Source organism: Acanthochromis polyacanthus, chromosome 10 (genome assembly GCF_021347895.1).
Source record: "Acanthochromis polyacanthus isolate Apoly-LR-REF ecotype Palm Island chromosome 10, KAUST_Apoly_ChrSc, whole genome shotgun sequence".
Lineage (NCBI taxonomy): Eukaryota > Metazoa > Chordata > Actinopteri > Pomacentridae > Acanthochromis > Acanthochromis polyacanthus.
Genome location: NC_067122.1, coordinates 14,797,583 through 15,018,574, shown reverse-complemented (window position 1 = coordinate 15,018,574; position 220,992 = coordinate 14,797,583). Strand labels below are relative to the sequence as shown.

The window sequence follows — 220,992 nt, the reverse complement described above, 5'->3', positions numbered from 1 at the left end:
AAAAAATTAAATGTTTAATCAGAAAATTAAATCTTAAAGACAATAAAACTTTAAATAGGAAATATTCAGAAAACACAATGAAGCATTTAAAAAGAAAATTAAACATTAAAAGGTGGTGAATCATTTAAAATGAAAAACCGTAAAGATTTAATATAAAAATTAAAAATTAGGAAAGACAAGGGCATTTATCAAACAAGACAATAAAACATTTAGATATCAAATCAGACATTAGAAAAGAATATAAAGTGAGAAAAGAGCAAAACTAAACATTTAAGAAGAATCAAACTAAAGACAAAACATTTGAAAAGACACCAGTTAGACTTTAGAAGATCAAATTAAACAGAAGAGACAATAAAACGATCAAAAAGAGCAAAAACAGATAAAGGTCTTAAAGCGTTTTCTAGTCTGAAATGAAAACATCAAGTTGTTTCTTCAAACATTTCCTCTTTCTATGTTCTCGGTTTGATTGTGGAAGGACTTACTAAGCACTCATTTAAGAAAACTGCTTTCCAGATAAAGACTACTAGTAGTTGAAGGCATCGACCAAACTAATGTTACCTTCTCATCACAAACTTTACTGTTCAGTGAAGAGAATCAAAGTTTGTTCAGGATTTCTAAAGGACCCACAGGTGAAGGTCTGAGAAGAACTCAGATGGATGGTCTAAATGTGAAATCAAGACTCATGGTCACAAGTTTTAAGGTTTCTGTTAACAAGAAAGTTCAAACTAACAGATCTACTGTGGGATTTAGAAAATTTCAGTCCTCAGACTGTCTGAAGGTTCAAACTAACAGAGAACTGCTCAGGAACTGAGAAGATATCAGTCCTTGGACTGTCTGAAAGTTAAATCTAACAGAGATCTACTGTGGGACTTAGACAATTTCACGCCTCAGACTGTGTGAAAGCTCAGGTCCTGAGGACTCGGGAGGTCCCGAGCCTTTGAAAAGTCTTGGAACTGAGGGTTCAACCCTCCAGCACAAAGGCTGAAGTCCAACCTCCTGAGAAAAATGGTCGAGATGCGACATAAGTTAAAAAAAAAAAAAATCAAAAACGACAAAAAATCAATGATAAATGTGCAAAAAAAAATTAGAATTAGTATCTGAGGAAGTAGCTCAGGGGGTAAGAAGTGAGACAACCAAGTGGAAGGTAGTAGATTCAAAACCCACCAGTGATGTTTTTCTTTGTCTAAATTTTTCAAAACATTTAAGGAGGGTCTGGTCTTGAACCAGCAACCTGCAGCTCCATAGACATACCCTTAACTCACTGACCTACAGATCAGGTAAAAAAGAAACTAATTTGCCGTCCCTTTGACATCGTAGTTGGACTGGTTTGGTTGGAAGCGTGTGGAACAAACATCTGATAAACTGCACTTTAACATCAATGAATGACACTCAAGTTTAATCTCTACATAAATGAGACTGAGTCTGGATGTGCTGCTCTGTCCTTTAATTCCTAAGTTTAGGGAAAGTTCAAATAAATGAGGACAGTTCAGATAAGACTTGAGAATGAGCTCATTTTGAACAAACATCTCAGACTTTGTGAGATTCAGCACCTCTAGCAAGATATTTTAACAACAAACAACTCAAGAGATCCAGAAGCTGGAGAGAGTTAGCTTTAGCTGAGCCACAGAACATGTGGGACGCTAACCTAGCAAACATTTCAGACTTTTCTCTGTGAATTATGAGAAATAATTTCCTATTTAATGACAAAGCTACACATCTGAACTCAGTCTCATTAAAACATACTCTAATTCAGTGTCATCCATCCATATTAAAGTGCAGTTACCCAAAATGTTTGTTGCATGAGCTCCAACAAAACCTGTCCAGGTAGAAGGCCACTTTGACAAACAGGAAGTGGAAGGTTCCAAGCAGATTTATAGAAGGGGGAACCGGACTGTACTAAGTGTGGTCAAGTATAGAGGGGTGTTTTGTGGGATTTTAAGGCTGATCGTGATTATTAGTGAGACATTTGGAGGAGATATTCATTTTCAGTAAATGAAAGTATTTAAAAACTTAGAGTTAAACTTTGAAGAACACAAACTCTAACAGAAAACTTTGTAGATACGTTTTTGTTTTGTTTACAGACGTTAAGTTAAAGGAGTTTTATTTGTGATGTATAACCAACCAAATCACTCCAGAAGACAGAGCGACCACAGCTAGATAAAGGTTCAGAGCCAAAGTAACACCATTTATAAATTTATTAATTACCGTAAATTAGTAAAAACTAAAACACTCATAATCAGTAAATCAGTCAGGCCACAATTACTACAATTCCACAATGTATGTCTCTTTCCTTTGACTTGTTGGCGGCATGGCTCAGTGGGTAGAGTGGCCGTCTTGCAATCGAAGGATTGCCAGTTTGATCCTCATCCTGTTGTGCTCATGTTAAGGTGTCCCTGAGCAAGACACCTAACCCCTAATTGCTCCCGATGGGTCGTGGTTAGCGCCTTGCATGGCAGCTTCTGCCATAAGTGTATGAATGTATGGGTAAATGTGATGTATCATATAAAGTGCTTTGGGTACCTTGTGGGTATAGTAAAAGCATTATATAAATACAGACCATTTGTACGATGTATATGATGGTGTTTTTTCATCCCAAAGGCTATACTATGATGTTTTCTAAGAGACATACTATGCTACTCTGTTTGTTCTGGCCCTGGGCCGCTGCACTCCACTGTTGTTTTCTAGATTGTACTCAGCTTCATGCCTTCAACCTCCCTCCGTTGACTCGTCCCACCTGCCGTCTCTGGAGCTGAAGCTGGACTGGAACAGACCAAACTACAGTCGAATCACGATGCCAGCTGCCTCTCAAAAGGCTCCTTCATCTGGCGGCACTTCTTCTGAGGGGAAGCTGAGCTTCAGCAGAACTTTGGAGATGTGTTCCAGTGGTTGGTAGATGTGTGGGGAGATAGAGAAGGACCTTTAAATTGTTGAGAAAGGAAAACAGGGAACCCATTGGTAGTTTTAGTTTCGGGTGTGACGGCAGTGTGTTTTTGGGTTTTAAGAGGTGAACAGGAAGAGTTTTTTGTTTTGTATTGATTATCTTTTACTTTGTTCCTGGTTGGAATGCCCATCAATGTCAACATGAAGTTCACTTTTAGTTCTGTTTATTTATTTTTACTTTACTAACACCAATTTACTTTTAGCTGCCTCACGTGTTGTTGTAAACTTACTCTTTCAAATAAATACTCGTCTAACCTTCTGGAAACCAGTGTTTGGACTGTCTTTGTGTTGCTCCACACCTACTTCAGACAGCCGGGACAAAACAACGTTTTTTGGACCAAAGGCTATACTCTGGCGTTTTTTGGACGACATGTTATAAAATGGCATTTTTTGGACCAAAGGGTATCCTATGACGTTTTTTTGAGCGAAACGCTATACGATGACATTTTTAGAGCGACATGCTATAGTATGGCGTTTTTTGAGCGACATGATGTATTATGATGTTTTTAGAGTGACATGCTATACTATGACGTTTTTTGAGCAAAATGCTATACGACGACGTTTATTGGACCAAAGGCTATACTATGACGTTTTTTAAGCGACATGCTATACTATGTTTTTTGAGCAACATGCAATACTCTGTTTTTAGAGCAACATGCTATACTATGACATTTTTTGAGCGATATGCTATACTATGGCATTTTTTTGAGCGACATGATATATTATGATGACTTTAGTGCCACATTCTATACTACGATGTTGTCAGAGAGACATGCTATACTATGACGTTTTTTGGACGACATGCTATACTGTGATGTTTTTGGGTAACATGCTATGCTATGAAGTTTTTAGAGCGACACGATATACTACGATGTTTTTAGAGCGACATGCCATACTATGACGTTTTTTGAGCAACATGCTACACTATGACGCTTTTTGCACGACATGCTATTCGATGACTTTTTTTGAGCGACACGCTATACTATGACCCTTTGAGAGTGACATGTATACTATGACGTTTGTTGAACGGCATGCTATACTATGACGTTCGTTGAGCGGCATGCTATACTATGACTTTTTTTGAGCGACATGCTATACTACGCTGTTTTTTGGACTAAAGGCTATACTCTGATGTTTTTAGAGCGACATGCTATACTACGCTGTTTTTTGGACTAAAGGCTATACGCTGATGTTTTTAGAGCGACATGCTATACTACAACGTTTTTTGGACGACATGCTATACTGTGATGTTTTGGAGCAACATGCTATGCTACTATCTTTTTTAAGTGACATGCTACACTATGATTTTTTGGGTGACATGCTATGCTATGATGTTTTTAGAGCGACATGCTATACTATGATGTTTTTTGAGCGACATGCTATACTATGATGTTTTTTGAGTGGCAAGCTATACCACGACGTTTTTTGGACCAAAGGCTATACTACGTTGTTTTTAGAGCGACATGCTATACTATGACGTTTTTTGAGCAACATGCTACGACGTTTTTTGGACCAAAGGCTATACTATGACGTTTTTTGGACATGTTATACGACGACGTTTTTTGAGTAACATACTATACTACGACATTTTTTGGATGACATGCTATACTATGACGTTTTTTGAGCAACATGCTATACTATGACGGTTTAGAGCGACATGCTATGCTACAATGTTTTTAAAGTGACATGCAACACTATGACGTTTTTTTGCACGACATGCTATACGATGACTATTTTTGAGCGACACGCTATACTATGACCTTTTGAGAGTGACATGTATACTATGACATTTTTTGAGCGGCATGCTATTCTATGACGTTTTTTGGACCAAAGGCTATACTATGATGTTTTTTGCCAGACATGCTATACTACGATGTTGTTAGAGCGACATGCTATACTATGACGTTTTTTGAGCAACATGCTATACTACGACATTTTTTGGACCAAAGGCTATACTATGATGTTTTTTGAGCGACATGCTATACTGTAACGTTTTTTGAGCGACATGCTATGCTACGATGTTTTTTGCATGACATGCTATACGATGACGTTTTTTGAGTGACACGCTATACTATGACCTTTTGAGAGTGACATGGTATACTATGACGTTTTTTGACCGACATGATATGATGTTTTTAGAGCAACACTCTGTACTATGACGTTTTTAGAGCGACATGCTATACTATGAGGTTTTTTGAGTGACATGCTATACTACGACGTTTTTTGGACCAAAGGATATACTATGATGTTTTTTGAGCTACATGCTATACTATGACGTTTTTTGAGCAACATGCTATACTGCAACGTTTTTTGGACCAAAGGCTATACTATGATGTTTTTTGAGCGACATGCTATACTCTGATGTTTTTAGAGTGACATGCTATACTATGACGTTTTTTGAGCAACATGCTATTCTACTACGTTTTTTGGACCAAAGGCTATACTATGATGTTTTTTGAGCAACATGCTATACTCTGATGTTTTTAGAGCGACATGCTATACTATGACTTTTTTGGACGACATGTTATACGATGACGTTTTTTGAGCAACATGCTATTCTATGACGTTTTTTGAGCGACATGCTATTCTACGACGTTTTTTGGACCAAAGGCTATACTATGATGTTTTTTGAGCGACATGCTATACTCTGATGTTTTTAGAGCGACATGCTATACTATGACGTTTTTTGAGCAACATGCTATTCTACGACGTTTTTTGGACCAAAGGCTATACTATGATGTTTTTTGAGCGACATGCTACACTATGACGCTTTTTGCACGACATGCTATTCGATGACTTTTTTTGAGCGACACGCTATACTATGACCCTTTGAGAGTGACATGTATACTATGACGTTTGTTGAACGGCATGCTATACTATGACATTTGTTGAGCGGCATGCTATACTATGACTTTTTTTGAGCGACATGCTATACTCCGCTGTTTTTTGGACTAAAGGCTATACTCTGATGTTTTTAGAGCGACATGCTATACTACGCTGTTTTTTGGACTAAAGGCTATACGCTGATGTTTTTAGAGCGACATGCTATACTACAACGTTTTTTGGATGACATGCTATACTGTGATGTTTTGGAGCAACATGCTATGCTACTATCTTTTTTAAGTGACATGCTACACTATGATGTTTTTTGGGTGACATGCTATGCTATGATGTTTTTAGAGCGACATGCTATACTATGATGTTTTTTGAGCGACATGCTATACTATGATGTTTTTTGAGTGGCAAGCTATACCACGACGTTTTTTGGACCAAAGGCTATACTACGTTGTTTTTAGAGCGACATGCTATACTATGACGTTTTTTGAGCAACATGCTACGACGTTTTTTGGACCAAAGGCTATACTATGACGTTTTTTGGACATGTTATACGACGACGTTTTTAGAGTAACATACTATACTACGACATTTTTTGGATGACATGCTATACTATGACGTTTTTTGAGCAACATGCTATAATATGACGGTTTAGAGCGACATGCTATGCTACAATGTTTTTAAAGTGACATGCAACACTATGACGTTTTTTGCACGACATGCTATACGATGACTATTTTTGAGCGACACGCTATACTATGACCTTTTGAGAGTGACATGTATACTATGACGTTTGTTGAGCGGCATGCTATTCTATGACGTTTTTTGGACCAAAGGCTATACTATAATGTTTTTTGCCAGACATGCTATACTACGATGTTGTTAGAGCGACATGCTATACTATGACGTTTTTTGAGCAACATGCTATACTACGACATTTTTTGGACCAAAGGCTATACTATGATGTTTTTTGAGCGACATGCTATACTGTAACGTTTTTTGAGCGACATGCTATGCTACGATGTTTTTTGCATGACATGCTATACGATGACGTTTTTTGAGTGACACGCTATACTATGACCTTTTGAGAGTGACATGGTATACTATGACGTTTTTTGACCGACATGATATGATGTTTTTAGAGCAACACTCTGTATTATGACGTTTTTAGAGCGACATGCTATACTATGACTTTTTTGGACGACATGTTATACGATGACGTTTTTTGAGCAACATGCTATTCTATGACGTTTTTTGAGTGACACGCTATACTATGACCTTTTGAGAGTGACATGGTATACTATGACGTTTTTTGACCGACATGATATGATGTTTTTAGAGCAACACTCTGTATTATGACGTTTTTAGAGCGACATGCTATACTATGACTTTTTTGGACGACATGTTATACGATGACGTTTTTGAGCAACATGCTATTCTATGACGTTTTTTGAGCGACATGCTATTCTACGACGTTTTTTGGACCAAAGGCTATACTATGATGTTTTTTGAGCGACATGCTATACTCTGATGTTTTTAGAGCGACATGCTATACTATGACGTTTTTTGAGCAACATGCTATTCTACGACGTTTTTTGGACCAAAGGCTATACTATGATGTTTTTTGAGCGACATGCTACACTATGACGCTTTTTGCACGACATGCTATTCGATGACTTTTTTGAGCGACACGCTATACTATGACCCTTTGAGAGTGACATGTATACTATGACGTTTGTTGAACGGCATGCTATACTATGACATTTGTTGAGCGGCATGCTATACTATGACTTTTTTGAGCGACATGCTATACTCCGCTGTTTTTTGGACTAAAGGCTATACTCTGATGTTTTTAGAGGGACATGCTATACTACGCTGTTTTTTGGACTAAAGGCTATACGCTGATGTTTTTAGAGCGACATGCTATACTACAACGTTTTTTGGATGACATGCTATACTGTGATGTTTTGGAGCAACATGCTATGCTACTATCTTTTTTAAGTGACATGCTACACTATGATGTTTTTTGGGTGACATGCTATGCTATGATGTTTTTAGAGCGACATGCTATACTATGATGTTTTTTGAGCGACATGCTATACTATGATGTTTTTTGAGTGGCAAGCTATACCACGACGTTTTTTGGACCAAAGGCTATACTTCGTTGTTTTTAGAGCGACATGCTATACTATGACGTTTTTTGAGCAACATGCTACGACGTTTTTTGGACCAAAGGCTATACTATGACGTTTTTTGGACATGTTATACGACGACGTTTTTAGAGTAACATACTATACTACGACATTTTTTGGATGACATGCTATACTATGACGTTTTTTGAGCAACATGCTATAATATGACGGTTTAGAGCGACATGCTATGCTACAATGTTTTTAAAGTGACATGCAACACTATGACGTTTTTTGCACGACATGCTATACGATGACTATTTTTGAGCGACACGCTATACTATGACCTTTTGAGAGTGACATGTATACTATGACGTTTGTTGAGCGGCATGCTATTCTATGACGTTTTTTGGACCAAAGGCTATACTATAATGTTTTTTGCCAGACATGCTATACTACGATGTTGTTAGAGCGACATGCTATACTATGACGTTTTTTGAGCAACATGCTATACTACGACATTTTTTGGACCAAAGGCTATACTATGATGTTTTTTGAGCGACATGCTATACTGTAACGTTTTTTGAGCGACATGCTATGCTACGATGTTTTTTGCATGACATGCTATACGATGACGTTTTTTGAGTGACACGCTATACTATGACCTTTTGAGAGTGACATGGTATACTATGACGTTTTTTGACCGACATGATATGATGTTTTTAGAGCAACACTCTGTACTATGACGTTTTTAGAGCGACATGCTATACTATGAGGTTTTTTGAGTGACATGCTATACTACGACGTTTTTTGGACCAAAGGATATACTATGATGTTTTTTGAGCTACATGCTATACTATGACGTTTTTTGAGCAACATGCTATACTGCAACGTTTTTTGGACCAAAGGCTATACTATGATGTTTTTTGAGCGACATGCTATACTCTGATGTTTTTAGAGTGACATGCTATACTATGACGTTTTTTGAGCAACATGCTATTCTACTACGTTTTTTGGACCAAAGGCTATACTATGATGTTTTTTGAGCAACATGCTATACTCTGATGTTTTTAGAGCGACATGCTATACTATGACTTTTTTGGACGACATGTTATACGATGACGTTTTTGAGCAACATGCTATTCTATGACGTTTTTTGAGCGACATGCTATTCTACGACGTTTTTTGGACCAAAGGCTATACTATGATGTTTTTGAGCGACATGCTATACTCTGATGTTTTTAGAGTGACATGCTATACTATGACGTTTTTTGAGCAACATGCTATTCTACTACGTTTTTTGGACCAAAGGCTATACTATGATGTTTTTGAGCGACATGCTATACTCTGATGTTTTTAGAGCGACATGCTATACTATGACGTTTTTTGAGCAACATGCTATTCTACGACGTTTTTTGGACCAAAGGCTATACTATGATGTTTTTTGAGCGACATGCTACACTATGACGCTTTTTGCACGACATGCTATTCGATGACTTTTTTTGAGCGACACGCTATACTATGACCCTTTGAGAGTGACATGTATACTATGACGTTTGTTGAACGGCATGCTATACTATGACATTTGTTGAGCGGCATGCTATATTATGACTTTTTTTGAGCGACATGCTATACTCCGCTGTTTTTTGGACTAAAGGCTATACTCTGATGTTTTTAGAGCGACATGCTATACTACGCTGTTTTTTGGACTAAAGGCTATACGCTGATGTTTTTAGAGCGACATGCTATACTACAACGTTTTTTGGATGACATGCTATACTGTGATGTTTTGGAGCAACATGCTATGCTACTATCTTTTTTAAGTGACATGCTACACTATGATGTTTTTTGGGTGACATACTATGCTATGATGTTTTTAGAGCGACATGCTATACTATGATGTTTTTTGAGCGACATGCTATACTATGATGTTTTTTGAGTGGCAAGCTATACCACGACGTTTTTTGGACCAAAGGCTATACTACGTTGTTTTTAGAGCGACATGCTATACTATGACGTTTTTTGAGCAACATGCTACGACGTTTTTTGGACCAAAGGCTATACTATGACGTTTTTGGACATGTTATACGACGACGTTTTTAGAGTAACATACTATACTACGACATTTTTTGGATGACATGCTATACTATGACGTTTTTTGAGCAACATGCTATAATATGACGGTTTAGAGCGACATGCTATGCTACAATGTTTTTAAAGTGACATGCAACACTATGACGTTTTTTGCACGACATGCTATACGATGACTATTTTTGAGCGACACGCTATACTATGACCTTTTGAGAGTGACATGTATACTATGACGTTTGTTGAGCGGCATGCTATTCTATGACGTTTTTTGGACCAAAGGCTATACTATAATGTTTTTTGCCAGACATGCTATACTACGATGTTGTTAGAGCGACATGCTATACTATGACGTTTTTTGAGCAACATGCTATACTACGACATTTTTTGGACCAAAGGCTATACTATGATGTTTTTTGAGCGACATGCTATACTGTAACGTTTTTGAGCGACATGCTATGCTACGATGTTTTTTGCATGACATGCTATACGATGACGTTTTTTGAGTGACACGCTATACTATGACCTTTTGAGAGTGACATGGTATACTATGACGTTTTTTGACCGACATGATATGATGTTTTTAGAGCAACACTCTGTATTATGACGTTTTTAGAGCGACATGCTATACTATGACTTTTTTGGACGACATGTTATACGATGACGTTTTTTGAGCAACATGCTATTCTATGACGTTTTTTGAGTGACACGCTATACTATGACCTTTTGAGAGTGACATGGTATACTATGACGTTTTTTGACCGACATGATATGATGTTTTAGAGCAACACTCTGTATTATGACGTTTTTAGAGCGACATGCTATACTATGACTTTTTGGACGACATGTTATACGATGACGTTTTTTGAGCAACATGCTATTCTATGACGTTTTTTGGACCAAAGGCTATACTATGATGTTTTTTGAGCGACATGCTATACTCTGATGTTTTTAGAGCGACATGCTATACTATGACGTTTTTTGAGCAACATGCTATTCTACGACGTTTTTTGGACCAAAGGCTATACTATGATGTTTTTTGAGCGACATGCTACACTATGACGCTTTTTGCACGACATGCTATTCGATGACTTTTTTTAGCGACACGCTATACTATGACCCTTTGAGAGTGACATGTATACTATGACGTTTGTTGAACGGCATGCTATACTATGACATTTGTTGAGCGGCATGCTATACTATGACTTTTTTTGAGCGACATGCTATACTCCGCTGTTTTTTGGACTAAAGGCTATACTCTGATGTTTTTAGAGCGACATGCTATACTACGCTGTTTTTTGGACTAAAGGCTATACGCTGATGTTTTTAGAGCGACATGCTATACTACAACGTTTTTTGGATGACATGCTATACTGTGATGTTTTGGAGCAACATGCTATGCTACTATCTTTTTTAAGTGACATGCTACACTATGATGTTTTTTGGGTGACATGCTATGCTATGATGTTTTTAGAGCGACATGCTATACTATGATGTTTTTTGAGCGACATGCTATACTATGATGTTTTTTGAGTGGCAAGCTATACCACGACGTTTTTTGGACCAAAGGCTATACTTCGTTGTTTTTAGAGCGACATGCTATACTATGACGTTTTTTGAGCAACATGCTACGACGTTTTTTGGACCAAAGGCTATACTATGACGTTTTTTGGACATGTTATACGACGACGTTTTTAGAGTAACATACTATACTACGACATTTTTTGGATGACATGCTATACTATGACGTTTTTTGAGCAACATGCTATACTACGACATTTTTTGGACCAAAGGCTATACTATGATGTTTTTTGAGCGACATGCTATACTGTAACGTTTTTTGAGCGACATGCTATGCTACAATGTTTTTTGCATGACATGCTATACGATGACGTTTTTTGAGTGACACGCTATACTATGACCTTTTGAGAGTGACATGGTATACTATGACGTTTTTTGACCGACATGATATGATGTTTTTAGAGCAACACTCTGTATTATGACGTTTTTAGAGCGACATGCTATACTATGACTTTTTTGGACGACATGTTATACGATGACGTTTTTGAGCAACATGCTATTCTATGACGTTTTTTGAGCGACATGCTATTCTACGACGTTTTTTGGACCAAAGGCTATACTATGATGTTTTTTGAGCGACATGCTATACTCTGATGTTTTAGAGCGACATGCTATACTATGACGTTTTTTGAGCAACATGCTATTCTACGACGTTTTTTGGACCAAAGGCTATACTATGATGTTTTTTGAGCGACATGCTACACTATGACGCTTTTTGCACGACATGCTATTCGATGACTTTTTTTGAGCGACACGCTATACTATGACCCTTTGAGAGTGACATGTATACTATGACGTTTGTTGAACGGCATGCTATACTATGACGTTTGTTGAGCGGCATGTTATACTATGACTTTTTTGAGCGACATGCTATACTCCGCTGTTTTTGGACTAAAGGCTATACTCTGATGTTTTTAGAGCGACATGCTATACTACGCTGTTTTTTGGACTAAAGGCTATACGCTGATGTTTTTAGAGCGACATGCTATACTACAACGTTTTTTGGATGACATGCTATACTGTGATGTTTTGGAGCAACATGCTATGCTACTATCTTTTTTAAGTGACATGCTACACTGTGATGTTTTTGGGTGACATGCTATGCTATGATGTTTTTAGAGCGACATGCTATACTATGATGTTTTTTGAGCGACATGCTATACTATGATGTTTTTTGAGTGGCAAGCTATACCACAACGTTTTTTGGACCAAAGGCTATACTACGTTGTTTTTAGAGCGACATGCTATACTATGACGTTTTTTGAGCAACATGCTACGACGTTTTTTGGACTAAAGGCTATACTCTGATGTTTTTAGAGCGACATGCTATACTACGCTGTTTTTTGGACTAAAGGCTATACGCTGATGTTTTTAGAGCGACATGCTATACTACAACGTTTTTTGGATGACATGCTATACTGTGATGTTTTGGAGCAACATGCTATGCTACTATCTTTTTAAGTGACATGCTACACTATGATGTTTTTTGGGTGACATGCTATGCTATGATGTTTTTAGAGCGACATGCTATACTATGATGTTTTTTGAGCGACATGCTATACTATGATGTTTTTTGAGTGGCAAGCTATACCACGACGTTTTTTGGACCAAAGGCTATACTACTGCTACCAAACCAATGCACATAAACACGCGGAATCTGTAGCATATATTTCTTTATTTATTATACATAGAAAAGGGCTGGTCAAACTTTTTCTATAACTACTTGTACCAGAGATAACTTTAAGGGACCCGAAGACACAGCAAACGTGTATAATCAGGCGGAACAAATCCGCAAAAGAAAACCACTGCAAACCACTCAAAATGTGACGATTTACAAAAAAGCACAGCAATTCACTGCAATGTACACTCAACACCTCACACGATCGGGTCTTACAGGGTTAACTTGGCCGCGCAGGGTTAGGGGAAGTGACCAAGACAAACAAAAAACATTTAAAATTAATAAAGTCAGTCCGTCCGTACACACAAACACAGAGGCTGAATATACAATTTAACCTCCCTAGGGGACGGACTAACAAAAGCAAAAAAACACTAACAAGGACAGCAGGTGACAATGGACAGTGCTGTAAAACAACAACAATAAAATTACCAGAATGTACAACTAACTTTTTAAAAAACTTTATTTTGTTGATAAAAATTCTAAAAAACCCACTGTACCTGCATGTCATGAACGCCTCACACACAGCTTCAATCACCACCACGGGTCCTCACCATCACTTGGCTTAAAACCGCATTTGGTCCTATCACAAAACACAATTAAGACCTGCACACCACTATCACTCTTTCACACTTCCAAAATGGCGTAATATTCTCCTACCACTCACCCAACGCTTCAAACGCGACCAACACAGCGTGGGTCCAGCAAACAGCCTGGCTCCCCACAGAAACTAGCACCACACGAGGGGCTGGGCTACCCACTTCCTATTTATCAGGGTTCTACCTGTGGGGCCACAGCGACACCCCCTGGTGTCACCCCTTACATCCCTCCCCAACAAGGAGAATCGTCGACCCGACGACTTTAAAACAAAAGTCATAAAAATTATACTGCCGCTTTATTAACACATGCAGACTGTGGCAGTCTATGTAAATTCGAATGTTGTCCTGCTGTTTTTCTAACTGACCTCCGAGGCTCAGAAACTAAGGTGGTGCCAGTTTCCTTAGTGGGATCTCGGCCAGGGAGATGCTGAATGTCAGACAACCCTTGATCCTCATTCACAGTAGAAACCATAGCGTCACTGTCTAACCCTAATTCATCCTCTGGTTTGGACAGATCTGCCTCTAATAGCTCAGTCGGTCTCCCTTGAACGTTATTATCCTCTGCCCTACGTTCTGGGACACTCCTCAACTCTGTCCTATGCACTTGGCGGAGGGGGCCCTCTTGCCCTACAGGAACTACAGAGTAAACAACGCCTCTTAGGGGTGGGGGACAGACTACCTGATAGGGGGTTGAATCCCAAAAGTCTTGAATTTTATTCCTTCCCCTGACTGAGTGATTTCTTGTGTAAACCAAATCACCCTCTTCAAAATCGTCAGCCATCTGTCGATCCTGCTCTTTCAATTGTCTCTGTGCTCGACTACTCTCCAACTTCCTCTGTACAGTCTCATAAGCTACATTGAGGGACTTCTGGTGTTCCTCCACCCACTCCTCCAAAGGAAGATCCTGCTCAGCCTCTTCATTCCCAATCAACATGTCTACAGGCAACCTTGGCTCCCTTCCAAACATTAAAAAATAAGGGGTTTTGCCTGTTGATTGATGCACAGTGGTGTTGTAAGCATATGTTACCTGTGATAAATGCTTAGGCCATCTACGCTTCTGTTCGGGTGGAAGGACTCTCAACAGATCATGCAGTGTCCGGTTAAAACGCTCACACTGACCGTTTCCGGACGGATGATAGGGCGTAGTACGACTTTTGCTGATGTTATAAATTTTACACAACTGTTGCACGAGACTACTTTCAAAATTTCTGCCCTGATCAGAATGGATACGACTCGGCGGGCCCAACAATTGAAACCAATGTTTGACCAGAACATCTGCCACTGTGCTTGCCTTCTGATCCTTAGTGGCCACCGTCTGTGTGTATTTGGAAAAAACATCAGTCATCACTAACACGTTTTCCTTCCCATCTGTAGAAGGTTCTAACATGGTAAAGTCTATGGCCAATATCTCGTGAGGCCGGGACGCTCTAATTGTACCCATATAAGTTTTTGTTTTAGGTACTAATGCTTTAGAGAGCACACATCTCTCACAGACTCTACACCACTTCTCCACATCACTGTGCATGTTAGGCCAATAACACCTAGCGCGAACCAGTTGTAAAGTTCGCTCTACCCCCTGATGCCCATGTTCATCGTGTAGTAAGCGAAGGACGCGCTCCTGTAAACACTGGGGCAGCACCAGTTGCTGAAACTTCCCCCCCCATCGGGACTATAAACACAACGATAGAGGACGGAATCTTTCATTCTGAGGCGGCCCCACTGACGGACTAGTTCTCTCGAGCCCTTACTTAGTTCCTGTCTTTCTGTACTATTAGGCATCCGCCTCTGTTCCCAGTATTTCAAAATACTGCCAATTACTGGATCTTGCCGTTGCATGGTACACAAATCACCTGGCTCCAACCCCGGGAGCGCACTTATTTCTGCCAGAACCCCTGACACTCCCTCGCCCTCCTCTAAAGACCCATTCTCAATAATTGGGTGAAGTCGGGACAAGGCATCTGCATTGGAGTTCTGGGAACCCGGGCGATATTTTAGAGTTAAGTCAAAAGATGCCAATTCTGAGGCCCACCTCTGCTCAGTGGCACCTAATTTTGCAGTTGCTAAATGACTTAGAGGATTGTTATCTGTATACACTGTACATTTATTTCCAAGTAAGTATTCTCTAAACTTCTCAGTTACTGCCCACTTAAGGGCAACCAACTCGAGCTTCATAGAACTGTAATTGTTCATATTACGTTCTGTAGGTTTCAGACTTCGACTGGCAAACGCGATAGGTCTCAACTTACCCCCCTGCTCCTGGGATAATACTGCGCCCAGCCCTTCATGACTTGCGTCCACCTCCAGGACAAAAGGATAGCAAAAATCTGCATAGGCCAGAACAGGGGTGGTTATCAAGGCAGTTTTGAGTGCAAAAAAACTTTGTTCACATGCAAGATCCCAGACTTCTGCTAATGGCTTCCTTGGAGTTTTACCTTTCCTACCCGCAGGGAGAAGTTTTGCAACCAGTTTATTCAAAGGGCCAGCCATACTTGAAAACCCAGCAATAAACCGTCTATAATATGAGGCAAAACCTAAAAATGATCTCAACTCTGCCAAGTTTTCAGGCTGTTTCCAATCTCTCACCACTGCCACCTTATCAGGATCTGTGGATACACCCTCTGCAGACACAACGTGGCCCAAGTACTTAACAGACTTTTGAAAGAAATTACATTTAGCCAGTTTAACTTTTAACCCTTGAGTTTCTAAACGAGAAAAAACTTGCTCCAATCGGTCAAGATGTTGCTGGACCGTAGAAGAAAAAACAATTACATCATCCAAATATAGGAGAACAGATTGATAACGGCAGTCCCCAAATAGGCGCTCCATGAGTCGCTGAAAGGTGCCAGGCGCATTACATAACCCAAAAGGCATACGGTTGAATTCAAATAAACCGAAGGGTGTACAAAATGCTGTTTTTGCCTTATCCTTTTCAGCCATTTCCACCTGACTATAACCACTGGCCAAATCTAGTGTTGAGAACCACTGCGCACCAGCCAATGCATCAAGAGACTCCTCTATTCTGGGCAGAGGGAACGCATCTTTTCTCGTTTTTGCATTAAGCATCCGATAATCAACACACATACGAAGAGAACCATCTTTCTTTAACACCAAAACTATTGGTGAAGAATATGGGCTACTGCTTTCTCTGATTATGTTACTTTTTAACAGCTGTTGTATATGGTTACGTGCAAGTTCATATTGGGAGGGTGGAATTCTTCGATACGGCTGTCGCACTGGAGCCTCATCTAACAATGGGATTTCATGCTTAATCAAGTTTGTGCAACCTACATCCAGATCATTTTTGGCAAACACTGCACTATATTTATTTAACAGCGCCCTCGCTCGATATCTCTCCTCCTCCCCTAAGTTTTCAAACTCTGGTAGGTTAAATTCTGCTTCACCTACAGTTGCCTCATGACTCTTAATAAAAGCTGTACAACTCTCTGAGTCTACAGAAATCTCTATCTGCGCCTGCTCCCCAAAAACCACATCTGCTGTTTGAACAGTAGCAATTATTCTACGTGGAGACAACCAAACATCTGTAGTACCTACATTAGTAACGGGCACAAATGCTTTCCCCCGTTCTGCCTTTACCAATGAAGGCGAAACCAACAGCCCCTCTGGTAGTTCATTGTATTCAGGCCCTAATGGTTCCACCACTAGATCTATAGGTTGGTTAAGCGGAACATGTGGACAAGTTACTGGGACATACTTCAAGGTGCCTGCTGGGATAATAAAAGGCTTCTTACCCTGCACTCTTACTGGATGAGGATCTGGGGAGCTGGTCATGGCCTCCATCACCTGACAGCAGCGCAGAACCTTCCTCAAGCCGGTTGGGGCAGATCTGAACACTGCTGCCTCCCAAAGGTCAGGGCCATGAATCCTCAGCAGTTCATAGTACAAGGGATTAAACACATTCATACCAAGCACACCCGGTACAGCTAACTTCTTTTGTCTCATATGACTGTCAGTGGGATCTTTAACAATCAAAACACCACGACACGGGAGACACACCCCCAAAATGTGTAAGTCCAGTTCTATATAGCCCAGATATGGTATGTTCAAACCATTAGCAGCTTTTAAACCCAACCAGTTACAATCTTTCAATTGCATATCAGACCAGTGGGAGAAATGATCATTAAAGTAGCTCTCAGTTATTGTGGTCACCATGGAACCACTGTCCAATAAACAAGGAACCATGACCCCCGCAAAATCAATCTCAGCATCTAAACATTCTCCAATCAAATGATTTACATTGAATTCAGAATCCGTATTACTAGAGCCCAATGCCCCCCCCACCAGCGTTTGGCTCTGAACGCTGGCAGGCTCTAGTTTTCCGTAAGCTGACTCTGCGTGCCCTCTTTGGGTCCATCTTTCACAGGACAGTTCCGTGCAATATGACCCGCTTGATCACACCTAAAACAGATAGGTTTCCCATCAGTTGTTTGTCTGGGTCTCGTAAATCGGGTTCTCGCTGGAGGTGCGCTTTGGGAGGCAAGTGCTTTAACAACTAAATCAAGTTGGGTCTGTTGCGCTTTTAAAAGTGACATTAACTCATTATATTGTAAGGAGCCCGAAACACTTTCACATGAAGCAACAGTTTCGTTAGAGGCTAAGTTGCATTCACTGTTTTTAGACTTAAACTGCCCACCACACTGTGCCATCCATCGAGTGGCTTCAGCACGAACCTCCCGAATGGTCCAAGTTGGATTGGCACAAACTAAATCCCGGAGCCTGATTTTTAAAGCCTGATCCCGTACCCCATCACAGAATTGGTCCCTCAAATCTTTTGAGGCGGCAAAAGAGGCAGCCTGGGCATCCGACTTAACAATCATGTCCATTAAATCCATCAGTGAATGCGAAAAATCAATCAACGATTCACCGTCCAATTGTCTGCGATTAAAAAATGTACGTTGTAATGCCACATGTGAATATTTACAACCATACACTTCTTTCAAAACTTTAAATATTGAGTCCATACACTCCCTCTGTTCCATAGGCAAGAATTTCACCTCTGTACGAGCAGCTCCCTCTAGATGATCATAAACTAACTGCGCTCGCTCCTTTTCAGTTGCCCCCCGGGCTTGTGCAAAATATTTTATTTTTTCTATCCACTCATCCAAAGTCCATGAGTCATTGTCCACCGTCCCAGAGAATGATGGCAGCTTCCTGTCCTGCTGGACATATATAACAGGGGCTGGTGTTTGAATAACCCCCCCTCCTACCGCCCCCGTTGAGGAAGACGGCCCTCCAGTGTCCATGTTAACAGTTTGATTAGCAGTCTTCAGTGCTGCTAACTCAGTCTCAAGTTCTTTGATACGCTGCGACATAGCTTGCCTGTCTTCTTCACTCATGGTTGTAAACAGCCCAACCAGGTCAGCGCAGTCTCCTGGGAGCGTGCCTCCTCCCACTGCCCCTGCTGTCCTTGTACTAAACAAAACTTAACTGGTCACTTCCCAAGTTATCCTGTTCGTGACGCCAAATGCTACCAAACCAATGCACATAAACACGCGGAATCTGTAGCATATATTTCTTTATTTATTATACATAGAAAAGGGCTGGTCAAACTTTTTCTATAACTACTTGTACCAGAGATAACTTTAAGGGACCCGAAGACACAGCAAACGTGTATAATCAGGCGGAACAAATCCGCAAAAGAAAACCACTGCAAACCACTCAAAATGTGACGATTTACAAAAAAGCACAGCAATTCACTGCAATGTACACTCAACACCTCACACGATCGGGTCTTACAGGGTTAACTTGGCCGCGCAGGGTTAGGGGAAGTGACCAAGACAAACAAAAAACATTTAAAATTAATAAAGTCAGTCCGTCCGTACACACAAACACAGAGGCTGAATATACAATTTAACCTCCCTAGGGGACGGACTAACAAAAGCAAAAAAACACTAACAAGGACAGCAGGTGACAATGGACAGTGCTGTAAAACAACAACAATAAAATTACCAGAATGTACAACTAACTTTTTAAAAAACTTTATTTTGTTGATAAAAATTCTAAAAAACCCACTGTACCTGCATGTCATGAACGCCTCACACACAGCTTCAATCACCACCACGGGTCCTCACCATCACTTGGCTTAAAACCGCATTTGGTCCTATCACAAAACACAATTAAGACCTGCACACCACTATCACTCTTTCACACTTCCAAAATGGCGTAATATTCTCCTACCACTCACCCAACGCTTCAAACGCGACCAACACAGCGTGGGTCCAGCAAACAGCCTGGCTCCCCACAGAAACTAGCACCACACGAGGGGCTGGGCTACCCACTTCCTATTTATCAGGGTTCTACCTGTGGGGCCACAGCGACACCCCCTGGTGTCACCCCTTACACTACGTTGTTTTTAGAGCGACATGCTATACTATGACGTTTTTTGAGCAACATGCTACGACGTTTTTTGGACCAAAGGCTATACTATGACGTTTTTTGGACATGTTATACGACGACGTTTTTAGAGTAACATACTATACTACGACATTTTTTGGATGACATGCTATACTATGACGTTTTTTGAGCAACATGCTATAATATGACGGTTTAGAGCGACATGCTATGCTACATTGTTTTTAAAGTGACATGCAACACTATGACGTTTTTTGCACGACATGCTATACGATGACTATTTTTGAGCGACACGCTATACTATGACCTTTTGAGAGTGACATGTATACTATGACGTTTGTTGAGCGGCATGCTATTCTATGACGTTTTTTGGACCAAAGGCTATACTATAGTGTTTTTTGCCAGACATGCTATACTACGATGTTGTTAGAGCGACATGCTATACTATGACGTTTTTTGAGCAACATGCTATACTACGACATTTTTTGGACCAAAGGCTATACTATGATGTTTTTTGAGCGACATGCTATACTGTAACGTTTTTTGAGCGACATGCTATGCTACGATGTTTTTTGCATGACATGCTATACGATGACGTTTTTTGAGTGACACGCTATACTATGACCTTTTGAGAGTGACATGGTATACTATGACGTTTTTTGACCGACATGATATGATGTTTTTAGAGCAACACTCTGTATTATGACGTTTTTAGAGCGACATGCTATACTATGACTTTTTTGGACGACATGTTATACGATGACGTTTTTTGAGCAACATGCTATTCTATGACGTTTTTTGAGCGACATGCTATTCTACGACGTTTTTTGGACCAAAGGCTATACTATGATGTTTTTTGAGCGACATGCTATACTCTGATGTTTTTAGAGCGACATGCTATACTATGACGTTTTTTGAGCAACATGCTATTCTACGACGTTTTTTGGACCAAAGGCTATACTATGATGTTTTTTGAGCGACATGCTACACTATGACGCTTTTTGCACGACATGCTATTCGATGACTTTTTTTGAGCGACACGCTATACTATGACCCTTTGAGAGTGACATGTATACTATGACGTTTGTTGAACGGCATGCTATACTATGACGTTTGTTGAGCGGCATGTTATACTATGACTTTTTTTGAGCGACATGCTATACTCCGCTGTTTTTTGGACTAAAGGCTATACTCTGATGTTTTTAGAGCGACATGCTATACTACGCTGTTTTTTGGACTAAAGGCTATACGCTGATGTTTTTAGAGCGACATGCTATACTACAACGTTTTTTGGATGACATGCTATACTGTGATGTTTTGGAGCAACATGCTATGCTACTATCTTTTTTAAGTGACATGCTACACTGTGATGTTTTTGGGTGACATGCTATGCTATGATGTTTTTAGAGCGACATGCTATACTATGATGTTTTTTGAGCGACATGCTATACTATGATGTTTTTTGAGTGACAAGCTATACCACAACGTTTTTTGGACCAAAGGCTATACTACGTTGTTTTTAGAGCGACATGCTATACTATGACGTTTTTTGAGCAACATGCTACGACGTTTTTTGGACTAAAGGCTATACTCTGATGTTTTTAGAGCGACATGCTATACTACGCTGTTTTTTGGACTAAAGGCTATACACTGATGTTTTTAGAGCGACATGCTATACTACAACGTTTTTTGGATGACATGCTATACTGTGATGTTTTGGAGCAACATGCTATGCTACTATCTTTTTTAAGTGACATGCTACACTATGATGTTTTTTGGGTGACATGCTATGCTATGATGTTTTTAGAGCGACATGCTATACTATGATGTTTTTTGAGCGACATGCTATACTATGATGTTTTTGAGTGGCAAGCTATACCACGACGTTTTTTGGACCAAAGGCTATACTACGTTGTTTTTAGAGCGACATGCTATACTATGACGTTTTTTGAGCAACATGCTACGACGTTTTTTGGACCAAAGGCTATACTATGACGTTTTTTGGACATGTTATACGACGACGTTTTTAGAGTAACATACTATACTACGACATTTTTTGGATGACATGCTATACTATGACGTTTTTTGAGCAACATGCTATACTATGACGGTTTAGAGCGACATGCTATGCTACAATGTTTTTAAAGTGACATGCAACACTATGACGTTTTTTGCACGACATGCTATACGATGACTATTTTTGAGCGACACGCTATACTATGACCTTTTGAGAGTGACATGTATACTATGACGTTTGTTGAGCGGCATGCTATTCTATGACGTTTTTTGGACCAAAGGCTATACTATAATGTTTTTTGCCAGACATGCTATACTACGATGTTGTTAGAGCGACATGCTATACTATGACGTTTTTTGAGCAACATGCTATACTACGACATTTTTTGGACCAAAGGCTATACTATGATGTTTTTTGAGCGACATGCTATACTGTAACGTTTTTTGAGCGACATGCTATGCTACGATGTTTTTTGCATGACATGCTATACGATGACGTTTTTTGAGTGACACGCTATACTATGACCTTTTGAGAGTGACATGGTATACTATGACGTTTTTTGACCGACATGATATGACGTTTTTAGAGCAACACTCTGTACTATGACGTTTTTAGAGCGACATGCTATACTATGAGGTTTTTTGAGTGACATGCTATACTACGACGTTTTTTAGACCAAGGGCTATACTATGATGTTTTTGACCGACATGCTATACTACGACATTTTTTGGACCAAAGGATATACTATGATGTTTTTTGAGCTACATGCTATACTATGACGTTTTTTGAGCAACATGCTATACTGCAACGTTTTTTGGACCAAAGGCTATACTATGATGTTTTTTGAGCGACATGCTATACTCTGATGTTTTTAGAGTGACATGCTATACTATGACGTTTTTTGAGCAACATGCTATTCTACTACGTTTTTTGGACCAAAGGCTATACTATTTTTTTTTTTCTGAGCAACATGCTATACTCTGATGTTTTTAGAGCGACATGCTATACTATGACTTTTTTGGACGACATGTTATACGATGACGTTTTTTGAGCAACATGCTATTCTATGACGTTTTTTGAGCGACATGCTATTCTACGATGTTTTTTGGACCAAAGGCTATACTATGATGTTTTTTGAGCGACATGCTATACTCTGATGTTTTTAGAGCGACATGCTACACTATGACGTTTTTGAGCAACATGCTATTCTACGACGTTTTTTGGACCAAAGGCTATACTATGATGTTTTTTGAGCGACATGCTATACTCTGATGTTTTTAGAGCGACATGCTATACTATGACTTTTTTGGATGACATGTTATACGATGACGTTTTTTGAGCAACATGCTATTCTATGACGTTTTTTGAGTGACATGTTATCCTATGACATTTTAAGAGCGACATACTATACTATGACATTTTTAGCGCGACAAGCTGTACTATGATTTTCTTGAGAGTGACATGCTATACTATGATGTTTTTAGAGTGACATGCTATACTGTGACTTTTTTGGACAACACGCTATACTATGACGTTTTTAGAGCGACACGCTATACTATGACGTTTGTTAGCTAACAAACTATATGGCTTTTTAAATTGAAATATTATTATGAAGTTTTCATTATTTTAGTTTTTCTGTTGTTTTCTAGCATATAAGAATGTAAGAATTTGAACAGTTTTAAAATTTACTATACTTTTAGACTCATTTAGTTATTTTATTCCTGAAATCTTTGACGTAGCAGAACTAAACTTACATTTTCATTCTTGTACTTCTGATACTACAACTAAACGTGTCTTCAACATGGATCATCTGGTTTTAATGAATCAGCAGCAACATCACAACAACAAATGAGACAATTTTCAACAAATTAATGAAACTGATGTCATTTAAAACTATCAGAGTCTGTTTTAGTGTCAAATTAAAGCTGATTACTGACAACTGGAACATTAACGTTACTGTTTTAATCACATTTAAGTTTCCTGAACGTTACATTAACGTCAACCAGCCACAGTTTTATGAATTTAATGAACCACATTATAAGAACACAACACACTTCAGCTGTTGACAGGAAACAACACAAACATCGTTAACTAATCAGGACTGGTCAGCTAGTTCAGTTAGCATCGCTAATTCACATTAAAGCTAATATTCACTGGATGCTAACTCTCTTTCTCTCTCTTTCTTTCTCTCATAATATATCTCTGGTCGACACACAAATAAACTCTACCAACTCCTGAGGTTAACTGCTCACATTATATCTGAGTCTGAAGTTGAAAATAAAGTTCATTAAAACCGGCACTGATCAATAAATTATCAATTATTACCGACCAGCTGTCAGAGTTCTTCAGTGTCTGTTGGTCCAATCAGCTGAAGGACTGAATTACTGAACTGAAAACTGATTAAAACAAGACAGACAGTAAAATTGTCTGTGGAAAATGTGCTGCTGCTTCACCGATAAATACCAACAAACTAAAACAAACTTGGTGGAAGTGTTGCTTTTAGTGATTTTTTTTAATAAATAGCAAATATGAGGCTATTATTTTTCTGGACGTAAAAGGAAACGTTGCTTATCCATAGTTTCGCTAACTTAACTTTTGCATTTTCACCATGTTCTAAATGATAGATCCTTTTTTATATTAAAATAGCTCCTGATTCATCTATGGTAGCTGCAGCCTTAAATTTATATCTATTTACTGATTCATATCAATGCACACTAGTCTGGTCTGATGCAGTCTTGATGATGACGTTTCACGAGTATGTGAGAACGCAAGTATGGACAGTTATGGTACGGAGAAACGGCCATAGTCTTCTTACCGCAAAGGTAAAAAGCTGCTCGTCTTCTCCTCGGGCATCAGGAAACGTCTTCAAAACTTCTTCAAATCCAAAGGAAATACAATCCAAAAATCAGACTAACGTCATTCGTGCATTCAGGTGCAGTCGGACAGCGAAGTTGCGTTCAGGAGCATCGGAAATCGGAGAATCAGTAATGTTAATTTCCAACGAAAATTTTGGGGGGCACAAGGGGTGGCCAATCAGATCACGAGGGGTAGGGGGTGGAGGTGGATTGCCTCCCGTGCCCCCATGGAAGATCCGCCACTTGTTGCAAGACCCATGGCCTGCGACTGAGACCAAGCTTTCTGACACTGGACAGCACGTTTCTCTCTAGAATACCTTGATAGTCAGTAGATTTCAGTGTACCCTGCACAGATTCAAGACACCCTGTGCCAGATGCAGCAAAGCAGACCACAACAGAGTCTCCTCCATGTTTCACAGTAGGTACAGTGTTCTTTTCTTGGTATGCTTCATTTTTGCATCTGTGAACATAGAGCTGATGTGCCTCGCTAAAAAGCTTCAGTTTTGTCTCGTCTGTCAATAGGACATTCTGCCAGAAGCTTTATGGCTTGTCAACATGCAGTTTGGCAAATTCCAGGCTGGCTTTTTTATGATTTGTTTTCAACAATGGTGTCCTCCTTTGTCGTCTCCCATGAAGTCCACTTTGGCTCAAACAACGATGGTTGGCGCGATCTGACACTGATGTACCTTGGCCTCGGAGTTCACCTTTAATGTCTTTCGAGGTTGTTCTGGGCTCTTTTGTTACCATTTGTATTATCTCTTTGATTTGTCATCAATTTCCCTCCTGCGGCCACATCCAGGGAGGTTGGCTACAGTCCTATGGATCTTAAATTTCTGAATAATATGTGCAACTGTAGTCACAGGAACATAAAGCTGCTTGGTGATGGTCTTATAGCCTTTACCTTGAACATGCTTGTATATAACTTTCTTTCTAATCTCCTGACACAACTCTCTCCTTTACTTCCTCTGGTCCATGTTTACTGTGGTACACATCACATCACCAAACAGCACAGTGGCTACTTGTAACCCTATAAATAGGCCGACTGACTGATTACAAGTTTGTAGACTCCTGTGATGCTAATTAGAGGACACACCTTGATCGAACATGTCCCTATGGTCACATTATTTTCAGTATTTTCTAGGGGTACCATCATTTCTGTCCAGGCCTGTTTCATGAGTATATTTTTTAAAATAATTCTGTTGAACCACGGTTCATGAGCAATGTCTGATTTTCACTGGTTAATTTTCATAGATTTTTAAATTATTATTGCTTTTGCTAGATTCAAATTATTTCTGTGACCATTGTGGATTTTTCTTTCTTTAACAGAGGGGTACCAACAATTTTGTTCACGTGTGTAATTTTCACCAGAGGGGGTCTTTAAGTCATTTTAAAGCTCAGAATGATTGGTTGGTATAGCAGAAAACAGGCTAAGCAAAGAATTTTCTGACATTTTATCAACCAAACAGCACACCACATGATCAGGGAAATAATCTATAGATTCATCAACAAAGACAATGATGATTAGTTGATGTCTTAGTTCAGATTTGTACCTTGCACAATCAACCTTTCAAGGGTTACTTCATGCTCACTCTCCTGTGTGATGTACAGGCCTCTCATGGCCAGACAGCTGCTTCAGTGAGCCATCATTATGTCATCAGAGAACTCTCCTTCCTTCCAGAAAGATCTTTACATGTTCGAGAGTGATATGGGCCTTTCTCATCCACATGATTCCGGGCCCAGTGGTCAACCCCTTTCTCTCTTGCTCCTTCCTGCAGGGATTGCCCCACCAATGGCAGAGGTAGGCAAGGGATTAGCTCCTCAGATTAAAGTGGCCATCTCCAAACCCTGCCTAATCCTGCCATCTGTCAGAGAGCAGCAAACTAGCCAAGACTCTCTCCACTAAGCTAATTAGAAAGCCAGGAGAACACGCATCTCGAGAGAAAAAAGAAATCTCGAAAACACGCATTTTTCTGCCTGGTATTACTCAAGGCAGAGTGACAATGGAGGAGACATACCTTCTCAACCATCCGGGAGTCAAGAAGAAATCCTGGCTGGAGGCACTGGACCACTGCCGCACTTTCCACCTGGGACAAAGGTATCTTAAATGACAGTTAACCTGATGACACTAGATTTAAAGTCAGTGCTTTGGAGAGAGCAATTCCTTGTATAATTAGCATTGTGCTGTGACTAATATAGCTCAGAAAGTGTCTATTTTTAGTGTCTACTTCCAGCCGTTTGTTGCATTGCCTACGTCAATTAGATTCTGTTGAATTATTCATGAAGTGAGAAAATTTATTCTGTACCTGGCTCACACGCACAGAGCAAACATTTGGTCAACCAAATTGCAACATGGTTTTTGGCACTGTGTCTGTGTTTCTGTTGATCCACTGATCTGCCGGTCTCTGACTTTTTTCTCATCCTAGTCACATCCAGCCATATGGCAGCAGGCCTGGACACTGTGACAAATATTTTCCATGACAATGCCAGCATGAATTTCCATTTACCTGTGTGCTAGTATCATAGTGTGTGTGTGTGTGTGTGGGTGTGTGGGTGTGTGTGTGTGTGTGTGTGTGTGTGTGTGTGTGTGTGTGTGTGTTCCTCCCCCGGTGAGGTGATTCCCAGTTGCTCACACAGTTATCAGACCATTACACACAATCTGTAAGGCTATAAATTGAAGGTTACGTGGATCCAACATTATTTTACAGTCAGAACAAAGACAAAACCTTTGTAAGTCTTTCACAAACAGATGGAACCTATCCTGAAAACTGGCACGTCTGTGCTATAAATAAAGTGTCTGAAATATAGCATGATAGCATTCAGGTAAAAAGCTTTTATTGTGAATAATAAAAAACAACTAAAGATTGTGATCATGACAACAAGGGAGAAAAAGCAAATCATACATTTTTTTTTACCAACTACAGATTGCCCAAGTTAACCTCTTTTGATTCATTTTTTATCTACAGTATGTTACTGAGGCACAAAACATGTCGAAAAAAGCAAGAGAGGAAAAACTTGCAATTCCCCTCTGTATGTAGCTGAGGAAGTGAGAAGAGTAAGAAAAAAAACATGATATATTTATGTTGTCTGCATGCCAAACATACAAATGCTGTCTTTTTGAAATTCACTGAAATTATGGCTTAGCCAGTGAGTAAAAGATTTTTCAAGTGTGCCATCAGAACACATTAACATTCACAATGAAGGTAAAATCCATGAGCTTTGAACAGATGTGGGGATCATTCACAGACATCTGCAATATAATCCCACAGAGGATTCTTCACTACAAAAACTGTATCTGTTTTGAAGCACAAAGAAATGATTTAAGTACTGCGAGAATAAACAGTTAAGCACATTAGTTGTTCCACTGTATGTTTGTGCTCATTTATTTGTTGCATATTTTGTTGAAGAATACACTCAGTGGCCACTTCATTAGGTCGTATGAAGTGGCCCCTGAGGGAAGTTTCCCTCATTAATCTCTACTCTTTGAATCTTACTGTTCCCCACTTTCTCTTCCCATCCAAGCTGGTTTTCCATTTCCAGACTCTGCTGGATGACTTTGAACGGACTGTCATCGATGACAGTCGGCTGGCAGGCAGACCGGCTGAGATCTTTGTCGGAAAGATGTTCAAGATGGAAGTCTGGGAGACCTTGTTGACATCCATGAGGATCGGAGAGGTGGCTGAGTTCTGGTGCGATGCCGTTGTGAGTCAAATTACAGACTGCACACACAGTTTCTGAGATATCAAACCCCTGAGAGGTCTTAATAAGTGTTCATGAGTGAGGAAGGGAAGCTTTTAGTCCTCATTATGATGCACATGAGTCAACCTTGTGCAACCTGCTACATGTTCAGTATTCTGAACACAAACAGAACAATCTTTTTGTGCAAATTTTAGTGTTTTTCCTCCTGGAGAAAAATGTAATTTGCAAGTAAAATCAGACTACTTCTTGTGTTTGCCTTGTAGAACTGATTGACACGGGCTGGCAGCACCAGGGGGTTAGCATGATTAAATACTTCTATGTCTTGTTTTAGAGCCTATGTTCATGTTTTTGTTGATGTGCTCATTTTGCAGCACACAGGCTTGTACCCCATTGTGTCCAAGGGAATGAGGCTGATTGCTCAGGGGAAAGACCCCCTGGAGGGTCAGAGACACATGTGCGGCATGGGAAACCTGTTTCACTATCACTCCACCGGTTTCCCCGAGCTAGATGAGCTCATGCGAACTCCTCAGTCACTCATATTTATCATGGAGCTGCTGCAGGTAAGCACCAGTGGTTAAATACTGCATGTCACAGTGAACAGTGAAAAAGGATGGAGTTACACAATCAGCTATCTGTGAATTCTATTCAATAAGCATCTTCTCTCACAGTTTAGCATCTGCAAACAAAGGCTGACAGCAAAAAATAAAAAATAAATCCACATTTATCTATTAAGCCATTCCTTTTCTAAAAGTGAGACACTGTTTTCTAAAATCCACTGACAGCTCTGACAAAACTCAAGTCCCTCTCTGCCTAAAAGATTCAGCTTCGAAATAATATATTATCCAGAACAAGCTTGAGACTCACCAGGAGTTCCAGCGACAGTGGCAGTAAGTTGAACAGTTGATAGTTTCACTTTTTTTTCTGTATGCCAGTTGACAACTTTGCAGTGGTGGAAGAATTTAGATTCTTTACATGAGTTAAAACCACAATTCTACAGGTGCATAAGTAAAATGCATTCATGCAATCAGAATATCTCCTTCTGTAAAAATATTACCAAAGTGAAAGTCATCTACTTAATGGCTGCTTTAAGGGTGTTGAAATATGGAGCCCCTTGATTATAAATTACTTTAAACCACACAGGCACAAGATGGTATTTTGTGCACACTAAGATTAAAAAGAACAAAAATCACTGCAGTTACTGGTGGCCTTAAGCACGTGTTGACGTTATACTTGAAAACAACTCTGTGACACTGCAGAGCTTTTATTCTGTATTAACATTCATCATATCTCTTGGAGATTGCAGCTTTAAAATAAATGTAATATAAAGTCCAAGTTTCCTTTTGTTATGTAGTTGAACAGAGGTAAGGAGAAGTATAACAAATTGAAAATGGTAAAGAAAAAATGCCTCAGAGTTGTATTCAAATACTTCTTGTCACAAATGCACTGCACTGAACTTCTTTTATGTTCACTGGCATCGTTAGAGGTCTTTTAAATCTGTGTTTGCATTCCGTCCCTGCTGTTTCCAGGTAGGAGACCCTTTATCCTACCACAGGGAGTCGTGGATGATGGAAAAGGACGAGAAGTTGCAGACGGTGCCCAGCCTCCACATGGAGGGCAACACTCTGGTCAAGCAGAGACAATTCAGAGAGGCCGCCAGCAAGTACAAAGAAGCCGTCCTGCTGCTGAAAACGGTCCAGTCCAGAGTGAGTGAAGGAGGAGGGAATGAAATAATTGCTGTGCCCGCTTATGAAACCTGAGGCTTCCTCAGGATTTGAGGTTTTTGGGACATGCAACTTGCTCTTTTCCAGTGGGAGATTCCTGTTTTCCTGTTTTGCTCTGCTTCACTGTGTCCCTGATTACAGGCAGTTGGGTGGGAGGGCTGGCAGAGGAAAGAGGAGGGGGAGCTGTGGAGGACTGTCTGGGGGTGGGGGGGGGGGGGGGGGGGGGGTGTAAGGATGGAAGACGATGTGTGTGTGAGATATTTTGATCAGAGAGCATACGGGGTTCTTTGTGCATGACAATGATTTTAGCAGCTTTAGATACATTGAGAAGTTTGATGTTGAAGACGTACAGATAGTTGTCCAAACACTTAGTAAAGCTTATGGTATTTTTTAGCGTCCCAAAGCTACGTCATGTTTGAATCTGTGAAAATATTTCAATTTCCTGAATTCATTTAAATTATTAAAATATATGTAGGGGCTGCCAAGCAACATAGCAGCACTATTAACATGTCTTTGTTCTTTCATCGCTGCATGTCTCTGTGTAGGAGATGCCGGGTGATGTAGACTACATTAATTTGGGTCGAATGATTGTCCCTCTGGAGCTGAACTACTGCCAGTGTATGCTGGAGCTGGAGGAGTACTATGAAGTGATAGAGAAAACCACTGAGCTGCTGGAAAAACACAAAGGTAATGGCAAATGCTTGGGTAGAAAGAACTGTTGGGGTTTATTCTGTTTATTGTCATTATTTTGGGCGATGACACTCATCTTTAATCGGTGGTGTCCTGGGAGAACTGCCTGAGCACGCTTTGTTTTTTCCTGCCTCTCTCCGCCTCACATTCACATGGTTGCATCACTCTGTCAAACCTGTGAGCCGGGCAGCTTCACTGGAGCTAACAGGGTTAATCCTGTGCACAGAGGTAGTTCAACAGTGCAAGACTGTTATTCACTCACTTTCCCCCCAGAGATGTGAACCAGCAAACATCCCATATGTTCACAGTCTTCTAACCTCAAGGCTGCTGCTGTGCCAAAACTCTGAAAGCATGAATTCTGGCTATCAGCATTAAGCATTCTAGTGTAATTTATGTATTATAGTCATTACTATTTAAAATGCAGGTAGATTTTTGGTACCACTGATTTTCACTTTTTTATTGTAGAGCTCAAAGAGTTTCAGAAATCTCATCTTTGAGAAGTATTTTCTTATTCTATCACCTCTCGGATTGCTTTTGTGCCCATACTTGCTTGAGATCAAGGTTGTGCTTTCTTTATAGAGACGCAACCTGAAAGACTGATCCTTACTAGTGAATAGAGATACAGAGAATCTTAAAAGCTCCAGAATGTGCCATAATATGAGCAGAAATGTAGGGGTCATTGAGTTTTTTCCTTTGATAGTTGAAAACAAATTTGATCTCTAACTAAGATGAATTCCAACTGTTTGGTAAACATGCTTATTTGGTTTCTTGACAAGAGTTAGATAAGATGCTATTCATGTATGTCCTTGAAATATAAAGGAAAGCCCGGGAGACATTAATCACGTACCACTCCAGTCATTGATTAAACCCCTGCAAAAATAGGTTTTAGAGGTTTTTGCACAAAAATAAAAATCCTTTCATGCCTAAAATGACATTGATGTAACTCCACATCGTTGCTTCTTCGATAATATGTAGAAGTCCCTGGCTCCATCTACATCCACTCCACTCACTGCAGCTCAAACACACCAGCTCATCTGCAACTCTGTACAGTCACTGTAAAACCACCGCACAATAACAGGCTGTACTATTCAAGTAATTCAGTCAAACATTTATGAACCACAAAACAATTGTGAAGATGAATATTGGTATGGACAGCCCCATCCTGCAAGTTGACAAAATTGTTTTTCTTGTTTAGGTGTCTTATGTATTAATTATTATACATTTCAAATTATGAACAGCTTCAGAATTCCTCTGCTTAAAGTGACATCAGTATCAGTGGTTAACACACATTCATATCAACTTGCTCTCTTTTGCTGTTATTGCAGCTGAGTTATTAGTCTTTGACAGCTACTATCACTGATGACATGCCTTCTAGGATATATATATATATATATATATATATATATATATATATACACACATACACATGTATATATTTAAAACACCTGTGGTCAGATATGGTTTCCTGGTTCTCGATTGTCGCATGTGGTCACAATTTTGTTATTTAATGCTTAACAAGAAGCAAATTGGAAGTATTCTCTAAAATGTCAAACCATTCTTTCTAATCAGGTCCATGAAATGCTCCAGATTGGGAAGTAGAAAAATGAGGGCCTGCATGCATCACTTTCCACCTCTGGATATGAACACTAGCAGTAATTTGAAAGCGTTGGAAGAAGCTGACAGGTCAGGGTCTGCTGCCTGCTCTGGGTTTACTGCAGTGGCTGCTGTATGTGGCAGCTGTGTCTTCAGAGACAGTGTGTAGGAGGGCTGAGGTTGGCAGGCAGCCCTGGGAATTGTACTGTCATACCCATGGCTACTCATATAATCTTAGAGGAGCCTCACATGCTGGCACAGTCTCCACTTCAGAGCCTCATGAATTATGCCTCTCACCCAGAGACAGCATCCATTGAGACAGCCTATATTCTACACTCTATTCCTCTGCCTGGAATTCCAGTTTTACCCTGTACTTGCCTTAATGTGTGTTTGTGTGTGTACTTGTGTGACTTGTGTTGTGAGGCTATAAATCTGTTACTCACGGCCACATTATAGGGATTCAAATCCCTTTTGGGGAAAAAAGGCAAGTTTTCATAACATAAATCACTGCCTTTTAAGATGACGACTTGTTTTAAGGTTAGCGTAAGGTTCGGTTCAGATTAAGTTAAAGGCTGGGCATGGCTCTAGGAAATGAGTGCATGCTGATGTAATGTCTTCTGAAATGCTGGAAGCATGTTAATGTGTGTGACAGGAGGAAGAAGGGTGTGCACGGAAGTGAAATGTGGAAATTGTGGGCAGGAGTTTCTTAGCTCCACTGGCCCTCTTCGAACCATCGTCACAGAGCTGCAGCCCTCTTAATAACGCTTCAAAGAATAAACTGTCATAAACTAGCATCACCAAATCCTCTTCTCCCTTTCTAGTTTCCTTTGTGTCTTTTCTTCCTAATCCAAACATCATTTATCTTTAGTTTGATTTGCCATCTTTTCAAACCAATATCTCCTTTTCTTTTCCACTTTACATTCTTCTCTCTGTCATTGTCACCAATATCATGTTGTCTCTATCGGTTCAAGTCAGCCACTCTGATGCCGTTTTATCCCTTCAACCCAATTGATCTTTTGAAAAGGCTCAGTGCAGTGACTCTGCTTTTGCCGGAGGCGACAGTGAAATCTGGTTAACTGTTGGGCTGAATGAAGATTTAGCATAGAGAGGAATTAAATGCAGAGAAGCAGAAAAATGGAGCCATCAGTGGGTATCTAAACCTAACACATGCAAAATGCACTTGTTCACTGTGTGGTGTGGAGACAGATGAGACGACTGCACCGAATACTTACATGTCTGTGGTAAATATGAGGCTACAACTAGCAACACATTTAGCACAAAAACTGGAAATACTTAACCTGGCTTTCTCTGAAGGGAATAACTTATACCAACATGTCTAAATCTCACTAATTAACACGCTGTATTTAATTTGTTGAAACCATGCAAACAAACAAAGAGTAAAAACAGAAATTCACTGTTTTAACATGGGTAACATGGAATTGTCATTTTGTACTCTTTGTTTACAGATAAAACAATGTGCTAATTAGGGAGCCATATAGGTAAATTTTATTAATGTTGGACATAGCTGGGCTAGTTGTAGTTTCTTTTTTACCTTCATACCATGTCCTTATGATGTTATTTTCTGTTAAAAGACAAGCAGCCATTTCTAAACATTTCCACTTTGAAACTGCAGTGTACCAATGGCAATCTAAGAAACATGGATTCATATTTCCAGAATTTCATATGTGACAAACCTCAGAAACCAAACCTGTCAGCTTGCAGGACTTTCTGTGCTCGTCTTCTCCTCCAGAATCAGTTTGTGGTTCAAACATATACGGATGAATTATTCCAATATTGTAACTTGTCATTGTGAAACGCAGAGTAGAGTGAGTGTAAAAGAGGTAAGCTGGTGAGCTGAGAATGAAATGGCTGGGAAGGTTACACTGATGCCTTCTGAAGGTATGAAGATCTAAACATCTAACTTTGATATACAGAGATGAATTTTTAGGACTTTAATCAATGGCCAGAGAGGGGCTTTAATAATAGGAACAAGTGAGTTTTATCGAACTCTGCCAGAAAAATGAATCCATCTCAAAATGTCAAACCTTTGTTTAAAGACAAAAGGTTTTAGAGTGGAATAAAGATGCAGTATGTATGCAATGTTTGTTCTGCAAACTCAGTGCTAATAGGAAACACACTTGACACTACACACCTACTCCCTGTCCTCAATGCAGACAAATTGCTACCTCAGCTTCAGCAGACAGGCCAGATGTATTATTGAATATCCAGGTTAGACATGCACAAATCTGTTTTCATCTGTGTTTTCTTTTTATTGTGCTGTTTTTTTTCCTGCCTCTCAGACTGTGTGAAGGGCTACTACAAGAGAGCCAAGGCCCACGCTGCTGTGTGGAATGAAAAGGAGGCCCGGAAAGACTTCAACATGGTGGCCCACCTGGACGCCACTCTGTCCTCGCTCGTCTGTCGAGAGCTGAAGGCTCTGTCGGAGCGCATGAAGGAAAAGTACTGGGAAGAGAAGGAGAAATACTGGAACATGCTGGAGAATAAAAGTGAAGAGGAGAAGAAGGAGGGAGATAATGAGGAAGAGAAGGAAGAGATAGAAAAAGGAGAAGACGACCGTGAAAGTGTGAGCACAAAGACTAAAGATGAAGAAATTGCTTCAGAGGAGTCTCCAGTCAGATGTGCTGAAGTTCAGAAAGAGGAACATGGTGAGAACAAGGTCACACCAACTGAAGGAAAATGTGTCAAAGAAGAAGCAGGCACTTTAATCAATCTGAACACCTCTAATAATAAAACAGAGGAGAAGGACTGGCAGCAGATGTTACGGCTGGTCATGTTGCTGCAGGATGAAGGAAACTTCCTCATTAATGAAAAACACTTTGAAGAAGCCTGTGTAAAGTTCAAGGAGGCGATAGAATATGTGGATCTACTTCAGTACAAGGTAATGGGTGATAAAGTGAAGTTTAGTGAAAGCAAGCAAGTAATTATGCAGTCATTGGAGGGAAATTAAATGTAAATTACAGCTTGTTGTTGTGATGATGACGTCCAGATGGAGATCAGGATTGATTCTCTTCATATTAACAAACACCAGTTCAATCCATTTACTGTGATGAATAGTGGAACACGCCAGAAAGTAGAATTACAAAAGGATAGTGTCTCCCTGTGGATCGTAAACTGTAATCATCTGTCATTGTTGCTTTTTTTTTTTTTGCCGAAGAGCAGCTGTGGCATTGTAGGTATGCTGGCATAGTGAAGAGCAGAGAAAGAGTGCTAAAAATAACGGCTATCCACAGAGATATCACTGTCACGGCACTCGCCAGGCTTCTTTTCTCTTTCTTAAGCTCTCTGTTCTGCCACACCTCACTGTCAAACTCCCTCACGCCTTTCACACGCAACAAGCTCCCTCTTCTCGTCAACCCGTCGTCTTCCATACTTCTCTACACTGCCTCTTATTTTCCTCTGCCTCCTCTTTCGATCATCTCCTACATCCAATCTTCATCCGCTCTCCCAACGCTTTAAATCTTTGCTTTGTCTCTATTTTTTTTTCATCTTTTCATAATTTCCTCTTCCACCACCACCACCTCCTCCTTCCACTTATCTCATCCACTCTGTTCTCTCAGCAGGTGGATAAGCGCGGCGACGACTGGGAGTCACTGGAGAAAGTGCGTCTTCCACTGACTCTCAACCTCAGCCAGTGCATGCTGGAGCTGAAAGAATACCAGCAAGTGGTGGAGATCAACGACAAGCTGCTGAAGAAGCACAAAGGTAAAGTGAAGATGGAGCTTGAAGCGGGGAGGGTGGGGGAAAGCAGAAGTCTTAATAGAAACAGGTACATGAGTGTATAAATACACATAGGTTTAGCTTTTCTTCTCTGCACACCAACATTTTTAAGCTTAAAAATATCAAGATCTGATGCCAGTACAAATGCCTGGCCGTTGGCAATTGCCTGCCTTCACACTGCAGCACTCCTTGATCTCTCAGTTTACCAAGGAAAGAAGAAACCAAACATTCACAACCGCAATGCTGTAGCTTTCTTTTGTTCCCCCGGCACCCACCCATAGACATCACAGTCAAAAATGAAATTCATTGTCTTCTTTTTGTTTCTGCTATGATGAATTATTTATAGTTGAGGCTGATGCGAAATGGTTGTTCTTATGCTTTCCTTCTCCCTTCATTTGCTCCTCTCCAACTTTTGCCTTCTACTTTGCCTGTCTCATGTCTGCCATTCACTGTAGTTTCTGCATCCTCCCTTTTGTAGTTTATTTCACCTTTAACGTCTTGTTTTGCTGCTCTCCAGCTTTCCGATCTCGCCGACCTCTTGTTGCCTCCTGTGGTCTTTACATGCCAATAATTCCGTCATTTAAACATATTCGCTCTCCTTCCCACTCTCCATAGGTAACTTCAAGGCAGTGTACCAGAGGGCACGAGCCCATGCTGCATTATGCAACGAGGCTGAAGCTCAAAGGGACTTTGATATGGTGGAGAAACTGGACCCAAAGTTCAAACCCTTTGTTCGGCAGGAACTGAAAAAGCTGGGGGAGAGGATCCGCATCTCGCACGCCGGCCAGAACAAGACTTACTGGGATACAACGCAGGAGAAGTGGGGACCTGGTGGAAGCAAGGCCAAGAGTTCAACAAGAAAGAAGAAATTTGCACAGAAAACCACAGTTGAAGCAAAAAAGATGACTGAAGAGAGTAAGATTCAAGAGAAGGAAAGCTCAGAGCAACGCCCCTCTGCAGAGACAGAGGGAGTGGATGAAGCACAGAATAGTCCAGATGTGAAAGCAGAGCAGAGTAATAAAGAGGCAGAGTGTGGGAGCGTGACTGGACAGGGCTTTGACAGTGAAAATATAGAGAGGGCTGAGGTTCATGAAGCCAGTGTGGGTGCACCGGCTAATCGAGCAACAGATAAAGATAGCGATCCTGCGCCCGTCAGTTCAGACAAAGATAATGTAGCAAGCAAGAGATCAGGGTGTGATAAGGGCAAAAAGAAGGTCAAATGCCAATCGGGTGCTGCACCGAAACCAAGCAGAACAAGCTCAGGGAGCAAAAACACAAGAGGTAAGGCAGGAAATGGTCCATCAGAGTAGACCACCAGGTTGAAATTATTTGATAGAAGTCAGAGAGGAAGAAGAGTAATATAGACAGAGGGAAAAACATGACAACAGTCCAACTTGAAAACAGGAAATATTGATTCTGCCAATATACAAATCCAAATATAAACACAAAAAAGGAAAAAAATAATATTAACAGCCTGTATTTGGCACCATTCTGAGTTAAGTTTCATTGTTCAATTCTCAGAGGGATAACGGTAGTCACATGAAAAGCACAGGCAGACAAGGAGTTTGCCAAATACAAAGTTTTTATTTCTGTACACAAAGAGTAGAAAGCAGCCAGTAACCCACTTGTTATTACAGTAAAAAGCCTTTCTTCACAAAACTTTTTATACAGATTAAAAACTCCAGAGAAAAGACAGAAAGAAGTGTTTGAGTTCTGGACGATAACAGAAAATAAAACCGTTAAACCATATAAATTTGAATGATTAATGAGGTATTAATGGTGATTAAAAAAAAAAAGAAGAGAGAAACCTTAGTTGACCAGTAAGGTATGAGTGTGTATATACATTTATATATGTGTTAGTGCTATCAACACCTTGCTTGAGGTGAAATGATTTATTGTTACGTGTTGTGTGACATACATGTGTCTTTGTTACATGTTCAGATGCATAACGGGAAACACACGGGGGATTCTGGTGAAAGGGCAGGAGAATAATGATAGGGGTTGTTAGTGTGTCGGCCACACATATGCAGTAACGGATGTCAGGATGGAGATAGTGTTCTCCGAGGTGACCCTTTGCCTCTGTGGAGAGCCTTTTCTCTTCAATCACACAGCTTCAGTCATGCCACAGGGAGCTGGGTGTGTGTACGAGTGTGCAGAGGGTAATATAGGGAGCAGCAGCATAGAAAGACGTACATGGATCAGACCTCAGATGATCGCACAGAGATGACACTGGCTGTGTGACTCCTCTGCAGCGGGACCACCATCCATTTACGTGGTGGTGTCAAACAGCAGCACAGAGGACAAACTGTGAATAGCAATGCGAGTTCGTCACACAACCACCTAGTGTATTTATGTCATTCTGCCACCTCTATATGCTCTTAAAATAAATATGACAAATGTTGACATGCAGCCCTGTGGGGAAAGCCTCCTCCTCTTTTTCACAACTTGTGAAATTACATCATTTTGCATACCCACATACAAAAGATACTGAGGGTGATGGGTAATCATCAATGTGTAATGAGATGTGTAAATACCAATAGATAAATGTCTATGAATAAACATTACTTGTCTTTTTTTCTCTGCCTCCCATGAGCAGAGCAGCTGCTCTTTGTTCTGACTTGAGAGAGTTTTAACAAAACAAGTCTTTAAGCGGTGCTGATGCCGAGAAGGATTCAACAAATAATGGTAATAATGACTTTCTTCAGCAGCTCAGCAGTGGCAGGCTTCAGTGGAGGTGGAAGTGAAGACAAGCAGAGCTGTGTTTGGGAAACAAGGCGCTTGCTCTCGCTTCCCTTAAGGCTATTAGCATTTTTATTATGAACGGCACATCACCTTTGCAACTCACAAACCTGCGGAGCTGCGTCCTTGGGGACAGTTCCCTAGCAACAGTATCAAAACTAACAAGCAGCGAGTGCTGAGGAGAACGGTGTCAAATGTGAGTGCGATGTGCCTGGAGGGGGAGCCCATAATGAATGCAGCGCATGGATTTCAGTCTCATGTATGAGAGGTCAGGGTGCCTTTTTTAAGGTCTGTGTGTATATATCTCTTTCTTTCAGTCAGAATTAGGTGGTAAGATTGCAGAAAAAACACACACAGCCAAAGCTTCATTGTTTCAGGCAAACTGTAGTCCTGCTTCTGGAGATTTTGCTGTGGCAGGCACATCAAAGTGGATCTCTCCCTCGAGCCCTCAAGCAATGAATGGATTGGGCTTTTTTTTCTACCTTTCCTCTCTTGTTTCTCAGATCTTTAGTCCCTCCAAGCATCCCCTGCATCATGGGTTCACTCACAAAAGCCTTACTTAGCTGGTTTCAACCTCTGGTTGTTCACATGTGATCCACACTTTTCCATTCTTTCTTTCACTTCCAATCAACCACAGGGCCATCCACAGACTGACACACTCTCGTACACAAATACTGCATGCGACCCCCTTCCCTGAATGTAAAATATAACAACAAAAAAAGTCCAGTCGGACGTACTCTTGTCCTACATGGATTCAGTTTGGTTTTAAGGCATTCATTGACTGTGCTATGTTTAGAGCAGACTGCACTCCACGACCCTGACATGATGAGGGCAAAGCCATTTCAACAACACATCCTTATGTAAATCTAAAAGCAATTAAGTGTGAATTAGCAAGGGGGAAAATGACACATGTAGAGTCAATAGCTACTGTTCTTTTCAAATCTACATTAAACAAAGGGATTATTGAGGATGAAGTCAGTGTAGGACTGCGTTGTGTTGGTGTGCCTTGTACCCCTCCCTGTAGTGTCTGGAACTGGACTAGCAGAGAGGACGATAGCTTCAGCCTGGAGCGCCTTTCTCTTTCTCGGCACACAGCAGGAGAACACTGAGATCCCAGAGTGGAGGCCTGTTTGCTCATATTTATCGGCAGACAGTTCCTCAACAAACCGCAGTTCCAGCCACAACACAAACTGGCTCAAAACAGAGAACTCCTGCGAGTGGAAGAGATGAAATGCAACTCCATTTTTCATTAGTCTGTGTAGCTTGTATTTTGTATTTATGCACGTGTTGTTGATCATGCAGGGAGACCTTTGTTGTTGGTGGATAATGCAGGGTGAGTACTGTAAATAAGAAGTATGTATGTAGCAGCATACGGGTGTGTGTGTGTGTGTGTGTGTGTGTTTCTGTGTACATATATATATATAATGAGTGCAACTGGTTCTGTATGAGCGTAAAGGGCTCACTTAGGAGAGGCGAGCAATGAGAGAGACAAGCAGCTTGAGAGGATTAGAGGAACACAGTGTGCGCTGTGCTAGCGGGCACTTTGGCTGTCTTAAATAAATCATGGATTTAACTGATGATGTGTCATTCTCACAAAGTAAATAAGCTTGTTGTGGGTGCTGTCAACTCCTTGACAATCTGCACCACGCAGCCACATGAAACACAGTCAGCCCAGCCCCGATCTAGTTTACACCAGCGAGCTTCAACTCACCATCTCCCTTCACAGTTCCAAAATAACAACCATGATAACACATTCAAGGAGAAAATAAAAACACAAATACTAAAGACACAGGCATTTTGACAAAACAAGGGGGGGTTTCCTTTCTATTTCTTTTTGCATTTATATATATTTTTTAAAGTTCCTTTCATGGAAGGTTCAATTTGTGCTGTGGACTGATATAAAGCTTCACACCTCCGAATGACTACACAGATACTGGTAAGCACAGTGTGTTGGCTGGGCATTTTCCTTTGCTTTAGTCTCTCCCTGACCTGCTGCTAACATTAGTTTCCTTTGGCTCGTTAACATGGTGTCAGGCTGCGCTACTGAAGTTATGAAGCACAGCCTGGCCAAAAGGACATCAGTGTGAGCCTTTTAGCAGTTTGCGTGAAAAAGGCTTTTAGTGCACAGAGTTCCAGTAGAGGGTAAGCTCTGAGTGTCACAGATGCTGCTGTGGTCGCAGGGCCGGGTGTATTGTGGCCTGACCTCAGCCTCATGGAGCTCCTCCCTCTGCCATCAGGCATCCTTTCAGGCTTGCAGTCTGTTTTTCCAAGCCCACACAGGGTTAGATGTGTGAGGTGGTGCCTGAAATTAGGAAACAGAAGAAAAGTAAAAAAGAAAAAAGAAAAATCTTTTACAAGTTTAGAAACACATGCAAAAGACCAAGAAAATGTTCTTGGCTATAACTTAAAAGGCTATAATTATGATAATCCCTTTCTTTGTTCAAGTTACAGGCTTTGGATTTCCCAGCAAATTGCATTTTAAAAGCAGTGGGACAGTTTGTAAAGCGTGTGACAGTGACGCTCTCTGTCTCTTTCTGCTACGGTCTCCGTTTCTGTCTTATCTTACTCCTCCTCCCTGCCATTTAATCTCCCGTCCCTCCCCCTGACTATCGACCCGCAGCAGTACATATTTGCTCTCCTCTCCATCTCTCACACTCCCTGAGGGCCGTGGAGGAGCAAAGAGTCTGCCTCTGAAGTGTGGAGCGCTACACCGGCGAGGATCCGTGCAGCCGAGGCAAACTCACCAGGTTCTGAGGGGAAGACATTTCTCAGCTGCTCGATAACCTCCTGGAGCTGCAGCACCGTGTCCTGCTCATGCTCCAAATCATCTCCTGACACACACACACACACATACAGAAAATGTTACCCCTCAATGAGCGGATAAGGGGAGGATGGAAAGGGAGGATACATGGATTCACATTCAACATGTGTGCATGTGTCAAGCCCACATCAGAGTCTGGCTGCACGTCGCTGACCTGCTGCTTCGGTGTCAGTAGTCTCTCTGCTGGCCGGCTCCCCATGGTGACCAACTCCAGACACAGGAGATGACAGGGTTGACGGTTCTGATCCGTTAGCTTCTGAATCATCTTTGGGCTGTTTTGTAGGAAAGACTCATTATCATTTCCATCATGTTTCTGACTTCACTGTCATTTAGCCTTTTACACAGTTATAAATGTAATGGCACTCAGCCAGCAGCCCCCAAATGGCATCTCCCTGCAAAATTATTCAAAAAAGGCAATTTTCCCTAACAGCTGTTATGCAAAAATCATCAGGTTACTGTGATTTGCGCTTTGATAGGCAGCTAAAAAGGTGGAGAATTGCACTGTACACACAAGAATTGCAGAAAACACACTGACAGAGATGGAAAACCACAATCAAAGATGCATAATGTAACTTTCGAGGATATCATATGCAGCATACAGTCCTTTGTATTTTTTTTTTAGCAACACTGGAACAATACTCTAGAGGCGAACAAATTCAGTAGTTGCAGCATCTGCTGAGATTGGGAGGGATTCATACTTACACTTCTACAGACTACAGAGGAAGATTCTACAGATTTTATTTTCAGAGGAAATGAAACCATGATATTGGTCCACGAGGTAAGAATTCAAATAGCATTTTTTTCTATCCAGCGAAACGTACCTCCTCCTCCCTAGACACACTCTCTGTTTTCTTCACTATTAATTTTCCAGTCTTTAACCTGAAGAAGCAGCCCACTGTCCTTCTTTCTCAGTGTCATTATTCTCTTGTCACTCACTTCCCCTGCTTCTCCCATTCACCCCTTATGCTTTGGCCTGAGTGAGCAAGACCCTCGCTGGTAAAAATCTAACTTTATGGTGTTTATATATATATGCTAGAAGTTTCATTATTAGTAAAATGAGCAGCCAACACCACTGCTGAGCATTTCCACTTTCAAACTGCATTCAAACATGAGAGTCAGACTTCCAGGTTTTCATGTAACAAACCGAAGGAAAAAAAAACCTGTTAGCCATCAAGGTGGGGCTCCAGCTACAGCAGTGAGGAAGTTTAGAGTGAGCTAGATCTGCAGCCCTGTTCTTCTAGAAAAAGCAACTGTATGAACTTCTATTAAAGCCATTTTAATGCAGGAAAAAAAAACTTATAAAAATGAAATTCTAAAACATAGAGATGAGTTTTATGAGGTTAAATCAATGACCAGAGAGCGACTTTACCAATTTAGACATTCTCATCATGATAACCAGTAACTGTGCATCAACTCCCACTCTCCTATCCATCTTGTTTTCACATCTTGCCTTTATATTGCAGCAAATGATGCTCCGGAGTGTCTTAAGGCCTTTCCTCTCTCTTAACTCTGTCTGTGTTGTACTTGTTTGTACTCCCACTCCCTTTTTACATGTTCTGCTTTGCCTTTTTGTACTTGCAAGACTGCATTTGAAGAACCGTGGTACTTGAAGTGTGCACTGTGACGCATTCAGATCTCGAAAACCATTGAGCTTGAATTTATGTCTCTGTGCACCTGCAAGACATGAAGCTGCTGCATTTAACCAAAGGTCTACAACCCAGCAGATGCGATCAATTTTGTGACCCTCAGTGTTTCTTCCTAAACCTCAGTGCTCTCATGCTCTACTTAAAATGCTTGATGTGGGTAACAGTGGCAAGAATCTCAAAGCTGAAGTGTTTTTGGCATCATTGAGCAAATATTTCAAAAAAGCCTTTCATCATATTGTAATTCAACTCGTCGAAGAGGAAAGTACACTACTGCACCTCCTCTGGGCTCCATTTTCAGGCTTTATGAAATGTAGCCTGTGACGGGACACTTTAGCCAATCACAGGTTTTTTCAGAGCGACAGTGCTGTTCCTGTTGGCTGTTCTATAAATGCAAATGCATGTACTCTGTAACTATAGTCTATGCCTTCCATTACTCTCTCAGAGAAAGAAGCTGATAACATAATTTTACTGTAATATTTTAATGTAGTAATTGGTTAGCCTGTGTAGGTACTGTTATTGATGTTTTATGCTGAGGTTATCAATCTTCAGCAAATTATGGTGAGACATTCATTCTTGGGCATTTAAATTAATTGGGAAAAAATAATTTCCCGCAAAGCTTCAGGGACAGAACAGTTGAATGGAAAACAGAGAATGATAATTGGGTACATTTCCAATTTATTTTGTTGATCAGCGCACAAAAATATTAAATAAGTCCTCGAACCAAACCCTCATTTTTTTCTAGATGATTCCCCTGGAAATAAACAATAAACTGGCAAAACTAACTCACCTTACAAAAATAACGCTTTCAGAGAATGTGTGTCCTTGTTCTGTTATATTAGCATCAAATTATGTATTTCATTTTTCAAGAAACCTTGAGAAACCTATTTAAAAACTGTATGACTGTAAAATAAAGCATTCCCTAAATTTTCATAATTCAGATAATAATTGCACATTTTGTAAATATAAATATCGAAATGCAAATTCACTAGTGACTACAGTTGCCATATAATAAGAGGGGCGACAAGCTAAACCAAAAAAATCACCACATGCCAGCAGAACAACTTCAGAGCAGTTTGGCATTGACTCTAAGTCTCTGAACTCTATTGTCGGGATGAACACCATTCTTCTAAAACAAAGTGTTTTGATGATGTTGGTGGAAAGGGCTGTCTAACATGTCGCTCCAAAATCCCCCTTTGCTGGTAATATGAGACACATAATTTTCATACTCATCAAACCAATCAGTGACCCCGTGTATAGTAGCTCTGTCATCCTGGAAGAAACTACTTCTATCAGGAGAGAAATGTTTTATCATAGGATAAAGGGCATCACCTAGAATAAGTTTATATTGATTTGCAGTGACTTTTCTCTCTGAGCAGACAAGAGGATCCAAACTATGGGAGCAAAATGCCACCTACTACAACATGACAGAGCCACAAGATCACCTCAGTGTAGGGGCCAAGAGTTCAGGCAGCTCCTTCAATTTGTTACCATAAAAATTCCCTCTAAAATGTAGCAGATTAGAAGTGGAAGTGCACAAGAGCAGTGTCTCTACATTTCACCTAAGAACAGCTCTTCAGTAAATGTATCTGCATCACCAGGCCTCCCTCTGTACCTGTAGCAGCAGCTCCCTGAGCCGGCGGAGCTGAGACTCTAGCTGTTTGTTGTGGTCCTCCAGGATCTGCATTCGGGTCTCCAGGCGCGTCTTGTGCTGCCGGAGGACCCGAGCCTCGGCCAGGAGCTCCTCATCCTGCGGCCCTCCTGCCGTGGGCGAACCAGGTCCGCCCTCTCCTGCCTCCGTCAGCATTGGAACCGACGCCGCCTCTTCGTGCTTCCACTTGAGCCGCCTGTACTCGCCCTGCAGCACCCTGGGGACCACCCAGATGGAGGAAAACAGTGAGGCACACTTGTTGGTGCAGCATGCGAAACACTCTCACACAGCTAGAGATATTTCTCCTGCTCCCCACTGATGCAAATAATAAAACGCGCCTACACATAACAGTCTGGCATTTTGTGTTTATGAGTTGGGTGACTGGAATAATTTCACTACATGTGTAAATAGCAACACATCAAACAGTGCAGCAACCTCATATCTCTTTTAGTGCCGCATGGGAAATACAGTCATTACCAATTACAGAATCACACAGACAGAGCAGATGAAAATCTTATCTTGTTTTGTAATTGGGGTCTCTGAGAACCTGAACATTAGTAATGCATTAGCTGCTGCAACAGATTCGTAAAACATGACATTGTTCAAAATCAGGTCTATGAGCAATTCTCCTCAGATTAGACAGTTATTACGCATTGGGCTGACAGAGGAATGTTAAGTTTTTATGTTTTTCTAGCTACAGGAACGTCAACAAACAGCAGACATTGTAATCACTAATAGGGCTAACAGAGCGCGCTACAACAGGACAGATTGTGTAAAAAATCTGAACTAGGTCAAGGTTTCAGACAGCCAAAGGGCAGAAATGTATCTGAGTGTGTATGTAACCATATTTCTGTGTGTGTGTGTGTGTAGAAAGGTCACCACTGAACTGACGACAAGGGAGATTTATTCAAATGAATCATTCACATAAAGCAGGCCTCTGGTAACCAATTAAGAGGATAGCAGGAATGAATTTGCTTCATTTATAGAAAAGGCCTGAGCCTCTAGCACATAAATTCAAATTCAAGCAATAACATCTTGTGTTTCAGAGATGTTTAAGACCTAAATCACATCAATCAATTCAGAATAGCATCTTTGTTTTTGCCTCTGCAGGAAACCGACAAACTGCCAAACACAAGCTGGATTTACAATCGTGTCTCTGTTATTACCACGCTATTTTATGGACTTTACTGTCAGGTATGCATGCAAAAAAAAACCTGTGCTTTTTTTAAAGGTTGTTCAAAAGGATTTAGAGTGTGAATGTGCTTACTCTCTGCAGGAGTTTTGCAAATGGCAGCAGACATACTGAAACCAGCGTTATTATGCTTGAAGGGAGCGTTACTGTTGAAACAAACTTCTGAAACCAAACCTTTACATCTAGGCTGCAAACCTTATCTCAAATCTTAATCTAAACCTCAATCAAATCTATAAGCAAATCAAATCAAACACAGGTCTGAATGCTATAAACTGAAAAAACATCAAGTGTTTGAGATGTGATGGAACTGGTGCTTATTTTTGTCTTAATCTGTGGTAATATGTGAGATCAATGTGTATTTTTTGACCATTTAACCAACATATGAAGAATCAAGACAAAAACGTTGCTCCAGACTCAACAGAAACCCTTTTTTTTTTTTTTTTTACCCCTGGCTACTGACCTGTTCTCGTTCTCCAGGCGGGCCAGGGTGCGTTGGAGCTGCTCCTTGTCCTGGTGCTCCAGGTGAGCCAGCAGCATGTGCTGTCCGCAGGGTGAGTCATGGTCCAAGGCTGGGCTGGAGTGACGCAGGAGGTACTGATCTTCATCCCTGAGTCCCCCACACAGGAGACAGCACACTGAGCCACCAGCACACAGCCACCAGCAGCACAAAGCAGAAGCCAACGGCATGGGAGAGCAGACAGGCCAAAGCAAGGCAAGGCAAGCAGGACGAGGACAGGAATCACAGGACGAGACACAAAGAGACAAGACACAGCGGGACGGAGCACTGTGACACTGAGCCAGGTTCACAGTCCAAATATGAAGCAGTCTGTAATAAACTAGACTCACCGCACCATTAAAAACCAGCTAACATCTATTTAGAAATTGAAGGGGCTGATTAAGCTACAACACAATATATTGCCCAAATAATAAACCCTTTATTGACTTCGGAACAGGAAACTTATTGCGCAGATCTATGATGGTAGACCTGGGGCTGTTAAACATCAAATGGATCTGTGAATGTTTGGCAATTATTTTAATGGAAAGACAATTGCTTGTCTGTTTATATGGTGCAATAATACCTTTACCGATAAAGCAAAATACTTTATTGAACCAAAGTAAAAAGAAAGTTTGCAGAGCTTTCTGTTTGTGCTACATATCATGTGATCAAAGTCTTTGGTAAAAAGAGGATGTATAGAAAAGAACAGATTCATCTTAGCTACACATTTTTTTCTAGAATATATGCTATTTATGTCAGCTGAATCAACATGACCTGTCTGGTCTCTCCAAGATTTCAGTATTTTGAGTTACAGGTATTTCAGATAATGACTGTTCCATTTTTCCCCTATCTATTTACTAACTTAAGACATTTTGGCGGGAATTTCCTATAGAATTTGTCAGGTTTAGTCTTGCTTTTGCTGAGATAATCAGCATTTATTGAAAATCACATATACATTACACCGCCCACCCACTTCATCTTATGCAATTCTACCTCCGATTATTTAGACATATTTGTCTTATTTTGCAAAATTGTATGTCTCTAAATTGAAAGCTACATTTCAGTTTTAATTTTGTATATTTGTGATCTCTAGAAGTTTTCTTCAGCTGGAGTTGTTGCCCTGGGCTCCAGCAAAACAAAATCTGCCATTTGGTTCCTTTTGGATCAAATCAAGTCTCTTGCAAATAATCGCGGATTCTGGTCTGATAGTAATCTAAGTTTTGAGCAGCAAAGCTTGTACAATCATGTTTTCATCATCCAAGAAATATTTTAATAATACAACCTATTTTAACTTTTAAAGACACAGAGACCATTTTACATTCTTTCATATCATCATGCCTGGATCCTTGCAACATTTTACCTCCCTAAACTGAAAATCTACTGATCGACTCCAGAACGTAAAGAACTCAGCTGCCGGGCTTTTAACCACAACCGAGAGACATGTCACATCTCTTCTGCTCCCGGTATGTTTTAGAATAGATTTAAGATTTTACTGATCACTTTTAATGGCATCTCTTCCAGCTATATCTCTGACCTCTACAGTCATGGACAAATCCTTAGGCCAACCTGTTTTCTTCAGTTTCTTGTTCATTTTAATGCCTGGTACAACTAAAGGTACATTTGTTTGGACAGATGTAATGCTAACAACAAAAATAGCTCATAAGAGTTTAATTGAAGAGCTGATATCTGGACATTTTCCGTGGTTTTCTTGATCAGAACCAAAATCACCCAAGTTCTTCCATCAATAGCTATGGCTTCGTACTCCCAAAAACAGCTTTCTGGCATTCCATGTTTTCTTTTCTGCCTGTTTTAGTCACATGATACACACAGGAGTTAGCACTTGACTGCACAAGCATTGTTTTTGAAGACTGCAGCCATGTATCTCGGTATGCTCTCCACCAGCTTCTGATATTGTTCTGCTGTCACAGCAGCCCATTCCTGTTGCACAGATTCAAACAAATTTGCTTTGTTTTTGGGCTTCTGGTTCCCCACTTTGCGTTTGATGATTTTCCACAGGTTTTCGATTGGATTTAGGTCTGGTGATTGAGCAGGCCAAGGCATGGTTTGAATATTTCTGTTTCTCCATCCAGGCTTTAACTGACCTTGCTGTGTGGCAAGGGGCACTAATATTTTTTCCATGACTGTTTATACGCCGGTATATATTATCCTTGGGTAGAGGTTTTTGTTTCTTCTATGGGCCCAGCTGAAAACTAAAGGGGACAAAGGAAATCAAATCAATTGAGCCAGTGACCTTTTATCAGCTCCTTCTTTAAATATAATTTTGTTGGATAGAATTTCCTGATTTTATGTGAATTTTGATTTATTCTTTATTTTTCTTTAAAATATTTTCAGCTATACCTTCATTATGCTGCCTTATTGAGCACTTTGTAATTTGAGTTTTAGAAAGTGCTCCATAAGTAAAGATTATAATTATTAGAATATCAAAGAAAATCTGCAACTACAATCCCATTAATCTGTGTTATAGCTAGTTTACATCAATGGATGAACTGATAGTGTAAGGTTCTCAAAGCATCATTCTGCAAAATACAGCTTGAACAGATGCCTCTCAGCTCGAGGACAGCAAATTACAAAAGGGGGTTGGAGCACGCTGCTTAATTAACAGCCTTTTATTGTGCAAACTAAGTGTAACTAAATAGCTCAATAGAGAAAGACTAATACTGCTTACAAGTTCAATAATTTGATTGTGCAAATAAATATAAGAAAACATAGCTTGAAAAATGCTGGTTTGTATGTGTGTATCAAAAACAGTCATTTTAAAATGAAATTATAAACACAGCTCATATTTAAAATGATCAAAAACCACAGATTCTTACGCACATTATTTCTGACTCATGAAAGACTGAAAGTCTGTTCCCCGCCAATAAGTACAGTGAACTCAGAACAGTGTATACAGGTGGAGGGTGACGGCTGCACACATAGGCAGCATGGCTCTGGACAGGAAACAGTATGTTGCCAACCAAACACCAGCTGGAGGCACAGATAGCACAGCAGCATGCAGCAGAGAAACACAGAGGCACTGACAGACAGAAGGATGGGTTTGCAGAATAAGAACAAGAGACAAGGGCACAGAGACAGAAAACAACACTGCTACACACAAGCGGCAGCAGCGAAATGTCATGCATACAAACACACTCTCAGGCACAGAATTATGCACACACATAGATGCAAATACTATATGTACATGCACGGACATACACACATTTTCGTGACAAAGCTCCATCCAAGCAACACTCTAGATACGCGCACACGGCAACAAAGACATTGAGAGCAGGCTTGAGAAGCTAAGACATCAGAAGTAAAGAAAGAGCTGCACTGCTGCAAAGTATTGTAGTTTTGTCTAAACCTGAAACTAGCTCTTAATGTGGTGTCAATCACAGCGCTCTCTCTGGGCAGATACACAAAAAACACATGTGAAGAGAAATAATGAGCACACTTCCCAGTGTACTTGCACAGACACACACCTGGAGCCCTAAAAAAACAAACCGTAGCTGCTGGGCATGCAACCTTGACTTTAAAGCGTAATAAAAAAAAAAAAAAAAAAAGGAAAACTGTCTCAGAGAGGGGAGAAACGGTTGACAGCCCACACAGATGTCAACAAAATAAGATATGGACACCGAAACATGATCTCAAACAGCCGCTCTCTCCATGTGGCACTTTCTCAACTTTTCACAATGAGGAATGACTGCCTCATTCACATCAACCATCCTTATTCCTCTCGCTGCTGTAACCTCGCCAACGCCCGCCACTCAGCCAGATCCCACACACACACACACACACACACACACACACACACACACACACTTTGTATTTCTGCACATGGACCTGAATCACAGCAGGCATGTGGATGATGAAGTGGGAGTGAGTGCATGCTGCTTGCTGTGGGTCATTTTCATTATGCGACTGATCATTTAGATGATTACTCAGTCCTCCCCTAAGAGTCGGACATACGTGAAGAAGCCTGAGCGCACACACAAACACGGACACAGGAAATGAATCAAGAGGAAAGACACAAAACACACACGTAATCCCTGGGTGTTGTAATGATGGGGTAGCAGCATACTCACAGGCTTTCATCAGGAGACAGGCTGTCCGTGAAGAACGAACAATTCTGGCTTTCCATTTCTGCCAGTCTGTAAACATATATAAACACACATCAGGGTCAGTATATCAGATGTACACACATATTCACATGTAGACAAATAGATACATAAAGGAGACAGGAGAGTGAATGAGTCACAGCAAAGAACAAGAAAAGAAAGAGCAACAGATTGATAGTATCACACACTGGGGAAATATGTTCCACCAAACACAAGGTTAAAACAAATAATCACAACAGCTTAGCTTTTAAGTGCTGTGGGTAAGACCTCTGGCCTTTGAGTAGTGCAGGCAGCCACTGAATAGCAAGCTGTCAGAAACACCTGACTAACAAGAGTGCAGAATGGCAGAAATTCTACTTGTCATGGAGAGCAAGCTATAAACCTGTCCAGAAGCCGGGAGGATAAAACTGTGCTGTGCCCTGTCTACCAGCACGCAGGCAATAAAAAGCCTTTTAGAAATGTGCTGCTGTCCAGCACCACGGACAGCGACTTTGTGTGTGTGTGTGTGTGTGTGAACATGAAGGCTGTGAGTGAGCAGCTGTGTGGTTGTTCAGGACCAAGGACAGCGCTTCCAGTTCTGCATTATGTCCTGCTGACTGTTGGTGGACAGCTGCACCGTGCACGCTGCTCTGTAAGCTGTTTCACTAAAAGGCCAAATAGAATGTACTGCAGTAAGGAAACAATGGCATGAATAAGAAACTCCAGGGCAGGAAAAATGACATGAAGTTGGTAAAAATGATGTTTAAAATGTAAATAAATGACAAATGGCATGAAGCTCAGCAGGTAGATTGAGTCATCCATTAATCACAGGGTGGGATGACTGAATGGCAATTGTTCCTGTTGCAGGGGGCCTTAATGGAAGCTTCCTGCTGTCACTGTTTATGTGTCTGTTTGAATGGATGAATGAGAGACAAGCCGTGAAGTAGTGCAGTGTAAAGTAAAACTGCAGAAAAAACATATACATAAATAAAAACAATAAATAATACAGCAACTCTAGGAAGCCAAAGCAGGTACACATACATTCCTCTTGTTTTCTTAGAATTTTTTTAGCGAAGCTTCTTAGACTGTTTAATCCTTAAATCCCCAAAAGCTCAGGTTGGCTTGAAAGGCACATTGTTTAAACTAAAAAAAAAACAAAAAACAGAAAGACAAAATTACATAATTTACAAGCTACAGAAAATGTGAATAACAGAAAGAATGTCAAATTTTAGACTTTCTGACAGTTCTTGAACTACTCATCTATGACGTGCTACTCTGTCAGGAAAATTAGCCAAATCTAAGTTTAAATTTGTGATATTTCACCAAAAGCCCTTTATTTTTTATTTGCTCTAAGCGGATTCTGAAAAGATCAAAAAATTCTTCCCTCTACATAGCAAACAACTAGTGACTCAACTGTTATGTGACAAAAATTCAGAAACTTGAACTTCATCCCGCATTGACACAGAGCAGAAAGGAGCCAAGTGTAAAAACAAATTCAAGAAGAAAATAGTAAAATATCTATATTGCAAATCATTGCCATTTTTATAGTATTGGCATCGCCTGTAGCCACATGGAAAAATGTTGTCAATATTCATTCCAGTTTTTTTTCAAGTTCTATAAAATAAATAATCAAACAAATTTAATTTCATTTTTTTAGATTATTTGTCATTATATTCATATCATATTGCATCAAGGATATTTTTGAGTTCTCGCTCTACTTCGAGCCATGGTTTTACTGTTTTCAGGTGCTGTTGTCAAGGCAGTGACATACAAGCTGACAGTCATGAAAAAGTAGCAAAAATACCTAAACTCTGGTTGTGTGTCTGACAGTTATGTGTGCAAAAACTTTTCTGCATTAAAATTGGCATATTTTTTAAATGCAATTTTTGTTGTCTCATATACTAACAATATATTAATAAACTACAAAACTAGTCTGACAACTGCTTGCACATTTACAACACTCATGGTTGTTCTGTGTGTGTATTTAAGCTCTTTCTCATGTATATCGCCACCCAGATTAGCACACACAGCTACATTATTTCAGTAACACTCTTACCAACAGCAGCCTCAGTAACCAACAATGCAGCTGTGAAACCCTTTCCTAATCTTCGTTCCTCATCGCTGTCACCTCTGGCTACTCCAGATACATGTAAAGCTTGCGCTTGAATGCACAAAACCATCCATTCTCAAGCGGCATTTAAAAGCACATATAGGAAGATATAATCTACAGCAGATATATACTGAAAGTGTTTGCATTAAAGCAGAAACCAGTTAATTCATCACAAGCAGCTACACATGTTGGTGACATAACAGCATATGTGATCAAAGGGTAGGTTTCACATTGATTGATGAATAACTACAGAGAACCAGCACACAAATGCAAATGTGCTTCAAGCTTAGTGGATGCCTATATAAATACATATGCACCCCTAGCCAATGTAAAATCACTGCAGCATTCAAAATACACTCAACCCGACACACCGTGCTGCATTTACCGTGCGCCGTCAGCTGAAAGAGTGAGGGATGGACAAGGAGGAGTGAGTGATATAGGGGCTGTCAGGCGCATCCACATTACATCCTATTTCTCTTCAGTTTCCAATGAGACCGTAACACAGAGAAATTTAGAATTTATCCATGTCCTGTTAGAGGAGGCCCGGCCTGCGAGCCTGACCGCTCGTAATTCAATCTGAGACACGATTCATCAGAGAGACTCGACGAACCTCGAGACTCAGCCAGGGACAACAGCAAACGGAGGGCAGAAAATAACAGCGTGGGTGTCTTGTGCGTACATGTGTGTTTAGTTCTCGAGTGAATGTAAATGGATGTGAGAGGAAATGAGAACCAGGGGAGAGAGCGAGGGCTGCAGAGGAGAAATCCTCACTGAGTTCTAAGAGGTTTATTATTATCTTCTTCTCATCTATCCTCTATAAGATGTCTGAGCAGTGATGATGATGAAAGGAATGAGGTCCTGCATAGGGGAAGGGCAAGAGATGCAAGGAGAGAAGAAGAGACAGAGGCTGTCTGTGGTTGACATAACTACATATCTGACTTTCCTAATCTCAAATATCAGATGCTCCATCTCCTCTAAGATAACTGGAGAAAATACATTAATGCAGTAGATTAACACATATACCCATCAGTGGCTGAAGGGCATTTTGACCCGCACAAACACCCGTATAATATGACATCCCACAGGAAGGATTTTGGGCACACTGACCTGCCAGCATTTCATCCAGTGTTTTGATGTCAGCTTGATTTTCCATTAGTGTTTTAACGTGGGCAGTGAGTTATGATTAATGCTGGAAATGAATTCAAATAAGAAATGCGCTTTCCTCTTTTTAATCCTATACGAAGTGACAGGTAGAGAGGCAAGGCAAGTAAGTATGAAAGAACGAGGAACTAAGAAGACGAGGGACGTCAATTCTGCATGCCGCCAGAGCACAGATAAAATACTCTCCACTGCTAAAATAAGGACTGTCTACTCCTATTATGTCGGTGCTCAGATCATGCTGGGAAACACGAGTGTGCTCCTGCTGTTGTCCTTTTTTATCGTGTCTAACGCACTACTGCTGATACTCATTTAGAGCCATTTAATTGTTTTATAGGCCTTAAAAATGACTACCGAGTTGGGTCGACACCTCTCTGATTTTGTCTCAGTAAACAACAAACTCTATAAACTTGACAGAAACAACTGAATGGCGACTTTGTTAGACTGTGTAGGCTTCTAAGCATAAGCCAATGCATTTGTCAACAAATATAACTCTTCCAATGAAACATTCATAACTGGAGTATATAATTAATTACTCAATAAATCATTAACACTCCATAAAAGAGCTCATAAAAGAGCTCATTTGTGAATCATAGAGCCAGACATGAACAGTGTGCTTTGGAGCATTTACTAGCGAGAAGGTTGAAAGGACAAATTTGCTGATATTCAGTTTTTTTCTTGTTACTACCAGTAAAGAGACTAAAAGTTGATGCTAATAGCAGGCTAATAACAGGTGTGTGCATCCAAAGTCTGATTTATGCATGTCTCTGTGCCACAGAGTTCCAGTGTTGTCTAAAAACTAAAAATAGTCACATTAGTGTTGCAGTGGGTGATGTTTTTCTTCATTACCAGTTGATGAGTAATGTAGTTTATTTAGCATTAATCCCACATGGACAATCCTGCTGCCAAAAATACTTGCAAACAAACCTGATCCATGATGAAAACAGTGGAATCGTGTATCCATCGACTGTTCAAGAAGATTTACAGCTTCAATAGAAACTTGACTGGCTTAGGGCTGACAGTCACAAGTTGGAAACAAATTCATACATTTAAACTGTTCTTACAATTCCACAATTTCTACAATTTCATTTAGCAGATGCTTTTATCCAAAGTGACGTAGATCTAAGTGTAGATACAACAGAGGCAGGTAAAGGATTTTTTTTTTTCTTTTTGCTGTCTGACAAGTACAAAGGTCCCCATACACCCATCAGTCACAACATTAAAACTACTGGCAGGTTAAGTAACACCGATTACCTCGTTACAGTGTCATCTGTTTAGGATGGAGATATATAAGGCTGCAAGTAAATTGTAAGTTCTTGAAATTGGAAGCAGCAAAATGGGCAGTATAAGGATCTCAGTGATTCTGAAACATGCCAAATTGTGATGGTTGAATGACTGGGTCACAGCATCTTTAAAACAGCATTGGAAACTACCAAAAATCGTCCAACAAAGGAAAAGGTCCAAAAAGGTCATTGAAGCCCAAGGCTTTATGATGCATGTGGGGGAGGGGGTGAAAGCTGGCCATGTGGTCTGATCTCACAGAGGAAATACTGTACCACAAACATGTGAAAACCTTGAATCTGGCTACAACAGAAAGGTGTCAGAACACAGAGCATCAGATGTCAGAGCGTGAATGCCGCCCTCAACCCATTGAGGAAATTGCCTACAATGGGCATGTCAGTATCAGAACTGGACCATGGAGCAGTGTGGCCTGCTCTGATAAATCACTTTTCTACATCATGTGGACGGCTGGCTGCGTGTGCATCATTTACCAGCGGAAGAGATGGCAGCAGGAAGCACTGTGGGAACACGGCAAGTCAGTGGAGACAGCATTGATGCTCTGAGCAATGTTCTGCAGGGAAACTTTGGGTCATGGAAGCTACTCAACCCTACCACCCACCTAAGCATTCTTGCCATGTACACACCTCCATGGTCACGGTATTCTCTGATTGCAGTGACCTGCTTCAGCTTACTCACTGCAAAAACAGTTCAGAAATGGTTTAAGGTGTTGGCCTGGGCTCCAAATCCCCAGATCTCAGTCTGATTGAATATCTGACTCCTTTACACTAAAAACAAGATGCTTGACAAACAAAGACGGTTTCATTGACACGTCATTTACTTTAGATAGCACTTCTAAAAAGCAGATCTCAACTGTGAGTTTTTCCCATTTTCATAGCAAACAGGAATTTTTTTGAAAAGGTTTTTCATTTTCATTCAATTAGACTGCAACACCATGTCCACCTTTCCACTTCCTCTAGTTTTTTTTGGTTTTTTATGAATGCTGCAGCTACAATCAGTGCACTGTGCTGGTTGAGATTCTTCTGAGTGGACGACGTAACTCAAGAGCTGTTTGAGGAAAACCGTAGTGCAATCAAAACAAATGGATATATGGAAGAGGATGTAGCAGAAAATGCATTAAACAAGAAAGAAGATAGGTTTAAAGTGGAGCTAGCAAGGTGCATCAAAGAGGCAAAAATAAATGTGTGGGTGGGAGACAATAGAAGAAAGGGATCAAAGATAAGAATAAAAAGAGAAAAAAGGCGAACAGAAAACAGGAGAAAGGGAAAAAGGAGAGATAAGAGGGGTAAAGAGGACAATTGTGCTGCTCTCACATTGGTGTGTTCCCTGGTTGGCAGGGTGTAAAGCAGTTGTGTGTAAGAGCCTCAGGAAAGTAATACACAATGGCATACTTGCCGGCGCGCACACAGTCCCATGCACACACTGCAGGCTCAGTGAAAAGGGATGCGTGTGTGTGTCCAGCTCTGCACTGTGGGCAGAGCTGCCAGGAGTGTGGGAGTCCAGCACTGTGCCCTGTTTATATCCTGTCAGACAGACGCTAATCCACACCGACAGCTCCCAGGTGACCAATGGGCTCACTGCCCTCGCAAGTGACAAGTCGCTAGGCACGCTGGACCCCACTGACCTCCACACACACAGACACATGGACAATAACCACAAACTGTTATGTGTGTGTGTGCCAGCATGTGTTTCTGTGGAGAAAGAGAGTGAAGGAAACTCCAGGGCAGCACAGCCTCTATGCTGGCTGGAGTACAGAGCACAGCGCAGCCAAATCAATACCTCAATCAGTGTGTGGCAAAGACTAACGGGTGAGAAAGCCGAGTAGGAGCGGGTTGGAGTGAATATACGCAAGAGGTGGGGGGGACTTGGAGAGAGCGAAAGAGGGAGAGACTCAGTTGTAATTATTTGATTTATAGCACCGTGCAGCCGGGCACATACCTGCTGGCATAATGTTCAATCCTGCTGTGTGTGTCTGCATGGGGCAGCTTGGGTGAGGAGCAGGGTCTAGGAACAAAAAGAGCCAACATCAATGCTTCACGAAACATTTCGAACACTCTGAATGTGTGGGTGGAGAAAGGACAAATCTAATCTCCATGACATGCGTATTGCAACAGTCAACAAGAGGTTTAATTATTTACAGCGAAAACTCTGCTTTTAGATTTGCACAGTGGTCCAAAGTAACCATGCACATTTTAAAGCACAATTCTGAGGGATTTGTACTGCACTTGATTTTAATTGTATGCCACTTTATCCCTGTGAACCCCAAAACATGCTCGTGACACACTTTAGAAATAGTGTGAAAATCACACAAAATTGTAAAGACAGATTTTTAGAAGTCTGACTTCTAACTTCCTGATGGTCAATGAACTATTCATCTGTGATGTGCCAATCTGCCAGGAAAAAGTGATTAAAAGCAACTAAATCTCCGCTGAAAATCTGGATACTTCCTCAAAATCTATAATTTCACCGAAAATAAGCTACTTGCACTAACTAGATTCTGTTAAAAAAAAAACAGAAACAAAAAAAAATGCTAAATATCATACACTCCTCATCACAGTCAAAAAGTTTTTATTGGTTCAGCTGTAACCAACAAAAATAACACATTTACAGGAGTTTTAGGATGAACTGCAGGCTGTGTTTATGCAGAGCAGATAGGAGACAGAGCATCGAAAGAAATTTAAAAATGTGAGTAGTAAATATAATATGTAGCATCCTTCATTGGCATTTTCTTTTCCATTTTTGTAAATTCAATAAAGAAATTCAACTGTAGTTTTTTTTTTTTTTTTTTTAGGATTTACAGCATTGCATCAGAGTCATACTACCAATGGAATTCTTTCTACTTTCCACAGAGGTGCAGGATTTTATATTGCAGTAAAAAAAATGAGTATACAGTGACCAAAAAGGTAACAGGAGCAAACAGGACACTGTTGTGAATTCAGAGGGCTAAACTTATACATCACAGTGTCACTCTATTTGAGAGCTTTGGTTTGGTTACTTTACTGATTGTACACAAGGAATATGTGATGGTTTAGCATTATGATGCCTTTTTATTGATTAGTCTCACCATCCCAACCTCTTGTGAAGCTTGTGTTTAGGCTGCATTAGTTATAGATGTCCCTCCTGCCTGTAATCAAACCGAGGGAAATCTGCTGCATGATGTTTGATAATGTATACAACGATCTATACATTGTGGATATATCACATTGCAACAACCAATCACAGTTCATATTTTTAGAGAAAACTATTATGTGGGCACACAAATGTCTACATTGCCACTGTCGATTTAATGTTACAAAGACAGGACCTCACCTCATTAAAAAGCTCTTATTCTAACCATGCACTTCAGATCTAATCACTTCACCCTCAGCTGTTTCATCTGTTAAGGCACTAATTTGAACTTTGTGTTGGTTGTTGCACAGAAATCCCTTCATCTTTAACTCTAATAACTAGAGTATTTGAGGTTGTACAAGGTGGCCAAAACAGTCATGATCAGTAAAAGCAGGGATACACACGAATTCCTCATGGGTACTGTTGCAGCCTTGAGCAATACTTCATGATGATCTTGTGGATTTTATTCTCGTTGCTCTTTGGTTTGTACGAGACCCACTCATGTGAACAGTGCACCTGAGCCAGACTGAGATCACAGGTTTAACAAAATGTTGATTCTGTACACAGAGCTGTCCCTTTTACCCATCTCAGGCAGTCAGGATGGTGCTTGGCCCACAGTTTGCATGAGTGTAACTGAGAAAAAGTGAGAGATATATGACGTCAGAACAGAGAGACTGTGTGTGTGTGTGTGTGTGTGTGTGTGTGTGTGTGTGTGTGTGTGTGTGTGTGTGTGTGTGTGTGTGTGTGTGTGTGTGTGTGTGTGTGTGTGTGTGTGTGTGTGAGTGTGTGTGTGTGTTCTTGTACTTGCTACATGGTGAGGACCATTTTCTACATTTAACTATCAAAGTGAGGACATTTTTACAAAGTGAGGACATTTTGGCCGGTCCTCACTTTGAAACAGCCATGTTTGAGGGTGAAGACTTGTTCTTAGAGAACAGGTATGAATTGAGGTTTGGTTAAGGTTAGGGTAAGGATTAAGTTTAGGCAATCAGTTGTGATGGTTAAGGTTAGGGTAAGGCTCTAGGAAATGCATTACGCCTATGGATGTCCTCACTAAGATAGAAGTACAAACATGTGTGTGTGTGTGTGTGTGTGTGTGTGTGTGTGTGTGCGTGCGTGCGTGCGTGCGTGTGACTCACGTCTCTGAGCTCTCAGCTTCCAGCACTGATTGCACTGGCAGGTAACCTCTCTGTGGGTGCTTGGTGAAGTACTGCTTTGACCTGAACTTATTCTTCAGAGTCTTGGCGAAGTCCCTCATCTTCTCTCCCGAGGTTGTCTGCGGTGTGATTTAATAGTCGACGGGGTCGGTGGGTGGAGGAGGGGTGACAGGTGGCAGGCATTGGATGGGTGGAAGACAAATTGCATTGCGTTAGAGTTACTGGAAATGTTGCTTTCCTCAAAGTTACCTCATGTAAAGTTTGTCCACACTGTCTTGAAGCTGGTTTTTTTTTTTTTTTTTTTTTTTTTTACTTCTAACTTTTTGGTCCCGCGGCTTTTTAATATACTTTCTGCTGCTCTCTCTCTGGCTCTTATCCCATTCGTACCTTTGTTCATTCTGTTTAAAATCTTTTCTCTCTCTGCAACTCTCTATTTCCTGCTCTCTCTATCTTAGCACAAATCTATGGGCGCCTGCCTGGCTGCCCGACTTTTGAAAAAAATGTAGCTTGCTAATATAAAATATTGTCCATTGAAAAAAGAAATCATTGTACAGATGGCCCTTTGCCATATTTTACAGCTTGGAATTGATTAGAGATTTAATCTGGCACCATCTCAGTACACTCCAGCACTTCAGCTACAGTGCAACAGCTACTCATTAGAATGAACTTGACTCCAGTGACTGTGTGTGAAATCGCTTAAGACTTGGGTTTTATTGAGGCTTTGTGCACAATGTGTGCTCCAGATAGCACTTTATGTGTGCATTACTTGAGCCAAAGCTGAGTGGTGCTCAGTCTCTGCATACTAAAAGTCTTGAAGAGGCTGTTTAAGCATATTTTAACAGCACACATTTAAAGACGACAGAGACCTTAGAGTGGAGGGAAGCCTAATCTATGTCTAGCAGTGGGACTGAGCAGATTCTATGTTTTTCTTTTGAGTAAAGATGAGCTTCATCCATCCCTGGAGACTTGAATTTGTATTCAGTTGAAGGACTACGTAATGTTTGCCTTACTGGGGTGTAGTACTCCATGATGGGGTAATGCAGCTTCTTTCCCTTGGTCGTGCGGCCGGTTAGAAAACATGTCTGGCAGATGTCCACATTGAACTGCTTCAAACTGCGATACCTGTCAAGATCAATATGACAGAGAGGCTCAACTGATGTTTGCAAGAGAAGTGGATAAAGCAGAGTTGCTCTGTGAGTGACCTTCTGCAATTCATGCTGCGGGCACATAGATCTATTGACAGAATAACACTGAGGAGACTCCATTACCTTTTGGGGACAAAAAAAGCCCTTGCAATATAAATTATTAAGGTTGATACTGAAAACTTGGTTTAATGTTAAAGGGGAACTTCGGTTTTTTTCAACCTGGAGTCTGTTTTCATATGTCGTTTCATACATGTGAGTGATGGAGAAATTAATTTTCGAGTGGAGCGTTAACCTTAAAGAAAATTCATTTCTCCATCACTCACATGTATGAAATGACATATGAAAACAGACCCCAGGTTGAAAAAAACTGAAGTTCCCCTTTAAGGTTAACATTAAGTTTAGATTAAGGTTAGGTTCTCCAGGAGAAGAATATACTGTCCATTTATTGATAGAAACGTGTGCATGTATGCAGATTTAGTCGGATGCATGGATTGTAATTAGTAAATGTAATTTTTAAAATTGATAATGTATTCTAATTGCTTTCATCTATGCGCTTCCTCCTCAATATATGATTTTGAGGTCTTTTTCAGTTTTTCATTACATAGATTTAATGTCAGTTCTTTTTCTGTGCCAGATTTCACGAAGATGAAAAATATCACACAATAAAAGAAAAAAGCATCAGCTCACTACATTCAGAGCAATATTATTTTCCTAAGAAAAACTTTCTGTCAAGGACATTCAAGCATGACCCAAGAAGCTCGCCTCAATAAATGAATATTATTGTGTACACTGGAGTATGCATCTGCTCCTTTTATTACCATTGGTATTATACACTGTATCTTTGTTCTGGCATCTCAAATAAGCTGGCAAGCTGAGGTTCTTATATGTAAAAACAAGAATTACTGCTGCACAGCCATACACCTCCAGTGACCAGAAAAGATGCTGTTTACATCCATGTCTGTCCCGATTCTTAACATATGTGTAGTGAAAACTTTGAAGAGTCAGTAAAGCAGATTCCGATCAAATACAAATTTGTTTCCAGAGAAGCTACGAATTCTGAAAGGTTGATGCTTCACACACACAATTTGAACCCAGCAACACCGAGAAGATCTATATAACTGAAACAATTTTAAGGTGGGAACTCAAATTTGGGGTCACCAACTCAGTATCAGAATAAATGTGAAACATGGTCCCAAATGAAGCTGAATATTGGCTAGAAAAGTAGTGTTTATGCACAACATTGACGTCTCAGTAAAGTTGACCTTTGGCCATAAGTCATCAAATCCTCATTTGATCACAGTTTGGCCTAATTAGCATATAAATTCTTGAGTTGTGGTCAAATTTGTGTTTCGTGAGCTCACAGTGACCTTGTACCCTCAAAATTTAATCAGTTCATTCTTGAGTCCAAGCGAACATTTATGCCAAATTTGAAGAGATCCCCTCCATGAGTTCCTCATGCAGCACATCACGTTCACGAGAAATGGGACTGACAGACGGACAACCAGACAAACACAGCTGCGGTTGTGTCCAGTGTAGAAGCCTAAAAAACAGAAAACACCAGCTGCCACTATAAAAACAATTTCATTGCTTCTCCTGTTTGCTTTTACAGTATTCCCACTGGTAATACTGTTCTTCTTGTTATTAACAAGCTGTAATTTGAGCACAAAACACCTTTTTTTGCATTCATATTATGTAATCACTACATCCTCTCATAATGCTTTAATCTATTTTTCATTTAACAATTTATGCCTTTAATATAGTGGTGAGTGAAGAGAGACAAGAAAGGAGATAAGACAGATGGAGGATGACATGCGGCAAAGAACAGTGGAATCTGACGGGTTATGAATGAGATGATGCCGAGACACCTTGTGATCTATACATTTTTACACTTTCACAGATAATATAGTGAAAACAGATCCCATGCTGATCATGTTTGGCACATCACAGGCACCAAACACTTTCAGGGTACCTAAAAGAGAATTTATTGCCCATGTTCTTTTGGGAGCAAAGAGAGATTTACTACAGCTTTGGAAAACACCTGAAACACCCTCAGTACAGCATTAACAAAATCACCTGTCTGGTACTTCCACTTTGTAAGAAACAGGTTTGTACTTGTGACTGTTATTGTTATTTATTACACTTTCATCTGCATTGTTGGTTTTCATTTTCTGTTTCCATATACAGTAAGTCTATGTACATAGCACCTCCATGCATGCTCATGGACCCACTCAGGCACGCCTACCTGAAGCCCTTGATGGGACATTGTTTGCAGACGTAGCATTTGGCCTGGTGCTTGGTCGACTCTGCAGCAGTCACGCGGTGGAGGACAGGCAGCCAAACCATCGACTGGGGCTCAAGGCTCATCCACTCCAGGAAGTGAGATACCTCAATGGCAGGTTTCCCTGGAGCCTGGAAAAGGAAGGTTGAAGGGAGGAAAGAAGTGCACAAGACTGTAAACAACCCAAATATAGATCAACAGCAGGCCAGGTACATAAAGTAAATAGAGAAGAAGGAGTGCCTTCTTTCCAAAGCTGGTTTTGCAGAGAGCTAAGACTGAAACACTGAATCAAAGAGAATAGAAAAGATAACAAGAGGAAATAGAGTGAAAGAAGACATACATCACTGTAGGATATCTTTTGCTTTTTGTTACTGCTGAAGCAATTCTAAATTAAAAAAAAAAACATTCATAAACACATATATTGTAAGCCTGTGTACACTATACAGTATGGTGTGTCTCCATGTAGTCCGTCTTTCAAAGAGACAGCTTGTTGAAAATTTCAAAAAGTGGGATAAAAAGGAAGTCAACCTAATAAAAGAATGACTTGCCAAGCGCTAAAAATCCGTGATGTGCTAAATTCTCATTAAGTCTGCATCAGAGATGCATTAAGAGGTTGATTTCCCTGGGGCTCCCTCCACTGCTCAAGCAGAGTAACATAATAAGTGTGTGTGTGTGTGTGTGTGTGTGTGTGTGTGTGTGTGTGTGTGTGTGTGTGTGTGTGTGTGTGTGTGTGTGCAGTGATCACACAGACTGTGAGGTGTACAGAGGTGTAGAGTCTCCTGGGGATGAAGGAGCTCCTCTCTGTTAGTAGAGTAGCCAGCTTCGCTCCATGTGGGAGGTCAAACAACAGTCCCCTGCATACGGAACACCTGGAACTGGCACTGACTATGCTGAGCACGCTGCTGCATCACAAAGCAGCCCACAGCAGATGGGATGTTTTAAACATCATTGGAAAAAATAGAGTGATAAAAATCCAGTTATCCAACAAAGCTCTGCGATTTCATGAACTACACATCCATTAAATGGCAAGTATTTGCCAATCAAGATGTAACGTACAACACTTCCGACAGGGTGTAAAACATTTACTGAAAACAGAGTTGTTCCCCAAGTTGAAAGTGACCTAATAACCTCTGCACGTACTGTAACACCTTCAGCAAAATCATATTATTCTGTGCAACTGCCTACTCAGCCTATTCTGTCTCTAGTCAATTTTATCTGCTCCTCCGTCAGCAGAGCTGAGCAGTCAGTGCCAATGTGAGGTGGCAGCAAACGCTGAACCCACATCTCCTCCGAATGATGTCACTCATTTCCAAGTCAAGTGATAAGCGGGCAAATGGGTCACCACCCAATTCGCATTACATGGATATCTCATCTGCACGTAAATGTCCTGACATGGAGCAAATGGAGAAAGGCACTGATTTTAATAGAGTGTGTATAATTAGACTCTGCTTTGAAAATGAGGGAATTAAGACTTTGCGTAGGCCGCCTTCCATAAAAGCTCTGACCTGCTCCTAACAACTCAGCAGTTATCCGGTGTTCATGAATCGAATGACACAAGTCAAAGTTCCTGTAACCAAGAACAATCAGACAAGTTCAGACACAATCAGCAGAAAACATCTCCTTAGTAGCTACTGGACTCTGTGACCTTACTTCACCATATCAATACTCCAGCAGATCATCCTCTAAAAGCAACTTTCCCATTAAACTTCTTAGATTTTACCGCCCATGTATAGTTAGTACATCACACATAACCGAACACTGACAGTGTTTATGCGCATTAAAAGTCATGTAATATTAATGCGATGTTTGTGAGGCAACACTGTTAATATATTTGGTGCAGTTGTGGTTTCTTTAGGTAGGATAATGAACTCTTCCATTTCCTGAAATGGGACATTTAGCTTCTCCTTCCTCTGTAGGAAGTTTCACTGTGCTGATGTCAGTAAAATGCAACTTTACAAAGCTGGCAGCTTCTTGGCATAGCACTCTTTTCATTAATTTAAGGCTTTTGATGGAAACCATCCAAAGGCAAATCATTTTTGTCATTTTTTAAGTTTCTACATTTAACATTCAGTGTTTATATCTGTACTGTCTTTTCTTATACAAGCTCTGTTCCAATTAGATGGGGGTTGGTTATAGTTTGCTACTATTCACTGATAGCGTGGCAGGTTTTACATAAAAACAACATGAATAGCCAAGTTTTCAAAGTGGCCTTCAAACTGCAATAAAGCTTGTATTTCAAACACGGAAACCGACACTACTTTGACACTTTGTGAATATCTTTGTGTAAAAAGACCATTATTATCCATATGAACATCACAGCTGCAGCAGTTGAGTCTTGCACCACTATTTTCTGATCAAGTAAACACACAACACATTCCAGGCAGATTTCATTTGCTGTTTTACATACTATTCATGTGCATAGCAACGTGTGTAACCACGTCCTCACCATGCGAAAGCAGCTTCGAACACTCGGTTCTACATTGCTGCCACCGAAAGCAGCGACTTCACCCAACTGGCGGGGGATCTGGATGGCTTCGTGGAGCAGCAGGCTGAGGTGACGCTGGTCTGTCAGACCTCCAGAGCCAGAAACCTGACGGAATAAATCTGCACAACATACATGCAGTCATCAATCAATTATGCAATAACTAATCTGATTATACACAAGCAAGCGTAACAACTAACTGTGTGAAGTGCATGAAAAACAATTATTTGCATGTGCATTTCCGTCATATCTGCATTTTTCATACACATCTACAGCTCTTGAATACACATCTACAGCTCTTGACTGAAGGCATTAGTATTTCCTTCTACTGTTTCTTCTAGGCTTCAACAGGTTAAAAAAATAACAGTGTAACTTTAATGAGAATATAAAAATTGTATGATGAGCAACAGAACTGCAAAAATGTACTTGTTCATCTGTTTTATTCACAATATTCCTCAAATTTCAGACATAAAGCTCACCTAACCTAGTTTTTTGTGACATATAGACAGGGCTGAATCAGCATTAGTGGCATGGCTGGTCAGCTTGGAGATGAAAGAGCTGCATAAGAAGAGTCTTGTTAGGTTGTGAATGAGGCCTTTACCAAGCTAGCAGGTAGTCTGCCTGTCACCGAGTAGATGAATGCTGACAGGCGTGCGAGGGTCCTGCACAATGAGAGTATAAGCATCCCATGTATGCCCCTCTCCGTGTACTTTTTCAGCCCTACAGTGACGGCGCTTTGCTTTGACACTTGCATGCTAAATAGCCTCCTTCATATAGTCCTCATAACAAGAGCTCAGGTGTGCTTGACAATTTTAATGTTCTCACCGAGCCGTTTGATGGAGACAAGTTTGTGATATGTTTTATGGAGACACTATCACAGTATATTGGTCTATTACATCCTAAACGTGCAGCTTGCAGTGATGCAAACTGTGGGGTGACATATTTTACTCGGAACCAAAGTTGTGGACCAACTGACAAACACTGCAAGTGAAAAAAATATAAAATAAAGTCAAAATGTACATCTTCAACGACTTTTTTTTCTACCCCTCGATATTCAAAAAAATGTGTTTTTGTGGAAGAATATAAGAGGGCTAAAAATTTTTCTGATGTGAACATTAGAAGGAGAGGCCAGTAACAGAACAGTAAGTGGTACATGCCACATCATGACGGCAAATGTCACATAAAAGCAAGCAACTGAAGATGTAGCAACAAAAAGTCAGACTGAATCAGCAATTTCAGCATATTCCTTTCTTGAATCACAACTCACACTTTGACGATGATGGAATAAACACCCACCATCTGTATCTCAAAGCAGGTTGATGCAAATGCTTCAGATTTATTTGCAAATATTATTCCTGTGACGTCTTGAGTTGGCAAAAACGAGATCAGTCAGAGAAATGACAGACTGTTAGGGCCACCACATGTCTACCTGAACCCAGGAAAAGAGGGCTGACTCACCTCAGGGACTATTCAATTGAAGGCAAATCTGTTATGTTTCAGTCTTAGACCTGACACAGATGGTGTGTCAACGTGAATAATCCTGGCATGGGTTTGAGAGTGTTGTCTCAGATCCTGTATAAAGTATAAGCTGTTCCTGATCCAACTATCATCAATTCAAATGCTCACTCTCCATTTTTGCCTCTACTTATAGGACGACTCGTAAACTGGGGTTACAATAGAACAGTAAAAACATAGCTCAGACCAGAGTGGAGCAACAGTAAAATATTATAGCATAATTTATAATCCAAAAAGGATGATGGGAGCGCCGAAGCTCTTTGCTGGTCGACTTGTGAAGGGAAAAAAAATGAGTGAAAGCTATTGAAAGAGAGCGTACATGAATAGTGTCTTTGGCAAGCAATCCTTTTAATGCCACTGGTGTATTTTGTACGAGTAAAGAAAGCTTTTTCCATTATGGCACCACACTCATTTCCTCCATTAGACTAAGTGGATGTCTGTATGTAACAGTGGCAATCAGTGCCGTTTTGTTTTGGCTCATTGTTCGCCATTGAGGAGATGCATTAGGCACACGAGCGAACAACAGACTCACATTTGTACTTCTCCTGGACGTCTGCATTGCACAGGCTCACCAATCCCATCTTGAAGCTGAGAACTCGCATTTTGCCATTTCGAGCACTAGAGGAAAGAAGGCGAAGAAAATGACATTTTTTGAACGGTCAGTAATCTCAAATCATGGTGTACTGGGTCATGATAATATATTCATGCACAGTCTGAGCCCTTTTGGGAGGGACAAAGTGTGGAGGAATTACATGGGTCAAAGCAGTACAGTACAGGTCAGTGCAGACGTGAGAAATTGTATTAGAGCAACTTAAGGCACTACAGGGACTTGATGAATCGTCGTGTCCATGGGTTTGTGCCCAGAAGAGCAATAACAAGCTCATACACACCGCAATGTCATTTACAGACAAACACATGCATGCATACAGTGTAAACACACACATAAATCACACTCATATCCAGTGCTAGTGAAGCTCAAAAGTAGTGTCCCCTGCTAAATGAATAATCTGATCACTGGCCAGTAGCAAGGCCAGCGAGATGGACACATATGCACACATTAAATATATTTTCAGCTTGAAAAAAAAAAAAAACGAATATGAGGAAGTTACTTTGGAAAGACAGAATTTGAGAAGCAAACATCATCGCTGTCCACAGCTCCGGTTCCAACACGCCCTGGAAGAAGTGAGTGCCGAGCTGTGCAGCATTGGCAGAAACCAGGCTTATCGAATTAACATTTGAATCGTTAAGTGAGAAATCAAGAACATCACATTCATCAGAGAACATCAGATCAATGAAGTATGAAATTGAATCAAAGAGCGAGTTTAAATTTCCAGACCTGGATATTGCTTTGAATGTGTTCAAAAGCTTGGACACCATAGGGGACAGTTTTTTTTAAATTCACAAACGGATCAAAAGTAGTGAAAAATTACTCAGGCCAGACCAGTGGACTCAGGTTAAAAAAAGAAACTATAAGAACTCATAAGCAGAGTATGACTGGCACTTCCTTATTCGCATCCGGAGGAGTTCAAGAGCACATCGGGGAAGATGCACCCCAGGGCGGCTCCTCAGGGTGCACATCGCTCCTGCACACCCTCTCGAGGACGCACACGCACATACAGCTCACACACATCATCCTTTGACATACTGTGATGAACATTCACTGGCACAAACACAAATGCATGAATAAAAATGGACGCACAAACAAAAGCACACCTCGTTCACATTCCCTGCTGCTATTCATTAGAAAACAAAAAGCAATTACAGAAATTTATGCAGAGGGTAAAGTCTCTGATTGTCTCTCATTAGCAGCAAGTAGTTAGGAGCCATCGACCAAATTTACAGCACTTGTGGGGCTACTCCTGTATTCCTGCTTCTGTGCTATGGGGGGTTTCTCTTAGGAGACACAACAAAATAGTCAATCAGGAACAAAGATGAGTGAGTGTTGGTGTCAAAGAAGATTTGTGTCTACTGTGTCCCAGAGGGGCTGATTGGCCCTCTGCCTGGACATTGTTACTGGAGCTATAGCCGTGGTTTGACTCTTCATAGATGTCTGTACAACAAGCCATTGAACTGGTTACATCAATCTTAACATAATGACTTATATTAGCGTGAAAGTAGTAGTGTGAATAGCTACTTAAGCATCACATTTCTAGCATGCAACCTCTATAGATTCAGTGCTCATTTGGAAGGAAAACACCAGAATGAATGTGGCAGCCCAGATGTAAAATAACAAATCAAAATCTCATCCAACAGTGCGGGTGAATTCCATTAAACTCAATAGTCCATGTAAAATCTGAATTTCTCCCTCAGTCACAGACCAGGGTGCGACTCAGAAACATCATGCTCTGTTCATCTAGTGGCTGTAAGGTATAATGCAAGGACACTTACATTGCACTTTTGGAGCTCTGTTTATATTAAGCCTCGTATTGATCTTAAATTCTCCAGAATTTTTGCTATAAAATGAAACTTTATGAGCATTACGACAAGGCAAGGCAACTTGGTCAATACTAGTTTGGTTGGGTAATCTGGTGCTTACTTGTGTCTCAAACCAATAAAAATCATCAACAGAAATCTGGTATAAACTCCAACAACCAGTTTTCACATAGCCTTCAACTTGCTATATCTGGATTTTTTATTTGTTTATTTATTTTTAAACATTTGCAGTCTCTGTAAATCCTAAAAAAAAAAAAGACTGGCAAGTTTTATAACTACCTTGGATGATGGCCAGTGTGCCTTAGTCTTTGATCATTCGGTTTTTCAGTCTGCTGTATGATCAACACCCTCTACTCAGGAAAAACTGCAAAAATACAACACAGTTGAAAAGCTAATAATCTCTAGAGGTAAAGACATACTTCTCCCCAGAGTTGGTGGAGACTGAATAAGAGCAAAAAAGTGAAAAAATATTGGACTTCAATTTGTCGGGAGGCAAGAATCACAACTCCAAGGTGTAAAAGCTGGTGAAGAAATGTTACTCGATGCAGCTTATAGTGCTAATAGGTTTTAGGGAAACTTCTACTCTGGGGAGAACATTTCACCGCTGCTTACCCACCTGTCATAGACGTTGAGCAGCCAGTTGAGACACATATCAACACAAAGGGGAATGTTGACCAGGATGGACCTCTCCTCCTCCAGCCTCTCGTACAGAGCAGTCAGGCCATGAATCACCTCCACCACATCCATCACATGCTCTCCCTGCTGCAGCTCCTGCTCCCGAAACACCTCCACCAGGCTGCTCAGCGCCACCAAATCCACTAAACACAACACAGGAATGCATTAACGAACAAGAAAAATTAAACTCTTCTCTATTTTCCTGTGCATTTGGAAGTTTAATTGATTTTTGTGTCTGTTTTTGCAACATGTTTAATTGTAAATAAAGCCACGTACAGTGCATTTCTGATATGATACATGTTGTGTGTGATATGAATGTGTGAATTTAGTCATTCTCCTATAGCTCATGTGCACAAGCATGCATACAGATGTGCTAAAGCCTAAACACCTACGCTTATATACATGAGTGCACTTTCGCTTTCGAACACAAACGCACATAGACACACAGCAGGATCATCATCCTCACCTCAGCAAATGAGAGCACAAGCGACAGCGGTGCCTATTCACCCTTTTTGCCCACTTAAGCCCGACCAGATGTTTCAAGAGTAGTGACACAAATTTGATTTCGCTCTTCTAAACTAATTTGATGGCCCATCCCTAGGAGTGGAGCTAAAAGGGTGTCCGTTGATGCCAGGTATAATTGGATAGCACGATAATGAGGTAGAACAGAGAGAGGAGATAACAGGAGTGCTCTCAGCGTTTGGAGGGAATCACCTAAAAATGCATTTCTGATGGGCTCTTCTTCAGCAGTGCTCAGTCATTCACAACGCGTGAGAAGAGAAAGAGTAAGAACTCTGCAGTTATCAAGTCAGCCTGGCAATTAAATTCTGTAACGATATCAACTAGTAGACCAGAGGAGGGTGAGATAAGAAAGTGGGCAAGAGACAGAAAGTGGGAAAGTCACTGAAAGAGGTTTTTCAGAGCATGCTGAGTTCTTATTACAGCAACTCGTGACATGGAAGGGAGGGAAGGTTGCAGGAAGGTTACAAGAGAAAGTAGAGTAGGTAAAGAAAAAGGAGGAACACGAATAATAAAATGTGCAAAACCAACCACTTTCAGGGTCTCATATAAGCAGATTTGAGGTCAGGAGGTGTTTGAACACTCAAAATGTTGGAAATGAAGTAGATGTTAGGAAGAAGAAAAAAGAGAAGGAGAGTGAAAGAAGGTAGGGCCATGTTGGAGGTAGAGGCCCTGAAGGGACACACAATCAAGCTTCAACCATGCAGCAAAAACTAATTGCCTTCGATTTTGTAACTCAAATGGACCAATTAATAGCTAATTATCCAGCATGCTAACGATGCAGGCCATGATGAAAATGAGCAAGGGATCTGGTAGTTGAGGAGCTCTGGTGGCTCTAGTGACATTTCAAAGTCAATAGCAGAAAGTATTTTCCGACTACTTATCCAAGAAGTTAGAAAGGAGAGATGATTCTTTGTCCAACTGAATAAAGAAATGTGCCACAGCTAATCGTTGTATCTCATTCCCCAAGAAAGCTTGTCATAGTGGATTACTGATGGTGCAGGATATCAGTTTATCACTTAACAAGCCATTCCTGTGCTGCCACAGAGGAAAAAAAATCATCAGTGAAACACTGTACGTACGTCTCAGAGCCTTCTGAACTCGACGCAGTTTCATTGCTGTTCTGTACGCCGAGAACTTGATGTTGTTCAGATCCGCTAATGGAAGCAGAGAGATAGAAAGAGATTAGAGAGATGAGAGAAAACAAACCCATCCTGCACCACTCCACCCAGCTACTGAGGAATTAGCCATCGCTATCCGCTCCCCCTGTTTATCACATCATTGCAGAAGTCATTAGTCGTTTACTAGATTACTAACATCATCTGTGCATGTGTCTATGCCCATGCATGTACTTATCCAGCTGAGCATGTGTATGCGACAGGCTGCCTATCTCCCCTGCAAGCTCCCTGCATCAAATCAGATTAACAGTAAAACACACGATGTCGTTTAATCACAATTAATTAAAGGCTAAGCGAAAAGCAATCACAGCGCTGGCAAATTGGGCCTCATAGGTTAATGACAGTAGCGATGTAATCCCTAAGGTGTTTGAAATACAGGTCCCTTAATGAGCTGTGTGACACAGCCTTCAAAGCAGAACCCCATGTGGCGCCATGCTACTGGTGCTGCTGCAGCCCAGTGGGGGTGCTGGGTGACAGAGCGCGAGGGTGCTTTAATTGTGTTCTTACTCACCCAATGCTTGATACAGTTCTGTCATCTTTGGATGATCCCAGCACGTCGTCTGGGCCTGATGGCTGTCAAAAAGAAATGAAACAAAGGGGGAGGATTTCAAGAAGCAGGCAGGAGTGGAGGTGCACATTTTTCAGGTCAGAGAGATCAAGGCAAAGACAGAGATTTTAGACCTGGAAAGTGCAGACATGCGTCAAACATGATGAAGGGTTCACAGTCAGGCATTAAAGTTATGTCACACTACTGTTCTTGCTGGAGATATACTGACAGCGACTTAAAAGACTTCAGTCAGAAGTATGAAATGAAATCCAAGTCATGCCGGCAGCAAAAACATACATTTACACCACCTTCCTGTCCCACAACTAGCTCTCTGGGAACATTCACAGAATGTACCATCTATGATATAGATCCAATAAAAAGGACAGAAAAATACACGAGAAACCCCAAAGAAGGAACTCTGCCAGGACCAAGGGGCCTTTGAGGGCAGCACTCATCATTTTACCTGTGGGAGCACTCATTGATTGGTACCCAGTGGAGTGCTATTCAGATATTACTTCTGTCCTCACTAGAATAGTCATACAGCCCATAAAGAGCTGACTAGCAGCCTTAAATAAGACCCATGTGGTTTCGTTGCAACGATTAATAAAATCATCTGCAGAGGAATGAACAGTAAATGCTTGCACATTTACAATCCTGAACACAAACGTATACCTCCCTGCATGAACACGCACCTTAAGAGACATCACAGTTCATTGACAAAACCAGTAGCGCTTTGAAGGGAAAGAGTATTGATGAGGTACACAGATAAACAGATCAGTACTGAGGCAAATAGGCCTCACGGTAGCTTAATAGAGTTTCTTTTTGAATCCCTCAGTATTTATCCCCACTAACAAATGTTTGGGCAAAGCAAAGATGTTTTAAAATGTGAATAAATATGTGCTGAACCATCAATAACAGTTTATTATAATCTACACTGTTGAATCTGCTCATCTGAATGACACATTATCTCACAATGAAACAGACAAACTATTTTTTTTTTACTTATAATTGTTATAGATAAGAAAACTTTCCCATGATTCATCCCTAGATTTAAATTATTTCTAAACTTCTTTGTGGTCAGAGTAGATTATATTGTAAACAGTTATTATACAGGAGGAAAAAAAAGATGAATCTAGGTTTGGGTAGGATTTTGTTGTTGAAGGTGTATTTGCTTTAAAAGCTAAATGAAGACCTCTTAATGCCACCCACATCTCTGATTTCTTTAGCGATTTAAAAGGCCTGGTGCCCTCACTGATGGATTTCGTTTCCAGCTGGAAAAACAAGATGTCTTCTTTATGTGCCACAAAAATAATGACAAGTGTGGATAACATAGCCAAAGTTAAAATAGATAATAAAGATTTTTGTGATTTGCACTGCAGATTTATATGGTGTCTGATGTATTTGGGGTAGATTCATCAAACACTCCTGATTGGTCATTGCAGCATAACCTCCACATCAAGAGAGTAAAGCCCAATGTAAGTGTAATGTTAGAGCAAAATCAGAAAGGTAATCCAGTCAGATTATCAAGTTATGACAATAATAGCCATTAAAGATGGGTTAGGCAGTATACTTTTGGGCAACACTGGACAAAAATTACACATCAACCTGTCAGCATGTTCTATTTCAAGTGATCTGAGAGTAAAGTAGACTTCTGTACACTGTTTTGGCTTTGTTTTCAGCCTTTACTAAATCGGTCTCGTAACGGGAGATTTGAGTCAAATACGGGTGTTTTCGCCCGGAGCAGATGAGATGGTATAAAGAGCAACAAAGTCTACAGTGAAAACAGAATGCAGTGGCAAAGTAGGTTAGATGGAGGAGTTTCTCTTGGGAGTGCAGAGATTGAATCCCATGTAAAGCCAAACATGACTGTTGACTTTTAGCTTGACTATCTTCACATTTTTGTCTGGTGGAAGGAACTGTGACAGTTTTTGTTTGTTTGTTTGTTTTTGCACTTACAAGATTTCGGTCTACACTAACTTTAATGCTTCACTGTCTTTTTGAAATGGCATCATTGGAACAAGCTGTACTCTACAGCCCTACCCCCTACTGGGCTGTATCGACGTGAAAAAAACAAAAAAAAACAAAACCAAAGTGGAATAATTCAGGATCACCTAGTCAGCCAGTTACAGTAGGTTTAAATAGAAATATCAGAGTTCAGTGAAGTTTGGTGTGGAGCTGTGAAAACCAAATGATTTTAACTCACTGGCTTTAAATCCCAATTAATTTCTGCCAGACTGGCTGTATTTGGATGCAGAGTTTAAGAGGAGTTACAATGGCTGAACTATTTATGTTTGAGCTGTCTAATGATTTGTTTAATCTCTGGTATGGTTGAATTCCTGGTCGGTTGAGTTTCACTTAAAGCAGTTATTGACCCATTCTACACTATGGAGGGTATGTTTCACCATTGTTGGAGTGGTGTTTTATTTGTTGTGTCTTAAATAAAATGGAATCTTCTAGCTTTGCCTCTGTGTCTTTTTTCTTCTAGTGTTCCATTCACAATAGAATTGCACAAAATAATGGTACCTTTCTCCTCCTTTGTCAGCATTGCAGAAGACTGAACTTTATTGGAAATGTTCATGAACAACAATAACTGTGGTTTCAGGCTTATTTATAGTGTAAGCAGCGATGTCATGGCTTGTCTGTTGATCCGTACAAAGTGCTGCAAGGCCCATTAAAATGTGTAGTGGGAGTTAAAACATTGTACAAAAGGTGCACTGTGTCTACTCAGCTTTCATCATTACAGTTTGTACAAAGAAAGAGAAATTACCCACTTTAATCCAGCCACTTAACCTGCCATGAAAAAAGTACATTCACTTCCACAATGCAGACCCGGATGTTGCACTTACTTGATGTAGTAGGGCACTTTGTTCGGGGAGATGGCACGCTCCCACGGTATCTGCACTGAACCTGTGCAAACACACACAGACAAAATCAATTTCAAAATAGGCATGTCATGGATGAAAAGCCATTGTACACAATGTCCCTGACAGCATTTCCAGACACCGTGGCCATTCAGACCTTAACAGAGCTGCTCCGATGTACAACAGCCGCAGTAAAGCCAAAGAGACAACTCTATTGTGTGGGGTTTCCACAGAGTGTTGGTTTGTTTGGCCTGGCCTAATAGAATATGGGAGGTAGAGGAGTCGCTGACACAAGATGACTGTAGCATTTTAACCGGCCTCTGCACTGAACCGCAGGGGGTTCAGTTTGGAGCATCAAAGAGGACAGGCTGCATTAGTAGAAGCGATAGGCTAACAGCACTCTGACACAAAGGCACACATGCAACACTATACAAACATGTAATGCCACTGTTCATTACTGTACTGTGACATGACACAACGCAGACTTGCATGTTGATGCCTGTAATATGTGAAAAATACACAGACATATACAGGTAAAAGCCAGAAAATTAGAATATTTTCATAAACTTGATTTATTTCCGTAATTGCGAACAAAAGGTATAACTTTTACATTATATGTAATCATTGCACGCAGACTGATGCACTTCAAATGTTTATTTATTTAATTTTGATGATCATAGGTGGCAACAAATGAAAATCCGACATTCCGTGGGTCAGAAAATTAGAATATTACCTGAGGCCAATACAAAAACAGGATTTGTAGAAATGTTGGCCAACTGAAAAGTATGAACGTGAAAAATATGAGCATGTACAGTACTCAATACTTGGTTGGAGCTCCTTTTGCCTCAATGACTGCATTAATGCGGCGTGGCATGGAGTCGATCAGTTTCTGGCACTGCTCAGGTGTTATGAGAGCCCAGGTTGCTTTGATAGTGGCCTTCAGCTCTTCTGCATTTTTGGGTCTGGCATTCTGCATCTTCCTCTTAACAATACCCCACAGATTTTCGATGGGGCTAAGGTCGGGCGAGTTGGCTGGCCAATTGAGTACAGAAATATCATGGTCCTTAAACCAGGCACTGGTAGATTTGGCACTGTGTGCAGGCGCCAAGTCCTGTTGGAACATAAAATCCCCACCTCCATAAAGCAGGTCAGCAGCAGGAAGCATGAAGTGCTCTAAAACTTGCTGGTAGACGGCTGCGTTGACCTTGGATCTCAGGAAACAGAGTGGACCGACACCAGCAGATGACATGGCACCCCAAACCATCACTGATGGTGGAAACTTCACACTAGACTTCAGGCAACGTGGATCCTGTGCCTCTCCTGTCCTCCTCCAGACTCTGGGACCTCGATTTCCAAAGGCAATGCAAAATTTGCTTTCATCAGAAAACATAACTTTGGACCACTCAGCTGCAGTCCAGCTCTTTTTTTCCTTAGCCCAGGTGAGACGCTTTGCGCGCTGTTTCTTGTTCAAAAGAGGCTTGACACGAGGTATGCGGCAGTTGAAACCCATGTCTTTCATGCGTCTCTTGGTGGTGGATTTTGAAGCACTGACTCCTGCAGCAGTCCAGTCCTTGTGAATCTCCCCCACATTTTTGAATGGGTTTTTTTTCCACAATCTTCACCAGGGCGCGGTGATCCCTGTCGCTTGTACATTTTTTCCTACCACAGTTTTTCCTACCCTTTGCCTCTCCATTAATGTGTTTGGACACAGAGCTTTGAGAACAGCCAACCTTTTCAGCAATAACCTTTTGAGTCTTGCCCTCCTTGTGCAATGTGTCAATGGTTGCCTTTTGGACAGCTGTCAAATCTGAAGTCTTCCCCATGTTTGTGTAAGCTTCAGAACTGGACTGAGAGACCATTTAAAGCCCTTTGCAGGTGTTTTGAGTTAATCAGCTGGTTAGTGGGTGGCACCAGGTGTCTTCAAACTTGACCCATTTCACAATATTCTAATTTTCTGACCCACGGAATGTCGGATTTTCATTTGTTGCCACCTATGATCATCAAAATTAAATAAATAAACATTTGAAGTGCATCAGTCTGCGTGCAATGATTACATATAATGTAAAAGTTATACCTTTTGTTCGCAATTACGGAAATAAATCAAGTTTATGAAAATATTCTAATTTTCTGGCTTTTACCTGTACAGACTGAAGTAGAGTCACAAATCTGGAGGTGGAAGAACTCATACCTGACAGGTATTATTATGTTACTTGTAGTAGCATAATATATAACACTTAAGTCAGATATCTGACTTAAGTATTTTATATTACACTATTGCAAGTAAAAGTCCAATACTGAAAATTTGGCTCAAGTGTCAAAAGCAAAGGATTGACAAATGAGTATATATTATATTACTGTATTGTCTTATGACAATAGTCAAGTTGAAAATTGATAAAACAGAATAGTGGAGAAAAAAAAGATCTGCTACACAAATGTGAACAATTTCATTAAAAAAAAAAAACTTTTTTCTAATCTTTCCTTTTGAACATCACTGTTATTTAAATATAGCAACTTCAGAAATCCAGAGGAAAAAATCTTTCTTTGGTGAAACTGGCAGAAACTCAGACTTCTTAAGCACGATAAGGGGCCTCAACTAGAGCCTGAGTTAATCACAAAACAGAAAAAAACTGAAAACCCCTATTTGTTTTCGATCATTCAAACACACACGCACGCAGTATCTACAATAAAGACTAATATATGCTTGCAGATGGTCATAAAGGTCTGTGTATCATAGATATCTGCCCACATCCATGACTGCCGGCGTCGACCCCTCTGTAGACATCTGTATGCAGCCAAAAATTGTTACCATGTAGACTTTATGAGATAAGATTTTATTGTCACTGCACACAATAACAAAACGCAGTTTTCACATATTCCAGTTTGTTGGGAAGTTGGGGTCAGACCACAGTCAACCACCATATGGTGCCCCTGGAGCAGACAGGGTTAAGAGTCTTGCTTCAGGGTCCAACGGTGACAGCTTAACCACTGATCCACCGTTACTCTGTGTAGGTGGTAGAGCAGGCTATCCACCAACAGCAAGGTTGGTGGTTCAATCATTGGCCTTTCCATATGCCGAAGCATCCTTAGGCAAGGCAATGAACCCTATGTTGGTCCCAGTGGGAGGGCAGCGCCTTGCTTTCCCATCACTGGTATGTGTGTATGAAAACAAACGGTGCTCAAAATAAACTCTGTTTGAGGAGATTCTCCATCATCCACAGCTTCTAAACTCGTCATTAAAAGAACTCCATTTGAATAACTTGGTGCTGGACTTTGAAGGCGCTTTGATTTGCACATGCTTTCCATCAACTGTACAGAGACACAGTGGAAAGTTCCTTTGTTATACCAGTCCACTGTGCATGGCACATCTGAGAAAAAAAAATCACATTTACACGGTGCTACATCTAGTTGCAATGTTCTGTAAAAAGGACAAAGTCACAGCCAGCCTTTCAGAAACATCCACAGGGACCCCGTGTGTTTTTCTGTATTTGATATGAGGGGCAATGCGACCGTCTGCAGGCAAGACCGATGAGTACCTACTGTAGTATAAATAACCACACCCACTGTTCACTTTCAGAGTCCTGATCAGTCAGCGCACTGGGGTATGGAAACCAGGAACTGGCCTCAATGAACATAATTCTATCATAAGCACTATATACTGTATGATATGAAAAAACAAACTGAAATATAGGCATGCTGGTGCATAAAAACAAACAGATGTAACCCCAGACGTTTCTGCAGGGTGCAGTGGGCTGAACTGGCAGTGGAGTACTGCTATATAAGCCCCAGTGTGACTTCTCTGATCCGGCGTGACAGCAGTAAATCTGGATGGGGCTGGTGAGGACACTGGCGACGCACAAGTACACAGCACCACTCGGACAGGCAGCGCCGCAGCATTCAGCCTTTTCATTTCTTCATCAGGTTAAACTTGGTAAATCACATTTTCAGGCCCCCTGCTACATCTTTGTAGCCTTTGAAGAGGAGCAGGTAAAAGAAGAGACAGAATTCACAAATATGTATCTCTGCTCAAATGAGAACAATGACTGCTGTGATGAGCATCACCGGGGACGCGTTTGATGAAGACAGATGAACAAAGCCTGCCAGCTCCACCTCTTACCCAAATACACACAACCACACACACTAACACGGCAGTTTACAGCCTTATCGCAGCTAAACTGTAACACAACTAACCTGCTTTCAGTCACACACGCTCAGAGACGGTGCCTCAGCACAGCATGGCACAGATTGATGCAACATGAGGCACTAACTTCAAATAGCAGAAGAGGATTCTTACTGGAAAGGAAGTGCTGCGATCCAGGACCAAAGTCTCTGTGTGCATCCTGGAGCTGCTTCAGCCGCTCCTCTATCGAACCCTGAAGACGCACACAAACACACAAGCAAAGTTAAATCAAAGAGAATTGTGGTGTTTGTCCCGCTTCTTCATAAATCCCCACAATAGGAACGCACACACACAGACCACCTGCTTCTCCTCCATTAGTTAAATGCTGAATATAAATTATGTCTTTTTTTTCCCTCTGCTGAACCTCTTGAAGGACTCTGAAAGTCTTTGAAGAGCAGCAGGTAGGAAATGAAGACAGAGATTACAGAATCCTGAAACAAGAACAGCAGTTCCTGGTTGCAGTGTCAGTGTGGAAAAGAAGAACCTGAAAAGAAGATGAAATAGGAGAGAAAGAGGAGAGGGTGTAGCGACAATAACCATGGAGACCGAGTTGACAAAATTAAGTTTGCCATTGCCTTTGTAAAAACATTTCACATCAGTTATGTTTCCCAGCAAATGGGATTTAGTCTGACTAATCCTGGTTTATTTGAAAAGTATTGGATTTGGCACATGAGTCATTGTCAGCTGGATGTTGAAATGCGTCCTCAAACAATGGGAGTTAAATTCACTCGCTGTGAGGTAGAGAGACCGATAAAGTGAGAAACGGAAAAGAGAAAGAGCGACTTCAAAGAGAAGCACAGGCAATGGATCGTAATGTGTGAAGTTTGATGTATTAAGTTAAACATTTCTCAGTGTACACACATCATTGCTCCCTCACCAGAAAGTAAAAAAATATATAATCTGAAGCATGATTTAAATTGGTTGTGACTAATATAGAGCATTGTCAATGTGCCGTGGAGATGTTACTGCCAACTGTGCAGTGTTGTACAATCTATTTGTTGTACAGGCAATTTGAGCTGCCATAAGGAAGACAAATGACTAAATTATCCATGATCGACAAATATTAGTAAATTAAATTTAGAAATACATTTTCCCAAACGACAGAGCAGCCAAAATCGAGAGGGCACAGGATGTTGCTGGGATTTAGCATTTATCATTTTAATTAAGAGAGAAATGGGACACAGAGAGGGAGACAAAGAAAAAGGTTTCTTCATTCTGCTTGTTTTTTTTTTCCTGTCTGTGCATCTTATTGCACTGAAATTAATAATGTGGATGAGCAGATGCGGCGAGGTGCAAGTGAGGCAGCTGGACAAAGGCTGACGGGATTTCTCAACAGCCATTTTTAACACCCGTCTCTTCACATGTTGCTTGAACTTTACTGATGTAACAGAAAATCTGAGCAGTCCAAGATGTGAGATAAAAATGTGTTGATGACTATGGACACTGATGTATTGACCATAGGAGAGAATTTGAAGCTTTTACTTCCTAAAATCAAAGACCAGGGGACACACTCAAGTGGCAACCTCTGGGACTGAATAATGAAGCTGACACGAGTGGCAAAAACTGCAGTACCTCTGATGGCCACACGAGGCAGGCTCTCCATTGAGCCCCATGTTTAAACATTCACCTATACAAAAGTAATAAATGTGTTTGCAGCCTTGTACAGAAACTAATTGTGGTCTCTATATCTAATTGCCCCATTCACGACAACCATACAGGGGGTAAATTTCTATATAAATCTTTATTTCAAATTCTATTAGGTTTTGACATCCTGCATGATTAGAATGTGGTTCTTTGGGTGACAGGTGGGTAACATCACAGGACAGTCCATGGCTTAGAGACATTTGCATGACCAACCTCATGCTCCCCAGCTTTCCTGATTTTTAGATTTTACAAGAGTTAAGAGGAGACAGCCAATCAGAAAACTCAAATATCAGAGGGTTTGTCCTTCTTTGTATACAGTCAATAGACTGACTGCATCACACAGTGCAGCAAATGTCCGCTGAAGGAACTTATTGATGAAGATTCTCTTAAGTTCCAATGCAAAGCGACATCAATTAGCAGCTGGCAGACAGATAAGCCTCCATTTCTAGGCACTTTATTCTCAAAATTTCATGAGACTTTAAGAATAAGTGCTTTGAATTCATTTAAGAAGTGCCCTCTTCATGTAAGTACAAGAGTTAAAATCTTGATTCATTTTCATGCACACTCACCGAACGCTTTGTTGGAAACACAATAAGAATTCAGAGTTTCGCCTCACTTTTTTTCCTGAGAACAGGCTCTGCTCTGGCTGGCATGAATTGCACAAGATGTTGGAAACATTCCTTCATGCCGACAGTACTGAATGACAGAATTTCTACATATTTGTCAGCTGCACATTAATTCAGAAACTCTTGTTTTACCACATACCCAAAGGTGTGGTATGGATTCATATCCGGTGGCTGTGGAGGTCATTTAGATAAAAATGATTAATATTGTCAGGTTCATGATACCTCTGAGATGAGTTTTGCTTTGCAACATGAAGCATTATGTTGGAAGTGTCCACAAGAAGATGAGTAAATTGTGGTTATAAAGAGATGCGCATGGTCAGCAACAACACTCAGACAGGATGTGCTTTCAAACAATAATTGATTGGTATTAAGGGATCCAAAGTGTGCCAAGAAAACACGATAGTCTTTGAAAAACAGCACTGAGTGTGCTTTTCTCTCTAAATGTCCAGTTTATGATGATGTGTAAAAGCGCTAAATATCAGCGCCCCATTTTCCAGTTTATTCCTCTTGAGGGTTTTCTGTATTTTTATTCGGTGAATGCTGGTAAATCTCTACATGCATTTCTGAAAGCACCACTTAAGAAAGTGCATATGCATGCTGTTAACAGCTTCGTAATGCGCTGAAGATGATGCTGAATATACTTATGCTGTGCTATATATTAAAAATACATACAAAGTGTAAGTGTTGTAAAAGAGTCAATGCAATGTTTTATTCTTGGAACTGTTCAGCACAAAAATGGAGCTTAATGAGCAGTTTAAGCAGAAAACCTTAAATGATTTAGCTGCTGCTCGGGGCAGATGTTGCTCTTGAACTTACATTAAACCTAAAACAGGCCTTCTTCTAAGCTTTTCGTCATCTAATATAAATGTCATTCTATTATCAGTACTGTACCACATCTGTACAGAAAAGATATGAAGCTTCAAATATACCATCAAGAAAGTGTCATTTCAGCTAGAATAAATTATTACAATCAACGGGAAGAGAGATCAGAGGGTGACAATGACAGAAACTGGCAGGACAATTAAGCAAATTAATCATTTAATTAATGTGTGCGTGTGTCAGAGTGAGTTCATGTCATATTTTCCTTTTGAAATATTATCATGTCCGTTACGTCAAACATCACCTAATAAAGAGCTGCAATGCTAATGATAAAAGTATATAAGGCTTAAAAGGGAATCAACACAATAAATATAAATTCCAGAGCATATTAAAATTCTCTTATCCTCCTACTAGTAAGTAATAGGAGGCTCTTAATCTACTGTCTTCTCAACAGTAACAATGCTTTTGGGAAACAGCTGTGAAGCTTAAAAAGGTTCACTGAGAAACAAGGCCTTGGACTGAAGAAAAAAATTCAATCCAGTGGTACTCCGTAACTAATAAGTGCAATTTAAATGATTTTCTCATCTCCTTAAACTGATTTTTTTTTTTTTAAAAGTGAGTTTATCACAGTAATGAAATGTTCCTGAATAACAACAGCTGTTAGAGAACAGGTTCATACTGAGACTGGTGCCTAAAAGCTGCAGGGATTTGATAAATTTCAGACTTTCATTGCAAAGTCAACACTTATTCACTCACTGTGTGAAGAGTTACTCGATATAATGAGGAGCTTTTAATTGATTTTAAGCAGTGGCTGCCTGAAACACAAAGAAAAGTAAAACTTCACAGCATGATTTAAAAACAGGAAAGAAATAGTTCAATATCTTGGAAAATGAGCTAATTCTCTTTTCTTCCTCAGTCTTAGAGGTAAGAACATTGGTAACATTCACATATCTTGCACAGCAAGTACAGAATCTGGAGGCGATTAGCCTAGCTTAGCATAAAGACTAGAGTCCTGAAACAGCTGAATACATTCACGAAAGCAACCACACCTGACTGACTGAAACACATTGCATTTTATGTATTTAATCTACAAACAAACAGTATAAAATTAAAAAAATTACTCTTTGTAGTGTGGAGTTGCTGATGGGTGATATTGTTATCTAATCTATCTACTGCGACTGTAGGCATAAGCAAATAAGCATATTTTCCAACATGTTGAACTACTCCTTCAAACATACAAAGGCTATGGTGTTAGTATTCAGTGGTTTTGCCACTTGCTGTGAGTTAACTGCAAGAATATCAGACTCCAAACATCCTCTGACCTCCCTCTTCAGTCGTATCGAAATATCTCATCACACACATGGCCTTTAATCCATCTCAGTAAACACACTGTTGTCTCCCACAAAAAATGCAAAAGGCATTAAACAGTTGGAAGCCAGAAGATGAGGCGCCAATAAAGCCTCAAACATTAAGCATCAAATCGCTCTCTTATGTCCTCTCTAAATTTCACTTCTGGAGAAGCTGCTGCTGACAATGTCAAATAGGCAACACGGACTCAGCAGCGAACTCTACCTGAAGCACTTTCCATCTGCTGTTGAGATGCTCCAGGGCTCGGGCATTCTCCATCGACAAATGGACATCGGAGATCGCCAGCTGGTGGGCTAGATCATTGATGTGCTTCATGCCCTCTTTCACCTGGGTCAGCTCCTCCTTAAATAACTGCAGAGGTAAGACAAGCAGAGGATCAGAGGAGGGCGGCTGTGAGGAAAAGAGCAGTGGAAAAATGAAAGGGAGAAAACATACAAAATATAATACATTTCAAATAATAGACACAGATGAGTGAGAGGGCAGTTCAGAAATATTCAGTCTGGATCAACTCCTCTCTAATTAAAATAACTTGCAGCTTTCAAATGCTTTAGAAACTGTTTGGCAGCAACCATGTTTAAATCAAAGAGAAAGGATGCATAATGATATTGAACTAGCAGCAGTCTGCATTCATAGAGGATTATCTGTGTAAATAATGAGGGAAACCAGGGAATGTTTAACTACAGGATGACGGAGTGTGTGGGCAGTTTATGTTTGCATGTTTTTCCATTTACTGATGTCAACGTCAGAGTTTGTATTCAGTTTATAATTTTTATATTGTGTGTCAACTGTTGCCGTAGACTTTCACAAACTTCACATCTAAGCTGAAACCAACTTATATGCAAATAAAGACACCAAAAACAAAGAAGACATGATTCTAACAACTACAGTTTCATCATGTTTTTTCAACAATTACTGATGTCTTTATTTGACAGTACAAAGTACAGACACAAAAAGATTTTAAAAATAAAGGATTGGAAGTGAATGGTACAAGAAGCAATCAGTAGAAAAAAACCTGTGAAGTCAAACAAACTGAGGCCAGGAACAGCCAGCAGTCGCACGTCTTTTGGGAGTTACTTCTCTGCATATCTTTCTAATGGAGTCATTTCTGCAGCACATTAAAACAGTGTTCAAATACAAATGTTACTCAAATCAAATTAAGTTTTCATGTTCTCCATGATGGATGATCCACTGTAGCTGGAGCTATTTATAACCCAGAGAAGGCTCTTCTTCACACTGGAAAGATGTGAAACTCACCAAGTGGCTTCTAATCATGATCCTAAGAGCTTTGATAAAAAGCAACTGGACTTCTATTCTGGGCTCTAAAAGATGGTAAATGGTCTGCACTTACAGAATGCCTTTCCACCTTAGTAGTACTGAAAGCGCTTTACAGTGTTTCCTATTCATCCATCCACACATACCTTCACACAGCAAGGTCCACAGAGCTGCCATGTAAGCTGCCTGCCTGCCACTGGGAGCTAATTCAGGTTCAGTGTCTTGCCCAAGGACATTTTGACATGTAGAGAGGCAGGGGATCAAACCACAAACCTTGCGATTACTGGACAGCCCGCTCTACTAGTCCAGTTGCTTTTTCGTGAAGCTCCCAGGCTTACTATGACCTGGAAGGCTGAGAATCCACACAGACTTCTGTTGATGCAGGCAATGAATCCCTGATTGCTCAAAATACGCTTCCTGTGTTCAAACATCAGCAGGTGACATAAAGGACTAACAGAAATGGAAATGAAATCTGTAATCATAGGAGTCTGGCTGTCTGGTCTGCGTGTGTCAATGCATACTGTATGAGAAACTAAAAGTCAGTGAAGAGAAAAATAACATGTTTTAATAATTTGTAATTGTTTAAGTATTTTTGTTCTTTGAAAAACCAGGCTTAGCTATGCCAGCTTTATCCTATGGAGACTTAGAGGGAGCTATGAGTCTATCTGTAATAATGTGCCAACACAAACAAATAATTATGCCCGCTCATGTACCCAGGGGAAACCTGCGTCTTGCTGTGAGGCGACAGCGCTAATCACTGTGCTGCTTCGTTCTCAGTTATATGTCATAGTAATCATATGTCATAGTAATTTAGACTTGATCAGTCAGAACAACACATTTCAAGATGTCCTCTTGGGATTTTGGGAAGCAATTACAGGCTTTTTTTTTTTTTTGCTCTACAATTTTCTGACAATTTATATACACACAATCAATGCGTTTATAATTCATGGCGTAGAATAACCCTTTGTAGCAGCTCCTAGTGCCGAACGTGGCTTTCTAATGGTGTCCTACGTTCACTCACGTGTCTTCTTTTGAATGTGCATGCATGTGTGTGTGAAACCAAGTTGTGAGGGAGTACAGATGAGGCCAGCTGACAGGCCTACCCTAAAGACTGAGCTGAACATGTGCTGGCTGTGACAGGAGTCCAAACACTGACATGATTATTGTGAAGTGCCCTCACTTCTAATGAATAGCGCCACGCAATTACAGGCAGCGGCGACAGCAGCAGCAGCAGCTCGGCACTCCATAATGACTAAAGCAATGACCTGCCATTTGTTTAACAACATCCATTCAACCGAGGACTGTAACCCCTGTCATCTTAGCAGTGTCATTTTGAAGTGTCATGTCCTTGTCATCCTCGGTTAGGTCACAGTCACTCCGACAGATGTGTACACAGGGAACCAAAACAAACAATTAAAGCAACACCGTCTGATGCAGATCTCTCACTTATTCATGACTAACAAATCACGGTTGCGGTTTTGTTTTTTTTTTTTTTTAAAAACGCTGGACGTCGCTGTTTTGATGTTTGTTTACGACGTGTCAGTGTCATAATGTGTGTTTTTTTCAGGGATAGCTGGAGGCGGTTATCTCAGCGGAGACAATTAAGTCACTCTACAGGTAAAACCAATTTATATCAGGGTTTATGATAATGTGTGTACAAGTGTGTGTGTGTATGAAAGAAATAAAACCAGAGAAAGAATTTGTGCTGCTGTGCGGTTTCCTGTGTGTGAGTGTACCTTGGTAGCGTCTATGTGGTCCTGCAGAGAGTCGATGAAGAGGTCTCCGACAGGCTCCCAGGCGTCCCTCACCCCCTCCGCCTGCTCCAGGGCCCCCGCCAGCTCCTCCATCGCTGCTTGGATCTGAAGAAGGCGCTCCAGTGTCCTCTCCATGTGTCTGAGGGGTTGTGTTGAAAACGCAGTTCATTACAGTTAACTACCTGATTCATTAAAATTTGAAACCAATTTGAGTTAGAGCTTACAAAAAAAAGAAAAATCAATCAAAATTCACAGAGCATGCAGTCAAACACGCCATTTATCCAAATTTACAGACTGTCACTACTTTAGTAGGGCTGTGTGCATAATTGCACATTTCATTCCATCAGTTCTAAATGGCTTTTTCCCTGAAAACAAGTTAGTGAGCTCTGAACTTTCAAGATCCAAAAGTTGATAAATGTGTTTTCCTAATTGTTTCTGTAATGGATTATAGTTGCCACACTTTGTAATCAGGTTGTGGTAATTGTATTATGTGTAATATATTGCTGCATAACTCTGCTGGATCAGCACACACACAGTCATGGAAAAAAGAAACACTCAACTGCATAGCCCTGGAAGTCACATGCACATGCTGTATGGTCTTCGTTAAAAATAATCTTAATATATGTCTAATAATTTCAGATTTTATCACATATATATGAACAGAAAGCTCTCCTTGCTTTTCTCTCCTGTTACACACAACCTAATGAGCTAAAAAGCAACAAAGGAAACAAACATCAAACAATAAATACACAGAATCGACAGTCTTTCAGCACTTGACATGTGTCCAATACCACTTATATTCAAGAATTAAATTCCTCATGACTGGACAAAAAAAAAAATCCAGTTTGTTTTCTCTTTTAAGAATTTAACTAATGGATTTTGGGGTGATTTTTTGCCTGCATGAGCTGTAAAATTTGCCTAATTCTCTGATGTCTTATAATTAGAAACTTCAATAAAAATTAATCACCAAAACTGGAGTTCAAAGGCTTTTTAGAGGACAAATGGGCTGCTATTCCAAACGAAAATCTGTCTGAATATATCCCACTAGTACTGGCCTTGAGTATATATTTCATATTATCATTATTGCTGTTTATAATTTCGCTCCATTCACAATAACCTCGAAAATCTCCTTGCACTTTAGCAGTTAACAACAAGGGCCCAATGATAAGAAAGAGTGCAGGAACCCAGAGGAGGACGAGGTAGTTAAGTACTTTACTGAATGTGAAGGACAAATATCAACCCATCCCTTCAACATCCTACTTACATTAAGCAAGAGAGTATTATCAGCAAAATGTAGTCTTTACTGAGAAAATGGTCCATGTGAGTGACTTTTTATCACAGATGCATCAAAGTATGAGCAGCTTTTTACTGCTGTATCTGATAAAGATGGAACTCCTTCAAAGGGTCACAAGATAAATCTGTGGATTTATGAGATGATTAACGGGGTTAGAAAAAAATAACAAAAAATGAAAAAGAAAGTCTTACTGTACAAGTTTGAAGGCTCTAATCTTTCTTTTATCCCCGGGGGGGTCTCAATCAATTATTAAAACGACAGTAAGTTCAGAGGGGAAAAATATCTTTGGTGGAACTTCTAACAACCAGATATCTGAAATGTGACAAGCTGTCAGATATATACAGAAGATTTTCCCTTGAAATGTAGCAGACTAGAAGTAGAAAGTTGCATGCTGTGGAAATACTAAAGTACAGGTACCCCAAATTCGCAGTTAAATAGCAAAGTACCTGAGTAAATTTGCCTGCAGGAACCACACCACTGAATAAGATCTATGCGATGCTTTAAAAGAAAGTGCCTGACCTATGGCGGTCCACACAGCGAGCTGTCAGCTTTTCCCACAGGTCACTGGCCACGTTCGCCTGCTTCCATACAGAGCGGCTCACATTCAAGATCCGCCGGCGAGGAGACACCTCTGCAGAAGGCGGAAGAAGTTATATAGGGCCATGCAGGGGTAAAAGCATAAAGGTGCAAAGGTGCAAGTGAAAGCAAAAAAAAAGAGCAGACTGGGAAATAACAGGGTGGAGAGAAGGGCAGGGGTTAGAAGTCAGACAGGAGAAGAGCAATGATTCAAGAAGGATGGTTTAAAACTCAACGAAAAGAAACGGAAAAAAAGAGAGGAGGGAAGCAAAACAAGTTGGAGAACACAGCATGGTAGTTTGCTACAGTTATTCCCCCGGTGAGCATCCAGAGGTGAGAGTCAAACATTACGATGAGGACGTGACGGTGGAGAAACACACGAGCATGTTGTATTATTGATCTGAGCAGATGGTACTGGAGGGCTGGTGAACTGGAGCTAATTGGTCCCGACCCGTATACTTTCCCTAAACTCAGTGTGACACCAGAGGACGGATCACTGCTAATAACTACTAATGGAAGGTTTCACCTGCATGGGTCCTACCAAATGAACTGTGTGGATCAGTTGAGGGGGTTTGTGAATATGACATTTTGGCTGGCGCAGCAGTTGGCACAGAGTATGGAGGGAGCAGACCTTTTCCATCAGTCAGGGTCTCCTCTGGCTCCTGAAAGGGGTGCTGAGCCAGAAAGGCCTGGGCAGACTCCAAGACGGAGTAGATAAACGGCCCACGAGACTTGACATCCTCCATGAATGCCTGCAGGGAGACGGAGAGAGGAGAATTAAAAATATAAGCTCATTGGAAACTCAAGTGCTGGTCCCTGAAAAGATGTACAGAAGTCACGTAGGCCGGACTGAACAACTCCACGAATGAGACAACCTCAACCAAACACAGATAATGGTGCAGTCCAGTGATAAAATAAATTGATCAACACTGTTTTTCATTATCAAATAATGTTAAGTATTTCATTAAAAGGCAGTCATTAGCTGCATGGTTCTAGCATCTCAAATGGAGGCTTTGCAGTTATATTAATGCACCATATTGCTGTAAATTAAACATCTTTTGGTTTCCCACTGTCTTTGCATCAGCTGCTTTATAGTGCAGTCCCTGGACTCTGGGAGATTATGATAGTCATTTTTCACTATCAAACATTTAGACTAAACCCCGTTTCAGATCATTGATAAAATAATCTACATGTTAATCAGTCATGGAAACATTATCTAGGCTGTAGTTTCTGTGTATTGAAGCAGCTTTCATCAATTTTTTTAATGGTACTTCTGACATTTATAGATTTATAAAAAGGAAACTGACCTTACAGTAGAATATATTCACAATACAGTCTAAAAGCACCAAAGGCTCACCAAGATATGAACATCATCATCATCATCAAACCTTACAGTACCTTATTCTATATATTTGTGACTACATGCTGTATCTACAGACATACATTAGACAACAGAAGATAGTGTACATCCCTGTGCAAAATCACTTAAATGTCAGATTTTAAATTGCATCACCTTTTAATAACTGCATAATTTCCAAGTTAATGAGTATATCCTCCTTTCAATAATCAAAAACAAATACATTAGAAAGACTATATTGAAAATACAATAGAAACTCAGTGCAACAAAAGTGAAGACACCTGTGATCACTGAAACAAAATTAAGAACTGCTGTGATTCCCAATTAGTTTGTTAGCACAGACGTGGTTATAAAATGAGCTGTGAATGCCAGAACTTTCTCAGTGTTCGACCTGTTGCCTGTATCACTCTGCATGTCTGCATCGTGGTTCCACATGGAAACAAGTGGCAGACGAATTTAATAATCTGATTATGCGATTTCACAAACATGGAAAAGGATACAGGAAGATTATTGGCTAACAAAATAATCTGTCTAAACACAGCTGCAGCAGGAATCAGGGGATGCAGAATGAATAACAGTACCACGATTCAGAGCCGCAGTGGCTGTCATCCTAAAAATGTCTGAAGCACTTTCCTGTCCTGAAAAACAGACAAGCAAGTGCTTCAGACTTGGCGCAGAGGTTATCAGCGGAAATTGGTTCTGTGACAGCTCAGACAGAGTGAGGGACAGTGCCTAACATGAACCTCTGGAGACAGCGTCCAAGAAAAACAAATCCTGCTTCACTAAACTGCAGCATTAAGCTCTGCTAAAAGACATGGAAAGAAGACTGATGGAATATTGGGAGCATATTCTTTGATTAGATGAGACCAAGCTAAATTTGTTCGACAGATGGGGTTGAGCTTATTTTACATGAACCTGGTCAGGACAGCTACAGTGCATGCATAGTCCTAACCGTGAAGCACCGAGGCGGGAGTGTGATGACATGAGGCTGCATGAGAGTAAAGGCACTGTGGAGATGACATTTATGGACAGCACCATGAATACCTGATGATATTCCAAAATACTGGCAGAGAACATAACTCCCAGCTTGACAGAAGACCTTGTTATCATGCTGGAATATTCCAGCACACTGCCAAAATCACACTAGAGTTTCTAAGGAATAGAAAAGTGACAGCCATGACCTCGACAAGTATGTTTCCTGCTTCGAATCCAATAGAACAGAAGAGAAAGGTAAAGCAACGCAACCGCACAAAGCTGGTATCCTTCAAGCTGAGGAGGATTGAGTCAGTCTATAAAAATACAGGCGGGCTTACAAAGTTGAAAAATAAAATATTTAAATCTCAGTAATAAAAATTGTACTGACTTTTGTTGCATCGAGTTTTAATGTGGGGCCTGTATTTTTAGTATAGTAAAGATAAACTGTAAGTTTATAATTTTACATAAGAGCAGACTTCCCACAGTTCAGCTTAGAGATGATTTAATAATGGAGAGGTGAAGCAGTTTTTAATCATTTTACATTTAAGTGCTATTGTGCTGGAATGTGCTCGTTTTTTGTTTGATCCTTTCGATTAATGTCTATATTGACTTACTGAGCTTCTCTCGTTCCAATTTGAGGTCGCATATGCTGCAGACATTTACAAACCCTGCAGCAAACTGGTACTTTTGGCCTGAAATAAACCTGACTTGACTTAATTGGCCCAATTTTTTTTCAACAAATCCAGGCTGTAAACAAAAACAAACAATAGAGTTTGACTTCTAATATCACCATTCTGTAGTGGCATTCTCATTGATCAAGCATATTAGCAGTTACTGATAAGCACCTGTTAATACTGAAAATACCTGTTAAATAAAATATAACGATGTGATATTTACAGTTTTAAAAGTCAAGAATTGCCTAAACTCACCACTAAGCAAGTGACCAGCATAAGGTAGATCGCAGGCAACATGTTTATGGTGTGAGTTGAGATACGCTGATAGAAAGATAGTAGAATAAAGGAAAAGCAGAAGTATATATCTGACACAAGTCAGGGTAAAATTGACATGAACAGCAGGCCACAAGGTTTCCTTGCAATACATTGTCATGAGATGATGAGTGCAATTCATTTCGGCTGTCTGTGGTTTTAATGCTGTGGCTGAATGATGTCATTAAATATGCAGTCTTGCTTGGAGATTACAGCATGCCACAAAAGCTGAAGAGCAAAGATATTGAAGAAACAGAAAGTGGCACATACGTAAAATTGCCCGACCTAAATGCAAATGGTTACATATAGCAATCACTTCACACACACACACACACACTAGTAGTGATCTACGAGCAGGAAATGATTATGCTTAGAGCCCAGGGCACAACAGGACACCAAATCCAGTGGGAGAACTGGTCATCTGGCCTCCAAGCACACAAAAGCCAATTAGCTGAAGAGCCCAGCTCCACTGGTCCTCATTCAACAGTACTCCCTATGCAAATTACAGAAGAGGAGCTCAGTGTGCAAGAAAGACGCACACAGATATATACTGAGGAGAAACCCAGAGCCTCCCTGGGGCCTTGAAGAAAGCCACTACACCAACCTTCTCCATTCTTCTGTACTAATCTTTGTTCTGTATAAAACACACTGCAGGTGTGAGAATTAATGCCAGGGATATTCCCGCTCTTCAAAGTAATTTATTTAGGTGAAGCCAGCATTCTCAATCCTCTTACGGTATAAAGAGATCAGCTAAAAATCTACACTTCTAGTTGGAATTATTGGCATTGTGAACCACTGCAGGGACTGTTTCAGTGCCCGTAAAGTAAAACTCCAGGACCAGAGCCCAGCAGTCCTGATAACATCCGCTGAGCAGACTGAAACAGAAAGTCCCAGATGAAACACCAGCAAATATTCAAAAGTGTAGCAGGATGAGCAGCGGTGGTACGAGATAAGATTCCCAGTGCAACAGTCATGAAGAGAACCTCATGTCCGTCATCTTCATGCTGCTTCCTCACTATTTCTCTAATCACAGCTTCCCTCCTCACCCTCACGTCCTCGCTCCCTTCCTTCCCTTCACCCTGTTTTCATCTTCTCTATTCTCTCCATCCTCTCTTTAGCTGCTTTGCTGCCCAAAGAGGAGCTGAGCCACGGATTCCCTGAGCCAGCTGTCATGTTAAGACTTTAATTCCAGCTAAATTTCACACTCAAAGGCTTCGTCTTTGGTTGAAGGAACATTAAGAGCGAAGCCATCAGATCAGATTAAGATACATTATGCATGGAGTAAAAAAAAAAAAAAAAAAAAAAAAAGTCAAGTGGAGGAAATGACTTCATTGACTTGGTCTAAACATGTTGATGGCTTCTTTTTTACTCCCCTCTTTGGATGCTCCCTCTCAGTGTGTATCTGACAACGCAGACGCTGGAATACTCACTCATCCCAACACCCAAACACACACAAAAATACACTAAAAACCTATTTTACCCCTCTATTACCACAGCAAATGTACACACACTAAACATGCTTCTAAATCAAGGTTCATGCAGATGCTCACACACACACACACAGACAGTAATGTAGAAAGCGAGAGCTATGCTCACACAACGACATCAGAAAAAATCCACTTAAGATCAATAATTCACATTTCTTAAAACGCTTTAATTCTCTATAGAAAACTGGGATGCAATTTCCCTCTCTGCTTTGTCGGGAAAGTTTTAGAGCGACCAGACGCTCGGGAAGCAGAGGCATCACAGATTATAAAGGCATGCTGCACTGAAAATGGGACATTGGAGAGGAGAGGAGAGGAGAGGAGAGGAGAGGAGAGGAGAGGAGAGGAGAGGAGAGGAGAGGAGAGGAGAGGAGAGGAGAGGAGAGGAGAGGAGAGGAGAGGAGAGGAGAGGAGAGGAGGCATGAAGATGGTCAAAAGAGACGGCTATGAATCTGGATTGTGCATCAGTGAGTAACCATCAGCATTAAAGGGATACTTGTGAAAAGAGGAAGCAAATGTGGCTTTAAAGGATATAAAGCCGACAGGGTAGATGGGAAAGAAGGACAAGATCAGACATGAAAATGGACAAGCAGAAAAGGCAAATTACTTTTTTAGTCGTTAATTGGGAGGCTGATTTCGCAGTGCACCAGTCGAGGTGGGATTTAAAGTGGACCAAGCAGGAGCCTTGAACCTCTCACTGTCAATGCAAGTGGCCTTTCAGACACACTGCACAAACTGACAGCACAGAAAATTGGAAAGAGGGTAGAATGGGAAACTCTGCTGTAGTTACAGAACCAATTACAAGTGTGTGTGTGTGTGTGTGTGTGTGTGAATGTAGGTTACTCTCTCTCTCTGTGTGTGTGTGTGTGTGTGTGTGTGTGTGTGTGTGTGTGTGTGTGTGTGTGTGTGTGTGTGTGTGTGTGTGTGTGTGTGTGTGTGTCTGCAATGCAACACCAGTTCTCGTTTGCAAGATGCATCTCTCACGACTAAGGTGAATTATTGGGAAATCAAAGAATATCTCAAGGATCCCAAGAAACAATTCTCCGAATGCGTGCTGTCAAACAGGAGAAAGAATCCACAGAGGATTCATTTAAATGCCCCTCACACACATCTTAAAGGACACTTTGAAGCATAAATCTGAGTCTTTACTAGGGCTGGACCCGAACATCCCGAATATCTGAATATTCGTTTGCTATGGCACTATCCAGATATTAATTTTGGTATTTGAATATTGCCCCCCCCGCCACCGTCCGATGTCACCGGGCAAAAAGAATATGTTGCGTTACTGTCTTCCCTCCGCCTTCTGCCCACATCGGCTCATCTCCTCCTGTGATCACAAACATATACACATATGTCTATAACATATACACATATGTCGATGTGATCACCCCCTCCTCCCCCCAGACGAAAATATTCGGAGCTCGTCTCTTCCCTGCGCCTTCGGCCCATTTCGGCTCATCCCGCCGTGTTCTTCAGCTCATTTCGGCTCCTCCATTCGCGTTTGTAAACACCACCCGAATGGCGGGGTGGCTGCTGACTCTGAAGTCACGCTTCACTTCGTTGCATAAACAGAAGACAAGATGCTGAAGACCGGTGTTTGGGAATTCTTCAGTTTACCTAAAGACTAAATGAAGGGCAAAATGTGGACCCGGGAGACCAGACGAACAGATCCGACTATTCAGGCCGTCTCCGCCGCCGCTGCCGTGCGGCCGGCCGAACCACACGAACGGATCCGAATATTCGGCCCGTCGCCGTGGGGCGGAACGAATATCCGGATATTCGTCTTTAATAGGGCCCGAATATTCGGAGGCCAGAAACCACTATTCGGGTCAGCCCTAGTCTTTACTGGTTCTTGATTTAGATATCACACAAAATAAGCATTTTTTTAAATTCCAAAAATCCTACTTAAAAGCATTTTCTTCACTATGATGTACAGCACCCTCCATAATTATTGGCACCCCTGGTTAAGATGTGTTCTTTAGCGTCTCATAAATTCAGTTGTTTTTCTAAATAATATAGGACCACAGTGAAAAAAAGAGGAAAATCCAACCTTTAATTCAAGTGTATTTATTCAGCAGGGGAAAAAAATGTGCCAAAATTTTTAGCAACCCTGATGTTAGTATGTTGTACAACCCCCTTTTGCCAACAAATCAGCACCTAAGCTTCTCCTATGATACATTTTTCTACAATTTTCAGTGTGAGAGTATGCTTCTGCAATAAAAATTGAATTCAGTTTGAGGCTTTTAACACATCTTAACCAGGGGTGCCAATAATTAAGGAGGGCGCTGTACGATGCCACGACCGCACCAGATTCTGCTTATTGTCTGGAGATATTTTTGAACAGGCCAGCAATCTTTAGCTGTGGCTCAGGTGGTGCAGTGGATTGCCCACTAATCGCTGGGATGGCATTTCGATCTCTGGCCGCTCCACATGCCCAAGTGCCCCTTGGCAAGACATTGAACATGAAGCTGCTCCTGATGGTGCTAGAGCACTTTGCATGGCAGCTGCACTGCCATTGTTTTATGAATGTATTTGTGTGTGTGTGTGTGTGTTAACAGGCAAATGAGAGACATTGTGAAGCAGTCTGAGTACCGCTAAGGTAGAAGAGTGCTATATAAATGCAGACCAATTACTATTTAACAGTAAAACAGACAGGAGCACACACACACACACACACACACACACACACACACACACACACACACACACACACACACACACACACACACACACACACACACACACACACACACACACACACACACACACACACACACACACACACACACACACACACACACACACACACACACACACACCTGCCTGCTGGGCCATTCCTGTCTGTACCAAGTTTATGAGGCTCCCACAACACAGTGCTCACAGGGCTATATAACATGTCAATTAAAAAGATTTCAGCGGAGAGACTTTCCTCCCTTCAAGACATCCTGGGATTCTTGTGGTTGGCCCACCAGTGGCCATCGTTAACACACAGGAAAGCCATTTATTTTCTTTTGAACCCTACAATAAAGACATAACATTGAGACTTTTCTGCTTTATTACCGCCTTGCTAAATCGAGGAAGCCTGGTATAAAAGAGCTTGGAAATTGGATGTGTATATGGTCAGTGTGACAACAATGGTCCCACTCACTATGGCCCACCTATGCAGGTGGTTTGACGTATTATAAGTGACTGTGCTTGTGTGTAAAGGTCCTGGCTATTTGGTCAAACATTATGAGGAACCAGTTGGGTTTTTGTGCTGATCTGCTGCTATTTCTGTCCAAATCATCTGACACAGTCTATACCCGACCATGTTTTGTAAAAACTGCAAAACATTACATATTTCTAAATCTTTAACCAGCTGATACATATTGGATGATCTGACTGTCAGCTCAGCAACACAATTAAAACCTTGTTGGTTCACAGCAACACAGTTCAGCGACACATCGACCGCACTATGACAACAGACCAGGCTTTCAAATGACAAGCTTGTTGCACTGGCAAACCCCATCAGAGCAGCAACACAGTGATTTATATTTAACATGTGCATCAGGTATGTTGTGACTTAGGCAGACTGTGTCTTCAACCCATGAGCAGTACGTCTCGGTATCAGTCAGAGATCAATGCAAGGGGAGCAGCCACAAACATCAGAAAGCACTATGTTCACTGTCTCTGGGTGGCACGAACACAAATGACGCAGGAGGAACCCTGTGAGCTTCAGCGCATCTGCGAGTTCATATCAGGAGAAGAAAATGCGCTTTACTTTACTTCTAGGAAGCATGTGAGGCCTGATTATTTAAAATATGTGAAATGAATCTGTGCTCTTGAATAGATATGTGCAAGTCTAACTGAACTAATAATTTAAAAAAAAAAATGCAGTCTTAAATGGTAATCTGAGCAGGTCTTAAGATTGTGCTTGATTGATGCTCCTCTACATGTGTCTCACTGGATGTTTTTAGTGTGAACAACCAACTTTAATCTAGAAAGAAGCGCAAGGCCTTTAAAGGGAAACAATTAGACAAAAGCACCTCTTTCACTGTGTCTGTATTGTCATGGAAAATCTGAATTATATATATATTAAAAAAAGTCTGAAAGTCTGGTAGCAAGCATGCCAGAAAAAAAGAATACTGTAATTTTCAAAAGGTGTAAAAACTCTAAACAGCAAATACCTGTAAAACAACACTTTAGGCTGATTTAAATGGAGAAAACTATAATTTTATAGAGTAAAGATACAAATACTGTGTTAAATACAGATTTTTGATGTGGACAATAAACATAGCATTTTCCTGTTTTTTCATATTTTTTCTGGGATTTTACTAAACATTATCTATAAAATAAGATATAAAAAATATGTGACCAATTTTTAATATATGTAATTGTCCTGTCAAAATAAATATCTAATCTAATATTATTTTATATTATCTTATATTATATATGTTTGCAGATTTAAATACATTTTTAAAAAGCATAATTTTACAGTCAAGCATTGTAAAAGAGCAAATTACAGTTTCTACAAACAGTTTTGGGCTGTTTCTTATAATTTGAAAGGCAGATGAATACTTTCATCATTTTATTAGTCACTAGTGGGAATTTTACAAAACAGGAAAAAAAGTTTAAAATAACAGTAAATAGTTCAAAATAGTGTGCTATGATATGACTTTAAAATCTTAAACAAACCAACATTGCCTTCTTTCATAAAGAGCAAAACGAGTGAGCTCCTATATAGTGTATGAAACTAAACACAAAACTCACTGGCTAGTTCCAAATGGTCAGACAAGCTTAACCTTAAGTTACAGTCTTCCATTAATGTAAGAAATTGTGAGCCCTGCTTTCCAAACACAAAAAGCCGAGTAGAGATGACACAGTATCTCCCTAAAAGGACCTGGAGCCTTTCCTAATCATATCAGAAACTCTCATGTTTACATTCTGAACCCATGTCTCCATGTGTTGAGAAATGAGCTTCTTAAGAACGTAGCTGTATTCCTCATAAAAGCTCATCTCGTTTTTCTGACCCTGGCTATGTAACAGACCCTCATCGCTGAGTGTCACTTTGCAACCCTAAAACACATCAGCATTTTCTTTTCCTGAAAATGAGTAAACACTGATTATAAACAGATGACGTTCAGCTCACCAACATAAATAAATGATATCTTAAGAGCTTACAATTGATTTGCTTTCACATTCCTTCTTTTATCATTTATTCTATGATAACTCCAATGCATCAGCATAGTGGTGAAGTTGGGTAATGCACTGGAGAGGACATGACTAATGAGATCTCAAGGATAAAAGTTAAGTGTTGCGCTTACATGGAGCTGTTGCAGGTGTTCCTTTTTTTTTTTACTCCTGTGTAAGAAAGCCCTCTCTTGAGACGTGTCAGGCCTGCACAGAATTCATCTCTGCACAATACATACCAGTTAAAAGTCTGTCCAACTTGCTCCTGACTAGCTGTCAGTTGACAACACTGGCTACATCCAATTTATATCTAGCAAAAAAACATTGGATCACTTATTAAATGAACAGATTTACTACATCAATACTAACTCTTGCTGATTTCTTGGGTGACATCCTGCATCATTTCCAATTTCCCTTCAGGGGATCGATAAAGTCTTTTACATTATTAGAATCTCAGTCTGAAGGCTGAAACCTTGTCTGTGGATGTTCGTCGCTGCTCAACTACAGCAGCTGCTCTCTGCCAGATAAGGTGAAATACATCCTGTAAAAAGGTCTGCATTGTCCTATTATATAATGTGCAACTGGGATGCACCAACACCCACCTGAGAAGATATGTAGGAAGGTAAAATGAAAGAAAAACATAAACGTATAGTCTTCAAAGGAGCCTGTCTGTGATTCTGATGATTAAAACGAATGGACAGCATCTCAAATGCATTTGCAATGGCATTATAAGGCCCGTCACTCAAGCTCCTGGCTGTGTCCTGCACAATCAGTGACAACCAGTAATTTAAGTCAAATTATGGTCCAGATTTCTTTGTCCTCAATATGAGGGGGGTGTATTTATTGGGCTAACAAGCAAACTGTGATTTGTGGAGCTGATTAATAAGGCATTTGGGGGCTTATGTCTGATTTTCTTCCACACGAGCCTTTGAAAAGATTTAAAGGCCACTTCAAATCACTGAACCATCCACGAATTATCAGAGACGAGGAGATGTTGTCACTGTCAGCAGCTGGTGAAGCTTGTTTGCGGCCTTTATTGAGCACGCACATCACAGTTAAGTGTTGCGCTCCGCTCACGAAAAGGATGAAAACTGAGGTGAAACGGCAAATCTTCGAGTGGCTCAATGTTAATCAAAGTGCTCATTTGCCAAAGAGTCACTTGAAATTGTGCTGCTGTGTCTGTGTGTGTGCAGCCCTTTGTCCTGCTACAACTAATCCCCCTAGGTCGCAGCTGTGATTAAGTATGTCAACATGTCTGGTTCAAAAAGACCAAAAAAAAAAAAAAAAAAATTGTCACTTGAGATCCAAAGCCTGGATTACAGAACACACAACCGCTAAGTTCAGTTACTAGAACGCTTTGATGCTTTATTGTTAAATCTAGAGCTGCAACAATTAGCCAACAATTAGTCGAGCATGATATTGTTAAGTCCATGTTCAAGTACAAATGTCAAACATTTAAAGGTTCCAGCTTTCACATAGGTATTTTTTCTTGTCAAAACATCTGATATTTCAACTATTGATCAGACAAAGGAAGACAGATGGCATAGCCTCAGAATATTTTTTCTGTCTAATAAATTGTTAGTTTTTGCCCTGGTTCAGTCAATTCAACCAAAAATATACATGCTTCTAATTCCCTTAAAGTAATAGTTGGAGTGTCTTTACTTTATACTGTATTCTACGCTGCAAATGGATGACAAATTAATGGAAAAACCTGAATCCTCAAGGGAATCTGGTGGCTCTTATGTTGAGAGGCATTTTGCTGTCATAGGTTGAGTCCACTTGTCTCTTTAGAGTAAAGAGTCACTGCAAATCACGATGAAGTTGTTTCAAGTGATCACCTTTGTCCTGTCTTTGAATATTTCTGTACTGATCAGAGTGGCCTCTTCCAGAAAGTCAACGCCTCCATGAAAATGATATAAATTATACCAGATATCAACCAAATCGAACACATATGGAGGATTTTGGACTAATATGTTCGACAGCGTTCCCCACGATGTTCATCAATACACTAAATAATGGTGTTCATCCCTTCATTAAAGTGCAAGTGGTGATATTTTATCTTTTTTTTCCTTTAATTTGTCACTTGTCTGTATTTCCAAGTGAAAACATATGTTGGGCATCTACATAATTTCATCTAATCCAATCTTTACATAAAGATGAATACCAAAGCTATTTTAATGTTTAATTACATCAACAGAAAAAGAACGCTTTATCATAAAAGACATATATTGACTAGAAGAGCATTGGAAGAGCGCAGTCCTCTGCCGAGGCCAATGCTTCGCATCATAGTTTTAGATAAAGTGATTAGGATCCACACCAAAGTTTTAACGGGTTCTTCCTCAGCCTTTACTCCAATCTAAAATGAACTCTGCTGTAAGCTCATGGGTTATCATTATTCATATATTAATCATCTATTCATAATCAATTACTGACGTGTTTGCTCATTTCCAGAGAAACAAAACTTTTTCCAGCTTAGTGAAGATGAGTGGGTTATTTAAGGTCAAAAATAGAGGCTGTATGAGGAAAGGGTTCAGCTGCTTTTGTCACCATGTGGAATGTAGACTTTAAGTTTCTAATGTGGTTAAGAAGAATTCTTAAGGTAGACTTGTTGAATTTGAAATATTTGGAACAATGAGTTGTGTTTTGTATTAACTGTCATGCTATAAATATACTGTCACTCTTGTTTTTCTCTCTTCGAGACATGCTGAACAATTCTGCCTTCCTCCCTGTTGCAATAGATCAAAAATTACCAGTGAATCAGCACAGTGTCTATTTTATTTTCAAGAGTCATAGCAGTCTTTCCACAGTGCCACCTCCACACCAACTTTTTAGTCTATTTTCAAACCATACCATCTCAGCTCTAGTCTTGGTGGAATAATAAGCCAACTATACGCTTCAAGCAAACCTTTTTTTCCCTCAACTTCACTGTCTTTAAAATCGGCTTCTTTATTCATTCAATAAACCACCAGGTTCCAGCAGAAATGTGTTTGAACTGTGAGCTTGATCTATTCTTTCACAAACCCAACACACTGCAGAGCCCCTCCTCCATCACCGGTATCAATGACAGCTGAACTTGGAGAGAAGTTTCAGCTATCTAGTATTCATTCAGACTGGACAATAGACTCGGCTTTGATCAAAATCTGTGATATCGACTAAGGCTGCCAGAAAAGACTCTTTGTTATCTGCACACTCAAAGCACATTATTCTGTTCCTCGCCTTCGGTTACTGCTCAGCTAAAGAATTAAACCCAGAAAACTCCACCGCTCCAAGTGTTTCCTGACTGTTAACTGTCACCAGGTAGAAAAAAAAAAATCCTCCCCTTTACAAACACTGCCTTCAAATCATCGGTCTCCCCACCCTCCCGGCCTTCACACACATTGCACAGATCACAGCACACGACCCTGGCACACCCTCATCCATTTTTCACATTGTTCCCACACGGATATCAGGCTTTAAAGTTGAGAAGGGAGCTTTGTAATGTACCAGGAGTCGTGTCCTCTCTGTCACACATAATACTAAAATGATACTCCACTGTATTCATTTTTGACAGTCCTGTTTTATGCCTGTTAAATCTATACACTCAGCCTGCTGCATATTTGCTCTCATATGGATCTCCTATTAGGACTGTATTGACTCAGTGCAGAAAAAACTGTGCACCTACCATAGAAATGCATTTCCCTTTGGGCACAATATCAATGGTATCGCATCAGTATTTGCACTGAAAATGCATGAACATACACATTACCTGGTGGAACTCTCTCTGGTGCTGGACGGCCCCCACGTCGCCTCCTATGGGCAGCTGCTCCGACAGCTCCTCGTCCTTGGCTGTCAGCCATTCTATGATCTCCTGCAGCGAGATCTGCAGCTTCCCGCTGTTGTCGGAGAAGGCCTCTAGCCGCACCCTGACAACACACACACACAGAGCTGCTTTAGCAAATGGAAACATTTTCCAAAACAACCCAATATTTCAGATGACATTCGGTCACTGCCTGCTACTATCCAGAATGGTAACACAGGACTTACTTTGTTAACATCCAGATCTTAAGTTTTCACTACAAGGTGTCAAATGTTTTGGATTCATGCACTGATTTCAATAATGATGCATAAGTGGCCTTAACACTTACAGGTCTTCTGATTTTTCTGCTGATAGTCTGAGTGAATTATTTTTAAAATGACATTGTGTCAGGTCAGCCTGTTAGCTGAATAAAACAAGCATGTCTTTTTAAACGAAATACAAGCATGTTATTGGACTTCATGGCCTCGTCTTGGGTATTTTGCAGACGACCTTCAATGCCTCTTCAGCATGAGTTTTTCTTAATTGGACAGCTACGTCGAGACCAAGATGTCCTTAAGTCAAACTGTCAGGACACACATTTGGGACTTGCTGTGAGAAGGTCTTTGCTGTTACTAAGGGCCACAGCTGCATATTAAGTAAGTCGGAAAAAATCTGTTTTAAATTCGGTGTACCCTCTTGGCCATGTTGCCGTGGAAAATGCTGTGCGTAAATATGGCATTTTAACATTGCCATCAATGATTTTTGCACATGCATTAAGTGGTGATAAGTATAATAAATGATGAATAATATACCGCCAGTCCCGTTATTGGCATTTCTTTAGTTGAACATATAGCTAACAAACACATTAGACATCACGAAGTGTGCAGGAGGCAACAAATAATGATCCAAGTAAAGTTCTTTCATGGCATCTTTTCTTAATAGCTGGAGTTCAATCAGCTCAAAGGTAATCCTAAAGTAATCAAACAGAAACAGTCCTGACTAATCAAGCTTAGTATTTACAGTGGTATCCTAAGGCAGAGTTAACACTGTTAACATATCATTAACTAACTGAAGAATTTTGTAAGAAAACTGAGTGATGTTTTAAAATGTTTTGTTTACAGCTACAATAGCCACTGTGTAAGAGAGCAACTTATCACTGCTACAGGTAACATTAGCAACTCGGCCATGTTTTTTATTGGATTTGGGCAGCTACAGCTCAATTTGTAATCCATGATAAAAACACACATTTAAGGTTTCCTGGAGCCGTTTCTGTGTTTCAATGAATTAGTCCCTGTAATATTTTTCTTGTGCACAGAGGTCACACAGGTAGCAGTAGCACAACAAGGTACATAGCCACGCAACCTTGGAGGCAAATTGGAAAAGGACTGCTGGCAAGTAAACATGGACGTACACACGTGGACAAAATTGTTGGTACCCCTCAGTTAAAGAAGGAAAAACCCACAATTCTCACTGAAATCACTTGAAACTCACAAAAGTAACAATAAATAAAAATTTATTGAAAATTAAATAATCAAAAACAGCCATTACTTTTGAATTGTTGATTAACATAATTATTTAAAAAAACAAACTAATGAAACAGGCCTGGACAAAAATGATGGTACCTCTATAAAAGATTGAAAACTATTTGACCAGAGTGACATGATTAACTCAGGTGTGTCATTTAATTGACATCACAGGTGTTTCCAAACTCATAATCAGTCAGTCTGCCTATTTAAAGGGAGACAAGTAGTCACCCTGCTGTTTGGTGAAAAGGTGTGTACCACACTGAACATGGACAACAGAAAGCGAAGGAGAGAATTGTCCCAGGACATCCGAAAAAAAATTATAGACAAACATCTTAAAGGTAAAGGCTATAAGACCATCTCTAAACAGCTTGAAGTTCCTATGACAACAGTGGCTCATATTATTCAGAAGTTCAAGACCCACGGGACAGTAGCCAACCTCCCTGGACGTGGCCGCAAGAGGAAAATTGATGACAAATTGAAGAGACGGATCGTTGGAATTGTATCCAAAGAGCCCAGAGCAACCTCCAAAGAAATTAAAGGTGAACTCCAAGGCCAAGGTACATCAGTGTCAGATCGCACCATTCGTCGTTGTTTGAGCCAAAGTGGACTTCATGGGAGACGACCAAGGAGGACACCACTGCTGAAAAAAACTCATAAAAAAGCGAGACTGGAATTTGCAAAAATGCATGTTGACAAGCCACAAAGCTTCTGGGAGAATGTCCTTTGGACAGATGAGACCAAACTGGAGCTTTTTGGTAAGACACATCAACTCTATGTTCGTAGACTCAAAACCAAGCATACGAAGAAAAGAACACTGTCCCTACGGTGAAACATGGAGGAGGCTCAGTAATGTTTTGGGGCTGCTTTGCTACATCTGGCACAGGGTGTCTTGAAAGTGTGCAAGATACGATGAAATCTGAAGACTATCAAGGCATTCTGGAGAGAAATGTGCTGCCTAGTGTCAGAAAGCTTGGTCTCAGTCGCAGGTCATGGGTCTTCCAACAGGACAACGATCCAAAACACACAGCCAAAAACACCCAAGAATGGCTGAGAGAAAAGCGTTGGACTATTCTAAAGTGGCCTTCTATGAGCCCAGATCTGAATCCCATTGAACATATGTGGAAGGAGCTGAAACATGCCATTTGGAGAAGACACCCATCAAACCTGAGACAACTGGAGCTGTTTGCTCATGAGGAGTGGGCCAAAATACCTGTTGACAGCTGTAGAACGCTCATTGACAAATACAGAAATCGTTTAATTGCAGTGATTGCCTCAAAAGGTTGTGCAACAAAATATTAAGTTATGGGTACCATCATTTTTGTCCAGCCCTATTTCATTAGTTTGTTTTTTTAAATAATTATGTTAATCAACAATTCAAAAGTGATGGCTGATTTTGATTATTTAATTTTCAATAAATTTTTATTTATTGTTACTTTTGTGAGTTTCAAGTGATTTCAGTGAGAATTGTGGGTTTTTCCTTCTTTAACTGAGGGGTACCAACAATTTTGTCCACGTGTGTAAATGACGCATGCAGTGCAGCTCTGTAAATGTTTTAAGGGGAAGAAATAAAGCTTCTCAACATGTTTGCTTGATCTCAAGAGTACACACAATGATTTTGTGTGAGTAACAGATTTCTTGTAACGTCAAAATCGAAACATGCAGTTTGAGAACAACCCTCAACAAAGAATAATAAAGTATTCATCTAACCTCTGCCCTACAGAGACTAGACTAAAGCTTTCTTCCAAGGTGTGCATCTAAGCAGAGGTATGGTAGAATGAAATAATAGTCTGATCCGCTCTTAAGTCTGTTCTGTGCTTCATTTCCATTCTTGTGCAGTGATCATCAGCTGGTGAGGATTCTGACTTTTTCGCTGCTACATGCAGCTTTAGCCTTTGTCTTTCAGTATATTGTATATGTAGCCATTAGATCAGGGTTTAAGAGTTTTTTTTTCCCAGAGTTCTTGTTTTAAAGTTAGTCAGCAACAGATTTTTCGAAACACTCATGGAGCTTTGCTAGTTAGAGCTGATAACACCACTTGTCTTTTCAGCCAGCAAAATCTGTTGTGACAGACGAGAAAAGACAGGCTGTTTTGGTCTACTTCTGGACATAGGATAAAAAATTACTAAGAATTCTGATACTAAATCTGCCAGCGTTATAACTGTAAACTGCATGTGTGACAAGCGAGAGCGAAAAGTTTGACAGGCGTGGCAGCAGCAACTTTAGAGTTCAGGGCATAAACGGCCAATTTCTTCTGCAAGAAATATGCAACATTTGTTCAAACCAAGTATTTCTGCAGCCCAAAAACAGCAGAAAAACAGAGCATCGCATAATGTAAAACCTCACCAAAGTGAGCTTTTACAGTGCCATCAATCACAAACACATGTTGCAAGTGTGAGACAAGGCGAGAAATAGAATCGCAGGTGACTGTTGCAGGTTTGCTACAGCAAACCAGGAACAAATAACAGAGTAAATTTATCTGCTTGCCACCTGCCAGCAGCGTGAGAGATGTCTGAGGGAGGGACTGCTCTTGTATCAGTGGCACAGCTGGCACTGGAGGGATGGAGGCAGTGTGAAAGCTTCCCAGTGTTTCAATTACACACCAGAAGCCAACGCTCAGATGTCATTATTCCTGCACATCACAATTTGTCAGCACTGTCACATTAGAGCTGATGAGTGGGAGCAAAAGCAAGAGTCAGAGGGAGGAGCACACAGGCTAAGTGTTGCTGCTCACGAAGCTAAATGCAAAGATGCAACTGGACTGATATTCAGATGACAGCACACGGAAAATCTGAGCAACACTTTGCAATTTCACAGACACAATAACAATATTGATGAAATTCTACAAGATGCAAGACAGAGGGATACCTCATGCACCGCTAAAAGCTCATCCATTTTCTCTCGGCCTGTACCATTAGCATGCCACTATCAGCAATGCTACGTAGTGACTGCAGAAGGACTTTAAGGCAATTTCCTCCAAATTGAATTTGAGTTCTGACACATGAGGGATTAGGTATCACTTCAGGGATGCTGCTTGCAGGAAGGCAAGTGAGGAAAGCTTTGAGACTTTAAGGGGAAAAAGACGAAAAGGTGAAATCAAGCTTGTAAGTGCACATTTCAGAATTGATAGGCCTCTTTGTTCAACCCCGAGTCAGAAAACCTGTGTGAAGCAGACCATGATGTCCCCCAGCCTCTTGTTGCCCCTCCAGCTTTGCTCTCTATGGTTACTGAATCAGAGGAATAGTTTTTCCGTGGCCCCAGCTTTTAGTCCATATCAGGCGTGAACACACACACACACACAACACACACAGGCACACATGCACTCAGCATGAATGGAGCCAGCTTTGTGTTTAAAGTCAGAGCAAACCCGGGCCTCGGATATGTCTAAGTAAGGTCAGCCATCAAAGGATGACCCTGACATTTTTGCATAGAAGCTTCAAAATGCTTCACACCACACAGAGAGTCGCACACAAAGACAACTCACAGCATACTAACCGATCACTGCTGCCTCCATTACACACATGGAGGGTGAGACAAATAGAGAACTGCCTGGGCTGTAATGGAATCGTCGTCGCATGGAGACTGCTGCCAAGAACAACCGCTGCCCTGCTAAGCTGCAGGGAGGTCAGGCTGAAGTTTTGCCAGTAGGGAAGGCTGACTGAGGCTATTTTATCTCCACTGGAAACATCATGATATTAATTTAAGTGCTACTTATGGGCCAAGTGCCGCTGCATTAGATTAGGAGCTGCCAGAGACGCTGAGTGTATGTGTTCAGAAAAACTGCGAAGACCCACCCAAAAGAGGAAACAGGTCGGGTACGTGAGCTCCTCCATGTTTGTAAAGACTAATCTGAAATTAAACCTTTTTATTTACTTGTGATTGTTTGTTTTGGCTTTATTTTTGCCATTTTGGATCCGAAAACAACTATGAATAAAACACACAATGCATTTTATCAACTTGTACAACTGGCATTGCAAATTTGTAACTGAAGTGTTGCCTATTTACAAGTCTGCTGGACATGTAGAAACAATAAGTGTTGTGGACGTTGTGGTTTTAACTGCCTGATTAGCATACAATAGCTTGATCATTTCCTGAGTGCAACCTTTAGCTCTTTAGCTACTAAATGCTCCATCATGTTAACCACCTACCAGCTAGGATGGCTGCTAAACAACTATTGGTGAAATCAACCCAAAACAGTAACCTTGAGGTCTGGAAAACCAAAATGATGAGCTGGAAAATGTTAAAACACTTGATTAAGCTTGACTAAGCTGAGGTGATAGTTAAATGTAGGTTTTGGTTGAGCATAAGCTAAAGGTTGGGGTATAAACAGAGTGTGGATGCAGATGGTTTAAGAGTCCGGTGATATTGCATATTTTTGTTACTGTCAACAAAAGGCTTAAAAAGGGCAAACACAACAGCTTAGTCAAACTCTGTGGCTCTCAGCTCAAAGCCCATTTGCTTCCACTATAAGACATAAATCTTTAAAAATGGGTCACACAAATATATACTACCATTTCTAAATCCCCTACTTGATTTTGCTAAAATTACTCAAACAGAAGTGAATAGTTCCTTTGTTGGGGACTATTTTCAGCTGCAGATTTGCTGCTCTAGAGAGCATTATGGCTCCAACACTGTGGGACTGATTCAAAAATAAACTGCAAACCCCGTGTTCGTGGAAATGCAGAAACATGTCACACAGAGCTTCCTGATGACTTTGGACAACAATGGAGGAATAAAAACAGTATGCACAGCCCATGCTATCAGATTGAATTCATTGTGTGTTTGTGGTCTTTTTATTCGATTTGCATCAATAAGAAAATACTGACTATTACTGGAATCTGTAAGGCTAAGAGCAGGAGAATCCAGTGTCTCAGTGAATGTCCTCACAAGTGTAGAAATGCAAACAGCTGTGCTGAATGAGTGACTCACCTTCACACCTTCAATTTATTAGGAGGTTCACTTATTTTTTCTTAAAGCGCTCTTTTGGTGTCAGTTGAGAGTGCACCTTTGACATCAAGTATCAGTCTGAGAATAACAGAAAGAGAAAATTACCAGAAAGCAAAGTTGTTGCTGCTGTTTGTGCTGTGGGTGTGAAGCCTGGCGTGTGTGCTTGTGTGCACGCATGTGTGTGTGTGTGTGTGTGTGTGTGTGTGTGTGTGTGTGTGTGTGTGTGTGTGTGTGTGTGTGTGTGTGTGTGTGTGTGTGTGTGTGTGTGTGTGTGTGTGTGTGTGTCTCAGGCTGCTCAATAACAGCCAAAAGGCTTGATGACAGCGGCAGCAATAATCAATACCAATGGGCTAATGGGGATGCTTGAGTGTGAGGTAGACTGCTTCCTGAGTTTGTCCTTGATACAGGACACACTCACACACACAAACAGACTCATCTGTTCATCACAAACAACAGTTTCAGGTTTGAAAGGCAGCCAGTCCCACACATGATGAGTTAGTTTACCCTGATCAGAGACTGGTTGTCAAAATACCAGGTATTGTCACAGTGAAGGCTGCGGACCTTTTCATTTCCTGGATTAGCTTCATGCAAACGATTCATGAGAGATAAAATATTAGACAGACTGATCTTCACTGTGGACGTGAATACACAGATTCCTTGTGCAGCAGCCGAGGTAACAACATCTGTGTGTCCTTGAGAGTGCCACTGAATTGCTATCAGCTCATCACTTTTGGCAGCGGTGGAGAAGAATTCTAATCACAATGTTTGGGGTGTAAATATAATATGCTGTTTAGCAAACCTTGAGTTTTGTATTCACCATAACTCACAGGTGAAAAACTCAGTTGCATGCTAATTATGGAAGCGTGCCCACATTTCTTGACAGTTAACATCCAAAGTAAATTATATGGTCAAACAGAAATCCAAGTCCCCAATCAGCAAGAAAGATTACAGAGAGAAGCTTAGTGCTCGGTTCGATGATTAATTAATGCATAGGAGATACGCGCAGTGTTTCTGCTGTTTTAGGAGAGAGGAGCTTGCTAGTGTGTTGCCTCAGGGCCTAGAGAAGCTTTGAGCACCACCCCCCGCCTCCTCCACTTCCATCCCCTCGCTCTCTGTGTCTCTTTCTCTCTCAATTGCAGAGATGTTGCGAGAGCTGGCAAAGAACGTGAGGATGTGTGATGGCCTACGTTGACACAGCAACACTGCATTTAGTTGAAAGCACGTGTATTCAGAGGTAATATAAGCCCTTTTCTCCCTCCCCTCAATACCACAAGGGATGCCACTCTGGGAGAGCCTTAACAAAACATACTGAGATGCATCACATTAATTATAACATGTCGCCCTCAGTGATGTGTCAGGTTTTGGGTAAACTGACTGCTTAGTTTGGAAAGAGCTCACGGTAGAAGTTTGGCCGTGTCATGCTGCATTACATTCCTCACTGCATTGCATGGTGAGTACACTGCATTGCATTTTATCGCAATGTCTCACCACAGTGACTGCAAACAAACTCTGAAATGTCATAAAGACAAATACTATGAAGGTTGATGCCAATACCATTTATAAATAGTTGCTGCAATAAATTAGAACTGAGGTGCAGCTGGTGCATATAAACCATACATTATCTCATTACATGAATGTGACTAAGCATTTTGTTGAATCCAACGGAACTAATAAATTAATTAGAAAAACAATTTTGATTTATCTTAACTCACACTTCTCAATTCAAAATAGTAGTACATAGCTTAGCCTTTCACCCTCATCACACATAGAAATTGCATGAAGAACTATTTATTCCAGTGGCTTTGTACAGCACACTTCTGTGATTTGTAGTAGATCTGAAATCTGCTTCTCAGTTTTTTTGTTTTTTTTTACTTTCACATAGCCAATAGTGGGTTTGCTTTGGTAAAGACTACATCATATTTTTATCTGAGCACATGATACTGTGTCAGATAAGTCAGAAATTCTTGCTAACAGACATGACTGACAGGGTTCTAGTGAGCGACCAATCAGAGCTTTCGACAACTGAGCCACTGTGCAGCCCTATATAAAGTATATGAAGAAGTCCGCAAGTACAGCCCTCTTCCAGATGATCTTGTAATAGGCTATGAAGACATCTTTGATGAGTTTTCTCTCTCGTGCTTTAATGCCTAAACCAGAATGATTTATTTATGTGTATGAACTGCCTGTATGAATTTTCTTCTTGTGGGAGTACAAATTCCTTTCTGGCTGTTCAGCCACAGTTCAGCCGATTTAATGGAGGCTTGTTGATCTACACAAGTGTAAATGAAAAACATGTAAATGACAAAAATGTGTGCACATGAAATTGTTAGGGGACCCGCTCCAGCATTTAGGCAAAATCTTAACTAATTCTCTGTTGTAGGTATTAGCAAATAAAATCAAACTGTCTGAGGTTAGTCTACATTAAGCAAGTGTAGCCATGTCAGTGCACCTGTTTCTGTCGAAACACTTAAAGGCTCTAAGGAAATAAGGGCAAGAAAATGTAAAACTATGTAACACCGAGCTGCTCTGATGAGGTTACACCAACATGTGTCTATCTGTTGCCTCTTTGTTAAACTAACCAAAGTCTTTATTTTATTCAATAAATATTCAATTTTAACCAAACTACAAAACACAACACGTCTTTTTCAAATATATGAAAACACTGAATGCTCTGATCACCCTAGAATAAATGACAGTGTAATGGAAACACTGTTACTGTTATTTAGACCATCTGCCATTTCTTACCTGCACTGAGCATGTTATGTGCATGAAATAATGTCTCTCACATTGTAAAGGTCCTGCATGTGTTGTCAGATCCCAACAGTAAGTAACTTCAATATCAATAAACCATGCAGTGTGATAGTATTAAAGTGAAAACAGCATGTTTGTGTTTTTCATTCTTCCCTGTATTTCTGTCTCTCTGTGTTTCCCTTTTTTGCTTTTCTGTACTGTAGGGATAGAGTGTGTCATGTGTGATGCTTTCAGGGACTCCCCTTGTGGTGGAGGAGTTTTACTGATGCCTTGCCTAAAGCGGTTCTTCCAACTGCCATCTTACTGAGGTTTATGGGAGACACATTTAATGAGAGACAAGAGCAGACCAGCCACTGGGGCCGTTTGCCACAACTGGAAAGACTGTAGACGTTTGAAGATATACAGCAGCTGACAGCCACGGAGAACACATTTGTGTAACAGTTTCTTCACGGCTGCACAATTCAACTTTGCATGCCAAATGACAATACAAACTTCAATATAATTTTAGAAAAGGCTAATTATCTAATAGTGATGAATTCGATTTCCATTTTATTCTAAGTGTGTGTATTAGAATCTATGCTGTGCTTCAGAGTCATTTGGACAAGCAAAGTCATTTTATTGGCTCTCATTCTGGGTGGAGGGACATTTTTCTCCATTGCAACATCATTATTGTGACACTCATTTAAAAATACCTTGACTAATGTAGCCAACACAAATTAAACCTCCTTAATAGCAACAAGCCCATCCTTCTCTGTATCAGAGTGACTCACTGCCACATTCACAACGTCCTCTGTGAATCATGCACGCTCCCACATCATTCTCATGCTATATAGTGCAGATTGTCGAATGCTTCTGTCATATATATGGAGATGTCTACAGTATTTACAGTAAACACAGAAATGTAATTACAATTATGCCAGCTAAAGTCGTTAGTCAATTGCAGGAAGCAATTCAACACTCTGCTGCTCTAGTATATGAAGACATTAATGAAAGCCACGTTGAATATCGATGCAAATGCACACGCATTTGACGTGAGGAAAAAAGGACGCATATGAAAATTGGAAGCATGGTTTCATTTAGTTGCCCAACACACACTGAACAAAAGCTGTTAGCTCAGCAGATAGAGAAGGTATAACAGGTGTTGTGGGAACAGAAGACAGCCCAAAATAATGAAAGATGACAAATAAGAAGCATGGCAGATTCCTACCGAAATGCCCAGACATCCCACTCCTCTCCTAAAAGCAGAGTGCCGTATGTGGGCACAGACAACACAGTAAAACACTAATAATGCTGTGTGTGTGTGTTGGTGTTTGTCTGAAGTGGCAATTCCTTTTTATGGTGTGTCTGAGTGTGTTCATTTATTAGCACATGACTCCGCATGCTTACCACCGTTTTTGTGTATGAGAATGTGTGGAATTATAGCACTATTCACTATTTTCCCCTTTGTCTTATTAGATTTCTACACAAAAATACATTCCTGACTGTGAAGTGCAGAAAACAGGAACTTCCTCTATTTAGTTGGTTCATGTTAGTGGATCTATCCTTTATGAATGCCAACACTTTTCTTCACAGCATTTCCATCAAGACCGTATTCCCAAGGCTCTGTTGATTCACAGAATCCCCAAAGACCACATTTTGTTATGCTTAGGGAACAAATCCCTCTAATGATGTTAGAGTCCTGTACTCTGAGGGGCTCAGGCTTGCTAGGCTTCAAGTCATGCCCATGTGAGCGATCCACAGTTGGTTGACCCAACAGGCGCCCTATGAGGAACTACTGGCAGCTAGGCACATGTTTTAGATACGAGTTAGCCCGTGATAGACGGTGACAGACAGATGGTTCATCCAATCACCTGCCAAGTTTTTCTTAAAAGTGCCCACCAGTTTCTTTTGCAGGCAGTTTCCAAGTACGACTTCTCAGATGGTTTAGTGGAGCAAACCATCTGGTGAAACAGGTCTTGGTCTCAGGGTTGATAATTGGGATGACAGAATATCAGAATTTACTCCAGGAGGTGGTTTTCCTGCTTCCAACCAACAGTCAAGTTTTTTTCTACCCATTAGCACCATCATTGCCTAATCAAAAGTATGTAGTAGTTATAATTAGGGCTGTAAAAAATAAACCCCAATCATATTTTTTTATAAAGTCATTTGCCAAAAGCTTATACTGCTCAAACAATGGTCTCAGTTTTTGCATTTGGCCGCCAGCATTTTGGACTTTTCAAACCAAACATAATGAGTGAGTAAAGGATCTGAGGTTGCAACTCCTCAATCACAGCATACCCTGCTTCATCATCTTTTGCACTTTAAATTGGACCAGAATGTATATATTGAACATTATGTCATATTTCAAAAGACCTGAAAATACTGAGCGAGTCCATAAACTTACTAATGTTTACTAAGGAGCCAGTGAAAAGTAGGGTCATTTTCTCATTGACCTCTACACAATTGCACTTCTTTTTGCAGTCAGAGGAGTCACTTCCTGCTGGCTGAAAGAAAACACGTGTACAGAACTTCCACACTGTCCTCACTTTTTATATGCTGAGGTTATGTCCAGTTTTTGTAAACAGTCAATGGCCTAAACCAAACCAAACCTGAACAGCAGTGTTGTCACATCAAAAACGGATTTACTTTTCAACAGAGATTTGTAATGATTTTGGAAGGCAGAGTCGTCCTGCTGATTCGGGCATCAGATCAAAAAAGGCTTCGTCGTGGAATCGTTCTAGAGGGCATCAGCAGGCAATATATTCTGAAGACACACTGGCTCTGTCCTAGACATTTTCTTTCCGGCTCAGAATCTTTTTTCCTTTTAATCTTTTGTTGTTGTTTTTACAATAGCCTGTCAATGTGTTCACAATGTGTGAGCAGCTCATTTCCACCGTTGTGAGACATTCTCACCCAATATCTGACTGAAGCTACGGCATGAGATGGGATCTAGTATGAAATGCATATGAGTTCTTGTTTGAGGACACTAGTCATGCTGCTCATCTCCTGTTGAATAATAGCAGCATTGTGACCTAATGTCCAGTGCAGAATGAAGTAAACTTGGATGCCATGTAATGTTCCTTATAGATGGTTTATGATGATTGGAAAAGCAAGGAGAACAAGAAGCTGACAGAAGTGCAATGTTGCTTAAATGTTTTTGTGAAGTGGCAAACTATGGAGTAAACCCTATCGAATATGTACTGGGATTTGGGAGGGGCTGGTTGGGTGATTGGACGATGCTGATCAGTGATTTGTTATTGATCACAGTGGCTCAGTAAAGCAGAGTGTAATGAAACAGATTTTGACTAATGACCAGCAGCTTCTGAAAGCTGGACAGGCCCTTGAAACAAAGCTTGAATAAAAAAAATGCACAAAAAAGTTGATGCCTCTCGAGCCACTATCTCCTTCAGTAAATTCCCCTCTGTCGAAACACCAAAATAATAATCATCATTATTACCGTGTAATTGTTGCTATCCTGTCTGCTGCTGATGTTTGTCTTTCAATTAGTGTAATGACAAATTCTGCTAAGCTCCCCTTTAACGAGACACTGTCGGTGTGTTCAGATATCATTTCTGTTAGCGAATGAGGTAGGGAAGACTATTTTCTATCTTTGAGTATTTTGTTTGTTTGTGTTAATGAACAAAACATCAGTTTCCATTCGTCCATAAGTGTCAATCAGTAGCTAATGTTGGCTTGCCTCTTTGGTCACGTTTAATCATTCACATACATATATATGTATACCTGAAACTTTGAAATGTGTATTCATATTTGTGGTGATTTTCAGTTCACTATGAAAACCCTCACACTGTTTCTATCTCACAATTACTTAACAAAACAAGTTAATTAGCCAAAACAAATGTAGCTATACGCTTCAGAAAAGGTAGTGGAAGAGAGAAAAGAAATGTCTCTGCATTTCAAAGTAGCAGCTGGCAAAGAGTTGTCACATCTATGATCATCATACATGTTTACAAACCTAATTTGCGTTTTTGCAGACTAGAAGTACACACTGATGTGAATACATTACCCCACAGCATATGGCGATGGCTCTCAAAGAGGGTGTCACAGCACCGTGGGGAGCAAGATTTCCTTCTCTATTGTTCGGTTTGCTTGTTTTCTCTGTGCATTTTTAATTGCATTTCATTATCAACACAATGCAACATGTGTAGAAAATTAACGACATTTTAAAACCGTTTTCAAACATATCAAAGCAGATCATTAAACATCTAAATGTTGAACTTATAAGTGCAGTTGCTGAGACAGTTCACAGTTGCTATTTGTCATAAAAATGCTGAACACTTTGCAGCATCCAAGTTTTCTCGATGCACAACAGTCTGAAATAAATCCTGTTAGAGCCGTGATGAAAATTTTTCTCCCTGTAAATAGAGCTCAGCTGAATGCTAATTCATCTCTGCACCAAAAGAAGTAAAATTAGACTGTACAGCGAAATTTTCTCAGCTTTTCATTTACCACCAAGGGAGGTAGATGAAAAGCAGAACCATTTGTTTTTGTGTATGCATTTTTCTTTTCATGACAACCGAAAATGTGAGTGACTTAATTTTGAACGATTCTGTACAACAACATAGTCTCGAAGAGCTAAATGGTAGAGTGTCATATTGGAAAAAAAAATAATTATAGAGGGGTGCCATAGTTAATAAAAAAATAAAACGTATTTTTGAAGCCAGTAGTGTGAGGATGGTACCAGATATAAGTAGAACATGAGCTGTTTTTGCACATTTCACCTCCGATAGGCATCTAGAAGTATGGAATAATTTCCCTTTTTGTGACTCATTTTTATGATATTTAGTCCGCCAAGGCACACAGCGGAGTTATGTGAAGATCGGTGTATGTTTGTCCTTCTGTGAATCTGTTTGTGCACAACATTACTCAAAAACAGACAAACGGATTTAGATGAAATTTTCAGGGAAAGTCATAAATGACAAGGACCACTTCATTAGATTTTGGCAGTGATGTGGCTTGGATTCATGGATTTGTTAAAGATTTCTGTATCATTGCGAGATAGCGGCACGGCGTCACTGTATCTATGACAACAAGTGAACACTACGTCAGCTGCCTGCTGATCCTACTACAAATCCACCACTTTGGACCTATTCTGACTTATCCGTCGGAAATGATACAAGGAACAAGTGATTAAATTGTGGACGTGTGTCCGAGTCCCATCAATTGTCACCGCCTGCTACATATTTAGATCACACGATTCTGTATCTATACATAACGTACACATGCATAACACACACCTGTGCTCAGTGCAACGTAATGTTTTTACTAAAGATTTCATCAGTCAGAAATGATACAAAGACTGAGCAGCCTTAGCGGAGTAGTGCTCTCTCTGAGTGCTTTTCTGGTTATGATATTTTAGCAGCCAGAGAGTCATGAAGAGTGTTGTGAAACTGTAGGAACAAATGTATGTGTGCATGTCCAGGCACACTGGCACCAGATGCTTTTGGATGCATTTGTTTTTCATTCAAACGCTCCCTTCACTTTAAGTAACACCCTAAGTTTAGACGGTTGGCCATACAATTGAACTTTTTTTTTAATGTATGCAAATCAGCAAAAAAAACAACAACATTATTTTACAGATATTTGCCATTATTTGAAAGCAAATGTGTATATTAAGTCAAATGTTGCATTATAAACTGCTAAAGATTTTCCCTATTTCAATTAACAGATAAAATTTTGTAAAAATTTGCACATTTACTGTTAAGAAAATGGGTCAAACCTGTGCAGAATGTCCAAATCAGAAACTAATATTTTTACAAATAGTAATTTGTTCTTTTACAATGTGTGACTATGAAATTCAACCTTTTTTAAGCCACTAAATTTTTTTTTTTTTTTTTTTTTTAACGTGCCAGCATTTCATTATTTTATTTCTGGAATTTTTGCTGCCAGATGTTCCCTTTTTGTGTAAAGAGTTTGATTCTGTCACAGGTCTGTGAACGTCAATAATGCTTCAGTAAAATGTGCCAAACAATAAGTTACAGCTGACAAACACACAAAACGCAGGAGACTTTATAATACGTTTGTAAACACTGGGATGTACTGTTGGGTAAAAATACAGAAGTTTGGCAAACAAGGTGTGATCATAGAGTAAAAGGAGGGTAAACATACCTTATCGTTACTGTTTACATTTCACTTCATTCTGATATAATAATTCCTTTTTTCTTTCCTCTAATATCCCCAATTGTCATGCTTTCTCTTAATATTCTTGTTGTTTTTCCAGTTAAACCACATTTGTGTGCGAGAAGTAAACAGTACTATCTGTACTTTTTCTGTATAATGAAATGCAATCTTTTTTATTATTATTATTTGTAAATTAAACTCCTTGATTATTCATCTGAAAACACTTCTATGCCCTATATTTAAGCCTTGTCCTCCTCTGACCCCCTCTGCAGGTAAACAGGGCTAATGTACAAAGTGTGTCTCCAATCCTGAGGCCCTCGTTGTTCTTGTAACTCCGACAGCAGTGTTTTCACTTCTTTGAGGATTTGATTTGCTCCATATAAACCATTCAGCGTGCCTGGGTACAGCTTGTGCACAAAACCTGATTATTTTTTTCCCGCTAGTCAAACACTGTAGCAGTCCAAAAAGTCCAGCATTGTTTCTAATCTGTGCAAACCACCTCTGATTTGTTCTGCACCAGATGACTAGTAAGAAGGCACAGTTCAGTGCTCTCCCTATTCTTGTTTCATTTCAAGCCGTGTAGACACACACACACACCAAATGGTAATTCGTCAAATTATTCATGGGGCTCCTTAATTCCCCAATGGTTTGTTTTATCATTAAAGTGTATCAGGGTTTATTTTCTCAGCCAGACATATCTTAAAGCTGTGATTCCTTCTTTTCTACATCTTTGTTCCCTGGTTTACCAGCATTTATCCAGTGTGACTCACATGAATGGGAATCAATGGCAGCCACTGATTGAGAAGGATTATTATGTGAGACCTTGAAGAATTATTATAAGACTGAAGTAATTGACGGAGACATGGAAAATACCTACAAAAGGAACAAACTGTAAAATCAAAACCCTGAAATGCGGGCAATATTTGCAATATTTGCCCCAGCAGCTTAAACCTCATCTATCAGTATTACGGAGCGAGACTGAGCAACCGCATACAAAGCGTCTTGGAAGAACGCTGCTTTATCTCACCCAGAGACAAACCACTGAATCTCAAAACGATTCTCAGAGTGCAGCCAAAATGAAATCCATTCCTTCGAGTGTCTGCGTGATTGATGGCTGAATCTCCCACCAGAGTCCCACTTACATCCGCTATCACATCTCTAACCCCTGTGGCAGAATTAGGTATTCACCCCTGACCTTGAACAATATAATTACCATTAGCATGTAATTGGAGCTCAATAAGCCCTTCAGGTATCGTACTGAAGGTTTCCTGGGGGTGAAACAGGGAAAGTGGGGCACAGAACCACCAAAGGGCAATGCACTGAGATCAGATTGTCTCTAGAAGGTGCTGGCAAACACAGGAGGATGTGAGCTAAATAGAGGTGGAGGATGGAAGAAGCAAAAAGGTAGAGGCAGAAAAAGAAAGTGTATGGAAATGCAAAAGATCTTGAATGAGAAGAGTACCAACAAACATATAGTGAACATTGTGGTAATGACAAAAACAGATGGAGACAAAAACAGACTCAGAGGTCTCCCTTTGCCCTCAGACAGACGCTGAGCGTGGGTGGTTGGCTCTCTGCAGTTATCTGAGCCATGCGGCAAATAAATTCATAGCATGCCACTGAGCTACCCACACCAACCCCTGTGGGCATTCCCTGCAGTGCAAAACAGTGGGCAGTCACTGTGTGGCACAGCCTGAACCTCAACAATGCCTGATATTGTTACCGAGATGACTGACACTGTAATCAGCAAGGCTACATGGAAAACACGTTGGAAGGAAGCAAAGTCGTACCTGACGAAGAAGCATGAAAATACCACACTGGGTAGGATTTGAGATGATTCAGCAACAACCTGTTTGCAGAATGAATCGCTGAATGCAAATACAAGAATATAGGATGCAGTACAGATGGTCTCGGTGGAAATACACCTCGATCACATTGCCAACAAAAAACACAGCGAAAGAGGAGCATGACTAAGGTTTTGGAAAGTTTAGGAAATTGTCGGACACAGACCAAGCAATCTGACCATCTGCCAAGGAGTTCTGACAGAGCATCAAGCCACAACAGCAGTGAGGGTGTAATTAGGAACAACAAAGCTTGTCCAAGTGGAACATCAATGTCTGAACCAGGTTTCATAGCAATCAATCCAACAGCTGTGATGTTTTTCAAGTAAAGCCATCAATACAAAACTCATAATGGCACTAGAGGACAAGTCAGGGGTTCAACAAAGTCAGTATCCTCTACAGAACGTGGTCACAAATCAACAATCAATCACACACGGGTGAATTTCTCCACCACAATCAACCACAATAGCTTCAGAAAGATACACACAATTGCCGGATTAAAAGCAGATTTTCAATTTAAAATGGATCATTCAAGTGCAGATGGACTGCGGCAGCTGCACAAACTTCACATTTTTTCTCATAGTTTAAAGAGATGCTTCATACAGACATATCATGTTTTGAGAAAAGCTGCCACGAGTTCTTTATTTCTCTTTTTTTAAATTAAAGACAGAGTCCAGGTGAATGGACACAAACAAAAAACTGAGGAAGGAATCCTGAATAATTGTGTGTCCACTGAATGAATTACACAACCACTAAACAAAACAACTCATTCTTTGAAAAAAATGAAGACAATCTCTTCTGAGCAAATGCTAAAATAAATTCAATGAAACCTCCCACACTCCCATACTCTATTTTTTTTTTTTTTTACACAGCAGTTACAGATGGCTCAGTATTGTGCTTGCGGTAATAAATGTCTCTTTCACACATATTTATCATCATTCAGCAGTGATTATGATAGACAAAGTGCAACGTAATGTTGTGGTCCACTTGTTTGGGGCTATTATCTCAGCCCAGCGTAGGACATTAAACCACAGCCTAATACAGTAAAAAGCACAGAGCAAGAAGAACAGCATGTCTACATTTTCTTGCCAATGGTATAAAAGTGATGCTTTGTAGTCATGTGCTCCACAGCTGCAGAGTGAGAGTACAGTGGCTCGCAGTGTGATGAGTCTGCCAACTTTCTACACGAGGTGCCAAAGAAGTGATCAAACCACTAACCTTCTGTTATCAGCCCCGAGTCCAATTAGCTGAGCGACACTGTGTCATGCTGATAAATTATGTGTGCCACTGCCATCTGTAAATGTTCAGAGAATGCCTTTTGTCACACTGTTTACCTCTTATCCTAATTTGTCCAATTCGCTGGGTGATTTCGGAAACAGAAGCTTATGGGTGTTTTCGCATCGTCTGCAAATTAGATTTGTTTTCTATTTTTCAGCCACTGAGGACAGACTCAGAGGCCGGTAGTGTTGGTCCGGTCATTACTTTGGTAACATCTTAATAAATATTTGATGGATTGTATTGCTGACACTGAAGATACATTTTTAATAAACTATTCGATCAGCTATTTTACAGATTAGTCAATTAGTCTAAATGATTCATTTTCCTTCAAAGAACGTCTATTGGCCATTAGTTTTCAAAAGGTTATATTAGTTTTGCTTCTTAGGATTTCTGAGTGTATTTAGCAGCTACAAAGGCAAATTGGATTTTCAACTTTCCAAAGGTCATTGAACTACCCGTCTTTACAACATTAAAGCTTAAAATCGTGACAGTTCATCAAAATTACTGTATTGTACATGTTAAACTGTATAAACTAACCATATTCTTTATAGAACAAACAATTCTGCTCTCCTTATTGCAATTGTGACGCATTAGCGGCTGAGTCCAGCTTTCACACAACAAAAGTTGAGGGACTTTTCAGCTGAACTGGGCTAAACTGAAGGCACAGGACACAAATATAAGTCTCTGTGTAAGTGTCTCTGGCATGAAGCCTCACATTTTTTGTTCCGGTATTAGTAACACCTGGAGGCACCTGGAAAAATCATACACACGTTTTCTCATTTTTTGGAAAATAAAAATAAATCAAACAAACTTTTTTTCTTTTTGTTTTTGATTTACAACATTATAACAGTGTCATACTGTACAAAACACATTTTTCAGTTTTCTCTACGTCTAGCCATAGCTGTGCTGTTCCCATTGAGGTGCAGGACTTTATATTGCAGAGACAAATGATCCTACAGCAAGTAAAAATGTGACAAGACCAAAAAATGCCCAGAAAATGTTTGGATTTGAGAGAATAAAGTTTAGTTTGAATAAAGTTCTCCTTACTAATAAACAGAGAACACTAACTTTTGATTTTACTTTTTCTAGTAGTGTATCTTTCACAATAGCTCCTGCGTCCTTGTGTGCTGTGTTAAACTTTTTCACAGCATACAAACCACATTCTTGCTTTGTAACTCCTACACTTTCAAAGCCAAAGGCCTTTGGAAGGTTTCCCACCAAATTAAGTTGGACTTTGCTACAACCCCTGAGTGCTGAGTGCTCCTAACCAAACAGAGGAGCCAAAAACTAGATCAGTTTAGAAAAAGATTTTATTTCAAAACAACACTGTGTCTATTGATATTGCCACATTTTCTCCATTGACATCATCAATGATGCCAATTCCTCACAGCAGCCTTTATGGATACACATGACTTTTTTGTCAAAACATTCATGTCTCTCCCTTTTAAATGGTGTCGCCATCAGTTCAAACTTCTGAAAAATGAATGACACTTTCTATTCCTATTAGACATCTGATTGGTAGTCAACAAACCACTGGGGTCCATCTTTTATATGAAGTTTACATGCATAACAAGGGGAAGTTTAATTTAGTCCCAGTCAAGGTACAGTCCACTATAAGGGATAATGTAGGACAGCTTAAAGGCTAGAAGGAAGCAGCCATGGCTTTTATTGGAGCAAAGCCTTAACCACCTGTCAATCAAAGCCAGACAGGCCGTTATAAAGCCAGTAGTCTGCGCTTGTCCAGCCGCCGGCATTAAACGCAGTCAGACGTTTCCTCTGGACAGCACCCACGCTCAAGGTTAGACAGCTTTTCACTGAAGCTCTTTCTCATTCATTCATTCATTCTTTCTTAAATTCTTCTTTACCTCCTGCCCTTCCCATTTCCCCACATCCCCTCTCTCCTATGTGATGATTTAATACCAGCTGTGGGTTCTTTCTCTCTCCCTCGTTCTCCCTCCATCGACGTCCTGCATTCCTCTTTCAGCCTGATGAAGTCAGAGTGCAGCTCGGGCATAAACAGCCACTGCAGGCCATCTATAGTGATCTCATTACACAGGACTGCAGGGGGAACTGTCTTACCCAATTTAACAACTACCCTTCCTTAACCTCCCCCTCCTACTTCCTAGATACATCAGGGTCAAGTAAGCAATTAAGAGGCCAATTGTCTAAACAGAATGCCTGCTGAATTGAAGAAACAGAAATGATGCAGCACACCCAGACAGTTTCCAATTAAGCATCAAAGAATAACATGAACGCCCTCTAATTGTTTTTGCACTGGCAAACCTCTCAAGTGTAACTTGTGCAATGGCAGTAGTAACCCATATTATATCAATAATTAATAAGCTGACTGGAAGGAGTACTGAAATATGCATTATTGTGTGACAGTACATTATTAGACAATGCTTTTTTTAATTGCCTGAACACTGAGTGGCAACAAGAAGAATTGTTTAGAGGAAAATGGATAACAAACAGAAGGAGACAGCATATATGGATGTTACTCACAATTAGCTCCTATTCCCTTGTGTGACTGTCTGGACATAAACATGTATACTAGAACAAATCTCCAAAGAAATTAATGACATAGTTCTACTACCGCTATTTATTATTCATATTTATGTATAATCAAAGGTAACAGTCTGTGGAAAAAAAAGAAAAAAAAAGGCTGTGTAACACTGTTGCTAAGTCACAAACCATCCGACAAATACAATTGTTTTATTAGCTCATTAAGCACCTCTGAACCAACTGACTGTGTGCAAACAGTGACTATTACACAGCAAGTGATCGATAAAAACAGATCTGTTCCTGGATCTGTCACTCTACAGAAACGCTTGGCTTAAGAGACATTCAGTAAACTGAGTAACTCTCAGTACACGAGGATGTGTTTAGACAGCAATGGAAAACAGCAAGAGAACAAACAAAAAATAAACAAACTGGATGAATTTTTGGAAAATCATCCACGCCTTGACAAAGTCTTGAAATAAATTAGCACATTCATGTTTTCTGAACGAGCCAACTTGTAGGTTTAGAAATGCATTCAGGAGTTTTGTTGCCATAGAGCTGCAGACGTCAGCGGGAGGTTCATATTATCTGAAATTCTCCCACTGCAGCCACTCTACTCCTAGAACCATGCAGTATCTGTTCCTTGAAAACATCCATCCATTCCGACTGTTACAGATTTTTCCAAAGTGTCTTGGCCTCAGTAAACGCCACTGTGAATGCTCTCTTACCGGATGTTGTGGGACTTGCGTTTGATCTCGTTCCAGCAGAGGTTCATATCTCCGGTCTGGTGTGGGGCGCCTCCCCTCAGCCTCCTGCACTCAGTCCCCTCCTCCTGCCCCTCACCGTCCACTGTGGACTGGCACGGCACACAGTGGCATCCCGGCCACGAGGGCCGCCCCGCAGCTGAAAGCACACAGAGAGAAAAGGCACGGCAGGTGAGCACTACAGCATCACAGGTTTGAACTGAACCTGCTGCTAATTAATATTCTGTGCTGATATTTAAAGCCACTGCGGGGAGGATTTAAAAAAAATTCTGGCTTTGGCACAGACACAGTTCTGTCAAAAAAGACACTGAGGCAGACAGTATTGCACACCGTTTCACCACTCAACATATGCACACTTACACACGTGGACAAAATTGTTGGTACCCCTCAGTTAAAGAAGGAAAAACCCACAATTCTCACTGAAATCACTTGAAACTCACAAAAGTAACAATAAATAAAAATTTATTGAAAATTAAATAATCAAAATCAGCCATCACTTTTGAATTGTTGATTAACATAATTATTTAAAAAAACAAACTAATGAAATAGGGCTGGACAAAAATGATGGTACCCATAACTTAATATTTTGTTGCACAACCTTTTGAGGCAATCACTGCAATTAAACGATTTCTGTATTTGTCAATGAGCGTTCTGCAACTGTCAACAGGTATTTTGGCCCACTCCTCATGAGCAAACAGCTCCAGTTGTCTCAGGTTTGATGGGTGTCTTCTCCAAATGGCATGTTTCAGCTCCTTCCACATATGTTCAATGGGATTCAGATCTGGGCTCATAGAAGGCCACTTTAGAATAGTCCAACGCTTTTCTCTCAGCCATTCTTGGGTGTTTTTGGCTGTGTGTTTTGGATCGTTGTCCTGTTGGAAGACCCATGACCTGCGACTGAGACCAAGCTTTCTGACACTAGGCAGCACATTTCTCTCCAGAATGCCTTGATAGTCTTCAGATTTCATCGTACCTTGCACACTTTCAAGACACCCTGTGCCAGATGCAGCAAAGCAGCCCCAAAACATTACTGAGCCTCCTCCATGTTTCACCGTAGGGACAGTGTTCTTTTCTTCGTATGCTTGGTTTTTGAGTCTATGAACATAGAGTTGATGTGCCTTACCAAAAAGCTCCAGTTTGGTCTCATCTGTCCAAAGGACATTCTCCCAGAAGCTTTGTGGCTTGTCAACATGCATTTTTGCAAATTCCAGTCTGGCTTTTTTATGAGTTTTTTCCAGCAGTGGTGTCCTCCTTGGTCGTCTCCCATGAAGTCCACTTTGGCTCAAACAACGACGAATGGTGCGATCTGACACTGATGTACCTTGGTCTTGGAGTTCACCTTTAATTTCTTTGGAGGTTGCTCTGGGCTCTTTGGATACAATTCGAACGATCCGTCTCTTCAATTTGTCATCAATTTTCCTCTTGCGGCCACGTCCAGGGAGGTTGGCTACTGTCCCGTGGGTCTTGAACTTCTGAATAATATGAGCCACTGTTGTCACAGGAACTTCAAGCTGTTTAGAGATGGTCTTATAGCCTTTACCTTTAAGATGTTTGTCTATCATTTTTTTTCGGATGTCCTGGGACAATTCTCTCCTTCGCTTTCTGTTGTCCATGTTCAGTGTGGTACACACCTTTTCACCAAACAGCAGGGTGACTACTTGTCTCCCTTTAAATAGGCAGACTGACTGATTATGAGTTTGGAAACACCTGTGATGTCAATTAAATGACACACCTGAGTTAATCATGTCACTCTGGTCAAATAGTTTTCAATCTTTTATAGAGGTACCATCATTTTTGTCCAGGCCTGTTTCATTAGTTTGTTTTTTTAAATAATTATGTTAATCAACAATTCAAAAGTAATGGCTGTTTTTGATTATTTAATTTTCAATCAATTTTTATTTATTGTTACTTTTGTGAGTTTCAAGTGATTTCAGTGAGAATTGTGGGTTTTTCCTTCTTTAACTGAGGGGTACCAACAATTTTGTCCACGTGTGTATCAGTATGTCTACATTACTGATGCTATTTTCAGACATGTTATGTGCACTTAAACATGACTCAAACTTGACACACTTACAGTTCCAGGCTCTTTTTCTCCACTTCATGCATGCACATACAGTGTCTGTGTTTCCAAGCACACCAGGCTATGAGGCTCATGTTCTGATGATGTCAAAGATGCAGCAGCATGAGGTTCCTGATATCCCCACATGCAAGATAAATAATAGTATCCTGGCTTTTGATTAGTGTGTGCCATTTGTGCAGGTGCCTTTGATGTTTACAATACAAACTAGTAATTTAATCTGACATTCCAGTAAATGTTAACCTAACCTCAAATTAGTGTGACTTTGGCTATTGAAAATGAGGCTTGTGATGGGCTCAGCACTATTGAATGCCAACATGACACTGCAGATTTGGCAATGGCAGATGACGACAAGAAATATTAAACACATCCTCCTCTTTGACCGGTGTGAGGCTGTCACTGTCAATGTAGGACAAAGGAGGTTTGGATGAAGTTATACAGCTGTGGCAGAGTCGTCGTGACCCCAAGTGGAGAGAAAATGTTGGACATCTAACGGACTGTTTGATAAAGTTCAACCATTCATGAGAACAGAGGACGAAACAATACAAATACCAATTCTGTTACCAACGAGAGTGGATATAGTGCTGTATAAACTGAACAGTTGTGGGAAAAGTGACTTGGTTTGTTTTTGTTCATCACTTGGCTGAAGACATGCCGGCACAGTGGCTAAAAACTGGGATATGTGATGTATACATTTAACAGTATCCAGTTTTTTTTCCCCAGGGCATCATGAGTTCTGATGTTTTCATGCACAAACAAAAAAATAAGATACTTCCAAAACCAGATCATAACTTCCAAAGTCCATGTAAACGCAGTTTGGTCTGGGTTCTTGCCATTGACTGTATACAAAGATGGACAAACGCTCCATGACGTCACCTATAAGTTCCCAAAAAGGCAGTTTTGATGCTTCTTGTGTGCTCATCTTGGCAGGATTTGAGTTTTCCCAAATTCTAGCTAATCCAAAAATTAGCAAAGAGGTGAAGCATGAGTAGGGCTGAAGCATGGACTGTCCTGTTACGGCACTGATTTGTCACTGTCGTCTGTCAAGCTTAATACAATTCAAACAGGTCAGTTTTATAAAAAATTCATCCCCGGTAAAGTTGTCATAAATGTAGAAATCAGCTACAGACCAGAATAGTTTTTTTTTTTTTTTTTTTTTTTTTAAACCAGACTTTAAATGTGTTTATATCTGTTATGAAGTTGGGCATTTTAACAATGAGGTCTTTAGGTATTGACTCATTTTTGGAGCCAGCATCAAGTGGCCAATGGAGGAACTGCAGTTTTTGGCACTTTCACCCTGGCTTTACTCTCAGCCTCAGAAGTTGCCGGTGGATTCTCGCCAAAACTTCCACTCAGCGTTATGCCTGTGGCAAGATGTAAGCCCTTCATGAGAAAGCATGGACTCCTCAATGATTTAAATGGGGCCAATTTGTCAGTCAGAAAGACTGCCATGGAACAGGATTCTGGCAAACAAAGCAAAAAAAAAATGCGGTCGAGCTTTGTTGTATCTAGGTGTTGTCGATGTTGAATCTTGCTTAAATCTTGAGCGAGAGAAGGCACAAACTGTTGTTACAGTGTTGGCTTCCAGTGCAGTAAAATTTTCAAACATTCCAATACATGTATCTTGACAGAAACAGGCTTTAAACACTAAGGCTGAAATTTTTTACCATAAACTGCAGTGTACTGATGACAGTCTCAGAAAACAGATTCAGGATTCTGCGGTTACAACAAACAAACCAATCCCACCATCTTACAGGCTGGGACTTTCTGTATCATTACTTTTCAGAAACAGTTTCCAGTTTAATTGAATTACTCCAGTATTATAATTTGCCATTGAGTAGTTTTAAAGTGTTTGAGCAGATTGATAGGAGGAAAGGATTAATCAATTATAATAAATAATAATATTATTTTAAAAAAACTATGCATCTATGTTAAAAAGTATGTAACTGTGCTACACACAACTTGAATCAATGATCAGAGACAAACTCTGTCTTCAACGCCTTTTTTTTTTTACAAAATCAAACCATGTATATTCAAATAAAAATCCAGGGAAATAACAAAAAAAAACCCTCTCCATTGGTATAAAAATTTCCAAGACAGGCAACATTCATTCCTGTTATGAAAAATAATGGATTTAAAACAAGAGCATTTACAAACTACTGAGGGCAGATTCTCCAAAACATATGAGAGTCAAACACAAATGGCAAAATAAATAATGAGCATACAGTCTACTTCTAGTAAAAAAAAACTTACCTTATTAAAGAGTGTATGCAAACATTAATAAACATCTGTTTTGTGTAGCACCAGACACAAAAATGTAGTCTATAAATCAGAGCCAGAATGAACAGCTCTGTCCTGTGTATAAGACAGGAAACCAGAATCATGAGAGAGCAGCAGTTTTATCCTGTTATTCCATTCCATTAAACGTAGGGACACAAACACAGACAAAAAGCCTCTGTTTTTCACAGACTTTTAGAGTGAGGGGGCATATGAGGCTCGACATGAAGAGGTGCAATCCCCTTGTTGGAGCTGGGGGGGGGGATATCACGGAGGCATCCTACACACACACAAACACAGAAGCACTACTTTACACACAAACACACACTGAAGTAAGTGGCATTCAGAGCAGGAGAAGCTTTTCCAAGTTCACGGGTCATGATAAACCTGTTTGGTCACCGGGCTGTCTGAGGCTTCCTGTCTTTTGTGTTCATTTCACAACCTTTACCTTTGCAGCAGCTGAGCTTCTCACCTTTCGGCCTACACACCGACACGTACACACACACACCGACACGTACACGCACACACACACACACAGACACTATGACCAGCAGCTTCCCCTGTCTTTGTTCAGAAAGCTCTTATCAGATTGTTTTTAAACTGGTCGATCTCATTCTCCCCTGCAGGAGAACACAACCTTTAACCCTCACAGCCGCAGCGGGCCATCCATCTACCGCAACACAGTTTTCAAAACAAGTCCTTAATCACTCAGTGGCCAGTGGTTCATTCAGCCTGCTGGAACCACAACTCTGCTGAAATGTGTTAGTGACAAAATCACCAAGATGTGGTTTTTAGAGCTTTTGCAGGCAGAGAAATCTGCTTAGCATGTGTCCATTTTCTGGTAAAATTATCATCAGTGCTAAACTGTAAATAAATGTTAGTTTAAGCAGGCTTAACGGACATAATATTGTAAATTTAAACCATGGAAAATATTTGTTGACTTTGAAACATTTTTTTCCCCCGAATCATGCACTACTGATGTTACTGGGTGCTGCATGTTGATTTTTTAAACTGGAATATATTCATTAAATATGGTCTTCTGATTATAAACTATTTCATGATATGCTATGTAGTATATGATACATTTAATATCTGTCTTTGCATTTCTCTGGAGGTTTTTTGTCAGTATATTTTATTCTGTATATTATCTAGGAGTTTTTGATGACATTGCATACAACATAACTGTTAATTTGGAGTGATATCACTTTAAAAACACACGAAAAGGTGTCCAACCACACAAAGTAAATCTGACCTACAAAGCCTAACCTGCAGAAAATCTAATGTTTGTTATTTTTATTCATTTAGTTTGTTTCATGTTTATTAAGACTATAACAGAGCTAATTAAAACATTAGATTTTTTCTTTGTTTTTCATTCAAATTCTTTTATTTCAGCTTCTCAAATGTGATAATTTTATGCTTTTCTTCTGTTTTGGAGTGATTTTATCCTTCATCTTTTTTTGATAAACCAACAATGCATACATAACTGAGTAAGAACTAAATGTTTCACTATTTTCTGATCATTTTTTGGACTAAATGAAAAATATTCTACAGATAAATATATCAGATAAAGAAGATAATTTTAAATATTTTAATATATTAAACCCATTGCTCTGTTTCCATAAACAGAGATTGTGCCATTAAAATGAAAGTGTGTTTAAGTAACTCAGGTGGAGGAGCAGGATGTCCACAGATCGCAGGGTTAACGTTCCCTCCGCATTCTGAAACATCCTTGGGGAAGACACTGAACTCTAATTTGCTCCTGATGTCTGCTGAGAACCCTGCATGGCAACTTATTTGGTGTCTGCGAACAAGTCATTAAGAAACTCAGCTATGGTTAAAGAGCTTTATGTGAATGTAGACCATTTATTATTTAGCTTTTTTTTTTTAAAAAAAAGAAAAAAGAGATAAGTTAATGCAGCTTTACAGTAAATAGAAGTACATCTTCAAGACACAGTCTCAATGCTTTAGTTGAAGTTTGAATTGATGTTAGTGCCAAAAGAGCTCAGGAATTTAAATAATAATAATAAGAACAAGAACAATCTGTTTCTGTAAGTGACCATTAAAGAGTTGACTTTTTAAAATTATGGCTTAATTTTGATTATTTCTCTTTCATGTTCAGGTTGTTTGTCGAAAACAAATTCATCCCAAACTGAACCACGGCGATAGCCTAGCCGCGCTAGACAACCCACGGCAACAAATTTAATTCTCTGCCAAGGTGGGTTTAGTTACCCTCCATAAGGCTTGAGGTTGGATGCCCCCAAAACTGGCCGGAAGAATCACCATGAAGTGTAGAGTCAGAAGGCGGGCGTAACGAAGTGACGACAGAGGCGCGACGATTCTGACAGAAACAACCGGAAACAACTAGCCTAGCCACGCTAGACAACCCACGGCAACGAATTTAATTCTCTGCCAGGGTCGACAACAAAAACGACAACAGTCGTTGAGCTCCATTAGCACCGACTCTAAATAATCTTTCTGTTAACATGTCTGTAATATACTTGAGCTTCACCCAATGACTGTATAAATAAGGCTTCACCGAACTACCGCATCCTCTGATGTCCGGCGCTCTAGGAGCCTATTCATTGCGCTGATTGGTTGTATACCTACCCAATTGCTGCAGAGTGATTTGATAGACAACCTTTTAGCCCGCCTCCCTCCCTGTCAAGCGTGCCTAGACCCTTGTGTCTTCAGAGCATGGGTCTAGCGTGGCTAGGCTACCAAGGTGAAGGAACTTTTATTGCAGTATCAGCATTTGAATGAAAGACTTGATTCCAGTAAACTTATCCCCTTTTCTTTATCTTTACCCTACTCTGCCTCCCTGTTCATCTTCCTTATTCTTCTCTTTACCTTCTCACTGTGTTGCTCAGACCGCCTCTCTTCAGATTGGCCAAAAGGTTTATTTTTTTTTTCTATTTCACATGAATCATCACCATCTCATTCCCCCTCCTGTCTCCCGTTATCTCTGCATTTCCTTTCCTCCCTTTTCTTCCTCAGACAGCTCCTGTTAGTGTAGGTGAGTCTTGTATGAATCAGCAGTAGCCTGCCCTTCTCTCCCACTCCCTCCTGCTCTCACTCTCTCTTTCCCTTTGCTGGTAATCAGAGGTCACGTGTGACTCCGCACAATGTTACCATTTCGAGGACCTCACTTGAGCTGTGATACCTTTCAAAATAATCATCTCGACGCCTTTTTATGCTGCAGACAGATTTGATTCATTTTACTGCAGCGTTTGTGAATAAAAAACCAAATGCAAATGAGGCAACGGAAACCACACACAGCACAATGGAGTTCAAGAGCAGAAAAGAAGCACGATTGTTTGTTTGCTTTAGAAAGCTGCCTCTTCAAGATGTGAAATGGAGTTGAACAATGACAACCATCCACCACACCACTGCGAACATCAAGAGAATCCCCGAGGGTGAACGATAGCTCTGAGGTTTGTGTCTGGAGTGAAAAGCGAACCGAGTGACAGACAGTCCTGGCAGGGGACTCAGTCTGTCTCCTCAGCTTTTCCTCATATAACCACTAAAGATCCAAAATGATAAATCACTGCACCTTAGACAATACATGCATACACTTGTGCAGATATTTTTTAACAATCTGTTCTCCTTTTTGTTGCATGTCAGCAAAAGTTCTGCATGCAAATGTATGTATTATCTGCGTCTCATAGGCATGAATCTGTATCATGGAGGCATGTATCAGCCCACAGTGCAAGACATTAGGTGGTTCTGTCTCTCACTTTAAACTTCAAAAACATGAGTCAAGCTTTAAACGTGCATTATTTATGGCCTTGATTGGATGTGGCATTGCTCAGTCAAGCGTATGTACTGCGTGTTTTCCAAAGATGCTGAAAAACCAGCAGAGATTTCACTGACATGCCACAAAGCGACACAGACAATATTCATCTCGCTGCTATGGCTACGACTCTCACCTCAATGTTTTCATGATCGTTTCCTCCATCATAGATCACTGCTTAACACTTGGAAAACTGACCAATTATGTAAACATCGCAGACCACGTATCCGCCTCTTGTTCAGTATTTTTTTTTTCTGACCTCTTAAGCCTAAAAAAAACCTGGAAGGACATTTTTCCTGACAATATGTGAATTTAATATCAAAGGAGCTGAAGATGATAAAAGCTTTGCTGGATTTCAAAGTGAAAGAGAAAAGACAGTTCAACTGTGCAGATAAAGCATCAGAGGTTCAAAGCCACTGTGCTGCTACACCATGTCTACACATTGATATTAATCTGAAGGAATCAAGACTGTAGCTCAGATATCCCAAAGAAGCAATAAGATAGAAAGGATTTACTCTCATTACCAGAGCTCTGCAGATAAATGCAATTCTCTCACAATGTGCAGTGCCTACCTTAATAGTACAGACTTCCTGTGCTGTTAGGACTCCAGTCTCAGACTCACGCTGTTCAGCCTGTCACTAAGGGTAACTGAGTGCTGACATTTCTTTACCCTGTCTGTTGGTTGGCTCGACGGGGAATGCGGCGATAAGTTGAGCGTGTGGAGCGGGACAATAGGAAGATACAGGGGGGAGATGGAGGTAGGGAGGGTGAGGAGGGGAGGAAACGGCACGGGGATGGGAAGAGATGGGTGACCTAATGAAAAGACTTCTCTCTGCTCAAAGACTTCTCTGTCCTTGTACATTCCTGCTTACACCTACATAGTCCCCCACTCCCCACCATCAACAGGAGGAAAAGGCCATCTGCCTGATGTCCTTCGACCTACACACACTCCGACCACTGCACAAAAATCTGCACGGATAGAGAAAAAATAAAAATTGTGTTACTGTAGACTGGAGACTTGCATTTCTACAGAATGTTTCCACGGTGCAGACAATTAATGATTAATAAGGAGAGCAGGGGTCAAAGCCACAGTACAGCAAGGACATACGGTACGTAGCAGCAAGGCAGGAGGGTTTGTTAACATATTAGCAGAGAATAAATATGAAGGGCAAGTACAAGCAAACATTTCATCATTAATTCTACACCTTTTACGTTATCTTTCTTTGTTTGGATCTTTGGCTCCAGTAGTGGTGTGGCTCAAAGGAATGTAGTAGACTGAACAGCTATTAGGTGGATTTCTATAACATTCAGTCCACAGCCTGAAGACGTTGTCGGTCCCCTGAGTTTTCCTCTAGTGCCACCAGCAGGCTAACATTGCCACAATATGTTGCACACATTGATGGTCCCTGGATAATAAAACCTACCGGCTCTGTTGATTCCTTGACTTTTCTGTATTGCTCACCCTGGCGCTGACATAAGTGAAATGTTTGGGCGACTGCTGCACGGATTGTCATGAAATTTGGGACAGATTGTCACACTGTGTTCTTCTCAGCATGAATCAGCGATGATCCAGTGACCTTTCATAGAGCACCTCATCACATCGCACTCATCCAGCATTTTGGTTTAGGACAAATTAGCTGCTAAACTGACAATATTCACTTCATTCAGTTTTTCAATGTTTTTTTTGTTGCTTTTACTGCAAATGAGGAAATGTAAGCATGTTAGCACCCTAAAACAATATTTCTTCAGTCAAAACAGATTTTCCAATCACCAAAGCAACTTTATATTACATTGTAAAGTCTCAGCTCTATGCAGCGTGGAACACTTTTTTTTTCTTTATCTTCCACAGAGACTTCTTCTTGCTCCAGCAGCTTTGGATGTCCTGATGTCGCCATCCTCACCGGACATAAAGGAGTCAAGGTTGGTGAAGTGGCAGTGAAATCGTAAAGGGGCTCTGGAGGGCTGATGAGCGCTGCCTTGGTCTTGGTATTGAGGAGAATTTCTGTTTCAGATTGAAGGATTTTTTTAAAGGCTTAAAGATGTACAACTACTTCATATTTTATGAAGATTTAAATTTTGAGAGGAATGCATATGGCTAATAGCTACAAGTAACAGGAGAAAGAATTTTCCAGAGATGGATAGGAAGATTACTAAAGTTAATGACTACAGCTGAGACATGCTTTTCTTGACTTCTTAAAGACTGATAATTTGTGGTGGGGTGAAGGTCTGGCTAGAGCGGTCATAAGGTTTATTCTTAGAAATTAGACATTCATAGTACTCAGCTGTGACAGATGGAGCGATTGTACAGAAATGGAACTAATTCTGCACTGTAATTGCGAAGACATCCTTCTGTCAGCCGGCTTAAGCCAACAACAATTTGAAATGCTTTACACCCACAATTACAACACTTAACAGAAGTGATAAAAGTCATTATGCACTGTCCAAAAGAACTGGCGAGTGCTGATACAGACACCCAGGACTGTGCGGCTGCGCTTCACTGAATGTGCCGAACACTGATACAACTTCAACAAATAAATGCCAAGCCAACAATGACTCAGAGTATCGGTGTCCAGGAGACCTGCTGCTAAATAGTATGTAAATGCGAGCTGATGCGAGGTTGCTTGTGCTTTTCATGTGTGTGTGTGAGAGAGTGAGTGAGTCCTGGCTTGTTTCAGTAGCAGGCTCTTGGCTTTGTGCCTGATGGGGGTTAGTGGAGGTTGGACCACTGCCTCCCTGCTGCTCTACCCCGCTGTCCCACAGCCCCTCAACAGCCACCAGTTAGAAGAGAAAGAGGGACACACACACACACACACACACACACACACACACACACACACACACACACACACACACACACACACACACACACACACACACACACACACACACACCACACACACACACACACACACACACACACACACACACACACACACACACGCTCCAGTTCTCAGTCCTTCGCTGCTGATGCAGGATGAGCGAGCTGAGCTTCTCCTCACAGCTGCAACGGTCACACACTGCTGGAGAAACTGGAGGAGCTCCAGTGACACAGCACAGACACATCTCCACATAGGCCTCCTTGAATATTGTCTATTAAAAAGCAGGCATGCAAAGACACACACACTGCAAGGAAAACACACATGCACATACACGCAAGGCTTCCAACTACACCTTCCACAGCCATGCTGAGCACAGGCAGCTGTCAAACTCTTCCTATTCCCCCTTGAAACATCGTCACACTCTTTCCAGGCTCAGCTCCCTTTCGTCTGCAGCGATTTCTGGTCGGAAGCAACCAAAAGAGCAGCAGGAGAAAGGAAACGCTTTCACTTGCCCTCCTCCTGCCGTCTTCCTCCGATACTCCCATCACGACTCCACATTGTCATGCTTGCAGTGTTTTGCCCTCTAACCAGATATTTCATTACCCTTCGTACTTTATTATCTCTTCAATGACGAAGTAATTTCCCCCTGGAGCAAACATGCCATACACCCTCTTAATTATATTTACGTGCGATTGCTTTTTTCTTCTTCTCGTAAAAACATGGCTTTGAAGCGAGAGTTGGGCGGTGAAATAAGAGCTCAGCTGATAACATCATAACTGGTGGAGGCAGAAGTGGCAAAGTGTTGTTTTTTTAAGACTTTGTTTTTGGGCCTTTTTCAGCTTTATTTGACAGGCTAAGTGACAGGAAACGGGGGAGAAGACATGCAGCAAAGGGCCACGAGCGGGAATCAAACCCGGGCTGTTGCATCGGAGACCAGCTCCTATACATGGTTCACCCGCTTAACCCATTGAGCTATACGGGCGCCCCAGCAAAGTGTTATTTGAACATTTTCTATGACGCTTGTTTTGTTGATTGTAGCATCAGGTGAATAATGGTTTTCATTCACCTGTATAGTAAGCAGAGTGCTTCTCCAGCAGCAGCGAAACATTAACTGTTTGATGGTATTACTCTGTGATATTGCGTGTATGTTTATGTGTTTTTATTCCATATTCATCTCTGCCATCTTTGAAATCTCCACTGGAACAATCTTCATCCAATCTGAATTATTCTCTTATTGAGCTGTATCACTTACAATTATAGAGAATAACTTTAAAGATCAATGCCAAACTGAGCTTCCTTTAAGAATTTTTATAAAATTAAATGTGATTTTTTTCTTGGTTCTATAGTGGAGCAATCCGCACTAAAAATTGAGAGGCTTTCATGACAGATGTATTTCTCCAGGACTATAAAAGAGACATCTGGAAACCTGACAGGGCACCTCCAACTGCAAACAAGGTCGATTTTTACTCTTTTTTTAATGAATTATTAATCCAGTGAGGTTTGATGTTAGTAAAACTTTTCTCGAGCCTAAAAAAGTGAATTTTACTTGAGTAATGTTATCAAAATGTAGAATCTACGGGCCGAGGGAGGAACAAACCAGCAGGAGAAACACTGATGTGCAGTTGGTTGCTCAACACACAGGCTAGACCTTCAGGAGAATGCAGGGAGAACATTATTTTTGGAGTTGAATTTTTTTATTTCATAATTGACTTAAAAAAGGACTTTCAGTTGGTGTTAGGTTAGATATATGCACCAGGACTACTTAGATTTAGCTACCAAACCAATTGGTTGGGTTTCAAAAGGAAACTGTTGAGTTAAGTTTAATATAAGAATATTATGATTTAATTTAAGCACAAAAGCTACTTGGTTAGATTTACTACTCTAAACTAAATCTACTAAACTACATGGTTAGGTTTAGGCCCTAAAAACGATCAAAACAGATAATTTCACAAATGTTACAAGTCAAAGTTTAATCTTCAAAAAGCTTATCCATCTTCTAGGTTACCCAGGTGATGAGTCCAACCCCATCTAACACAGGACTGACTGCATAAAAAGGAGGGACAGTGACAACAGCACTGCCTTTCTAAAAAACTTTCACATACATGTAGATAAACATCAGTTTAATTAACCTCTTTAGCCCCTTGATTCACATCATACCACTTTCATTCAGACTGCAGCCCAGATAGCGTATCCATTCCCCAATATGCCAACTTGTGCATGTTCAATACATTCCTCGGAACCTTTTGCAAGCACTGGTTTCTCATAGGACCAGTCAGCGTGGGACCTAATTATTATATATCTGCTATTATTATTACTATATATCTGTTCTATGTGTAACAGACAAACTAACAATCTCCACTTATTTGAACATCAGCTGGAAAGCAAAAGCACGCAAAAGTTTTGTTTTTTTTTTTAATTTAATTGTAGATAAATTCAGGCATCAAGGGGTTAAATAATTGATCAGTAGTGCCAGTTTGTCATTTTCTGGTCAGGATGGTCTTGTTTCTGGGAACTTGTTAAAATCAGTCTTGACTCTTTTTTAGGCTCCGTTTTGATCTCCACCAAATCATAGCCTGTCTGTTGTTAGATGCTCATCAAGGACAGCATAATGTGTTTATCAGAGCTTTCTGCTCAAAATACTTGGACTTTTTCAGAAACTACTCTATGAGAGAGAACCATAACAGTAAAGTTGCAGTTATAAAGCAAAACAATGAACTGGCATGGGGCATACATCTGCAAAATCAGGTGATATTAATTCTCTTCAAAGTGGTGGCTAGAGTTAATATAAATTCATCTATTAGAGCACATTAGGTTCATATGTTCAGGCTGGACTTTTTTTAATCAAAGAACCAAACATTTGGAAAGCATTTGCTTCCTACTGATTATTTAACCAGGAGAGTTTCATGTCCATCCAAAGGTTGGAAATGTTCCAGTTGCCAGTATCAACATATGCAAAGAAGAGATCTGACTTTTACTCTGAGAACTTCGTAACTCCATTATAAGGTTTTTCAAGATGCTGACATGCACTTAAAGAGAGTTTACATGTTTTGCAAACACACTGAAATAATGTTAATATGCTGACAGATTTCTTTCACCATTTGGTCTCAGTGGCAAAGAAAACACACTGTGGCAAGATGGAGTTATTTTTGCAGCGTGCCCCAAGTGGACTCCACGTCAAACAATTCCCCCAGCAAGGAATAGATCACAGGCAAATGTCCACTTTACTCAGCTGTTTTGCTGATGCTTCAGCTACGGACAGCATCCTGATGACCTTATTGTGAAGACCTTCTGTTTTTATTTCATAGCCAGCTTGTCCTCTCTTCCTGTCTTACTTTTTTCCCCCCAGATAATTGAATTTACAGCTGCGCAACCTTTAAAGCTGGAAGTCCTTATACAATTCCACATACAGCTCAATGTATTTCAATCTGTATTCATGTTGCATGCAGATATCCACCTTCTGATCCATCCCTTCATTTATGTTTATGACTAATAACCTGAGTTTAATAGAGTTTTCAGGAACTTTTTTTTCGAGCCTTGAATCTATTTTAGGGATGGAGATGACAGTGGAGATATTTCATCTTCTATCAAACAAAAGAGCCGCAGCTATAAAACGGTTGCTGAAAATGACAAGCAGATATAAATCAAAGTTACAAATTAAAAACAGGGGACCACAGGGCTTGAAATTACCAGTGAAGGAGCTGGAAAATAGATTTGCCTCATTTTAGGAATGCTAAAACTCATTACTTAAGCTAAAGCAAAAATGGTGATGAACTGAACAGATCGGAGCACTTTCATCAGGTGAATGACTTCGAGCACACCTTCAGTAAAGTCAAATGATGGCTGAAAAATACATGGACTCAGAGGAACAGCTTTGAAACTAAGAAGTGAGACATAAAAAGAAACCCAGTGGGCTTTAGATGTGACAACGTTAGATATAACTGAGCTTTAGATGACATCGAGGCTTCTGACAGTCCAAATTAAGTGTTTTAAATGTCCTGACATACGTGTTTAGTAATGCAGAGCTGTGTTTAGGATGTGTGCAATCCTTTTAGCTCATGTGACAAAGAAACTGGCAGAGGAACTAAGCAGTAAAGCAGAGCGCCACTTAAGAGGATTTAAAACATATCAGTCCATATCTTAAACTAATTATCTAGTCAGTCCTTTATAATTATATCAAAAGGCGTTCAGGGATTAGCCAAGGCATAAAACCATTCATCTCTAAGGAGTTCATATTTTGGCCTCATCTGCATTGTTTGGAGTGTTGTGCAAAAAAGAAACTCCAGAAGTCAATAAATTAAGACAGTCCTTTGCGTTCCAAATACCCATTTTCTGACAAGTGCATCTGCTGTGTTTAGGTTTCAGAGAAAATTAACACAAAGAAATGCGCACAACGCCTTACAATTACTGTGTAAGCAACGCTGATTAAAAGTCAACCCTGCCATTGCTTCTTAGCATGCAGTGATGTGTGGAGAGGGAACGCCTGGCTGAGAAAAGAGGTAATTTAGCAAAACCCAATTGAAATCTCCCCTAATTAAGATGAGTTTCTTCCACTGTGAGATGAAATATTCTGTTGGGAGAGAATGCATAGGCACAGAGTCAGCTGAAGTTTAAAAACAAAAATATGGCGTTGTCTTTTTTTTTCCTTCCCAAGAAATACGTCTGATTCTTTTTCAGAACGTTTTCTGTTCAATAAAACACTTTCACAGTCTCCCCACAGTGTTCATGCTTGTACATTTCAGGTGTTAACTGGTCCTGTTTTGTAATGCTCACTAATCTATGCTAGTTTCACAAATAACACACTAGTACATCTCAAAAAATTAAAGAATTGAGAAAGTTTAATATTCTTCATCAGTTATTTAAGAAAGTGAAAATGAAATATATTCTAGACTCATTGTATGGACAGTTAAATGTTTCAAACAGTTTTCTGTTTTAATTTAGATGATTATAGCTTATAGCTAAAGAAAATCAGAAAATCAGTGTCTCAACTCATTTAGAGTTCAAGTACATCATTATTGAAATAGCAGAAACAGTCTAGTTCACCACACACAAATACACTACCATGGAGTTGACTGCTGACTTAAAAGTCACGCGGAAGACGATCGACATCCTCGACAAGGAAAGTAGGTCACAGAAGGTTGTTTGCTAAAAAGGCTAGCTGTTGGCAGAGTGCTGTACTGAAACACATTAAGGGAAAATTGACTGGAAGGGGAAAGCGCACAAGCACATTACCACCGTCTGAAGAAAAGTCAATTCAAGAGCTTAGGAGAGCAGTGGACTGACACTGGTGTACAGACATCTGCAGGAAAGAAGCTACAACTGTCACATTCCTAATACCAAGACACTCCTGTGTCAGAGACACCATCAGAAGGTTTTACCTGGGCAAAAGGGGAAAAAAATGACTGGATGGTTGCTCAGTGGTCTAAAGCTGTCTTTTCAGATTAAAGGAAATTTTGCATTGTGTTTGGAAATCAAGGAGTTTGGAGGAAAATGCTGGAAGTTCAGTGTGAGGTTTCTGCTATCTGTGATGATCTACAGTAAGTTGCCATGTCATTTGTTGCTGTTGGTCTACTGTGATCTATCAAGTCCAGAATCACCACAGCATCTCCTTGGACATTGTAGAGCATTTTGCGCTTCCATCTGGCAGCAAGCTTTATGGAAACATTGGTTTCCTTTTCCAGTAGGACATAGCACCTGTCCACAGAGCCAAAACTTCTACCAAAATGGTTTCAGACAATATTACTGTGCCTGATTGTCCATCCAACAATCCATGCGGAGTATTCTCAACAGGAATATGAGGGACACCAACGCATAAATACAGACGAGCTCAAAGCCGCTTTCAAAGCAACCTGATCTTCAAAAACACGTCAGCAGCTGTGTGATGCAGTGATTTGTGGTAAAGGAGGAGGAGGAGTGTGTAAATGACTATGCTATTCAGAGGTTGGACATTTCTGTATTCTAAATCCTTGTTTTGGTTGACGTTAGGAAATATTTTTATAATTTGATGCATTAGATTTCTGATTCTCATAAACCATAATCATCTAAATTAAAACAAAATGGCTTGACGATTTTCACTTCTGTTTAGAATATATAAGATTTCTACTTTCTTTAATAACTGATGGAAAATGTTAAACTCTTTGTTGATGTTCCAATTTTTATGTGCAAAGAACAATGATCGCGCACAGAGAAAACATCCTAAATAAAGGTGTGGTGATTTGTGGACTTCCATGTGCATTAGATAAAAAATTCTGCAGCCAAAACAGAGCTGAAAGCATCGGCACTCTGCCCCTTCACTTGGTCCTGAGACAAACAGGGTTGGCAGTTTACTCTGAGCACACACCAGATGCTAACAATCATCCTTCCATTCATCCACCCTTCCTAAGAAATAGCCACATGTAATTTGTTTAGTGATGACACAGCAGCCAAAAACAACAACATTAAAAGCGTGCAAATTAAAAGTCAGCGTTTTGTTGTGGCCTTGTGTAGCATTTGGGATTAATAGCGCATGTATAAAACATCTGGCATTCTCTTGAACTGAAGCCGCAGGTTTTAAATGATTAAAATAACAGAGTGAGCATTACAAAACAAAAGTAATAATGAAATGCATATTTTAAATTCATTTTCACAGAGTTGGTACTGCTGACCTTGTCCACCGTGATCACAATAATTTACCAAACTTTGCTTCCAAGCAATGCATTTGCACTGCTCATTTCACCGATAACAACTTTGTTTATTCGGTAGAATACAAGCTGGGCTCTGGCTCAAAAATGTCAATTAACAAGCGAGGATTTGATTTTATTTAGCCTGGCATGTTTCTCATTACATCCAATAAGCAGATAGAGCTGAGAGAGTCTAAATATTGAATATTTTCTGTATCGGTGCCAAGACACCGATGCCATTAGTTGCTTTGTGTTGCTTTCTTTGGTGTGGTTGTTGTTTTTTGATACTTTGCTGTGCTCTCCATTCACTCCTCCAAGCATTTAATAAATTTTCCGCAGCCGTTTATTCTGTTCTGCAAAAAGAGCTTCAAAAGCATTACCGTTTAATCCAAATAGGCAGAGCTATTAACATTATTCTTAAGGAAACTGCAAAAATGTATTATATTTAAACATAAAATCTGTCTGAAGCTGAGCTGTAGTCCTTGACTGACAACCTTGGCTGATGTGACGGCGCATTAGAGAATTATACAGGATCTGAACTTTGCTTTATGAACAGACACCCTCTTGATCCCTCCTTACAGGAGACTCAATAATTCACTCAGCGCTCAGCAGTGAAGGGAGATTTCGGACACTCGCTTGCCGTCATCATTTTGCGTCATTACCGCTGACTCACACGACGGGCATTTTTTGCACCTTTAAAAAGTGGCAAGTTGCATTGTGGGATTGTTAGCAAAAAATAGCGCACACCACAGTTTTCATCCCACTGTAGAGTTTCAGAGGCCTCCATATAGTAAATGAATGTATTACTGCACACTAGAGTAAATAAGGAGTCATTTCAGTCACAGCTTCTGTCTTTGTCATTGTTGCCAAATCACTCCCTGTTCATACACTCCATTATACTACTGAGTGTACATTATACAGAAAATACAGAAAAATGAACACTAGGGTGACACAGAAGCATACATTTTCTTTGACTGGCAGCTGGTTTCAGGGGAACATGCTGTTGTTAATAGCAACCACTACTGATACAGTTCAGCTGACATTAGAGCAACTATCCTGTCAAGCACACGTCGAGGGTGTTTACATGAACTTCATGGCTATGATCGGATTTTTGAAGAATTCCGTGTTTGTGCATGAAAACATCCTATCCTGGAAAACCTGGATAAGCCCTTATAACGGATTTAAGAAGCCCAAATATGTTACCTGGAGCTGGAGCTAAGCTGGGATACAGCCGTATATATCCACGTTATTCAGGTTTCTGAATTCTGCCCGCACCAGAGCAGCTTCAGCCAACTGACTTCTGCAGTGATGAAGAAACAGATTTGTGCCTCTTGGTTATAAAATGTGCGAGTTAAATTAGATGAAACACAGTGGCATGCTGACCTATTCAAGTCTGTGGTAGACAGGTTACCTAACATACATTGGAACAAGTCCACTCATTTGACAATTAATTTACAGCTACAGGAATGTTAGACTAATGTCATTTAGTGAGTAACTGTGATACTAGCATTTACTGTGAATACAGAGATATGTTTAACCACATGTAGCTCTTCCATGTAAGCCTCATATTTATGAAAATGATCAAAGCAGCAACAAGAAAAGCACTCAGAGTGCAGTACTCCACCAAGACCGCTCAGTCATTGTAGGATTTTTGACAGAAGTACCGATAAGTCTGCATGGGTCAATTTGTAGTAGGACTACAATCGTGATCATCAGCAGGCAGCTGACGTAGCGTGTCGCTATCTCGCAATGATGCAGAAATCTTTAACAAATCGATGGATCCAGATCATAAGCCGCATCACTGCCAAACTCTGCTCACTTGGTCCTTGTGTCATTTCTGACCTTCCTTGAAAATTTCATCCAAATCTGTTCGTCCGTTTTTAAGTAATGTTGCAAACAGACAAAAGCGCACTGATCGTCACATAACTCCGTCATGTTCCTTGACAAAGTAATAATACTTAAAGCCTGACCATTCAAATCTATAAAACATTTATTGACAAGTATATTTCTTTTAATCTCCAAATGTAATGATATATTTTACTCTTTAACTCTATATGACTGGACGCACCAACAAAGATCAAGATCAGTTCTAATCAGACCTCAGCAAAACTGGGTTTGAAATGAATAAATCCACATATAAAACTAACCAGAGATGTGTTGCACAATTAAAAATTAATCTGTTTGGCGAATCTAAGCTTATTGAAGTCAATGAAATTAAATAGAATTTAATCAATACGGAGATGTTTGCTCAGCCAAATTAAAAAGAATTAATAAACAAGGAATAAAATTAATTTGTGTGCTGTCAGAGGCCTAACGAGTATAAAAGAGGGAGAAAACTGTTCATTTTCACATTCTCTGTATTCCTTAACTAATTGTTATATTATTTGCTGCCTATAATCATGATTGCTCAGCAGGGAAGCCTTTAATTCTCATCCTTTAATATAAACTCATTGGCTGAATTAATGAGGGAATATGAGCAAATAATAGAATTTTTAAAAACGAACAACACACACAAAATACACAATGTCTGGCAAAAAAAAAAAAAAAAAAAAAAACTGTCTTTCTTTGAGGAATTAAAGTTTTTGTTCAATCTATTTCCAAAATTCAGCCATTTTAAATGTAAAAATTCCTAAACTATAGGTTTAAAGTTAATTAATGACTCCGGTTTAAACTGGAGATTAAAATTTTGGTGCATTTGGTGGAATGTTTACAGTAAAAACGAAAGCCAGGTTTAGAGTGCTTACAAAGTAGTTTTTCTTCATTTTAAGTTACTTCATTTTGGTGAACGCAATTTGAAGTGAAACCATGATTTAATAACATCATTATTTGCTGTTGCACCACATTCTTTATGTTCCCAGCTTCCTTGTTAATGTTTGATTTCAAGTCAGAACTGTGAATTTATTTAGAAAAATATTTCTAAAAATGTCCGTTAAAGAGCTCTTTTGTATCTAAAAGAGAATAAAGTGTAATTACTGAGTATTCACAGCTACTGTGTGTAGAGTGCCAGTATGTGCTAATGATGAACATCCGCAGTAATAAAGGCGGCAGAAAGCCCAAATCAACGGGGGGAAAGTGCTTTAATGGATTGAACAGACCACTGAGGCTCATTTGAAAGCATGAATCTCATTAAAAGAGAAAGAAAAGGTTTTTGACAGACAGTGGTGTGACATTTGGCTCTCTGCTCAACTGTCCACACTCACTGGCCTGTCAACCTTGTCACTTACGATTTGCTGACGGAGCCATAGAGAATCCAATAGACAGGAATGTGGTTGACAGCTTGCCGTTTATTAAAAAAGGTGGCAATGAATTCCACAGAATATCTGCAGCCTACAGTATAAGCTGCAGCGGCATAAATCGAAGTTGGACTGAGAAAGAGCAGCGTTGAGCAGCAGCCAAACAGAGGTGGAGACGCAAAGCACACAGGAGACGTTCAGATTTAACAAACATTACTACAGAAATGGAAAATGCAACATTGATGTTTTTTCCTGTGTCACAAAACACTGGGACATAAACTCCGTGGCTTACTAGCTATGTAATTGGGACAGGCATAAATCCAGCGTGAAAGCAGCTGTTTGCATAAACCAGTTCGTGTCTGTTTTTCTTCTTACCGAACACAAATATAGTTATAGAAAAACATGTTTCAAGAATCATTTACATGCTCCAAAACAGGACAGATTAAATGGGAAACTGTGGGATGGAATGGGGATGTCAGTGGAAGAGCAAAGAGCTCAAGTTAAATGAGAAAATGACCGTTTCATTTTGCCTAAACCTTAACCTAAATAGAGAGTCAGATGTGAGTAAAATCAATGCCCGGGCCCTGTATGGTGCTGATTAGTGGTAAGTAGATGGCAGGTGGGGGAAAAGAAAAGCAGAGAATAATTTGTTTCCATTAGATGAATCTGGGGTGGATTTCAATGCACTAATGAAGAGCTAATGATAGAAGAGAGTTTAAAATATTCAGGTAGCACTCATCTGCTGTGAAACTCTGAGACCTGCATTAACATACCCCCATTTCTTTACTCCTTTCTACTCTCCTTGATGCCCTCAATTCAAGGTTTGCTCATACGATCTCCTTTTGATTATTTCAGAGATTCTACCCAAAGGAGGGTAAATCCTGTTTTAGACTCACACAACATTTTCTGTATATCTTTACACGTGGGACCGGATTGCAAATCTGGTTGGAAGAGAAAAAGCTGAGTAGGCCTTGCAAACGCATTCCCAAACAAACTGTCCTTTCAGCGGAGGACAGTAGGCAGCGAGCTGGACGGAAAGAACTGACCTGACATTTAAGGCTACTGAATATACTGTTGCACAGACAATGAAGTATGAATGAATCATTTCTCACGTGTTTGGACCAAGTTTGAAATAACTGCGTGTTCCAGCGAACCTTGTGATAATAGCCAAGGATGACAAAGTGACACAAGCTGGTAAATGATAAACAGTAGACACTAACAATTTCTGCAAAAGCCAGAGGAGGATAAATGCTCAAACACGTGTCAGATGTCAGGCCGGTAGAAACAAACAAAAAAAAGATCAGTAATGGAACATTTCCACAACCCGAAATGTGATACGAGAGGAACAGTTCATTAAATTGTAACAAATCACATTGCTTTTCTGCTTTTTTTTACACACTGATGGATGTTCGATCTCACTAATGGAGGAAACAGATTCTATCTCAATCCTTTGTGTCCAATTAGTGCAAATGAATGGTGTTCAGTCTGTAAGTAAAAACAATACGTTGATCAATATGATGATACTGTGACGCACCATTGTGGGAAAGCAAATATGAACCTTTATCTTTATATTTAGAAAAACATTATGATGGTGAAAATGTAACATATTGTACAGAATGCCACTTTTCACAGCATTTTTATGCACATTTTGGTATTCTGTAAGCTAATAGCATCATTTTAACATTATAGTCAAGTAGGAGTTCATTTTAACAATTTGAAATGCTGCGTCCGTTTTTTAATGCAAATTCGCTTTGGAGTCACAGTCTTAATCTTCAAAGTGAAAAGTAACTTCAAGACAACATTCTGAGATTTTGAGTCCATAAGAGGAAACAGGTGTGTTCTTCTGCACAGAAATACAGCCAGGGGCTTTCCTTTTTTATTTCCTCTAAAGTATCTGTATTCTGCAGAAGAAAGTCAGAGGAAAAGGTCACACTCTGAAACAGTAAAAACTGTACTCGTATACTATTGTTGTCAGAGTTGATGTCTGTGGGCGGGAGTCAAGGACCTCCTGTTAGATGTAGTGTTTTCTGCTGATCCTTTACAAAGAGATGTTGTCTGCATGCTCCGAGGTACACTTTGTGCTTTATGATATCTGTAAATTTGTCTGCCAACGGATTGTAAATAAATGCCTCACAAAGGTCAAAACGTGAGGCGATTCGCTTTAATGTTTTTAACTGTGGAGAAGCTTTGTATTAGGAGAATGCAGTAAACAACTCTTAACCTCTGTCTTAACACTTTCTTTTTCGTGTCATTAAAAAAAAATAAGGACAAAAAAATGCATCAAAAACCAAACTAAATAATATGAGTCAGATATATGTCCCTGTCAAATATAGTGGTGTGGAGGTTCATTTTATGGTAATAGAAACAAGTTGACCATAGCACAGGCTGGAAAAAGGTACAAATGTGGAGGTAAAATCAAAACTGAGTCGCCCAAAATATCTGAAATAGTTCCTAATGGCCACACAGACACACACAGACACACACAGACACACACAGACACACACACACACACACACACACACACACACACACACACACACACACACACTTGAGCTAAGTTTAAACAGAGTCAATCTGTATCATGTAATAAATGCTTCCAGTGGTTAGTTTGAACAACAATTTACCTAAAATGAGACAAGATATGCATTGCATTGTCTGTACTCTACTGTACAAGCATGTGACAGAAAGTAAATAAATAAAAATAACTCTAGTCTCTCATCTAATTTTACAAACAGAGATGAGCAAAGCTACAAAAATATAAGGCTGAGCTGTCTGTTTCCATGCTAGCAGCTTTACTGAAACAGAGCTAAATGCTAATGTGAGCATGCTAATATGCTAACAATGACAGACAGATACAACATTTGCCAAGTGTGCAGATTAGCATGTTTACATGTTTAATTTGCTAATTACCACTAAACAAAAAGCACATAACCCAAAATACTGGACAAATTAAAATAGTAACATAATAATGGAAACTCAAGAAATCACAATAATACAATTTATACAGAGGGGTATAATGTCAGTATGGCATTTTATGGTGGCCCAAGAGTAGACCAAAGTCATCTTTCTCTTTGTATGTCTGTACAAAATGTCACGCCAATCTATTCAGTCTTTTATGATCTATGTCCATCTGAACCAACACACTGCCATCCACTGAGCATGACATACCGTTGGCTTTGCACTGGTTGTGATACACAGTTCTGCTGTATTTACTAAGAATTAGCCATCGTTTCACTTGATGATGATGATTGTATTTGAAAACTAGAGTCAGAGAATAACTAGTGAGTTCACTGTATCCTTCCCAGACTGGCCAAGCAACACCAGGGTGCCAGCTTTCATCTGTACCTCTCACCAGTCTCCACAATACAGGTGGCAGGGACACTTTTGATTTATAATCTGACAGTGAAGAGCCAATCACTTGTCAAAATGTCTGTATAGATTTGCTGCTTTTCTCTGAGCAGCACACTTTGCCCTCTTAGTGCCAACTCATCCTGGAGTCAGAACACACACACAGAGAGTCGAGGTTGACACTGACAAGATTTCATGAAATAATTATGGTCCGATCCCCAGTCAAAGTCAAACAGAAAACCCATATGGGACATGGCATCCACCCAGGTAGTTTCTTATTTATCCACTCTGGCATTTTATGTAATATACAACACTGCAAACAGATTCTGTTGGAGCTTAGTTTGATCAAGGTTTTCCACTTGAACTTTCAAGCTCGGTAAGACTGAAGCAGTTAACACTCGCAGCTGCTATCCATGGTGCTGCTGAGGGAGAAGGAGTGAAAGGTTGATGACTTTGATTAGTGTCTCTTACAGAGCAAAAACCATAGGTGATGTCCCCTGTAAAGATCTTTCATTTAAACACTGAACTACCACTGACTGCATCACGGTGATGCTCTGTTAACGCCTAAAGAAGACGACCTGTAATCAATGAACAAATACATGACGGATTATCTTGTAAAACCTGCATTTTTCATACCTTTCCAGTTTAATTTTAGTCTCATAAATATTTGAAGCGCCACACATACTGCACCTTATGATGACGGAAGCAAGGCTCGAAGCTCGCCGTGTCTTTTTGTGCTCCAGTGAGGATGGAGCCCCAGTGGAAGGCAAGTCCTTAATCAAGTGTCTAAGCAGACTCATAAACCATCCTGAAAGGCCTCCCTTAGGCACCTTGCTGGGTAAACAATACCATCACTCTGTCATGATCCTGAATTAAGATATTACCACATGCATATAATTAACATTTGTATTCAGGCCCAGAACAATAATTCATCTTGATTAAATAAATATTGAGCGACACCTCCATAAGCAATTCTGCGGTTATGATTTTTTTTTTTTGCTGCAGAGAGCAGTAACTGGAATAAATGGAAAGGATTTTCAAAAGCAGAAAACAGGACACGGAAGGTATTTGTGGAGCACAGAAATAGCAAAGCCCCATCAAAGCAAGTCTCTCTGAAAAATCGAGGCAGTGGCCCTGCTTCAGACGTGAGCATTGTCCATAGTGGCACATCAAGCTTTTATGGCCCAGCCATCAGTGAAATGGAAGTGAAAGAAAGCTGGTGTATGGTGGCATAGCTCATTTTTTAAGGACTGTCCTGTGGGAGGCCGGTATGAGAAGTGAGGGAGAGATCTGCTGTGAGTATGGACTTCAAAGCTTTGATGAATCAACCTTAATCTCACAAGTTCATTAGAGAATGTAGTAACTTTAGGTTGGTGAGTGACTTTGAAAAGGGATGGGGTTGTTGTTGGCAAAAGAATGCAGCATATAGAATATGGTGAGCTTGTTAGCCTGTGACAATAGGAACAAAACTTTAAAGCCACGAGTGCTTCACGCCTGCAGCCAGCCAGTATATGCCCTCTCTCAAGTGAGAAAACATGGGAGCAAAGGAGTGAGAATGGACTGAGGGAGGAAGGCTTTGAAGATCAGAGCGGTGCCATCAAGTCTGGTGTTTGGCACCCCATCACCACCCCAGAAAGAGATGCTCCCTTTTTCCAGTAATCTGCGCCACTTCCTTTTTTCTTCCCTCGTTACCTCCTGCTGTTTTTACTCAATTTTCGGCGAGGAGGGAGATGTTATTGGAACCGCGGTGTTTTTTTTCTGGTGTCTCTCATATTCCCATTAGCCTCGAGTTGTCACAAACTACCTGACACTATCTGTTTGCTACACAGAGAAAAAAACAAAGGAGGCACAGTAGTGAGACAATGAGTGACGGGGAAAGTGCGGCGATAAGGGACACAGGGGGAGTCGATGAAAGAGTAGAGAGCAAAACAACGAGAAAATTAGTCCATCTGAGACGGGGATCGGAGCTGGAAGAGTTTGCAATAATCTACGAGGGCATGTCCCACAGGATGATGCACATTCACTGAAGAAACAAATGAACATTTCCAGGAAAATGACTCACTTAGACAATGATATAGGAGCAGGGGTTAGAGTGGAGAGGTAGGAGGCACAAAAAGGCAAAGCGAGAGGGAGGAGGAAAAAATTAAGACACATGCCATATTTTTTTTTTGCAAACTCACTGTAGCCTAGGAGCTATTTCTGAAACTAACACTTTAGCGCTGGTGACAGGAAGATTGCCAGCTGTGCACCACACTGAGATGCGTTTCAGGATCAACCGCCTGGCTGTATTCAACCTCTCACTACTGTTCAGAGAGCCATCGCTCACATTAATGAAGCATGTTGTCGTCATAGTGACTCCTGCAGCATCACCCTCTACCTTCCTCCTCCTCAGGATCAGACTGTCTCTCTCTGTTATTGTCCTATGTTCCACGGAATGTTTTGCAATAAGTCGCGCCATGCATGTGCAGGAGGTTTCCCCCGTGTTTTCGTCTTCTTTCGATCAGCCAGATCCACTGTGACCAGCGTCCTGCCTCCACAGCTGCTCCCTCAGTCACTCAGATATGGTCACATTAGGGGTTGAGTCACTTAATGTCTAAAGTAAAGCTAAACTGACCGAGCAGGAAACATCCACGTGCAAGAAATATTAATGACGATCAACTTCCACGAGAAGTCCAACTGAAATTAATTCCTTGTGTTGTTTCTGCTACAGAGGACAGATCTGCTCTGTAAATCTTTGCTTTCCAGTGAGAAAAAAAAACTGAAAACAAAAAGAACTAATTAATATTTCATACTTTTTGGTTTCACCACTCACAAAAAAAAAAAAAAAAAAACAGCTGCGCGTCTTGGCAATCAGCTGTAGCACTTTGACCAGTTTAAAAATATATATACAAACTGATCTTTGAACCCTTTTAGACGTCATATGGCCCTGCTTACCAAACGCTGTCTGCAAGTAACTTGTAAACTTCATCACGTCATGTTTATTGACTTGTTCCTTCCTTTTTTTCCTGCCGACGCTCAGACATTCCCACTGGGCAGATGAAAAGAAGTGTCTGAAGTAGCTTGCCAGTAAGACAACATGCACAGCCCCGGGGCTGGAATGTAGCCATCATTTGTGTTATTAATTACACCTTTGTGTGTCTTGCTTTGATCATGTATGGCAATGAAGAAATAATGAAGAGAAAGGCTGCACTACATATCCTTTGAGCATCAATGCAGCAATATGCACAGCCACGTCGCAGGCAGGGCAAATAAACTCAAACACAACTCGTACAGTTATACTTTTCTATAATGAATCTACAGGAGAAGTGTGTCTGATAAAATTCCATTTACTTATTTATTTAAAAGACAAAGACTTTCAATAGTCTGGCTCCGGACGTGCACCGCAAAACAAGTGAAAACCAGAAGAAAAACATTGAAAGAAAGATTTTGTTGCTAAAAGATTTCAGCTACAGAAATTAAGGTGCATACCAAAAACAGGCCCTCTGTCTGCAGTGTATTGTAATTGTTGCCACTACACCATGGCAACACAACAAATCTGACCATTCAAATCGCCAACACAAATCTTTTATGGTGACCCAAAGCCAAATCTAAATACCAATCTAACGCTGTGCCTATGCCAGTGTTACACCATAGGAGAAAAATTTTAACCGTCAGAGAAATCACTTGTATGAAAACTTTTTATCTTGTGAAAACATGGCACCAATTAACACAGTTACCAAAGAGGGCTTTGAAAACATAATCCAGTGGCGGTACATAATACCATTTAATACCAGTGCTGTAAGAATAATACAAGTAATAACAGAGCAGTCACATATAGACTATTAAGCAGCTGTAATAAACTGTGGTGCAGGAAGACAGCGGAGCCCTACATCAGTCTTATTGTACTGATGAGGATCTCCATCTGAAAAGCAGCTGTTCACAAATGGCACTTTTTCCACATGATCATACAAATGACCACATTGCCATGGAAATGAGAGAGTCGTTGGCTTCTTGGAGCTCAATGAGAGACATCAAAAAACGACAGACAATGTGATGAATATGGTGAAGGCCGCTGCTAGTGGACCAGACAGCACTGCTTTGGCCACAATCGCATCTTTCACTTGCCGAGTTATACTGATGCTATATTTTCTAAGCCGTTTTTTTCATATTACAGAAAAGCAAAATATTGCAATGTCATTTTTTTCCCAACATCACACAACCTTACTGAAGATTACCGCTGATATCAAACCCTGTCCATTTCCTAAAAGACATTTTGACACATTACAGCAGGAAAAGCACACATGTAAGCAATAAATTCTAGCATTATCACACTGTCACAGCATCTAGGGACTTTGGAAACAGACAAGCTAAAATACAATTGTAAAACACAAGATGCATCAAGACACCAATCCTTAACTATGGGAGTTGGAAAGAATACTTGGAGTTGCTGCTGCAAGTGTGAAAATGCCTTTTAAGGGTTCAATATACAAAATCTGAAGTGCTTCTTGGATGGTTGAACAGCACGCATACAAGAATTCTGTAGCTTTCTAAAACTGACAATCTAACAAGCGCACCCATTTCATGCAGCAACTGATTCAGGTGTGCTGAGGTGAGAAAGCATTCAGAGTTTCAACTCTCTCAAGTTCTCTTTTCTATTCTTTACAGTTCCTTTTCAAGCGAATGAAACACCATAAATGCCTCTGAGGAGAGACTGTCTGACCCTTGTTCCCATTTTTCTTATTCATCGTGACTCGGGTTTTCTGTGAGTGCAGGCTTTTTACCCCACCCCCTGCATGGCCTTTCAGAGCAGCTATAAACGCTTTTGCCTTTAGATGCAGCGAGACTACACTTGCATGAACCTCTTTGTCTTGTGAATACCGTGTAGCAGCACTTTGTCTCCTGTTTTAATGCAGTTTCTTTTTCTCTCTGTAGCCCAGCTTGCTCTAGTCGTCTATTCTGAATAATACTGTTTACTGACCTCCATCTCTGATGTCATGATTTTCTGGTTTTACCCTCAGGATTTGTTTACCTGCACTGACTGACATTTGAGTAAAAGCAGTTTTTTATTAAATCTGCCACGTCCCAGTTGTCTGCTTTTGGGCCCCACTTTCACTAATGTAACAAGTGTGTAAGATTCAATTCACATATGCAGCGAGGTTATGTTTCTAAGCCTACATAAAAATTTCAGATGTTAAAGGAAAGCAGAACAGTTTCATTCTACAGCAGGACTCCAGAGACCATCCAGAAGCAGACAGCAAGCTAAATACGTCTCCCTCCCCGTTAGGTGAGTGTGTGTGTTGGCTGGAAGGCTGGTTAAGACGTCGGCCGTCACTGTGGTTTCTGGTCACGCTATTCTGCCTGGCATTATTACACCACCCATCACTCAGACCCACTATGTACATTATTCATGCCCCAGAGGGGTACTTCAGAGGCTGGGACTGCAGGTGCTGTGACAGATCTCTCAATCACAGGCACCCACGCCGTCTGCTCATCTGACCCCACAGTGACACAACCACCCTTGGTCCAACTGAGTTCAGCTGAAGGAATCAGGCTCAGAGCTGGAAGTAATTGAGCACACCGGGTTTACAAGTGAATCCATATAGAAGGTAATCTGGACGCTACCGTTCATTGGCGGTGCTCATGGTTAAGATAAAAGCTCGGGGGGTCTAAGACGTCCACTACACAAATAAGGGCCACACATCAGCCCATGCCTGTCAACTTCGGCACACTCCTGTGTAACAGATAGGCAATGGATTTTATTAACTTGTTTGTTCAGTTTGCAGAGCCACATAAGTCCTGCAGCCATTACAACATACCGACAGCAGAACTTCTCAAAGGGGTGCCGCCCGTGAACCAGGACGTGTACTTCCACTCTGCCGCTCAGATGTGTCCTGTCATCTTATGTCAATGAGAAATTCAGTTGATGCATCACTCTGCTGTCAGAGTTGAAAAGCAGCCTGCAGGGCTATTTACCTAAATTTACTGCAATTGATAGATACATTTACCATGTGATCTTTAAACGTCCCGCTGTCCGAATCCAGCGTTCAGATCAGACATTAGAGGGACTCAGCCGTGCCGTCATCCTCCAAATGTGGTGCTATTTATGACTCTGCCTCTCTGATAATGTGTGGTAAGGTCTGCCACATCAGAGCTATTTCTCCACAGCGTGATACCACTCAGATCCTTGAGTCATTACCTCACCGGGTTAGCAGAGCTGCTTACAGAGAAAACTCTGCACCTTCTGTAATTATTCTTGAAAGCCAAACACACTTTCTTTAGTTCTTTAAGCACAAATAGTGCAATTTGGACAAGAAACCCTGAGCTATTCTACCCTTTTTACACAGATAAGCTGGATTGGAGAATGGAATCTATGCAATGGAAGCTCACTTTGCCTTGGTGTTCACAGGGTGAAATGAGTTTTACCTTGTTCCATACCTTGACTGTAAGATGTTACAATGACTCATAATTAATTCAGCACCGGATGACTTGGTACGAAAGAAATTCAGTTGTGTGCTACTCAGTAATGAGTTTTGTTGGATATGAAACTGATGATGACACTGTAAAATATCTGTCAGTTGAAGGAGAGAATCTTTGGCAAATTAATTAGGGTTGAGAGAAAGCTGCCTGTGTTTCTTCCAAGTGATACTGAGCTTTGGCAGACCCTTGAGTTGTGTAGCTTCCTGGGCATGATATACATACGTTCAAATATTGCTGATTTTCCTTTTGCACTCCTGCCAAGCCCTGAGAGCGAGAAACTGAAGTGTGTTTCCCCTCTTTCCTGTAATATTTGGTGAAAGCAGCCTTACACGTTTTCCACATAAATAATTTCAAACAAAGCCCTTTTTTTTGAATGACACAAAACATCTTGTTAGTAATTTTGGGGGAATAGATTAATTCATTTGTTCCCTGAGCTGATATGTTGCAGTGCAAACCAAACGAAGACAGTTCCTAAACTAAAAAAGCAATCCACTAAGGCTGCTCATTCCTAGCATCATTTCAAACGGCTGACCGAAAATATGTAGCGGGTCATGTGAAATTGATGCAGGCAGCTGACGTAGTGTTCACTTGTAGTCACAGTTAGTGATGCCGTGCTGTTTATCTCGCAATGAAAATAGAAATCTTAAACAAATCTGTGGATCCAGACTATAAGCTGCATCGCTGCCAAAATCTATCAATTGGTCCTTGTGACATTTCTGACCTTCCCTGAAATTTCCATACAAATACGTTAATCTGGTTTTTGAGTAATGTTGCTAACAGAGAAAACAGACAGACAACCAACGCCCATCGTCGATAACTTTACGCCACCTCCTTGGTGAGCAAAAAACCTGTGTTATGCTGTTAAATTGCCAGTATGCCTTTTTTTCTGTTTATGAGCAGCAAGTTGGATTTAACACCTTGTTTTGTCCATGCAGTGGCAGGGAAGCATCCCCATTCACTTATTAGCTAGTGAAGATTGAGAAATCATGGCAAAAACACAATTGACCCAATATATGTCCCAAAAGTTTGATAACTTTTAAAATCTCTCAGGATTTAAACTGCTATTCCGTATTTCAATTCTTTTAATCTATGAAGGCAATTACTGCAACAACTAAGATGGAGTGAAACCCCCTTTAAAAATTTTCAAACCCCTCCTGAGGGTACAAATCATTAATGCTCTGACCTGTAATACTAATACAAATGCAACTACAGCATCCATGGCTTTGTGTGACCTTGCATGCACCGCTTTACTTAAAACTAAATTTTGTTGGTTTATAGGTGAGAGGTTTAGACGTTTTATTACCCACAATGCGAATGTGAGTAGGTGTGTGATTGGATTTTGTCTGCGTTAGAATGTAATGAAAATGACAAGCTGCCTTCAGGGTTTTCCAATTAGGGCATGCCGGACCAGCTTCACACCTCCTGAAAATGAGTAAATGGATAAAGAAAATAAGCATAAACTATATACAGAGAAATATATTTACCAATAAGCATTGTCACAGGGAAGCAAAACATCTCAACTATGTCAGGTCTCCTTGTTGTTAAATTCCAGCTGAAAACAGATGACTTGTGTCCTCATCGCCCTCAATATAAATGCCCTCACTGGCAGAGATGCTACAGACTAATAAATGTGCCGACTCCTGCAGAGCATCTTAGTATCCGTCTACACCACTATAAGTAGGGATTAACTTCCTCTTAATGAAGGGCATTTCAGTTCTGGTAATAGGACCGATGGATACCAATGTAAAGACCTCATGTCTCTTACCCAGACAATTACAGTGCTCCAGGATTAACAGTGAAGTTGTGAAAATGTCGATAGAATGCTAAATGAGGGCTGATGCACAGCAGAGTGCACCCAGTAATATATGCACACACCAGCACCCACAATCACATAACCTGACATCTACTGATGTTCCGACTGTATGTGCCTGTATAGCTGCACAAGCGCAACAAATGCATACACAAAAAAAAAACTTAAAAAATAAAAAAAATCATGACTTCTCCCCCCTGAGCCTTGTTTCATAGCTCTACTGATGGTTCATACACATCAGAGTGACAGATCGCAAACACACCCGCCCAGCTACTTCTCAGTCACCTCCACTCATGCTACACTCAGCATGATAATGGTTCTTCGCCTGCATGAAGGCAGGGGCGACAATGTAGTGATGCTCCTCCCATCTGCTACTATGGGTAAATCTATCGGCTCGTACACTAAATGTTACATTTTGTCTGTGTGACCGGTGTGCAAATGACATAGGTCTAGTTTAAAAAGGCGAAATTTGCAACTCAATACAGCTTTCATAAAACTAACCTACGGGACCTGTCTCACTATGTACAGATTACCAAGGCAGCAGTGTTAAAAAACGTTTACAAATAGTCAGTTCAGGGCAAGAGGCGGGCCAGCTCGTAATGAGACAGGATCAACAAGTACTTCAAATGAAATGACAAAATACACTTAAATGCACTAAAAAATGACAAGATTTTTTTTTGTCAATTTAAATCTGATGACAGCTATGGTTAAGGTTGGGTTAGATTTGCAGTATGAAGGCTTAAGGAAAATGGGGCTATGCTTACAATAATAACCACATGGACAAGGTGCATGAACACAGCTTCTTCATACATAAATAACAGCCTTTATGCATGAAGAACCTGATGCTGAATGATGGTCAGAAACCCATAAATAAACAGCCGTCACCCATGTTAAAGTCCTATGCTTTGTTCGCCCATCCATTCACCCTGACCTCCTCCCTACACAGACTTTGTCATTGTATAATTAAGTTTCCGGACTCGTTTCGCCATCATCCTTCTTGCTGCAGTTGCTATAGGGCTTCGTCACTTGAACTTAAACATCTGGTGTTTACCTGGATAAAACTACTAATGTTGCTGTTTTTTGAGTCTTCAACAATTACTTAAAGACACCCTCCAGTGAAGGTTTTTGCCTTGCTAACATGTCCATATGGGGTATTTTTCTATGCTGGTAACCATATTTGATTGTTTAACCAATTGAATTTCCCTTTGGGGATCGATAAAGTCATTAGCTTGTATGGTATTGTATATATCTGATTTCCAGCAGATTTCAGTCTCTGAAACAATGATCCAGACTTTCAGGGTTTCCAGGGATTCATATATGCATGCATGGCTGAATTACTATTATAATAAAACTTGTCGTGTAGTGTGGAGTAGTTTTACACTGAATGATTAGAGTTGTGGATTGAGAGATAGGAAGCAACAATGCACAGTTACATTTAAGCCATTTTAAGGATTATTTTCAAGAAAAAATATGTAACCAACTAAAAAAGTAACTTTCATACTCACAAATTCAGGGGTTAAATCAATGACAAGAGAGGAACTTTAAATGGAAACACGTTTTAAGTTTACATGCAAATGTCTCCTTGTTCGACTCATTTTTTAAAATTTTTTTTAGCAGCAGCTGAATTTAATCAGCTTATTTTGCATTTCAGTTCTTAATCTAAAAAGCAATTACTGTCAACTTTAGCTGATAAAACAGTGGAGAGAAGACTATTTTATATCTCTCATTGTATAAAACATCAGTCAATGCTCTGACTGTACAAGTTTATTGCAGCATCAATGGTTTGTGTGACTTTTGCATTTCCACTTTACTTAAAACTACAGTTTTCTTAGGTTTATGGGTGAGGGTTTAGACATTACATTACCCACAATGTGAATGAGCATGATGTGGGATTGTTTGCTTGTCTGCACTGTAATGAACTGGCAAGCTGCCTTCAGTGTTTCCTTGCTTTCTTTCTAAAATGTAGTAGAGAAGATGTATATAGCAGCAACATTTTACACCACGCTCAACTCTGTACAGTACAATGTTCAGGTGAAGTGGTTTACTTTAAGTACTTTTCTTTCGACCACAGAGCTATACTTTGGCCTCACACACATTTACACATGTAGGGTGCTTTGCTCTGAAGCTGCCCTTATAGAGAAGAGATGAAACAGCTCCACAAGCTTCAGCTGCTTTAAAATGCTGCTGTTATTACTTTTTTCACTGCACTGTTCCCACACAATAATGGTACTTATGCATAAATGATAATCACATTTCCTCACTGTGGCCCTTGGTGACAACCATATGACATCCACTGTGCTTATGTATAAATGATGTTTCACATCTATTTAAGTGTTACTTACTAACCCCACATTATGGTCCCATGTTCTGTACTTTTACATGAATCTCTTTCTTTCACTGTATGCAACGTTAGACATTTGTGTACCGTTTAAACGAACATTTATCAAACATGAGTGCGCAATTCTTTACTCAATCATGTGATAATTATGTAAAATAACAATCATTCTTCAAATCAAATTATCACTTACTTCAAGCAAGGCTGAAGTCATAATATTACAATTTAGGAGTTAATTGAGACAACAGCGTGTGATTCTCAGCCACATCAATCATATATGAGTCATATGAATATTTCATTTCTTCCACCTTCATGGAAATGTAAAAGAGGTTTGTCAACATTGCATCTGCGGAATGACCAAATATGCTTTTTTCTTTAGGATTCTTGTGTTTTCTGTACCAACTAGACAGACTGCATACATAATATCAGCCTTTATGGTCGTCTGTCGGCCGAGGTGAAAGTGCACACTCTGAGCTAATTGGCTTCAATATGGCATAAAACAAGCTTTTAATCTAACTCATGCTCTTCCTAATCACACTGCCCTGTAATAACAATATCAGAAATCAAATTAATGGTGAGAAGAGGTCTTGCTGTGGGCCGGCGGGGTAAGTGGTGGGGGTGGGGGGGGTGGGGTATCCTCAGACTGAGATGAAATGTAATTTGGATTGAGGACGGAAGAGAGGGGAAATGTTCTGAGGGAACTGGAGCAAGCATCTGTCTCCAACGAAGGAAATGTCAGGTCTTGTTAATCTTATCTGAATGGCTGCCTGCTGACGTGGATTTAATTTTACACCAAGTGCATGCCTGCTAACTTGTGTGAGTGCACACCAGACAGACTGTACACATACATATACAGTGCCCTCCAGAATTATTGGCACTCTTAGTGAAAATGTGCAAAACGGGCTGAAGAAAGTGTCCTTACTGCTTATCCTTCTGGCTTTTCACTTAAAATGTTTCAAAAAATCTAATGCTTTGATTGAAAATTTAAAAAAAAAAAAAATCACAAATTGAATTTGAAGAAATTTCCTTTGATTCATGTGTGGCATAACTATTGGCAACCTGCTGAACATCTTTGAGTGAAAGTATTTTAACAGTCATATTTTACATTTTCAAGTTCACCTGCTTGATTAGAAAACTCTTTAACTGGATCGACCATGACTTCTTGCTTCACTGGGGCAGAACATTAGGTGACAGGCCAAATTTCTTTAGTCTTTCACTGGTAAATGAATGATGAAAGGCCACAGTACATGGCGATAACACGAGACAAAAAAATCAGTTGCACAGGAAAAGAAATGGATAAAAAGTCCTTCATACTATCAAGGTAATAATTAATGTGGAAGGAGGGGATGGTTCAACTAGCAAAAGGATTTCCAGGACTGCAGAGGTCAGTTTAGTTTTGGGTTAGAAGTCTCCAAAAGTACTGTCAGACACCACCTAGTTGTGGGGAGAGTGGCCAGAAAAAAAAGCCTCTACAGTCAATCAACAACAAACCAAACATGACTGGAACTTTTAAAAATATATAGGAATTTTAACCAGAGACATGAATTACTCCATTTGTAGAAAGAGTGGGGTGATTTTATAGAAGAGTGCATCGCTTCAAAAACACTACATCAAAGCAGTTCTATTTGGTGTAGCACTGAAAAATGAATCTAAAACAGCTTTCTGCTTTTGCATGGCATTCAGATGTGGCTTTGTGCTCATCATACAGAGATTTGCTTATTTAAATGGTTATTTACAGGTCGAACACATCAGTCGTGTTGCCTCGTGTGGTGGCAACAATCACAAGATACTGCTTACAGTTTTTGGTCCAACTCATCCTTTCTGTAGCTAAAATATTTCTCGACAACTGACATTGGTTTTGCAAACAAATCTTTCATTTTAATGTTTCCCTACCGTTCCTCGCTCATTTTGCTCTCTACATGTGGAGCCTGCATGTTAAACTCTGTCTTGTGAATAAAACTAACACAAAATCAGTGTCTCCAGGAATCCATAAACAGTAGTAAATAATGCTGACTTCTCTTGTAAATTAGTCATCAAAAATGAGAATTGTGCAAGTTTTCTTTTTCTATGCAACAAAAAAAAGTGAGTCTGAGTAAATTTGCCTTCAAATTGCACCTGTGCACATTGCAGTGTTGGTGCTGAGGCAATATGTTGTGCAGCCTTATTGTGGCATCCATCAAATACCAGCAGATTTTAAATTAAAACCTAACAGTCTCTGCCAGGAAGCCTAAAACGGGTCATGGTTGAAGCTTCCAGCAGGACAATGATTCAAAGCACATTTAAAATCTATCCCAAAATGGTTCCCTGACTGTAGAATAAAGGGTTTTATGGGACCACTATGGTCCCTCAAACTAAACCCCATGAAAAAGTCCGAGTCTACTAATGTTGAGAGATTCTGCATGGAGGAATGAGCAGATGCCATCTCGTGTGCTCGCAATTTTCATCACACATTATAGAAAGAGCTGTTATCTTGGCTAAAAGAGGCAATAAAATCAGAAATTAGGAGGTTCCAGTTATTGTAGCGCACATATAATAGACAAAATATTACTTTCATGAAATTAATACTTCTTTTAATCATGTAGCTTGAGTTAAAAGGTTAGAATTCTGTGAAAATCTTGAATTATAATTTTTTTGTATCTTATTTGGCTCATTTCTACTAAAACGTGCAATAGTTCTGGAAGGCACTGTACATGTGGACTGTGGTGACATTGAGGTGGAAAACAGAGTGCAAAAATTTAGATCCAAAAGGAAAAGAAGAAAAATAAAAAAAGCAAATACACAGCATTTAGAAACAATTCTTACTCCCAAGTGCTAACACTTAATTAGGTAAATGATTTATCTGTTTTGTTGTATCTTTAAAGAATATCATATTATCAGTTTTGTTGTTGCGTTTACTGAAACATTCCATTTCCTTTATATCACATGTATTGATTTGTTTGCTAAAATGATGGTGTGCTTTCTCCGCTGTTATGGAGTTTTGTCCAACATTATTATGTAGTGCACTCAGGGCCACTGTAGGGAGCATATATGCAAAGCGCCTCCTTCGCACACTCCTGACCCACAACTCAACACTCGTAAATTCTTGTCTCCTGAAATGGGAGCCCTGAGATGCAGCGAACATATACAACACGCGCTTACCTCCCACATATCCCCACACTGGTGTAAAGATGAACAACCACCCATTTACCCATCTGCAATTCAATAGGACATGCAAACATCACGAGAACAAACAGGAAAGCTAATTCTGTCGAGGAGCTATATCTCCGTCCCTCCACCGCCCCCATTCCCCGAGCACTACCCATCATTCTGAGAAGCGACAGGCAGAGAGGGAGAGGGAGAGAGCGATACATGCTAAGTGAAATAGGAAATAAAGGAGTGAAGTGGAGGAGTGGGAGATGTGACAGCGAAAGGGAGACTAGTGTGAAGAGGGGGAGGATGATAGGGGAGTGCCACATTTGCTCATCCTCAGGCCTGCTCCTCTGCACCAGGAGCCAGGCCTCTGGAGGACGACACACATGCGCGGCGTCCTCCGGCTCATCACAACACACAGGATCTCACGGGGCGAACGAGAAAAATGGACGAGAGGGGCAGAAGATTCAAATCAAAGAAGAGAAAAGGAGATCAAACTGTGACAAGGGAGTGGAGAAGTGCAATTACAGAGTGAAGGAAAGTGCAAAGAGTGGAGGAAGAAAAAGGCACATGATGTTCCCTTGAGGCCCAGTGCGGTGGGTCTTTGACTCTGTGACACACTCAGGGACATTGATGAGCAAACAGGCTAAGCTGCCTTGAACACAGATTACTGGAGGGGGGAGAGGGGGCAACGGAGACGTGAGTAATGTGAACACAGTGTTGTATCCAATGGTTCATCCCTGGTCACATGAGGGTTTAGGAACCTAAAGGCAGTAATGTGATGTTGACATATTTAGCCAGTTTCAGATACACCAACTAATCATATGCTTTATGGTTTTAAGCACAGAGATTATGTTATAAGGCAGAAAATTATGCAGCAAAGGTTGTATGGTAATAAGTCGGAACTGGCACAGAGAGGAATTATGGGCTGGGAGCTTCGGAGGGGATAAACCTCAGGGAAACATGTTGATTGCAGTTCATGCTACTTTGTTTTAGATTAGCATTGGAATACAGTGGTGTGGGTGCGGCCACATTAGCTCACCGTCACGTTCATTTGACTGGGGAGGCTCCGTGACACAAGAGTGCGGGAACACCGAGAGAAGCTAATTTCAGGAGCGAACGCACTGGGACACAATCTTATGCTATACGTAATGCACTTTTTATCAATATAACAAAATGCATGGACTGAACTTGCAGAATGTCAGTCATCAACTGCGACTATAATGCAGCAGCCCACAGATAAGAGAGGGAAAATGGAGAGGAAAATCTCCCTCCCTGAAAAATACGGTAAACCCTTCTCAAATGTCTTGGAGCAAGATAACATTTTAGCAGGCTGCAACTCCAAAACCAGATCTCTTATGTGCAGCAGCTGAGGCAATGAGGGCAATGTTCCCTCATGGCACACCAGTTGGATGGCTGAATGAACAGTGCACAGCGCTAATTTCTCTGCCAACTCGGGGCATTGAGTTGGGGCTACGTCCACCCAATTGCTGCAACCTCATTGTGTATCTACAGAGAAGCTTCTGCCTTTTTTCTGTCCGACAGCTACCTTTTATGACCCTTCTCTAAGCTGCCCCCTCTGTGGGCTCTGATGTGAAGACTGGGCTGAAGCTCAGTAATTTGGAGTCAGAGATAAGGGCAGGCAGAGGATATTACTTGTGGGTAGACAGTGATTGAATTGGCTCCAGAGGGTCAAACACACCTAAACGACAACACGGCGGAAACCCAGGACCCATTTATTTAACCTGAGGAAGCCTCGAATGATGAGCCTGCAACGACGGCCGAGCGTAGGCGGACGCGATTATCAAATGCACCGTAGCAGAGCTGCAGGGGAAAGCAGGAAGGAAAACAAGAGGATGCAGTGGCTTACATCTGTCTTGGTGATCTTATGAGCCTAATTTATGTGTAGGAAGAAGACTAAATAAAACAACAAGGACATCATTTCAGTCAGGTCATTTAAAGGCTCTCTGGAGTAGCCAAACATGAAGATGTAGAAAAACTGATGTAAAAGGGAGAGCGGATTTATGTGCATTTGTGGTTCGCGTACCAAAAAATATTTAAATAAATAAAATGCGGCGAACACGAATGGACAGGAAGCATCCGCCTTAAACTTCCACTGGAGCTTCCTCTGCACTGAAAAGATAAATGACGGCAGGCCTATAAGTGAGATCTATTGAGCAATGGCTACGACATTCCTCAAATCAATACATGACACAAACATGTCACATTTCCATTACACCGTTTTAATTACCTCATCTCTCTTCCCACTTCTTTCTCTGTCTGCAATGCTTAATGGTACCCACCTGGAGAATTAGTCACCAGCTGTTTATCCTGATGCACCAGACTCCTAACATTCACACAACAGTAGTGGATGGAAAAGTGCAATTAACTTGCTATTTCTTTTGCTGACTGGCTGGATATTCAGTACATATTTGCACTGAAACTAGAGGGAGGCTTCTCTACAATAAGGATGTTTCATTTTCCACTGAAAATGATGATTTTTTTTGTGATATTGGTGTCAGGAGGACGGTTCACAATCCAATGGATAAGAAGTCTGAGTCTAAGAAAAGAAAATCGTAATGTTAAGACAACTATTCAGCTAAACACACATTTAAAGCAGCAGTAACTAATCTTTTCCCAGAGGAACAAGCCATGAACACATCACACACATGTTGTCACTTTTAAAGGTTTATAGCAAACATGTCCCAGGGACGCATCAAATACTCTTTGGTATCCAACAACTCCCATGGAAAATATCTGGCTTTTTAACCCTCTGAACCCCAAAAACCACCGCCAGATTGACAAGATGTGTTGGCTTCAAAAAAAGCATCCAAAATTCCACTCTTTATCAGGGTCAGAAACACTAAAAACACAGAACTGTCTGAATTTTGCCTTTCTGACAGTCCATTCTGTCAGAAAACGGCTCCAAATTTCAGCTCAAAATCATGATATTTTCTAAAAATCACTATAATCTAAAGTTTTGCCAAAAACAAGCCATTTTGTGATTACCACATGCTGTAAAAAAACAAGAAATCCTGTGAACTGCAGTGCAACTGTGGAGTCTACAGTGACCAAGCTGCAATGAGACAAAAATTTTGAGACTTCTTGGCTGAATTAGGCGGAACTGCAGGCCGTCTTACCCAGAGCAGACAGGAGACAAGCAGAGGAAGCAAATCAAAAAACAGTAAAATATGCATATCATGTCACTGTCTTTTCTCCAGCACTGGAAATATCGATGGGCACTGTTGAGTCTGAGTTTTTTTCCATTTTTATAAGATAAGAGATCCAAAAATTCAGATTTCATTTTTTTCTTTGTTTATAATGATTCGTATTATAACTACACAAAAAGCATTTTTGAGTTCCCTCTATTTCTAGCCATGATTGTGCTGTTTCCACAGTGAGAAAAAATGTGACAGGAATGAAAAACTGCTCATTTTGTAAGACTGACTGTCAAATATGTCACTTTGCTATTCGCCATCTTTGTCCATCTGCAATTTGGTGCTGATCAGGTAGTGTGTTGTGGATTTATCAGAACTTTTTGACTAAAAACAGCCTGCTGCCGCTGCTGGAAACATAGATGTTGACAGTGGCGAAAGTGAACCACAACACTAAAATTGCAGGCCACGAAACCAAAAAAATGAGCTGAAAGACATTAAAATTGCTCCATGGCTCCGAGCACAGCTGCATAGTCAAATTATAATCATCTGTGGATTTATCACTGCGGGCCATTCCTTTCACATTACAGTTACACATTTGATGTACTAATGTGATTAGTGCAGCATTTGTCTTTACATGTCCATCGACTCATCACTAAGCGATCCTGACTTGTTTGCTTTGGGCTGGATACAGTTCAGTAGATGGCACCCAGAGCCAAAGGACTTAAAAAAAAACCTAACACCTGTAATCCAGCCCCCTAAAGATTCCCCCTGAGCCCTCTGGCATCTGTCTTCATCATCATTTGGGTGTGTGAGAGAGAGAAAGCGTGCATTGCATGCTTGGCTGGAGAAAATGCCTCTTTTACATGAAAAATGCACACATGAGCGACTCCAGCAGTAACAAACAAGCATAAAACACAGTTCCAAAAAACAAGGCAACATAATCTCAAACGTCTGTGCCTCTCATCCCCGAAACATTCAAAGGCAGGCGCACTCTGCTTGCACGCTTGACAGTTACCCAGCGGTGAAGACGTGATTGACGTGGCTGCAGGATCGGAGCCTCCTTGAAATCGAGCCAAGCCGTCCGTGGCTGCCCTGCTCTGGCGGCGGGGGAGAGGAGGGGTGAGGGAGGCCTGGATGTGGAGTAACGACGGCAGCAACAGCAATCTCCTCACACGGCAGGGGAGGACCTACAACACAAGGAACAGGGTCAGAGACTCCTCCCCGGTGGACAGAAGGAGATTTGATAAGAAGCTGAAAAAGGCACATCATTTAACAGCCGTCTCTTGGAGTTTAATCCTTTATTGGCGTCGGGCTCAAAGCCAAAACTCAGTCCCTCCTCAGCATCCCCCCTTTTTTCCTACAAGCCCAGTGACATTCAGACCTGGGAGCAAAGCAGAAACAGCAGCGGTTTTAAAGCACGGTGACACTGAGCATAAAGCAAAGGTTTCGCCCAACCTTTGAGTGAGATAGACGGAGTAGGGTGGCGAGGCTGTAACTCAGCAATCCTCTGTGACTCTGGCCCAGTTGTTGGGCTGTTTATTATCAGCAGACAGCACACGCGGGTTTGGAATACAGGACTGCTGAGACACTGGGTGCTGGCCACTGGGAAGAAACAGGGAGTAAGGCGATGCAGGAGGAATGCCAATGAGTGTCGCCTCTCCTCCCTGAGATTTCATTTTCCACCATGGCACAATACTGCCCTGCAAAGCAACTCTATCCTGGCCTCAGGATTGACAGCAATGTTAACGGAGCCTTTTCTCTGATTCCAAGCCTCACATTCTGACCATTAACCAACAATAATAAGCACATTAATCCGCTTTGACACAGCCCAACAAGGCAGTTTGCAGTGCAGCACGGAGCAAAGACATGCTTAGGAACAAGGACTCTTAAAAAAATAAGAGGAAGATATTTTGAGGAGGTTTGTCAGCAAACAGGTTGGCTTACAGGTGTGGCACATTTCCAATACATCCACTGAGTGCGCAGCGGCAGGAAAAAAGTGAGCGCTCTCTAACAGTTCAAAACAGATATAAAAGTTTAATGTCAAGCTGGCAGCCAGCATCCGGCAGAAAGGGAATGAGTCGAAACTATTTTCAGTCTAGTAAGTGGCATTCATAATTCACATTATAGTTTCATATGAGGAAATAGAATATTCTTTTATACTTATTGTGTTCCTCTGCTAAAATACACACTACTGCTAAAGTATTGATTCCTGCACTGTAGCCACTCTGTTTTTGTCTTGGCAGCCATGTTTGTTTACATCTGTGTGACTGGCAGAGTATTTCATTGGTTTAATGGACGCAATATGCAAGAAAAAATTGTGTGACATCCCAAGAGTGTCAAAATGAAAGCTAAATGAAACAGACCGCCGTTAGATCACCAACAAGTGCAAGAGACAAAGTGAGAGACGGCTCTCATTTTCAAATCAGACAGCTAGGATCCAGCACAGCAGCTATTTTAGACTCTCAATCTCAATAAATTAAATCTTCCTATTCACAGCTAATAATGAAAAGTAATAATGTGTGGATATTGACATGATCAAAGGTTGCCACAGATATTTAGTTACAGCAGGACAACCCAGAGGGAGGAACTGCACACAGCAAAAGAGGCAGACGGCGAGAAAAGAAGACACAATGTGGAATAAAATGTTAACTACAGGGATGCAAATCAGGCCAGACAAGGCGAGAAACAGAGAACAAGACCGAGCTGCTACAGCAACATCCGCCTTGAATGTGAAGATGTTCATAACATACAAAGACAACATAGAAAGAAAGGTTCATTAGCTCTAAAAATAACGAAAACTACATATACCGACAGTCAATAGAAACGTTGAGGTAGAAATGTACGCAGAATTCTACTTGTAGGGGGGTTGTAATTATTCATTGTGGATTTACTGATGATCTAGTGCCCTGGTAGTTGAGATAATGATGAGTTGTCATTTTGTCATGATTCATTGCACATGGGTTGGTCACTTTGCAAAAGTGAACCAAATACACACCAAGCAATACTCAGTGAGTATCTGCACAATTTGAGAATGGGTTATGAAGGCCTATATAAAGGCCCAAAAAAGGCCACCATTGTTCGTCCAGTGAACAGCATCATGCCGCGTCTATCACATGAACAACGTCTCCGGGCAATGGGTATGGTGAAGGCCGGTTTGAGCTACAGTGATGTAACCAGACGTATGGGCTGTTCCCAACCCACAATCAGAAGCCTGGTCCAAAGCATGCGCCGACGGATTGCTGCCTGCATCGAAGCAAATGGAGGCCATACTCGGTATTGACTGTTGTGACTTTGTGTTTGGCAGGTGCTGTTTTCTTTTGTGAAATTCTTTATTTTGAAATCATTCTTGAAACTTTAGATTTTTGTTTCTGTATGCCAATATGCTAAACAAATGATTCATATGAAGAAAATCCAGTTTCGGGCTTCAAAATAAAAATTATGTTGAAAAATATGGTCTCAAAGTTTCTATTGACTGTCAGTGCACATTTTTCTAGCTAATTTGAAATATGGAGACTGTATAAGGTGCACACAGATGTCTAGATATTATGCAGAAGAAAAAGATGTCTCAACGTGCTGTGCAAAAGTTCACAGAACAAAACCTCTGTCACTTTACATAAGCATTTAACTTGGATTGTAATGGCAGCATTAAGCCATAATAACAGTATTGGCAATAACAGACCCTGAAGGATAAATATCCACTTTACTGAATTGGGCAATGAAACCACAAGAAATCACTGAACCTTTCACTCCACTGTAGAAGAAAGCGACACTAATGCTGCACATGGCAGGTGTTGGTGAAAGTGAAAGTGATTTCAAGTCGAGTTTTAATTTTGCCGTGGCACTTTCTGCTTGAGAAACTAAATTGCAGAAACACAAGCAAATACAATGAAACATGACCTAATGCAGAAATGCTGCAAGTAGCACATACAGAAATGACTTCCTTGAAATAAGCAACTGTTTCCAGGGAACAAAGGGATGAGCTCAGACACTGCTGGTCACTGCTTGAGCCTGTACAGTAACATATGACCCTTGTTAAAATATCTAAATCAGATCATAAAAGACTGCTCATTGTCTTGGCTACATATCAGCAAACAGATGGAGCAACAGTTTTAACACTGTGTGAACCTCTGAAATGTTGCCGCTAACAACTGTAGTTTAAGTGGCTCCAGGTGCCACAGTTTAAGATGTAAATACTGTGCTGACCAACACAGGCCGTGCTGAGCAAGAGCACAGTTTTTCCATCGTAAAGTGAAAATTACCACAGTTTGTGACTTATTAAGCAACAATCTGTACATTCAGTTGTTCTTCAGTTGTGTTTGGCTCTAAATATAATTTTAATACATTCTAATTTGCTTGATTTTCTCAATTTGCTTGTTTTTTTTTTCCTTTGAAGTAATTCTCCTGAATGTCGCACATCTGTTGCCAAAACGGTGAAGCCATTTTCACAAGCTGAGCCCCATTCAGCAACAGTAAGATGCACTAATCTGGCATTTGCCGAGCTAATCCCTGTGTTACTCTTTGATATTGAGTGACCTTACAACCAGTCAAGTCATCTGCTGTTGACTAAGGAATGCTTTAATCGCTTCTGTCTTGTTACTTTCCAATTAATAGATTCTATGTTTCTCTTTGAATGTGGAAAGTAAACACTTCTGCAGAAATAGAAAAACAAAAAAAATAAATAAATCAAATGAAAAATAACATGATGATTTGAAAGACAGCGCAACAGAAGATAAGCCAGATGTAGAACCGGACTTCAGCTCTCTATGGCTGTAAATATTAATTTATTACATAAAGCTTTTTCCCCACGGCTGTCAGCTGCGTTAGATCTTTCAATAGCTATTTACAGTTGTGGGTAAGATCCCCAAGTGGCTGCCTACTTTTGTCATTCATAAATGTGTGGCCTACAAACCTCAATAAAAAAGGCTGCTGGAAACATGTACTGTACCACTTTAGAGAAGACTTCCTAAACTGGTACAGACATCCCCTGTCATCCCTATTTTTAACACTGGAACACCATGAACTGTGGGTAATTCCCAGTTTCCATCAACAGCGTACTCAAAAATAAAGCATCCAAATACTTGATTTTGTCCCTTTTGCCTGACAACTCTGGCAGTTTCCAAAAGGAAATTGAGATTATTTGACAGTTTTATAATAGGAGCATCTGACTGCACAGTACATGTGTGTCTGTGGGTTTCTTAGTGTTCTGAGGGAATTTTAGCCCTCCTGTGTCTTCATTTACGGGCACCAAAAAAATATTGTTTCCTTGTCTGAAAAAAATCCAAGAATCCAGAAAAAAAAAAAAAATCCCCAAATTTTTGAAAATTTCCAAAAGTTTTGTGAAGAAAATTCCAATAATTCCTTAAAAAATATTATTTAAAAAAATCTCTCAAATGTGGCAAGACAATTATTGTAAATATTTTCAAGAAATTAGTAAAAATCTCCCAAAAAAAAATACTAAAAATATCTAAAGTGATTAAATATAGATCAGTAAAACTTCTAATATTTTCGTTAAGAACATTCACAGCGAATTTCGCTGGATTTTGGTTGGGTATTTTGTGAATGTTGTTCAACATTTTTTAACATTTTCTCCCCTACCAAAAAATGTTCAAAGACTTCCCAAAAATGTTGAAGCAGACGTTTCACAGTGATTTTTTTCCCCACATTTTCAAACTTTAAACCAGGTCAAATTATGACCCACAGGACAACACAAGGGTGAATGTAAAGCATTAAAGAATTTACTTGAAAAAAATGCAACAGGCAGATAGTATTGCTTTAACTTATGAATGCACAACATAATTTGAAAAACTGGTAGCAGTGACTATTTACTACAGCATGGGATTCAGACACAGGTGAAATTGGAAGTGAAATGGTTTCAAAATGGGGGCGAGCTCCAAAAGAGCCCTTAAGCACCTTCCAATTTCACCACAGGACAGACCTGAGTCCTCCAAGTCTTATGAGGTTGGACACCGGGATCAAGCCAGAAGGATAATGAACACACAGCTCCATCAGCCCACAGCGAAACTCAGGGTCTAATACATAAATATGAAGATATCTCAGTTTCAAGCTGAGGAGGAAAAGTTGTCAATAAGAGCAAACTGCAAAACAGTGCAGTGGAAACGGCAATAATGAATTAATCATGACATACATGAAGCATGTGATTTATCTGTCACTCCACTGGAGAAACACTGGCAGACAAAAACATCAGATATGTGTGGAGCAACAAGGAAACATCAGCCCTCCTACACCAGACAAAAAAAAAAAAAAAATCAGCTGCATCCAAATCCTAATAGTTGTATGGCAAAAAAAAAACAAAAAACATGCATTCATTTGCATCTTCTTTTGATTCATTTCTATGAATTCATTTTTTAAAAGTCACAAAAGTGTCAAATCCACAATTATGATGTGCAGCTAAGTTTCTAAAAGAAAATTCGTATTTCTCCAAATATTATTTACTTCAGGTAAGCGGTCCAGCCAAATATCCTGTCCTTGAGGATATATATTGACAGACAGCCAGACAAAATGATGGCTAGACCTTCAGTGCAGCTCTGTCACTTTCTCACAGAAGTACAACACTGACACTAACATGATGTGTTCCAGAATACAAACATTGCCTTTCTGTTTCTTCCTCACCTCCCTCATGACCAGCCACTGACCCTCAGTGTTTACCCACCTCAAACAGCAACAAAAAAGGATCCAATCTGTGCGGGCTTTCATGGCGGACACCAGGTTGTCAAAGCATCTCTCTCTGCAAGGTGGATAAGGGGCACTCACAGCCCCGAGCCATTTTCACGCATCCTCCTGCCTGCTTTCCCAGACCAATACAGGGCCGTGACAGTTTAGTCATGTAGCTGCAGAGGCTGCTTGTCAATGTAAGTAGGACAGCACAGTGCAACTGCACAACGCACCTCACCATGCACAGCTTTAACCCCCCCATGTCACCTCCATGCTCGACAGATAATGAAGCATTTTGTCATTAGGAATGAGTGTGCAGTCATTCAAACTCTCAGTCATGTTCCACAGGCATGAAATAGCTTCTGATGGAAGAGGTGAGATATGAGTTGGATGGACTTATTTGTATCAAACCTATTGAACAGAGTGGAGATTAAAGTCTCGTCCCCGGTCACCAGAAACAATCACAATAATTTCAAGCCTTCAGACAAGGAAAAGGGGGCATTTATGTACATAGAATAGATAGTATGAGTAAATGAAAGACAAATCAATAAATAGTGACAAAAGTGAGAAATCCAGGAAGAAAAAAAAAGTCATTAATGCTTTTAATTGCAGCCAGCAAAGTACAGTACAAAGACTTTAGAGGTGCAGGCTCAGATGTGTACCAGTGCAGTATGTGTATCGAGTAAGCATGAAAACATATTTAAAAAATGTAAGTAGTAAAATGTATTTAACATGTAGAGCATTCTTTATACAGTATTATTCACTATTGGAGGTAGTTGGGACAATTTTCTACATGTACGTTCCAAGTATTTTTTTAATATTTGCCAAAAAAAGATAAAAGAAAGAATTTCAACTCATACTGCACAAAAGATATTTTATCTCGACTTCTTGATTGTGGTGTTTCCATGGAGGTGCAGGACTCTATACTGCAGTGAAAAGGGAGCCGAGGAAAGTGCTTGTAAATCAGGGGGTTAACAACTGCATTGCTAATCTTGCTATAATAGGGTGAAGTGAGTTTGCTGGTTAGGTGAACAACAGCTGAGACAGTCCTCAGAGACCAACAGGATCCCTGACAATAACTGTCCCCTGATATCTGCTCCAAAGTGAAAGCACAAACGTACCCCGTAGTTATTTTAAGTACCACAAAATTATACAAGAACAACTTGGTTTGCCTGTTTTTGTTGGTATTATGTGTATGTTGAATTAAATCCAGACATTTAAAGCAAAACTACATTTACTTCGGTGCTGTAGTTAAGAAAAAGTTTCAGGTATTTGCACTTTTCTTGAGTATTTCCATTTTCTACTAGTTTTTAAGTACAGTAGGATTGGTAGGATTAACTATCATTCTCGCTCATTTTAAAAGTACGCCAGCAATCGGGTCGCTGCAGCCAGTGTTTGGTTAAAAAAAAAAAAAAAATCTTTACCATTACACAGCAGCCAGACAAAGCTTTCAGAGGTCCAGCACAGAGCTGTAATGTTGTATCGTTAAGCAGCACAATAAATGGCTAACATGATTCACTTGCTCAAAAGAATCAAAACTGAGCTGCTGATTTGACCTTTAAGTCTTTTGTGGGTTCTGTTTCGCTGTAATTTGGTTGCCACAATAATATTATTGTCACTTAGCATTGTAAGGTTATTTTCTGCTGAGCACACTTTAATAGAGGCAGCAGTGCAGGTCTGTCTTACAGCTGCTTGCCTTGAGAACATTATCATTTTTCTAAGGTTATTTTACTTTAAGTCAGTACCTGTATTCATACCTCAGCTGGGAAATAAAAAAAAAGTACAGACAGCAAAGCACGGACACATAAATCTCAATAAAACGAACTGATTTATACAATAAGTAGATAAAGAGCATAAAAGTGTACTAAAATAGCTAGAAGTCCACATACATTTATCTAATTTATGAGGGTTGTTTCAGTCTTTTATATTACTCTGTGCAATTACATTTTAGACAATATTTTCAACTTTGTGGCTCTGGATGTGAGGAAGACATTTTTCTGTTCCAACATGAAAACGGCCCGGTCAAAGCGACACAAAGAAATGGTTTTCAGTGAAAGCTGGTCATGTCCTCACACCTGAGCTCTGACCTCAGCTTCATTTCACCTCAGCACCTCTGGGATAAAGTCGAAATCCTGAACCCGATGGTCCAGAATCCATGATGGGCCACACTAAGAACAAATCCCTTTAGCCCAGTTGCTTTTCATGAATCTGTGCAATTATTGCAGCATATCACTGCCCATAGTTTTGGAATTAGACATTTAGAAATTCTCAGGCTGTCTGATGTTCATTTATCTATGACCACATAATCTCTAAAATTAATGACTTTCCCTCTAGTGCCATCAGCATATTGACATTTTTCACTGAAATGTCTCAACAACTATTGGATTAATTGCAATAAAATGTGGTAATGAAATCAATATTTCCCTTTAGGATTTATTGTAAAAACTCTGGTGGCTCCTTAACTCGGTGGTTTCCAACCTTTTGAGTCTGATTGACTCCCACAGACCTCTCAGATGAACTTAAAAACACCTTCATTAACATCTCCTCTCATTAGCATAACTCATTTTACCTCGATCTTATCGAACACTTAATTATTTAGAATAGGATGTTGTTAAAACAATTATTAAATCTGGCCAAACTCTCATTCTTAAGGTTTGTTAGGTGTAAACTATTTATTCTTTAATCTTACCTACATATTTAAAATCTTTCCATTACTTTCAGCCTTTAAAACAATTTTTGCAATACTTTTAATATCATGACTTCTTACTAAATTATATTAACTAATTTAACCACTACTTCTTGTAACTTGCCACTTACTCTTATCGGTCACATTTAGCTGTTTCAAGGCTCATTCACAACTTAGTTACTCTCTGCACTCCAACAGCTTTTCAACACACTTAATTACCATCTTATTTGCAAAGTTAGTCAACAATTGTGCCCGTTTACCTGTTCCCTATATCTGTTAGTTTTAGTTAATAATTTCCCTTACTGTCTATCCATATTTGTGTATAGCTATTTCAACTATTTATCTATGCTGTCAACTAACAATTTCAGCATTTTCTTCCATACTTGTTTTGTCCATAATTTTGCCTATTTTACCGTCCATCCAAACTGTTCGCTTGGTACCCTAAACTTTAAATTTATTATTACCTGTTTTAACAGTTGTTTCATAGTTTCAACAGGCAATGTAAACTGTAGCCAGCATTTTCAACAAATAATTTCAAACTCCGTATTGAGAATTCTGACAAGCCATTTAGAATGTTTATCCAAATTTTAACTTATTTACACTTCAAATGATTTGAAACTCTTCATGTGTGATGTTGGTTAACTATTTTGACTTTCTATCCAGACTTTTAGCTAACAATTTCACGTTTTTATTACTAGATAATAATTCCATTAAATTGTTTTAACTATAATTCAACTGTTTATCAATACTGCTAGCAAACAGTTTAATCTACTTACAAGTTTATAATTACATGGGCGTATTTTTTATTTTTTAGCCATTTCAACCTTTTATTTCACTCTTATTTTTTGACCATTATTTATTTTGATCATGTACGTGTTACTTTCTGCAGTCGATACCATTGTTCTATTACCTTTAATTAACTTACCTTTTCTGTTGAACTATTTAATTCAATAGTATTTTCTGGGGTTTTTTTTAATAGCAGCTGAGTTATTTTTCCATGTACTCCCTGGCTATTGTAGAAGTACCTCATTGGTTATGTATAGAAATCTGCTCAAAATTTGGTTTCTGAATAAACTTCAACTGTATTTTCATCAGCCTTGGCTAAACTCTCTGTTTAGGGCTACTTAGGAAATATAAGCATACTAAATGAAGATGCCAACTGTGGTAAACACATGTAAATGGCAAACACCTAAGTACAGTTTCCAGCATTGTACTCTCTCAGTCAGTTTCATGTGGCACTGAAGTGTGAAAATCACATTTCCAGCTTCAACTTCAATCAATTTTTGCAGATGCCAAGTTGTCAACGTTGCACAGGAAGCAGAAATGCAGAATAATCAGAAAAAGCTAAAACTCCTAGCATGTGGCAGGACCCAACGACACAATCATCCCTGTAAAACACAATCACAAAAACTGCATTTCTGTGATCCAAACAGACATGACGCAGCACTTTGTCAACATCTACAGGACTTCTTTGAAGAGCCCAACTCTTTCCTTTCTCACCTTGCTTGTCAACAGGAGTCAGAGGGTTGTCAAAGAGTTGAATAAATATCTTCCCACCCTAGCGTAACAGCTCAGTGCCCAGCAGAGGTGGTGAGGCACATAGAGTGGCCATTTCTGAGCATGTCCTCTCCATTTCTGTGTCCTTGCTGCTACCCTGCCCTTGCATTGCTCAAACTCCATTATTCATGCTCAAGCATGGCCACGACTCAGCCAAAGGTAAAGACAAGACAGTCTGAGTTTCTTCCTGCTGCTGAAGCCATATAAGTGCAGCGGGGTCTTGTCCTGGAGGCACAAAGGCTGATGAAAAATGGCAGTGTGGTGCATACGCTTTAGCATGGTTGTCTGTGGTGTAAATCTGAATCATAACTATTGCTTTATCAAATTTGTGCTGTAAACACTGAGCTACAGGAACCGCTGCACCAGCTGTAATGCAGTGGCTAAAGCATACTAAGAGAATAGCACTGTTTTCAGTCAAGTACTACATCTCAAAATGCAAACCCATGCTCTGTGTATTGAGAGAAATATGTCTCTTCAGAACGAAAGGGTTATGTAAGAAGGCATGACTGGAAACCACTAGTAAGGATGTAGAGGCAAGAGGGTTGAATGTGCATTTCCACCCACCTGCAGCTCCTGAGAGTCGAAGGTCTTGTTGCGATTTGATACTTTTCTTTTTTTTTAATCTTTGTTTCACATTTAATCACAACCACAGTCTGACCTCAGCTTTGATTTTTTTATGTGTCAACGAGGAAAACTGCGACATTTAATTAGGGCTGTTCTCAAATAATCAGTTCCTGGGGGAGGGACACAATCATCACATAATTCATGCCTGAAACAACTAATCTGCGTTTTAGACTTGGTGGCAATTTCCCTAAATTTTAGAGGTCGGTGTAATTATACCTCAGTTTCTTTGGCAATGATCCATTTAGCAAATCCTTGAATCCCAAAACATTGCACTGCTGCCAACCACGAACACCAAGAAATCCATTTGTTCTGGGTTGTGCGGTTGTGTACGAGGCTTCTAGGAAGTCATTTGTGCGGTACAGCTAGTGGCAATATTTCACATGTGAAGTTGCTGCTTCAGTTGCCGCCTCAGTCCCACACGCCTTTGGGAATACGGTGACCAGGCCCTGGCTCTACTGCAATACTGAACTTTGAATGATTTCAGTTTCCAAATGGGAGGACATTATACGGTGCCCATGTATCCAGTCAGACGTGAAGTTTTAGCCCCCGAGTGTCTGGCGAATGGGGCTCTCCAGAGGGTTAAGTGGTGAGATTACTTGCAGGCCATCTTCTCTGGTAATGAACCCTGTCTGGGCACAAGGATGTAGCTGAAGGGGCATAGTGGCCATAAGAAGCTTCCTCATGCTGATTGCCCATCTTAAGTAGCTTTTTCTTCACTTAGGAGACACAACCACAAAACTTTACAGCTCCTTATGAATAATTATGACGACACCTTGTGTTACTGCACCCGCAGATAGCCCATCTTTGATACCACGTCCAATAAATATGACCATTAAATCTGTTTTCATGCACATTAACAGCGCCCCTGAATAACAATTTAACTGAGCAACACCCTGGTCTGCTGCACGCCACCAGTGAATCCGACTTGTCACCTCTGCTTTTAACTCTAACTTAATGATGTTCGCTTAAAGAATTTGTTTGTTGTTGTGGATTTGCTCTCCATATAATCCCCTTCTTATTGCACGCTTTTGTAAACTGCTGCCCTCAGGCTCTGTTCGAGTATCAGTTCACCCCACCCACATCCTTCCATTAAACCACTGCTTTCGAGTTCCGTTGCATACATGGACTTACATGCACCTTTATTGGGCTAAAAGATGTTTTAAGGTGAGTTCTAACATTGTACTACAGACCCTGACACAGTCAAGTCCCTTACATCAGCATTATTCATTCCCATACCGTAAAAGCCATTAGATTGCATTTTTTATGAAGCTCCCATAGAAGCTGGCAGTGTTTAATCAATGAAAAGGCTTTCATTTTTAGGAGAGGTCGCTGACTTCACGTGAAGTTGTCTTACAATCCTCCTTGAGGGGTCATCCAGGTCTATTACCCTGCAGGTCACCATCATGGAGTATCCTGATGATCACACTCAGAAGCTGGAGGAGGACAATTCTCTAAGAGCCCCTATCTGGTCTTATAATCACTCACCATGCTGCTGTAATGGGCTTTCTGTTGACTCTGGTAGATCGTTATCTCACTCAGGTTGATTGGTTACAACATGCTATCTCGAGGCCATATTGACCTGGTTGGATGGGGTTAATGCAGAATTTTGTTTTATTTTTATAAATCAGAGGCAGATGGACTAAGAAAAGAAGGATAGAAACCAATTCTTGTTGTGATAGATAGATTCTAGTCATAATGTTGGAATGCAGCACTGCAAATCTCTAATAGCTAATACTATAGGACCGCAACCCTAAACAATGACCTCACTATGATCCTCTGGAATAACAAACCAAACCACTGCAGTTAGAAGTGTACAGCACAACATTACCAGTGCTATTTACAATCCATGTCCAAGGGCGTAGGAAGTAGGCCAAACATGGGGGACACATCTGCTCTGACGCTAAAGAGGATTAAGTTGTCCTCTGTAAAAATCCAAAGTAAAACAAAATAATATTGTAGGAATCCGCTTAGCTGCTCTTTGTAAACTGAGTTTTGATGTTGACCTCCTTCTCCACAGGTGAAGTAGAGCTCTATCAAACAGCCCTCGACAATCCCAGTAAAGAAGAATCAAAACTGCAATAACAGTGGTTCACATGGCAACATGTAATGCTAAATATTTTCTTTTTTATGATGAACCCACACAGAATTATCACCTACAGTTTCCGTCAGCTCTGTCAGTAAATTCCACAAGAATTACATCTACATTTGATGATTCTGCACCTGATGATTTACGTCCATGATCAAGGTTCACTGAGAAAACAAGAAGGACTCTGACTTTGAAAGTAAGGGCCGAAATTTGGAAATCACTGGCCTTAGAAAGTGGCCCAATTTTGTAGAATTGTCCGACATGGATAATTTTAATATACATCAGCAATACCTAGCAGCAGACGACGTTTGTGAGTAGCTGATGAATCAAGCGAAGCATCTAGCTTAACCACACCCTAATCACACTGTAGTAGTCCTAACTGCAAACATGAGCAAAGTGGTGGAGCATCAAGGTATCCACCCTTAATTATACTTAGTTTTAAATGGGTGAGTTATATAAAAACCCATCTCTTATACAGCTGTTATGAACAGACACATCAGCTACAGAGACCAAAATAGTTTTCTATATCAGGCTCTAAACATGCTTATTTCTGCTGTAAAGTTGGGCATTGTAACGTGGGAGTCTATGGCAAATAACTCACATTTGGAGTCTGCCTCAAGTGGAAGTCTGAGGAACTAATTTTTGCCACTTCCATCTCAGCTTCATTTTTCAGCCAGTTCAGTGAAACCACAATTCTGCCACATTCATATCCATGCTGTGGTTATTGTTTGTGTATATTTTATAAAGGAAGAATTTTAAGTACACAATCAGGGTTTGAAGAGTCATCCTATACCAACATTTTTAATCTAGTCATAGGCTGCTGTCAGTGGTGTCCCAAGTAACCAAGTAAAGTTTTAAATAGGACGAATACAACCAGTTTTACCATAATTTTACCTTAATGTCTAAACTTTTAAGTGCTACAACCTCAGTCATTAATTAAAAGGGCAAACATTTGCCACTTGATATGTGAAAAATAGGATTCAAGCGGTACTGCCAAACCATTTGTAATGCGCTTAGTTTTCACACTTGGTTTTAGCACCACTCCTCTGTAGCTAATAACCACATCACCCACATATGTAGGAGAAATATGTCAGTAAACCACTTGTTTATATAAATTTTCATTGCAAATGGCACTGCACTAGCTCTCCATATCTATTGTTCATATTTGCTGTACAAGAGCGAGCCATCTTAATTTATTCTCATGGTCACAATCTAATAAGTGGGAGAGTTTGATTTATGCAGGACACAGAAATCCTCCTCAACCCCAGAGAGAGAAAACAAGCAAGTGTGAAGCGCTTGTCCAGATTCCAGAAATTAGTTGCCGGGTATCAGTCATCGTCCTCCTCCACAGCATGTAAGAAAATGACAGAACAAGATCTAGGAGGAGTGTTGTTGCAGTATGTGTTGGATTAATGCAGGCCAGAGACAGCCTCCTCCTCACCAGACAAGGGCAGAGAGAGGGATGCAAAATAGTGTGATTTAATCACCAATGAAACTGTGGAACCAGAAACAGCTTCAAAGCAATCACAGGAATCATTTTTAGTCATCTTCTCAAGTTTCATTGTTTTACTGTGAGTCAAATGCGTTTGACCAAACATGTATGACGCCTCTGATCTGATCAAACTACAGTCATCAGTTTTCATCAGCACACATGCACAGTCACTGTTTGTCATTGCTTTGTAACATTTTTTTTTTTCCCAAATGGCACATTAAAAGTGAACATAAAGCAGGTAAACTTTTCAAACTAGATACAGATACAAAGATCTGATGCTGATGACATTGTTTGCCCATTTACTGCCAACAATTTGGGATCATTTTGCATCGTTAGTCAAGGATATAATTTCAAGTCAGGAGTGTGTCTTATTTGCCTGTCAAAATCCTCATTTTGTACCCTTTACTTTAAAAAAAAAAACAACATTCAGACAACTTAGATCTGACCAAGGCACTGAAATATTTTTTCATTAATTTAATTTTAGTTAATAGCTGAAACGATGCTAGACATCAATGAAGATTATTTGTAAGTAGAGATAAAATTAAGAATATCTACCGCCATTGTAGAAACCAGCAAACATTATTTCCCTCTCTGTCTATAAAGTATCAATTTAAGATGCATAGTATTTTGTAGCAAAAAATGGTGTGCATACTATGGACACTGCTGTTTCAATCAATTGTTGAAACCTTAGAGGAAAGCATAGGGCATAAATTTCCCACTCAGAGTTGAACACCCAGATGAAATAGTTGATGGTAAATACACCCCGCTGTATAGTAAATAGCAAGTAATTTTGGTCACAGCTTTAGACTGTGTTGCGCAGGAGAGACTACAAATAAAAATGATCCCACATCTATCAACCTCAACTGCTCTCCTTCAAAGGCAGACCGTGTGAAAGAGGGGCAATCTTAGCACAATTTTCCTTTTTCGGACATCCACACACACACACACGAACCCACCAGCAGCAGACATTTTCACATTCACACAAAGATTTCTAGTTTGGGATTTACAGTCCTTCTCTTGCGTTTACTTTGTAATGTGTAAATCCAATCATGGCTGTCACGTTGAATCTGAAATGAGCTGCTCCTTATCAGAGCGCTGCACCCACATCCACCCACTCCCACCTGAACCTGTCAGGAGTCTGGCTGAGGACAAACACATGCCAGCTAACCTTGTCCTTGCGCTAACTGTGCTATCTCCCCGTAAAGCACTGATGTCAAGAGACGTCCTGGGGGCTGTTCCTTGCACAAATCAGCAGGTCGCCCTCCCCCTGCGTCCGTCATATGTTCACCAACTCTTTGTCTTCTCTGATCAGGCCCTTGAAATGTCACAGTTCAGTGGCAAACCATGACGCCACTGGGCTAAGAGTGGCTGAGTTATGTTGACAGAAACATGGCTCCATCTCCTGCGTGCCCACCACCTCCTCACAAAACAAAGTGGCATTTCAAGATGGATGGTATTTAGGAGTTTTATTTTGAGCAATGAAATTAGCCAAGGTTAAAAAAAAGAAACGCAAATACAATCGGAGCATTGATTTTCAGACAGAAAATGGCTATGCAGAGATCGATTGGGAGTAATAAAGAAAGACCGTAAATAAGGGAGCTTACAGCACAGAGCTGTGTTATCGGCCTAAGTGCTCCACTACAAGATTGTATTGTTGTCCTTTTATTTTCAGTTTAAAAAACACAGCATTCAAATGGAGGAATGCTATTTGACCAGAAGCATTTCCAGCCTAATATGTTTCAGCGAAAAAACACCTTTCTTGCAAGCATTTTATCCAAGTTCATATCTGCGGTGAGTCAGACAGTTCAGCATTTTACCTGAATGCTTAAGTCATCCGTCCCTCTGCAGAGAAACACTATTCAACTGTCACCTGGTAGGGAACAAGCTCAACCACTGGAAAATTACTACCTGTCCTTGTCAGTCTTTACGTCCTCTGTACTTCTGCTTCTACTCCCATATAATAAGATGTGAGGAGCGTAAGAGCAAGTTTCTAAAACTGTAGGAATGGATGTGACATAATGATAAATATGAAGCTAAAATCAGGAAACAGTTAGCTTAGCATAAAGAGTGGAAGGGTATACGGGATAAGAAGATAGCTCATGTGGCATATTGTTTCACCACATCCAAGTGCTTGAAGCTGTTTGAGCCTGCCATGAGAGAGGTAAGCGTGACAGTGTTGTTTAAATACAAGACTAAACTGCACATTTGTCAGCCTATACTGAAGGCACAGATGATGGATCATCAGCGTAATAATGTCCTAAAAATTGTGATATCACAGATTTGCATTAAACACACCACTTCTAACCCATTCTGTGCATTTTAAGCTTTTTGCAAGTCGTTTCAGGGCTAATGTCAGGGGGAGGGTGTCATCCATTGCATCTATATTGCATGCAATGACAGCAAATGCAAAAAAATGTGTTCTGACAACACGTGAGGTGACTCGGTGTGTTACTCACACATCTTTACATGATACCGCTAATGCTGCTGCGGGGAGAACGGGCTGCTCTGCCAACAACGCTTCTGTCACAGCACAGGATGAGTCTCTTGGAGACATTTTTATTTTTGAAAGTTTGAGTTCAGAGCATCGATGCTGCAATAACAAAAGCAGTGTTCCCAGCTATGCTTTTTGCACTCTTTGCAGTTACATCAGTGTATAATGCTAATGTCATATCTGTTTCACACAAGATGAGGATTTACTTGGAGTTGTGGGTGGTGTGGCGTGACTGATGTGCATGCAAGGAATTCTAAATGTGGTTTAGAGGAGTGTGTAAAGCAGGTCGTTTTCTGAAGCTGCAATTTACTGATGTTCTGCTGCACAGAGAAGCCTCTAGTCACCACTCAGTTACTGCAGCGCACGCAGTTCAGGTCTGTGGCCAAAAACTGTTCACAAAATGAGTGAAATCCAAAATTCTAATGTAAGATTTAGGTTACCTCACTTCAAATGATTTTATCTACCTGAACGAAGCACCAACAGAAATGTCAGGGACACCAGTGTGGCCATTAAAGACGTTTAGTGGCACTTGACAGATTTTTTTTTAAAATAGACGCATTCTAGATCCTTGGCTGATGTAGAGCTGCAAGTAAATTTGGATATCTTTCAGTCTTTCTGCAAGGCTAAGCTAACTCAACTGGCTTTACTGACATTCATCTCACTGATGTGAGATGTGAGCATAGTATCAACACTAATCTAAAAGGAATAAGCATGTTTCCATGTTGCCTTTTCCTTCGTCTTAGCCAACAACTGAACTATACTCACTGTATACTACAACGCAGTACCTAACTGATTAGCTAAGCGATAATATTATTTACCATGAGAAAATATGTGGTGTATCGTTAGACCCGGGCAGGAGATTTACATACTAATGTCACACTTCAAAGTCGCCAAGTATCAGAGAAAAGATAGACAAAGCATGAAAAAACCCTTCAGTGACTGAAGGCCCAGTGAGATCCACATCAATAGGCTTCTTTCATTTAAAATAAGAAATACATAGCAAGCAAAGTACGGATGGTGAAAATTCCTCGCCCCTGAGCTAGACATCCTGAGAAGAAAAGACTTCTACTGCCAATTCAGGAAAGCCTGCACAGCAAATTTCACACAACCATTTTGTGCGCTGCTGATAAAACACTTTGAAAGCCCAATGACACAGACAATGCCTTCAGATAGGAAAAAGCCACGTTTTGTCCCATCCCTTTTCATCAATGTCCTAAATACTACCAAGCCTACTGCACAGTGGAACAGAAATACCCAATAAAAACTGACTCCAGCATCGAACACCCACACACACACTTCAAACAAATCTCTTTTCATGTACGGCTGCAGCAGCCCCACTCAAAATCTGATTGTCTTTTGCTCATTAAATGACTTAAACTGTGCACGCATCACTGTTCTAGATGCTATTTGTGATGAGGTCTATTAGGTATATGAAGAGGCTCGGGCACAATGGCACTAGAACCCTGCACCTGTTGCCCTCTCATCCACACCACACTCAATTTCTGTCAATGAGTGTAGCTCACTTCATTTCCATGTCCCACTAAAGCACTTTATTGATGAATAAAAAGACATCACTGGTGAATAAATGCTTGCTTTTATTGCCTCATGTGAGAGAAAATGAGATGGATTACTTAGTGTGAATCACATCAGGCCTCCACCTCATTGAGTTTTACTGATCTTGTGAGCCTTCATTTTGATTAAGATTTCACATCGAGAAGCTTTATAACGCTTCCAGTGTGATCATCTACACCAGCGGAGCACAGAATCCGCTCTCAAACCCCGAGTAGTAGACCCTTTACCCTGGAGGCCTGTTTGCGGAGCGGCAAATAAAAGTGCTCAATTAAAAGGTACTTCGGGAACTCATCTCCGAGCCCTGACTGCCTCTCGAGCCACCTTATGCACCATCTCGTCATCAAAAGGCTCATTAAAACAGGTGAAAAACAGCAATGAAATGGGGAAAGAGGGAAGTTTGTGTCTTTTTAGGAACCTCACACTTAATGAGCATGAGGCTGAGAGACATTTGGGGTAATTTAGAAATAGTGTCATTACATAGTTTGTCCAGCAGAAAATGCTCCAACTCCATTGTTTACAAAGCTGTCAGCAGCACATGCAGCAGAGTCATAGCTGAGCAGATGGTGGTGCACAGTAAAGGAGTGCCTTCACGGTCATTTATAAACCAGTTTGTAAACGGCATTGCTGAAGAGTTAATCAAAACAGGGTCCATAATTTTTCTTTAAGACTTGTCTGTCTTTTTCTGAACAGTCCTTGTGCTACTAGGTTTTATTATTGATTTAAAATTCAGTTAAACTAATGAGTCTAGCATGTAGAGTGCACTATGATTTAGATAGTCTAGAGATAACAAGCAGATTTGTTTTCCAAACTACTGATCACTTGGTCAAGCAGTAGCTATGATTTCAGCCGACCAAGATCTTGTTTGGTTGACGACATTCAAAGAAATGAAGAGCCTGCTTTTTCGATCTCTGTATGAGATCAAAGAACCACTCTTGAGAACATTTCTGTGAGTGTTCAGGATCATTGCACACATGATGATCAACATGTCAAATGATCAACATGTACAGTCGGCTGAGTCAACTACAGGAGTCACAGGTGACAGTTTATGCAATTGATGTTGACATCCAAAAGACTAAGGTGAGGAAGTGAAACCAGTGGGCATGGTTTGCTAAATGTGCACATTGTGTTCTTTTCTAGACTTGTAAGGAGCTTTGAAGGACTGAAAATGTAGCCAGAAAAGAGAAAAACTCTCCAATTATAAACTGCCAATCTTTGGCACTGTACACAGAGACACTGTCTACAGTGAGAGGTTGGATGGAACTGGTGATTTTGTGCTTCATTTGAAATTATAGCCAAAAAATATTAATTGTATTTCTCTTTGTCCTTTTTTTAAAATATATATATTTTTCTGACCTCATACATACAAAAACAATGCACACATATGACATAAACCCTCCACTGAAGAGAAGAAGATTACATGAGGACATCGGTCGTATGTGACATTTTACATCCACTCAGGGAATTTCTGTCCTTCTGCTGGCTCTCTAAGGCTGGATGGTGATGCAGTGCCTCTCATGGAGAAGGAGAGCAGTGGTTCAGCACCGCCCTGCACCCACCAGTTAGCCCCATCCGTCCTAATCCATCTAACAACGCCCTCCCACTGCCTTGTCCCCCTTTTCACAACTTCAAAACACTGCTTTACCCATTACCCTTGGGCAGGAGCTGCCCTTCTCTGGACCACACTGACATTCAGATGCTATTTAGAGCCATTAGGCCACCAAGGTCAGCACTTAACTTACATTTTCACAGCTTCAGGCATCACTTTTTTTTCCCCCTTCTCTATGTTTTCACATTTCTTACTCCATTATTGTTGTTTTGTGCAGCACACTGCACACAGGGCATTGAAATGCTCATTAGCTGGGGCTTCTGGTGCCATAACATGTGCTGAAAGGGGTAAAGTGGAGGGAAAAAGCCAGAGCATTCAAGGCGACATTTTTAGACATCACAGCTACAGCATCTGATGAATTAGCTGACACCGCAGGCACTCCTTGTAACCCTGTGGAGAACATCTTGATTCTTTATAGGGAAAATGGGATAAAGGAGAAGGATACATCATTTTAATCACAAAGAACCATTTTTAGCAGGAGTGGCAACCAAAGACAGAGCATCAGCCAGCTTTCTTAGATAGAGCAGTCAAGGTTCATAAATTTTTTGATGGAGAGAAGGTTGACTTGGTCTAGAACAAGACTTTAGAGGAGAAAAAAAAAACTTGTCAAAGCTGTCTGTGGCAGGGCAAAAAGAAAAAAGAAAAATGGTATCAAAAGTCCAGTGCAGAACCCTCCAAAATAATAAAAGATCACCCTTGAACAAATATTCCTGTCAAGAAAGAGCACAACCAGAGATATCAGACACCTTATCTGGTCACCATGCCGTCCCCAGTAGATTTAATGTGTTGTTTAGTCAACCACAGGGAAATTATAAAACATGGCAACATGTTATCGGCTGACACCCATCACAGCAGCATTCAGATTGTTTATCATTTGCTATCATTACTTTTTGTCTCGTCGCCACTTCTATTTTCACAGCGGTGTATTAATGTCAAGAACCTACACATAGCATTGTTGCATAATCATCTGGCAATTGTGTGATGCGAGAAACAGAGGCAAGTGCTGATCATTATGGAGTAACACTTTGCAAAATGTGTTAAAAGTTATGGAAGCAAAGTGAGAAAGGACTGTTAAACCAGCGAATATTGGGGTTTACAGCTATTGTGCATTTCCTCTCTGAGATCAATACATTTACATCAATTGCATAAACTGTCACCTGTGTCTTCGGATTTTTGTTTTGTTATGGAGCGTTTGCACAAAAATGTCACCAGAGGATGTTTGCACAGTACACGAATCCTTGGATTTAATTTCTCCATTCCTGCTATGAGGTGACGATACATTTTTTTTATTAGGTTTATTTACCCCAACCCTGAACCGTGAAATGATGAATGAATGAATAATGTAGAGTGACTGAAGTGAACTCAGCCCTGGTAGCTTTGGCTGAGGGCAGAATATTCAGTCAAGTAATTGCATTAAGACAACAAGAACATTTTCTTTGCTGTGTGCTCCTGTTACGCCCTGCAGCCATGTGCTGAGTGTCTTTTGTTTCTTTTCTCTTCCCTGTTCAAGATGTTTGCCAGTTGATCAGTTCTCCTGGAGCAAATCCCAGCAGAGCAGATGAGCAAGCAGTAAATTAACTTTAATTTCCTAATGACAAACGCAATTCTACTGCAGCAGGAGCACAGCATTCATATTTGATGAGGCATTATATCTCACTTCAAAGGTCTCAATAAACCAGCAAGCAAGCTTTTTTTTTTTTTTTTTTTTTCCCTTTTGTAAATAGGCAGCACCGCACTGAGCAGACTGCAGCCCCTCATTGCCTGGCAAATCCCCATAGGCTGCTATTGCTCATTCACAGCTCTGTGAGATGTCAGGGTTTGGCGCTTATGAAAATTGAACTCCAAACTCATCTTCACCCGAGGCTAAAAAAATGCTGAACAATGCCTTGTCGTTTTCACACAGCAAAGAGACTAATCTGTGAAGTGAAGCAGGCATCCACAAACCTAATGTCACATTTTGACGTATTGACCGAGAGAGAAGTGGAAGGTGTGTGCGCTACGGTGGTAGATGTGGCGAAGCGATATAAATGAAGTGTGCGCGAGAAAGAGAAATGGATGAAGACAGAGAGAAAAGGCAGAATGAGAGAGGGGTCGCCTTTATTAAATTCCACCAACATTTATTCCAAACATTAATTTCATTGCGCTATCAGAGTTGTTTCAGGGTTGAGGAATGAAGGAAGAGCAGGAACAAATTGCTTTCAAGTTATACAGAGCATTCCCTCTGGATGGCACAGACTGGGACGCCTCTCCCACTAATTAAATCCCCCCTGTTGTAATTAAAAGCATAAGATGTAATTAGAACATTTAGTTTCATTTAAAAACACTTGAATTTCCCCCCTCCTACATGCCACAGTTTAATTATATTCAGCGTATCGTCGAGTTCTGACAGGAACAGAGTTGCTATAGAGATGACCATGGCTGAGCTGTGCTTGGAAATCCTTCAGAGTAGTGAGCTTTTACACAGCAAACCAAGCACTCACACATACACAAACAAAGAGAAACCACTATGCAAACAAGTACAAGCGAGAAACTACCTCCCTATCGTTTTGTGCTGTAGATACATGCAAATATGCAAACACACGTATAAACTGCCACAAGCTCAGGCAGCCAGCGCAGGCACCAAGCACCAACAAACAAGCCCATTATTCAATCAGGTGTCAGCCGCTTGCACTGATAAAGGCCACAGGAGATGCACTTTTATCACCGGGAGCAGAAGTCACCCCCACTCTTGCCTCTTTCTCCTCGTCTAAACCAAAACTCTCTGCCTCCTTTCTTGCTTCTCAGCAGCCTGGAGCAGCAGATGCTGCCGTAGGTGTCTTCTTCACAGCTGTCCTCTTTGCTGTCTTGATTGCGGCTCTGAAGCCAACACAGCAGAAATCAATGGCTCCGTGATGGCCCCCATCGCACTCATTAGCTACCCTTTTCTGATGGAAGAATGGACCGCATTGCTGGTGCTCAATACAGATCACTTATCCTCAAGCACTAACAGAACAAAGTCACAGGACGCCTCACACATACACTCGCACACACTTGGTTTCTGACCTGCCTTTCACTGCCCATTAGCTCCAACCTCATGTACTGAATGTAGTAAGTCTCACTGTTCTTGCAGACATCAGTTGTTTGTGCATTTAAGATTCGCAGCTGAAAAGCATTTTTACAGAGATTTACCGCTCATATCAGTGATTTACTCTCTGCTCTACGAATCAATAGTTGTAACAGTCGGGCACTGGCAGGCAGCAGAAGGGAGGTCACAGACATCATGGAGAGGCTTTTTGTGTAATGCAGAGTGTACACTGATGCTTCAGCGTCTTATAATTCTCCGTTTAGACATGGCTTCTTACCATTTGCTGAACACAAACAACTCCTTCCATGAAAACTCACCACTGTGTTTGTTTTTTTTTAAACGGACACCAACATCTTATTCCTGAATCCCAAAGAGACCGCTCTATCTGATCTCTTCATCCTGAGTTAAAGCAAGGAAATTAAAGCAAATGCAATGAACCATTTTCAAATTAAATCTACTTAATCACAGAACAAATCTACATTCTTGTAATGAACCTCATAAACAGAACAACTTCTCACTTCTTACAAACATCAAATAAAATGTGCTAATTACAGTTTCTGACTATTGTAAAGCTGATGTGTGTGTGATGTTTTTTATGACAATATATTCATCTGTATTCACCAGCAAGCACAAAACCCAGCAGATTATGATTAAAGAAGCTCGCAGTGCATTGCTGTTGAAGCCGCTGTGTGTCGAATTTTATGCAATGATTGTATATTTTGAACAGTTTTGGTGACAAGCTTTTATTGTAGGGGAAAATAGCAATTTCATTAAAAAAAAAAAAAACTGGTTTAGGCCGCCTGCCACACACTCCTATTTTGATATTGCAATGCCAAATAAACAAATGAATAAAAAATAAATTCCTTTTTAGTCCAATAAAATGTCAGTTTGCTGACAGAGCTGTGTTAGCTGGACAGTAAACAATTTTTGTGAAAGGTTACAGAAATGTGATTACTATTTTCAGCAATGCGAGGATTGAAATTCAGAATGAAGTAAATATGTGAACCACAGCTTTAGATTCTGTCAGCTTGTTTTCCTCCTTTCCAGGAGTCCAAATCCTGCTTTCTACATATACATCTTGGAGAAGACCAATCACTTTGCTGGTAATAACAGCAAAAGACATTCTAACATGAATGCGGCTCAATCACGGACACTGACATCACTTTAAATAGATAAATTCTGAAGGTATTCATCATTTCCAAATGTATCAAAGTCATATTGTTTTAATGATGTGAGGTAAGTCACACCGTTGTGAAAGAAAGCTTTGTACCTTGCTAGCATGTCCATGTGTTGTCTGTTGGAAGACATTCCGTGGACCAAATAAGTTGTCAACACTATGGATGAGCTTTTCCACTGTAAAACTAGAGTATCAATGGCTCAAAAACAAGAGCTCAGAGTTCTGTTTATATGTAATAAACCAAAAGAAACAACTATCTCGACTTGTAGGCTGAGACATCTATCATTATTTGTCTTTGGAATGGTTCAAACATGAATAACAGAATTACTTCCACACTACAACTAGTGTTTCAGTAGAGCTGTAGGTGAGCTGGTGTGCTCAAGCAGCAGCAAGTAGCAGAGGGGCGGATGAAGATAGAAGTTGGGACTTAATAGAGCTGCACATTCTAGAGGAAGTGTATAGAGTTACATCTAAGCAAATTTTAAGGTAGGGAAGGGTTATTTTATTTTTTTCACATTTTAAATATGTGACTTTAATACACAGATGGGTTTTAGAGGTTTAATCAATGACTGAAGACTTTAACACTACAGTACAACCTTCACAGTGTGCCCCTTTAATATTTAACAGACTCAGCCTTCTGCCTTTGCCCACATTTTAAGAATATTGCTCTTTCGCACTCCATGTGGTGATCATTCTGCTTTCCAGGGTGGCCATTCGGAACACGTATTAACACAAGAACTTCACTACAGCTGAAAACCGTGTTTTTGTTTGCCTCTGGAGGTGTAGCTTCTCACATAGCAGCAGTGATGTAAATGTGTACTGAATGGTGTGCGGCTCACAAGTGCAAAAGACCACTTCAGAAAAAGCATGACTTGAATTTCTTCACAGGAATCAACCGACCACCTTGATTTAAGCTTCACTGACACTGAGGACACTTGTGTCATGTTGCTACTTCATGATGTCAGTGGTTGGCTTCATGAGGAAGAAGGGGAGAAACTATAATTGCCAAACAGTTTCCAAAATATTCCTTAGAAATCGTACTATAATTCTAATGATTTGGGTTGGAAACATCACAACAGCTGGGATAGCATGCATCAAAGCACTGCTGTGGATCATTCACATTTATTACAGAATAAATCAGGAGCCATTAAGTGGTAATATAGATAAGAGAATCTGCTTTAGAAGAACTTCACCTAAATCAAACAGCTCTGCGCAGTGATGCTAATAATCACGTTGGGGATCCGCAGTCAGCTCCCAGCACATGTCCCGAGTTCATTCAAATAAACATCAGGCCTCCACACAGCCTGTCACAACAACTCTGCCTTCTTTGCTGCAAGCTGAACACTTTTGTTACCTCACACCCACATATGAACCGACTGAAGAGTGACGCCATTTCACTTGCGACCTCACTGCTGTCTCAATGTATGTGGCACTGACCCACTTTTACAGCATTTAGTGGCTATTCATAAAACACGCATCTCATTCTGTCTAATGTCTGTCCTCAGATTGCCTTTCAAATCATGCAAGATGCAAACTGATAAACAGGGTGAAAAAGGCACAGCAGTGATTTGAGATAAATGACGATATCAGCATGTCAAGATTCACATATAGTTTAATGTGTTAGCATGCTACATTAGCTTATTAACAGGAACAGCATGCAGTTGAGGCTGAGGAGAAGGTCACTAGTTTGGCAGCTGTGAAAAAGTCTGTTAAGGTAAAATCAGTGCTGCAAGAGAAAAAGTCGGATCAGCTGACTGTTCACCCATCTGTTAAATGCTAAGATATTTCACTGGAAAAGCCAACATTTTTGATGTGCTGATGTCACTACATTAAAATTCAGAGCACCACTAAAGTCATCAGGTTTCTCCAGACAAAATTAACAACATGATTATGGCAATACATTATTATTATTCAACCTGGACCATACAGATGGACGAAGCCTCTATAACATCACAGATAGCTTTCCTGAAGAGCAGTTTTAAAGGTGAGAGTCAGTGTGAGAAATCAGCTACAGACACCTGAACCAATTTTCTTACCAGGCTGTAAACATGCTAATTTCTGTGGTGAAGTTGTTCATCTTACCATGGAGGTTTTCTGGAGATTGGAAATACTCATTTGTCATTCAGCCTCAAGTGGCTACTCGAGAAACTGCAGTATTTCCACTCTGGAGGTTGCCACTTGATCTAGACCAATTCATGCTTTGCACATCCATGTCTACAGGAAGCAGATACGACCCTGTTCATACTACAGCAGCACAACGCTGGTCTGTGTAAACGGTCACATTGCCCCTCACGTCCAACACAGAAAAACACACAAGGTCATTTTTACAGAATATAACAACTGTACAGACTGGGCTGTCGCACTGTCAGTACATATTCCTGAGGTGTGTTGAGCACAGTGGGCAGACATAGCACAGGATATCTGGAGAATTTAGGTCTTCCCACTGTGTCTGGGCTCCGTCGATGGAAAGCACATACAAGTCAAAGCAACTCCAAAGTCTGGCAGCAACTACTTAAAATAAATGTGTGGATGGTAGAGAAGGTTCTCGTACAATCTGTCCTCATACCAAATGTTTGTTTTTAGCAGAACTTGTTTTTTTGGCACATGTAGCTGGCACACTTTTAGTGCAGACAGTCCACATGGACCCTTATGGATTTGGGGGAATCATGAAATTCACATGACATGTACCTTTGCAAACATGTATGTACAATTTCAACAATTTCATTTAGCTGACGCTTTTATCTAAAGCGCCATGCATCTGAGAGTAGATAGAACACAAGTGGGGATCTAGTCAGGAGACAACAGCTTGGATAAGAGCCATAAAACAATGTATGCGGACGTGGAAACCATTAATTACCATTAGTCTGATTAGTAACCTCCCCTAAGGGTGCCAGTGTACGCCATCAGAAGTGCTTGTCACATGGTCAAAGGTTATCTGACCGTTTGTTGTACACACACACATTGCGCTGCGAGAGCTTCACCCAACAATGTCTGCAACTTTCTGAAAATGACAATCCAACATTCACTACTACTCCATACAGAGACAGGTCAGATGTGCAGAGGTGAGAAGGTATTTGAAAACCTTTTGTCGGTCTTCACAAAACCATTTCTTTCACTTCTTGTGTGGACAAGTGGGAGCAACACTGTAATCATCTTCCAGTTGAGGCAGCCTGAAAGTACACAATGTTGTCCCCATTTGTGGTCTTGTCCTGCTCTCAAGTGTGGGTGTATAGAACACAAACACACATTTGTTCTCCCACTAAGTCGTTCAGCAAACTAGTTGATCAAATTATCTATTTGTGAGAATACCTGTGCCTTGATACATGCTGCGTTGCCTCTAAGCTAAGAGCGCTGACATTTATCCCCTTCGTTCCCACTCCTGGCCCTCTCTGGGTGTCTTGCATGAATGTTGAGACTTAATATAGATAAGCTAGGACACTCACAGGTTTAACACTCACATGAGTGCAGCACGGAGCCTGACAGGCTCACGGAAACATGAGAAAGTGTTTGTGTGTGTGTGTGTGTGTGTGTGCGTGCATGTGCACACACTACACATATTCCTACTACTTAATACTAAGCGAGCATTTATGTGTGTGTTCATGTGTTAAGTTTGAATGTGTGTGTTTGTGTCTTATGAATATCTACGCAGGTCAAAAACTGTCCGAAGGAGCCGTGGAGAGTAAGTTATGGTGTGATGTCAGGTCCAATTAGCCAGCCTTGCCTAAGGCTCATTACTCACGGACCACTGGGAGGAGGAAACAGGGAGAAGAGGAGAGGGGGAAATGAAAAGGCCACATGGGGAGCACTCACCACCGTCTGAGCTTCATCTCCACTGCTTTCTCACTAGGAACGCGACAAGACTTTGATAAGGGCACACGCAGCCCTACTCAAGACCTCATATCACCCTCCCCCTGCTCCTTTATGCCTCCCCATGCTCCACACCTCCTTCCCAACACACAGCTGCCTCTTCAAGCAATAACAAGAAGACTTGGTAAGGGAAAGAAAAAAGTGTGGGTTGAAATAAAGTAGATAGGATCTTAGGATTAAGTAGAAATGGTTTAGACTCTGCGGTTACCGTGGAAACACATTTATATCCATGTTTAGGTTGATTGGAAGCACCTCACCTAAATGATGACGTGGTTGTCAACAAACTATGAGTAGAAACAAAGACGTACGGTAAGGAATTTTCTAGATGAGGGCCAGTGAGTAGTAAAGTTAATTCAGTAAAAGGCACTGCACGACAATCACATCAGTGGTAAACACTATTAGTAGTGAACAAACAATATGGCTGATTGCTGACGGGTTAAGTACGAGCCCCAGGAACAGATTGTTCTCATTCAATTATATCCAACCTGTTCTCAAAACAATGAACAAAACAAGTCAAGGAACAAAAGAAATGTGCCTAGTGAAATGAAAATCAGGTTAAAATTGAGATGTGTTGGATTTGTGAATTAAAATCACAAATACTGCAGCCCCAGAGCTGTGGCTGTACCAAGAATACAAATACCTAAAATAACACTTTCCCTCTGACAGTTTTCATTTCATTTGATGCCCAAGTGTTGCCCATTGGGTCAAGCAGTTCATTTAATCATCCATTCTCGACTCTGCTCCACCTCATCCGTACGGCGTTGAGCAGACTTTTTACTCTGCACTCAAAGCTGCCAAATGTCTTCGGATTCCCTCCGTTTTAGCAACCCTTGACATATCAGCCATGCACAAGTATAAGATCATAAAACCCACCTCTCCAGGTCAACATTTAGAGTTTAAAGGCTGTGTATGGTAAAAAGGAAAATACAGGTTATGGTGTGATACATTAACACAAACAGGATGGGATGTAAAAGAGATGGGCCAGACACCTCTAAAAGAAAATTAATTTACACCTTCAAGACAGGAGATGACCTTTACATTTTATAAGAGTCTATGATAGCAATAATGCTGCCCTTGCCATTTGTGGCTGTCAGACAGAGGTGTGTATGGAAGGTGATGAGTGTCTGTGCATGGAAAGTGTTCAGGAGTGCATCGCATGAAACAAGACGAAAATTACAGTTGACTGTGAAAAATAACAGGAAATCAATCAGAAAACATAATTAGTTATCAGTGTCTGATTAAAATAGCAAATGAAAATGACATTAAATTAATTTTGGCAGGACAGGTGATCTCTTTCCATTTTTATGTCAGTTTTCTTTTCAGGCTTGTAGTGGTAAAAGAAGAATCACAACAACTAAAACCCCTCTAATCCTGCATCGTCCCAATTGCCCAAAGGTCAGCTGGGAATACTGATAACCAACAGTAATAACTGTGGATAATGAAACCTGATAAGGTCATAATCTGCCTGTAATGTGATAAAAATGTGGCATGAATAACAAAATGTGTTTTGTGCATATTGTAGCAAATTATTACATTTTATTCTAAATATTACAGGATGAGTTTAGAAGCAGGTTTTCTGTATTAATGTTAAAACTTTACATACATACATTGTAATGATGAATTAAAATCTGATCATTTAATCTAATGCTTGCTATTCAATGCAAATCACTCACAATGTCTGCAACCTGTTCTATAAAACATGCCTTCCCAGAATCCAAAGCCAAAAACAAAGATGATATTGGAAAATCTAGTTGAAATAATGAATATAAATGCCAAACACAGGTATAACTGTTGTGAGAATGTCACTCAATTGTATCAGAAAAGTCAAATCAGTTGTCTCTTGTCATCTGGGAAGTCATAACAGCTCTTGTACCATTAAAAGGACAATATCATCTACAAACAGGAGCTATGACGCCTGTGTGTCGCCATTTAAACACTCTTAAGATCTTAGGACCAGTGTCTCGATATTCTGTCCATAAACATGGGACAGCCCTATAGGATAAGTGTCTTGCTTCAAGGTTCAGAACAGGTGGATGTCACTAGAACACAACCATTTGGCATAGAAACAAACAGCCACATTCATTAATATGCCACCACAAACATTGTCTACACTTACGCCAAAAAAACAACAACAATCCAATAACGACAGTACGCTAGCATATTAAAATAAAATAAATCTGCTTAAAGGGTTGTCGTCAACTTCTGTAACACCATCTTCATTTCACTCATCTCTTTGTTCCAGCTGCATCTGTTCCGTTCTGTGTGTAGCTGTTTCTATACATAGTCAAGCTAACCAGTGGATGACCAGGTCTACTCCAGTCTATGCATGAGCAGAAACCATGTACTTCATTTCATATCATCTCACCTGGAATTTTTCTTTATTTTGCATTTTACAAACACTGCAGTTATTTATACTGAAACACAAAAAAGCCCATATTCAACACAAAATATTTGAGAGCTTGAGTGGTCATCCTCCTCACATCAACACATACATCACTTTTAGCCTTCAGTGGACCGAATAGCTCTTTAAAAGCCCAACAATTCTCAAGCTGTGCCACAAAACTCTGGTTTTACTTTGACTAGGTCCTTTCAAAGCACTGAATTTGTCATTTTGGGTTTGCTCCTGATAAAATTTGGCTTTACTGCATTGCAAATCTCCAGGGTTTTTCACATTTTGAACTGGGTTGGTGTGTAAGCCATGCTCATCATATTCAACCATTTCTATGGAACCATAATGCACCAATAATAAAAGATCACTGGCGTTTGCTTCTTTGTCCAACAACTTCCTACTGAGTGTTGCGACCACTTCCCTCAGTTATACTTTGATAAAATAAGTTGTGGGGCAACGAGTGCAGCTCGATATGGGGTCTCATTCAGTTATAAAAACTGGTCTTCGTGAATATCTGCCAACCACAGCCTTATTCTTGATTTTTTGCATTCATTCTAACTGCATCCATTCACCAGACTATGAAATATGGATCCAAATAATTTTCATAATAATAAAGTGGCATTGTGTTTTTCAGCTGTTCTCTGAAGTGGAGCACTAATCCAAATGTAATTAGAAGAGTATAAATACGTGAGTGTGTGTGTGCAATAATAACTAACATCTGTAGCAGCGTAACTCATTTTGCCTTCACCTCCTGGACGTCCTCATTTTAAACACTATCCTTCACCTGGACCGCCTTGGGCTCCCCATGATGCAGATGAGTTCCCTCACGCCAACACTCGCATGCATACGCTCCCAACTGCCTCTTAGCCTAATGAGACACGACACATGCAGTCCCACATGCAGGAAGCAACACTTGCTCATCTCCCGAGCAGCATAATTCCAGGATAGTCCCTCGGTCTTTTCTTTGTCTCCTTTTCTTCTTTCTTCCCTTTCCACAGATGATGCACACTCCGGCACAAACTAGCCCTCACTCAAATGATGAGGAAAAAAAGACCTCAGCCTGTTTCTTTGAATTTCCTCTCAGGTCCATATTAAAGAGTGAAACAAGCCTCACCAAATCTCTTGTGTGTTGAATAAGAGCATGAAAGAGTACAGGGATAAGGACTGCCAGTCTGAATCCCAGAGATAAGTTTTGATGTTGAGGCCGTATCTATGGAAGGCGCAATCAGACTCTGGAGAACGCAGCGAAGGCGAGGCTGGCATTCAGAATAATGGCATCCAAGATAGCTGAAGATAAACAGTCAGGTGCTGCTGGGGTCACTGTCTTTCTACCTCAGCACCTGCTGCAAATTGTCACCTATCCATCTATCTTTCTGCAGCACCGCAGCACTCAGCTGATTAAACATCGGTGATTGATCTATGCAGCAATCGAAAGTTGGTGTCTTTTATTTGTCAGGTTCATTTACATATAGACTGAGCTCTAGGAACAAATGACTCTATGAAGTGCTCCATTTCTTCCTCCTGTCAGACACCAAGCTGAGGTTGAATACTTTATCTTAACCAGTAGGTGATCTCAGAAGGTTGCGCCTTCACGTGAAAGGAAAAAAGTCCCGTTTGGCAAGATCAGTGCTGATTGTTTCAACGTTTAATGTTTCCTCAGAGTTCATGTGGGTTCACGTGCAACACGAGGCAGTAAAGCTGCAACACTTAATCGATTAGTTGTCAGCTATTAAATAATTTATTCAAACAATCTGACAATCTAATAATCAGCTTGAGCAATGTTCTAAGGAAAAAAAAAAGAGTAAAAATTCTCTGATTTTAGCTTCTGAAACGAGAATAATTCTGCTCCGTTTTATGTTTCTATGACAGTAAACAGAATATCTTAGTTTGTAGACAAAACAAGTCATTTAAGGATGTTATCTGGAACTTTGGGAAACATTGATCACCTTTTTTCACCATTTTCTGATATTTTACAGACCAAACAACTAATCAATAAATTGAGAAATTAACTGACAGATTAATCAACAATGAAAACAATCACTGGTTGCAACCCTATGAGGCAGGCTCTTATACAGCACATTTTACCATCTAAAAATACTTTACAGAAGACAGGAAGCCTAGAAGACAGACTAAATGATGCAATATTAACTAAACAGCAGAAAAAGTCAAACCTAAGAGAAAGAAAACTTGGAAAAAGTAGTGAGAGAAAATCTACAGCCTAAATCTAAAAACAGATTTTAATTAAAGGCGAAAAGGTTACAGAGAAGAACTGAAGTAGGTGTCAAATCTTCTAGAAGTTTGCTAGAGATCTGCGCGGCGTCGTGGCTAAAAGCAGCTTCTTCGTGTCAGTATTTGATAGTGAGAACAATCATTAGATCATGTGTCAGTGTGTTGATCTACAGAGGAGGATCATAAGTATTTTTGTCATCAGCCACTAGCAACTTACAAATAACAGTATTTTAAAAGTGACATGTGAAGAAGGTATGCTTTGTTTTGCACTTTTCTAAATGAGCTGTAATCGACAGCATCATTTGCAGCTCATTTATGACACAAATTAAACCTGTCAAAGAAAGGAATGGGTTGTGTTTTGTCTTTTATAGCTGTGTCTCATTATTTGCAGCTTTCTTTCTCTTTGCATTGTTTTAGGCATCGCTGCTACAGAACAGTTTGACATTTTTGAAATGTACTTATTTTCATTCTTGTATAGTCAGGTGAGAGGATCAATACCATATATTAGTCTGTCAAGTATCAAGGTAGAGCCTAGAGGTGCTTAGCTGGTAACACTAAGCAGCAGACAGACATTTATTAAATGCTTATATCACACTACAGTGCCGGTTTATGCAGCTATATGCAGGGTTTTTCCTGTACTGAGGAACCGCTGGCACCCTCCCAAAGAGGTTTTATCCATTCCCGAAGGAACACAACCAGCGCCAAAATGACAAGAACTGAGGCTGGTATAGCTATGCAATTTTGATCCAGTTTTGTTTGTTGGGGTTTCATTTATTCAAGCAATAGAGACATTATTTTGTTCATCAAATGGTCAGAAACAACAAGGAAATCTGGAGATTACAGTCAAATACGGAAATAAAGACTCATTGCTCCAACTTTACCGCACTGATCTTGATTGTTTATTCACTGCCAAAGGCCCATTCTGAGGCAGTAACAACCCTGTGTATCAAGAAAAAGTGTTTATGAAAGAGCTTATCACTATAAAATAGCACGTTAATGCTAATATGACACTTAAAAATGCTTAACAGGGGGAGCTAAAGTTAGGGCCTCCAGCAGAGCAAAGTGAATCATTCCCATTACTCATGGCAAGGTAATAGATCCAGCACATTGGTCCCTAAAAACAGCACAGAGTTGACTAACACCATACTGAAGTCCAAGTAAAGCATTTCTTAAAAAGTATTCTGAGTATTTCAAATCACACTTAACTGTTATTAGCCAGTGGCATCACATTTTATTTCATAATTGTGAAAAAAAAATGGCAGTGTTCTGTGTCTTCATCTTTGTCTTTTACACCAGCAGCAAATGAATCAAACTAACCATGCTGACCTACGATAGTCTGAAGCAAACCAAAACAGGATAGAAACGAAATCAGACTGTAGATGCTGGACTTCTTTTTTAATCACTTTGAGACTGAGTTAGTTGCTACAATAAACTAACCACATAGAGGGAACCTACACTCACAGATGTACATGTACTGCTGATGAAAGCACCAGATGTCTGTGAGACTGGAGAATCAAGAGGATAAAGACCGAGAGGGAGACATTCAGTTCGGCCCCATTCACCAGTAACAGCAGATTATCTGTGAACCCCAGTGATGAAAGCTTGTAAAACTACTTGGTGTAAAATGGCAGGTGGTGATGCTCAGATCTGAATCAGTCTTGGGAATTTTAAATAAGGAGACCGAGCTATTCTTCTAATTCTAGCATCACAGTTGCTTAGCTATTAAAGAAACTGGACTGTAGTCGGTGTAAGTAATTCATGATTGACCAGAAGAACCAGTTATTGATGATATTGGGTTCTACTTTTTATGATGGTACAGTGTTTGGGCGAGGGGTTGTGCTAATTGTGGCTCCAGCGTATCATCAAGCCACGATTTTTGGCTCGAATAAAAAAATCTTGAACACAAAAATGAGAAAATGAAAAACCGCTTAGCATCACAATTTAGTAAATGACAATATTTACATAGTTTCAGTCATTTTCTGACCAGTAATCTCATTTAAAAAAAAAAAAAAAAAATCAGAAAACTAAAATATCAGAATTTTCTTTTACCTGGTGAGATTTAGAGGAGCTGGTAGGCAGATTTTTAGACAATTTGCTGGTTTGACCCTTTATGCTAAGCTAAGCACATTAGGAATTAATGACGATAACTGATTTTTGTTTATGTCCTTGTATGTGACTCATAATGAATCCGAAAACAACTTTTTGAGTCAAATGTATCTGTTCAGAAATAATTTTCTCTTAAAAAGTGAATGAATTAAAAATTAAATCAGGTTGTTTAAAATTGCAGCAGCCTGGACTGCGTTTTCAAAATGTCTTCTGAAATTATTCTCTAGTCTAAAACTGCAGAGTTTGCTCTTAACACATTCAGCCCTCCAGTTCAGCTTCATCAAACAGTTTAACCGAAGCATTTTCTGTCACAAGCCAAGTCTTAAAAACTAAGTCGTGCTCACTGTGCCAGCTGCATAATTACCAGAGTTTGAGCTGCTGTAGAGCGTTTCCCGACTGCTCCGTGTAATTTCAATCAGCGCTGACAAATTATTGCATAACCAGCTCAGATTAATTAATTCATCATTCTGTTTTAAGTTAAAGCACTCAGTGTGCAAATAACAGACAATGTGCAAATATTTAAGAAAATCCCTCAGAGCTTGCAGATCTCTCTTCCAACAGTCTCAAACTCAAAGACAGTGAATGTCTTTTTAATATTTAAAAAAGCATTTCACAGACTAGAGTTGAATCCAAATTGTTCAGCAAACTGTGTTTGTTCATTTTGGTTTTGTCCAAATTCGAATCAATTCGAGGATTGAATCTTTTGAAAACTTTTCAGACTTTTTAGTGTGAGACTACAGTAGTTCGAATCTTTCTGAAGCTCAGGCTGATGTTGCAGACATGTCTTTGCTTCTAGCAAGATGCCTCATTCTAAATAATCATCAAACCCTCCTAACTGCCGGGAGGATGAGGAGGTGGTTTATCTGAAGCCGAAAAAGTTCAGAAAGTACGTCAAACATTAGTAGACTAAACTGTAAATATGCAACTGGTCCATCTTATCTGTAATTTATTTATATCAGGATGTCAAGTCAGAATTCTGGTTTTATATTTTTCTTCTATCTGCTCATGCACATTTTTTTCCTGAGAGCTGGCCACCCCTGGAAGGGATGAGGACAGGACATGGGAACTCAAGAATTTTAATTGATTTTTCTCACACTGTGACCTCAAGTTAGGCAATACACATGAAGAAAAACAAAGAAAGACAAGATGCTCAGTGTGGTGGTGAGACAGGCATCATGTAATGTGATTACCACATCTCCAAAGACACAGTGAGCAGCATGTGACGAACATCACAGGGGGGTTGTCTGTCTCTCTTAGCGCTACATATCTGTGACAAGACATAACACTGCATCAAAAACCTTGACTAAACCTAAGATTAAAATGGTGATTTTCTATGCAAAGTTACTTTATTCTTAATCTCTCTTTTATTCATTTTTATGTTAATAATACACCATATTCACAAACCAGATTATACGAAAAAAATGAAAATTCTTTGCTCCTCAGCACAATCGTAAAGCCATTAAGGACTCAGCTGCAGCCAACAGTCACATTACAAAAAATCATTGAGTTTTCAGCTGAACTGGACACTACACGGGGGGGAAAAAAAACAACAAAAAAAGAAGAGTTCTCCCTACTTATAGCCATTTTTGTGCCGTTTTCATTCAGGTACAGGACCTTAAATTGCAGAAAGGACTGTGGCAGGACAAATAAAATGTCCAGAAAGGTCTTGGCGTTCAAAGGGTTAAGGATCATACACTCAACAGATTCCTTTTGCATAAGCGAATATATGTACACATTTGATCTTTGCAATAGAGATATACATGTTTATTTGCATAGAGTGTGGAAGTGAGTGAATGTACAAAGAGATGAATTCTAATGCCAGTAGTGTAGTAGTAGCATCCATCTGTGATCGGATCACCAAAGACACGTCATGTGTAGGTCTCAGATGTCCAAATACTAGTAAACAGCCATAAATCTGCATAGAAATTGGAGGAAAAACTCCAGAATTTCCCTGACAAGCATCACGTTTAATCAGCTTCACCTACAACTTGGATATGGCCAAACTACAGCCCTTTTCAAACTAAGCTACTGCTGCTTTTAATTAAAGTGCCACACTGACTTCTTCCTCCCTAAATTCTGATAAGCGCTTTTCTGTGCTTGAGCTTTTACATCTTTTTTTCCTTCTAATTTGCATTTGTATGCTTTTTATGCTGCTTTTATTTCCTTTAAACACTTTAATGTATTATGTAAAGCACATTCTATGAAATGCGCTATACAAATAAACTTACACTGCTTTGCCTTGAAATGATCTTCTATATCAATAGAACTCAGTGAGTTTTATCTATAAATGTGCACACTGGAAAAAGAAACTCAACATTTAGCTCTGCACACTTTTAATTCTCCCTCATATATTGATATATACACTGCCAGCCCAAAAAAAGTCTCACATTTTAATATTTTGTTGGACTGACTTTAGCTTTGAGTATGGCACTCATTTTCTGTGGCATCATTTTGATCAGCTTCTGTAATGTCACAGCATTCATTTCTGTCCAGATTTGCATTCATTTTTCACCAAGATCTTATCTCGATGATGGGAGAGTCGGACCGCTGTGCAAAGTCTTCTAAAGCACATCTCAAAGATTCTCAGTGGAGGTGAGGTCTGAACTCTGTGGAGGTCGATTCATGGTGAAAATGACGTCTCATGCTCCCTGATCCACTCATTCACAATGTGAGCCCATGAATCCTGACATCATCTTGGAATATGCTCATGTCATCAGGGAAGAAAAACTCCACTGATGTAAAGACCTGGTCATTCAGCATATTCAGGTAGTCAGCTGACCTCATTCTTTGGGAACATTACGCTGCTGAACCTGACCAACCACAGATCATAACCCTAACCCCCACAGGTTGGTAGGCACGAGACATGATGAGTGCATCACTTCATCCACCTCTCTTCTTACCCTGATGCCCCCATCACTCTGGAAAAGAGTAAATCTGGACTCGTCACTACACGACCAAGCACATTTGTTCCTCAAAGATGATGGTTCAGCACCATCGGTCCCTAACCTGATTTTAGTAGTTTCAGAAATGTCCTTGGCTGTTTTCTTTGCTTGATGCAGATCAATAATTTGAACCTTCTGAGACAGACTAACATCCTTTCTATGACCACAGGATATATCTTCCAACATGGTTGTTTAAGAAATGAGAAGCTCCTCACTGCATCAGCTAGGGTTACATAAGTTGCTGGAGCTGAAATGTATTCATCACTGCAGTAATTATCCAATGGAAGGCTGTTACGTATTCGCTTGATTAAATCCAGGAGAGAAAAAACAAATTGAAATCATAGCCAACTCTGAGTTTCAGAATGCATTGCATAATTATCCCTAATAAAAGCAAAATAATGAATATTTCTATGAGTAGCGTGACAATTTTTTTCTTATTTCTCTACCAGTGTTTATTTTTACTTTGTTGAAAGTCAGAATGGCACTTTCCTATAACCCACTAAAAACTGAAACTTTTTTTAAAATCTAAGTAAAGTCTACTAAATTCATGCACATTGAATGTGTTCAAATACATAACACGCATTTTTTCAACCACTTAGTTGGAGCAAATATGCCTCAACAAAAGAAATAAGGTGCTGCTTGATGACTGAGTGGGTGTATGAAGCGTTCAGCAAACATCCTGTTCCGACTAATTTGTGCAGCAGAAAGCCAAATCACACCAAATAATTCAGTCCTCGACCGGAGTCACACCGGAGCAAAAACACTGTCACAGAATCCGACAGCCAGATCTGCACCGATCAAAGCAGCATATTGTATCTGGTGGGAATAAGACAGTATTTAATACCACCAAACAATGTAGTCAGGAGATGCAAGGTTCCTATCACACCGTAGGGGTTTGGCAGTTCACATTCATTGGTTTTAATATGACTCACCGCCTCCTCGCTAAGACTGAGCACCAACAGGAGATTGTCTCTAAAAATAAAGACCAGGCACCATCAGCATTTCCTCTCATACTATACATCTTGCCCTGGTACTGATACAGCCGCCGAGGCATCGAGTACAAAGAACCGGACAGAAAATTCCCTCAATCTGGAATCTGTTGTATGAGCAACACTGACGACTACAAGCTGATCTCACTGACATACTCAAAAAAAGCAAATTTGGTCATGTGAATGAGAATCTATGATTTTATATATTAAGAACAATGGCTTACAGCAGCATCTGCTGGCATACGGAAAGGTCGCCATGACTGGAGAGAATCTGAAAGGTCATGCCAGAAAAACAATCAAACATCTGAATCATTTTACTTTAATTCAGGTTTATTCCACAGCTCTTGGATCTTTGGGAAAGGAGCACGGAGAGAAAAATGCTGGCTGGGACCCGCTGCCCTATGCCTAAAAGCAGGATTATTCACAAAGAACACTGTCTACCTGTGCAAGGAGTTCTGCAATATAACATTTCACTGACTATTGGATTGGTCTGCATAGCAATAAGTTTGAACTCTTAACACTGCAGTTTCCATAGGAACTAAGTGATGTGGCTATCAGTGCACAAGACGGATTGATGAGATGCTTAAAGTGCAAAAGCAAGACTATTTATGTTCAAAACACAGCCAAGAGGCACAGAAAATGATTTGGGCATTAATCATGAGGGATTATAACCCAGCTTTGTGAAACTTATTGAAATAACTTGAGATTTCCCTTTATGCAAGCTTTTTCTACAGCACAAACATCACAAAAATAAACACTGCCTCAGGCAAGGTGCCTAATCTAAAATGGAAAGTGTTTGCCATCAGAAAGACAGAATAGTAAAATGAGAAGAAGCTGCTGGATTCGCTGAGGGGGGAATCCACAACAGGCAGTTTATTTACTTGACTTTTGTGTTTGAACATTTATTTAAGTCAAGCGATTCTTTAAACACAGAAATTATTCCTTAAAAATCATCTCTCCATCTCACAAAGACAAACCCTCATGACTTATTCAGTGGTTTAGCTAAGCCCAGCTGTTCAGTTGTTGCTTTTGTTTATTTTTTAGTTGTGTTTATGTGCACACACACAAATATATATTTTATTGTACTCACCACAGAATATATGCCATTTTTAGCCGTGATGCTGGCATGGCTCTGGGGATGGAGTGTTTGTCAGGCAGTCGGTAGCTCGACCACTTCAGACGGAAATATCTCAACAAGTAGTGGACGGATTAACAGAAACACTTTGTACAGACATTTGCGTCTCCCAGCAGAGCTGAGAGATTTGGAGAAAATATGTTTCTGTGATTTTTTCTGACAGATACTGCAATTTGATTTGCGTTCTTTTTTTTAAAATCAGGCTTCGGCTCAATATTCACTTTGGTACAGATTTGTAATAGATTAGGGAATCGCCAGAACTGCTGAATAACAAATTCTAAACTGCAGTCTTTGCTAGTTGCGGATTATATTATTTCAAATTGAAATTTTGATTTGAAATTGTTTCAACGCTTGTCCCCAGGGAATGGGAGAGACTGAAGAATTTTCCTGTGACCACCAAAAGGCCACAAAAGTCTAAATCAAACAGTCACATGGCTCTGCATGTTCTACTGCTTTACTACACAGCCTGCTGTACTCCCAAACACTTCCTGGATTATGTCATGTGACTTTTGGCCACAGCTGAGTGAACTCTGCCCTGACAGCTAAGAGCAGCAAATTATTTAGTTTTGGCAGAATTTTTTTATCATTTATGCAGAATAAAGCTAGTTGATGAAATAACACAATTTTAAATTTAAATTTGGTGAAACTTCCTGACAGAACTGCAAGTCAGACATGATTTATTCAAAGATTGTCAGAGGGTTGAAAATCTTGAGTTTTTACACTGTCTGACTCTGGTGAATAAAGTAATTTGATGGGTGTTTTTTAATAGGAAAGCATTCCTTTTTATATCTCCCAGCAGATTCAGACATTTAATTAAATGGAAACATTCACAAATTTCATTTCAAGTCCAGAAACACAGATCAATTAGGATGCCCTTCGACACCTTGTATTTACCCTACGCCTTCTTTCAACTGTTTTCCCTTTCCTTTTCTCCGCTCTGCTTTATATTTAGTGAATTAAAGCTTCACGTACCACTCGTCATAGTTGATGCAACTAAGCATTAAGTACAGAGAAGCCCGATATAGAACTGCGCCATTTTATATAAATATCCTCCTGTGTTCCCATCCTGAAGAAGACAGCTCATGTAATGACATGTGTCATAAATGCAGCTAACACTCCTGAGCAGCGCCAAATAAAAGCAGACAGAATTAATTGCAGCTTGCCGTAGTGACCTTTTCTGTTTGATAAATCATAACGCCTAAGAGACTGCCATTAGCCTCCTAGATGGAAAAAACGCAGCTTTGAGAAATGAACTCAGATCTCCGTATGTGGAGCTGTATCGACCCGGCCGGCACACACAAACGTACGCAAACATTAACACAAACATGCAAAATTTGTATTGTTCTGCCCCTTTCTGCTTGAAATGCGATACAGACACTGGTGCTCTATTGTCTGAGGAGAAGTCAAATTCTTGTTTCATCATTCAGTAAAAAGGAGCATTCCCATGGTGCTCAATTAAACTTCAGCAGGAGGAGCCACACGAGTCTCTGGACTGTGAATAATGTGGACGGTCATTAGGTTATTTTCTGATTCATTTTCGCAGGAAACTGCATTTAATTTGCTTTGTGTAACGACGTGAGGGCAGAGGGTTTTAAAATTCCCGAGCCGTTCAGAGCCAATTCTTGTTCTGTAGCTTTTGAACAAAATATTCTAACTGGGAGCAATCAACAGCTACACAAAACATTAAACTAATCAGGTAATCACAGATTTACAGAGGAGTAATTATTTTCAAGGTGAAACACACAGTTGCAGAGAGTCAAGTGTGATTTCGAAGCGATTTCATCATGTTAAAGGAGTTTGGCTTTATTATCTATTAAATGCTGTACAACGTGAGGTCATGAACTCTGAGAAACCGTGAACAACATCTGTCAAAGCAGCAAAAGACTGAAAGATTCAAATCACAGTCAATTAATCACATTTACACTGTTCAAATACGAAATACGCATAATTTACTGATAATACAGGCATACAAATACACACGCTAATATACACAACAAGAATTCCAGCTAAGTTGATCCACATTGTTCTTTGGGGTCTTGGGAACGTAGTAATTATTATAAATGAGTTCCTATTCTGCCAATGTGAAGTAATGGTATTAAAACGGAATAATGAACAAACACAGACACAATACTCGGCACACTAATAGAAGGTTGTCTGCTGGTAAGATGGAACTGAAAGTAATACAAAGAAGGAAAATATGGATTTTTTTTATGTTATGTAATAGTTTCTGTCAGAGGAAACCTGTCCTGGAGTAACTTGTGGAAATAGGCTGTCATTTTGAAATTGCATTACCTACAGAAAACTTTCAACTTTCCATAAATATTCAATAACATGAATGACTTTTCTTTTTCAGTTTGGGCTTTCTTTTCATAGTTTTGCCTTTATTCTTTTTATGATTCATCTTTGGGTCTTTTTAGCCTTAATTTGACAAGAAGGAACACTGGGAAAGTTTAGGGGAATGGCATGGAACAAATGGTTCAGTCAGCCAGGAGCTGAAGCTCGGATCCGTTGCTCAGGTCAAACGGCTTCGTCTCTATTCTGACTTCTAATAACAAGACAGGTAAATCAACACGGAACTCACATAAAGGTTGTTTTTCTTTAAAGGAAAGTTCTGCATAAAGAGTTCAGCTGTGTTCCATTCATTACATTCCCTTTAAAAAAAAACAAAACAGAATGTTAGCACCTTCATTAAACCAGTCATACACTGGATCAGCATCTGTGACTAACTGATGCCGACCTCAAAAACACCTGATTAAACAGTTTCTCAGTCAGTGGCATTACAAAATAAATAAATACTTTGTCCAGTATTTCTGCTAAAATCTCGAGCTGAAGTACCTCACCTGACCTGAAATTACCACCATCCAATTAAAACTACACAACACCAGCCCTTTGACCTGCTACTCTACTGACAACAGTAGTAAGTCTGTTTCACGGTGTACTAGGATCCCATGTTTAAAATGTTGAAGACAATAGAAATGTAAAGATAGTGCATGGATGCATAAATAAAGTAGGTTTGAGTAAAATCAGCCCATTTTACTTCATTCAATATTTTGCCGGTGGTGATACTTTGATTTGATCCGTTGCTATTCATTTTGTCTTTCTGCATCTGACATCTCCTTTATGTATAAAAAGCCACCCATCCACCTATCCATCATCATTTGTGACAAATAAATTGTTGTTTTCTGGATCCTGAATGCCCACTACACATCCGATGTTCTGTGAGCCATCGCCACCACCTGCACTGTCGTGTTTTTTAGTCTGTCACATTTGTGACCACAATCACGTGCAACACTTAATGCCTGTCTGAAAATGTGAGCAGTTATCCCCACACTGACTGCGGCCATCAAGAAAAGCCACAAACTCCTTCGTCTTCCAACTTGGTCCAACAATGCATCCTTCAAATCCTTTCTTGACAATCCTTAATCCATAAAAAAAAATGGGAACAATGTGACTAAAATTTGCTAAAGCTCAGAAAGACTTCTGGTGTTTGAACAAGTCCAGTTAGAACATGTGGTTTGTCTTTCAGCCTCATTACGCTGATCAGAGTTTCAACAGGCAGCTAAAATGAAAGCAATGTTCTCAGTTGCATCACAGCTCCACTTCCAGTTCAACAGTCAGAACGACTCAGTGAACATATTCAGCACCGCAAACGGCTTTATTATGCGTGTCTCATTTAGGCTCAAATTACTGTGCAATACAGAGCTGATTGGTAAAGAAGCCGATACACAAGGATGCATGTAGATCACTTCACTCTGATGACCACTCGTAGTTATTTTAACCTGAATGATCTAAAGAGGAGACAAAGAATTTGATGTATAGATCATCCTGCATGTACTTCAGGAGATTTGGCAGCTAACTGAGCCGGTTGAGCTTGCACAATGGAAAAAAAATAAAATTAAAAAAAAAAAATATATATATATATATATGTATATATAATAGCAATTTAATTGTGGCACTGGAGGATTTATTTTGCTGTCGAAATGACAGGGTTGTGATGTTTGCACTAATGGCCACTGCTCTACAACTGTAATTAGTAGAGTCCCCGTGTCTGCAGTGTGTGTGGTGCCGGTGAAAAAATATTATTATAGTATCATAACAAATGGGAATAATGATGAAAACTGAAAATAACACCCAGATCTAAAAGGAATGGATTCATATTAGTAACTTTTATATAATAATTTCCTTCTGTCCAGAATTATGAATAAGATCACATACTGTAATCACAAAAATTGCTTTAAAAAAAAAAAAAAAAAAAAGAGTTTCTGAATGTCTATGTGGTCATCAAAATGTTTAATTTCTCTGCACATTATTTCCACATTTTGCTTCTTCAACCTCATAAACCACAGCCTCAAAGATCACCTACTGGAGAAGAATACACAGAAAATGTTGACTTCAAAGACAGGCATCATTTCTGCTCTGAGGACGTGTGAGAAAAATGCTCTCTAACACTGTTTTTCTGTCTTCCACAGCCTGAAGGTGAAACTGGGGAGGGGGACAATCAGGAGTCATTTCTAATGAGTTCATCACCTTGTGTATGGCAAGGAGGGATTTCAAATTGCCATAAATACGCCATTATGTCTGCAAAATGATGCGAAATGACTGTCACCCAAGTTAGTCGATCCCATTTCCTGAATCTAAAAATAAGAGATAAAAGACATCGGAAAGAAGAAAAAAAAAACCTCAGCCCTGACTGATGTGTGGGTGAGAGGCCAGTTTCACAAAAGCACTACTTACATGCAGATCACAAACAGCACCAGAATCCTATTTTGTTCACAAATTACAGATAAATTCACAACTTATACAGTCATTTCCTGTCCTCACACTCAGGTTGCACATATGTGAAGAAGTTCAAAGTGCCAAAATTAAACCAACAGACGATATTCTCCAGTTGCAGTTTGCATCAGGGATCTCTGCAGCCTTCAGGATGAGGCAGAATTAATCCAATGTGCAATCCCATCAGCAGTAAAATGATTGGTTTAACTGTCAGCTGAAGGCACGTTTGAACAAGACGACATGGTCATCAATATCCCCCGCCACATGTGATGTCTATGAGTCTATATCCAAAATAGTGATCAAGGGCCATAACTCTGTTAAATATTATCGCACAGGTCTCATTTTCGAACTTGATCAAGGTGTCCATGGTTTGAAGCTACACACTAAATTTCGTAATCCTAGCTGTAATAGTTTCCGAGAAAAGCTGTCCCCTTCATCTCGGACGGACGGAAGCACGAACGGACAGAAACACGGACGGACGGACGGACGGAGGCCAAACCTATATCCCCCTTTCCACTTCGTGGTGGCGGGGGATAATAATGATTGAGAGTTGAAGTTTTTCTGTGAGTATTGAGTACACAGTCTGTTCCATAATGCCAGGTTACCAAAAAAGCTGGGCATTTTTCCGTTAGTCTGACTTACTGTGAGGTAAATTTGGGTCTATGAGTTGTTGTTCAACCAGAGGTCCTGTAATACGAACCCAACAGAAAGCCAAGATTTTACCACCAAACCTCTCTCATGATACTATATAATCTCACTTTATTGCCTAGCATCTGTCCAAAAACTGATTTTAGTAGAAAATCAACTTGCGAATACAGCACACATGGAGTTCAACTCAGCTATGTGAAACTATATCGAGTTTAGTCCATCTGATTTCTTAAACTTGAACTGAACTTTATGGAACAACTGATTCATTAGGTTCATTTAATCCCCACTTTTCTCAGGATGCTTTATGGAATACGTACTTTAAAACTACTGAACTTAAGCTCTGCATTTAAAAAAAATAAAAAATAAAAAAATCACTGAAGAAAAGTTTGAGTGTGTTATCAGGACCTGTTACTTAAAGAATGAAAACTATAAGTACTCATTCTGCAGAAAAAAATTCTTCGTGCTTCGCTACTACATGTGATGTTTTTCATATTGCTGTTGCTTTAATGTGTAATTTGCCTCCTACGGCTGTAGAACTTTAAGGCTGAGCTAATTGTAGTTACTTTAGAAACTGTCGGGTCTTTAATTGACAGCAATGTGTGACATTTAGTGTAAAAAAAAAAAAATCTGAGACTTTCTCACCTCATATGAACACCTAATCCCCCACATTTAAAATCACATGCTTTTTCTTTTTACTTTCAGTACATACTACAGCTACCATTGCAAGCAGTAGGCATACAGTTAGGACAAATCCCTTCATCCCAATATTTCTTACATCTGCAAGACACGTGACATATCGTCCACTGCAAAGAAGATTGAGGGTCAGAACAAATGCAGCAGGACATGTGGGTATTTTTCCACATACTGCATTTGACAAACTACATATTGGGACATTCTGAATCCGTTTCTCTCACACTATACATTACGGATGTATGAGTAGTGGTACAAACCCATAGTTTTAGTAGAAGGTACAGAACAAGAACCGCAAATAAGTATACAAGTATTAGATTAAATGTACTTCAGTCATCTTCCAGCACAGTCTTGATATGAGGCTCTATGCTGTGGCCACACTCCCCTTTGGTTAAAAAAAAAGCAGTAAAAATGATTTAAACTCAATGGAAGATGACTTCTGGCCTTGTTGGCTAAGTAATATATAGAGGTAGGTCCTTTTCATTTTGTGATTTACAAATCCAAGTCCCACCCAATGATATCTACAAGCAACTCCACTCATATTTAACATTGAAATCAATAAAAATCAGTGGATGGGATTAAATGTTCAGCATTGACCTCAGCAGTCTGCAGTCAGGACTCCTCGCCTGCATGTCACAAATTTCATAAAATGGGCACCTGAGCCAAAATACACAGCAGCCATCCATCGTATCAACAATGTGCTTCATGAATTTTATGACAGGAGCCAAGATGAACCAAGGTCAAAACATTACAACACGTCTGCTTTAGTTAGAAGATGTGCAGAGGATGGAGTGTGACCAGCGGAGGGCTGACGTCGTGTTACCACTAACCACAGTTGACACAAGAGTGATTGGTCTACTTGAAAATAAAATTTACTGGAAACAGTATGGAGGCCTTTAAGTTATTCAGCAGAGTTTGGGAAAGAAACTGCAATCAAAGAAACAAACTCAGCAGCAGCTACAAGGAGAACTGTATTATGCACTCAATGCAGAAGAGCAATTAACTCCAATTAGAGGGTAGCAGCTGGAGGAGACTGCTGAAGTAAAGCTATTGACCAGAGTGTCTACTACAGGCTGAAGACCCATCCCGAGGAGATGAATATTTGAGTCCATTTGAACAGATTAGAAGCGCATTTGCATTTAAATGATATTTTTTCATTGGAATAAACCATGAAATTATTGCAGTGATCACTGGACAACGATAGGGGATTTTGTAATAAACGTATTTCAACTTTAATAAGGCATAAGTCTGTCATCGGCAATGTTTAGCACATATTTAGCATTCATCTGTTCCAAGGTGCCGGTGTCAGAAGGAGAAAATTTAGTGCTATTTAGAGTAAAAACAGAAATGTACCGGCAGTGAACATTTAGTGAAACCCCTGTCCTACATGCTGACAAATGCAGATAAAAAGAAAAAAAAGCAACCAAAGCCAGCATCTCTAGCGGAGAGGATGAGAGGATTAGGATATCACCTTCACATCTTGAGCTCACCGTGCTGCTGCCTCATAGTCATACTGGGGAAGAAAAATACGTCTGATCTCCTTCTCTGTTTGGATTTTTCATCTTATCTTCACCAGGAAACAACACGGAGAGTCTACAGCAATGCTCGTGGGCCGTACTTAGTATGCCAACATCCTCACAGTGACAATGGCAACACGGTGTGGTATTAAGTATTAATAATGTTTACCATGTTCACCATCTTATTTAGCATGCTGACATGATAACATATGTTAATTAGCAGTAAGAAAGCGCAGCTGAGGCTGATGAGAAGACGAGCCAATTGATATGCAGTTATTTGATCAAAAACCAAAGTATTGGACTGACTAAAATTTAGACAAGATGAAAAGTTACGGAATCAGAAAACATAATTCCTGAAATAGATATCTGACTTAAATGACAAGGCAATCCATCCAGTAGTTGAGATGTGCTGATACTAGGGATAGCCTGATTGTTGGCCTGTGTGGGTATCATGGCCAATATGTGGTATTTTTCCAATTATTGGTATTTTTACTTGATTGACTATTGGTTATTTCAGTCTGATGCAGCCTCCTCGCTCTGTCTGCGTCACTCTGGTCTAAGAAACGCCTCTTCAGTACAAACTGCAAAAACTGAACAAGAAACAAGCTGTTGCCACAAACCAGGAAATCTTCTCACAGTGGCTAAAGCTATGCTAACGGCTAAGTTTGAATGCAGCCACAGATAATCCTGAAAGAGAGTCTGGAAAATAACAATGTTTTAAGATCTGGACTTCAGCGGGTGATAAAAGTGACAAAACATTGAAAGATTAAGAAAATAGTAAAGATCTGCAATGTAACTGCAGGCATCCAACTGATCTATCCCATATAAACAAAGGAGAGCGTCCTAATTTAAACACTCCTATCTCTATTTTACATATCTAGTTATAGTCACTCTTATTATGAAGAAGTCTAGTGATGACTGACAGGTTCTGCTAGCACATTCTGTTAAAACATTACATTTAATGTATACTGATTCCAAATATTGATGATCAATCTTTGTTGATTATCAATAAAACACATCACTATTAACCCTAAAAAAAACAAAAAACAAAAAACAAAAAAACAATTGTTGATTCCTCATTGATAGGCACAGTAAAAACCTCATGAATTCAAAAAAATATGCCTGGCCTCTAACAATAAAATGAATACAGCAGTTTGTCCTTTTAAGTTATTAAAACCTCTATTGAGATTATGCTCACCCAACAAACTACAAAAGTTGGAGGAATTAGCTTTTCCTCTGCAATCAAAGCTATTCATATTTACCAGCATTAACCATCTGAAATTGCCCAGCCATGTTAAAATGTGGGAAGAAACTTGAAATCTTCAACTGAAGCTCAACCTCATCAAGTCAATTTCATGACGTGACCTCAACTATAAAAGTTGTATTTAAATCGACTGACGCAAAAAATTTGAGTCTATATTGTGCACGATATTAAGCTGATGCAATTACTAATGACATTATGTCAGCTAAACCCATCAAAATAATGTCTGCAACTTAAACAGTTAATCTAAATCTTTGAATTGATTCTTAGCATGCATTTAATGAAGCAAGAGGAAAAAGCATCTTGAATTACTTAATTGAGTGTAAACTATACTTCATGTAGGGATCAATAATGTCTGCTACCAATTTTTGTCTATACATCCAACACAGCTTGAGATACAAAGGAGTGATGAATTAAAGGGAAAAGCTTGAACCCTTGACTGGTTCACTGAGTTAATCTGGTTTCTGTTATGCGGTTTGGGTCCATTTGTCCATTTACAGGGAACAGTCGATGCAAATCAATATGAATTTCTTCTAATTGATCACCTTTATCCCTTGATGAATAATTTCTGTCCTCATGGGAATCTTATTCTTACAGGATTAAAATAACCCTACACTGGACACGAGGGGTCACTGAATGGTTTGATCATATCCTATGGCCTTTACAGTCACTGGATCTCAACCTAATTGAACCTCCATGTGAGATTTTAGACTGACGTGTTGGATAAGGCTCTTCACCACATCAATAAAACACCAAGTTAGTTAGAATATCTTTCGGAAGAATGGGGTTCATCCTTCTAGTAGCGATACAGAGAGTTTTAATATAAATGCTGAGGGACACTAAAGCTTTTCTGGCTACATGTGGTACTAGGACACTGGCTTTTCCTTTAATTTGCCACCTGGGTGAATGATGCATTTGAGCTGCTGGTGGCACTAGACGAAAAGCCAGAATCACCAAAGTCAAAAGGCCTCATCCTCAAGGGACCACAAATATTTGTATGAAATTTCAAGGCAATCCCTCCAGTTGTTGAGATTTTCAGCAAAGTGTCGGAACAATCCACTGATACCGTCGCCCCTGCAGTCATGCTACCAACACGACTAAAACCACAAGCTAACATCCAAACCGCAAGACCACGGAGAGAAATTTATCTGCACACACAAATCTGAGCACATGCAGACATACAGCACAACGCTCCCTACAGATTGTAAATTAAGAAACTGGTAGGCCACTCTCTCCCCCTCCCATATTAAAGATGACTTGCCACAAGGGCCCACACTGCGAGCTGGTCCTCAGAGCAGCTCCCAGAGCAAGGCCTGCGGTGCTGGGCAGTAAATAACCAGCATAAACGTGTCGTGGGAGACAACCCGCAGACACCAACCCATTTAATGTTAATAGGAAAGCATCGGTTACCAGATTCTAAATAATAGCTCGCAGTCACCATGGCCAAGGATAGTTACCACAGGCGCAGGAATTTATGGAGTTGGCAAATTGCTTTTCTATCCCCATTCTTCCCCCATTTGTCCGTTTTGCCATCTCTCAGCGCAAGGTGGGGGATGATGGAGAGGTGCAGGGAGATGATGGGACTGTTGCAGCCTGCTTGACTGAGCACACCTGTCCTACGGCCACAGAGCCCGGCATGATGATGCTCCGAGGTGTACAACAACTATCCGTCCATCTGGGTCTCAAGAGGGACAGCCACTTGACAGCGTGCCGAGATATTTTTATTCCAGCGGGGCCTGAGGTGTTTGGATGTGACTGGTGACACTTTTTTGTTGAACAGGAAATGTGAATGCACACACGACAGCTGGTGCGTGGTCAGTAATGTTAAAAAGGTTATACAGTAAACGCCATAGTACACTGTTCCCACCTGCTCACTGAAGCCACTTAGTCCAGATTCATTGTTTTTTTTACAGATGATTGATGGTGGATTCTGAATTTGGAACTCCACATTTAATTAAAAATGTTGAACATTTCTGTTTATTGGTTTGTTTTATTAGTTTTTGGTGTGTGGTTAAAACTGGAAGGACGGGGATGTAAATAGTCTCGGTTTTATTACCACCAACATGATATGAAAACCAGCATGTCAGTCATTCTCTTAATACTTTGTCTGCTGCATCAGAACTGAAAATCTTCCTTGTTGTACTGATGTACAAGAGTATGTTAATCAGCCACAGCATTAAATCCACTCGTTCTACAATGTTCTGCTAGGAAGCCTTGGAACCTGTGTGTACTTCAATCCATGTGTGTACTTCAATGCTGACCTAAACATTGTTGTAGATAAAGCACATCCCTCCACCAACAGGACAGCGCAACCTGTCGTATCGCAAAAACTGTTCAGGAACAGCTCGAGGAACATGATCAAAAGACAAGGCATTGACCCAGCCTACAAAATCCCAATCCAATCAAGTATACAAAGGAAGTGGTGGAACAAGACTGAACCACAGAGGCCTCAATCGGCAACTTACAGAACCCAAATTATCCACCCACCCAGTGCCAGACACCACAGGACACCTCCAGAGATCACACGTCCATGGACCGATGGCTCAGGATTAACACTTCTGACCACAGCTAATCAAAGATTTTCAACCGGAAAGGGTAGTTTTTCGGCCTAGCGTAAAACTTTTTTAAAGTAGATGGCAAAAAGTAAGTTCTTTAGCCATGGATTTGATGATTTAGTGACTATTAATGGTAGCAAGATGGTGTATGTGGGATCAATTCAACAAACAAGCATACTACTTACGGTAATAAAACTTTTTGAAGAACCCATAGCAGCTGGTGAAAGAATGGACTAAAGTGCATCGAGATTGGCTACACTGACAATACCCATTAGTAAGATCAGTCCAGTGTTGGTTTTGGTCTTCTGATGGGATTATCTGACAACATGAGGTATATCACTGTACTTAAACATCAGCAGTGCCATTAACTGATTGCGTATATGATAAAAGCATTGTATTTAAGTGTTCACCGGTGAGTAGGTCGTCACAATAATAGAAGGCAGAAAAATATAGTAATTCCACTATAGGAGACCTGATGTACTCTGCAATTAGGTGGAAAAATCATGTGTATGTATCAGTAGCAGCATCAGTAATTAGCGAAACGAAGATGGAAAATATCGACAACAATCCAATATTGTGCATCTCCACAGTCAGCTATGAAAGCCGGCTCAAATAAAAAGACATGGATGCAGCCGTTAAGTTTATAATGTGACAAGCTTTTAAAGATTTCTTCCAGACAGACTTCTGCTTCTCCAGGTGATTACTATTAAAGCCAAGCATTAGCGAAACTCAACCACAAATGATAGCAGCACTTAATTAAGCATATCTAGCTCCTATATGCTCACATACGCTGCCTCATCCAGTCAGACAGTCGAACGTGCTCTCTGCATGCATGGCCAGAAATTACAAAAATCAAACTAAAGCGAGATGATATGACAGAAACTTTGACGAAACCTAATTAACTCTTCACTGGATGCAAACTTGCCAAATTATGGAGCTCATTTTTTTTAAAACTTTAGTCGAAGCCGTTTTTCATACCGTGCAAGAGCGAGGAGCAACAAATGGCTTTCTCTGAAGGCAGGAAAATGAGCTCTGATATCTTCAGCTAGGCTGACTGTGTGCAGATTCCAGCGGGAATAGAGTACATTACTGCTAATTATGCTTATGTAAAGAAGAAGGGCAGGCGAGAGAAATGCCACAAACTGAAATTATCCTTCAAATACATAGAAAAGTTGAGTCGGAAAAGCTCTTTTACTGTAGAAATTCAGTCTGGCAATATAAAGTCGGGTTGGAAAACAAATCACTGAAGTCTTCGTCTACCCTGCCGGTGAGCAAGGTGGCATCAATAAGGTCAAAGCCGGGGTGAGCTGTAATTAAATCACAACAGCGGTTTGACCAGTTCAACTCCACGAGGCCTCAGTGAGGTCAAAACTTGTAAATTCATCACCGCCTTCCTTTATTTACACAGAAAATAGTGGACCAGAGTGATTAATCATGTTCGCAGCATCTGACCTACAATCACCTTTTCATTATGAATAAAGAAAAAATCTTCTGGGTAAGAATATGTAATGCCACTACAGCAGTTGGTAGGTTGCTAATTCTTAACGCTCTGCTTGAGTTAGTGAAGACCCGGGGCAGACTTTAACAGAGGACGACATTTTCAGATCACTCTCCTGAATTTAAAAAAAGGGGAAAAGAAAAACATGCCTGAGACAATCTTTAACACAGTTTGCTCCCTACATAACATCATAAATAATGGAATCCCAAAATACATGTTTAGGATTCATCAGAGGAGGAGATGAAAACAAACCCTGCAAGAAAGCAGTTCTCCACCTTGAAGTACAGCTTATTTAGGATTAACCTTTCATACTTCAAAAACTGTAAGAACATGTACAAGTCCACAAAGACCACAAATACCCTGACAGTAAATCCCAAACGGGGCTAGCTTACTTCTGCCAGAGGCTAGATAGAAACACTGGAGCTGGAGAAAATTTGGCGGGCAGAGCTGAACAATTCATTGAAATATAATCAAAAGCATAATATGGCTCTAAATGGAGCTGCAACGTCTTGATAAACGTAAAATGTGACAACCCATTCAAAATGAAGCATTGTGAAGCTACAGAGATAATGAATCAAGTTCTTCATGCTTGTTTGGCACAGACCAGATATCATCTTTTTCGTATTTGTTCCAGTGGACAGGAAATGCAAAAAAAAATTTAAAAATCTCAATTACAATGGAGTTGGTAACTCATATAATATCGGTGAAAATAGTCCCAATATGATCCTTTGCATATCGATCAGCCCAAACAATCTACTCCAATGTATCCACAGACTGAGTCACCTGAACATCACATCTTATAAGTGAGCATGTGAAAATTAGTTAGCAGCCTGACATCAGATAAAACATAGGAACAGTTCATAACAGATAACAGTTGACACACTAAAAAAAAAAAAAAAAAAGTATTAAATTTGTGAAAAAAATAAAAGTCTAGCAGCAAATTTACCAGAGAAAACGCTGTAAACAGTTGAAACTAGTACAAAAAAATGGTAAAAAATCTGTAAGATGTTAGCATTTTTTAGCCGATTTAAATACAGTAAAGCTGTAATTTTATGGCAATTCACTGTAAAAGGGAAAAAAAACATTAAAAATACAGATATTTGATGTGGTTCTGATTTACAGACCTGTTTTTTTTTTTTAAAGGTTAACATGCAAATTTATATTTTGCTTCTGCGATTTTACAAGTTATCCGTATTCAACAAAACAGAAATATCTGTTAAAAAAAAGTCTTTATTCATTTTTTACATCAAATATTAAAACAGGCTAACATCATAATTACAAAGCTAAAAGTAGTGCATAAGCAGCTGAAATAGTTGCTAAAGAAAATTCATTGATGGATGAAATTAAATCAGTATCCAAACAGCTGAAATAGCTAGCTAACAGTAGAGGTCAACCAAAATGTTTTTTCCAATTACTGGTAATGACGGAGATTGACAATCAATAACTGGAAGTGATACACTTAAAAAAAAATGGTGAATATCAGACCTGACAATTGGTCCATCCCTCGCTAAGAGTAATAACACTTAAATCTGACCATTAATATCAATATCAGTTGCAATTTTACTTTCTGAATAGTTTCAGTATCACGTAATATGTTTAATGTTACTCTATCAGCATTATCACTGCTAGCATGACTTCTTACTTTTCCATTA

At 40.2% G+C, this 220,992-nt stretch overlaps 4 protein-coding genes across 6 annotated transcripts; 1 reads left to right on the top strand and 3 right to left on the bottom strand.

Annotated features, from left to right (window-relative positions):
* Positions 1-15,416: 15,416 nt before the first annotated feature.
* On the bottom strand, positions 15,417-18,047 carry LOC127535823 (uncharacterized). The gene is made up of 2 exons (XM_051954703.1): positions 17,597-18,047; positions 15,417-16,171 (listed from the first exon to the last, which is right to left on the bottom strand). Exons 1-2 carry the CDS (start codon positions 18,045-18,047, stop codon positions 15,417-15,419), a joined length of 1,206 nt encoding a protein of 401 aa, XP_051810663.1.
* Positions 18,048-26,690: 8,643 nt separating this feature from the next.
* LOC110956372 (golgin subfamily A member 6-like protein 22) lies at positions 26,691-38,325 on the top strand. Its single transcript, XM_022201780.2, is given in 9 exon segments — positions 26,691-27,128; positions 27,131-27,183; positions 28,608-28,787; positions 29,156-29,344; positions 30,311-30,487; positions 31,051-31,192; positions 35,089-35,687; positions 36,367-36,511; positions 37,142-38,325. Coding segments are annotated over 9 exon segments (2,220 nt in total). The 5' UTR covers positions 26,691-27,088; the 3' UTR covers positions 37,837-38,325.
* Positions 38,091-47,259, bottom strand: LOC110956371 (dystrophin-related protein 2-like). The gene is made up of 5 exons (XM_051954475.1): positions 47,033-47,259; positions 45,345-45,597; positions 42,241-42,358; positions 42,010-42,096; positions 38,091-41,567 (listed from the first exon to the last, which is right to left on the bottom strand). The coding sequence occupies exons 1-5, from the start codon at positions 47,257-47,259 to the stop codon at positions 41,548-41,550; spliced, it is 705 nt and encodes a 234-aa protein (XP_051810435.1). The 3' UTR covers positions 38,091-41,547.
* Positions 47,260-50,202: 2,943 nt separating this feature from the next.
* On the bottom strand, positions 50,203-133,358 carry drp2 (dystrophin related protein 2). Of its 3 annotated transcripts, XM_051954473.1 has the most exons (20): positions 133,343-133,358; positions 124,591-124,765; positions 102,877-103,033; positions 89,792-89,912; positions 89,104-89,215; positions 87,273-87,429; positions 84,469-84,615; positions 79,922-80,000; positions 75,616-75,676; positions 72,734-72,795; positions 72,127-72,201; positions 70,467-70,668; positions 67,950-68,035; positions 65,867-66,024; positions 63,385-63,551; positions 61,008-61,119; positions 59,980-60,116; positions 57,671-57,736; positions 51,154-51,219; positions 50,203-50,321 (listed from the first exon to the last, which is right to left on the bottom strand). In XM_051954473.1, exons 2-20 carry the CDS (start codon positions 124,635-124,637, stop codon positions 50,261-50,263), a joined length of 2,073 nt encoding a protein of 690 aa, XP_051810433.1. In that variant the 5' UTR covers positions 124,638-124,765; positions 133,343-133,358; the 3' UTR covers positions 50,203-50,260. The 3 variants fall into 3 exon arrangements, with proteins under 3 accessions (XP_051810433.1, XP_051810434.1, XP_022057470.1); XM_051954474.1 differs by lacking the exon at positions 50,203-50,321 and having other exon boundaries at positions 50,352-51,219; positions 133,343-133,357; XM_022201778.2 differs by lacking the exons at positions 50,203-50,321; positions 51,154-51,219; positions 57,671-57,736 and having other exon boundaries at positions 59,976-60,116.
* Positions 133,359-220,992: the final 87,634 nt, after the last annotated feature.

What these genes read in the sequence shown, in the direction of transcription:
- LOC127535823 (XM_051954703.1), bottom strand. Translation starts at nt 18,047, where the DNA reads ATGGTTCCTTGTTTATTGGACAGTGGTTCCATGGTGACCACAATAACT. An exon ending in TCATCCAGTAAGAGTGCAGG is followed by an intron (nt 16,172 to 17,596) that starts GTAAGAAGCCTT and finishes TGGCCTATGCAG; the next exon opens with ATTTTTGCTATCCTTTTGTC.
- LOC110956371 (XM_051954475.1), bottom strand. Translation starts at nt 47,259, where the DNA reads ATGCCGTTGGCTTCTGCTTTGTGCTGCTGGTGGCTGTGTGCTGGTGGC. An exon ending in TCAGGGAGCTGCTGCTACAG is followed by an intron (nt 42,359 to 45,344) that starts GTACAGAGGGAG and finishes CCTACAAAACAG; the next exon opens with CCCAAAGATGATTCAGAAGC. An exon ending in TACTGACACCGAAGCAGCAG is followed by an intron (nt 42,097 to 42,240) that starts GTCAGCGACGTG and finishes TGTGTGTGTCAG; the next exon opens with GAGATGATTTGGAGCATGAG.
- drp2 (XM_051954473.1), bottom strand. Translation starts at nt 124,637, where the DNA reads ATGAACCTCTGCTGGAACGAGATCAAACGCAAGTCCCACAACATCCG. An exon ending in ATCGCAGCACTTCCTTTCCA is followed by an intron (nt 75,677 to 79,921) that starts GTAAGAATCCTC and finishes GTGTTTGCACAG; the next exon opens with GTTCAGTGCAGATACCGTGG. An exon ending in ATTGAACATTATGCCAGCAG is followed by an intron (nt 51,220 to 57,670) that starts GTATGTGCCCGG and finishes ATATGTTTACAG; the next exon opens with ACTGGCAGAAATGGAAAGCC.